This window comes from Eretmochelys imbricata, chromosome 7, assembly GCF_965152235.1.
Source record: "Eretmochelys imbricata isolate rEreImb1 chromosome 7, rEreImb1.hap1, whole genome shotgun sequence".
NCBI lineage: Eukaryota > Metazoa > Chordata > Testudines > Cheloniidae > Eretmochelys > Eretmochelys imbricata.
In genome coordinates, this window is record NC_135578.1 from 113831276 (window position 1) to 114119633 (window position 288358).

Here is a 288358-nt window from a genome sequence, read left to right on the forward strand (position 1 = left end):
GCCCGGTTTTCAGAAAGTGCTAAGCATTCACCCTCCCAAAATTAGGCCCCTTTAAAGTATCTGAAGTTGGGCACCCCCCCAAAAAAATAAATAAAAAATCAGTAGCCACTTTTAGAAGATCTCACCTTACAACTTGGTAAATCTATATCTTTCCCATGTTTTCCAATGGTGAGATACTTCGCGTGTAGGTAATCATCAGACTACCAGCTTCCTCTTTGATTTTTAATTCAATTATCAAATTTTAATTCCATTTACTTATTTTTTTTAAAATCACGTTTATTTCAGTATGTGCAACCTTACAGGCAAGTGTTCACACATATCAAAATTAAACAAAGGAGCAAGGGAGTACCAGAGATAAATCTGGGAGTCAGTGGTAGTGCTTTAGAGGAAAGATTATACAGAGAGGAAATGACTTGGAACAGGACAGAGAATCTTTATATGACAGCTCATAAAAACCTTGACAATAGATGCTAACCACAGCATTGAAAATGGCTGTTTTAAGAAGCTGTGTAAATAAACTTTAATATAGGTAACATTTGCATAACAAGGAGGTTTTATCAGCACTAAAGCTGGTGAGTTAAAATAACAGGAGACCAGAGGTGAGCCACAGAGGCCCTCCTTTGGAAGTTAGCCTCAAATTTGCCTGCCTTTTGAACACAGTATTTCCCCCCTACTCCTGCAAACCCATTTGCTCATTTTACCTTTTTATTTCTTTGTTTTTGCATTATGAATAAAGATCACCTGAATAGTAAATCCAAAGAATGTTCAAACTGCAGAAGGCTTTCATTAAAAACGAAAGAAAGTGCAATGCAGATTTTCAAATACCAGACAAGTAAAAAAAAAAACCACAAAAAAACCCCTCAATAAAAAGCTTTGTGTGACAGGGTTATTTAAATATAATCATATATCTGTCATCAAACATGCCGGTTTAGAAAGGTGTTGTCAATTCTCCAGGAGTGGGAGTGGTCTGCAGTCAAACCATTTTCTGCACAGAAAGCTTTTAAACAAGACTGTAGCATTTATTTTTAAATCCATCATGGGTATGCAAGTAGGAATCCACAATTATAATTTATTTCTATAAATGTAGCAGCTAAAGGCCTCAAGTTAGGACTTGGGCACCGTTATGCTAAGCATTGGACAAACCAAGAGGCTGATCCCGCAAATATTTACACAGCCAGTAATTTTACTCCTGTGAAGAGTCCCATTGAAGTCAATAGGATTACTCACCATAGTGTACTTCAGCACATGCATAAGAGCTTGCAGGACTGGGGTCACTGAATAGGATTTAGAATGAACATGGTTCCTAAAACCAGTTCTCTAACAGATCGTCATTATCTGTCTAGGATTATTCACTCACAAAGCATGGTTATAATGGCCAAACACTCCATTTTTGTGCAGTATCTGTAACAGCGGATGAAAAGATATGCTTTGGTTACACACATGTTGTGACTGCTGCTTATGACACTGCTGCCCCTCTCTTTTTGTTGTATCCACCTTTTGCCTCTTGGCTTATACTTAGGTTGTAAACTCTTTAGGTCCATCTCTTTGTTGTATCTTTGTGCAGTGCCTAGAACAGTTGGGTTGAGGTGTCTAGGCTTTAAAGCAGTATAAATAATATCCACCAGAGCTGTCTGGAAAATAGAATGTTTATCCCATGGAAACTGACGTTCTGACATTAGTTGGCTTTTCAAATTGGAAAAGCTAAAGAAATAAAAATAAAAAACCGCACCAAGATTTCCCAGAATTAAAAAATTCCAGAGGATTGGTATTGGAAACAATTTGACATTTGAAAACTAAAAATGTTGACATATTTGATCAAAATGAATTATGAAACACAAAATATCTCACTCTGAAATGTTTACTTGACACTTTAAAAAAAAATTCTCCCCACGGAGAAACTGAAAAAAAGCTATTGGAAAATTCCCATGGAGAATTTTCATTAAACTACATTTCCAATGGGAAGAGTTTTCATGATAAAAATGTCAACCAGATCTAACAACACTGAACTAAAGTCCATTGTATTGGGATGCTAACACAGAACCCCACTGTGCAAAGTACTGAGCGCCCTCAAATCCCATTTAAATTCCAGAGTCAAACCCAACTGGACACATGCCCACCATTTGACCAAGCTAATGAAAGAACTTTAACTACTGAATTTTTTGAGTTGGGGTGCTGACTTCCTCAATCTTAATATGACATTAAGATGTGCTTTTGTTTTTAAGTTGCCTCTATTTTAAGCAAAAAGAAAGAAAAGTGCAGATGTTACCTTAAAGGTGAAAAAATAAATAAATCAGAAAGTCTTGGAAGAGTAGAAGCAGATTTAATGAAACACTGCACTCTGGATCCCACCCATATTGGAATGAATCTTCATAAATTACATCCAGTAAAATGAGAGCAAATAAGGTTAGGACGTCATATGTTTAATCCCAAAGAATTTCTGTAAGAACAAAGCAGGCTAGGGGAGGATTTATATATGGCTGCAGAAGTCCCATTGAGAGCAAAGTTTATTTATGTTTCCAGGCATTTACACTGCACTTAAGAGTGCTCCTGGATTCCTTGCTGCGGCTAAGGTCTCACATAGCTCAATGGCCTGGAACCAATATATATAAAATGCCACCTAAAGTTCCAGGATCCAGAACACTGGATCCTCAGGCCCAATGGAACTTTCCTCTGTGCAGGAGACGGAGCTGACTGAGGGGCAGTTTGAGACTGTGAAAGAAATCTGCAAAAGAACTAAGAAGAAACGGTTACTCACCTCTCATAACTCTTGTTCTTTGCGATGCGCTGCTCATATTCATTCCAACTGGGGGTGTGCGCACTGCATGCACAGCTGTCGGAAAGTTTTTTCCCTAGCAGCACCTGTTGGATGGGCTGTGGAGCCCCCTCAAGTGGCGCCTTCATGGCACTCAATATATGACCCTGCCGACCTGGCGCCCCCTCTGTTCTGTCTTGCTGGCTCCGACGGAGGGGAAGGTAGGCGGGTTTGGAATGGATATGAGCAACACATCTCGAAGAACAACAGTTATGAGAGGCAAGTAACCATTTCTTCTTCTTCGAGTGATTGCTCATATCGATTCCAATTAGGTGACTCCCAAGCCTTACCTAGGCAGTGGGGTCAGAGTTAAGAAATGCTGAATGTAGCACTGCTCTACTGAAAGTCGCATCGTCTCTGGCATTCGCCGCATGATGGCGTAGTGCAAGGTGAAGTTATGTATAGAGGACCAAGTTGCTGCCCTGCAAAATTCCTGGATCGGTACCTGGGCCAGGAACGCAGCTAACGAGGTCTGGGCCCTAGTGGAGTGTGTGGTAAGAGCTGGGGTCGGCATCCCGGCCAGCTCATAGCAAGTAAGGATGTAGGACGTGATCCAGGAGCACATTCTTTGAGATGAGACCAGGAGGCCTTTCATCCGGTCCACCACCACTACGAATAGCTGGTTCGATTTTCTGAAGGGCTTAGTGCACTCGATGTAGAAAGCTAGGGCTCTCCGGACACAGAGGAAATGTAGCCGCTGCTCCCGGGAACTAGCATGAGGCTTTAGGTAAAAGACAGGTAGGAAAATGTCCTGGCTGGTGTGGAAGTTCGACACCACCTTGGGGAGGAAGGCTGCGTGCGGTCTGAGTTGCACCTTATTCTTGTGGAAAACCATGTAAGGCGGTTCCGAGGTGAAAGTTATGCTCCTTTGTGGTCCTAGGACAAAACCCCTTGCAAATCCTGCACCTATTGGCTTCGTGAGCCTTCCCCAGACACTTCAGACAAGAGTCATGGGGGTCGCCCGTTGGCGTGGGCTTGGAGCAGGACTTGCAGGGCTTGAATCCCTGGGACTTGGGCATGAAAGCCCTCCCAAGAAAAAGCGGTCGGGACAGAGGGTAAACCCCCCAGCCCCAACTGCTTACTAACTACAACAAAAATAAACTACAAGAATTAAAGAAAAGTTAGAATAACTACTATAACAACTACTATAAAACAAGTAAGGGAAATGTGGAGAACTTGCTAAGCAAGACACCACAGTTCCAACGACTGTCACGGGCAGTAAGAAGGAACTGAGGGGGCACCAGGTTGACAGGGTCATATATTGAGCACCATGAAGGCACCACTCCAGGGGGCTCAACAGCCGACCTGACGGGTGCTGCGAGGGGAAAAACTTTCCGACACCTGTGAACGCGGTGCGCACACACCTAATTGGAATCGATATGAGCAATCACTCGAAGAAGAACCAACACACAAGCCTCACCATCTTCTGCTCCAAGTGCCAGATGAGCGTCTTTGAGGTTGTCTTCTCTAATATATACCTACAGCTGCAGGTATGTGTATTAAAAATAGCCCCCAAACCTACAAAACACTTCACTGCACATGCAATTCTCCCCAGGAGGAGAGGATGAGAGAAAGAATAGACCATGCATGATACGTTAGTCATGTTGTTTAATGCACTACAGGAAGGTGCTCAGATACTACTGTGCCAAGGGCAGGATAAGAACTTAAGTAGAACAGAATCACCAGCACAGTGTTCGAGCACCTTATACAGTCTAACATGCATGTAATCCTTTTGTGTAACTCTCCCTGCGTGGGCCCAAAACGTTTCCATAAAAGGTCCTACAGACTGGCTCAGCCTTTTGGCCATAGCCAAGGATCACACAGCACAACTCACGAGGTGGGTGTGCAAAGCTTGCCTTTGTGCCCCCTTAAAATCCTTTGCTACCTGGGTGTGGGCTGGTCCCTGATGCAACAAAGAAACCTGATGCTGGTTCTGGGTTGTGCTGACTGACAATAGTCCCAATGGGCCTTTAAAAAAGCCAACTCTTGCATAGGGTCATCCTGGCCATACCACTTTCTCCCAGCCCATCCAAGCAGGTAGGGAGGTGGCATAGGAGCTTCTACGCTAGTGGTTCTCAAACTTTTGTACTGGTGACCCCTTTCACATAGCAAGCCTCTGAGTGCGACTCCCCTAATAAATATATAAAAAAGTGTTTTTAATTTAACATTATAAATCCTGGAGGCAAAGCGGGGTTCGGGGTGGAGGCTGACAGCTTACAACCCCCCAAATAATAACCTTGCAACCCCCTGAGGGGTCCCGACCCCCAGTTTGAGAACCCCTGTTCTATGCTGACCCTAGTATGTCACTAGCCTAGAGGATTCTGCTATGCTGTGGGGACTCTCCTCTGAGCAACTAACTTGGCCGTGTGCCCTGAATTGGCTGACAGTGTGAAACAAAGTGGCTGTACCCCAGAAGAGGATCAGACCCAGTGTGCATGCATGTGCTATGCTGTTTAAAAGTGGATTAATAGCAAAACTTCCTCCTTATCCCCAGGAACAAACTACACAAACCTAACACTGCCACCTTCCTGGATAATCACATTTTTTCCAGCATGTGATCAAACATCTGTATAAAGGGCAAGATGAAATATCTAGCTCCCCCTATGGGCTGAATCTGGAGGATGTTCATGCAACTGAACTCCCTAGATCCTTGCAGAATTACTGGACTAATGATTTACTCCGACCAGTTTGGGAGGCATCTTTCTGTTTATTGTGTGTGTCGCTGAAACTTCAGGTGGAAGAACAATGGGAGATTTGCACATGCACCATTGGGAGAGAGCGTACAGCTGGAGTGATGGAAGCAAGATTTCATAGAATTAGTAGATTATTCCCGCTTTTAAATCCCCCTCCCTTAAAAAAAAAAAAAAAAAAGATGTTTTGCTCAAGTTACAGACATCTATGGAAATACAATCTACATTAACAGGTACCAGCCAGTAAACATGCATAGCGAGAACATGTGCAAGTTAGTTCCCACTTTTCTAGAATATGGTAAAACCAGAACACCTGTGGCAAAGATTGGCTTTTGTTTGGAACAATATGCAGCAATGATTCTACAGAGACGATAAAACAATACTTCTAAGAGCCACATGCTCTCTGAGCCCACCCATCAAGGTAGCAGAAGGCCCCAAACTTAACAAAACTGCCCTGTTCTCTCCCTGTCCCACCTCATTCTCATGTGCTAAACCAGAAGAACCCTTCCCCCCACCATTCTTGCAGCCATGAACACATCTGCAGACACATGGGATCAGCTGCATTCAGATCAAGGTGGTATGATGAGGCCCTATAGTTGTTTTTTTGTACTTTTCCTTAAAAGGTAGATAAAGACAGTCTCAAAAAGTTTTCTTTCTGATTGACTTTTACATGAAAAAACCCAACACCGTCAGATCCTGAGTCCTCATTTTCCTGGACAATTCTTGAGGTTAAGTGCCAGTCTTCCAGCAAAATCAGGGAAGTCAGAACTTATTCTGAATGTATTTTTTAAAAATAACAAAGTTTGACACTCTCTTTGTATATCATAGAAGCACTGTAAAGGGACCCATACTTTTTAGCATCACACTTTGCCTTTTAACTGGAACACCTTTGCTTTTGTGGATATAAGGCAGATTATTGAGCTCATAGTAGCTGAATTTTGTTATTTAAAAATTAAAACAATTTTTAAAAGCATGTTCCAACAACTACTGTATGAGTGAATGGTTCTCAACTGTTAATTGTGGGCTAATTAGACACATCTGAATGCACGGACTAAGTAGAGCACTAAAGGCACCTAGATCTATAATTTAGCACCTAGAGTCAGTGCGTTGCTCCCACCCTCCACACCCACCTTGTGGCCCACTGTGGAAGCAACTTGTTTCCATTTCCTTCTTAGTCCTGCCAACAGTCCTACTTTCCTTCAGGGAGGATCTGTCAAGGAGCAGTCTCTAGTCTAAAGAAAACATAAAATGAGGGGTTCTTTCATCCCTTATGGGCAACCGTTCCACCCTGCTCTCTCATAAAGTGCTGACCCTCTGGATTGTCTCTTTAATGACCCAGATACTACCTGAGCTGCTGACCCATAGGTCTTCTTTGCTGAAGTCCTTCTCCCAGGTTCTCCCAGGTTGGTTCCTTTACTATCAATCTACCTTCATGCCACTGCTGGGGCTTTTTCCTGGGCCTGCCATGGGACCATCCTTCTCCTCAACTACCCTTTCCCTTCAAGGCCACTCACAATTCCTTCCTTCCTTCCTACACTTCTCCTCCCCAAATGAGAGCTCAGCCCTTCATAGAAATCACGCCTCTTCCCCAGCTGCTCTACCTGATCTGAATCAGTGGGGGCAGGAGGCAGTAGTTGATCCATCACAGGCAAGGCTAAGCCCAACTCCTCTAAAAGGGTCAGTCCACTGACTTTGGTGGGTGCTCAACATCTCTGAAAAATCAGTCCACTTTTATGTATACGTCTTACTTTAGTGAAAATGTCGGCCAGTGATGCCACTGAAGATTCTAGAGCACAAACAACTAAACCACACCAATTTCAACTTCATGTGAAACCAGGAACAAATACGGAATGGAAAAGACGAAGATTTGTATTTATTTTTAAACCCCTAAATGATCATTATAAATTATGGACTTTTTAAAATATAAAATTATCAAATTTACCCGAATGTCCTTTTAAGTATAGATTAAAGTATGTCAATTGCAACTAGATGAAAATGCCTCAATCTACTGTATTCTTTACTGAAAACATGAGAAATGTAGTCTTTTGGGCCAGACCCTTAGCTGGTAAAAATCAGCATTGCTCCATTGACTTGAATGGAACTGATTTAAAATACCTGACAATCTGGCCCCAAAATGTTTACTTTATATATCCCAACCTCCAGATGAATTTCCTTCTCTTTGGAGGAGATTGACTGAGACTTTAGTGCTGAGATGTAGCCTTTAAATATTCCACACCCACACACAAATTGAACCTTCACTGTGAATTTCCCCTCCAAAATTAGTTTTCTTTAGTTTACAGTGGAAAGGATTACAACTGAAAAAAGAGGAATTATTATTAGCTACTTCTCTTGCATATAACAGCATTGCAAATACATTGTCACGCTGCCAGGTCAGAATTGTATCTTAGTTCATTAAAAGCTTGCTTTAGTATAACTTTGCTTATTTTCTACATGTCTGAAGAATTTTCTACATTGGCTGAAGTTAAACACTTATTAGTTAAAAATAAGAAAAAAGTGAATTTTGCTAACATAATGTAAACTTGTATTCTTTTTATTAATGAGCTCATAGCTTTCATGGGATTGTTTCAGCCCTAAAATGAACTTTCTAGGTTCTGAGCAGCACCAATGTTCATTCAAGTCTAATGGAGTGCCCAGCACAGCAGCTTGCAAAATTGCACCTACTTATAACTTTTTCCACAGACAGCACCACTTTGCAAGTGAGAGCTAAACTGTTGCTTTTCAAAAAGAAATAATACTGGCTATTTTTTGCTTTCTTGCTGTAATTATCTATAAAGCTTTTTTTTCAAATCAGTAAATGCAGTAAGCCCGGAGCCAGCAAACTACTTACATACACCTGCAGGAAAGGGAGAAAATTGACTGTACTTTTGAAGTGCTCAGTGTTTACGTGAGATCTTGTATTTTGGGTTCAGATCTTCACAAAGGAAGTAATTTGCCCTGCCAAGCCCTGGGATATAAATAAGCTGTTAAACCTGACTTATTGCCCTTGCCTTGGCATGTGATACACAGACAACATTCAAAAATAATGACAAGTGGTACCTTAGTGCACGCTGGTTTTCAAAATTACTGTCATTGCAACAGAAGTTTAAAGTTTTGAAGACCAAAAATAACCTTGTAGTTCTAATGTAGGAGTTTACCTGGTGTGCGTATTTGAGGTGCAGTTAAAGATTGGCTAATCACTGATGATTTTACTATTGCAATCTTTACATCCTTATCTAATTGTTCCTTGATTTTATGTGGTTTGTTCTGCTCTAGTAAATTAGGTAGCCCTGATATATGCTCTCTTGTGTGGCTATTGGAGTGTGAATGATCCCATGTAGACTGGTAAATCCAACATTTGGAATTGCTTAGGATATTAAAAGTGTGGAGAGACTAAACTGAGGGCATGGTTATCATTTTCCAATACCTTTTGCATATAAGAGAAAAAGAAGATATTGCTATCGTGCTAAATACGTACAAGTGTTTCATGACTCACAACAGATGCGTTCCTCACCTTTGCTCTGGCCCCTGTCAATGGTCCTAAAAACCCAATTCCAACTGAGGGAGGAGTCCAGTGACTCAGGCACCAAGGAAGACAGACTTACACATAGCCCTGCTCAAGAAGCCCATTGCGTTTCTGATCACAGCTGTGACAATGTGATTTGAACCCCCAAAACTGGTTCTCCAAAATGATGAATGGAGGGTGAGGGGGTATGTTGCTATGTCTTGTCCAACGTGTGGCTTCACTCATCTAATTCCTCCTACCTCCTGCACTGAGGGAAGTGGGCTGCGACTTTGACTTCCAGCCAGGGTCCCTGGGCAGGCCTGAGGGCATAGAGGGGGCAACCCAGCTAAAATCCACACTGATTGATGCTTTTAATAAAGTTGCAGTTTCTGCATGTAACCATACTATGGCAAACAATATGTGTCTCATTATTTCCATGTCCACCTCCATGAGAAAAGTATCAAGCAAGCTGAGCTTTAGAAAGAAAATGTATACATTAATCTTTTGTTTTTCCATGAAAATGGTTTACAAAGCTTTAGAAGAGGCACCAGATCTTAATGAAAACAGCCAGAGAAAATTCATGCTTATCTATAATCATTGTTTGTCTATCCATTAGAGTTGATCTCTGAAGCCACCACATCTACTATAGCAATTTCTTTCCTTCCAGGATATTACAGTACATTTGCTTTGTATTTAAAAAAGATAGTGTTTTTTTTAAAAAAACGTAATCCTAAAAAGATGTTAAAAAATTCTAACACACAATGCTACATGTAAAGAGCTTACACATCTGGTTGCAGATGGAGATCCCTTAATTTAATTCTCTGGAGGTTCTGTACCAATTAATATATAACTATCTTGTAATATGTACATTTAAAAAGGGATGTGGCTGCATTATATGTGGAACAGCAGACGTGACAACAATAATACTCTATTCTAACATCAATGTCCCAAAAGGAATTCTGAACTTTTTATACTCAGGGAAGAACAAAACAAAAACTTAAGAGACATTTATCAAGGTGTTTAGGTGTGAAAACTTGATCTCCAACATTGCTAAAATATGACACACTTCTTAAAATTCTTAGGGCCATATCCTCAATGAAGTGCCACTAACTTCAAGAGAGCCAGGATTTAACCCACAGAGTTTTACAATCATCATGCATATTTCCATATTAAAAATACAGAGGGACAGATCTCAATCTGTTGGCTTCAACGGGCCTATGTTGATACAGAACAGCAGAGGATCAGGCCAAGGTTTTTATTTCGATAAATCCAGTTTAAAGTTGAAGCTACATCAACACAAGTAGCAATTTTGCTCCACCCACTTTGCTGTCATTACAAGATGATATTTTAATTTGTAAACCACAGCCCAACAGAGTAATCTTGATTGTGTGGTTTAAAACCACAGATGATCGTTTAAAGAAAAACAACTGAAAAAATGAGTTCTCCTATTCTTTAAATGTTAAATATCCCCAACTCAGTTTTAAATCATCTTGTTTTATTGGCCATTGTCAGGTTTCACAGAAATGTTGTAGCTTAAACAGGCTAAACAGAAAAGAGAAACATTTAGCATGGCTAGATGGGTGCATTCCTTTGCAAAATGTTAAGTGCAGAACATTTCAATGAAGCGAACTTAGGAGTGTATTTTACAAGTGTTTTTTTTTAACTCACCATTATAGATACAGTATGGGAACTAGAAAGGATTTGGAAATATTTGCAATTCTTTTGCTTAGTGCTAGGGCCTTCGGTAGGATAAAATGTTCTCTGGTATACTTGAGAAAAGCAGGCCAGCAAAGAAGAGGTACACCAAACAATGAATCGCAATGGCTGCGCAAACATTCCCCAACTCACAGCCAGGATTTTCAAACTTTCCAACTGTGACACAAGTGTCAACCTTTGGTAATAAAGACACCAAAATAGCAACAAGATAGAAAAAGAAAAAAGGTATATTTTCCAAACCAAGCAACTGAAGTGTTTATTTTATAAAATCAAGACTTTTTTAGCATAACCCTGTCTAGTGTGTTGGGATGCTATGCGGGAGGTTGAGGTTTTGAAGCAACTTTGGGGATTTTCCTTTATAGGTCAGAGGTAATAGAGCAGATTTTGATGGCAGTAACACTAGTAAAAATCCAGAGTAACTCCAGAGAAGAGAGGTAAAAAATGCATGTGAAATCTATAATTGCTCCACTGACTCTGAATTTACATGATTGTAATGAAGATCAGAATGAAGTCCATTGTCTTTGATCTGTGGGGTGAAATGGATGCCAGTTACATGATGGATGTCCCCTGTTCACTGATGGCTTAAAAAAAGAAGTCTGAGCCACAACATTGGCTTTGCCCTCTCCCTTTGCCCTTTACAAATGGGGAACTGAAGCACATGGTGGACCAAGTGACTTGCCCAAAGTCACATCGGAACTGAACCCAGGTCTCTCTAACCCAAGTCCCTAACTATTAGACCATCTGTCCTAGCCTTCTGCCTGCTCTAAGCAGAATTTCTAACTTCCTATGGATATCACAGACATACAAAAATTTGCATTACAGTAACTAAAGTGAGTGCAAGTTTCTAAGAGCTACAAATTGAACTGAAGCACGGACAAAGGGAATTGTGTGTCAGGGATCAGCATACACAATATGTAGCATTTCTGGGGGAAAAAAATGAAGTTTTTCCTTTAAAATAATAGGTGTGAAGTGCTTGCTTGAGACAAGATTGTATCTTTTCTATCTGGGCGATTATGTTTTCTATTTTTGGTATGAAACCATCTCAATGATGTAGTTAAGGACGATTTCCAGCTTTGTGGCAAGAGCAAAAAATGGAATGAGTACAATTTATTTGCACAGATAATTTGTGGAGTGCAATGAGGTGAGCAAATAGTCATAAATTTAATCAAAGACTCTTGGCTCTGGCCTGCCTTCTTATACTTACACTGCTTATAACTCCCTTCTTCTACAATTTGCATTGAGATTCCACCCACAATTGAAATCTGCACTCCTCTTCTCTACAGAAAAGAGTAAACTGCTCTGAATAAAAAAACAACTCTTAGCCTCCATTGCTAAAATGTAAGCTGATTCCCAAAACTAGGATAACTCAAAGTTGACCATGATGAAAGTGTTCAAAGGTCTGTTATGCCCTGATCCTAGACCTCAGATTTATGTGCCTGTGATGGTAATCCCAGTGTTTAGTAATATCTCTTCCCAATAAATTTATATATGAAAGAGAGAAGTTTTAAATTAGTAATAGCAGAAAAAGAAGTGGAAGCTTTAAAAATCATGGTATGGCCCTTTAATCAGTTTATACATGCACATTTAAGCAGAGAATAATACCTGTAATACTATATTTAAAGCTCTGATGCATTACATTTAAATAAAATAAGAGCTACACACGGATAATTTTTCTAAAGCAAGAAACTCAAAAAAGTGATACTTTAAGGTAACAGATTGGTTAACTCTGTACAAGCTTTTTTAATCTAGGAAATTGATTGACCCAAATTTTTATTATCCTGACGAACTCGAATGGACAAAAAGGAGTTAATTATCTTAACATTCAGCTGAATGATTTACTCAAGACAACAGAAATAGTCTGATGTGTCATTTCTAACTACTGAAGCTCATACTTGGTTTTATTGGTAGGTGAAAAAAAATATGAACTAGATGGAAGTAGAACTCAGGTTTCTTGGCTATTATCCAAGATTCTTATGTAAATTATATATAGAGAATATGTATTTTAAAAAGAGCACAGCTTTTGTTAAACTAACTATAAGGACTGGTAAATTCTCAATATCTTTTCCTTAACTCTGCAAATATCATTTGCAAACAGCAAGTAGATCCAGAAGCCAATTTTTCTGTCTATTTCAAACACTAAAATAAAACTTAGGATCATTGGCTTGTCCTAAAAAAGCTGAAAGCATAGGTGAAGAAGGCTGCTTAAAAGATTAATGTTCAAACAGTAGCACTGCTAAATAGAGAGCTTCCAGATCACAGATATGCTTGCATTTGATTTTAAGAGGGAAGGAAAAGCCACGCCACTGTGTATTGTTCCCTTAAAACAAAAGTCTCAGAGTTCACAAGCAACGTTTTCGTCAAGTTTCAGAGCAGGAAAGACCTTCAACAAATCATCTCAGCCATTTACTCACAGGTGTTAGGAACTATTCTGACTATTTTAGGAGAACGGGCTATTAAAAATATCATTCACTTACACATATTAAAATACACTTTATAACAGCTATTATTTTAAAACTACGTGCAAATTCATGTTGCACATTAGAAAGCTAAAGTCTATTTTGTTTGTTTTTTTCCCCCTCTTATCAGAATTAAACCTTGTGATTAGAGCATTGGGCCTGATGCAAATACCACTGAAGTCAACAGGAGTCCATCCAATCCATGTAAAGAAATCTACTTATGCCATTTACCATGATAATTGATAGTGATGAAATGAAGGATATTTACTAGTCTGAAAAAACTTGCTTGAAGCAAACAGAATTTTGTATTATAGTATCATTGTTGGAAGAGAAGACAAGCACTGATTGCTAATGAAGGCTGAGATCCTCCAAGCACACGCACGAGTTACTTACCATATAAGTTGCCCTACTGAACACAATGTTCTGATTCAAAGCCTACTGAAATCAATGGAAAGACTCCCATTGACTTCAAAGACCTTTGGATCAGGCCCTAAGTGTATAAAGTTACTCACAAGTATTTGCAGAATTAGGAATCTTATACTATTCACACGGGAGTTGTAAAAACATGAAAGGGAAACCATTCATTTGACAGAAATAGTTGACATTTAATTGCTGCAAGTTAGAGTCACAAATATTACTTACACTCAACTCTCTAAAATACAAATGGAAACACTAATCAGAAAAACTCCAGCATGCCAATTTTATATAGGCACATTCGTGGTTTGACATTGTTATGTAACATTTCTATATGACCTAAAAAAGTTCATTTCCCAAAAGCTTTTCCATACAATTGTGCTCTTCAAATAAGGCATAAATATCTAGTTTTAAGAAACAGACTTGATTTTCACAAAAATAAACAGCCCTGTGTTTTCAAAATACATTAAATGTGTTTTAAATGATTTCACTGTAAAATAAGAAAAATAATTCTTTTATGACCTGCAGAAACAAAAATCAAGTTTGTAACATTCTATTAAAAACAGAGGGCATAAAAAAAAAAGGAAAGTTGCAGTTCTTCCCCAAATGATTTTGATGTTGCTACCAACGTTGCTACAGTATGCAGTGCAAAAGAATATCAGTAATATCACAATGTAATACTGGTCCTTCAAAAATGGACTCTTAAAATTGTTGCTCACTGCTTAAAATTGCTGCTCACTGCTTAAAATTGCCTAGGCCCAATCTATTCACAATAGTCAACAGACAAAGTTTAAGGATGTTATTGCTCACACAACAACAAAAAGAAATGAAGGGACCAAGATTTCATTACAATTTTTCATGATTCAGCACAAGGCATCTCTGCTTCATCTTACAAAGCATATTATGCTTTAGAACTCTTCATATGCTATTGGAAGACCGGGGGAGGGTGTGAGGGGGAGGATCTACTAATATTTTTTCGCCTGTAAAAACGTTAGAAAGTAAAAACTAGTGTGAATCTGTTGGATTTTTGGTTTAGTTAAAATGCATATGTCAACTCTACTTGAGCTGTGTTACCTTGGTTTGTATTAGCTACCTGTAAAGGCTGACTGAATGAGATTCCTTTCATCGTACAGGCACTGCTGTCTTTGCTACAGTAATAAAGGCACGCTTTGATAGACAGTACAACTTCAGATGACAGGAAGCGACTGGGCAACTGCAAGGCGATGAGAGGTTGAAGGGAAATATCCTCAATTTCTCCAGATGGATTCTGTCCCTGAAGCAGCCACTCATTACCTGGAAAAGAAAAAGCATGATGTCACTGCCTTTTATTCACAAAGTTAAATCTCACAAGGTATCAATTTGTGCATGATTTTAGCTTTAGGACTACATATCATATTTTGTTACATGCAACAGTAGTGGAAACGTCCTTGGATTCTCCCATTCTGATTGAAAATTGAAAAATAATTCACAAATACTTCTTTAGAAGTAATTTTAGGTTACGAAGTTTTACTGTATAAAGCTTGGATTTAAACATATGGGTGCACCTTACGCTGACTGTCCTAGGCATAGGTAAAGCATCTCCAATATGCTTTGTTAGCTGATATTTCAATTTCCCCATTAACAGGAAGCTGTGCACATATATCAGAGACCTAATACTCAGGATAAGATGACTGAATGCTCCAAAAGTACATAAAATGTTAGATTCTTATGAAACATTTTCAAATAAAAATGTTGGCTTGATAATGGTTTACTGGAAGTTAATAATGTTTAGGCTGGCTGAGACCTGAAATTCCTGTGTGTTTAAATATTTAAGAATATATAACAATATAGACATGCAAAATGAGAATATGGCTAATTTACTGCTCCAACCTATGTCTTGCCATAAGTGAGACAGATGAAGTACTCTTTTGGCGTTTTTCATAAAATAACTACAACTTCAAAAAAAACCCTGTTGGATTTATGAGCTTAAAATGACTTGTGTGCTAAACTACTTACATTCTACATTTTTACTAACCCTTAAACTATATGGAATATAAATACAGCTCTGTAACATCTACTAAAAACATATCAATCCCCTTAGTTCAAAAGATTAAAACACTGTCTAATTCAGTGTTGCAGATGAGTAAAGACAATTTAAAGGGCCATAAACTGTCTTTAGATTTGTATCTGCAATCTACTGCAGGAACAAATGTAATCAGGACCTTTGAAAATCTGGCCTCAGAAGTGGAAAAATAAGATTAAAAAATTTAATTCTTAACTTTTTAAAAATTTCCCTTTAGGTGATGCTTAGGAAAAGCAGATTGGTACGCCTTTCAATATACTTTTCTGGCACAAAGGAGTTCACCTAATTATATGCAGACTACATCTTTTTCTGAAGGCATCACTTATTCTCTAGACATCTTGAGATTACCAGTGGGTAGTTATGCTATTCTTTAAAACATCTAGTAGAAAAAATGTTCCCGGTTAAGTGCACAAAGATCATGAACTCACTTTTTAAGAATGGCAGGCAATATGGCGTTCATTTTAGTACAGAGAAATGTTTTCTATATACAATATCCTATGGTGGCAGTTTAATTTAGGCCCATAGTACCATAACAGCCCTAGTTTGGGTATGGTAACAGTGGGTGATTTTTACTAAGGGGGATGGTAGAGGCTTAGGGCTTCTAGTAGAACTTTTTACACACCTTTTTTCTACCATTAAAGTACTTGTGTAATTTCTAAATTCAACACTCAAAAGAATCCTAGAGATGGGATATGTTAAGGGTGGGGAATGAAAAAAGAGCAAAGACGCAGCACTAAGAAGGCATAGGTACATTAGCTTCCAAAATTCTAGAAGATATAGGGAGAAGCACGTGTTAGTAAAGGAACGCAGAGAGAGAGAGAGAGAGAGAGACAGACAGACAGACAGACAGAAACACATATCTAGGCACAGACTTGGCACTCTCAATTAGGGGGTAATATGACAGTTCTTCCGATTGAAAATGCTGGCTGATATTCACCTGAAGGATGTAACATTAGATAAGGAAGAAGCAACTAGTAGTGTCTTAAGATGCTCACACACCAGTTTCCCAGTTGATTGTGGAGATTCTTTTGTTTCAACTGCTACTGCAAAATCAATCAACGGGGAGCATTTGTGCCATTCTTAGATTAGTCCAACATATGGCCTTTGTCTGAACAAAGGTCGGACTCACAATTGGCAAAGAGACAGAAATGTTATCAAGGGATACTTTACATATGTTTTGGAGGATATATTTTTTTAGTTTTCTTTGTAGTGTGCCTGTAATAAAAACATCCACCCATTTTCAGAAGTATATTTAAGTTAATTCCAGGTGAGATGAGCTTCCTAATTTTTCAAACTTTCAGGCTAATGCGTACATAAATTTTCCTTTGAATTTTAGCAATATTTTTCAGATATGTTAGAAATTACGGTGAGATGGAAAATGTACCGTATTCAGTAGAAAAAGGCATAAATGTAGGCAACTACTAGTATTTGAGCCAGGCCTTAGCATGAACAACATTATTGCACTACACATCATGAATGTACAGAAAACATTTTAATGCACTCTTCTATGGTGCTTATAAATATATATAATATATATAATATTATGTAATATAATATTATGTAATATGTAATATAAGTATAATAACTGAGCACCTAGGAGACAATGAGCTTACGTTCACAACACTCAGCAAGGAAGTATTATTATTCGTCCCATTTTACACACAGGCACAGAGAGATTACACAAGAAGTCAGCAGAAGAGTGAGGAAAAGAATCCAGTTCACCTTGTTTCCAGTGAACTAACAACAATACAATCCACCCTCTAGTGTAACTGTGTGCCTTGCTCTGTATGTGTGTGTATGTAGTATGGTGAATCAGGTTCAAATTTTGGTTTAACTTGAAAATAAGTTCTCACTCAGGATAAAAATGTGACTTCCATAAATGGTATACATCATCTTTCCTGCTAAAAATTCTTAGTAGATCTGTCACCATCCCAAAAGACAGATGATGAGGGTGGAGCAGCCCATCCCCAGAAGACAACGGGAGGGCAACCATCTAAAGAGCATAAAGGGGCTGGGCTCTGATTGTTGATAATGAACAAAACTTGATATTTTACTTGTCTGTCAAATACATTATTCACTCTGGATGAGTGAGCTAGTAGAACTTTCCAAGGCTGCAATATATGCGGTCTTTCTAAAAATGCAGGCACTTTACCTTCTGCTGTGAGAAACCAGGAACTGGGTGCTTCTTCAGTCAGCTTCATATTTGCAGGAAGGCTTAACCTTAATAAAAACTGAAGGGTCTGGCCGGGGGTTACAGTCAATGAAGGAAGCTGGATGTTTGGTGCAGATTTAGGCAGTTTGGGGATGTTTGCCGTCTTATTGTTTTGGACAAATGGATGATCTACAACATCAAACATTTCAGTGTTCAGGATAGGCAGCTGTCAAAGAAACCAAAAGAAATATGAACTAGTATTTCTATTTGAAAGCCTGCTTTATGGTATAAGACTGCAGAGCATCTTGCAATTATAAATTCATATCACCAAAATACACAGCTAGTGGGTGAACAAGGAATTTGTACTGAAATTAAGATTTATACATTTCAATATATTTACTGTATAGAACTGGAACCCTCTTAACCAGCATACAGAAATTCTGCACCGATGGGAGAGGGAAAGGGAAATGCCAGGAGAAATTTTATTTAAAAAAAAGAAAAGAAAATAATTTACCTTTAAGAAATATCAACACCCACATCTATTTTTTTGTGATTTTTTTTTTGTCTTTTCTCACTTAAAATTTGAATAATTTCGTTGCAGATACCAGTTTAATAATAACCCAAGAGTGCTTTCTGTTAGCTTGGAAATAAACTATTCTGAGTTAATAAAATTCTTGGTCTTCGACTGTGCAGATTATGCAGTCCAGGACATGATTATCTCATATAGCAGTGGTTCTCAATCCTTCCAGACTACTATACCCCTTTCAGGAGTCTGATTTGCCTTGCGTACCCCAAGTTTCAGCTAACTTAAAAACTACTTGCTTACAAAATGAGACACAAAAATACAGAAGTGTCACAGCACGCTATTACTGAAAAATTGCTTATTTTCTCATTTTTACCATATGATTATAAATCAATTGGAATATAAATATTGTACTTGCATTTCAGTGTGATGATTGAGCCTGTTTTTCACTTATAAGCCTTCTCTGAAGTCCAAGCCCCAGGCAATGGGGCTGAAGGAAGTAACTTGGCTTTGTGGAAACCCCTGTGGTGTGGGGTCTTTGGCAACTGCCCTGCTTGCCACTCCCTAATGCCAGCCCTGCACCTGCAATCCCCCTAAACCCATCCCATGACCCTGAAGGGGGCTGCAACCCCAGGTTGAGAAACACTGATCTAGATCAGCTGATGAATCCCCTGGTTGAGAACCACTGTCATACAGGAAGCACTGTACAGTTGGTATTTAAATATTAAACACATTAAAAATGTAGAAGTTACCAAATTTATTTAAATACACTACACAGTTCTGAGGAAGACAGTTTAGCCTTTGTGTCGGTGTACCTACATGGCAATAGCTACTCAGCTATATATCATGCCATCATCAGACAGAGAAATGATGTCATCATTCATTCACATCTGTTTTGCCTTATTTGTAATAAGCAAATAAGGTGGAATCCAGTTTTGAAAGGGCACTTAACTTGAACACTTATTTGTCAAGAAATCAGGAACACACAAAACTCTGTATTTGCTCATGCAAGATTAAGGGCCATTAAAAAAAATAGCTGTCAGTGCTAAACATTGTAGCTGTACTGGATGTGGAAAACATCCAATTTAATAAAACAAACACATATTTATGAGCAATACATGTGTTTATAAGAGAGTGATGGGGTATTTTGCTTCCCCACTGATGGACACATGAAATAAAAACAGCATGCTACCATTCTCAAGGTCTTTGTTGCAAGTGAACTTTGTTGTGCTGTGTTTTGCATTCCTACTCTTCCATATGCCTTTTGCCTTCATTAGAAATCAGAAAGATAGCTGGAGAACTACAGACACTGGCAACTGTACATGCAACAATATCAGCAAGAGGGTCTTACCAGCCCTTTCTTTTGGGACTTGATCTGGTGAGCTGCTCAGCAATCTGAACTCATATTAACTCCAATATGAGTTGTAGTTGTTCAGGGCCCTGATTAGGTGATCAACATCTTGCAGGACTGGGCCAACAGAGACTATTTCTGGAGGGATGAAGTTTCTGTATTCTAACTCTTTCATGCAAGTTTATCAATTTCTTTCTCTATGCATAAGTGTCTTTCCCAAACTCCGAGCAGAGATGGCATATTTATTTTAAGCCTAACAGGATATCCTTAAAGTAGACAGCTTTTCTGTTTGTCCAATTATCACAAAATATTACAGGTATACATTTACTGCACTGAATAAATTCACCAACTATGCTATTTTATTCCACCCCAAATCACTATGAGCCGATTATGTAGGCTCATATAGTAGGAAAAACCTATAGTAATAATTTACCCTAACAAAATCTTGTGTCAAAAACTTTCAATAAGTTTTACTTGCCATAGAAACAATTTTTGTTTCTAAGTCCAGCACTTTAATTTGATGATTATTTGTGTCAGCAATATAGAGCAGACGGCCATTCTCTTCAACACATAATCCTCCTGGTTCATTGAAAGTTGACTGCGTAAGGCTGGAACCAACAACATTACTTGCTTCTCCTGTACCTGCCAGTGTAGCACAATTCTTCATTTTGGGATCTACAAACTTAACCTAAGGAAAACAAAATGAAAACTCTGAAAAGTCATCAGAAATATAACAAAATCTTATGGCTAGTGTTTTCAAGAGTCACCAACAATTTTGGGTTCCCTGATTATTGAGTGCCCAACTTGACACACCACTTAGCACTTTGAAAATCGAGATACTTTTAGGTGTCTCAGGTTGGATACCTAAAAACTGAGGCACCCAAATTCACTAGTCAGTTTTGAAATTATTGGCCAATTTCCCATTTTTCCTGAAAATAAAGCTAGAAATATATATGCAGGACATATAAATAGTAAATAAGTTAATTACATTTTTTCTAGAACAGGCTACCTAACCAAAGACTAAAAGTAACCAAACTCATATCAAATTAGTCTTGAGTGAACTAAATGTATGTCCTAAATGTAGAAAACAACAGAACAGTTTTCTGTTAGCTATGAAGTAGAGTACAGGGCTATAGTTCTACTTCATGGGTCGGCAATGTAAACTATAAGAGAGATGTCTGAGTGGGTTATAAGAAAAGGAGTACTTGTGGCACCTTAGAGACTAACAAATTTATCAGAGCATAAGCTTTCATGAGCTACAGCTCACCTCATCGGATGTATGCAGTGGAAAATAAAGTGGGGAGATTTTATATACACAGACAACATGAAATAATGGGTGTTACCATACAGACTGTAACAAGAGTGACCAGGAAAGGAGAGCTATTACCAGCAGGAGAGCGTGCGCGGGGAGGACGGGGGGGAGACGGATGGACGGGACAACCTTTTGTAGTGATAATCAAGGTGGGCCATTTCCAGCAGTTGACAAGAACAGCAGAAGGGGAAATAAACAAGGGGAAGTAGTTTTATTTTGTGTAATGACCCATCCACTCCCAGTCTTTATTCAAGCCTAAGTTAATTGTATCCAGTTTGCAAATTAATTCCAATTCAGCAGTCTCTCGTTGGAGTCTGTTTTTGAAGTTTTTTTCTTGAAGAATTGCCACTTTTAGGTCTGTAATTGAGTGACCAAAGAGATTGTAGTGTTCTCCGACTGGTTTTTGAATGTTATTATTCTTGACGTCTGATTTGTGTCCATTTATTCTTTTACGTAGAGACTGTCCAGTTTTGGCCAATGTACATGGAAGAGGGGCATTGCTGGCACATGATGGCATACATCACATTGGTAAATGTGCAGGTGAACGAGCCTCTGATAGTGTGGCTGATGTGATTAGGCCCTAGGATGGTGTCCCCTGAATAGATATGTGGACACAGTTGGCAACGGGCTTTGTTGCAAGGATAGGTTCCTGGGTTAGTGTTTTTGTTGTGTGGTGTGTGGTTGCTGGTGAGTATTTGCTTCAGGTTGGGGGGCTGTCTGTAAGCAAGGACTGGCCTGTCTCCCAAGATCTGTGAGAGTGACGGGTCATCCTTCAGGATAGGTTGTAGATCCTTGATGATGCGTTGGAGAGGTTTAAGTTGGGGGCTGAAGGTGATGGCTAGTGGCGTTCTGTTATTTTCTTTGTTGGGCCTGTCCTGTAGTAGGTAACTTCTGGGTACTCTCTGGCTCTGTTAATCTGTTTCTTCACTTCAGCAGGTGGGTATTGTAGTTGTAAGAACGGTTGATAGATATCTTGTAGGTGTTTGTCTCTGTCTGAGAGGCTGGAGCAAATGCGGTTGTATCGTAAAGCTTGGCTGTAGACAATGGATCGTGTGGTGTGGTCTGGATGAAAGCTGGAGGCATGTAGGTAAGTATAGCGGTCAGTAGGTTTCCGGTATAGGGTGGTGTTTATGTGACCATCGCTTATTAGCACCGTAGTGTCCAGGAAGTGGATCTCTTGTGTGGTCTGGTCCAGGCTGAGGTTGATGGTGGGATGGAAATTGTTGAAATCATGGTGGAATTCCTTGGATGGAATTCCATCCCACCAGCATCTAACACGGCTGCTACTCTGAAACCTGAGTGGGTTATGTAATCACCACAATCCAAGGATGGAAGTACTGCCTCATAATTAAAAATCTGGTGGGTATTTATATTGTTTTCCATACATATCCCAACTGCTTCTTTCTTTTGTTAACTTCCCATGCTTCCCTGCTGGACAACTTTCCTTCTTTTGGTCTTTATTCAGTGCTCTCTCTCATCAGGTATTTCTAAGCCATCTATCAATGTGGTATCTACAGCTGTATGTTGCTGAATGGCATGTTTCCTGTAACATATAAAAAATGAAGCCTGCCAACTTGCTTTGCTCCTGGCTCTTGAACAGTTTTTAAAAGAATAAATAAAATTTTCTTTGAAAGTATTGCAGAAAAATATATACCAAATATTTACTTTTCTATTTGTTTAAGAAAAGAGTCTTTTATTTAAATATCTACCACTGCAAACTGGAGAATTATTGAGTAACATTAGATACTTAACTCTTCAGCTTAAGTGAAAAAACAAACAAAAAACCCATATAATTTCGGGAATAATTTATTACTATCCAGGTGATTATTTTATTATGAAATACTAAGAATAAATAATCTTAACATGCTTAAGCAAACTCAGGATTAAAGGCACATCAAGAAAATAATTTACAAGATTCAGCATTTTTTTGCTAACTTAAGTAACATTTTGCTATTCTTAAATTGTCATTTTTTAATTTAAGGGTACAGCTGTTCATGCTGAACAACTGTATGCGGTGTTATTGTAGCCATTTTGGTCCCTGTATATTAGAGAGACAAGGTGGGTGAGGCAACATCTTTCGTTGGACCAACTTCTGTTGGTGTGTAAGCTTGAAAGCTGCTCTCTCTCACCAACAGAGTTTGGTCCAATATTACCTCTCAACTGGTCTTTCATGCAAAGCAATGTAATTATTAAAAATTATAACCACAGACAAAGATTTTTTGATAAAAGTTTTCTGCTCTTGTATGTGAAGAAATAATTTTCTAATGTAATAAGAATTTTTAATGAGAATTGGATAATTTAATGAAAACTTTTTCCAAAATATAATCCGATGCAGCTGTTAAAAAAATCTAAGCCTTCTTCCAAAGACAATTCCTTTGTTTTATGTATCAAATGCTATAGCTTCAAAATTCTTCTAACAAGCATTCAATCACTTAAATCTAAACATGAAGGCATTTTATACACTAGATGAAATCCTTGCCCTAGTGAAGTCAATGGCAAAACATTCACTGACTTCACTAAGATCAGGATTTCACCCTCTATTCATAGAGTCTAACCCTTCTTGAAAGAGATTTAGGGTTAGCCTATAGTAGAAAAGGTTTGCTGGTATAGCTATGCTGGCAATCCATCGTGGTATAGACACAGTTTATAGCATAAAAAGGTGCTCTTGACAATACAGTTTATAATGATTCCCTGAGCAAAAAAAGCTATACAGACAAAAGCTCTTTTATGCCAGTAAAATTCTGCCCACACTAGGATTTTGCCCGTATAGAAAAGTCAGTGTGGGGGTGGGGGAAGAGGTGGAGAATCACATTGCTAACCAACACAAAGTTGTGTAGACCTGGCCAGGGTAAATAATTTGTTTTAGTTGAGTACATAAGCTAATCAATGAGGAATTACAACACTCACAAAAATAGGGATATAAAACATCTACACGTCACAATCTTTATCTCACCTCATGACTGGCCCATTGATGAGCCAATGAGCATAACCACCAACCCTTCTATCTCTCAGAGATATAGGAGGCTAAACGGATGAGGGGCATATCCTCTTTCCAAATTGCTCAAAGCTGAAAAGACCTCTGGTGGCTGTGACCAAGCATTCTGAATTACTCTGCTCTTGTTTTGCATCTTTTTGTGTTAATAAAACCAGACCTGAGGAAAGGGCCTTGGACTGAACTGTTGTTTGGAGCTTTATTTTAGCTTCCCCAGCAAGTGTATCTGCCCATCAGTACACAAATCTAGACACCCAGTAAACCAGGTGACAAGATAAAAGTCCGAGATCAAAAACAAGAAAAAAAAAAAAAGTATGTCATTTACTTCCTTATAATACAATTTTATGTTACTGAACCATAGAGACATGCTTTTCTGATGCTACCTGACTCTGATGCTGGTGGTGAAATGAGTTACATAAATACTGTTTTGCATAATATATTATACCGACTTACCTTATGATTATAGGAATCTGCTACATAAAGCAGTTTCCTTTTCTTGTCCCAAGTTACTCCAAGGGGGTGCTGCAGCTTTGCATTTATTCCTGCTTCATCTACATCACCAAAGGCAAACAAATTCTAAAGGAGTGAATTAATTAAATTTGTACAATTAGTTGGTTATGCAATGTTGACATAAGGCAGTAGACAGTGCAAATCACCGTAATTAAATGGAAATTAACTGGCTAATTTTTAAAAAATGCACTCATGGGAAATGAAGCACTCAGGGGACTGGATATGGGTGTGGAGCCTTTGCATTCTAGGCCACCAATCCAGCCCATTTCAATAGCAATCAAAAGTCACTGCCATACATGGTTATTCAGTGGATTTTGTGAATGAGTTGGTCAGTCCAGTTCTTGTTGACCAACAATCTGCATTACAAAACTTGTGCTGAGACACTAAACAGTGAAATTAAGAAATGAATGAGCCTGGAGACAGAACTACCCTCTTGCCCCTAAAAGTGGCTCCTCCAGATCAGGCTTGAGGAATATTGGTAGGGTGACGCTGGGAAGACCGAAGTTGTGTGTTAGTCTATTACCAATGGATCTCTCTCTCCTCCTACAAGATGTTTCACTGCTCCATCTTTCAGTGAGATTGTTCGCACAGTGCTGCTCTCACTGTCTGCTACAAAAATACAGTTCCAGGGTTCTTCAGAAGCCAGAGAAAGACCTGAAGGCTGGGCAAAGGCTGCCTTATGGGGGTATGCATTGTTTCGGTTCTCTTCATTCCCACTCCCAGCAAATCGAAGGCAGGTTCCTTTCTTTAAATCACTGAAGAAAAAACAAGTGCCCAGGTTCAAAGACAAGTCTGAAATAGTTCTTTCAGAATTCTTATATAGTTTCTGTTTGGTAAATATAAGTTACCAAAATAATGGTATTTGAACTGCTTTTATTTTAATTTGTATTTCACCTTGGTTTATAATTAATACTTAAATGATTTAGCATAATGCAAAGTAAAACAATATTTAATTATATGTATGTATAAGTGTTTTCCAAGAGGATAAGTCTCCTTGAAGTTTAAAGGCTCTTGCTCATCAAAAGCTAAATAGCTGTTTCTAATATCTATCATTATAGTGGCGTACCTTCCTTTTGGGAGTTTTCCGCATTCCAATATGAGAGCCCAGACTTGGTGAGTACCTGCCATGGCTATCCATAGAACATCATCTTCATGGGTCCCTGAAACTTTACCAAATATGAGTATAAATATCATAGAATGGACCTCGGGCAACATTTGCAAAAAGGAATTACCTCGGTCATGAAAAAAAAGTGAATTACTTTCAGTTACTTAGCCATTATTCTTCTGTAGCTTTACTAGGGGAGAAAAAGTTGTACCTTTTAATCTTTGTTGAAGATACCACCTCTACTAGGAAATGCAGTCAGCAGTCATTCTGACAGTGGATATACATTTTACTCAGTGTCCCAACAATAATATTGAATAACGATATCTACAGCACAGGCCCAACAAAGAAAACAACAGAACACCACTAGCTATCACCTTCAGCCCCTAACTAAAACCTCTCCAATGCATCATCAAGGATTTACAAGCTATCCTGAAGGATGACCCATCACTCTCACAAATCTTGGGAGACAGGCCAGTCCTTTCTTACAGACAGCCCCCCAACCTGAAGCAAATACTCACCAGCAACCACACTCAGATTACCATTGTACATGTCCTAAGTGAACTAAATATTTAAGTGAGCATCTGAACAACAACTGGGACAACACCATAAAGAATTATATGAACGAGAAAAAAAGCAAGGTTAAAAAAAATTAGTTGTTGAAGTCATGGATTTCAGATGTATTCTTGCAACAAGATAGAGAGTGGTGATTACAAGATTACAGGATGATGTTTGGGAATGATGAGTATGCAAAGATGCTCTACCAAAATCAGAATGTGGGGTAGGATTTTTAAAAGCACTCAGGATTTCAAAAGCTCCCATAGATTTCAGTGACAGCAGTTAGGCCAACACTGACAGCTTATGAAAATCCAATCTAGAAAGACTAATTCTAATATTGTTCAAATACAGGCATTTCTATTCAATGAAAATTAAACATTGAAAGATGGTGTAAAGATAATAAAATCTAAATATTCTTTTCAAATTACGTGCCTGTAGAACCCACTAAATGTGTTGCAGAGAAACCAAGTATCAGTATTTATTTTAAATTTTATTAAATATATGAAATATTGGTATAGAGAAATGTCCCTCTCTCCCCAAAGAATGGAGACAGAAGAACTATGAAAAATACTCAACAACTGTAAGTCATGCAAGTCAAGTAGTTCTTTCTAAGACAACTATTAGATCAACAACAACAAAAAAGAAACAGATATGGCAACAGACCAAATGTTTGGATTATGAGAAACAAGAAAAGATCTCTAATTTCAAAATTATCACAGAAAAGCAAAACTATTAACATCTGTCATAGCATATCCGTGGGTATTTTTAAAAGTAAGTCACTTAGTTTGTTATACAGTGCTCTGATGATAGACATATTACAAAAGTTTATTCTTCTTACATGAATGACAGAAAGTGCTCTACTTTGAAGCAGCAGCAATTTAGAAAAAAAACAGCAAAACCAGGAGAATACATAGAAAGAAGACACCGACAAAAGCAGGGAGGAAACCAAATGCTGAACTAGACTTTACTCTCACTGCAGTTAATGTGATAATACCAAGTACTCCTTATAATCCTTGTATGGTGAGGATTTATTTATTTTCAAAGGCTTTATTATAAAATAATTATCCAATAAAAAGAACAAAGTAATTCTTTTACGTTTACACAGTTAAATACTACATTCCAATCTATCTTGGAAGGTTTTTTTAAATCCAATGTAGTTTCTCCTTATTTGGGAATGCATAGTTTTATCTCTAGTGCTGCTTGCAGTATCAAAGCAGAAGTTTTTCTTGTTAATATGATATAGTTGTATTATAAAGATTCACTCACAAATTATAGCTTTTGATGCATTATTTCATGTGACAGCATTTGTTTTGCAAAATAAGAAAATTATACCGACATCGTTTCAAATTGCACTTTTCCCCAAGCAGATCTCCATTTTACTTCTGGAGTTTCTGGGATCCCCTATTTTCCTCTCTTCTATAGCCTTACTGTTAAGGGTCTATGGCCCTGATCTTGCAAACATTCATGAACATACTTAATAGTAGCACATGCTTAAGGTTGACTAAATCACAAAGTAAAGTTAAACACATGCATAAGTGATTGCTGGATTGGGGCCTGTGCCATAACCACAATTTTTTCAGCAAGGAGGACTGGAAAGGATTTACTTTATAACTAGTCAGTAACAATCTCTGTCAAAGGATCACATTCCCAGGATTACAGCAAATTTCCAGCCTCCACTGTCCTGGGACTGCATGCCTACTTCCAGTCTGGAGATAAAGAGGCTGGGAATCAAAGCCATGTCTCTTGGACGGCAGCACTAACATTTCCTAACTAGACTGAAGATTGCAAATATTTTTCCCATCTACTAATTTTATCTTTTTTTGAAAAAAATAGGGGAGAAATCTGTCAGTACACACATCCCTTGCCAACATATAAGAGGCAAGAAAGAATAACTTTCATGCAGCAGACCACACTCATGTTTAAGTATATGTAGATAGGCAAAATGGGTGAAATCAGGGCCCCACTGAAGTCACTGGGAGTTTGGCAGTTAACTTCAATAGGGCCAGGATTTCACCCAATACCTACAAATTAGTGGATTATCTCACTGAAGAAAAAAAAAAGTCCTTAGATCATTCCCTCAGCCTGATTCAAATCCAGAGAGAGCAAATCCAAGAAAGATGGCCATAGCTTGAGTCTGTACCATTACGAGTAGGTGGGGATTTTGTCCTTTTTGATTTTTTCTTCCCAGTATTTTAGGGAGTTAAAATTCCTGTGCTTTTTTTGCATTATAAAACAGCAAAATCACATACATACTGTTTTATCAGGCAAAAAACATGTGTGTGTGTGAAACAGCACAGTTCTTGGAGTTTTCTTTGTAAGTTAACTGCAGTTGCAGAAAGAGCACAAAGCCTTGCTGCATGTGCAAAATACAATTCCTTTTCTTAAATTTCATGGCAAAGTATGTTTACACATCTCCACAGGTGCACAGGGCCCGCTGGAGGAAAAAAATTAAGACAAATCCTTGACTTGATGAACTTTCAATCAAAGTTAGACATAAAACAGCAAGGAATGTCAAACAAAGGCTGCAGAAGAGACCAGAGAGGATGAAGATTACAACAGGAACAAATAATGCAATATTAATTTTCAACCAAATCTTTACCAGCATATCCCAAAGTGTATTAAAAAACAAAACAGAAACCTAACCCTGCTTCCTAAAATAGAAAGCTAACACTGCTTCCTAAAACGTGGAAAAGGTAAAGAGCAGAATCCTTGATAAAGCCCACTATGAACATCAATATGCAGATCTAGATTAACACTTCAGTGCTCTGATATTTACAGTGATGGGTACTATAGAAAAATCAAAGACAGCTAAGCATGCTTACATATCTTGTTTTGATAATATATTAAAATATATTAAAAGTATCGAGCAGCAATAATGGTAATTTTCCCCTTAAACTAGATAACATTCCAAAGAACTTTTAACATTGAATTAGAACAACAGAAGACAACTTAAAAATCTCTTTAGTAGTTGTCAAGCATGTTTATTTTTGGCAGCTATGCATCTGGCATTCACAGTACAGAAAAAAATTCAGAACTTCAAACAGTGCTTAGGAATCTAATTCACAATACATTTATTAATGCCCACTGTTTAGGTTTTTTAATCACAGTCTTAATATGATTAACAGAACAAAGTTACTGACTGTGGAAAACAGAACATGCAATCACCATTGCATGTAGAAATATCATAATATTTTACAAAGTACATTGTAAATTTGCAGATTGGGAAATACCAAATTTGCCTTCTGTTACGTTGACAACTTTGCTAGAACCAACGTTTCATTTTACTATCAGAAAGGATCATAATCATCTGCTTTCTCAAAATTCAGAGAAGTCTAAATTATTAGACATTACAGCTGTCAAATTAAGTTTTATAAGTTCACCTTTACAGTTCATTACACTCTATGGAATGAAGTGTTTCCTTGTTATTTCTGTTCAAAAGATCTTTTTCTAGTAAAAGGCAGTTTTTGTAACATTAAAAACACCCATTTTTTTCTTGTAACATATTTCTATTATGTACATTTAAATTATTAATGGAATATAAGGCATTTTAATAATCCCTTAAACACCAATCTTATCCCCTAAACACCACTCTTTTGGCTTGATAAAGGACAGTAAATAGAAGTCAATAGCTTAAATTGATTGCTGTGCAGTTGTTACGAAGTATGCCAGAGTAGCTGACTACTTGACCACACAAAACTATATCAACTCTGTGCCAAGTCTCTCCCCGATTAGTTTCCCTTCAGAAGCCTAAATGGAAGAACACTACCAATTTAGGAATTATTACATTTGCCGGATAGGGGTGGAGAACCCAGGATACAACTTGTTTAGGACATGTGAAAGTTCCCATTATATCTATTTATTCTTTCCTTCTGTGAGTTTTGTAAGCAAGGCTGAAGACAGCTGTTCCATACATTCAGATAATATGTACAAGGAAATCACACACTATGAAATCTTTCCAAAACAGTGAAAAATTTCCTGGCTACTCCACTTGTGCATGGCATGACGTTTTGCTGTGACTTTTTTATATCACATTTCTCAAAAGACCTTTTCTCTTTAAGTACTTTTGATATGGGAAATAAAATCTCAGTGTCACCTTCCACTCATTTGTCGAGCCCTATCCTCACTACTGAGCAATTTTTAATTTTGTTCTCCAAATATTTGAAAGAAAGACCCTTAAGTTTTCCTTTACAAATACGTATCTGGGTATTTTGGGATCTCATTCACAAATACATCTGTAGCCCCTACTGTTACATTCCAATTATATTTCTATTACAAGATCTTCTGTAAATTAAAATACACATTGTGTAATGAGGTCACGAGAAATGTGCGTTTAGAGAGCCTAAAATAGTCAAACTCTGTGATAACAAAGAGCCAAAGTTCAAAGCTTTTTCTGTGCCTTAATGGTCTGAGAAATCAAAGAGCACCTGTTAAATGGTATTCAGTTGTTATCAACTTGTGGAATTATGGGTGAATCATCAGGAATAATTCAGAAAAATTATAGTATGCAATTTTTGTAAATAAGCCGTTAACAGAAACATGGAAAAATCTTACATTCCTTTGCCTTTTAAAGGTTATAGAATTTGTACTTCTTTAATAAAATACTGCAGTTTCATTTAAATTTGATCCACATAAAACTTACAGCGGTTTGAAGAAAGTACAAACTTCCAGGTAGGTAGTTTACTGAAGTGTGGTCAATACTCGGCGTTTCTATAAATAGATGCAAATCATGTAGTTCAAGACTGGATTTTGGAATCTAAAACGCACAGCTATGTCACTAAGCATGGGTCACAGTTCTGTTCCTTCCAGTAAGAATGCAGCTATCAAGAACATTTCGCACTTAGATCAACTGTGCATTTAAGTATCACTTGCTTTCAACAGCCACTGAATAAAAATAGAAGAGAGCTTCAAAATTAATAATACATTTTTAAAGGCATACCCCTCCATATGAAAAAATGGGGTGAAATCCTATTCCATTTAAGTCAATGGGAGTTTTGTCATTGACTTCAATGGGGCCAGGATTTAATCCATGGGGTTCACTCAAGAATTATAAAGCAGACTAAGACAACATTTCAATGGGCACAGCAATGAAATCAGAGATAAAAAACAGGATTTTATCAACAGTTAATTTAATCATTTGCCTTGTCTTCATAAATTCCCTACCTTAAAAAGATATATTTGTTTCAGTTTTCTTATGGTGGCTCAGCAGTCACTTAAACTCTTTGCCTCAGTTTTTGCCAACTGTAAAATGGGTATACAAAAAGCTAACTAACCTCATAGGGATGTCGTGAGGCCTGATAAACAGGACACTGAGATCCTTGATGAAATGTGCTCCAAGTATTTTCCTTTTCCATGACCATTTTTGTACAATGCACCTTCCTCCCAGGCCCTGCATAAATCCATCAAGTACTGATCTTTACACACAGACCGTATCGATGATCCTAGAATAATACCCATTAGTGTATCCATTTCAATCCATTTTGATTATCTGATTGTTTGAATGGTTTGTCCCTCTAAATAAAAATTCTGCAGTGTTTTCTAGGATGACCAGACCATCTACTACACAGCTTTTCACACTAGGATTTAGAAGTCTGCTTCTTGATATATTGCAAAATAACAGCAAGCACATGGAATTTAAACAAATTTCAGAACAAATTTTGTGAAACGCTTTACTCAAAAACCTAAGGCAAAAATCTATGAGCCATATATTTGATATAAGACACCTTTCCTGAATTATCAAGCCACAATTCCACAGTAAGGGCCTGATCCAAAGCCCATCACCTGGAATTCAAACACTATGAAATGTTATAACTAACACAACCATATACTTCATACCTTTGAAGATGAACATTTTGAAATAGAACTGACCACTAATTGATCTAATGTTGTAAGAGCACCAGTGATATACCAATACAAACAATATGTTTTTTAAACCAATACAAAAGATTTGAAATTGTTTCTGTTCTCCAGTGAAACACACAGGCAATTAAAAAAAACTTAGTATAGAAGTCTTTTAAAATACTAATACGTGCTATAAATTACTTTATAGAGAAGGATTAATCTCTTAAAACAACAGACTGATATGGAAAAGGTGAGTCACTTTTAAGATGTAACCTTTTTCTTTGAGACTTTGAAAAAGGTCAGCACAAGTTGTTTTATATTGTAAGTGTCTAGTATAATATATACAGAGCTTAAGCATTTAAGACCCTTTTTGCCTGCCTTCCATACCCTGAATATCATGGCTTTTGGCATAGAAAAGGAGAATCACAACTGTCTCCTGTTTAAAACCCTATGAAATCTGTATACATATATGCTCTGAAAAAAAAATCTCCTGGTGCATCTGGGGCATAGTTAAGTTATGTACATCCTACTAAGAGAGGAGCGAGCATGCAGGAAAGTGAAAATGTGTGCTATAGGTATTCTCCATTCCATACACTATGCCAGTTAGTAACACAAGTCAAATGAAACAATTCGTGTATCATCAACCTTGATTTGCTCATGTGTAACCCCCAGCTTGCCCGGAGACACTTGCTGCATATGCAAATTAGAGACTGTAGAATCCTGTTGGCATTTGGACAAGCACAGAAGTGACTTTTGAAAATCCAGTCCTTTATTTCATCCATCCAAATCCACAACACAGACATTAAAACATCAATCCCCAATGCACTATGAATATCAGTTCTACTTATCTGAACACAGCACACTGAAAATCAACAGGACAGCTGAATCTCTGCCTGGAAATGGAACTTTTACTTTCTTGGGCCAGGATATTGAACACTTCCTACAAAATTGTATTTTATATAGCATTACTTTTTAATATTTTCTGAACACCATATAAGATAAATCTGAATGTCCTTTACATAGATACATTACTATAAGTGATAGGACTGTAATGCAACCTAGCATCTAAACATAAAAATATACTCTAAATCAGGGGTCAGCAACCTATGGCACACGTGCCAAAGGCGGCATGCAAGATGATTCTGAGTGGTACTCTCACTGCCTGGGTCCCGGACGCTGGCCTGCGGCTCTGCAGCCGCCCCCAGCTGTGGCTCACTGCCCCCAGTCTGGGGCAGTGAGGGGTGCAGACAGGGGAAGAGGGGGCACAGCTCAGCACCCCCATCTTAAAAATTATTTCAGCGCCACTCTACTGGGATATTTTAAAGTCCTGATTTGCTGCTTACATCACTATCACGTCATGTGGAACTGCACATTGCATTTGACGTCGTGCATGCTGTCTGTCGCAATTTTTCCCCCCACTATAAGTTGAGGGGTACATTTGACAAAATGTCAGCTCCTAAGAAAGCAAAGTTAGATGTCCATTAATTTCACTTCACAGCAACATTTGGTGGCTAAGTTGTGGCAAGGTTTTGGTGCACTTTGTAAACTGTTTTGATGCAATCAAGGCTTTTTTGTTGGAAAAAGGACAAAACACCCCGAACTGGATGATGACAAATGGCTGTGTAAGCTCATGTTTCTAACTGACATAATCGCTCACCTAAACGAACTCAACCTCAGTCTCCAGGGTGCAGGGAAAATGGTTCCGGATCTCTATGAAACCTGGAAGGCATTTGTTGTAAAACTCGCAGTTTTTTCTCGGGATATTCGAACTTCGACTTTCCAACACATAAAAGAGCTATCGACACATTGCACTGTCAGTGTTGATAAGATTGGAATCTACATGCAAGAACTGGAATCAGAATTTTCTGACAGATTTCAAGATTTCCAGCAATTTGGCCCAATGCTTTCTTTTCTAATTAAACCTGAAAAGTTCAATGAAAGCGACTTGGATTTGTCTGTATTTCAGTGAATGAGTGTTGAACACTTCAAAATGCAGCTCATTCAGTTAAAAAGCTCAGAATTGTGGGCAACGAAGTTTGGAGATCTGCAGAGTGCACTTAAAGCTACCGAGAGAGATCATGGGGCCTCTATTCTGACCTGCTGGACACCCCTGCCAGTGAAATTTAACTGTTTGAAGAAAACTGCATTTGCAATGCTTTCAGCATTTGGATTCACATACCTATGTGAACAGCTATTTTCACACATGAAATCTGTCCTCTGTCTCTCTCAGAACCTGTTAACAACTGTTCACTCAGAAGCCCGTGTGCAGCTTAAACTATCCAAATACGTGCCAGATATTGGAAAACTCAGCAAGGAAAAGCAAGGGCAAGGATCGCACTAAACCAGGGGTCGGCAACCTTTCAGAAGTGGTGTTCCAAGTCTTCATTTATTCACTCTAACTTAAGGTTTCACGTGCCAGTAATACATTTTAACATTTTTAGACGGTCTATCTCTATAATATATAACTAAACTATTGTTGTATGTAAAGTAAATAAGGTTTTTAAAAGGTTTAAGAAGCTTCATTTTTTCACTCTAATTTAAGGTTTCACGTGCAGGTAATACATTTTAATGTTTTTAGAAGGTCTCTTTCTATAAGTCTATAATATATAACTAAACTATTGTTACTGTATTACTGGCATGCAAAACCTTAAGTTAGAGTGAATAAATGAAGACTTGGCACACCTCTTCTGAAAGGTTACTGACCCCTGCTCTAAATTATCAAAATATCCTGCCAACTCTAAATTGTTGGGTATCAGTCAGTAAGAACTGAAGTCATACAAATGGCACTGATTAAGGGGGACTGGAAATGGAATACAAATCATAGTCTTTGGATCTTGGTACAAATCTGGCCCAGGCTGGTGATGGATAAAAATTATTAGGAGCTGAAAGGCTGTTCAATAGCCTCCATTAAGCACAATGAGAATACGTATCTAAAAACATCAGAATTGGTACTCAATGGCTTCAACAGAGACACCAAAAGACCAGATGGGCCTAAAAAGAACTACTCATTCACCAACAGAGATGGACCTTGAGGTCAGGGTTGAGGCAGAATGTCAGGGAAGCAGGCCCTACTGATGTCCCTGCTGTGTCTGTTCTGTAGCTAGCTAGAAGATTTCAGTCTCCAGGGCTGTCTAGTTGGCCCTAGAGAAGCACTAAACAAACAAATAAAAAAGAGAGTATTGATCTAAGTCTAGTAGACACGCACATAAATGGACAATTGATTGCTAGGACCCAATTCAGTATGAAAAATCCTCACAAGTTCTGAGGTAAGAGCATTTACAAAAACTGGCATATATAAAAATCTGGCAACTGTATCAAGAATCAATATGTCATGAAGCTAAATACCATTGTAGACTTGATTCTCTGCTGCCTTTCATTATGTGCAGTCATTTATATTTGTGAAATGTGAAAGTAAAACACTATCAAATCAGAAGGAGAAAGGCAGTGGAAAACCAGGCACTATATTTTTAATGTGTCAGATGCCTAGGCTGTTATCCACAATTTCTATTCTTGTCTCTCACAAAGAGCCCATCAGTTAATGCCTCATTTAACAATCAATGCTATCTTTAAAAAACAAACAGATTTTTTTGGCACCTGATAGAAATAGAGGCCAGCACCATGAAATAAATTATAAGCAAAATATACACTTGCCTATTGGATACTTCAGACTACTCCACTAAGCAGCTTAAGTTACACACTGCACAGTTCAAAGCTGTGCGTATCTGTTTATCCAGGGTGTCGCATGGTCCCAAGGGTCCCACAAAAGACCATATTCATATAACCAAGGCAATTGGCTACTCATTACATGAGGTTCCAGAAATAAAGCAGAATGGCATAACCAGTCAGGATAAAGTTCAGAAGGCTCAGCCTCTAGCTACACCACACTGCACAAGGCAAGGCATTCACTTCACATTCGTGACTGGGCCTTTTGTAGGCAGGTTATTGATGAACCCTAACCATATGGAGAAAACTCTTTGGACAGAAACCACACATATAAGAAAGATCATGTAGCACTAATACAGGACAAGCTAAAAATGCTAATAATACATATGGGTGCAGTTACCTGTCACACTTCCCAATAACCAAGGCCCCGGGTGGTACCACTCTCCATTACACAGATTTAAATTCTTTAAATTCACACTCAGACTGTTTTTCTCTGATATCTGACCCAAGATTAGTGCTTAGAAAACTTTACTGTCGTGGAAGTATTTGTACTGGGCTCACCAAAGTACTTCTAATTAGAGATATCAGACTCAACTCATACCATTCATATCACACTCTTTTTTGCCTACACTTTCAACTTCTGACATTATTTTAGAGGCTTATTTAGAAGAAACGCTGGAGTTCAAAGTCAACTTTTTATACCAACTGAATGCTGAGGTTTTAAACTTTAAGATGATATGAAATATTGGTTTCTAGTTGTTATGGATCTTGAAATAGCAGCTGCTAAATCATGTTGGAATAGACATTGAGTGAAAAAGTAAAATAATAAACCACAGTTATGTGATGTCAAGCTCAAATGTGTATCAACTGTACTGGGAAAGAAAGTTATATATCCGTGGGAAGCTGAGATATTTTTTCTTACCAGTTGTGTAGAGCTTTCATTTTTAGCCCAGATTGTAGTCAACAACGGTCCTTCCATCTAGCAATGCTTTTTGTCACGGATCCAGGAATGAACACAGCAAATCCCAAATTAGTGTCATTTCCATTTCCTAAATCCTAATGTTTACAAATGGTTAGAGATCTTTGATGGCCTATTGTAGGAAGGTGGTGCATTAGCTTTCTAATGTATACACACATTTTAAAAGAGCCTATTAAATTACAAAAAGAAAAGGAGTACTTGTGGCACCTTAGAGACTAACCAATTTATTTGAGCATGAGCTTTCGTGAGCTGAGCTGTAGCTCACGAAAGCTCATGCTCATATAAATTGGTTAGTCTCTAAGGTGCCACAAGTACTCCTTTTCTTTTTGCGAATACAGACTAACACGGCTGTTACTCTGAAACCTATTAAATTACAGTTGCTGTCTGAATGATTCTTGTGCAATACAATAGGCTAGTGCAGTAATACATTTTAACATTTTTAGAAGGTCTCTTTCTATAAGTCCATAATACATAACTAAACTATTGTTAAAAGAAAAGGAGTACTTGTGGCACCTTAGAGACTAACCAATTTATTTGAGCATGAGCTTTCGTGAGCTACAGCTCACTTCATCAGATGCATACCGTGGACTTTTCCACGGTATGCATCTGATGAAGTGAGCTGTAGCTCACGAAAGCTCATGCTCAAATAAATTGGTTAGTCTCTAAGGTGCCACAAGTACTCCTTTTCTTTTTGCGAATACAGACTAACACGGCTGTTACTCTGTAAACTATTGTTGTATGTAAAGTAAATAAGGTTTTTAAAATGTTTAAGAAGCTTCATTTAAAATTAAATTAAAATGCAGAGACCCCCGGTCCGGTGGTCCGGAGCCAGGCAGTGTGAGTGCCACTGAAAATCAGCTCGCGTGCCGCCTTTGGCAAGCGTGCCATAGGTTGCCTACCCCGGAGCTAGTGCAAGTGATCATGACTCCCTCTAGTGTCTGATCCCAGGGATTATTCAGCCTACTACAATTCACAAAATTCTCCTCAGGTAGCAGAGCCTTCATTTTTATGCTAACAATCCTGGATTTGATACCTGCGGAAAACTGTGGTATCTGTGTGCATGAAAGCCATAGCTCATTAGGCCAGATTATGAAAACAAACTGATTTTACATCTAAGAATTAGACAATTAGTAAAAATATATATATTTGGCAAGCCGATTTAAATATGCCAAAATGCTTATTTAAATGTGCAAAATTTCAAGCTCAATTGATACAGTACCTGAACTTCCAAAGATCACATCCCATGGTGAGCTGATGGGCTGCTCCTCTCCTTTTGCTCCACCCTCCTTGTCCGTGCCTTGTATTCCAATGCCTGCTACAGTGTTCACCATCTCTAATTCAAGATCAATCTATGAGGGAAAAAAGTAATACACACAATGATTTTATAGGCGGTGATATTGACTTTTTCCTTAGCTAACTGACCTAAATGTCTAAGGGTACATCTACACTGGAGCAGGAGATGTAATTTCCCAGTTGGGTAAACACACCCATGCTAGTTCTCATCCAGCGAGCACACTAAAAATAGAAGTATAGCTGTGGTTTTGTGAGCGATGGAACGGGCAAGCCACTCCAAGTATGTGCCTATGGTGTCAGACAGGACCATTCTCACGGGTGGTTAGCCCAATACACTGCTCATGCCATGGAAGCTTCACTTCTAGTTTTTAACAAGCTAGTTCGATCAGGGCTAGAGTGGATATGTCTACACAAGCTAGGAATTACAGCTCTAGCTCCTGTGTAGACTTACCCTAAAACAGAAAGTCTGCTATGTAACAAGTTGCCTACAGACAGAAACAGATTGCCAAATTTGAGTGTCACGTATTTTACAAGACAATTAACAACTTTGCTAAAATTAGTAGACTTATTGAAAAGCCTCATTTTATTTTCCATCTGCACCAAAATGGTAAATGACCTTTCTGTCATGATTAAGTCAAAGCAACTAAAGAAATATATCAGGTCTTCTCTAGAAAAGTGCACAGACAATGGACACCTATGTTAGAATTTTATTTTAAAATAAAACAATGTGTTTTAAAAAAATTATATACACACAAAAACATACCATGTATCATAATGTGCACACGGCAAATGATACTCTAGAATTTACTTAATTAGTAAGATGTGCAACTCAGGCTATGTCTACACTACAGATCTTACAGCAGCACAGCTGTACCACTCCAGCTGCACAGCTATAAGATCTCCTGTGTAGGAGCTCTCCACTCCTCCACAAATGCTAATGTAGACAAAGCTTAATTTATGCCTATTTCAGTGAAAAAGAATGTTCTGTTTCATTTCTGCCTTCCCAATCCCCCGCTCTCCTCCTGCATTCATTTTCAATTTTCACAAAGGATTTTCTGATTGAGTCTTCCTCCAATTTGTCATTAATTACTCCTGATGATTATGTAAAAAAGGAATAAAGAGGAGCCTGTTTATATGCAATATTACACCACATGTGTACCAATAATTCCACTTTTACATTTAAATTTGTCTTTTGCTAGCATCAAAAACAACTGAAAGCACACAAAAATAGCTTTTAGATTACCTCAGTTCTTTAAAGATTGTGCTATCGAAGTACCCCTTCAGAAAAAGGGCAATGGTTAATCATCTAGGAATAACTATGTGCTAAAGCAATAAGTTTCTATGATATGTAGAAAATGCTTTCATCAGTAAGATGTCATCTTTTTGCTCCCATGAACTGCAACTCCTTGGTATTCTGAATCAATCACAGGCTACATCCAAGATCCAAATCACAAATTTAAGGAGTACCACATTTACAACAGCATAGCCTTTCATTTAATAACCGGGAGGAACCGAGTCTATAAATTCACATAGTGAGAATTCTAAATTTATAAGAATATAAATGACTACTTGTGGCTTGTTATCTACTGCATAGCTCTACAAAAACTATGAGTCCTACTCTACCACAGCGCCACAATACTTGTACTGTACATAAAAGTATGATGTTAGGTTTGTAACTTGAAATGAAGGGAAAACAATTTCCATATTCATTACTAACAGTAGATATTTCTCATAGCAAAATAATAGGCAAATCAGGGGTTTGTCAGGACAATCAGGTATGCATCATTTTACTGGAAAAAATGTCATGGCACACAATATTTCAATTATTATTGAACATTTTCCATTAGGAAAGTATTAAATTGCTGTTATTAATAGTTTTCAAGTATTTAAATATAGCAAAAGTGGACATGATTCCTCTAAAAACAAATTGGGCAGAAAGTATTGGTTTAGTTATTGATAAATACTGGGCCAAATTCTACTCTCAGTTACACAGCATAATTTGTGAATAATTTCTTTGATGTCAATTTTCATCTGTGCAACTGGGAATAGAATTTGCACTGTTATCCTTTAACTTGCTTTTAAATGAAAATTTTACCTTTCTAATCAGATGGTTTTCTGTATCAGCTACAAAAATAATGTTATTCTTTATAGCCACCCCTTGCGGTGAATTGAATGCTGCCTCTGAAAATCTTCCATCTTTTCTCCCACTGTTTGGTCCTAAACATGAAACAACCCAATCAAGAGAATAAAATTTCACACTGCACAAAAAGGAAAACAGTAAGCAATCACATGTACAATTATTTTACAGATTTAAGCATTTTCCACAAGGTGCTTTTGCAGCTCTGCATACAGTTCAGTTATTTTTTAGATCTCTTCTGTATAGTTTCATTTTAGAATCACCTTGCTGTGCAACAGCAATGATACAATTCAATATTCTGACATTTTTCTCCTCAAGTTCTAGGCATACATGGGTTCTCCGCTCAAGCAACATTCACAATAAAAGTTTTTTATTGGGATTCTAAATTGCTTCTCTTTTCTTGGACTAAGACAGACACAATTTCAGAAAAGCCATCTCTCAGTATTTTAATCCTGGCTACATCAAAGCAAATTAGCTACAAACATTTTAACTTCATTACTTTTATTTACTTCAATTATTTAGTGTTCTGGATAAGCTGCAAATCAAGGTAATTTTCAGCTAGCAAAAATAGTTCTTGATCAGTAATTACTAGCAACAAAGAGGTATTGAACTGCATGTAAAGGGCAGCGTGAAGAATGCATCTAGTTAGCCTTCTAGACAGCACGATAAGGAGAGAGAAGAGCATCATGATCTACATAAAAAACTGTAAACGTAAGTATCATATCTTACAATGAGAGACAGAGTATACTGTAAAATGAATTAGCGGCAGCTGTCACAGGAAGACATTTAGACTTTATTAAGTTTGCATCACGATCTATGACGCAAATTCAGTTATTTTAACCTTAGTGGATACCAACACTTATTACTGAATTATAATCTTTGCTACATTGTTTTCTGCCCACAACTCTTTTACTGAGTCACTAAAATAAACAAATTACTATTAACTTTTACATATAAATTGTAAGATGACAGTTTAGGGTTTACAGATAGCAAATACAGGATGTGACAATGCCAAATTTAATTATTTATGCAGAATCAAGCTCAAAAAGTACTTGGATGCAAGACCTCTCAGAGACTGCACAGGATGGGATAAGTGGTCTTATTAATTAAAATAGATAGTACTTTGAATCACTATTGAATGGCTAACCCAACATCATATTAAGGAACACCTTGCTGTTAGAAACGCCATCTTACTGGTCATAAGAATTCACATAAAACCTCTGCTGTTGTGGAAGGTGCTAACGCTGGTGTCCTGATCAGATTTTTTACTTGGATAATTATGTTCTGCCTACTTAATCTGCTGTCATTCAACTAATAAGGTTCCTGTTTTAAAAACTGTAGTATTGCTGGCACTGTTTTAGTAACTGCAACATCCTACAACGAAGCAGGTGTTATTCAATGGCAGATGAATTGAAATAATCCATATATACACAGAGGGCCTGGTGCAAAACTCACTGATGTCAATGGGAAACTTTCCTTTGACTTTAATGGTTTTGCATCAGACCCACAGAAAAATTTGTCAATAGTGGTTGTCAGTAGGACGGCTTGTAATTGAGCTGTTATAACAGGTATACGTTTAATATAGATATGACCAAAAGAACCTATAAGATGCAATCACTGTTCACTTTTTTTATGTAAGATTATAACAAAAAATGCATATAAGAGGTGCAGAAGAATGATTAGGTCTGTGTGGTGAACAAAAGAGAAAGCTGAACACTTTTAAAGAGACATTAAAAATTACCTTTGCTACCCAGGCTATCTTAGTAACTAAATTTAAATATGTAGTTTACTTCTCACTATGCAGTATGTTACTTTTGCATTCTTGCTTTGTTAGGAAAAAAGGACTAGGCAGTTTGACAATTATTTCTAGTCAATTTCTAGACTTTTAGGTTTCTATACAACAGTTCAAGACTTCAATTAATTTGTTGCAGACACTACATGAGATTGTTAAAGAGCAATGCTCCTAGGGAATCCCGAGTTAGTAGCTGGCCTTAGGATTCCACTAATAAGAAAGGGTTCATCAGTATTGCATTTTCAGTGGACTGAGGGAGGTGTTTGTGTCTCGCCTCATCTCCCTGGCTCACCCACTCCCTTGCAGTGGATTCTGTCTTTGTGGTGTCAGGGAAGGAGCGACAGAGTACCTGCTATTTAGATGTACAGCACCATGTACACAAAGCGATCTATAACTAGTAATTGTCTGGGCAGATTCTATACTCTGCTATCTGTACTGCATGTTGAAATTAATATAAAAATGTCAAAATTACTCTAACAATTAGAAACATGAGGCACCTTAAACAAGTGTATTCATAGTCTCTCACACAGATTTGTTCTAAAAGTTATTTTACTATCCAAAAAAAATATTTAAAAGGGAGTTGTAAGCAAAATGCTTAAACAAAATAGTTGAAAAAAAATCAGTAATTATTTTCAAATGTCTACAATATGCTGAGCGCTGAACACAAAGAATGCAGAACTTCTCTGAAAAGCCTATGCTCTAAAATAACATGATTCTGAGAAATTAATGTAAATCTTACCTCCAATGGTGTGTAGGATTTGCCCATTTTTCCTGACAACCAAAATCCTGTTATGTCCGGTATCTGCTATCACGAGTCTATTTCCTGAATTGTCTACAGTCACTTTGCCAGGAAACAGCAAGGGAGAAGAAGGCAGAGAGTCTCTGTACAATTTTATTCCAATTTTGTTATCTGTGATTTGTCCTTTCTCTTTGTAGAACTTCAGAGCAATAGAAGTAAATAAAAATAATTTATCTTTGTGTCCCTCTCCAACAAGAGAAAACAGCATATTTCCACGAGGCCCAAGAATGACCAGAGTTGGCCAGCAAGACACTTCCAGCTCATGCCAAAGTGTTGCATCAGCATCATTTACCACAGGGTGGGTAATGTTATATCTAAGAACAGCACTTTTAATGTTATTGAGAACCTTTTCGTTTGGGAACTTCGCTGAATGGACACCAACAACAAGAAGACCATCTGAAAGCAAAAATAAAAGAGTCTTGCACTGAAACATGCCTGCATCTGAATAAGAGTTTGAATAAGAGATTAAAAACAAAGTACAGTCCTAAATCACAACTGACTTCATTACAAAGTGAAAGAGGTGTGATATAAGTTAAATAAAATAAAGATCGCAGCTCAATACAGTAATGGCTGCACAACCTATCCATTAATACTAAATACTATGGTTTACAAGTAAGATTTCAGTACAGTTTAGATGCTATTACTTCCCAAGCTGGTTAAGATTTAGTGCATCAAAATTTTTTTTTTTATTTGGTTGGTCCCCTTCACAAGTAATAACATGGAGATGCTAATGGTTCCACTGAAATTTAAAATTTTCTCAAGCGTTCATTTCATCAACATATTACTTTTAATTCTACTGTACAGCTTTTCTGCTTTAGAAAAATACAGTAATGGAAAACTACATTCGAAAACTGGTAATCAAACTTACCACAGAAATCTGGAACTAGTAAGTAGGATATAAATAATTCTTTCAAAGTTACCATGAAATAGTTGGAGATTGAGATACTGTAACATTCAATGTTTCAACAAACATTAGAAACACATCAGTATAATAAATAGTGCTTATGACAAGCCAGATATGAAACTTTTCATGTACTTCATTTTAGGGAGGACTAATACAGAGTCTTAGAAATCAGCTAAAGAACCCAAACTGCCTCTGATTTTCCCCATAAGAAACAGAGGGGATAACAGCCTTGATATCCTAAGAGAAAAGGTGCTATATAAGTGAAAAGTATTATTATAATTCAAGTAATGTACACCAGCAGCCACCCTAGGTCATCCATAAATAAGATGGAAACAATCAGCTAGTCACCTTCCTCAAGTTCCTTGACTACTTTTTCTCTGCTTTCATAAAATTCAAAGCAAGTTTTTCATTTCTAGTTAATTTTCTTCTCATGACAAAGGTTAAGTTTATTTAGTTCTATTACACTTGGCACTTATGGACGCTGCTGCTCTCCTGCCAGAAAGTAAGAGAAAGAAGCTTCACTTCACCTTTTAGTAATCTTCCAAGGAACAAAGCCGAGACTATTTAATTTTCTATTTACCATATTTCGGCAAGGAGAAACCAGAACTGTCTCAGAAGGATTAATCGATATTAGTGTCCAAGGTTCATTGTATACCTTTACCTATATCATTTCTGCATACTTTTAAATTTCAGGACACAACTATATATATTACATAAAAGGCACACACAGTCCCATGTTGTTTGTAGTTAGAACAGAGGTGAAAGCACAGTACTATTTGGAGTGGTACATCCTATTTAAGGTTTTATATTGTGTTTTGGTGAGAGATTATGCTGTTATATTAAAGGAATTTAACTGTGCATGTGACATAATGATATTTCCTAATCTTTCTTAGCAAAGTTCTAGAGTGCTATTAGCCATAACTATATTTTTATGTTATACATAATTAATTCATGAACTCTGTTCTTCCTAACCTTACAGATCTGAGTGGAACAGATCAGATAGTCTGGGATTGTGGTTCAGACAAGTTCTGGAATCTGTCTGTTTCCCAGATTGCGCTGCTCACAGCTATGATCCCATTTAGTCTCCCATTCCTTTTCTTGAATGGAGCAAAATTACATCAACTAGGCAGTTGTATAAAGCTACTACTTGATAAGAAATCAGAATTTTTAATACAATGGAAAACCCTGGCAAAGCATAATATAGCCAGTACTTTTCCAAGATCACTCATGCTTCTGAATAGTGTAAGTGTTCTGGAACCATAAATAACATCTGGAATCTCTCAACCTTGGTATCCAAGTACAGTAGACCCTTGTTTGCAGCAACACCTTGTAAGAGCAACTGCCGCTTATGAGCAATATTTCCGTTGAGAAGACTTTCCCTACTGTGAATTGTCCACTTGGTAACAGGAACATAGCTACCACATAAGAGCAATGTTTGTCATGTTGTGATGTCACATCCAGGGAGTGGAGACTGGGGGGGCATGTAGGGGCATTGTCCCTCCCAAACTGTATCTTTCCACTCCCTTCCCAACCCTGGCCCTTCAGCACAGCTCCAGGGCACACAACCCCATCCACTTGCCCTGCCTGATAGAGCCTGCATAGAGAGCATGTGTAGGGAGAGTTTGGAGTTAGGGTTTGGAAGAGAGATTTTTGGGGGGAGGGGGAAAAAGTTGGGGTTCAGAGAGCAGCAGAGGCTCAGCCAGAAGGTTTCCTCCTCCCTTTCTCATCGTCTGGCTTGCAGCCAGAGGGGTATGTGCATGCTATTTTGCACTGGGGAGTATTGGGAACCCCCCCCCGCCCCGCCAGCATGCATCGAACTATCCTCTCCAACTTGGTTGCCGGGGGAGGGCTTTGGGTGTGCTGTTTTGCAGTGGAGGATCGGGGAACCCCATGCCCCAGGGCACTGACCAGTCCCCACTGTCCGTTCTAGAGTCCACTCCCTGTTCCATTGCAGGCTGCGCATAGTACCCTCCCCATCCATCCATTCCTCGCCAGAGTGGAGCACGAAGGGCCAAATTCAAGATAATTGACCATTTTTTGTATTCTTTTCTTCATCTGATGTCAACTTTTCTTTTGATCATGCATACAGAAAAAGTTTATGACACCAGAGATTCCAAGCACCCCACTTCCAATTTGTATTATTCCTTTAGGAGAGAGTAGCACTCAGGATTGAGTGTCTCTGTGCTGAGCCTTCAATTTCAAGGCTCATCCATACTCCTAGCCATTATAAACAGGAGCAGGGAGAGGGGGAATGGCAAATGAAATTACTTCAAGAGCAGAGCTACCAACTTTGATTATGAAGCAGTTTGCTTCTCAGGTGAATTCTCTGTGGTTCACCAGACAGGACTTAATCTGAAGGACCTGAGTAAATTTGTCAAACTGGTACTATAGGTCAACAGTATGAAGACCTCCTGTAGGGCTTGGGTGGGAGCCAGGGGTGGGGTGGGGTCGGGTGAATAGAAGCGGATAGGCTATTGCCCCTCCCGCATCTCCTCTCTCTCTCCTTGTGAATATATTGTGTAACAATCAATCAAGCATGCTCGTGCATGCACAAAACACACAAACATGTTTTTAAACTCTTATACCATTGACAAATCACCAGTCCACCCAAAGGCACATCCTAGCGACCAAGACACCAACTCCCTGCCAAGATTTCAAGTTTCTAGCTTGCATGTTTTTTTTTTTTTAAATAATGGGAAAATATTTTTCATTCTGGAAAATGATTGAAACGTTTGACTCAGATTTTAAGAAGTTCTTGCACACTGAACACCTGCCAAAATTTCAGTCTAACAGGTAAAAGGGAAAGTGTTAAAGAAACAAAAACGATTCCTTTGAATAGAAATGTGTATACTACCTGAATATAGATGTCACTCTGCTTCTTAAACTATAACTGTATTATGCAGTGGTGGTAAATCAGGTGGAGTGATAGTAAATAACGAAAGAGTCGGCAGGGAGGAATATTTTGTAAAGTACATGTTTCTGGGTAGGTGGGAGGAAGGAATTTATTGGACTCCACTGAAACACATTTTTAAGTTTTTAGTCTGAGAATACTGAAGTCAGTAGGTATGTCAACGCTGCAGCTGGGAGCATCCCTCCCTGCCTGGGTAGACAAACTCTTGTGCTAGCTTTGCTCAACTACCATACTAAAAGTAAGCGTGGATGTGGTGGTGGGCAGTGGCTTGGGCTAGCAGCCTCAGTCCAAGCCCACCTGTCTGCCAGGGGTTGAACTAGGGTGGCTAACCCAAGCCACTGCCCTGCCACAACATCCACACAGTTATTTTTAGTGTGCTAGCTAGTGCAGAGCTAGCACGTGTCTGTCTACCTGAGTTGGGAGACGTGCTCCCAGCTGCAGCATTGATATAGACCCATGGGAAACCCCATTGGGTAAGTGTCTAACTGCACAGATCTGATTTCAGAATCAGAGCCCTACTCCTTCTACTTGCCATTGCAGGATAGTTTCCTTCAGCAGGGGATGGATGGATGGATCACTCGATAAGTGCCCTGTTCTGTTCATTCCCTCTGAAGCATCTGGCATTGGTCACTGTCAGAAGACACGATACTGGGCTGGACAGACCACTGGTCTGATCCAGTATGGCCATTCTTAATATGTTTTCTAGTACGTTGTCCAGTCTTACTTTAAATGTCTCATATAATAGGGTTTCCCACAGTCCTCACAGGTGACTAGTCTACAGTACAGCAGATCTTACCGTTAGGAGTTTTTTCAGCCTCGTTTTCCTTTTTGTGATTTCAACCACTTACTCCATTTTAACCCTTTTTGTACCACAATGAACTCTCTCTGACTACTGAACATAGTCTTCAAATATTCATAGATAACTGTGTGTCTGATCTATTCTTCCAGCCCATTTTTAATACAGTGTATGCTTAGGAAATCTTTACAATTAGCCTGTGTATAATTTGCACAGTATGTTATGTAATATGAAACAAATGAAACGAACAGGAAAATAATACAGATAAACTAGGCATTAAATCAAAGTACAGCTCTTTACTGTATTAAAGTAATTTATGCAAAGGTGAATGCTTGTTTCGTTGTCAGTCTTTTTAAAAGACTGTTTGAATAATCACAAATTAATATAATAATTTTAAGATGTGGAAAAACATGGAAGTGTTTAAAACCACTAAGCAACGAAACTTTCAGATAACATTTGAAAACTGACTTTCTGTATACAGCAGTGTAGGTCCAAGGCACTGAAATACATATGCCAAGGATTAAATCAATCTTTCTTTGTGAAAAAACAAGCTTAGTTTATACTTTATACTGACAGACTGATTTTTTAAAATCTTTACACAAGTTACGTCAACCTTTCAGCACCTCACATAGAACATCTCAGAAGAATGTTTCCTTTCTCTTCTGTTATACAGTGTTGACAGAATATCATCATAAATGAAACTGTAAATACACAACATGTCTTGTATTAATAAACTGAATCCTAAAAAACAAGTTTTTAAAGACAGTGGCAACTATCAGATTTTCCTTTCAATTTGATTTCTGCAACACACTTCAGAGTCCTCATGTAGTAGAATAAAAGAGCTTTGAATTGTTTTGTATTTTAGGTTGTGGTTAAAAAATAATGTTCAACAATAAATTCTCACTCAAACATTGTAATGTCTACAACAAATCTATAGAGTTTCCATTAATAATACTCTCAACAGAATAGCGCCTTCATTTCAACAGAAACCAAAATTAATTACAATTGAGTATCAGTAGTGAAAGAGTATTACTACCACGTGTCTTAGCTGGAATTCTACCTCGGCTTTGGAGCGGAGCCCAGAGCTGGAGTGCGGAGCAGCTCCAGACCTGTGGAGCTGCAGGTTTTTGCCTGGAGCTTGAGTGGAGCCAGAGCACAGCTCCAAAGCCCTGAATTCTACAGTATTCCATCCTAGGTCCTTGTCTTTTCTACCTCTACACTTATATCCTAAACTCATTTGATCAGCTCTTATTGATTCAGCTATCCACCTCTACAATAATTATTCTCAAATATTTATCCACCTGTGATCTCTGTCCAGTTCTACATCTCCATTTGCCCTCTCTGATCACTCTTCTTCGATGTCTTGCCACCACCTTCCATCCAATGAACAAATTCACTACAGGCATAAATGGGAGCAAGTTCAATTAAGTCAGTACAGTTATACCAACAGTGAATTTGGTCCAGTACATCTCAAACTGGGGTTCGGGACCTCTCATGGGGTCATGAGGTTATTACATGGGCGGTTGCGAGCTGTCAGCCTCCATCCCAAACCACGCTTTGCCTCCTGCATTTATAATGGTGTTAAATATATTAAATATAAAAATGTTTTTAATTTATAAGAGGGGGGAGGGTCTACACTCAGAGGCTTTCTGTGTGAAAGGGGTCACCAGTACAAAAGTTTGAGAACCACTGGTCTAAAGGAAGTTACTCTTTTCTCTCAAACTAATTCTCTTTCTCACTTTTCCTGCCAGCAATACCATTCTTCCTGTTACCTACACTCACAACCATGGTGCAATCTTTGATTGTTCTCCTTCCCGTTACCTCTTACATTCATGTCTTTGTCAAATCCTGACACTATTTCTTCTATAATATCTCAAATTCATCTGGTCTTCTTTAGTCTTACTGTCAAAATAGCAGTCAATGCCCTTATATTCTGGCTTGAAAACTGCAATATCTCCCCCCCTATGGGCTGCCCTGCTCTAATGCATCTAAAACAAAGCTGCCAAAATTATCATCTTTTCCTACTGCTCTGACCTGGTCTCCTACATTTCTTAAGTATTTTCATGTAGAGGAAAAGCGTAAGCCAATAAAGCTCAAGCTTCTCGTCCTCATGTTGAAAGTTTCCACAAAGTGCCTGCACCTCCCCTCCATCTTTGTATCCGCTCACTACCTCACCACTCACACTCCCACCTAAGCTGCCACCCTAACCATTCCCTTCGTCTCCTCCATCCAACACCTACCCCTGGGGGAATTCTGCAACAAAAAATTAAAAATTCGGCAATATTCTGCACATTTTGCCAAAATAACATTATCTAACCATGCTAGTTTCAACTATTTTGGTAATTTTTTTCGTAATACTTGTCAGCAGGTGTGTCTGCAACAATTGACACACAAAAACCCTCCCTAGGAGTAGAGAGTTAAAGAAACCCCTGTGACAACCCAGTTCCTGCTTCTTTGCCCCCTCCCCGCAGAGCCCAACTGGGAGGCCAGAGACACACACCCCCTGCAGAGCCCAACTGCAGGGCCCCTCCGGCCCAGACATTCTCCCTCCCTCCTTCTCCCCCTCCACAGAGCCCAGCTGCAGCCCCCCCCAACCCACACATTCTCCCCCCAGAAGTGAACTGCAGGGCCCCCCCCCAGCTCACACACACTCTCACCACCTACCCCTACCCACCAGAGGCCAGCTGCAGGGTCCCCCTCCCCAGCCCAGACACTCATATCCTCTATGCTTCAGAGCCCAGCTGTGGGCTGCCCCCAGCCAAGACACTCACAGATCCTATCTCCTAGAACCCAGGGATCCAGAGGAAGAAACAGCCTGATGCTGGGTCCTGGGCTTGCTTGGAGTTTCCTGCACGTCGCGGTTACCTTCCTTCAGGACATGCTGGAAACGGCAACTGCTGGAAAACCTCCCGTTCCCGCCCACTCCCCCCGGCCTTGTCTTTTATTTATGAGCTGGGGTTTGCCAGGTCCAGCATCCCCTAGTGGCAGCCAACATCTCTGCGGCCCATTTCTGTGGGGGAAAAAGGCAATTCTGTGTGCACAACACTAATTTCTGCAAAATTCTGTATTGCACAGTGGCACAGAATTCCCCCAAAAGTAAATACTAACCCCATGTTTTCTTCCCAGCATTTAAAACATCTGGAATTATGGTTAATGTACATCCAGTTCGCTCCAGTTCCTAATTCAAAGATTCTAAGGACCCATTTAGCATGCAAAGCATTAAAGCTCCACTCTTTGTTTAGTATGTTCTGTATTATTTTGTAGTGTCTCTATCTTTGAAGCATGATTCTGTTAACTATTGAGCACATTCCATCCACTCTACAGTGTCATGTACAATTATGGTGCCATATAAATAATGAGAGAAATTAACTGTTCCCCCTTTTTGATGTACTATTAGATAAAAAAGGCAATCCCTTCCCTTCTTGCTACAAAAAAGGAACTCAGCATACACAAATACAATATGGTTTTCTGTCTCCTGTTCCAGGAAAAGTAAGTTTCTGCTACAATGCATTTTTTACTGTTACTGCTCACTGGATTTGCTCTGTAAAAATGGCTGCCAAGCTAAAGTTGTTATTTTTGCTACACAGTTCCTGCCTTCATATAATTTTAAATAACATAAATGGTTTTGTGGTAGGAATCTAAGAAAGTTAGTTATTTCAATGATTTTTAATCTGCATTGGATTTAAATATATTCTACAATATGTGAGCCCATAGGAGATTTGGGTTTTTTCTTTTTAAAAGCCAATTTAATCTAAATTGTGCACACTATTGTGTGAACTGATGAATGTGTTGCCATACACCCCAGATTAAAACCTTAGTTTCAAGGATTATACAAAAGCACAAATTTGGGCCTCTGCCAAACTGTTTATGAATATTAAAAAGTATTTCTTATAGAAATCCAACAGGCAATTTCTGGTCTACTGATAACATGAACCGAATATGCCCCAGGGTTTAAAATAACGGACTGAATGACACTCTGAAAACAGAAATAGTGCTGCTACAGATACGAGCAAGAACCCATCCGATAAAGACCTCCAGTGGCATTTAGTCCAATGGAAAAAGTGAGCTTTATTTTGAGACAAACCCATTGAAGATCCATATAATAAAAGTGTGTATGTGCACGTAGATAGATTTGATGTTTCTGATCATCCTAAAACAACAGCTTCTTGTGTTCAGGCATCTCATGTCACAGCAGCATATTGCTAAAGTTCCATCATTCTGGCATCATACTGTTGTATGCTAAGATGGTACTTGCATCATGCGATCATAAAATAAATGTTAGAATGTCAAAAAATACTCTGAAGTTAGTGTACAGTACCATAAATTTGAAAAAAGATACTCCCATGCATGTTTTATGTGGCCATTAATGCATGTTTCCAGTAGTAGTAAAGCAGAAGGGAAAAGGCAGTGTGCCTTCAAATATCCAAATCATACATTAAGCCACAGAAACACCAAGTATTTTCACTCTTACAAAGTAAGGAATGGGAGACAAGTAAATTCAGCTCCTGTTTCTTCTCACTCTCACCACCAACCTGCACCAACCTGCCACCCTCACTGTTCTGTCACCTTTTCCATCCCTTCTCTGGAAACAGCTCTCCTTCCCCTAACCCATTATCCCTAGTCATCACTGCCCCCCTTCATAGAGCAAGTTTCTCACTTCTGGTCTGCCAATCTCAGGGGTGGGCAAACTTTATGGCCCGAGGGCCACATCTGGGAATAGAAATTGTATGGCGGGCCATGAATGCTCACAAATTTGGGGTTGGGATGCGGGAGGTGGTGGTAGTGAGGGCTCTGGTTGGGGGTGCGGGCTCTGGGGTGGGGCCAGAAATTAGGAGTTCAGGGTGCAGGAGGGGGTTCTGGGCTGGGGTGGAGCTGGGAACAAGGAGTTTGGGGTGTAAGAGGGTGCTCCAGGCTGGGATCGAGAGGTTTGGAGGGCAGGAGGGGGTCAGGGCTGGGGGAGGGAGTGGAGGTGTGGGGAGAGGCTCAGGGGTGCAGGCTCCCAGCGGCACTTACTTCAAGCAGCTCCCAGAAGCAGCGGCATGTCCCTTCTTCGGCTCCTATGCGGCAGCGTAACCAGAAAGCTCTGCGCGCCACTCCATTCACAGGCACTGCCCCTGCAGTTCCCACTGAAGCGATAGAGGGGGCCATTGGAGCAGGGCTATGCTGCGGCTTCCGGGAGCCGTGGTGCAGCCCCTGACCCTGCGCCCCGCTGGGAAAGCCCCAGACCCTGCTCCCCAGCAGGAGCTCGCAGGCATCTTAAAATGGCCCACAGTTTGAACCCTCCCCTCCCTGCCTGTCTCCTGCAAACCTCTTCAGCAGGGAAACTTCTAGGCATTAAGCCACCATCTCCCTGTGAGCTGCCTACCCGAAGCTATTTTTTGTCACAAGCAGTGGTGGAACCATATAGCAGGGCAAAGCACTCAGGCAAATCAAAATTGGAGGTTTTTAGCAGCAAACAAGTCTGACTCTGCTTAAGAGCTGGTGGCATAAGCGTCAACTCCGTGGGTGCTCCGGGAAAAAAATGGTGCATGCTGAGCAGCCACCGGCAGCCCCTGCAGTGCCTCCCACCCGCTGGCAGCCCCGCCGATCAGAGCCTCACCCTCCCTTCCAGTGCCTCCTGCCTGCCACGATTGGCTGTTTTGTGGCATGCAGGAGGTGCTGGAGGGGAGGGAGAGGAGCAAAGGCGGGTGCCTTGGGAGAGGAGATGGAACAGGGTGAGAAGAGGCAGGGTGGGGATGTGGCCTTGGGGAAAAGGGTGAAGTGGGTGCTGCACCTGGGGCACAGCAGGGGTCGAGCACCCCTCCCAGCCTCTGGCTGGTGGGAAGAAGTAGTACAGACCATTCCCATACCTATGCAGAGCAGAAATGCTGGGGTAGACATTAAAAGATCCCAAATCTCTTTTGGTCAGAACAGAAGTTTCCTGCGGTGTATGGCCAAAACTTCCCCTACCCCTTCCATTGTGAAACAAGTTGTCCACCAGGCTGACATCCTCCATCATTTCAGTGATGCTGTATGTGTATAGTATGCAAAGCGGTTTTGGACTCTTAGGCACATAGGGTATTATATCTACATTTCTAAGGTTTTTCTTATACACTGAACATCAGCCCATCGAGGCACTACATTAATAATCGTATCTTAACATTAATCAATCATATCTTAACATTCTTAAAATATTATCTCCATTTTACTGGACATATCTTTTCAGGGGGAATGTTTTAAAAAAGTTTAGGAGAGAAGAAGTAGAAACACACTGTACCATCTGCATCAAATCTTTTCATTGTTTTTAAAAATCATTTTGTGTCCAACTCTGACTTTTTGAAGCTGTCTAGAGCTCTTCCTGAACTCCTATTTCAGACTCATTCCCCAATTCCTTAATCCCCGAAGGCCCAATCATTGCATTCAACAATTTGTTTAGCCTGCAGTCAATCTTTAGATTATTTTAGGAAACACACTGAAACAGTTTAACTTAAAAAATATCCCAGGTTTCTGGTGAAAGGTTACTGAAAGGAGAACAGTATGGCCAAAGAAGGCCTTTTAAAACTTTTTCTTCTTCTTCTTCTTTTTGAAGCACACATCTGCTTTCTAAGTTCAACAGAGCTACAGTTGCAGGTGTGCATCGTTAAAGTTTTATTTACTAGAAGAGAAAGCTAAAACTGAGATCATATCCAACTCCTGACTCAGGTTTTCCACTAGAAGGTAAAGCATGAAAGGAGTTGTACCCACTTTAAGAGCTAAGAGGGCAGCAGCTGAGAGTGTGCGGGTGGCTGGCTGGCTGTAGGGACCCAAATGGAGTTTAAAACCTCCTGAACTTTAAGTTATATATGCTTTTAAAGCCTGAAGCATATAGATTTGAAAAACAAAATGTCTGTTAAAAAATTTCTATTTTAAAACCAAGCTTTCTTCACACTTTTTACTGCATTTTTTATGTTAGATGAATATTTTACATAAATTGGAATACTAACCTATTTTATTTTCCTTCTTTCTCCAGCCTTATTCTTCATCTCCCCAGGTTCACAAACTCTGATGTTTCTCTTGGTCCTTTTCTCCTTATTCAAATGATCACTAAGTCTTGAGTCAATTTCCTGTTTAATATCAACACACACACACACCTTCCTTCACTGTCACCACTACTAAAACCCTCCTTCTCTGACTTAAGAAATCTCTCACCTTGATTACTCTATTATTGTTTATATTGTAGTAGCACCTACATTCACCATAATAGGCACAGTGCTAGGAAAGTTAAATAAGTTATTATAATCAGAAAAAAACAGAACAGAAAAATTCCCCAACTTGGCATTCAGCCGAGTGCTAAGGACCCTAGTATGCTAATATAAAGCCATGAATTTCAAACATTTAATATAATAATAATTTTAATAAACAGAATCAATGGTGGAATCATATTGTAGGCAAAATTTAAGAACATGCAAAGAGCCTATTTGTGAAACAAAAGCAAAAGCCTTTTTCCCCCAGTGAGATCTGGTGGTGGAATGAGAAGTTCAAGAAGCTGTGAAAGAAAATAAAAAGTGTTTTAAACTTTGACAGGCTCCAACAGGAGGATTTTCAGCAGTGTAAAATACCCAAAAAGACAACAAAGAAAGAGGTGGTAGCCACTAAGCCTAAAGCCATGGAAGGCGTACATAGCCATCTTGAAATGAAGGAGGGTTTAGAAAAATACACAGAGTGGCAAAGACCTGTGATAAGAGAACTGAAGACATCAGTGAGATCAAAGTGACAATATGCTGATTAATGTGAAACAGACTAAGGAACAGTGGAGAACTAACTTTGAACCGATTATGAATGAAGAGAATCTAAGAGAAGCATGCCAAATGATAAAACCAAGACAGGATCTGGTGGCACCAGTCATTCGAGTTGCAGAGGCATTGAGCAATAAGGAACATGAGAGCTCTCAGCCCCAATAGCATACCACCAGAAGTACACAAGTGCTTGGGGCACGTAGATCTGAACATATTGACATAACTGTTTCATAGCCTCATGAGGACTGAGAAGATGCCTGGAAAAAAAAAAAATTACCACCAATATTTAAGAGAAAAGGCTACACACAAGAATGTGGTAACTACTGCGCATTAAATTCACGAGCCACATGATGAAGATCTGGGAGAAAGTTATTGATAATAGACTTCAAAGAGCAGTAGAGGTCAGGACAATCAGATTTGACTCATGTCAGGACAGTCAACACTAGATGCTATCTTTGCAATAAGACTGCTTGTGGAAAAATATGGAGAGAAGAGAAAACGCTGCACACGGCATTCACTGAACTTGATAAGGCTTAGGACCACGTTCTGAGAGAAGTCATCCCAGTGACGCATTAGAATGAAATAGATACATGAAGGATGCATCAGACTCTTCCAGAACATGTCTGGGGGTGCTGCTACCACAGTGAGAAGACAAAGTAAACAGTTTCTAATAAGAGTCAGAGAACATCAAGGCTCGGAACTTAAGCCCTCTTTTATTCACATTGATGCCTGATGCACTTACAGAAAACATTCAGAGAGCGGCACCTTGGTGCATGCTTTTTGCAGATGATGTAGTGTTCATGGAGAAGAGCAAAGAGGAAGTGGGAGACTGAAAGAAAACCAAGGGCACACATGGCACGAAAATCAGCATAAATAAAAGAGAATATATGGTCTGTAGATCCCATGATACCTTGCAAGAAGACAATGAGACTAAGTCTGGGGAGGTCAGGCTCTAACAAAGGTACAGCAGTACAAGCACCTAGCTTCAAGAGTACAGGATAATGGTGAACTCAACAACGAACTTATAATAATCAGAATAGGAAAGACGTGGACTAAATGGAGAGAAGTGATCTGCAATAAAGAATGCCTGTCAATTGAAAAGTCAGGTCTACAAGACGCTAATTCTTGTCAGCAAGTTAAAGAAGTATGGGCTGGATGAATGCACTATAAGGTGGGTAGAAAGTTGGCTAGATTGTCGGGCTCAACGGGTAGTGATCAATGGCTCCATGTCTAGTTGGCAGCTGGTGTCAAGTGGAGTGCCCCAGGGGTTGGTCCTGGGGCCGGTTTTGTTCAATATCTTCATAAATGATCTGGAGGATGGTGTGGATTGCACTCTCAGCAAATTTGCGGATGATACTAAACTAGGAGGAGTGGTAGATACGCTGGAGGGCAGGGATAGGATACAGAGGGACCTAGACAAATTGGAGGATTGGGCCAAAAGAAATCTGATGAGGTTCAATAAGGATAAGTGCAGGGTCCTGCACTTAGGACGGAAGAACCCAATGCATAGCTACAGACTAGGGACCGAATGGCTAGGCAGCAGTTCTGCGGAAAAGGACCTAGGGGTGACAGTGGACGAGAAGCTGGATATGAGTCAGCAGCGTGCCCTTGTTGCCAAGAAGGCCAATGGCATTTTGGGATGTATAAGTAGGGGCATAGCAAGCAGATCGAGGGACGTGATCATCCCCCTCTATTCGGCATTGGTGAGGCCTCATCTGGAGTACTGTGTCCAGTTATGGGCCCCACACTACAAGAAGGATGTGGATAAATTGGAGAGAGTCCAGCGAAGGGCAACAAAAATGATTAGGGGTCTGGAACACATGACTTATGAGGAGAGGCTGACGGAACTGGGATTGTTTAGTCTGCAGAAGAGAAGAATGAGGGGGGATTTGATAGCTGCTTTCAACTACCTGAGAGGTGGTTCCAAAGAGGATGGTTTTAGACTATTCTCAGTGGTAGAAGAGGACAGGACAAGGAGTAATGGTCTCAAGTTGCAGTGGGGGAGGTTTAGGTTGGATATTAGGAAAAACTTTTTCACTAGGAGGGTGGTGAAACACTGGAATGCGTTACCTAAGGAGGTGGTAGAATCTCCTTCCTTAGAAGTTTTTAAGGTCAGGCTTGACAATGATTTAATTGGGGATTGGACCTGCTTTGAGCAGGGGGTTGGACTAGGTGACCTCCTGAGGTCCCTTCCAACCCTGATATTCTATGATTCTAATTAAGCCTGCACTTTTGAATGGCTCTGAATGCACTGAGGAAGAGACAGGAGCAGAGCTTGAATACAGTGGAAATAAAGATGGATGCTTGGAGTTACAAGGATGGATCATATTCAGAATGATTGAATTAGGGCAAGTGTGAAGGTGGTATCAGTTATAGAAAAGCTTAGATGTTTTAGGCATGTGAAAAGAAGATCGGAAGAATACATAGGAAACAGGGTGTTCAACTTAGGAGTGGAGGGTAACAGAAGAGTTGAAGACAAAAACTAGATGGATGGATTTCATTCAAAATTATTTGATTAGCTTCAGAGTTTCCAAGGAACTGCTTCAAGACAGACTGGAATGGAGTGGAACTCGAAGAGTCAATGCCATATAGATAAGACTAAGGCTAGAAGCAGAAGAAGAAAAGATATACTATTCACAGAAATACCAGTGCCACCTTAAACAGCACTTTTTGCTTAAACCTTTCCTGCCACTCCAGAACAGCCCATTTTCTGCGTGTCAATCACTTCCCCGTCCCACCTAAAGTTAGCTTCTCTCACAAATTGCAGTTACAGTATTTCCTCACTGGCAACTTCTCCACAACTTCTTGCATCTCTACCATTGTACCAAGTATTGTATTTCTCTGAAATAAGCTATAAATTCTTCAGGGCAGGGAACTTCTCTTTTTAAGTCTTCTGAAAAGAGCTATGTGTATTTATTACAGCATATAAACAACAGTACTTTATGCAAGACTAGCTAAGTTTTAGTACTCTAACTGAAGTGAACAATGCAATAAAGTTAAGTATCAACAAGATAACTAATAAGAGAGGTGCATGGGAGGTAAATCATCATAGTTTGTAACAAAGAGTTGAAGAATGAAATTAGTTTCAATCCTCCTCATCTCATCAGAAGAAAATACCTTTCCAATATGTCATAAAAAGTGTCCATCACAGGTTAGAAGCATTTAGGAGTTTGCGTAAGAATGCAATTCTCCTCTTCTGACTCATCCTGATGTCAGGAGATCAGAATTTTGCTTAAAGATGGAGGGCAATTACTACCCATCTATGTAGCTCGAAAGCTTGACTCTCCCACCAAACAGAAGTTGGTCCTGTAAAAGATATTACCTGTCTACCCTAGTCAAGAAAGATAGTAGGCAGATTTTCTCTCCAACCAGAATTTAAGGAGGAAGAGATGAAATGCGTCTCTGGATCAAAGAAGAGTAGGAGTGGAGGAGAGGAGGTCCTACAGGAAAAACTGTAGGAACAGCCAAATTTGGGAAAAAGCTTTAGCTCAGGTTTCTGTTTTGTTGTTATTGCAGTCACTAATAAAACCAAACCCCAGGAATGGTGTAAGTATAGATCATCCACAAAGTACATATACTCTGATCAGAGCAGGTAGGGAACCTCACCTACTTAAAATCAGATTTTTTTTTTTAACCTATCAAGCCTTGAAAGCAAATTCAGCGGAACACATATGTCTAGAAATTCAGGGCCCGGTTCTTGCACCCTTACTCACATTGAGTAGTACCTTACTCTGCAAACAGCCCTATTTATGAGAGTAGCAGACCTGGACTTTTACGTATTAATATCGCTTTTCTAAATTCACAGGTGCAACAACTGCCAAATGTAACACCTTTCAGAAGTGCTGTGGGAGTACATACAGTCGTCCTTTTTTCAGGCTACCATAGATTAGAAGGTACTTTTAGACACCACTGAAGTCTTGCCAAGTGTTTAGTAACCAGCAACAAAGTGACTCAGCTACTCCACCTGTGACATTGCTAAGAAATTCTATTCCAAGCAAACTAAAGCACTGATACCTTTATCACAGTACTTGTGCTCTAAGGCATGGAGGTCAGGCAGCAGGTGTATGCAGTTGATGCAGCAGTAAGTGAAGAAATCCAAAACCACCACTTTTCCGCAAAGGTCTTTGTACAGAGAAATGGGACCGTCAGTGTTCACCCACTCTAAATCTGGAATTTAGAAAACAGAGGTACTCAGTTAATTAAAGAATGAAAGAACAGATGACAGCGTTCAACATTGTTGGTACACTTCAGTACAATATAAAACATAACTTTCTATGCAAACAGGAAGGCAAGCCAAAAATCTTACAGATGGTAAATGTGTTTTTATGATCTGTAATTCTTCATAATTAATTATTTTAAAGGAACATTAGTGTACAGTTAGAAATCTAACTTAGGCTAATGATAATTCACAGATAAACCTTAGAAACATTTGTTCTGTTCAGAAAATATGATCTCCAAAACGCAACCACATGAGAAAGATGCAATGAACAGATATTTAGAAATAACTGATGTTAGTAAATTAAATACCTGCTGAACTTTGTTGTTAATGACTTATAAAGATGTAAAATCTCCTACTGAAAGAATATTTCAATAACCTGTGCTATGTTTCTGTTTTTGTTCCCCTTAAATTTTACTGTAACAATATTAAACGACAGCTACAAATATCTGTTTACTTACTAATTTTCAATAACAAAAACTACTATTCCAATAAGAAGTGACTTCCCAAGGACAGATGGGAAGTCAGTAACAAAGCTAGGAATCAGAGTGGTAGCCACGTTAGTCTGTATCAGCAAAAACAACGAAGAGTACTTGTGGCACCTTAGAGACTAACCAATTTATTTGGGCACAAGCTTTCGTGTGCTAAAACGCATTTCATCAGATGCATGGAGTGGAAAATACAGTAGGCAGATATATATACACAGTACATGAAAAGGGAGTTGCCTTACCAAGTGGGGGATAGGATTTTTAATCGAATTATCTCGTTAGCACTATCTCACAATCATATGCTTTAAACAGTAGAAAACACTTCTTCTGAAAATACTAAAGATCAACATATGGGTGGGATTTTCAAAAGAGCTTAGGTGATTTAGGACAATAAATGTTATTATATTTTTGAATGAGACTTGTGCTCCCAAGCCACTTAGGCACTTCTGAAAATTCCATTTTATGACTATTTCAACAGACTAGACTCTCATCAGCCCATAGGCTCCGGGACAATCCTGCTATTGAAGTCAATAGGAGTTATGCCTTTTCCTTCACTAAGAGGACTGGGCCTTAGCTACATATTTACAGCACTGGTAACGTTAATGGCACTTATTCACATAAGCTAAGAAGAGTCTATTTACACTACCAGACCATCAATTATTAAAAACCACAACAGAATGAGATTTATACTTTATGGAGTTATGGATTTATACTTTATGGAGTACTTCTCTTACTGGAGTTAAAGTATCTTTCATGAGCTGGATACAAATATGCAGGGAATAGAAAACATTTGCTATTTATTTGTGCTGCTTTTCAGGCCCTGACAAAAAGCACAGGGGAGCAGGATTAACCTATCAGTGACCAGCCCAAGGTGAGCTTGCACATAAGTGGCAGAACTGAGAATGGAATCCAAGAATCCTAAATCTAGCTAGCAGCTCATATTGCCTCATTAGTCACAAATCAAATGCACTCCCATGATGGATACTTTCATTTTAACCTATCCAATGCTGCTTTTTGAATTTTATACATTTAGGCCTCAACCCGGCAAACTGCTCCATATGGTAAGGTTGCCAGGCATCCGGTTCCAGTCGAAAGGGGACCCTGATAGCTCAGGTCAGCACCGCTGACCAAGCCATTAAAAGTTCTGTCGATGGCGCAGCAGAGGCAAGACAGGCTCCCTGCCAGCTCCACACAGCTCCCCGGAAGCAGCTGGCATGTCCCTCCGGCGCCTAGGCGCAGGTGCGATCAGGGAAGTGTCGCGTGCTGACTCTGCCCCCAGCGCCAGCTCCCACTGGCCAGGAACCGCAGTCCATGGGAGCTGCGGGGGCGGCGCCTGCAGGGGCAGTGCCTGTGGGGGCAGGCAGCACGGCTCCACGAAGGGGCTGGAAATGCTAGCCGCTTCCTGGAGTGGCATGGAGCCAGGGCAGGCAGGGAGCCTGCCTTAGCCCCGCTCCATCGCCAACTGGAAGCCACCTAAGGTAAATGCCGCCTGGCCAGAGTCTGCACCCTGAACCTTCTCCTGCACCCCAACCCCAGATTGGAACCCCCTCCTTGAGCCTGCACCCCAAACACCCCCCCCCCGTACGCCAATCCCTAGCCCCAGCCCTGAGTCCCCTCCTGCACCCAAACTCCTTCCTAGACCCCACACGCACACCCCAACCCCCGGCCTGAGTCAGTATGGCTCTGTGTAGGTAAACCCTCTTGCAATATTTAAGACTCCAGCATGTGAGGCTGGTATCACTGACTTGGTATGTGGAGTGTAAAGAACATAAAAAAGATCAAAGAAGACAAGTAGGGAGAGGAAGAGTGGTGAACGGTCTTAAAATTGAGAACAAGAACTTGATGCAATGTAACAGGGGAAGCTCAGGAAAGATTCAATGAGGTGGTCACAGTGATCAACAAGGACAAAGTATGAGTACGGTATCAGATATACTGGAGACAAAAACAGACAGGTCTTTTCATAAATAATGAAACTGCTAATAAACGTCTTTATTCTTATTTTCTTTTAAAGTAGCTTAAGATCTAGGAAAGGCTGGGGATAATCTGTCAAACTGTCTCCACACATACAACAGGAGGAAAAATGTGGAAACTGGAGAGGAAAAAACAACCTACAATTGTAGTTTAAATTACACATGACAAAATTCTTCTCTCAAAACTGAACAAAAGATGGTTTGACCATTCGCTCTCACTACATGAGCGTTCCCATTGACAATAGTGGTATCTTGAACATCTGCCATGGAGATCAAAGTAAATAATTTTGCTTTATTTTAGTATTAGATGGATACGCATGAAGAGGTTTTCATTTAAATACTGTAAATAGCGTATCAGGGCAGAAATGGGACATCATCCTTTAGGGTTTGGGAAAAATCCTGAAGCAGTCCTTAAATCTATTATAGAAAAATTACAGTATTTATGTGGGAAAGAACAAGCCTGGAAGTCTGTATAATGCCAAGTAGTTGTGGTGAAGTTATTTGTTTAAGGTACCCTGTTAAATAATTAATAAATTCTAGCTTTGCATTTAAGAAGCAGTAGCATTTTTCAATTGCTTAGGAGCCCAAATACTCCTAGTGTAGATATGCAGAATAAAAGTCAAAGAAGCTCCAACAGTTTCCTGGCTTGAGGTAGCTCCATACTCCAATTTACAACAGCTCGGGATCTGGACCATATTCTTTTAGATACTTTTTGACATTAAAAGAATTTAACCTAATAAAGGAAGGTTGTCTGTCCATTATACTATTTCAAATATAATGTTTACTCATAGAACTTCCCTTGACTTTATCACTAGCAGTAAATCAAGTGAACAATATTAACATAAGAAACATAAATGGTCGGAATAAACTGTCAGGAATAAATGGTCAGTTTTCAGAATGAAGAGAGGTAAATGACAGGGTCCCCCAAGGATCTGTACTAGGACCCAGGCTGTTCAACATATTCTTAAATGATCTAGAAAAAGGGGAAAACAGTGAGGTGACAAAATTTGCAGATGGTACAAAATTACTCAAGATACTTAAGTCCAAACCAGACTGCGAGGAGTTACAAAGGGATCTCACAAAACTGGGTGATTGGGCAACAAAATGGCAGATAAAATTCAATGTTGATAAATGCAAAGTAATGCACACTGGAAAACATAATTCCAACTATACATACAAAATAAAATGATGGCATCTAAATTAGCTGTTACCACTCAAGAAAGAAATCTTGGAATCACTGTGGCTACTTCTCTGAAAACATTTGGTCAGTGTGCAGCAGCAGTCAAAAAAGCTAATGGAATGTTAGGAACCATTAGGAAAGGGATAGAAAAATAAAACAAATACCAATATAAATCCATGGTATGCCCACACCTTGAATACTGCATCCAATTCTGGTTGCTACATCTCAAAAAAATACATTAGAATTGGAAAAGGAACAGAGAAGGGTTTAAAAAAAAATTAGGGGCATGGAACAGCTTCCACGTGAAGAGAGATTAAAAAGACTAGGACTGTTCAGCCTGGAAAAGAGATTACTAAGGTGGGATAGGATAAAAGTCTATAAAATCATGAATGGTGTGGAGAAAGTGAATAAGGAAGTGTTATTTATCTCTTCATGTAGCACAAGAACAAGGGTTCAGCCAATGAAGTTAATAGGGAGCAGGTTTAAAATAAACAAACGGAAGTACTTCTTCATACAAATCCCAGTCAATCAGTGGAACTCGTTGCCAGATGTTGTGAATGCCAGAAGTAAAATGGGATTAAAAAAAAAATTGGGTAAATTCGTGGGGGTAGGTCCATTAATTGCAATTAGCCAAGATGGCTAAGCCTCTGACTGCCAGATGCTGGGACTGGACAGCAGGGGATCCATCACTCGATAATTGTCCTGTTCTGTTCATTCCCCCTGAAACATCTGGCATTGGCCACTGTCAGTAGACAGGATACTGGGCTATGTGGACCTTTGGTCTGACCCAGTAATGCCGTTCGTATGTTTTTTATGCAAAATAATAAAAGTCAAAGAAGCTCCAACAGTTTTCTGGTTAGCGAACAATACTATTATGTGGCTATTAATATTATCTTAAGTCAGCCAAAGGATATTTAGGGACGAGCATAGGCAGTTTTCCAAAAGGATTTGAAAAATTATTAGCCCACACGCAAGAGCTACTTGCTGATCCTTACCATAATGACGAAAATTCTACTGCAGTGTTTCAGGAGCCAAATTAGCAATCAACGTTACTCAAAAGAGCCACAGTAGTGTGAATTCATGGTTTCATTTACTATAGTACTATATAGTCATATTTAAATGGTATGACAGGGAAAATATTTAGTTTTCATATATTATTCTCACAGCAAAATGACTGGCCAACTATTATTATTTTATCAGCTAGAATTGGTTAATAAACATAGTAAAAACATCCTGCCCGTTAATAACTTAGATTGGTTAATAATTAAATAACACAGTGTTTTAATATTATGTGCTGCAATAAATAGGCATTTGTGGCTCGCAAGCCCCAGTCTGAGTATCACTGCTCTAATGATATTTTACCCAGCCATTAGTACTTGTTACAAGCAAATGGATAAGTAAAGATTTGAAGAGATGTTTCAAGATCTGCTGTCTTGCAAACAACCAAGGCTACAATTTTTAATTTGTTTCACCACAGTTTGAAAACTTGGAGCTGCTTTCTTTTTGGCCGGAATGGCAATAACACAAAGTGGGGCATTTAGAGAGAAGCTCAGTGGGGATCCTGGAAAGGGAGAAAAACAATTTAACAGATAAGTGTCTTTCTTGCTACAATATTTAACACTTACTATTTTACTGAAGTTTAAGTCTTCAGTATCAAAGACATGAATATCACTAAAAACATTTTAATTCCATCTTTTTTTACACTTTGTCTCTGAAGATATACAAGTGTCAAAAAAAAGGTAATAAACATTTATTTGAATTAATAAAAAAGTTACAACAAGTGATTAGAGCAATGGATTTTACACCCAGCCTGCTGGGTTGTATTCCCACATGAGGATAATTATACTACTTACCCTACTATTTCTTGACTGCTATTAAGTCAAGGACACTGTGTTTACACCTCCCCGTGTGTTTACTACAATGCACCAGATAACAGAACTGCTAACCAAACCCCAGCATGAAAAATAACGGGGCAGATCCCTCCCCTCCAAAACCATGAGATTGGCTAAAAATAATTTTTAACGGTGTTCTGTTTATTTACCTTTTGACTGGAGCCTTTGGTTCACATTTCTTGCAACCACGAGGGTGAATTTTTTTTTCATACTTTTTTAAAGAAAATCTAAGATTCCCAATTAATACCTGATTCCAGCAGCTAGGGCTTAAAGAAAAACACCAAACACTGAAATACTGACAATAAAATTGTGAGAGCTAGCAACACTGAAGTCTGGTGCATTTTTATCTCAAGGCAGTGCCATTGTGTTTGCTTAACTTTTTATTCTTGGAGACTTGTCTTTATTCTACAACTAGGAAAACAGAGGCCACAACGTTAACCTAACTGCTCATGATCAGGAAAAAAGGCAGATAACTAGATGGAGAGAAAAGAGTGATGACTACTCAGAGCTTCCTGTCATCCAGTCCTGTGCCTCTCATGCTCACAGACCACCCGCCTCCTGGAGCGTACAGAAAGGAGTGTTAGTAGCAGCCGTGTTAGTCTGTATCTGCAAAAAGAAGAGGAGGACTTGTGGCACCTTAGAGACTAACATATGTATTTGAGCATAAATCCGATGAAGTGAGCTGTAGCTCACGAAAGCTTATGCTCAAATACATTTGTTAGTCTCTAAGGTGCCACAAGTCCTCCTTTTCTTTTTACAGAAAGGAGTGGGATTAGAACTCAGGGCTTATCATCTCCCAGTCCTGTACACCCAGAAAATGAATCATGGCAATTGATTTTCTTACACCAGCCCAACTCTCTGGGTGCGATTCCTAGGGCCTTGGCGGCAAGTGCCAGAGGCCATCTGGGGGGACGCGGAGGGAGGTGACAACAACCCAGAGCGGCATGCCGGTGTCGCGCTATAGTAGGGCGCCACCTCACCGCCTCGCAGTCCGACGTCAGCGGCTTCACCGTGGCACCAGCCCCCAGCCCTCGCCTATCACCCACCTCCTCCAAAGTCGGGGACCCTGAGGTCCTGCTCCCAGCTGTCCACCTTCCTCAGGTACTGGTAGACCAGGTTGTCCTTCTCTTGAGGGGTCAGGGCGTCCAGCAAGGCATACTCCAGCTGGGTCTGGGCAGGCAGGAGCCCAGGGAGGCCGCCACCCGCCGCCATGTTGTCTCCCTGCCTGGCCGGTGTAACGACAGACACTGTTTACTGAACTGCCTTTTTCTCTCAGCGTATTCGACACCCACACCTTCCATTTCTTCGAACGATAGGAACAACAACAAACGGGAGATGTTTCTTTTTAAAAATCACTAATTTAAAATAATAAAAAGGTCCTATATTTTTAAAGCAAAACAAACGTTTAATTTTTGAAAAGATTAAAAACACCCTTCATATTCCCAGTAGCATATTCGTCAAACAAACACAAAAAAATCCCAGTGGTAGTTTCGGCTCAGCAGATTCGACGCAGCACATTTGGTCAGCCAGTTATTGAAAAAAAAAAAAAATGATGGGAGCGACCTGAAAAACTCAAAGGATTAAAACAACCTCGACTATTATTATTGAGTCCCTCTTCCCTTTGGGAGAGGCGGAAAGTGGAGCTACACAGTGGAATGGAATATGCGGCAGCGGATAGGGCGATGCTGCCGGGAGGGAGTGGAAGGTCTGTTGCGGCGGGTGTGGTAGAGGAGGGGGCTGGTCCGGGTGGGAGCGGGACGGGGATTGGTCCCTCCCGGGACAAGACCCCTGCTGCCCCGGCTCCGGCCCCTGTGGCAGTGGGGCGGCTGCTCCCGTAGAAGTGGGTTAAGCAGTGAGCGGAGGGGCTGTGCCCAGGGGCACTAGGTATCCCGCCATCAGGGGCGGAGGTGGATGAAGATTTATTGGGGCCCTTGGGCTCCAAGAACAGTTGGGTCCCGCACACCCTGGGGGGAGGCCCAAGGGGGCCCAGAGCTGGGGGGAGGCCCAAGGGGGCCGTGCCCGCCCATTCTTTAACATGGACGTAGTAGCCTCAGGCATGCACGGTGCCGTGGTGGCATGGGAATAGTGGGGGGGGGCAATTCCTCTTCCCCCCCCCCGTTGCAAGCCTCGGGCCAGAGGCGACAGGAGGAGCGGTGCCACACGTGGTTGCTGCCTCAGGTACAAAGCCCAGACGGCAGCTGGTGGGGGCAGCCTGCCAGCGGGAGTGGGCACAGGCACTGAGCAAGCTCAGGTGTGCAGAGGCCGCTGAGGCCAGGCCAGTAGTTGCAGAAGCTCTCCCTGCCTGTGACCTTCCTGGGGCTCCCCAGCTCCTCCTCCTAAACCAGGCAGGGCCTCCTTTCCCCACAGAGCATGTCTACAGGCTCTGGGGAGGGAGTAGGAGGCAGGACCAGAGCCCTTGCCCCTGGGTCCCATTGGCAATAGCATGCCCGGGGGGTGGGTACACAGGCCAGGGGCTGCTCTTGGGCACTCTGGCCCCTGCTCAGGACAGGTGGAGGGTCCAGGGCTCCCCACAGCAGGCCAGGCTCCCTGGGTGGCTCTTACCACTGCCTGGTTCCAGTTTCTGGCCTGGCCAGGGGGTGGGGTCTTGGAGGGAAGAAGGAGGAGCAGGGCCACAGTTCCAGTGTGATGGCCTCCCCTTTCTACCCAGGTTCTGATGCTCCTGTGCAGGCCCTCAAATTGACTGAGGCCCCTGGGCCCATGTCTCATGAGCCTGGGCGTTAATCCATCATTGATTAGGGGATTTACCTTATATATACAACGATACACCCCATCCCCCCTCAGGAAAAGTAGTGTCCTGATTTTTCACACTTGCTATCTGATCATCCTAGGTGTTCCAGATCAGGGGTCTCCTCCCACTGGGTCAGTTTTTAACCCCTCCACTGAGGTGCTGGCAGTCTGAGCCCGGGGGTGCCTTTGAGGCAGAAGACTGCAAGTGTGACGTGTGAGTGGACCAAAGGCGGGGCCTAATCCAAGTCCCCTTAAAGTCAATGGAAGATTTGCCACTGACTGCAGCAGGAGTTGCATCTGCTCGATAAAGCCGCTCAATCTGTCACCTCATGCTGCTTTTTGTTCTGTGAGCATCCGCATACATATTAAAATCTCATTTGTTTTCAGGCTCCCACCTTTCAGGCCCTCAAGGCCCTGGAAGGAGTCTCTGTCAGATTTGGATTTGCAATCTCTAACCTTGCTTTCCAGAGGCTGTGGTTATCTACAGTGCTCCAGTGGAAGAAGAGTAACTGCAGCAAATGGCTTCCTCCACAAATAAGTACACCTATGATCCACTTTGATTTCATTTAACAATAGCATTAAAATACACAACCCTCCCCTGAGTTCTTTTAAAACTAGAGCTCATGGCCTTTCAGACCCATCTGTGATGGCTATCCAGTTTGTGGTCCAATGTAACATTTCAAATGGAGTTCAAGTGCCTTTCAGCTTCAGGTCGAGGGAAATTAAAAAGGAAAAGCATTAAAAGAACAATCCCCAGACTTAGGAACATTGAAATACTATTGCTTAAAGCTGAGGAAAATATTTGATTTGTTGCTATTTTGCCATGTCTGAAAATGACGGGTTGGAAGAAGATATTTGGGAGTACAAATCCGTTCGGAAACCAAAGTCATTATATCAAAATAATAATTCAGTGAACATCTCTACATCTATGCAGAAAGCAAATGATGGGAAGTGCAAATCAAAAGGAAGTGGAGGTAGGAATAATAAAAAGGTATTTGAAAACAAGGACAAGTCTAAGAAAAGCGAACAGGGACCAAGACAGAAAAGTATTCAACCACTTATAAAACCTGACCAGAACTTAAATCTATCTAAAGATGACCATATTGTGCAGTCCCAGGAAAGTGTAACTACGCCAACAAAGCGAAGCAGGACTTGTAACAAAAAACAAACCACACCAAATGCAAGGCCAGTTTATGATGGATACTGCCCAAGCTGCCAGATGCCTTTCTCTTTACTGTTAGCCCAGACACCACGGTGGCATGTTACTGAATGTTTGGACACTCAAGGATCCACTGAAAAAGGTAAGGCTCTGGTGAGGAGAAATAGCCCATTCAAATAGATTTTAAAGGTTATTCAAAGAAAGTTGCTTGAAATTTAGGTCATATTTAGTAGTATAGAACCTCACATCAGTTTGAAATCTGAGAGAATTTATAGTATGGTTGGAATGACTATTACAATGTTATTGTTTATCAGCATTATTTTCATATCAGATCTGGGGCTGTCTGATTTCTTTTTCTGAAGCATTGATAAAGATTGAAGGTCCAATCTTTAAAGGTGCTGACTCCCTCTTAGAGGCGTTGCACTCAACTCTCATTGGGTTGAAATAGGAGTTGAAGGTCTTGAGGGTATTGCTTGTTCAGCATCTCACAGGTTTGAGATCTAAACCACTGACACTTAGGTCTGAATCCATAATGAATATTTTGCTTCCTTCTGCCACACAGCCCCTCTTCTTGGGGTGGGGAGGAACATTGGCCCACGCTGTTTTCAGATTTTCCACGATACTTAAAAAACTTGGAAGCTGAGATCAAGATTTGAATGCTCGGTCTACCAAAGTCTGGAGATGATATACTTCAGACCTCAGTCCCAGGGCCTGTGTACTTTAGCAACCCTATATTGACTGGGTATGCTGTAAGAACACAAGAGATCACAGACTTATTTTAGTCTGGGAGGGGTGGGACCCTCTAACATACAGTTTTATGTGATGATACCCATGGATCTGGGTCTGTGGAGACCTTGTAAATCTTCCAGGAGCCTAATCTGTGATTTTAATATATCTTTTTCTGTTTGAAAAACAGGAAGTACACAGCCAGGAAACTTTAAACTTAAAGTAAAGGCTGCCCCTTTTCTTATATCTTTGTCTTTTATTGAAGGGATGTTTGATGTCACTGTTGTATTATGAAAATGGAGCCCTTAGCCCTTAGTTTTTTTATAGTTTTAATTGTAGGCAAATATATCTCCCACCTTATTTCCAGCTTTAAAGTAACAGCTGTAGAATCTTGCTGTTTAGCACTGATTTATCCACTGATCCTAAAATTCTCAACGGCATTAGGTTAGTAAGACATAGACCTCAACATTTTGTGACAATGTTAAAAAAACAAAAAAAGAGAGACAACTACTGACTATTTCATAAGGTTGAACATAAAAACACTAATTCCTGTGAATAGTTCCAGTGGCATTTTTAAAAGTTCATTGTATCCCAGCTGACAACTGGGAGGTGGAATGTCAGGTTGATGTGATTCCGAATAGCTCAGGCCTGGCCCTGGCCTCAGACAACTCTATTTTTAAGGGAAAGCTCTTAACAGCTATGCCATAACATTAATATAAAATCACTGTTTGTGTGTTTGTGCTGAAAATGCCTTTTGACAAGATATTCTGTTTGTTTCTTTAGAGTGTCCTGATGGTCTAATGTGCACTTCCACTATTCCATCGCATTACAAGCGCTATACCCATTTCATACTTGCTACAAGCAGAGCAGGGGATTATCTTGTCAGCTCTTCAGCATATAGCCCAGAGAGAAAGTTCACGTGCTCTGATGCTGCTAACTCAAGCTGTTTCCCAGGCCTTGTGGATGGAACCTTGCAGTGTGAGAAATTGACCAGGAATGTAAGAAATGCCCCAAATGAGGATCATACATTGTTGATACAGAGTTCAACACAAGCAAAATCTCCAAATGTAACCAATGTAACTACTGTGTCTTCCACAAACATTCTAAAGCCCCAACAGACTCTTCCACTTACACAGTCTGCAGATGATAATGGTCAGCTTGAGTCTTTAGAGTTTCCATTTTCTCAAGGAAGCGAAGCTAGTGGAGATCTGGATAGTCAGAATGACTCAAACCAGTTAAAGCTGCTACTTCCAGAAGCTGACTTCAGTGACTGTGAAATTTCCTACTCCCCACTTAATACTGATGAGGAAAATGAAGAGGAAACAGAGGAGGAGGAGGAGGAGAAAGTAAAAAATTCACAAAAGAGATTATTTCACACCCAGAACTCTGAAGATGAGAGCACCAAAAAGGAGGAATCTAGCTGTATGTTGTGTACTAAACTGGATTGTTCTCCACTTCAGCAAGTACACAGGTATGGCTGCCTTAAAATAGGTGGTTTCATAATACAAAATGAACCTTGTGAAGTATTGAATGGACTGAGTAGTTCAGATGGTTTTGTTAAACCTGTTTCTCAGGAGCACATGAACAGCATGTTCTCTAATTCAGGAAGTGCTGCTAATCAGTTAAAACACCCACAAGGGGAACTACCTGCACAATCCTCTCTTTCCCTTAATTATGATATAACTGAGAAGGAATTTGATTGGCCAATATTCAGTGCCTCTGTTTCTAATACAGGTAATTTGGAGGTAAAAGATTTTAATGCTTGCCATTTGGATTATGCAAACTTGGCTGTGAGTGATCCATCATTGCCCTTGAAAGTCAAAGAAGAAGGTGGTAGATCTCTTCTGTCAAGGCAAAGTGAAGTTTCGAAGAAACCTAGTAACTTCCTAATCAATAGAAATAAAATGACTACTAACACAAGTGGAACTACATTATACCAGAAGAGTTCACAGCCAGTAATAGAGGAAGAAGGAAGGCTTCCTAATACAGCGGCTGTACCCCTTCCCAGTACGGTCTCTCAAATGCTGCCATCTGTTTCTGTTGCAAATATGAAAGCCAAATCTATTTCAGCCAAAGAACTGAAACAAATGGACATTGGTGTTTTCTTTGGGTTAAAACCCAAAGCAAAAGAAGAGAACAAAGGAAAGAAACATTTTGGTGAGGGAACACAGGCCTCAAGTCCTGTAACTCCCATTGGAAAGAGGCCCAGACAACAAAAGAGGAAAGCTGAAGGGTCTGTGGGGGACATAGATGCGGTCACAGAAAGTTCAAATAAAAATGGAGTCTGTGTAGATACAACATCTGGTGGGAAGCGAAGTTGGAGAAAAAAATTTAGAGAATCATCTTCTACAGAAGAAGGAACAAAAAACAGAAAGTGTCCCTTTTATAAGAAGATACCAGGTGAGATGTAATTGTGACTTTTAATTGTAATAGTTGATTTTAGAACTGTCTAGTGGATATAGCTCTTTCCCATTTTAATAGGAGGCTTTTTTATTCTGTTCCATTGCAAAAACCTTTTAGGCCTCAATCCTTTAATGATTTCCACTTGGGTGGACCCCCTTTGAAGTTAGCAGCGTTCAGGGCCATAGACATTTACAAGATTACAGCGGCTCATTCTATGACTGAGCAGCAATGAAAGAAGGAAATAATTTTGTAAAAATATAATCTTTTAAAGATAGTGCTAGAAGAATAAACGTTTTGACTTAAATTATGTTTTACAGGGCACGTAGCCTAAGGGGAAGATTTTTAAAAGCATCTAAGGGATTTAGGAGCACAGGTCCCATTGAAAGTGAGACATGCTCCTAAATCCTGTAGGTATCTTTTCAAATCTCTCAACTAATGTTTGCCTTGTCTAATTCATCACTTGTAACTTTTACATAACTTATTTTGAAGCCATAAGAAAGGTTGGCTAATAGCCATTTATAGAACAAAATGTTTGTCACTCTTGTAATTACTTTACCATAGACCACGTACACTAATTGAGCTTCATTTTGTGTTTAAGGTATAGTATTACATTAGAATGATATTCTCCAGTGTCAATTAGTAGCGTTATTAAAAAATACTTTCTAAAGCTAAAGGAACAGCTCAGAATTTACCAAAATCTTTTCAAATAATTATCCAAAGCATAAGGAAGACTGATCAATAGTTTGAAAAGGTTAAACTTCACAGATTTCAGATCACCAACAGAGGATCATCTTAGTTGTGCTTTTTGATTCTGGAATCCTGGATAAAGATACAAGGAAGATGGGAGTTGGGGTAGTAAATGTAATAAGCATGTAGCCTACTGTCCGTGACCTTGATCCAGCAACCTGATGCATGCAGGTAGACCCTTAAGCTGGATTGGAGCCCCATGATGTCAGTTTAGTCCTGAGGATCCTCTGCATGTATCAGTCTGGAGGATCAGGCCCCATATCTACAATATAATTGTCAGTTTCCTTGGCTGCCTATCTAGCTTTTGTTTTGAACCACATCCATTTTATTTGAAATATTTCTGAATTTATTTTCTATAATGTTTTCAAATAACTTGGAAATGTACTTTTCAAATGGTTACACCTTAATGGGTTGAATGGCGTGGGAGCAATTGTATGAAATGTTTGGCAATTTTTGGAATATATAACTAAATTTAAAGAAAATGTCTACCAATAAATTTGATAGTTTTTTTACATTATTGATTTCTCATTTGCAGAGAATAGAAAAGACTCCTTACATCTGTTTTTATCATGAGAAATAATAACTCATTTCAATATATAATACCAAATCTGTGATATATAACCATCAGCAGATAGAGATTTTTTAAGAACCCAGGTCAATTGCCTGCTAATTGTAGTAACATTTAGCAAGAGTGTTATATGTATGGAACTGGCATGGTGCAAAATGGAAGTGAAATACATAATCAGTGCTTTGGGCAGCTTGCACTGTGTAAGCATTTCAGAAATGCCATTTTGAATACAAATGTCTGTTTACTCAGTTTATCAGGTATAATTGAATAGGATGGCAGATGAACGACAGGTATTTATTTGGGAGGAATATGTCGATGTTTGTATTTGAAGATTGTTTAGTTTGCTTAGTTATGACTTTAATCAGTGAAGCTATCTCTCTCCTTGCTGTTTGGATAATGTCTGCAAGCTGCATTTGTTCTCACATTCAGCAAAGAATGAGTATACTATTTTAATGCATTTTCTGCTTAAAAGAAAAGAAAATCTAACCAGTAACTGGCTGTAGCTACTCCATTCATATTATTTGATTTGCTTCTGTTGTATTTATGTTGTAGGAACTGGTTTTACAGTTGATGCATTTCAGTATGGAGAAATCGAAGGCTGCGTAGCCTATTTCCTCACTCATTTCCATTCTGATCATTATACTGGCCTAACAAAAAAATTTACATTTCCAATCTATTGTAATAAGGTAAGATTTCCTAGGGTTACTTGATAATTACCAAATCAGTATGCAACTATGAATGAAAACCAAAAGAATACAGTGTTCAGATTCTATGGATATAGAACCAGAACCTCTGCTGTGGCTGAGGAGCATTTGGCATGGCGAATTTGGGTAAAGGAACCCTTCACTCCCTCATGAGGTGATTCTGTATCAGGCTAGTATCCCAGAGGCTGCTGTAACTAGTACCGGTTGCTAACAGCCCCAAAGAGCTGTTATAGTAGTGATGGATCAGACAGATGTAAGGAAGTCCTTATTAGATCCTCTTTCTTGAGCCAGCTGCAAGGAAGTACGTGAGGGGACTAGAGGCTCTCCTCCTACCCAGGAGTTTCTGTAACCCAGATATAGCAGATGTTCTAAGACGCTGGAGCACAGGCCAGTGTTGTAGCCATAATCTTTTATAATGCACATATTGTGCTCTGTGGCTTTGAGATTCTTCTAAATAGTTACAATATAATCTAATAAAATTAAATAATAATTAGAAATTCCACAATTCTTATATCTTTAAAGAATCTTACGCACCATCCCTGTGATATAAACAAGTATAGAGATTGGCATGTGGAGGCATAAAGATGACTTTTCCTGCAGGCACACAGAAAGTCTATTGTAGAGTCAGGAATAGAACTTAGAACTTTCTGGCTCCTAGTCTCAGGCTTTAAACACCAGAGATGCTACCTCTGTTTGTAATGGTCCTTGCCATAACTTTAGCCATACTGTGTGGTATTTATGCTTGGGTTTTTAAAAAAAAACCCTGAGCATTAAAATAGTGAACTTTGTTCCCATTAATTGTTTTTCTCTGAAATGTTTAGATGTTTTTCTTTGTCTTTCTACGTTAACTATCAGGTAAAGCACATGGGGTTGACGTGGTCTTTTTGTTTGTTGCCTCAGAGTATGTCTACGCTAGAATATGTCTATGTGTATAAGGTTGACTTACAGCCACCACAGTAATTACTGCTGTGGTGCATGTCCATACTACCCTCCTTGGGTTTATGGTGCGTGTCCTCACCAGGAGTTCTTCTACTGATCTAAGAAGTGCAGTGTGGGGAGCTGAGAGCCCGGTCTCTCACCTCTGTTGGCAGCTCCCTACAGGGAGCCCGGCTGCTCCACAGGCTCCTGGGCTCCCGGTGGACTGCCCCCCACTTCCATTTCCTGTTCCCCACTGGAAGTGGGGGAAGCCTCCTGGGGCTTCTCTCCTCCCTGCCAGGGGTCATGGGAAGCTGCCCGTGGCTTCTCGCCCCTGGAGAGCAGGATCCATTTGCCCCAGCTTTTCGGCCTGCTCCCCACTGGGAGCTGAGCAGCTTTGTCAATTTCACGTCTTGGCTCCCAGCTGGGAGGAGGGTTGGAAGCTGCCAGGGCTTCTTGCCCTGGCTCCTAGCTGGGAGCAGGGTCCATTCTCCTACCCTGAAATTGACAAGACACCAATGTAAGGGACGCAGTGTCTACCCAGATACTGTGTCGCCCTGACTACACCGACATAAGCCTTATGCCTCTTGTGGAGGTGGAGTTATGATGTCAATGTAATAGGGTACTTACATCGGCAGGAGGAAGGCTGTAGCGTAGACACTAACATAATTAGGTCAACATAAGCTGCCGTATGTCAACCTAACTATGTAGTGTAGACCAGCCCTTAGTACTAAACTCTTTCTCTTTTTCAGATAACTGGCAACTTGGTGAAGAGTAAACTTCGAGTGCAAGAACAGTATGTCCATACATTGCCAATGGAAACAGAGTGTATAGTGAATGGAATCAAAGTGATCTTGCTTGATGCCAATCAGTATGTATCTTTGCAGCTGAATTATATACATCATTTACAAATAGTGAATGTCAAAGATAAGTTATTGTTTAGAAGTGGTTTATACTGTCATGATTTTTTTGGCTTCAGTGGATCTGGAAGACTAAGGATACATTTTTTTAAAGCGCTTAAGTGATTTTAAAAGTGCTTAAGTGATTTAGGAGCATAAATGTTGTTTTCAGAAGTGAGTTAGGGACATAGGAGGGTAAATCTTATTGAATGCCAATAAGACTTAGTCTTCTAAGTGCCAAAGTTACTTTTAAGAATGGGAATTAGGCTCCTTTGAAAATTTTACCCTAAAAATATTTTGTGCATTTGTAATAAGCTCATCACCAAGATATCTAGATGCTAGTGTTAGTGTGCTTTAATTTTCACATTTCTTTACAGACATTAATCCTGACTGATACTTAGAACACCTCTCTGAAGTGGGTAAGAAAATAGAAGCACAGCAAGATTTAGGACTAGGGTTTCCAAAGTCGTCCAGATTCTGAGTGTTTCGGTTTTTAGTGCCCAATGTGAGGCGTGCTGAGCCTTATTCTCAGAGATGTTAAGAACTTTACAGTTTGCTGATGACAATGGGCGCTTCAGATAGTGAAAATCAGGCCCACGAGGTCTCAAGCTGGACACAGAAATCATTTGACAGTTTGAAAATTTGGCTCTAAAAAGACCTGATATTGCTCCCATTGAAATCTTTGGCAAAGCTTTTATTGAATTCAGTGGTGCAGGGCCAGACCTTAACTGCCCAAGGCCATGTAGACAGTCTATGGTAATGTCCGGATTAGAATTCAGTAGCTCCTGGCTTTCAGTCCTGAGTACTGATCATTTTGCCTTTTGGCACCTTATTTGTGTATTGCATAAAAGTCCTCTCTTTTTAGTATATAAATTTAAATGCAGAATTCTGTTGCAGCTGGTTTGAATAATACTTATCTTAGGAGTTGTTTATAGTTTGAGAGATAAGATTCCGAGAAAGTCCTTTGAAAATGCTTGCTGGGAATGAAAGAAGCCTTGTAGCTTATGTAATTTGGACATTTTTCAGTTTTTCCTTTCCCCTGCATTTTAAAAGGAATATAAACTATAGGTATAAAGTTCAAGTTTTTGGAGCACTTACCATCTCTGTCTTCTAAGCTACGATCTATGGCCAGTGCTTCCTTTTTTTTTTAAACTTTCTGTATATGACTCATATCCAAAGTACTCTTATTTTGGCTGCCCAGGCTGAGTGTCTGCCCGACAAAACAGACTAACTTTGGTGAGGAGCTGCACTAGTTGCAATGGACTCACTGCAATCATAGCAAACAGGAAATGGTACCTACCCAACAATAAATTCTGGATGCAGAATAATGTTTAAAATCTGCAAAGAGAACTTAAAAAGCAAATATTGCACCAACTCCCACAGCACTGAAGATGGCACCTACAATTATTCAGTTTCTGCTTTTCCTAAATCATAACAATGCCTCTTCTTTCCCCAGCCTGCCATTTCCCCTTTATTTAAAATTCATATTGGACCAGAGAGACTGATAAACGTAAAAAGATGAGCTTGGAGTATCTTTTGTGCCACATGTGCTGGAAGAATGATGAACACAAAAGGCAACCAATGCTTTATTAGTCGTTTAGGTGTAGTTGTTGTTCTCCCACAGTCCATCTAACCTAAAAATTGTAGTTATTAATAGGACTTAAACAGGAGTTTATTTTTTTAGCTTCACTGGAATTGGAAGATGAAAGAAACTTTGCACTTAAATAGCACTTCACAACTTCAAAATCCTGTGTAGATATTAATCTTCCAACAACACTGTGGGCAGTCATCATCCTCATTTTTCAGATGAGGAAACTGAGACACAGTTTGAGAGGTGGTTGCTTGTTTGTGGTCGCAAGACAAGTAGTTGGCATAGGTAGCATTAAAAAGCAGGAGTTTCTCCGTCTTGATCTGCCGATGCGTGGGGCTGAATATCTGTAATTTACCGTGCTTTATCCCCCCTGCTGCTTGAAAGCAGTATAGTTTGTGTGGTAATGGATGTCACTTTGGAAATAAGAATATGTTGTGGGTTGTTTTTTTTTTCTTTTCTTTTTTTTTTCCTTTTCCTAGTTGTCCAGGTGCCACAATGATCCTTTTTTGCCTTCCCAATGGAACTGTCATGCTACACACTGGGGACTTCAGGGCAGATCCTTCTATGGAGCGTTGTCCTCTTCTGATCAGTCGAAAGATTCACACCCTGTACTTGGATACTACGTAAGCTAGTATATCCTTCTTTCCTGTCCCAACAACAACTGTGTCCAATAATAGTACTTTATAGCTAAAAAAATTAATATGAGTGTTTTGATACCACTCATCAGAGCTAAGTGAGTATGTAAAGAAATAAGGTATTTGTTAAAAGGCCATTTGCATAATGTCTGTTGACTTTATACAAATAGGGATATAATAATTGTGTGTGGCATAAAGGTTTTTGCAGTATTCATTTGAGATGGCCAAATTAATCATAAGTGGTATTCAACTGTGAGTGCCATTTGTCCCTGTAAAAGTAGAGGTTTATGAAATTGAAACTGGCTTTCTATGGGTCAGGCCCTTAATGCAAGAAACAAACATTCAAACAGTGAAAGGCTGCTCAGTGTTGGGGTCAGTTGTCCAATTTTTCATTAGACCTTTTTTTGATTCATCCATGTGAAACTGTTTTTCAATACATGATGACTAATACCCAGTTGCAGTGCTTTTGTTTTCTGACCCATATTCTATTACTGTGAATGAATAATGCCTTGTATGACAATTATGTGCATGCCAAAAAATAATAGACCTATGGATGTAATTAGTATGTGACTATTTATAAAAATAGTACTCAAAAGAGGGAAAGATTTCACTAGTCATAGTATCAGATGAGTGAATATTGGCAGTGTTCTTAAATATGCATATAGACAAGAGTGTACATTGTATAACTTAAAATGTATTTATTGAAAAAGATTAAAGTTTAATCTTAAAAAAATTACCATATGCCACCATGATTTTTAATAAGTAAATAATAAGTTGAATTGATATTGACGAATAACTTGGCTTTCTCTTCCTTCTGTCATTGTTGTGTGCAGTTTCTGACAAAGCCTATTTATAAAGTAGGATGCCTCCTGTATTCTGTTCTGTTACATATTCATATCCAATTTCCATTTATTAGATACTGCAGTCCTGAATATAGTTTTCCTTCTCAACAAGAGGTTATCCAGTTTGCTATCAACACTGCCTTTGAGACAGTAACTCTAAACCCACGTACATTGGTCATTTGTGGAACCTATTCCATTGGAAAAGAAAAGGTCTTTCTAGGTGTGTAAATGGACATATCAAATCAAAATGAATATATGCATATCTGAATCAACGTAAAGTGAGCTTTTCCTTAAAGTATGTGTGAAGGTAGCTTAGGCTGAACAGTTAGATTTTGTGTATAGCAAAAGAAAGTATGGCTGTTAACTCACGCGATTAACTCAAAAAAATTAATCGCAATTAATTGCACTGTCAAACAATAGAATACCAACTGGAATTTTTTAACTATTTTTGAATGTTTTTCTACATTTTCAAATATATTGACTTAAATTACAACACAGAATTCAAAGTGTACAGAGCTCACGTTATATTATTTTTATTACAAATATTTGCACTGTAGAAAATGATAAACAAAAGAAATAGTATTTTTCAGTTCACCTCATATAAGTACCATAATGCAATCTCTTTATTGTGTAAGTGCAACTTAAAAAAAAAAATCTACATTTGTTTTACATAACTGCACTCAAAAACCAAACAATGTAAAATTTTAGAGCCTACAAGTCCACTCAGTCCTACTACTTGTCAGCCAGTTGCTAAGGCACACAAGTGTGTTTACATTTATGGGAGATAATGCTGCCAGCTTCTCATTTACAATATCATCAGAAAGTGAGAACAGGCGTTCGCATGGCACTTTTGTAGCTGGCATTGCAAGGTATTTACGTGCCAGATACGCTAAACATTCATATGTCCTTTCGTGCTTCGGCTACCATTCCAGAGGACGTGTTTCCATGCTGATTGCACTCGTTAAAAAGTAATGCGTTAATTAAATTTTGACTGAACTCCTTGCGGGGGTAATAGTATGTCTCCTGCTCTGTTTTACCTGCATTCTGCCATGTATTTCATATTATAGCAGTCTCAGATGATGACCCAGCACATGTTCATTTTAAGGACACTTACCTGCAGATCTGACAAAACAAAGGTACCAATGTGAGATTTCTAAAGATAGCTACAGCACTCGCCCCAATGTTTAAGAATCTGAAGTGCCTTCCAAAATCTGAGAGGGACAAGGTGTGGTGCATGCTTTCAGATGTCTTAAAAGTGCAACACTCGGATGCAGAAACTACAGAACCCAAACCATCAAAAAAGAAAATCAGCTTTCTGCTGGCATCTGACTCAGATGATGAAAGTGAACATGCGTCAGTCTGCACTGCTTTGGATAGTTATTGAGCAGAACCCATCATCAGCATGGACGCATATCCTCTGGAATGGCGGTTGAAGATGAAGGGACATATGAATCTTTATCGCATCTGGCACGTAAATATCTTGCAGTGCCAGCTACAACAGTGCCATGCAAACGCCTGTTGTCACTTTCAGGTGACACTGTAAACAAGAAACGGGCAGCATTATCTCCTGCAAATGTAAACTAACTTGTTTGTCTGAGTTACTGGCTGAACAAGAAGTAGGACTGAATAGACTTGTAGGCTGTAAAGTTTTACATTGTTTTATTTTTGAATGCAGTTATTTTTTTGTACATAATTCTACATTTGTAAGTTCAACTTTCATGATAAAGAGATTGCATTACAGTACTTGTATTAGGTGAATTGAAAAATCCTATTTCTTTTGTTATTTTACAGTGCAAATACTTGTAATCAAAAATGTAAAATTAGCACTGTACACTTTGTATTCTGTGATATAATTGAAATCAGTATATTTGAAAATGTAGAAAACATCCAAAAATATTTAAATAAATGGTATTCTATTATTGTTTAACAGTGCGATTAATCACGATTAATTTTTTTAATTGCTTGACAGCCCTAAGAGAAAGTAAATTTTAAAATCTAATATTAATTTTTTTAAATGTCAGGAAGTTTTAAAAATTCAATTAAAAACTAGTTTATGATTGCAACATTCACCTGCCGTGTTTGCAAAGTTAACCAAACCATATTGTGCCATTGCATAGAATGCACAAAGTGACTACACACAGAAAGTGAAATTAAGCAATCTAATTTAACCATAGCAAGTGAAGTGCCAATAGTTTACTTTAAAAAACAAAAACAAACCAGCATCACTGGTGAGATTATAAAATTTGTTTTCAATTTTAATAATTTCAAGTGCTATTAGTAACACAGTGAAAGAAATGTAATTATTTTTAAATTTCAATTCTATTAACACTTATTTCCAAGGGCGATATTATGTATTTCCCTGTAAAATGGAAGCAAGTCATACAAATGAACTATTTATTAAAAACATTCCCAGCAGCTCACTGCTTCTTCCTGCTGTTTTCTGTCTTTAATTCAGCCTGTTGTGCCCCAGGCTTAAATCAGCACAGTGATTACCAGACTGTACTTTCGAGAGCAGACAGCCATGCAACATTCATACTTTTTAAAAGATTTTCAAAGTCATTGGTACCAGAATTTCTCTCACTGAAATTCAGGCCATCATTAACATGGGTTGTTTGTCCCTTCTTCAGAACTGTACCAGGTTCTAGTGTCTTAGAAAGAAATGTCAGTTTGCTCCCTTGAACATCAATATATTATTGAGGAGGTATGATTTGTAACCTATTAATAGACTTTTACTACTCCTCTCTCTGCAAATAATTCTAAAGCTACAGCAATCAGTGTTTGCCAACAGTTATCACAGTTCTCCTCTATATATTTTAGAATATGAAATAGCTTTGTTGGCAAGCATGGATTTTTGTAATGATAACCAGTGAATCAGTGAGATGATCAGGAACATCTCGGAAACAACAATGGAAATCTTTATTATTTGCAAACTTTGTCTTCATTATGTCTGATCTTTTCCCTTTCACCCTACAGCAATTGCTCAAGTTCTGGGCTCTAAAGTGAGCATGTCCCAAGATAAATACAAAATGCTGCAGTGCTTGGAATCAGCAGCTGTTAATTCCCTCATCACCATGGACTGGAACAATACTTTGCTTCACCTTCTTCCCATGATGCAAATTAATTTTAGGGTAAGTGTAGAAAATATCATCTGCACCTGTTGGCTAACCTTAGCCTGGATGATATAACAGCAATAGGGTACCTTTGGTGCTTTTTGCCACCTGTCAGATCATATTTATTTAGCAATGTTTTGACATATAGCAACACATTGAAAATGAGATGCAATTAAACATTAATAACAGGCTCCAAACATAATGCACAGAAAGTGTAATTTCACTCTAATGTAGTGTTCATGGAACAAGATTAGATGAGACTTGTTCAAAGGCTTGCCATTTGTGTCCTTTTTTTGAAGTAGGTTTTATTTAATGATTGCAGGATCTCTCCTATTAACAATTAATATACTGGGACACTTAGTCCTGGCTTCTCTCTTTCCATTAATTTGTGTGTTGTAAAAAAGGACTGAAGGGGTTCTCTTCCTCAAACTTCCTCTCTTTTTAGGCAGTTAATAGAAGGGATATTGTCAACTTGACATCATCAAAAGTTTTAATCTTGTGTTTAAAAAAAAAAAAAAAGGTCATTTCAGCTATGACATATGCCCCTGAGTCCACTGCTAGTTTTTATGGCTTTACATTTACCTTTCCTCATTTTAGACAGTTTTTCTTTCCTCTGTTGCTGTGTGGAAGACCTGCACAAACTACAGAAGGAAATGGACTATATGAGAAACAGTGAAACTGACACAGAATGTAGTTAAATGAACATCATGATCAAACTGAAGAAGAAATAGATTCCCGTCTTTCAGTTATAAGAATATCAGGTGTTACTTGTAACAATAGTAAGTAAAAGGATTTTAGACAGAAGTGTGTTTTATTTTTTGTGAAGTTGACTTTTGTGTACAAGTTTTATACAAGGGAATCAAGTGCCATCTGTTTGTTCTGAAATGAAGCCTGAGATCATATCATAAGTATTCATAGATGATGGAAGGGATAAACATGTTTTTATTTTAGTTTTATTTTAGTTTTTAAAAGCTTCATTCCCCCTTCTTATTTAAAAGCTAGAATATTGACTCCCATAAAAAGCAGATTAAAGGTGAGTTTATAGGTCTGTGTTGATTTTACCAGAGTATGTAGATTGAGGGGGAATGGGAAAACAGTGCATTTTTTAAATAGATTAGAAAGTGCAGAGCAACAACAGGGAGGAGCTCTCTATTTGTTGTATGCTAATTGAGATACATTGCACCCTTTAATTGTATGAGAAGTTGGTAAATTCTACATTACACCTTAATGTTAGTGTACAGATACTAAGTTATGTTGACTGAATCTCAGGAAATTTCCATGTCATGAAAGATGCATAGTGTATAGGCAAATATGTCTAGCCTTTAAACAGGACAATACTAAAAAAGAAATAAAAACAGAACAATTGGACCATGTTTAAAGGTGACCTAAAACAAAGAGGAAGTGATGAGGATGCTAATCTGGGGTCCTGGGTTCGGTTCCTTGCTCTGCCACAGACTACCAGTGTGGGTGGGAGGGATAGCTTAGTGGTTTGAGCATTGGCCTGCTAAACCCAGGGTTGTGAGTTCAATCCTTGAGGGGGCCATTAGGGATCTGGGGCAAAAATTGGGGATTGGTCCTGCTTTGAGCAGGGGGTTGGACTAGATGACCTCCTGAGGTCCCTTCCAACCCTGATATTCTATGACTTAGTCTCTCTCTGCCTCATTCTCTATCTGTAAAATGATGATACTGTTGTCATACTTCAGAGGGGTGTTGTAAGAATAACTACGTTAAGACTGAGGTGTTCAAGCTCCAGGGATGGGGGCCATATAAGTTGACTTAGGTAGATAGATAGAAACACATGTAGTGCGATAAGTCAGAGGATCTCAACCGGGGGTCCGTGGTCCTTTGTGGGGATGTGAGCAGGTTGCTGGGGGTCCGCCAAAATAAACTAGAGAGCAGGGCCAGCATTGGGGTCGCTGGGGCCCATGCAGAAAGCCGAAGTCTGAGCCCCTCCACCCAGGGCTGAAGCTGAAGTCCGAGCAACTTAGCTTCATGGGGCCCCCTGTGGTGTGGGGTGCTGGGCAATTACCCTGTTTACTACCCCCCACTGGTGGCCCTGGAGCAGAAAAACAGTTGTTGTGGCACAGGTGGGTCATGAAGTTTTTATTGCCTTTTGGGGGTGCTTCAGAAAGCAAAAGATTGAGAACTCCTGCTGTAAATTACACTGTGGGGCGGAGGGGAAAGGCCCGGGCTGTACAGGAAAGACAACCAACCAGAAAGTGTAAGAAAAAATGTGTTGAGGGAGAATCTTTTTCACCATCCTTTCTAGATGCTCTTCCTGCTAAAATCACATCCTTCTGTCCCTTTAGTGTGTAAGTACAGACATGTAATTTTACCATTTCTGTCACCTCAGTGTGGCCTCCAGTTACCATTATGAGGATTACTTTGCCCCCCCCCCCCCAAAAAACCATCTAGATCTGCCAGTGTGATAAGTTTTCAGTGAAGCCAATAGCTGGAGTCTGTGTCCGGGTGCCAGTGATGTCATTAAGATGTATGGAGATCACAAACTCAGTTGAACAGGTGTTCAATGCTTATGGATGAGCCCATGCAGCATTAACCTGGTGTCTGTTTAGTAAATGTGTGAAAATCAAAAGAACAATACTGTAAACAATAAATCAGCTAGTATCTGGCAGTCTGTTGTTTGGATTAAGGAATAATAAATAATATGAGTCATTTTTATACAGTATACATTTCTTTACCCAGGTGGTTCTTCCCTCTTTTATTTTTTCATGCTCAGCTGAGCAACCTTTGTCATGAATTGCAGACTCGTTACCTGGGAAATCTGGCTACTTGTATGCCCTCATTACTGTCATTTTACAGTCATGTACAACAGATAGAAACACATGTAAACCATACTGTCATTTTAATCAATTTTATCTTTGAACCCATAATGTGAGTTATAGAAATATTATCCCAGTTTTACGTATGGGGAACTGAGAAACAGTTAATTTGCCTAAGATCACACAGGAATTCTCTGACTGAGATGTGAATTGAACACTGGTCTCTGGAGTCCCAATCCAGTCCAGTGCCCTATCCACTAGTCCATCCTATATCAAGATTTCTGGGTCTGCCCCATATCTTGTTTTGATATGCATTTTGTTCAATCCCTAGCCCTATTTAGGGACCAGTCCTGATATTGTTCCTCAGCCCCATTGGTTTCTGATAACTAAAGCTTTGTGCTAGCTCAGAAACCTGCAAAGTCTATGAAGTCACTAGGGAAATTTGTCTCAGTCAGGAGCTCAGGTTCAGCATTTAATTTATGTTTTGAATCCATCTGTGATCTCAAACATCAGGTGGCTTTTAAGAGATGCATAACATTATTATTATTTATTCTGTATTGCAGCAGTGCCTAGAAGCCCCAGTTATGTGCCAGGGCCCCATTGTGCTAGACACTGTACAGACACATAACAAAAAAACTGTTCTGGCTGCAAAGAGGTTAGTCTTGTCAATTTTAAGGATTGTGCTGCAGTTCTTCTCACTTAGACGGCTAATGCCTCCCCAATAACCTGCTTCCAGGTAAAGAACTGAAAAAGAAGCTCTAAAAATTAAACAGGCTTTTCATTATTGAAGGTTAGTTTAAGGTGATAGCTGATGGTAAAATTGTGCATTTCTGAAGAACACTTCTGAGGTTCCCTGGATCAAAGCTGGATGTCTTTGGCTTTTATTTCCACTCAGTCAAGTCAGATTTTGCCTTTTCTCAAACAGTGAATATTTTAAAACTTGCCTGGAACAAAGTTATCCATGAGATGGTACCTGGAGTGGGTTAACAAAAATGAGTTCAGTGTTATGAAAGAGTCTTGCATTCCGTGACTTCCTTCTTCACTCACAGGTCTTCTGAAGTGATCATAGGCACATTCACTTCCTTCCAGAATGCCAGCCTTCTAGTAGACTTCTACAGATATACTAGGAAACATACTTTCTTTTAAATATAATTGTAGGGATAACTGATTATTTCTTTTTGATAAATATTCTGATATTTTGTAGCTGCACTTTGCAAGTCATACAGACTCATGCTCTCTTCACTTCATTCCTCACAGCCCCTTTTTCTAACCTCAAATTGCTTCCTAGTGTTTTTGTTTTCTCTTGTATATCTTACCTTTTTATTCACTCTCCCTGATTCCAAAACTAAAGTAGCAGAAGCGTGTGTATGTTGTGATTTTTTTTTTTAACTTTTGTACATCTGCTTAATTCCAGATTTCAATTTATTTGGCCTCTGCGCCTTCATCCCATGTTGATTTCCAAGAGCAAAATCAAAACAGGTTCTTTTTTTTTCATTTTGGAAGAAGCTACTTAATTATTTGCCAATATGTAGTTTAGCTCTCCATGTATGGTTTATAGGTGCTACGTTGATTCAGCAGAGAACCTCACTCATCTAAAGACACTTGGCTAATTATAAAAACCAAAGAAATCGTTCTCCCTTTCTCCTAAATAGTGACCAGAGTTTAAAGATTTTTTTAATATCAGCATCTTCAGCCTAGACCTGAAGCAGACAAATATCACTACTCTAAGATTCTGTACTAGTTATGATTATGACCTAATAATAATAGGTCAAGTGGCAGGACTAAGGATCAAAGTAGACTTCTGTGGCTCCACTGCATCCCAAGCATATCCCTGCCATACTCCCTCCCTTGGGCTCCATGCTTGTTAGCTAAGTTCTGTGCTGTGCAGAGGGTGTGTATCCTTCTCCCCACTTGGGTCCATTCTTCTTTGTACAGTCAATCTGCACTAATGACTATTACAGCATTGAAGGTGGGGGCTGTAACTGCCCCAGTAGAGTGTATATAGAACTTTATGTCTACAAAAGCTTTACATACGTTGAATAACAGTTCTCACAAAAACCCCCAAGCTAGACCGGGAAGGGCAAGTCACATTGCATCAAAGACTGTACCAAAGAAACAAATCCAAACCTGGAAGCAAGCACACCCTTTTTGCCCTATAAATAGCATCCCTGCTTGTTATCCAAGTCAAAGAGTGGAATTCAAATCAATATTCTCTATCTGCAGTTGTTACAGTTACGACTGCTTTCAGCCTGGTACTGGATGAGTGTGGTCAATATTAACTAGTAATTTTGCAACATTTTCTTGAGACCAGTAAAGGAATCAAAGTAAGATATTAAAATACAACTATTTTACAGACATTCTATCAAGTGGAAGCAAGATGTAGGGCTACAGGTTCACATTACGGATGTCCTTTTTCCAAATCCTTTACTATGCAAAGCTTTGTTTTTGAAAGCATAGGAAGAATAAAATAGATTAATTGCTCCAGTAATGCAAATGGATTTGCTGTGTGAAAAGAAAGGGCAAACGGTAATTCAAAGAGACTGGTTACTTCAATGGAATGCTTAGTTTTACTACAAAAAAATGCTGGGGTCATTTAAATACTTATGAATATCTGCTCTTGAATAAGCAACCTCACGGAAGTGTTGTTGGGGCTGATTGTAAATTAACCATTTAATCATGTTTGAGCCTTCTCATACCATATGGGATCCATTTGCTCATGCTGCTGCTGACTTCAGCAAAATAGTAGATAACAGGCTGTCATGGTGATTGAAGGAGGTTGATTGAGTAATGAATTATATTTTCTATTTTAAAAGGATGAAGGTTTTGGAGCCGTATTGACTGAGGGTCTGAGGAATTTTAAAAAAGCAGTATGAATATGTTTCTTGTTTAACTCTTTATGAAGAAGCTCTGAAGTTCGCTATGTTCTTGTAGGAAGGAAGCCTTTTTCCCCCTAAAAATATTAACATTAAAAGAATTCCCCTTGAATCACACAAACATCTGTTTGTATCAGTGAAATCATGAGACTTTTTCCATTTAAATTCATAGTGGAAGAATTTCAAGGAGTACAAGCTTTCCAGGGCAAGGACTGTGTCTTTATATTCTATATATTTTATATGTTCTATTCATGACTTACCACAATGGGGTGCGACTATAATATACAAGCATTAGGGTGGGATTTTCAGAAGAGTCTAAGGATATGCCTACGCAGCAGTTAAAAACCCACAGCTGCCCTGTACCAGCTGATTTAGGCTCATGGACTTGGGCTAAGGGGCTGTTTAATTGCAGGGTAAACATTTGGGCTGGAGCCCAGGCTCTAGGACCCGGCGAGGTAGGAAGATCCCAGAGCTTGGGCTGCAGCCTGAGCTCAAACATCTACAACACCATTAAACAGCCCCTTTGTCTAAGCCCCATGAGCCCACGTCAGCTAGCACAGGCAAGCCGTGGGTATCTTATTGCAGTGTGGACATAACCTACGTGATTTAGAAGCACATTTGACTTTCAGTCAGACTGAAAATCCCACCCTTAAAAATTAACAGTATGTACCTGATTAATAAACTCATAACAAAATCTGAGAGCAGGCTAATCTCATAATTGTTCTACTGAATTTTAGTTCATCTCATAATTGTCCTACTAGAACGGCATGTACTGTCCTTGGTTTTTATTAAGACAGGAGGGGCAAGTATAATGCATGTGTCTTATCTTATGAAGAGTGCAGTACGAAATGTCAATCTCCTTAAAAACGAATCATGATGGGCAGATATAGTCCTTTTAGGCTTATGATTGCCATCTTAATGAAACCTAACCTTTTCCACTGTACTAGGTAAATGGAGTCTTTGAAGAATGGCCGTAGCTCCCATTACTGAATAAAGAATGTACTTATTTATTTATGGTCCTTTATTTTCAAATGTGCCTGTCTTGGTAGTTGTGAATATTGCTGTCGAGTGTATACTGGAACCCTGGCAGCATTTCACTTCCCTTTCCCCAGACTCTGCAGCGTCTGCTGGTTCAGTTGGTGCTAAATCACAGTTATTCTCTTTTCTTTCAAGCAGTCATTATTTATCTTGTGTTCTTCTTCCTGCTCCTGGCTTGTTGTTAACTGTTCTGAAATCGAAAATCTTGTAGGGCTTTCAGATGGACACGGTGGATATCTACAGTACACAAGTGAAACTGATTTCCTATTTCTGACTTCTCTTTATGCTAATGTAGGATTGAAGATTCCTTACACTTCTTCCTCTCCCTCTTTTACCCTTATTCCTTTGCTAACCCATAAACAAAATTGAAGGCTGCCTCAGGCAAATTATGCGAGTTTCAGGTCAGATCTTTGGAATCAATTGAGTTAAAAGAAGAGAAACTATTCCCTCAGGTCATGTTCAGTTTGGTTTTTGGAAGCATGGTCTAGTGGTCTGAGAAGGGAGGCTCTATACATATCACAGGAAGTGATTTGCTGTGTTGTTTTTTGTGGGTCACTTTCTCTCTCTGAGCATCAGCGTTCCCATCTGTAATACGGAGCTAATAATATTTGTTTGTATTTGTAGAGCATTTTGAGGTCCTTAGCTGAAAGGTGCTATATAAGTGTAAAGTATTGATCATAACTGTTTTCTAGCCAGCTGGCATTTAAAACAAAAAAAGGGAAAGTGCCTATTAAAGTGTTGTACAGAAATATAGTTTAATCTCCAATGTCTCCCTCTCCAAACCCCAAAACCTTTTAGACTATTGGATCATTGTGATTGTGGTGTTGTTTAACAGCCTTTATGAATGTGCTGTCTTTTATTAACAGGGCTTGCAAAACCACTTAAGCAAGTTCTCAGAGAAGTTTGACCAAGTTCTGGCTTTCAGGCCCACTGGATGGACATACTCCGATTCGTGTCACGCTCTGGCAGATATCAAACCTCAGACCAGGGGAAAGATCACCATATATGGTACAAGCATTATAAATGGCTCAGTACATTTAATTCTGTGTGGATTGTTTGTATACATTTTATTCTAGCACCTCTTACTGTTCATCATATTATCTACTTATTGGTATCACTTCTGTTAAGAAGCTGAGCAGATAAATGTCTCCAGGATAAGTCTAAGAATTGACCAGTCTGGAACACTGTAAATGCAGATTTTAAATACTGTTTCCTTTAGTGCCCCTCTTTCAAAAAACAGTTTGATCTGATGCTTTAAGACAAACACAGACTCCATGGGTAAAATGCTATTCCCATTGAACTCAATAGGAGTTTTGCCAGGGATTTCAACAGAGCCAGGATTTCCCTCCATATGTGATTTCATGTGAAAGACCCTGTGCCTGCTGCAGAGCTTCCATAGGTACCAGCCTGTTTCTTCTGTTCTTATTGGTGCAGTCTCTGGCAAACAATTTATGGATGGAGTTAAATCTCCTAGAAAATCTCTCCTCTTGTCACTCAACAAAGTAGCTGGGGTCACTGAATTTGCACTAATGATTGACACTGTAGATTGATCCTAGTTAATCCTTCCAATAATGAAGTCTGGATTTTTACTTGATCCTTGGAGTAAAGTTTAAATCTCCATTTAATTAAAATATTCTTTTTAAGTATTTCTTTGTTTCTTGCAAAAATATTTTTAGTAAGACATACAGCTAAGCAGACTGCCTGAGGTATCTTTGCATTGTTTTGCTACAGGGATTCCTTACAGTGAACACAGCAGTTACCTAGAAATGAAACGATTTGTCCAGTGGCTGAAGCCACAGAAAATCATTCCCACTGTAAATGTTGGTGACTGGAGAGCCAGAAACATGATGGAAAAGCATTTTAGAGACTGGAAGATGGAGCCTACTGAGCTGAGGGAAGAATGTACGTTCCAAAGCATGTGTGCCGGGGGAGGGATTGAACTACCCAGGAATTTTATCTAGCCTTCCTTTTTCTATGAAGCCTCGTTTGAGAAGAAACAAGCTGCCATTGTCCTGCAAGAGAGAGTACGGTCAGATTCTCCCACAAGTGGGCCTAACTTTCCTGTGTAACCATTAGCCTATTTTCTCCTAGCTTATACTTTCAAAAAAATGGCAAATGTGTCTTTCAGGTTCTTTTGGAAAATTATTCAGTGTATTTGCTTTCCACAAAACTATCCAGTAAAACACTTAAGCACTTTCATAAGTTTAAGCACCTGAATAGTCCCACTGACTGCACTGGGACTGCTCAGATGCTTAAAGTTAGGCACATGCTGAAGTGCTGGATACCAGCCTAAGTTTCACTCCTCTTTGCCATCTTTTGCTTGCATGATATGGCTTTAGGATGTTGCAGAGCTCAACGAAAGAAATGGAACCATGATTATTACCAGTGTGTCAGAATTATACATTCTTTCTGATATCAGTCTAATGTCCAGATGTATGACATTGGCCTTTAAAATGGGGAACAGACCATCCCATATTATTAAAGGTACGAGAGGACATTTGAATTAACATGGTATTAAATCATTTAAAAGGAGGTGGAGATTTCAGTCATTTCAGTACCAGATCAAGCATTTCTGAGAAATGACTGTAATGAATGAGGGGATGACATCCGTTTATGTGGCACAATGTAAATTCAGAGAGCAGGTTGTTGCATTGTGAGGCAGAGCTAAAGGTTATAACGCTAATGTTTTCACATATCTGCAAACTTTACACCATAACAGAGGACCAATTTGGGCTGCTAGCAATTAGGCACTTTGTAGAATAATGAATGTTTATAAGGATATTCCCACCCTTGTGTATTTTAACATTCAGTATATGAACATTTTTATAAATCTGTTTTAAATAAAGAATCTAAATTAAGCCTGTTGTTTTTTCTTCAGATAAAGACCTTCACAATTAAGAGGAAGTGAATGTGAGTACATGTTGCAAGGCCAGCCTAACAAGCCGCCTTAATTCAGAATGCCCATTAAAGACACTGTGTGTTACACATGTGCCCTGGGCATGCAAGATTTGTTCCGTACCCTGGGTCATGCAAACATTTATGTACATTTTTAAGCATGCATTTGGTCCCACTGAAGTCCATGAAACTTCTCAGGTGTTTAAAACGAAGCCATGTGCATATTTGCAAGATCAGGTCCTAAGTCTGCACATATAGGCAGGTCTGTCCTCTGCCCCACAGAACGAAGGGAAGCAAATACTAGGAGGTGGCAGTAGCAATATAGGTTTTGCCTGCTGTGCTGTTTTTCCTGAATCCTGCACCATGCTCACATAGTTTAAGAAAGTGACTGTGGGCTTCCACACCAGTATTTTAATTTAAACATCAGAATAAGATCTCATTTCAGGAAAATATATCTAGAAGAAACAACAACAAAAAGCATCATTTATGAAAAATAATCCAGAAAGGTGGCGGATTTTCTTGGGGAAAACATTTCTTTACTGATCTTTGTAAAGATAATCAGACACTTTCCTATAGTAGTGAGCTCTGTGATTTTGATGAGCAAATAGTCTCATAGTTCTCTTTCACAGGGAAATAATATTCCCGTATACGTCTTTTTGTTGAAAAAAGATCTTGGCTACATTACAAATTTTTCAACTAGAAGCAATTACATTTAGATGTACTGGAATGTAGCAGTCAGTTACGTAATTGTATCTACATTAAGCAACTCAAAAATCTGAGATTGTCAGGTTTTTACTTTAACCAGTGTTTAGCATTCAGGATTAACCTCAATTAATTGTGAGAATTTCTCTCATCACAAGAGCTACTTAATACCACTGATTAGTAAAGCTTTGTACAGGCATCAGTCCCTGGATTAGGCCAGGCTGCGTTCAGCACAGGAGTGGGAGTCATGAAAGGTGGTTTTCATGCTTCACCCTGATATTGGGGCTGATTTGGTCCCTGACATAACATAGAGCAGCCTCAGAACATCTCTAATTAGTGTTGGCTGCCAACAGCCCTTAAGCAGATGCTCCACCAACCCAGGAATGACCAGAGCACAGTTTCGCTCTGGCCAGGCTCCCTTCCTTCTGAACATACCCCCTACACCTGGGCTAGAAGCAATGCAAATCGGAGACTGAACTGACACACACAGTTTACTGGGACCTTGTTCGGGCGCGGGAGGGATGTGCTAGGGAGTGTGGCCATGGCTGCAGCACATGAGAGAGAGCTGCCCTAAGTTACACCAGGGCTTTTTGAGCCCTTGGAGCAGCCCCAAATTAGAATGACACAAAGATGGGTTAAAGCTGCTTTTGTCCTCTTCCTCTGGGCTGCACCTAATCTGCTCCCCATCCTGGAGGTGTGGAAGAGAATCTCACCCCCCGGCGTTGAGATGGTCAGCTATTTGGGGTAGGGATGGTCATCTTATGCTATGCGTTCCCAATTACTAGATGAGGTGGACTCTATTGTAGTACAAATAATGTGAAGCTATTTAAAATCCAAGCCGCATTTCTCATCAGATTTTTCAATTTGTATATTTTCCAGTGACACTGTGTAAGCAGATAAAAGTATGTTTTAAATTGTATGTTTTGAGTACAGGAAGGATACAAGAAGATATTGGCTGTGATCAGACAAGACTTTCTGTAGCAAACAATGAGAGAGAATTTTGTACCAAAGGGTAGGTGAACAAAATTAATTGTAAGCGAAAACTGCTCAAGCACACAGCATATGTACAGTGTGGTAATCACACTGAAAGCCAAAGCCTAATTCACAAGTGTACTTCCATAATTCTATCCTCATGGACAGATGTCCCAGGAGTGCACACTTGATGACATTATAGCCTTGTAATTTAGTTGCTTATAATTTACTGTGTTTAATAAGGAACCAAATGTTAGAACTAACTTTCATTATAAATAGCGTATTCACAACACCTTTTCACACTGGCTCTTCAGTGTACTGCATGCTATTAGAATTTACTCCCTCTGTGGGTATCGAATGGCTTCCGTTGCCCAGAATAAAGGATTTTAAAAGGCTCTTTGAAACTAACCACAAAAATTATATATCTTGGAAAACACTCGTTGACATAGGCATTAGCTGATGTGATCCACTTGTGGTTTTCAGCCAGTTAATTCTGTTCTGATTTGGAACAGATGCTGATATTTTCTTCAATCTATAAAGCATTTCTGTACTGGATTCCTCTCTTGTCAATATGTATCTGGGTCTGTTTTCACTTGCATGCTGTCCCGTAGGTGCCCTCTATCTGCACTCATTCCTCTATCTTTCTGGTTATATTTGCACTTCTGCCAACCCTTTTTCAAATGTGGCCCTCAACTTTTCAACATTTCATCCACCTTCGTATTTAACAGCATTCCATTTTCCCCTTTTACTTGGCCTTATTCTGGTGGAAAAAATGACTGTTGAGAGGCCAAGCTCAGGAAGAAATTAGTCTTTTTATTCACCTTATTGTAAAGAGAGAGACGATTAATAACAGGAAGTGGCTTCTTAGATTACCAGGCAGGACATATAAGCAGCTGTGGAAAGTCATTTAACTAAACAAGAATATTGTGGAAAGATTTGTAGTAAGACCCAACCTCTACCATTCTCTTTTCTAGATTGTTCCCATGGAAAGGTTGCTGATCACAATAGATCAAACCTGATGTGCCTAAATGTATGATGAAACTTATTTTTGTGCCGAATTCTTTATAGCTATCTTTGCAACCTCACATCAAGCTATGCTTGATTCCACAGGGCACCTCCTGAGGATCTTGTCCTTAATGGAACAAGTAGCAGGAATGTAGGTGCCAAGTTAGGTGTCTAAATACCCTTGAGGATCTGAAGACTTCTCATACAGAATGGGCCATAGAATGAGATGGCTGGAGAACCTGTGGATTGGAATAAAGTAACAGGAAGGATTTCACTCTGGTTAGTGGTTGGGAAGTTCTGCCAGCTAAGTACCAAACTTGCCTTCAAAGAGGTTGCACAGGCTTAACTAATTGGAACTTAAGGTATGTCTACACTGCAATTAAAATCCATGGCTAGCCCAGGTCAGCTGACTCAGGCTTGCAGGGATTGGGCTGCGGGGCTGTAATATTGCGGTGTAAACATTCACATCCTGAGAGCCCCAGAGCCTGGGCTCCAGCCTGAGCTCGACCATCCCGCAGCCCAAGCCCTGCAGTCCAGAGTCAACTGATACGGGCTAGCTGCGGATGTTTAATTGCAGTGTAGACATACTCTAGGGAACAACTCCATTGTTGCATATGAAGGAATAGAATTGCGTTCACTCCCTTAGCTGCCATCGTTTTACAGAAGTAACATTATGTAGTTCTGTTACTCAAGCCTGGAGCTCTGACTCTAAATACACAGAGACAACAGCCCTGTTGAATAAAGCTGGATGGGAAACAGTTTTTCCATTCTGTGAATATATTTGAAGATCCGAAAGTTTTTCCCCTTTTAAATTGGGATGAAAAGTAAAAATCTTGAAAATATTTACAAACCAAAAAACTGAATTTTTGTGCATTTCAGGCCAATTGAAACGTTTTGTATTGGTAATTATGAAACATTTGATTTCATCGTTGACCTTTCTTTAATCTTTTTACAATCTAGTTAGCTTAAATTTTGAAACAAAAAAGTTGTTTCAAACTGGAAAACTGACATTGTCAAAACAAAACATTTTGACAATTTGAAACTGTTGTCTTGACCTTTTTTCAAGTCAGGAAGTTGTTTCTCAAAGTTTTGGTTTGGAAAGACGAATCAGTATCTTTTGACAAAAACAATTTGTCAAAAAATTCCCAACCAACTCTATTGTTGAATAAGAAGGTGCCATTTTTATATTGCCGCTTTTCAAAGTAGAAATCAACTTTAAATACTAGGGGACAGATTTTGATTGTTGTTACATTACAGAAAGATCAAAGTAATTCCATTGATTTGACTGGAATTACTCCAGATTATACTGTACAGAGAAGAACCCCAAAAGTGATTTGAGGGCTGGAAAAAATGCCTTAACGAGAGAGACAAAGCTTCATCTTATCAAAGAGAAGCTGAAGAGGTGACTTCGTCTTGGTGTCTAAGTACCTTCACAAGGAGAAGATAGTGGGTACTAATGGAATCTTTAATCTAAGGAAGAAAGGCAGAACAAGAGCCAACAGCTGGAAGCTGGAGCCATACACACTCCAATGAGAAATAAGGCTCTAGTTTTTAACAGTGCAAGTGATGAACCATTGGAATAAACTGACAAGGGAAGTGGTGGACTCTCCATCTCTTTGTGTCTAAAAATCCGGACTGGATGCCTGTCTGGAAGATGCTTTAGTCCAATGGTCTCCATCCTTTTTATGCCCAAGATCACTTTTTGAATTTAAGTGCAACCCAGGATCTACCCTTCCCCGAGGCCCTGCCCTGCTCACTCCATCACCCCTTCTCTCTGTCGTTTGCTCTCCTCCACCCTCACTCACTTTCACCGGGCTGTGGCAGGGGGTTGGGGTTCAGGAGGGAGTGCAGCCTCTGGGCTGGGGCCGAGCTGTTTGGAGTGTGGGAGGGGGCCAGCTGGGCTGAGCCTGGGGCAGGGGGTTGAGGTGCAGGAGGGGATGAGGGATGCAAGCTCTGGGAGGGAGTTTGGGTGCAGGAGTGAGCTCTGGGCTGGGGCAGAATGTTTGGGTGCAGGAAGAGGTTCAGGGTGTGGGCTCTGCGAGGAAGTTTGGGTGAAGGAGGGGGCCCAGGGCAGGGGTTTGGGGTGCAGGAGGGGGTATGGGGTGCTGGCTGTGGTAGGGGGCTGGGGGTTGGGGTGCACTTACCTTGGGTGGCTCCTGGTCGGTGGTGCTGCAGGGCTAAGGCAGGCTTCTTGCATTCTCTGGCCCCACGCTGCTCCTGGAAGGGACCAGTGCGCCCCTGCAGCCCCTGGGGGGGGGGCAAGTGGCTCCGCATGCTGCCCCTCTCTGCAGACACTGTCCCCACAGCTCCCATTGGCCACAGTTCCCTGTTCCCAACCAATGGGAGCTGCGGGGGTGGTGCTTGCAGGCAGGAGCAGCGTATGGAGATCCTTGCTCCCCATTTCCTCTGGTGCCACAGGGGCGTGCTGGCTGCTTTCAGGAGCAGTACGGGGCTGGGACAGGCAGGAAGCAAACCTGCCTTAGCAGCAGCCCCGCTGCACCAGAGACTTTTGGCAGCCGGAGATCGCAATCAACTGGGAGAGTCTCCAGGATCAACCAGTCGATTGCGATTGATCGGTTGGTGACCACTGCTTTAGTCAAACCCAAGTGATTAGGTTTGATGCAGGGGTGGACTGGCTGAAATTCTATGGCCTGTGTTATACAGGAGGTCAGACTAGATGATCTATCAGTCCTTTTTGGCCTTAAACTCTATGTATCTATGAGTCACCGAATAGTTGTCGGATCTTGGAATAAAAAATTGCTGTAAAGCCCAATGGTCCTGTTATCAGATGCTTTTCCAGTTTGTCTGGTGGTGACAAGAGTCAGAGCAAAGAGACAGGGAACCTTAACACTGGATTGATCACTTGCCTAGACTGCTTTTCAAAGCCAACCACTCTAAAGAATCACTCTCTACCTCCCATCAGGACTCAGTGCTCTGTTTACATATCGCTCTCTGATAAGCAGATAAATGAACTAAAAGCAACATTGTTCGGAAAAGGAAAAGAGACAAGAATAATCTCATTCTGCTGAGTCAAACAAAGGCTTTCTGTTTGTTGCTGTAAGCTACGGAAGATGGGTTGTTCACATGGGCCTGTGCCCCAGCACCTTCCACAGTAGCCATTGCAAAGGATTCTGGGAAGGGATTACTTAAAGACAACTCTATATAAAAACAGTGGCATGAAACATGCTCAGAGGCAGATGAATGGGAACTGCTGGGTGCTGAGTACTTGTGAAAAATCTAGCCATAAAATAACAACAAGCAATAGTTTCATTTGTTTAGGAAAGTGCTCCGATATGAGCAGAAACTTCATTACAATGGGGCAAAGCATCCCATTTACATCTAGCCGTATCTGTCCTTTCCATCTATCACTGTGTTTTTAGTGAATCTCAGTAGGTTCTAGTAGTGGTTAGTGCTGTATATTTTCGAAAGATACTGTATACGCTAAAAAGAAAAGGAGTACTTGTGGCACCTTAGAGACTAACCAATTTATTTGAGCATAAGCTTTCGTGAGCTACAGCTCACTTCATGAAAGCTTATGCTCAAATAAATTGGTTAGTCTCTAAGGTGCCACAAGTACTCCTTTTCTTTTTGCGAATACAGACTATCACGGCTGTTACTCTGAAACTGTATACACTGACATTTTTTCAAACACTTCAACCATTCAAATTGTCTCTGCGGCTAATTGCCAAAAATCTCTTTTTGGAGCTGAAGTATATTTACTTGGGTTATGTAGGAGACTTGTTCCTATGCCAAACTAAGGTGCAATTGATGCACTGGCATATTAGTCTGTGTCTGTTGAATAATTTTAGCAGCCATATTCTGACAAAAAGCAGCTAAGTGATAAATGGGGAAGTGTAAAGCAGTGGTTCTCAACCAGGGGTCTAGGGCCCCACGAGCAGGTTTCAGGGGGTCTGCCAAGCATTAGGCTGGCTGGGGCCTAGGGCAGAAAGGCAAAGCCTCGCCGCATGGGGCTGAAGCCCGGGGCTCTCAGCCCCACCACTTGGGGCTGAAGCTGAAGTCTAAGAAATGTAGCTTCGCGGGGGGAGGGGGCTCTGTAGCATGGGGCCTCGGACAATTGCCCTGTTTGCTACCCCCTAATGGCAGCCCTGGCTTTTATATGCAGAAAGCAGTTGTTGTGACACAGGTGAAGTTTTTATAGCACGTTGGGAGAGGTGGGGGCTCAAAAAGAAAAAGGTTGCGAGCTGCTGGTATAAAGATTTCAGCACAAAACTTTCTCTACCTGTGCATTCCCAGCCAGGTGGAAACAGCTGGCTTTAATTTCAGAACCAAACAAATCATGCGGTACTATATTTTGGGGATTTGGTTTTACATTTCCAGGTTTTATGGGTGTTTGACATATATATGGAGTGATGCAATTTGGAACTGCCTGTATCTTATATTCGACACTCCAATTGGTCAGTTTTAAAAATGGACATGATTAGTGATTGGAGAGAAAAATGTGACGTGGTTGAATGAAACTCAGATAGAGAGAATTTAAAGCTGATCATGTCAAGAATTAGAAATTGCAGTTCTCATTCTTAAATTTCATCCACTGGTTCTGATTATGGGTTTTCAACTGCAATAGAGTTCAGTTCTGACCACCAGAAAGTTAAAAAAAGGAATATTTAGGTCAGCAGTTCTCAAACTTCATTGCACCGTGACCCCCCCCTTCTGACAACAAAAATTACTACATGACTCCAGGAGGGGAGACCAAAGCCCAGGCCCACCCCAGGTTGCGCGTGGGGGAGTGGGGGGAGTGCAAAGCTGAAGCCCAAGGGCTTCTGCCCTGGGCAGGAGGCATGTAACCTTAGCCCCCCTTTCCAGGGCTGACACTCTAGGGCTTTGGCCCTGGGTGTTGGGGCTCGTGCTTTGACTTTGGCCTTGGCCCCAGCAGTCTAACACCAGCCTTGGCGACCCCATTAAACTGGGGTCGAGACCCACTTTGAGGTCCCAACCCACAATCTGAGAACCCCTGATTTAGGTTGAATAATTAGTATGATGATAGTGCCGACAGGCCCAACGAAGGTCAGAGCCTCATTGACCTAAGTACTATAAGCACACAAAATAAGAGAGACTCCTGCCCTTAACATTCTAAATAAATAAAATAAATGAGGAGAAAGAAGTATCCTCATCCCCATTTTAAGGATAGGGTGCTGAGGCACAGAGAGATTTCTCATACAGGGAGTCTGACAGAATCAAGGACTGAACCCTCAGTCTCCGGCCAGTCGCCTTACCCACAACACCATCCGTCCTTTCAAGAGGATTAGCTGTAATTGCTGTTAGGGTGGAACCATTTTTCAATTACAAGGATTGACACCGTAATGCTTGAGAGGTTTATAAGTATTTCACCAAAGAAAGACTGGCGTTAGGAGCAGTCCTGCAATGGCAGAAGGATGGGCTAGGTCAGGAGTTCTTAACCTTTTTTCTTTCTGAGCCCCCCCCCAGCATGTTATAAAAGGCTCCATGGCCCACCTGTGCCACAAAAACTGTTTTTCTTTATATCCAGTAGATTAAAAGCCAGGGCTGGCATTAGAAGGTAGCAAGCAGGGCAACTGCCTGTGCTCCCACACCACAGGACGCCCTGGAAAGCTGAGTTGCCCAGGCTTGCCTTCAGCCCCACGTGGCTTGGGCTTCGGTTTTCTGTCCTGAGCTCCAGGGAGTCTAATGCTGGCCCTGCTCTCTGGTTTATTTTGGCGGACCCCATGAAACCTGCTCATGGCCTCCCGCAGGGGGCCCCGGGCCCCAAGTTGAGAACTGCTGGGCTAGGTGACCTAAAATTCCTTTTCTGTTTCTACCGCCTGTTATTCTCTGAACCTTTACCCAGTGTTACACAATGGCACCTTGTTATCGAGTCTCTGGTGAGTACTTTGGCAGCAAAGATGCTTTTCCACTCTGTCATATCTGTATATGCTGCAGTATCATGGAGCTGATAGAAGCTTGTTTGTGTCAGTTTCTAATAGGCACTTACATAAAACAAATAATTTTTTAAAAAAACCCTAAGGTCTTTGGCTTTTGGATTGAACTTGATTTTTCCCTATGTGCAGCATGGATGGTAAGGATGCAAAAAAGAAAATTTTCCAGTGCAGGGAATCCACAGGTTAGTACTTAGCTCTTTTAATGCATAGATGTCAAAGGGCTTTACAAAGGGAGGATTTGCATTATTAACTCATTGTATAGATGGGGAAATGCAGAGCCAGAGAGATGAAGGGAGTTATCCAGCGTCACAGCATGAATCAGTGGCAAAGCCCAGAATAAAAGCGAGCCCACGGCTACAGCTCTTATTCATACAGACCTAGGATCGGAGCCTTAGACTACTCTTAAAGAACCCGTCCTAGGTTGGGATGGTCCTTTAAGAGAATTGGGCTTAGTCACACTGGTGACTAATTAATTGCCTCCCAGGTGATGGGTTTGGTTTCTTTTGTTGGTGACAGTACCGGATTTACCATGGCGCCTGGCCCACAGTCCAAAGGGGCCCCGCCCGGCCCTCTCTTCTCCGCCCCCTGCTCTCTCCTGTGGGGGCAGAAGCTTGATGCTGCCGGCTCCTGGGGCTCCTGCTGCAGCAGGGCAGGCTCCGCCAGCAGCCAAGCTCCCCACTCCCCCGCCTCTTCCCGGAGCGTGCTGCATTCTGCCCCTCCCTGCCGCCAATCAGCTGTTTGCCGGCAGCGGAAGAGCGGAGCCTCAGCACACTCCCCGCTCAGGGGAGGGGGAGAAGAGGTGGGGGCGGGACCTTGGGGAAGGGGCTGGAATTGGGGCATACCCCCTCCACCCCTCTGCCGTGAGCACCCCCACTACACCAGCCCACACCCCACTAACTCTAAATCCACTCCTGGCTGTCACGTCACCTGGGCTGGGGATACTGTATCAGCTGATCCCCACAGCCTACCTGCGCAGTACTGCAGACATGGCCCTGCCCACTAGCTCCTCTCCACTCCCTAGCCCACCCACCACTTGCTTTCCCCCCCTCCCGCTTAAAAATGATTGCTCCCCCCCCCCACCGGCTTCTCTGGCAGCCCTGTTGCCAGGTATCCAGTTTTAGACTGGAAACTCCAGTATAAAATGGGACCTGGGTGTCCGGTTAGCAGTGCTGACTGGAAACTAAAAGTCTGGTTATAGGAGTAACCACATTAGCCTCTGCTCCTCCCGCTCCCAACACCCACCCAGGGCTGGAAGAGAACCTGTCCTCCTGCTGCGGGAGGAAGGGCGGCTCGCTGCAGAGAGAGCCGAAGAGAATGGGCTAGAACCAGGTAGGTACCCGCTCTCCGTGGGCGGGGCGGAGGGGGGGGGCCCACAAAAAGTTAATCCGGCTCTGCTTACATAACCATTACATCACAAAGGGAGGAGGAGGAGGAAATAGAAACATCAGATAGCAGAATCTGGGATTTTGGAAGACCTCTTGAGCTGAGCAAGTGGCTACAAAGACTGTAGAGGTGGAGAAATACTTGTTTTGATTTCTGTCAACGTTTGAACAGTGATGTTGTTTCAATAAACTAGGCCCCAAGAAGGGGCGTTATTTCTCTTGCAAGCGTCTGGATGCAGTTTTTAAGAACTCCATTTAGGGGAAACCGAGACTGGGGCATAGTCCAATGCTAAATTGGCTATTGCCCTGCCATGGAACCCCGTCCTCAAAGACACTAAATATCCTCTGCTGCTATTGATTTCAGCAGAATGCCCTGAGGGCAGATTTTTAAAGGTATTTAGGTAGTTAGGCATCCCAGGTGATTTTCAAAATCGCATAGGTGCCTAACTCCCATTGAAATCAGTGAGACAACTTGCCGAGTAAGGGTGTCACAACTGGTCCCTAAATCAGCTGATCTGACTCGTAAAAGCCTTCTAAAGTCAGAATCCAGTCGGTTACAGTATTTCCGTGGATCAGTTTGGACCACGTTTGATTTTCTGGACGGCTCTCCCTGGGATAGGCCATTTCCTAGTAATCTGGAGCGGGGGATAATTCAGGGCAGGTGTTCAGTGCTAGTGGGGTGCTTGAAGTGCGCATGAAATGCCTGCCTCATGGGCTGAGTGAGGCTTTAGCTGGCAATTAGGTTCAGCACACATGGACTCCTGCCGCCTCCCGTCCTTCCTCGCCGCCCACCTGCCTGTCTGCACGCAGCAGAAACAGTGATTTAGAGGAGCTGAGTTGTGGGAAGTACAATTTAATCGTTCTCATTTTTAAATCGCTCCCCTCCCTCGTCATCTCCTAGCAGGCGCTTTCCAAGGAGCAGCTCCCCCAGCAGCAGCGGAGACTCAATGCAGCGACCCTTCCCATGCAACGTCTCGCAGTAACATGAATTGGTCACATCTTGCTTTTGAGATGAGACTCGCTGATGGGACTTAGTGCACTGGGGCACGGTTCCCCAGGAAATAGCCTGCTGGGCTAGATCCTGATCTGGTATCAAAGCCTTGCTGATTTACACTGTCTAAGGGACAGCGTGCACCTGCCATGTTTCATCTGGGAGGCCATTCTTATGGCCAAAAGCAATAGTGGAAATTTATATGACTCTTTGTCTCTTGCAGTACATTCAGGCAATCCTTCAGAGCATTACCCTCCCTGAAAAAAATCCATACAGTCTGTCTGGAAATAAAGCCCTGTTTGCAAACACTCATCTGCTCCTCTAAGGTGTGCTAAGGTCAGGCCAGTCTCCAAGTCAATTCCCATCTGCTCTTCCTTCTTTACAATGAGTGCCTGGAGCACAACTAGAGAGAACGATGTTGCATGTAGGAAACCGAAAGCGCACTGCAATGTACTGAAAAAGATTGCTTTGTTAAACACAAAGAGGAAACTGCCTCAGCGGCAGGGTGAAAGAATATTCCACTGAGCTGGGCTGTCAAGCTCATGCACAGAACCCACCTTTCTCACCAAGGCATGGCAGTGGTTCTGGGGTGCTGAAGGCAGAAATCATGTATTTGGGTTGTTATTACTATGTCAAGCCAGGGGATGCAACTGCACCCCTAGTTCCAGCACCTATGAGGCCTGGACAGCCTTGGGCTTCTTCAAAGTCATAGGCAGGTTTTCTCCAAATGCTGTCACTGAAATAGTCCTGCAGTTTAGCTGAGGGAGAGCCAACAGAATCTAACTGAGAGTTACTACTGTATTTTGTAGTGCCTAGAGGCCCCCATCAGAGACAATGTCCCCTCTCATGCTGATTGTAATGAAAACACAATCCCTACCCCCACAGAGCTTTGTAACGGCATAAACTGTCACATGGCTGAAGGGGAAAAACAAACTCAATCAGCTATAGATGGTGGACTGCCCTGAAAACTAGAACTAGGATGTGCTCCAGCTGAGGCAGGGATAGCTCAGTGGTTTGAGCATTGGCCTGCTAAACCCAGGATTGTGAGTTCAATCCTTGAGGGGGCCATTTAGGGATCTGGGGCAAAAATTGGGGATTGGTCCTGCTTTGAGCAGGGGGTTGGACTAGATGACCTCCTGAGGTCCCTTCCAGCCCTATTCTATGATTCTATGACTCTAATCAACCACTGGTTCCGTCCAAGGTTTCTGGGAGTGGGGGGGTTTGGGACCTATATAAGTCAGACCCAGCTCATCCTAAATAAAAGAAGCAACACCAAAGAAGGGCAAGTTGCTGAAGGAAATAGCTCCAGAGATGGGAACTTTAAAGTGTCTGAGGAGATGCAACTGGAAAAGAAGGTATTGAATTTGGGAGCATCTGGAATATAGGCTGGGGCCTGCCTTTGTGTAAAGATTTTGGACTTTTTGGAGAGGAAAAAGGCTTTGATACCCACTGGGCTCACAGAGCATGGAGATTTGTGGGGAAATGAGACCACAAGTAAATGAGTGCAGATGGGGGTAAAATAGACATGGATAGGGGCTGCCCATAACAATGTAATGCATTAGGGGATGGGTCGGTCTTTAAGTTTGTGTGCTCGTTTCAATGTAACGGGGTGGGGGGGGTTGAGGCTTGAAAATCACCGGAAATATTTTGTATTTTATGGACATCCTCTCTTAAGAACTGCTAGGTTCTCTGGCTTCCTTCCCCTCCCCCATTTCTGTGGTGGTCATGTCATCCTGGCCCACCAAAGCATTTCCCTGGTGACAAGCTTATAATATAAATAAGTTGCTGATGAGATAAAATGTACTGTAGAAGATGGGGGCAGGGGAGCGCACAGGGTAACAATGAGATGATTATTGGTGGTCTAACTACAGGCATATCTGTGGCAGTTGGATAGCCTGGTGATGAGCACTAAGGAGTAGAGGAATGTTCTGGTCCACAGTAATTTTGCAAAGGAGCCCACAGATGTCTGCAGCTGTGTCTTGGCTAGTCTGAGTGCTTTCAGCAGTTCAGGCATGGATACAAATGAAGTTCCCACGCAGCCCCTATTCATGTCTATTTTACCCCCATCTGCACTCATTTTCTTGTGGTCTCATTTCCCCACAAATCTCCATGCTTTGTGAGCCCAGTTGGCATCAAAGCCTTTTTCCTCTCCAAAAAGTCCAAAATCTTTATACAAAGGCAGGCCCCAGGCTATATCCAGATGCTCCCAAATTCAATACCTTCTTTTCCAGTTGCACCTCCTCAGACACTGATCTGGTAGAGTCTTTAAAGCTGCCATCTCTGGAGCTATTTCCTTCAGCAACCTGCCCTTCTTTGGCGTTACTTCTTTTATTTAGGATGAGCTGGGTCTGACTCTCTGTGTATATAAATCTCCCCACTGTATTTTCCACTGAATGCATCGATGAAGTGAGCTGTAGCTCACGAAAGCTTATGCTCCAATAAATTTCTTAGTCTCTAAGGTGCCACAAGTACTCCTTTTTCTTTTTGCGGACACAGACTAACAGGGCTGCTACTCTGAAATCTGACACCTATGGGAGCTGTGAGTTCTCCGCACCTCAGGCCCTTAAACATGTAAAGCATATGGATGGGTCTACAGGTGATTGTCTGCTTTCTACCCGCCTTGCATTTATTTTCCATTAAGTATGTTGATTGTGTTTCTAAACCTATTGTCAATCACTATGAACTGAGAGTGCTCTGGGCAAAAGCAAGGTATCTGTAAAATATGCTATAACCTACCAGTAGAACCAAAGGGGAATCTGCAGTGAAACATCTGCTTTGGGAAGACTGACTGCCCAAGGCTTTTCAATGATGCTTACTATTATTAGCTTTGCGTGGGCACTGAATGTGGCAGGCTTGTGAAATACGGCTGAATATGTTAACAGTCCCTGATTTACACGCCAAACGCATTCAAAGCCAGCACACAGCCAAATAAATAGACAGCTGCTATCCGATCTATTTCCGCTCTAGCCATTCGCCGCTTGATTTATCTCACCTGTGTCATACATCAACCTGCAGCAGCGCTCTCCCTCATTCCTGAATGAAATCAAAAGGGCCCTGGAACAACTTGGGTGACTGCAGCAGGTATGCTGAGCTCTGAAATGAACGTAGCCAGCAAACCATCAAAACTAAGTTGCTTCTTTCTGTTGCTGGCTCATTTTTCTTAAATCTTCTGAGCAGTACTTACTGTACCAGTAGAGTGTTACATGCAAACCAGAGCCCAGTCCAAAGGCAGATGGTGTTTTAAGAAGCAGCTGAAGTGCACAGAAGAGAGTCCCGAAAAAGAAACCAAGTACTCTATTTGCATCTGTAATGAGTCTGACAGCAGCCCTTTCTAAAGAACATGAGGATTTGAAAGGGTTCAGCATTGCACTGAAATGTTGAAGCAATTAGTTAAATTTCAAGGTGTACAGAGCAACAGAACAGAATGCTCATTGACTTTTCAATCCAAGTTAGCAGATGTTTGGAGCATCTTGTTTTCTGGTATGGTGCCTTTCACTGTTGTCAGCCCAGTCTGTTCCCACCCTGTTCACCTTAAACAAGAAGTCTGATCCTAAGCCTGTTGCAGTCCATAGGAATCTTTCCATTGACTTCAGTGGTCACTGGATGAGGCTGTGAGTTGTTTATGAAGCACTGTAAGAGTATGAGGCTTAAAAACACTTGAAAGCCAATGGGAGCTGGCTCAGCACTTTGAAATTAGGCCCCTCTTAGGTGCAGGAATATGACACAGATTATGCCCCCAAGATATGTATGGAGAGGAAATCCATTTCAGTTTCCTCCCCCCACACTCAATTGGCTCAATTATGACCTTGACACAAGCCCTGTATAGGTGGCAGCCCATATTTATGCTGCCCCATGAGGAAACCTTAAGGGGATGTAGTCTACGGCCTCCTCCATACCAGGACAGCTGTGCTGACCAGGATGTTAATGGGGTGGAGCCAAAGCTCTGCCTGCTCCTGCCCACCTGTGTGGGGAGGGGTGCTAGCAGCCCTGTGACAATTGCTCTCCCTCCCTTGCACCCCATATACAGACCAACGATGCACTTACTCCCTTGTGTGGGTGTGTGAGGCACCTTGTGACGCAGCCCTGTGTTTGCTAGAGCTCTCAGCACAATAGACCTGGTCCTAGTAGCATGACTCAGGTAGCTATCAGGGGGTTCATGCCCAGAAATGGGGTACAGGCCAAGAAATGTTCTACTCCAGCACTCATGGGCTACATGGTGCCTAATAGCCCTTGTAGCGTGATTTTTTTTTAAACCCTCTGGCCTCCATAGGCACTTTCTGTTCCATTGTCCTTATATCTCAGTGATATGATTCCAAAACATTCCTGGGCTATTCCTAGCTTCTCCATAGCATCATAGATCTTCTTCAGCAACCAATTCTTTATTTTAACTTTTGGAAATGGACGTAAGACCCTTACTCAGGGAGCTGCTACCGGGGACTGTTGACGGCAGCATTTTAGTGCAAGAGCAGCTGGGCACATTTACGCTGAATTATGTTGATGCTTCAGATGGTCTCTGCGAGCAGGTGCTGCCATTTGCCCTGTTGCTAGGAACACTCAGCTCATTTTTCAAATATAGAGAAAATGAATTTACAACAAATTATTCCAGTTCCACAAGCTATGCCTTCATTTTTCCTCTTATTTAATGCAGCCCCTCAAATGTCAACTCAAATGTCTTTCCTTCCTGATTCCCACACCTTAGCAATGATTTGCTATTGTGGGAGGCTTGCACTCACTCTTCTTCTTTTTACAAAAGACCGCTTAGGAAGGTTTGCTCTGAAGCAAAGTGGCAGCTACAAAGAATGAGATGGCCTTTGTAGCTAAAAGAAAATAAAGGTGGGTCAAATGGTGGGGGCCCCATGATCCTTCATGGTGTCTCTTAGTAGCTTCAAGGGCCCGTTCAAAATCACAGGGTGATAAATATTTTGAGTAAACTCTGTGTAACAACCTCCCTCCCTGTGGGTGATCAATGGGGACAGAATCCAGGTGCGCCCGCACGACAAGCATGGGTCTCTGTCACTTAAGCTAAAAGACTTACACGATTAGCAGGGACTGCAGGAGGCTGCCCTATGAACCAGCCACTAGAGGGGGAACATACAACACACACTGAAACAATGAATCCCAGGTGCAAATAGGAAAAGGAAAACAGGTTATGTAAACTCACGTATGGAAAGAAAACAGATGTGTTGCTCTCGAAGACCATGGTAACAGGATGGCAGCAATCACTGATAATGCTTTTGGTTTTTTGACATCTGTGTTGCATTTCCAAAGTTGTGGTTCTTGTCTCACCTGCTGCTTTGGAAATGCATCCGGGTTCACCTCTTGAACTGCCGACACAATATGCTTTCGGTTCAGTCCGTGCTTGCTTCAGCCTGACTAACTGACACATGCTCGTTTCTGTCTCCAGTACTCCTGAATTACATGCATCTCCAAATGGCCATTGTCTCACTAGTCTCAACGGAGAAATCGCACTGCTGTGCATTGTGGATGTGTGAGCAGCTGGACTCACTTGCCTGACTGCATTATCTAGCTCCACTGGCCCTGTCAACCCCGTCTGTCCAAAATGCCACTCCATAGCCAGGTGATTCATAGTTTTTTGGTCAAGAACAGTCAGAAATGAATAGCTGCTACTTAGCTTGTAAGCTCCCTGGGGCAAGGGCCATGTTTCTGTTCTGTATTTGTACAGCACCTTGCATAGTAGGGTCCTGCTCGATAACAGAATTCTGGGCCCTACTGTAATACAAAAAATAGACTTTTCAAATCTGAGGTTCATGTCCATATTGACTCGGGTGTTTAAGCACTAAAACCAACTGCTTACCCGTCTTAGCTTCTACCAATATGACTTGAAAGAAAATAGAAGAGTGACTTTACCTGTACTTAACTCTAAGAATCATCCAGACACTTTAGAACTGAGAGAACACAGGCCAGATCTGCAGCTGGTATAAACTGGCATTGATCTACTGACTTCATGGGATCAGGTAGATTTACACCAGCTGAGGATGTGACCTTCATGTGATTTCTAACTGGAGGATCTGAGCCATAAAGTCATAAAGCATAATGAATAACCCTAGGCTGATAACTGTCTTTCTAACGGGAGAATGTGGAAATGGGCTTTCTCTCATTTTCTGTTAAACGAAAGTACATGTAGATTCTCATTAACCTCAGCCAACCTCTCCTTTTCTTGAAGTGTTGCAATAATTTAGACGGGAATTAAGGTCCAAAGGCAGCATTTGAAATTCCCGTGCCGTTTCTAGGAACTGCCTCACAAGTTACAAGTTCCTTGTAGCGATCCTCTAGCCAAAAGGGAGTGTGTGCAAAAGGGGGATTCAGGCAACTAGCGCTGCACATGTGGGGTGGTTGCTATTCCCTGGGAAAACTATTCAGCAGAAAGTAGAAGGACAATGGGTAGGGCTCCATGTCTGTCATGGAAGTCACGGATTCTGTGACTTTCTGTGGCTTCTGCAGGGACCAGTGTGGCTGACCCCAGGGCCTCCCAAGCAGCTGGCCCCAGGCACTGCCCCACCAATGTCCCCGCCCCCCGCCCCTCCCCCCAGCGTCAGCCCCCACAAACACTCACAGTGTCCCCCCCCTCAATCCTTCCCCCTCCCCCCAAGATTTAAACACAGGTATTTTTAGTAAAAGTCATGGACAGGTCACGGCCCATGAATTTTGGTTTATTGCCTGTGACCTGTCCATGACTTTTCCTCAAAATACCCGACTAAATCATAGCCTTAATAATGGGCTCATGGTGAAGGAGGACTCAGGAGACCGGGCTTCAGAGCCTGGCTCTGCATCCCCTGTGCTGAGCAGAGGCACATGCAGAGGCCTGGCTAAGTTTAACTGACCGTCCTTGGGTCAACAGTGGGTTTGAAGCAGTGGCAGGACCCACTGTGGTGAGATTAATTTCTTAGTCTTGTGGTAAACTGCCTATAAGTGGGATGAGTCACTTAACCAGGGTGATTCACTCCCATCCACAGGAGTGGATGCATCATCTAATTTGCAGCCATGAATACAATTTCCCCGGGGCATACTGGTAGGGTTAATAGGGAGAAGGGAGAGTAAAGTCACTTTCCTCTCAAGCATTTATCATCCATCAGAATCAGGTGTGTGTGTCCATTTTTTACCACTGCAGGAGAGAGCCACTGGTGAATCTCTCTCATTCCTGTCTTGTCTGGGCATGATAGACTGAAACTCAGGGAGAGACACCCCTTTTTGTTTCATACAGTGGGATATGATCGTAGAGAACTCAGTTGTACTGAGGTCACAGTCAGTGCAACTGAGATCAGGAGGCAAAGTAGCTTAATCAGCTGTTGAGGATCTAGCCTTAGTGTCTTGCCCAAGGGGACACAGGAAGTCTGTGGCAGAGCAGCAAATTGAACCCAAGTCTGAGGCTAGTGCACTAAGCACTCGACAATACTCTCTGGAGTGGTATGCTGCAGCCACCACTCTGTTCCATCCCTTCCTGTCCTGAAACTGAGGGAGCATGTAGTGTAAATCTGACTGTGGCAGCTTTACACAACCAGGGGAGTTCCTTAGGACACAGGAACCTCAAATCTTCCCATAGGGCAATTCTAAGTCCCCTTCCAGCAACTTGGGTGCAGAAATGGGATGAGGATCTGGCCCGATTGCTTGTCCAGCTTCCTTTGACTTTGGGATTTGACAATTGGGAAATGCAGTCTGTCCTTTAGTAAGGGACTGCTGGGGTTATGGAGCTGTAGGACAGGTGTCCATGGTGTGACAAAGTTGCTCTTCTACCTTGGTGGGGCCTGTGCTTATTGGCAGATTTGCTCGCCTCAGAGATTCATGGCAGCCCTCAGTTTGGCCACTTCTGTGGCTCAAATCCGCTCTTCACTCAGATAACCTCATCACTGGCCAGCATGGGGAAAAAGAAGGAGAACAATCCCCGCAGTCTCTGCTGATCCACCACATGGGTCAGAGAACAGCCCAGAGACCTTCCCCTCTGGTGGAACCCACAGTCCAGGTCAACTCCTCCTATTTCTGATCAGGAGTTGGAGGTTTGGGGGGAACCTGGGCCCGTCCGCCCTCTCCTCCGGGTTCCAGCCCAGGGCCCTGTGGTCTACAGCTGTCTAGAGTGCCTCCTGGAACAGCTGTGTGACAGCTCCAGCTCCCTGGGCTACTTCCCCATGGCCTCCTCCCAACCCCTTCTTTAGCCTCATCACAGGATCTTCCTCCTGGTGTCTGATAATGCTTGTACTCCTCAGTCCTCCAGCAGTACGCCTTCTCACTCTCAGCTCCTAGTGCCTCTTGTTCCCAGCTCCTCGCACGCACGCCACAAACTGAAGTGAGATCCTTTTTAAACTCAGGTGCCCGGATTAGCCGGCCTGTCTTAATTGATTCTAGCAGCGTCTTAATTGGCTCCAGGTGTCCTAATTAGCCTGCCTGCCTGAATTTGTTCCAGCAAGTTCCTTCTTGTTCTGGAACTGCCTGTTACCTTACCCAGGGAAAATGGACCTGCTTAATCTGGGACTAATATATCTGCCTGCCTTTCTCTTGGACTCCAGCGGGTGCACGTGCGGCCCTGCAAGTAATTTTTGTTTTTACCGCTGTCTTGTGCCAGGCCGCGTTACCATGAGCTTGCCCCTGAACCCCAAGCCCTTCCTGAACGGACTGACAGGGAAGCCGGTGATGGTGAAGCTGAAATGAGGGATGGAGTACAAGGGCTACCTGGTGTCTGTTGACCATTACATGAACATGCAGCTCACAAACACAGAAGAATACATAGATGGTGCATTGTCAGGACACCTTGGTGAAGTTTTGATAAGATGTAACAATGTCCTGTACATCAGAGAAGTAGAAGAAGAAGAAAAAGATGGAGAAATGAGAGAATAAGTTTGTATATTTCTGGAAAATAAAGATCAGTTTTTCACAAAAAAACCCCCCAAAAAACAAAAAAACCCACTCTCCTGTAGCCATCTGGCCTGACCCTGTCACAGTGGACATTCTGCTCAGAGGTGTGCTGGGGAAACACGCCCAGCGGCTGCCTTGGAAAGGTAGCGTGCTCTCCATCTGCATCTGCTGTCAGATACCATACCCTCACACTGACTAGCTACACCCTCCCTGCCTTGTGGCAGGACCCTTTGCAGATCTGCTCCAGGGCAGAAAAACCCCTTTGTCTTCTTCCCATCCCCAAATCCCCTGCACAGGACAAACCAGAATTTAGCCCATAGACGTTTAGTATGCACCGTACAGGACAGATTCTCTGCTGCCTCCAGTATTCCTGTCCTGACAAACCTCTTCTCCCTACCGCCAGCGCTGTCGGGAGAGAGGTTGTGGAGTCAGCACTATAGGGCCCTTCGGGGGGTTGAGCAACATAGAAAGAGCACCGTGTGCTGGAGAACAGGCCTCTCAATGTATGGGATAGTCACACAGGCCAAGATATGTCAAAAGTGACTAGTGGATTTTGTGTGCCCAGCTTGAAACACCTTCATAGGCCTCATTTTTCAGGAAGTGCTGAGCACCTGCCCTCTAAAAAACAGGCCCCTTTAAGGTAACAAGTTGGACACTAAAAATCACTAGTCACTTTACAAAATCTTGGCTATATACCGTACCTTGCATCTGTTAATCAGTAACTACATAGGGGAGTGGGCTTAGCTAGTTAGCAGAGACCGTGTCCAATAGCTGGACTCATGCTACTGTGTCTGGTGCACAGGCCCACATCTGGCCAACTAATCAAGACCTCTGTGTCCTCTGGGACAAGCCATTAGGAGGTGTTCCCAGCTGATGTGTCTCATGGCACGGGAAATGCCAAGGAAAATTATGAGCCACAGTCTGTTTTATACATGTTAGATTTTGTGCCTCCCTCCCCCACCTTTCACAATACAAGTTTGTCAATTTGGAGAAGTCCCTTCCCACAATCAACCTCTAATGAGCTCCTCTTCTCTCTGACTAATTGTGGATTCTCCCCTGCCCCCACCAGTGACTTTACCATAACAATCATGGAGAGATACAAAGGTCACAGTTAATATCTGAGATTTAAAAAAAAGAAAAGTGGCCAGTAATGAAAGTGTGTGCCATGGGAAAATGGAAATTAACTGTCAGTTATTCACCCTCTTACAGGCATCTATTGTATTAGATTACAGGAAATCACAGTACAATAAATGTGCAGCCTGTTAATGTTTTAACTGATCATGACAATTAACGCTCCAACCTCCCTTCCTCCTTGCTGCCCTAGCTGGTGAGCCCAGTTCTGCAGATGCTGACACACCTAGAGTGTTGCTAGATATTATGGCAGATACTGGCCCCAGGCACCGAGCCGGTTAGCTTAAGGTATCAGCAATGTGAGCAGGTTTTGACATTCCTGCAGGATTGCCATGGCTTTAGGCAGGCAGCCTTCTTTAACCAGCCGGCAGAGCATCTGCTGCTAACTACCTCAGTTTCTGGTGTCATGTGGCCTTAAGCACTGCATCAGAAGTTCGCTGCTTTATAAAAAACACCCAAGGTAGCACTAAACTTACACCAGGCTGGCTAGGATAACCACACAGTAGAACGTAATGGCTACAAAGGCACATACATCATTCATACAATATATTATATTTTATATAACACTTAGATACAAAGAGAAGGACTATGGTTCAGCTGTGCACAGCTCAGAGAACTTTAAAATTAAAGGTAAAACACCTAAAAGTGATCTAAAAATAACACCTCTCGACCTAAGAATAGCACAAGTCTAAAGTCATTGCCTTTGGGCCTTCCATTGCTAGAGGGGAGTGTTGGGTCATAATGGGAGTTGGGTATCTCCCATTCCCATTAGTATAAAGCTGCTGTTGCTACCCCAGAAGGGCCATGAGATGTTGACTATTTAAGCCATGATGCTTGTAGGTCTAGAAAAGTTGTTATTGGACGCGGGTTGTATATTGCCCATCCAGAGCTTTGGGCAGGTGTAATTGGGGGAAGAAAGCAATACTTCTGTGGCAAGTCCATTTTTTGTTTAAATGCAGGGGGTGTTTGAAGCCCCAGAAAGGTTTGGAATGTTAGAGCAAGTCCAGCTGGGATAATTTTGGGCAGGTGATGCAGTCATAGGAACGTGTTAAATTGCATCACATCCCTGTGGAACATAGCTCATGTCCCTCTAATTCATCACATGGCTCTCACCTCTGTGTTTTATAGATAGAATACAATCTGCATCAAAAATAAAATCACACCATGTAATATCTATACTGTACACAATCTGACATAATAGCAAGCAGCAGCTGACAATCACTTGGTAGCACCTTGGTTCTGACTCACAAAAGTAGGAAATGAATCCCAAATTTTCTGAAATTTTCTGAAAACAAATGAACATGCAGTGCTAGACAAATCTACCAAAACTTCATTTTGCCATAGGAACAACACTATTGCCATAATAGTGAGAGCCATAACAGAGAGATGCAGATTGCATGGTTCATTTTCTGCTTCAACGGATATATGCAAATTGCTCTGCAATAGTGTTTTTCCAAAGACAACTGCAGACAGATTTTATACCTATTAATGCCTCCCTTCATGAACATTTGCTCCAGGAAGTGGCAGGAAATTACTTCTAACGCCATTTCTACCTCCTTTGTTCCCCCCTAGTTAGGAGAAGGAAGTTAGTTGTTTGTACTGCAATTCAATGGCATGGTGGCCATTTTCAAGGCTGGAAGATTGTCCTGAAGGCTGATTTGTCTGCAAAACCAAAGAAGACTCCCAATTTGAATCACATCTTAGCCATGAGAAAAACAGTCCTCCGATCAAGTAATGGCGTTGTTGTGGCACCAGCGATGTTGCTCAAAAAAGACAATTTAAAGAGAAACAGCCCCACCACCACTTTGAATGAATGGAAGTTCTTCAGGCAGATGTTGTCCTTTTTCCTTCTGCCTTCAGTGTCACAGTTGATGCCTTCTAAATAGGACCCTATGTGTTTATACAGGGCACAACACAGTGAGGCATCTGAGTGCAACTGGAATAGAAATATTAAATAATGATCCTTCCATCTTCAGGAATATGCACATGGCAACCACTTATCTGCAAAACAGAAGAGACAGAGGCTTGAAAACCTTCAGAAATTGACCTTCTGAGCAGAAATGAAGTGAATTCATTGTATAAACATTATTAATCCTTATGATTGGCTTCACTGATACTGTTGCCATCTTGAGTGAGCAAAATCTTGGGTTTGGGGGAAGGTTCACATGGAATTTCAAAGTGTACATGCTACACTTGTGGGTAAACTCACTATTGGAGTAAACAGGGGGCAACCAGACCAACTTGGATATGAGTTATAGCTGCTTCTTACACCTGTGGTAAGTTTTGGCCCATCCTGTTCGGCTAGAATCCAGACATACTAGCTGAAGCTTAGACAAATCTACTGCTGCTGGTTGCACCTGCTAATACCAATGGTGAATATGTCCCTATACGATGATCTAGTTGGCATAATAAATTTGACCTACTCTCAAGGAGGCTATGGCAAGCAAGGTGTTCCGTGCTTTATTACAAGACTCTTTTGAATCTGTATATGTTACAGCAGAACATGATCACCCTTGTTTCAGTAGGCAGAAGTCCCTACAGCATGGGACAAGGTCAGCTTCTATTACGCATTAGAGGGCACTGAAACAGAGGTTTCCATAGCAAGAAGAGAGATACTTTTGTGTGGACAAAACATAACAGCGACAACTCTGAATGGGGACGACTGTTTGGAAGGATTGTGTGGTACTGAATATGAAAGCACTATTTCTTTATCACATGTTATATCCCTTTCCCCTACCCTTTGTCTGCACATCTATTTAAGCATTTTGGGGCAGGGACTATACAACTGTTTGTACAATCCCTGCACAATCGGGTCCCTATGCACTACTGCAATAAACGTGATCAATAAAAACATAGATTTTTTTTCTCCCTACATGAACTTAAGCCTCGCCTGGGGTAGAATAAACGTGCATTGCTTTGAGTACAGTGAATTACATTACTCCTAGGGTGGGAAGAAACAACCTCTTTTGCAGTAACAGGTGCCATTAAAATGGTGGCACTTACCTAGGAACATGAACATCCTTTAATATGGAAAATGTCTGAATCTGGGATCCGACGGATAGTAAGTTTCACCTTTAGAAAAACAAACCAAAACACACACACACGGTTCACCTTGTTATAGCTCAGTAAATCCACATCTGATAAAATATCACTGCTCCCCTAAGCCTCCCCGTAATCCCCCCATCTAAATACCCTCATCTATTAACAGTGTTATTTGGATTGTCTCTTGGTATTTGAGACAGGCTTTCTATTGCTCAGGCTACACTGGCATTGGGTGACCTCAGCAGATCCAAACATAAAGGTGCCCGTATGGGGAGGGTGGGGTGCGGAGATCATGCGTGCCAAGATTGCAGCTTAGCTGAGAGAAATACAGCTCTCCACATGGGACCCAACGTATATCGGTGCTATGTACTGTGAGGGCCTACTCAGACTTCCAGCCCTCTACCAGAAGGTGATGAGTGTTGAAAAAGGAGTTACGCCCAACGGTTAGGGAAGGGGAATCAGGACTCCTAGGTTCTGTTCCCAACATTCTGAGTGTGAGTAAAACATCCTATGGATTGAACACTTCAAGCAACCTCCTACATACACAATAAACAGGCATTTCCTTAATCCAAGAAGCTAACAGCCTAAAGGCTTGAAACCAAAAGATGCTGAGCACCCGTCACATCCACTGACGGACTGCATGAGATTTATAACTGCTCAGCATCTCAAGAATCACAATGTGGACACTCTGGCCCTTCCATTCCATGGGAGTCTGGGGTGTTATTGCAAATCGGTACAGAGTGGGATTTTGGTGTTGATGCTACTGGTGATTACCTCCTATGCCTGGAGCTAAGACAGCAGTCGTTGGGGTGGATTTTGTGTTCACAACCACCTTTTGTGCAAATGGTCTCAGCAGCAGCTTCTATCCCTGCTGAGACTCCTGACCAGAAATGATTTTTCTGTTGCTTATAACTTTATTAGCATCCAAACAATTAAAAAAAAAAACATTCAATAGACTTTTGGCACGTAAATAGCCCTCGGAATGCACGTTCCAAAGTTGAGTGATTTTGAGCTATCTGCTTGCCAGGCACTGGGGTAAAGGGCGGGTATAAACCCTTGCAGAGCTCAAAAATGGCAAAAAGGAGTTTGCGCTGATTTCCCGCCGCCACAAAGAATTTCCCCCTTTGGGACAGAACGTGCATGGAAAGCATCAGTCCCAAGTGTGACTTGTGGGCAGTTATAAGTGTGTGAAAACCCAAGGTTATAAGTTAAACTGTTCTGCAACCTTAACTATACAGACATGTACATTTATATGATGGAGTGGGTGCCATGAATAGACTGCTAAGAAAGGGTTAACTCTCAGTGGGTGTCTGCCTTTTATGAAAGGTGTAACGATTTCTTGCCAGCACTGCTGTGTCATGCATTTGGATCTCTTCCTGGCCCTAGTCACCACCTTTGGAACCCTGCCCCCAGGGCTAATCCCCCAGTCATATGATGATGATCAATATCCATTCAGATATTGCTAGGGACCAAGAGATGTGAGGGAACACAGCTAATCTCAGCTACTCTCCATAGTTCCTCAGGACAGGAGTGAGTCCTGAAACTCTGAGGCTTGGATTGGCAGAAGCCCTTGTGAGATCATAATCTGACCCCCAAAGCTATGTCTCTTTTCCCTGACCAATCACCATTAGGGTTTACCTTCTTTCTCATGGACCTGCTGATAAACAAGGAAACCTCATCCATGCTCTGTGTGCGCAGGTCATTCACAGCCACTATGTGATCCCCGTGGTGAAATATACAGCCTAAGTGGCTGGGACCCTTCCAGTGAGAGACACTAGGGAGGGGGAAGAAGAGACAAAGAGCATGAATGGGATTGTTTGGGCCCGCTGTCCAAACACAATTGACTGAACTGTTTCACTCCAACTGTGCTGCATGGCCCTGAACCAAAATGGGAAGTGGTAAACAGGTTAAAAGGGATCATTGCTTTTTGGTCTGATTCTTGGTTTTAACCAAACGGCTTCATCCATTCTAGCTGGTACTTCCAGCGGGGATCTGATTACAGGTCATGCAGCATTGTCCTCCCTTAATCTAAGAGGTCTGGCTTGGGTAGGGTCACCAGGCAGGGCAGGGACTTACCCTGTTTGGTTCTGAACAGTGCGGGGACAAACACTCTGCTGATGTAACTACACTGCCTCTGAGGGAGAGAAGTTAGCTCTTCATTTACCTGAGAGGCTCTTTCCAGGCCACCTTTGCAGCCCAGACGGAACTAAAACTCGGCATCTGAACAGCAGGATCAGAGCGTTGTGGCTGTCCCTGTAAAGGGATGCATCAAAACTCTGCCTCCAACTACCCTTGTGGCAATTTCAGTCAACTCCCTTAGAATCCTTCAGCTGGCCTCTCTTTGCTGCTGATCTCTCCTGGCTTCTCCCGGCGGATTAGCAGCCTGGAAGCCCGTTGACCCCTTGATCTGATGCTCTGTTCCAAAACCGTTGCCAGCTGAAAGCAGCCAAATCCTTTCAGTATGAATTCCCACTAGGGTTGCCCTGGGTATTTAGGTCCAGATCCAAGTTTTGCAGCTGGGCCCCATCTCTGATTCTTTTGTGGTGTTTCCTGTTCTCGCGGATAGGGGCTGAAAAAATTATTTCCTCCAGACGCACAGTCCAGCTGATAAGTGTGGTACATCAAAGCCGTGGCAAGAGCCACTCTTACTGCTGAGCAGCAGTGAAAGAGCAAGAGGCAGCACAGCAGGGGACAAGGATGAAACACTGAACTAATCTTCCACGCGGTCTGTCCTTTACCCTGCTCCTCTTTCCTCTCTGCTACTTTATTGATACTGAAGATCTAGGGAGAGGACTGAGTTCCACACTGCCTACTTACTCTGCAACGCTGCTGGGAGAACTGTGCACCCAACATCCAAGAGTGACCATGTCTGGACTATTCCCAGTGCTGAAAATGGTTAGAGAATACCTGGCTGCCATTATGCTGGGACTCCCACTCAGGTCAGCCTGTCTGAAACACTTTGCACTTACAGTCTGCATTGAACCCTAGGCTCTCTGCCAACACTCCTTATTTAAACCACACCACAGGCATGTGAGATAGCTTTGCTCATCTGTGCATAGTAATATTAACCTGCGGTGCAAAGAGCTGAAGTGATTTGTTTTAAGACACAAAGCAAACCAGCGATTCATCTGGGAGTAGAATCCAAGAGTCCTGCCTCCTAGGCCCTTGCTCCAAATACGAGCCCATAATCTTTCTGATGCTTTGAACCATCAAAACACACTCCCCCACCCCAAAGTATTATCACATTTTCCCACAAAACTGCCTCTTGATTAGTGGTAGACTGGGGTCAGAATCGGACACTTTCTGCATATCACTGAATTTTCCTGGGTTACAGCTTCCCCACCCATAATATGGGGCTAATAACTTGTCCAACCATACAAAATGCTGGGAGATTTTTGGTAGAAAAGCTTTTACTTATTGATATTTAACAAGACGTGTACCCCCTGGCCCTCATAGACTTTAAGGACAGACTGGACCATCTTGCACATCACAAGCTACAGAACCTCACCCACCCCCCTCCTGTAATAGACTGGCAACTCAGCCAGAGGTTACGGAAGTCCTCAAATCATGGTTTAAATACTTCAGGTTACAAAGAAGCTACCATTTACTCTAGTTCAAACCAGCAAGTGACCTACAGAGGAAGGTGAAACCCCCCTAGGTCTCTACCAATCTGACCAGGGGAAAATTCCTTCCTGGGCCCAAATATGGCAATTAGTTAGACCCTGATCACATGGGCAAGATCCACCAGCCAGATACCTGGGAAAAAATTCTCTGTAGTAAATCAGAGCCTGCCCCATCTTCAGACACTGGGGATTTTTGCTGCTAGCAGTTGCAGATGGGCCACATGCCGTTGTAGGCAATCTCATCACACCATCTCCTCCACAAACTTATCAAGTTCAGTCTTGAAACAAGTTAAGTTTTTTTTGCCCCCACCACTTCCCTTTGAAGGCTGTTCCAGAACTTCACTCCTCTGATGGTTAGAAACCTTCATCTAATTTCAAGCCTACACTTGTTGATGGCCAAGTTATATCCATTCGTTCTTGTGTTAGCTTTGGCACTTAAATAACTCCTCTCCCTCTCTGGTATTTATCCCTCTGATGTATTTATAGAGAATGATCATATCTCCCCTCAGCCTTCTTTTGGTTAGGCTAATCAAGCCAAGCTCCTCGAGTCTCCTCTTGTAAGGTAGGTTTTCCATTCCTCTGATCATCCTATTAGCCCTTCCCTGCCCCTGTTCCACTGAGGGTCACATAAACACAGGTGAGTTTACCATACGCATAATGGACAACTGACAAATTATGCCATTCATGCTGATATTAGAATAATAGCCTTTAGGCTAATGCTTTCCCAATGGTTACTACCCCCTGCCTGACACACAAGAAATACCTAGCTCTTATATAGTGCTTGACAGGCATTTACATCTGGACAAGTACCCACCACCATCAGACGTAAAGGCCCTACCATATTTGTCCTGCTGCTTCAATAAGCGTTAGATTACTGGTGACATCAGCATGAGGGATGCAAATATCCACCTCTTGTAGTTGGCTGTCCTCTGTGACTTTGCTGTAAGAGAGGATGTTGTAGACAAGTCAGACTCTACCAATCAGACAACTGAAGCACATACTCACTAATGATAGGAAGTAGAGATGGAAAACATCATTCAGGTCATCTAATCCGTGCCTTCCTTCCTCACCCTTGTGAAAGTTCATTATTGTTCCCTACAGTCTGTCCTTCAGGGCATTATCTAGCCCTACTGTTAAATATTGCAGATGCTGGATTTGTCAGCATTTCTCTTGGAGAATATTCTGCTCCATGAGATCTCACCATTAAGAAGCTTGCCCAAGGTCTAGTTCAGGGGCGCACAAATGTTTTGGCCTGAGGGCCATATCGGGTTTCCGAAATTGTATGGAGGGCCCGTTAGGGGAGGCTGTGCCTCCGCAAACAGCCAGGCGTGGCCCAGCCTCTGCCCCCTATCCGACCCCCCCCTGCTTCTCACGCCCTGCTTCTCGCCCCCTGATGGGCCCCCTGGACTCCTGCCCCATCCAACCCCTGCCGTTCCCTGTCCCCTGACCGCCCCAGGAACCCCTGCCCCTGACTGTCCCCCCACCACCCCATCCAACCCCCCTTCTCCTTCCTGACTGCCCCCCTGGGATCCCTGCCCCCATTCAGCCCCCCGTTCCCCGCCCTCTGACTGCTCCAACCCCTATCCACACCCCTGACCACCACCCCAAACTCCTCTGCCCTCTATCCAACCCCTCCTGCTCCCTGCCCCCTTACCGTGCTGCCTGGAGCACCAGTGGCTGGTGGCATTACAGCCACGCCACCCAGAGCACTAGGACAGGCAGCCATGCCGCCCAGCTGGAGCCAGCCACGCCACCACGCAGCACAGAGCACCAAGTTAGGCTGCGGCTCTGCAGCTGCGCTGCCTGGCAAAAGCTTACAGCCCCATTGCCCAGAGCATTGCTCCGGCTGCGCAGTGAGCTGAGGCTGCAGGGGAGGGGGAACAGCAGGAGAGGGGCCAGGAACTAGCCTCCCCAGCCAGGAGCTCAGGGGCTGGGCAGGAGGGTCCCGCAGGCCGTAGTTTGCCCACCTCTGGTCTAGATGATGGGGAAGGTGTGGCTGTTATCTATTACTAACACAGTACCTCCTTTCTCCTTGGATGAGATAGGTAAAATAGGGGGTTTAATAGGCAGACTCTTCTGGCTCTGATCTTGAAAGGCGTTTAGATGCGTAACTCCCATTGATTTCAATGCCTAAACACCTTCTAACGCTTTTACTGCTGTTTTGTGCTAGAAATCACACTCTTCACTATCTTGCAAGAGACAAGGAAGCAGAGAGAAAACTTCTAATTGTGCATATTAATAAATAAAAACACCACTAGTAAACTCTTTCCAAACACGATCAGGGCTTTCATCTCCTTCCTCAGCCCAAAACAGACCCTAAAGAGCAACAGCACCTACTCTTAAAAGTGTTATGCGGTGTATTTGGTTTTTAAGACCTGGCCATCGCAAAGTCAAAGCTCACAATTCTTACATTCATCCATTTCTGGCTTGTGTGATATTGACTAGAACAAGGAGCAATGCGGCTATTTAAGTCCATAATAGCTATCTCAAAGATCTGGGCCTAATGTGATTACTTTTAAAGAGCATTCTATTACATATTTCAGCCCAAAACATCCTTACTTGATTATTATAGATAACTGAACCACGGATAGTGACGATGCATTTGGCTTTCTCTCTTCAGTTAGCTGCTTATTGGTACTGCTTTGCATGAGCTGTTGTTGGTTTTCATCTGCCTCGCAGTTTCTTAAATCTATGCTATTTTCTTGGCTTCTGGGAAGGGTCAGGAATTCATCACTTCTGCATGTGGGCTGGAGTTTCTCTTCAGGCAACCTAATGAATAAGAACGCTAATAAAAAATGCACAGGGCTGGCATGTCAAGTCACGGTTACTCTTGTTGTGTTTGAAGTTGTGTCAAATAGATGTCAGTGAGGCAAAGAACAAGAAGTTCTTGTAGCAAATCCAATGGCCAAAATTACAGCTAAATGAACTAAACTAGCCTCCTAAAAATGGAGCATAAAAACCAAAACACTTGCAATATTGAAAGAATATTTATTAAAAATGAAAACTATTCCAAGCAACTTGGTTTAACAAGGAAAGGAAGTGGAGATTGTTGGCACTGCAATATACTGGCTTGTGGGAGCATGCATCATTAACCTCTACTGGATACAATGTGTCAGACCTGCTCAAATGCTTGTCAGATTATTTGTTGCACCTTCTAGTGGCTGGAGGCCTGAAAAGAGTACCAATTAGTACCAACAGTTAATGGAGAGATCCTTTAACTCAAATGGGACAGACTTGTGATCTGGAGTGCAAGGTCTTGAGTTCTATTCCCAGTTCCACATATAATATTAATATAAAATGTGCAATTAAATAATATAGTAATGAACTGGTGTATATGAGTGTGTACAGACTACTGTCTTCCATTGGAGAGAATCAGAATTGTTCATCTGTGTGTCACAAGTATTAATGACAACAGCCAATGGAAATTCTCCTATAACTCAAGAGTTAGGGGCCTAATATTTTGGAACTGGAGGATCTGACTTCTATGCTGTTGTCACTGAAATTCTTAGTGGCCACCCTCTGGTGCATAGTGAAAGCTGTGAAGTTTCTATGTGACCCTGGATTAATACTCTGCACTTCTGTACTGTCTTTCATGTGACAATACTGATGCATATTGCAAACATCAAGCAAACATCTATGAAGTAAGTAATATTAGACCTGTTTTATAGGTAGGAAAATTGAGGTACAGAGAGGTGACTTGTCCAAGATTACCCAGCGAGGCAGAGGCATACCAGGAAACAGTTCTTTTTTAACAACATTGCCTGCTCTAATGAGCGTCTGGCTTGGGTGTCTGTGAATGTACATGGCTGCAGATGTTACATTGTTTAGCCCAGAAAAAACATCAGTCAACTTCTTACAGTGCCACATTTTATTCTGTGTAAGCCTGTCAGGATGTCATAATATATAAATTTCTGAAGTGAATTTGATTTTCACTCTAGTAATCTCTCCCCCATAGCCAGGGGTGAAAGTAAGTTAAAGGATTTATGGGTACGCCGGAGTCCTGAGCAGGGGGCGTGGCTTAAACTGGAAGAGACATGGCCTCAACAGGAAGAGGCAGGGCCTTAAATCTTGATTTAAAGGGCCAGGGCTTCATCTGCAGTAGTGGAGACTGGAAGCCCAGGGCCCTTTAAATCACCCCTGAGCTACCAGCTGCAGAGGCAGCTGGGAGCCCCCAGAGCTCCTCAGTGATTTAAAGGGCCCAGGGCTCCAGCTGCTGCTACCGCAGCGGAGCCCCGGGCCCTTTAAATCACTGAGGAGCCCTGGGGGCTCCCGGCTGCCACCGCTACCTTGGGGCTTTGGGCTCTGGCAGAGCTTTAAAGGGCCTGGGGCTCCGCTGTGGTAGCAGCTGCTGGAGCCCTGGGCCCTTTAAATCGCTCCCGAGCCCCGGGGCTCCCAGCCACCTCTGCAGCTGGTAGCTCGGGGGTAGCAGCGGCCAGGCTCCATCAGGAATTTAAAGGGCCCTGGGGCTCCAGCCGCTGCTACCGCCCCGGCCCTTTAAATCCCTGCCGGACCCCCACTGCCACTACCCTAGGGCTCCAGCACCAGGGCTCCGGCAGGGATTTAAAGGGCTGGGGCAGTAGCAGTGGCTGGAGCTCCATGGCCCTTTAAATCCCTGCCGGAGCCCCGCCACCACTACCCCAGGGCTTTGGCAGCAGGGCTTAGGCGGAGATTTAAAGGGCTTGGGGCTCCGGCAGCCTCTACCGTTCCAGCCCTTTAAATCCCTGCCTGAGCCCCGCCGCCACTACTCCAGGGCTTTATATTGCCGTCGGGGAAAGCCGGTCCTGGTACAGTGCACCGGCTCTCGCCAGTATGCCATCCTGGGGCGTACCGGCTTACTTTCACCTCTGCCCATAGCCCCAAGAAAGCCTCTCCCAAACAGGGTGCGTTCTGTAGATTTCCTCCTGTAGACAGCAGGAATGCAGCTCTGATCATATTGTTACATTGTATTGATTTTTAAATACTAAAAGAAAGTGCTACCTACAGAGGTTTCATCAACACGTACAACTTCCTGCTGAGATGATCCTCCTTCTGCATTGGGTTGTGTGGTTGAACTGGGGGATCAGACTTCGATAGCTCACTTTCCAGCTGTTGACAATGAAAAACAACGTGGGAGGTAAACATTTTCTCTCTTCATCCACCAAGGAGTCCCCTCAGCTTCTTTATGTAGGGTCCATTTGTGCTGTATTGTGGCTAATGCAGCTCAGCCAAACCTCAGTTAACCAAAATACTCTGCTAATCCAAGCTCAGATGCATTCCTTCCCAAACCAGTGTGCACTACATTGTTCTTCTCTTCCATCTTAATTTAACTGGGGGGAGGGATAGCTCAGTGGTTTGAGCATTAGCCTGCTAATCCCAGGGTTGTGAGTTCAATCCTTGAGGGGGCCATTTTGGGATCTGGGGCAAAAATTGGGGATTGGTCCTGCTTTGAACAGGGGGTTGGACTAGATGACCTCCTGAGGTCCCTTCCAACCCTGATATTCTATGATTCCTGCTAGCCAATGATTTGTGAGTTAGGTTCTCAAGCAATCTTGCTACCATTGGGTTTGGACAACTGAATATTCTTTTGGAGCAGGATCAACAGAGAAACCTACCTGATGTGGCTTACCTGTGCTAGAACACTGCTTGGAGAAGCATAATATTCTTCCCCCTTCTCTCCGGTGTTCTCATCTGAATCCAGCAGCAGCTGACGTTGGCTGGTCTTTTCAGAATTGTTATTCTGTTTAAAAAAAATGCTTCCATGTTTAATAGGACATTACATTATCTACATCTGACATATTCTTTCCATTTCCTTGGGAAAAATCCATTGGGAAGGGTTGTGGGAAGACTTGCTCCTCAAAGGCAGAAATAATAACACCATACGTCTGACTTCTGAACAAGGCTTCTGTCTTTGCCCTCAGTTATACACTCAATCAGCTGCAGGTGCAAAGCTGTGAGTATTAATATCATTTACTGTAGATATCTAAATAGCTGATTTGTGGATGCAATGTTTGTACCCACCGTTGCCTGCCCTCGCAAATGACTGCATATGCAGAAATAGCTGCTGCGTTCAAACATCAGGTCTAATGGTCAAAAATTTACACAGGATCCCGTATGGATGTTGTGTCCCTTGTGCACACTGGGGCCCCAATCCTCAAAGTTATTCAGATGCTTAACCCCCTTGACAACAATGGGGGTTAGGGGCCTAAATATCTTTGAGAATTTGTACCTGGGTTCTTTGCTCCACACCCAGTCCTGATGTCCTCACTTAAACAAACACCCTCATTGAAATCTAGAACTGGTTGAAAAGTGTCAACTTTTTTCAATGAAAAGGAGACATTGTTCATCTTTGATCCCCTCTGTTAAAAGCAGTGGGCGTCTTGCCTGAATAAAGAGTGAATTATTGGCTAGACAGCAGTTTCAGCTATTGACTTGCAAAGCTCAGTGAGCTGGAAGCTATGCCTGGCTATCTGAGAGTAGAAATTGAGCCCAGTATATACTGGATGGTTTGCTTTGCCCTCAGTAGGAGCTAGCACAGAATGGTCCTTCATAAAGACCAGGAGTATTTAACAAGTCATGGAGGAACAAGTCACTTCTTCAAGCTAAATCCGCCATCTCTACATTCCCTCCCCCTCTTGATTTGATTGTCCTGCAGAGTATAATTAGTATTTAGCTTCTTATCAGAAAACCTCTCCATGCCATGTTTGATGCATTCCTTCTTTATCTCTCTATTACATCTTCCATGGCAATACATTTTAAAGCTACTAAATGTGCCACTGAATATATTACTGTTTTCAACATAAAGCAAACTAATTACACTCTTTCTTTCAGGGAAAAGGAGGAAACTGGCATTGAACAGAAATGAGGAATGACCAATCGATTTTTGTGCCTTGTTGGTATTCACTGATTACAACACAAAGGCTGGCACTTATTGGAGCCTAGAGTCAACACAGGTCCAAGAATGTTCCCATAGAAGCCAATGGGAGCAAAGATGGGACTCTACAGTCCTGATCTAAGGTCCACTGACGTCAGTGGAGACAGACCCTCCCTTGTCTTCAGTGGACTTTCAATCAGGCCCTAAGTGAACAAGGTGCCTAAAGGCTTGATCCTGTAGGGTGTTGAACATTCCAGTGAGAAGCTGAAGACTCTCAGCTCCTGCTGACTTCAGTGAGAGTTGAATGCTCATCACTAGTAAAGGGAAGAGTAACCACCTTTCTGTATTCAGTGCTATAAAATCCCTCCTGGCCAGAGGCAAAACCCTTTCTCCTGTAAAGGGTTAAGAAGCTAAGATAACATCGCTGGCACCTGACCAAAATGACCAATGAGGAAACAAGATACTTTCAAATCTGGAGCGGGAGGGGGACAAACGGTTCGTCTGTCTGTGTGATGCTTTTGCCAGGAACAGATCAGGAATGCAGTCTTACAACTGTTAGTTAGTAAGTAATCTAGCTAGAAATGCGTTAGATTTCCTTTGTTTAATGGCTGGTAAAATAAGCTGTGCTGGATGGAATGTATATTCCTGTTTCTGTTTCTTTTTGTAACTTAAGGCTTTTCCTAGAGGGATTCTCTGTGTTTTGAATCTGATTACCCTGTAAGGTATTTACCATCCTGATTTTACAGAGGTGATTCTTTTACCTTTTCTTTAACTAAAATTCTTCTTTTAAGAACCTGATTGATTTTTCATTGTTCTTAAGATCCAAGGGTTTGGGTCTGTGTTCACCTGTACAAATTGGTGAGGATTCTTATCAAGTCTTCCCCAGGAAAAGGGGTGTAGGGCTTGGGGGGATATTTTGGGGGAAGACGTCTCCAAGTAGGCTCTTTCCCTGGTCTTTGTGTAAGATGCTTGGTGGTAGCAGCATAGGGTTCAAGGACAAGGCAAAGTTTGTACCTTGGGGAAGTTTTTAACCTAAGCTGGTAAGAATAAGCTTAGGGGGGTCTTTCATGCAGGTCCCCACATCTGTACCCTAGAGTTTAGAGTGGGGAAGGAAGCTTGACACTAGAGCTGGCTGGAATTTTTCAAGTAACCATTTTTTTTGGTCAGACGCTAACTTGTCAAAACTGAAACAGTTCATGCAAGATGGGTCATTTCTGACCAATTTATCAGTTCAAAATATTTAAAAAACAAAACAAAACAGTTTTGAAACTGTCCGTTGTATTTTTGACATTTTTGAAGTGAAAAATTCCAGTTTTTTGGTTCAAAACAACGTTTTGTTTCAAATTTTAAGCTAATTATAGTTTAACTTTTTTTTTTTTAAATAAAAAACCATCACAAAATGGAACATTTAAAAAAAGTAAAAATGAAACATTTTGATTGAGCTAAACAGAATTTTCTGGGGATCGTTGAGTTGTGAACATTTGAGGTGGTTTTTTGTTCGTTTGTTTGTTTGGGGGGTTTATTTATTTATTTAATTTTGCCCTGATTTGGAATGGGAATCTCTTTTGAAATCTCAGATTTTTCTGGGATGGGAAAACTATTTCCTTCCTAGCTCTACTCCTTACCTTCCAGGATTGAGCCCTAAATTACACCAACACATGTGTATCTAAATTCTCTCTTGCCAAACAAATGGAATAATCTTATTAGCTATTATCACAGATTCAGGACAAAAATGTAATGCAGAGGATATACTGCAGCAGTGCTGGATTTCAAAAGGCATTTGATATAGGCCCTGATTCAGCCACGTGCTTAAGCATACACCTAACTTTAAGCACTTGAGTAGCGTCGTTAACTTCAGTGAGAGTATTTATATGCTTAAAGCTAGGCATGACTTGAGTACCTTGTTGAATCCAGATCATAGTGGCACATCATAAAACTAGGAAGAAATTGGATAAGTACCACGCAGATTAAAAATAGCACAAAGTGGGATGTGAAACTGGCTGAATAGCGATCAGTGGTGTTCCCTCACCTGGAGTGCCTATCAGGAGTTCTGCCAAGAATATAAGCCCTTTTGAGTCCTTTTCATTATGTGTGTTGGCAGTGCCTCGCACAGTAAGACCCCCATTCTGAGTGGGGCCTTTAGTTGCTACTGCAATACAAGTAATAAAATCATAATAAATAGCTTAATCCAAGGAGTTAGTAGCAGGGAGTGGGAGTCAGGACCTGGGTTCCTTTTAACATATTCATTATTTAGAGTATGTAAATTCAACTTGGAATTAGCTGTCATGGGAACCAGAGGGACAACAAAGAGATGGGTCCCTGGCCTCAAAGTGTGGAGTGACTTGGATAGATTAGGGACTGGATCCTGCAAACCCTTACTCAGATGAATGAGTCCTTACACAAGTAGACCCAGTCATGTCTATTTGTGAGAGTCAGAATTAATTACCTGAGGAAGAGTTTACAGATCAGGGCCTACAATAGTGAGTCACTAGTAATTCACTACAATCTAATACCAGTAAATGTAGAGTCATGCTTCTAGAAAAGGAAATAAACACAAAAGTACAAGCCAGGAGACAGCTTTCCAAGTAGCAATACGTGCAGGAATGATCTGGAGCTGATAATATTGTACTAAGAAATTTACTACCTCTTACTATCAAATAAACCATGATGAATGCTATTCCTTGTTAGCTGTTGGGCAAGGCTATTCATTGTACTTTTTGCATAGTCTCGAACAGAAAACAGAGCTCCCCCAATCCAAACTGAAGGTCGTGTGAAGTCCCTGTGTGCCCCACCTCTCCTGTCCACAGTCCTCCTAGTCCATCAGCCCAGAACTGGCACCCGCAGCAGAAAGGGACTTCTATGCTGCCTGTTACACAACAAGGGCCCAGCATTTTGCTCCAAGGCAATACAAACCTGAGAAGGATTAGCAGGTAAAAGAGAAGTGGGTGAGCCAGAGGTCTGGTCTGCACACAAAATAGCACCGGTTTAACGAGTGGTGTAATTTTCATCTGATTTAGTTAAACTGGTGCAGCTGTCTATGTGTAAACACTCCTATTTTAAGCCTGGCTGAAATCAGTTAAAGGTGTAAGCTAAACCAGCTAAACCAGGTTTATGCTGATTCAAGAGTATTCATGCAGGGCTGGGCACCCAGTTTAACTAAAGAGGTTTTTAATCAATTTGAATTAAACCAGTGCCAGTTTTGTGTGTAGGCAACCCCTGAGAGATGCTTGAAAGACAATTCAGGAAGAACATGGGCACAGTCTACAACTACGTTAGCAAGGGCAGAGCCTCGGCTTGCGTAAAGTTGTAACTCCATTAAAATCAATGGAGCTGTGACAACTTGCCCCCACTGTGAGGGAATTCTCAGTCATGCTCTCAGAAGGGGAAGGAGCAACTGTTAGAGCTACACAAGAAAGAATCACAGCCAGTTAGAAGAGGTTAACAGTCGGAGCCAGCTAGACTTGCTAGGGGGGTGTTGAGTCACCGTTCATACAGATATTCAGGGTAGATGAGGCATGACAATAAAGCTAGGTATATGCTGCAGCTTAAATCACCTCACTGAGCGATGTAAGAGACACTGACATAAACACCTGGGTGGACAGCATTATGTTGGTGAGAGAGCATCTCCCCGCAACAGAGCTTGTGGGGCTGGAGTAGTTAAGCCAGTGGGAGAGCTCTCTCCTGTTGGCTCAGAGCAGCGCATGAGAGACCTGACAGCACCGCAGCTGCATCGGTGCAGCTGCGCCACTGTCAACTCTCTAGTGCCCCAGGTTCACGAGCATCCCTGCAACCTTTCCATGTGTAAGAGGCGTTACAGGCCCTGCTAGCCATGCTCACCAGACTAGGACGAAGAGGCGCCGGTGAGCTCTGGCGAGGCTGCTGTTCAGGGAGACCGCGAGAGCCAGGATCTGAGTGGGGCCTTTTCTTGTCGTCTGCGGGATCTTCCACCTGCACACCAAAGGGAAAACACTGACACCCTGTGCAGAGAATTGCAGCTGTGTTATTGGTGGGGGGCGGTTGGTAACAGAGCACGGTCTTCGTTACGCTCCCTCTGGACCTTTGTTGCGCTGCCTGTTCGTGTGGTACTTTGCGACTCTACTAAGCACTGCTTTCCTGGCAGCTATTCATTTGCTTTCCCTAGACAAGTCTAGAGGCACACCTGGAACGCAGCAGTACTTTTTTCCTTTCTTTTTAAATATTGAGGGGGAAGCGGGATTGACAAAGGACAGTTTGGTGCCCCACTCCCATAGGAAGTCAATGGAAGTCGGACACCTACCTCCCATTTGTGCCTTTGATTCTCTCTTCAGACCTTAAATCCTAACCACCAATCAGGAACTTCACAGGTGGCAGCCGGGGAAGCATCCTGCACTTGGCTTTGGTAAGATGTGCCAACCCTGATGTGCTAAAGGGGACCTCCTTTAGGGATGGGAGGGTCGTTCAGTCTCCAGGCTCATCATCCTTGGCCCATTTGCTGAAATAGCCAGTGAGGTTTCCAGCTGAGGCCATCACCATCCTAAACCCCAAAATTTTCTTAAATGCCGATAGGCCAGACAGCAGGAGCCTTTTATCGGAATTCCCTCACATTCGAGCCTTAACTTCTACTTTCCAATCCCAAGAGAAAGCAAAATGTTCCTGTCAGGCCACTTGCCCGAGTGCAAGCTGCCCTGAGCTCAAGAGAACTTCCTTTTCACTGAGAGGTTCAATTATACACACCAAGGATCACATGTAGTACTAGCAGCAGACTCATTAGCAATAGCTCCTTACTTCAGTTTTGTTGCAGTCACTCGGAATCTCCTCGTGGGTGCTCACAACTGTTTCATGAAAGGCTGGTGGCGAAGACAGGGGCCGACCTTTGCTTCTCTGAGCTGCAGGATTCTGGTTCTAGGAGTTCAGTGACAGCAGTATGAGGACAGATGGGTCCATGGACAAAAATCTGCTCTTAGAAGCCCACGTGGTTCCCAGTGTTGCAGAGTTTTAGCTCCAAGGCTCAAGAAATGAGAATTAGGGATACACTGTCATTCTGAGAGATGAAGGGTGAAATTCACCCCTGCACAAGGCCCATGTACTCTTTAGGTCCTGTGCACTTTACTTCTACAAGTACATGTTTCCTAATGAACAAGAGATTCTTTAGCGTTTAAGTGGGTCTTAAGTGGTGAGCAGGCATTGTGCGGGGCCTCTGCACAGGGGTGGATTTCACCCTAAAGGAATCTCTTGTTCATTAGGAAACCGGTGTTATAGGGAAAGTGCACTTAATATACTTAGGGTCTAAACCAGTAAATTTCAATGTATAGATTCCCTCTCTTCACAAGTTACTAATGAAATTACAAACCGCTCTTTTTAAAGAGGCTGATTTGTGCATGTAACAGCTGACTCTTCTGGTACTATAACGTCACCTGAGCGGAGAAGCCATCTTCTTTTACCTTCATGCGGGCTGAAGACAGGGAAGTGAACCAGTCGTCAACTTGTTCCCTGTGGGTTGGAATGATGAAACGAAAAGTTCAGTATTATCATGCACAAGAGAAAATAAATGGTGCATCTCTGTCTTCCTAATAACCTAAACCTACATCCACTGATGTCAATGATGGTAGATTACTGCCTTAGGGGAGCTCACTCTGCTGTAGTGTGGTGGCCTTAGGGAATGGTAGGAGTGTGGCCAGCAGACCCAAAAACTATGCAGACCCATTGGCCAAAACGTCCCCAGAAAGATTGGTTCTGTGAGGAGGCTCCTGTTTCTGTAGGCAGCCCATTCAAAACCAAGTTTGGGCTGTGCATAGGAGCATATGACTACAGCCCATTACACAAAGCATTGGCTAATAAAGGCCAGTGAGATTACACAGTGGAAAGATGGTCTCTAAAAGCTCACTTCTGGCATGCGTGGAGAATTCCTGTGAGGTGCGTCTCAGGCTCCACACCATGGTCACATTGTAAGACAACTAGGAAGGAGACGCTGCATTTTGTTCACAAGTAGGACCAATTTGATGGGCTCTGGAACTTTTCCCACTAGATGACTTAAGGGAACAATGCACCGCGTGAATGCATGCTTGAATGATAACTAGGTATTTGGTGTTTTTTCTCTTTGGGCTTAGGCATGTTCTTCCTGCTTCGCTTATGAGTACAGGGTACCATCCTGCAGTACTTACTTTGATGAAAAACACTCTCATTGACACAGCAGCAGGAGGGGAAGAAAAGGGAGAAAATCTGGGGCAAAGCAGCTGGGAGCCCCTCTACAAAGCATGCTCCCTCCTGATCAAATTTCTATTGGCTGCTGAAGCAGCATTAATTCCTGTTCTTTAAGAACAACAGAACATAAGAACGGCCATACTGGGTCAGACCAAAGGTCCGTCTAGCCCAGTATCCTCTCTTCCAACAGTGGCCAATGCCAGGTGCCCCCAGAGGGAATGAACAGAACAGGTAATCATCAAGTGATCCATCCCCTGTTGCCTATTCCCAGCTTCTGGCAAACAGAGGCTAGGGACACTATCCCTGCCCATCCTGGCTAAAATAGCCATTGATGGACCTATCCTCCATGAACTTATCTAGTTCTTTTTTGAACCCTGTTACAGTCTTGGCCTTCATAACATCCTCTGGCAAAGAGTTCCACTGGTTCTTTCTCTGTTTTCCACCTGTGGAGTGGGAGTAGGTTCTAGGTACAGTGGGGACATGTGTGGGAACCAGGCAGCTAGGGTTCAACTCCTGAATCATTCCCCTACAGTCTATTCTCCCTCTGGACTCTAGAGAATGATCCTGCCCTATTTCCCCCAGGGCAGGCATGTCCCCTACAGTTGATTCTCTGTGAGCAGGGCTAAGAATTTCTTTCCCCATGGATCCCAAGAGACACTTGTTCTGGTGGCTATGCCCTCTGCCATCCCCCCACCCTCACCACAAGTACCTGTCCTTCCCAATGAGGTAGTAATCCCTGCTATTTGTGCTGATGGATATCACTTCCTCAGGGTGGCATTTGAACATCTTCCTTACTGCTGTCATCTTCTCATAATTACTTATGCCAATCTCTATATTTGAAATCCTGTTGGACATGCATATGAAACATTTACTTACATAAGGCTTATCCCATACATTGATGCACACTGTGAAATGATCATCCATAAAAGCCATGAGGATCAAAGCCTTCCTGATCATTTCTATGCTCTTGCTTCAATAACTCTTCCTCTGAGATTAATGAATCACGTTTACTATGGTGGTTCCTCAGGGCCAGCCAAGAACAGGCCCCCACTTTGCTAGGCACTGTTGTAATGATTACATGTTTTAAAACACAGCCAACGTTAACAATAGAGCTGGCTGAGAAATGTAAGGTCTTTCCACAGAAAGGGTTATGCAAAAGTCAATAAATACATAAAATAAAAATGTCCTGGGTTTTCAATGGAAATGCTCCCACAATGTTTGTTTTTCGAAAATGGGGGAAAATTCAGTTTTTGGAACCTGAAACTGCTATTTCTTCCTTCCTTCCTTCCTTCCTCTCCCTTTTTTTTTAAATCAGAAAATTTTAAAAGAAACAAAAAATATTCATCAACTAGAGGTGAAAAAAGCTACTTTTATATTCGTAAAAGAAAAAAAAAAACACCCCCCACAGCTTTCTGGGTAGAATTAGTCTGTTGTTACAGCATTCAAAATAACCCTTTTGATTCAGCTGGCTGGAAAGTTTTCAGACATAAAGAATTGCTTAAAGAGAACTGCACTGTTTGCTTTCTTATAACGAAGAAGCACAACAGAAATATGAGGCCTGTGGGGGTGGGGGAAGGGCCCATCCACAGGTCTTTGAAGCCAATGTAAAGACTCTTGTGCACTTCAGTGGGCTTTGGATCAGGCCCAAGGTGCAAAAACCATTGGAGAATCTTTATTGTTTCTGGGCCCGATCCTGCATTTCTTATATATCCCAAACACCCCGGGCTAGAGTGTGATTGGTTCATGTACACGCAGCCAAAGGCCGGAGAGAGTGCCCAACGAACCTCCTTTGCCGTAGCCTGCCCAAAGAAGTGTGCCTGGTGCTGTGCAGTGACTAATCCCTTTATGCACTGCCATGGTCGCGTGCTATCCCAGTGTGGGTGGGAAGAGGCAGGGCAGCCTGTGCTATCGCCCATATAATCCCTCCCTGAGCTCCCCACAAGGGGCCACTGCCTAATTGACAAAATTAGGTCCTGCTAGGACTATGTAGGTATCTGGAGTGCACAAGGAGTGTGGGATCAGGCCTAGAGTGTGTATCCAGCTGAAATGCACCAGCCTTGGACCAGTTTCTGAAAGCCCTCCCGAAGCTGAATAGATCCTTCCGTGTAAAGTCCCAGTGTGGAGAAAGGTGCTCTTCAGCATCAGTGTGGCAGAATCCCTTTGTATGTAGGAGTACTTGATGTTGTCCTTGGAGAAGATAAGAGACCTATGACTGTAGGTAATAGAAGCCTTTGTTTTAGCAGTGTGTGCAGCTGATATAATACCTGGATCCTTTACACAGTTGTAGCTTGGTTTTTGTATATATAAATCCCATTAAGTCTATCAAATAATACAACACTTTCAAGCTCATCCAAAGCCTACTGAAGTCAGTGGGAGTCTTTCCATTGACTTGCATGGGCTAAATCAGCAGCAAAAGGTTAAATCTGTGATCTCATTTCAGACTGCTGATGTGTGGTTTAAAAGAAAAAGTGATGAACTTCAGATACCTACTGGTCAATTGCAATGAAACCCTTTATCTGTTGGCCTTTAAGGTACTTCAGGGTGTAGCATCTCTTGCTAGACTTGCACAAGGTAAAACATCGCTTTTTCCAAGAACTCTGCAGAAAGGAAAGTCAGTTTGCCTCTCGATAAAACTCAGAACAGCAGAAATAACAGAGGCGTGTTAAGGGATTGCTGGAGGATGACTAATTTGGGTTTACTGTACCTGTGTAGTGAAAAGCTGAGGAGGTGGGGATTTGATAAAGTCACCGTGCTTGCAGACTTCATCATCCTGAAAAAAGTTGACTTGATTTCCTACCAAACAAATAGAAATGAATGGCACCGTCACTCCATTTGTTGTTAATTAATCTCCTACATGGGCCTGCTTCCAAAGTGCTCCTGAGCACTTGGCTTCTGTGCTTCAGAGGCCATGAAGCCTGTTCAGTGAGAAGACAAGCACAAATAACAGCTATAAAGTGCAAGGTCCAATCACATTCCCATTTATGTTGATTTTATTGCTGCCGACTGCCCCAAAATTGTAAACACAGGGTAGTGATAACTGACAATGTATTGCATTGAGGAGGTGCAAGGGTCTGTGTTAGGTCTGGTCTAATTTAACTTCTTCATCAGTGTTTTGCAAGAGGGAGTAAATAGCACACTAATGAAATTTGCAGATGGCATTCAATTTGGAAGAGTTACAAACACCAGAGAGGACAGAAAATACTTTGGTGCAAGGAAGGAACTAAAAAGAGGAGCGACATGGACAGAAAGTAAAATGGGGAAAATGCAAGCTAATGCCTCTGGGGAAAACAAATCCAAATGCATAGACTCATGATGCAGCACACCACGGCAAGCTAGCTCAGTTTGTGATCACTGGGTGGAATTGATTAATCAAAATCTAACTCCTTCCTATTTAATGTGCTTTGCAATTCCTCCAAATGGGCTGTAGATAAGCAAGTTCTAGTCTTAACTCTTTATAACCTGGAAGCCAGCCTTTAAGATGTAGATTTATTTTTAAGGTGCCCAAGGACTATGTGGAGGCAGCTGGAGAGCCTATAAAGGACATGCCTTCACCCACAGCAAACCCCATCTTGGACCTAGCTAAATAGATAGATAGATATACACACTGAAGTCAATGGGAGTTTTACCATGGCCTTTAGAAAAGACATGAATGTCTTGGAACTACCAAATGTGTCCCCTACTTGTTTGGTTTAGTTCCTTTACACCAGTGGTCCCCAAACTGGGGGGTCTGGAGGAACGTTCGGGGGGAGGGGGTCCAGGCCAGCTCCCAGGAGGGCGGGGAGGGAATGCCTGCCTCAGCTCTGCTCTGGCCCCACTCCCAGCCCCGGCCCCGGCTCCCAGCCCTGCTCCCACACACGGCTGCTGGCCCTGACCATGGCCCAGAAGTGGCTCCGTGGCCCGGCAGCAACTCCACTCCCACACTCGGTCCCAGCCCTATACCCGGCCCTGCCCCAACCTGGGGCCACAACTGCAGCCCCGGCTTCTGTCCCAGCCATGGCTTCATCCCCATTCTTGGTCCTTGGCTCCAACCACAGCTGCAGCTCTGGCCCCAGCCCTGACCATGGCCCCAGCTCCCGACTGCAGTTCTCGGAGGCAGGGAGGGAGTGAGGCGGGCGCAGACAGAGGTAAGGGGGTGCAACATAAAAAGTTTGGGGACCACTGCTTTACACTCTATCCATCTCAAACTCAGTTCAAACCAAGTCTGACAGGAAAAGATGCTGTTTTTTTAGGGGAGAAGGCTGCGTTGGAGCATGTGGTTACTGGAAGAAGCCACAGGGGGTAGAATTATGGCATTAACATATGGTATATGCCAATTTAACCTCTCACTTTTTTGTATGCTGCATTCCTTTCCCGTACGTTCTATGTTGTCCATTGAAATGTCTTTAGGAAAGAGACTTGCCTCATTCCTTCTCTGTGAGATGTCCAGCACCTCATTGGTGGGGATGTTACATAAGAACTGTAATAATTTGAAAGCTGGAACAACTTTTCATTTGACAAATCTCAGTAGATTCTAATTCTTACCTGTGGAGTTTTTTGTAGATTTGAAAGCCATTCCGATTGCTTTGACCTAGAAAATGAAAACAAGCAGAGATTTAGGGCTAGATTCTTTCACCCTGACGTGAGCTGAGCAGTGCCTTTGTTGGCAAGGAACTCCACTGGCAGAATCTAGCGCTTAGTAAAGAAAACACATCACAAACTTTCCCAAAAATGATCACAAATATCTTTTTATATAGGCCAAGTGGATTTGCTTGGCACCAAGGAAACCTACCCAAAGAATTTTACTTTCTGTCCCTTTCACAAATAAACAGCAACTGTAACCATGAAACAATGTTTATTATGATTATTTGTTTCTGGCAGTGCCCAGTGTGATTGGCACTGAAAAACAGAATGATTTTCAATGGAAGTTAGAAAGGTCTGGGCCCATGACACACAGCAAAGGGGGTAGATATGTATTTTATAGCCTGGGTATTTGAGGGAGAACATCTGTTCTCAGTTATCTCGGTATAGATTCAGATTCCTTTTCACTGGAATTACTCCACATTTTCATTGATGTAATTGAGATTGCACTGTGACCAAGAGAAGTTAAGTGATCTGCCCAATGTTATATAACCAGTGAGTAACAGAGAAGGAAAAAGAACCTGTCTAATAGTAGGGTAGAATTTTGCAGAGGTGCTTTGATGTGTATTTCTAACAACATTTAAAAAAATAAGTTTTTAGTAGGACCAGACCTACATCAGAATCCTAATGTGGAACTGAACCCATAAGGAGTTTGGTGGTAGGAAGTGATTTTAGATTAATACTCCATTTGCTGTATTTTTGTTGTTGCTTTAGGTATCGTGCCTTTCAACACTTTTACCCAACCAAGAACTCCATTTCTGCATCATCACAATCACAGCTTTGTCTTCTAGCTATACTTTGCCTTCCTATTTCTTTGCAGTTTGGGCTGACAGCAACAAACTTGTGCCAGCTGGTTACTTTATTGTGTGTATGTCACCACGCTCCATGTGCTGGATGCCTTTGCATTATGTTACAATTAATCATAGAATATCAGGGTTGGAAGGGACGTCAGGAGGTCATCTAGTCCAACCCCCTGCTCAAAGCCTGACCAATCCCCAACTACATCACCCCAGCCAGGGCTTTGTCAGGCCTGACCTTAAAAACCTCTAAGGAAGGAGATTCTATCACCTCCCTAGGTAACCCATTCCAATGCTTCACCACCCTCTTAGTGAAAAAGTTTTTCCTAATGTCCAACCTAAACCTCCCCCACTGCAACTTGAGACCATTATTCCTTGTTCTGTCATCTGCTACCACTGAGAACAGTCTTTAGATCCATCCTCTTTGGAACCCCCTTTCAGGTAGTTGAAAGCAGCTATCAAATCCCCCCTCATTCTTCTCTTCTTCAGACTAAATAATCCCAGTTCCCTCAGCCTCTCCTCATAAATCATGTGTTCCAGTCCCCTAATCATTTTTGTTGCCCTCCGCTGGACTCTTTCCAATTTTTCCACATCCTTCTTGTAGTGTACTCCAGATGAGGTCTCACCAATGCCGAATAGAGGGGAATGATCATGTCCCTTGATCTGTTGGCAATGTTCCTACTTATACAGCCCAAAATGCCCTTAGTCTTCTTGGCAAGCAGGGCACACTGTAGACTCATATCCAGCTTCTCGTCCACTGTAATCCCTAGGTCCTTTTCTGCAGAACTGCTGCCTAGCCACTGGGTCCCTAGTCTGTAGCAGTGCATGGGAGTGCAATTACTTCCACATTTATTGAAAAACAAATCTGGTTTCTTTCATTTGTTTGCTGTTTGTAGATGACACTCTCAGTTAGATACCATTCTGTTCTTTCACTTGGGAAGCAGTTCTCAATAGCTCTAAAAAATGCCACTGTTACTTGTAACAGGTCTGCTTCTTATAACAACTTTGATTTGACCTGGCTATCAGTTATAGCAGCAATAACTAACTAGTCCCACACAAATAGTTGCAATGCCTCCCGTTGCCAGGAAAATCTGAAAGTGTTGCAATTTCCTCCTCTAGTGCTTAGCCAGGTTCCCTTCCAGACTGAGAGATTTAGGTGGCTTCTTTTACTCCAATTTCATCAGACACTATGTGTGACAGTGAAGTGGGTGGTAAGAGATAGTTCTTTATTTTCTGGCCTCCGTCTCTTGACATTTAATTTTTTGGGTGACCCCAACCATATTCCAGGATAGAGATCGAAGCAGTTGACTCAGGTGGCTGCTGTTTCAGGTGGGAAGACAACCCACTGCAAACCTAGTGCCATTAGAGACCTCGAGAGAGAATTTGTACTTTTTTTTTCTTTTTGGAAACCCGTGTGTTTTTTCCCTTGTGAGAGGGGGTTTTGTAGTTAAATGCTATGGTGGAATATCTGTTATCTAATGTACTGAATACGATTTCATCCATTGCCCTTTAAAACTTCAAATAAAAATGTTGGAGCATTGAAAAAAAGAACGCGTAGCCACTTGCATTCTACATCTTAATTTTCATATTACTCTGACGCCCCTTTTGTTTCAATGGACGGCCCAGGAAAGCTCTTTAAAGCCTGATTAACAAAGTCTTCAGAAGGCTGTAACAGTCACAAAAGCAACGTTGCAGGAGTCTACAAAGGGAGCAGGAAAAAAGACTCATCTAAATTTGAGTAAAGGTTAGGCTATGTGGGTAGAAAGACAAAAGAAACTAAATTACAATTGGGCTCTTAGTCATCCACATTATCTCAACTGATATTTTGTAAACAGTTTAATCATTGAGATTAATCATTTTCTTTCATTGGGGTGGGGGCGGAACCTTTTTAAACAGAGAAGATCTCATTCAGGATAGACAATGGCAATTTTATGATTGTACTTCTTCAGGCTTTTGTATTAAGAGATTTGATTTCTTTCAGCCTTTAAAAATGCAAATTAAGTCCTGCAAATGAATTAACATGGAGGTTAATCTTAAACTTCAAACATAACACTGTGAACGACAAACAAGCTGTATTGGTACTTACAGGCAACAGGTGGCTACTGTGTAGATGATCTTAGAAACATGCACCTTTATATGGTCACAGATCCACTGTATCGGTCTCCCAACCTCACTATTCTGTGTTGCTGCCGTGCCCTGTTACTACCTACTTATACCAGTTGACGAAACACAAACAATGTGAAATATGACACACAAGGAAATTCCCAAGCTTCCACCATATGGCACATTTTACCAGAGCAGCTTAGTTGAATGACAAATTGTTCAAAAAGGGGAAATCCAGGAGATTAATATACACTGATTAATTTAAAAAAAATGCATGCTCGATTTAGCCATAAATGTCTCCTAGACAGAAGAAAAACAATGACAATCTTGTTTTCTTGTTTCAGTTTTGCCGTTGGTCTATATTTTTCCTCAGCACAAGCCTGACATTTTGCTTACTCTATCATTCTTTGTAGATAATGTTATTTTACAATCCAACAAACATTTAGGAGTCTGATATAAAAATTTAGAACTGAATGTACAGCCCTTGAAAGATGGTACAGCCTTCCCCACACTACCCTGTCAATGCACTTTCAGCCTGGCATGGAGACACCACCTCAGAGGTGTCTTATACCCATTCATTGGCTTCTCTGCTGAGATATCCCTGCTAGTTATAATGAGTTTTGTCACTCTGATACCTGCCCTCTTAGAACCATGTTGTTCAACAACCCATGTCATATAGGTCACCAAAAGGACCTGTTAAATGGAATATCTCTACCAAAATGCTCTCTGGCTCATTACGACTCAGCCATCCAGTCAAAGATACTGGGTCAGATTCTTTTCTCCTGACTGGCTACTTTTCACTGTTCAGACAGAGTGAAGGAGCTAGAATGTGAACACAGACGGTCAGCTGAGAATTCCCCTGGTGGGAGACTATTTGTGTTTGTAGAAATCACTCAAAAAAGAATATTTGCAGAAATAATTTCAAGTAATACTCCATCTAGACACAGAAATTGGTCCCTATACTTGGAACAGTGTTTTTCCTACAAGTCAAGAAGCCTCTCTCTTTCTTCAAATTCCTCCATAAAACCCTTTTCTTTTGGATAACTTTCCAAAGTTGACCTCCTCTCTGGCATTATCTGCACACACTGTAGGTTTGATCTTTGATCTGTATATTGTATTTGCTGGAATTGGAGTGAAAGATGATTGGGGCTGAGCTTTCTTTCTTTCTCTTTCTTAAGCAGCACATCCACTTGCTATGCTCTCTAATGCTATGGAGGTGGGAGACACATAAGTACCTGAACAGAGCAGAAAGGATAATAACCTCCCACACAGAGAAGCATACATGCAGCCCCTGAAATATCACAATAAATATACATGAAGGGATTTTCAGAGGAGTGTAACACAAAGATTTTAATTCAGGAAATTGTCCCATCTCCTGCCCAAATAACTTGTCTCTGGGTTTCCTCTCAAACCTGGATTTCCCCTAGAGGAAAATAGCAAGTTCTTACAGTCTTTCTTTAAAGGGGTTGGGGGAAATAAAGCAATTAATGTGTTTATATTATGGCTTGAAGCAAAGGCATTGACTTCAATGACCTTTGGATCAGGGCCTAAATGAGAAAGGAATTTGGTTGCATCATCCTTTTCCAGCTCACACTTGGTTTAGCCGCAAAGCAGTCTCACTACTGTTGAGAGTGCCAGGTTAACAGTTCTCCACAGAGAACAGAGGAGTGATTCAACCCCTCTCAGAACAGCACAGCTAGGTCGCTTTTCTCCTTAGCTGGACAGCTGCCATTTCCTCTACTCACCAGGACTTCCCAGACTGTCCTCACTGGTGTCTAATTTCAGATCACTTTGTTGGCAAAGTATGGCTAGCAGCTTTAGTTGTTCTCATATGGAACCAGCTGATGCAGAATCCTCACCCAACCTAACTCCAAACTGGCCTTCCTCACTAGCCCCACATGGGTTGACCTGGAGACCAACTCCACAGCATGTTGGGGATGCACAAAGGGTAGTAAAAAGGGTCTTGCACATCCCTCCTCATCACAAGTTAATTTTATCCCAGTAACTAATATTGCTTGAAATAAGTTTGCCACAGTTGTTCTCTCTTATTTAAATATAATTTTCTACCACTCTTAACCAAGAGCACAACTGGAGCAGGAGAGAGAAGAACTGGTGCTTAAAAGGATGTTAAGAACAATTACTACAATTCGCAGCATCATTTTAAAAGCTTTAAACCCTCAAAGCTAGGCCATGTCTCTTGGCGTCTTTTCGTAGTTCCCAAGGGCATATGCAGAAGAAATCCTTGTTCAGCAGAGGTTGCTTGTAGAGGTTTCACAGTATTCTGTGGCTCTGCCCCCACAGTTTTCCAATTCAGGAGCCTTTGAGACAGCAGAACATTCTATAGGGGAACTTTACTCTATAGGCAGGCGAAATCTCAGTAAACCAGCTACTAACAGGCCATGATGAGCGTGAAAAACTCTGGAAAAATAAATACTGAAAATGTTGAGAGGAGGACGTGTTTCTCTTGATCAAACAGAGGCAAGTCCCTAGTGTCAGGAAGCTAGGGAATGGGATTTAAAAAGAAATGCTTGCTAACTAGTTCCATAAAATGATTAATTCAACTTTTAGCTGGATTAATCACCAGGTCATGAAACTGGTTTGTCTGCTGAGTAAAGGACAGATCTTCAGTTGGTGTAAATTAGCATAACTCCATAAAAGTAACTTGACCTATGCTGTTTTATTCCAACTGAGGATCTGGCCCACCAAATCAAAACCATGGAGAACAGCCAACTCTTCCAAAATACTTCCATGGCATGGCTGGAAAGCTCATGTAGGCAAAGGCACAAAAGACCCATCATCTCTTCTGAAGAGAGGTTGCATTCTGCATTACCACCTGAAATGATGCTCAAGTAGACGTTTGCAGGAAATTTAAATTATTTATTGATCAAGTTTTCCATAAAATATTTATTTATGAAATTCACAGACATGTAGATTTAATTTAAGAAAAAGTGCCTCATTCTGTCACAGCAGTAAGAAAATATATTGAAACTTACAAATTTGGCACTAATATGCATATTTTTAGAAGTTTTCAAGGAACCCTACTGTATATTTTGATTAGGAAAAGAAAGAATACTTCACCCATTACCAGTTAAGTGAACAATTGGTTAGCCTCACATTTTTGGGATAGCTACTGAATATTCATGAGAGATCATATTAAAGAGGAACTCAAGCATTTGCTAGCTCAGATCCAAAGGAAAAAAAGAAAGACAACACAGCAGTTAAAGGCAGTTCTGCTACCTGATTAATGTTTACCTTGCTATGAAGTACTTTCAGTGTATGCATAATGGAACAAACAGACAAACTCAACTTAAATAATCACACTTATTACTGAAAAATGTCATTGTTTCTATTCAACAATAAAATTATGTGTTTTAAAATAAAACCTACTAATGGATTCTTTGTTGATTTTAAAACTATTTCTGAACAAGATACTTCCTAATCTGAATAACCTACATGCAAAAATCAGTAATTTCACTGTTTCAGGTTGCTTTTACATTTTATATGTAGTTTGCAAAAATCTACTTGTGTGATAAGAAAATTGGATGAAAATCTTTGCCACATTAACATTACATTTCTATTTACCTAACTCTCTAAAGATGTTCTCTTTATTTACCTGTCTTGTTTTTGACTTATAATTAAGTAAATTTTAGAGCACTGTAAACCAAGGATATCTGTCACTATTCTTTATTTTTCTTAGAGAAAGAGGTTTATGTCTGAGATCAGAAACCCCACCCCAACTATGGGTTAGATTTTTAAGGACACAAACTGTAATAAGAAGTGATGCATAAATGGTGCTGCTCTACGAAGATTTCAGGGAAGAGCTGTTGTTCCTGGGGAGAAGTAATTTAATGGAAGATTCCCAGAATTTATTTTGCTAGTATTTAATGTAAAAGTTAGACATACTGTTTTCCGGAATTGTTTAACTTCTCTGGATGGACAAAACATTTTTTTTGGTATAACTGTTGAGTTACAATGCACCTTCGCTATCCAGTTATTTAGCATTGAACAGAATGCAAGAAAGGTAACGCCAAGTCAAGAGAAATAACTATTACTCAGCAAGAATCTGAATGTCGATACACTGCAGTTTTTCCATCTTGGAAAAAGATATAGCTCAAGTAGTTCCTACGTTTTACAAGAACAGTTGTTTTTTTTTTTAAAAGGAGGTAGAATTGGAAGATTTGCAAAAAGACACTTGTATATACAATCACCAGATTTCTAATGAAAGCAAGCTAGAAGGGGACACTGCCAACTTATTTAGATCCAACTCAGACTAATTTTGAGCTGCTAGAGGGAACTGTTCTCTGGATTTTAAATATCAATGTTTGTAAATCCACTATTTAATCAATGAGAAATTAAGCAGCAAAAATAAATCATCATCCACAAAATTTGCATTAGTCACACCCCAATGCAATCTGTACTCTCCCTGTGCTGCCTTCTAACTGTTAACTAACATTGGTTCCTAGAACTACTGTATGTATAATTATACAGCTCTTCTTAAACATGAAGTAGTAAGTAGAAAGGCTTACACATTTTTAGTGATGCAGTACTAGAAACAATGTGAAGTCAAAAATATCAGCAATCAAATGGAAGGGACAAAATTAGACAGAAAAAAAAAGATTTGTTTTCCAAAACTTCTGAGATGGGGGGAGGGGGGAAATCAAACTATAGAAAATGAAACATAAAATTGAAAAAAGTTACTACAGAGAATTCAACAGCATCCAGTTGAGTGTACAGAGCAAGTAATATGGAGGACAGCTTCCAGTCTTTCTCTGCTGCTAAGTATGGAGGATGAGATCCTCAGCTAGTCTAAATCGGTATAGCTCTATATACGAAAATGGAGTTATGGACTTTACATCAGCTGAGGATCTGGTCCAGAGTTGCTTTTCCTCCTATAAAGCCTTGATTAGGGCTCAGCAATCGGATACATCACGTTTTCCAAATATAAGAAGCCAGTACAAATCATGAGATATGCACCGAGTATACAATAAAATCTCCTGGGGGGAGAGGGGGGAAGCGTGCCCTAACATCAACTCTTTGAATATGCTTTCAGAAGTAAAGTTCTTTAGTGAGCATGGAGACCACACAGGGTATCTGCTTCTTTTCGCTGAAGCGTGGGTCATCCGACTTTGATTCATAGTTTGTGGCCACCATGTAGTTGACCCTGGTGAGGATCTGCATTATCTCAAGTTGTTTCCCATGATCATTTAGCATGGAGCACAAAGACTGCACAAACCATGAGCCTCTCTCTGGGTTCCTCCAGGAAAAATAACCTACAAGGAGCGAGAGAGATAAGAAAGCACATGGATTATCTTTCCTCCCTTATTGGCACGTAGAGGGGAATGGGACTCTGTGTTCAGAAAAGAATTAGATAAGTTCATGGAGGATAGGTCCATCAATGGCTATTAGCCAAGAATATTAGGGATGCAACCTAATGATCTGGCTGTCCCTAAACCTCTGAATGCCAGAAGCTGTGACTGGACAGAGGATGGATTACTTGATAAACTGCCCTGTTCTGTTCATTTCCTCTGAAGCATCTGGCACCAGCCGCTGTTGGAAGACAGGATACTGGGCTAGATGAACCACTGATCTGACCCATTATGGCCATTTTTATGTTCTTATGTCATGACCCACTTTTGAAGCAATTTAGAAAAGAAGCTAATAATTCTTAGCCCTTATACAGCACATTCTACATCATCAAGATAGTATCTATAATTAATTAAGCCTCACAATACCCATATGAGGTATCACTATTACAATTTCACCAATGGGGAAACTGATTTAAGGGATGAAATTTTGTGCTGTGCATCTGAGGATATGCTGTGTTCTGCAGCCTTACCAGCACATGCCCACTATGCCAGGACTTGGAAAGGGTCCTCAGAACACAGCCTTTCAGCTGTCTTCCAGACTACCGGTGCCAGAGAATTTCCCCCTGACTGCCTCTGGAGCTTTCAGAGCCCCCTTTATGACACTCCAGCCCTTTGATGCAGGGTAAATGGGGCAGTTTATGACCTGAGGAGTTTATGATTTGCTCAATGTTGCACAGTGTGTCATCAACAAAGCTTGGTCTAGAATTCAGGAGTTATTGACTTTGATGCCCATGTTCAGTCCACTATACTTCAGCATGTATTTTAAGCAACTTATTTCTGTTCCTTTAAAGAAGTTTTCATGGCCAGAACTTCATTTTCAGCTTTGTAGTCTTTATTTTGTGTACTTTATATTTAACTCCTACCGCCACCAAACATCATAATTCCTATTCCCAGAGCACTACAGATATACAGAATATTTTTTCTTTAATAACACTTTTTATTAAAAAAGAAGAGTAGAACAACAGAGGTAAGTGAAGTACTGAAAGGCAAAGAAAGCTAGTCTGGCACTTCTATTTATTATCCTTTCCACAATAAAATGGATAAACTGTCACTCAGTAAAATTACAAGAAAATATACTTAACAGGCAAATGATTTTGTCCCAAAATATTCAATTTCTTTTACATTTACTTATCCATACTTAGGGGCTGAATTTCTAAAGTTCAGGTGCAAAAATGCATGCCTAATTGCCAATGCAGCCAATTGCATATGGATGTCAGCCTGTCTTTCCCATTACTTACCTGGCACTGTGGAATATGCAAGGAGAAAATCTGCTTCTACTGGAATCTTGTATCTTTGATTGGCATCTGTTACCCCCGTGTTGTTTGCAGGTCCAGAATCTGTCTGTATCCCATCATCAAATGCAGATCCTCTACATGCCTGAAAACATGGTAAAGACAAGAAGAGCGTGTCTAAAATGGGAAAATTGGTCATGTTTTAAAAACTGTTGGTTACTGTGATTTAACTGAAAATTTAAAACAGGACTTTGCACCGAGTATAGACAGGGAAAGTCTTGTTGGAAAGTGTGTTAGTTGATCATCCTGAACCGTAGGGGGAGTCTAGGGTTGACCACAACTAGTGATACATTTTTAAACATGATATATCCTTATCTACACAAAGTACAAAATCCTGTTTAGAACTGGGTTAGTTAAAATATGTTCGCTAACATTTTAAACCATAACCAATTTGGCTAGTCTACTAGTTTATTAGTTTGAGTGTTTGATCAATTATGTCCGTAAATTACTGTCAAGGCTGAATCCCCACTCTGGCACCTCAAGTGCAGGAAGTCGGGGCCCGCAAGGATTTTAAAAATGAATACTTGCCATTCCAGGCTTGTATTACACTCCCAAGGTTACAGCTTCTCTCATCTTGGCTTGGTAAATGCTGACACCACCCAAATGCAAAAAAACACATTTGAACCCAGGAAGGAGCACTTGGGAATTCCTCAAGCCCTTTCACCCCGCCCACCCCTGGGGAAGAGCTGAGAAAGAAAACAAAGGAAATTAGGTGTGGCTACTAGCTAATCAAACAACATACACAAACCTCTTAGGACACCAAAAATCCAATCCTGTTCTTAAAAAAGGTAAATTTTATTAAAAACAAAAACGAAAAAAATACATCTGGAACTTAGGCTTTTTGCTAGATTTTAAAAGAAAAAATTACAAAAATTAAGCTCCCAAAATAGCTTTCTTGGGGGTTCAGCTTAAAGGTTACAAGCAAACAAAAGCATCTGGGGTTACCACAGAGGAGATCCACAAGCCAAAATAAAGAATAAACCTGATCGCATCTAGCTTAGAGTGACCAGATGTCCCGATTTTATAGGGACAGTCATATTTTTTGGGTCTTTTTCTTATACAGGCTCCTATTACCCCCTACCCCCGTCCCGATTTTCCACACTTGCTGTCTGGTCACCCTAGTCTAGCTAAACATTCCTAATTTACTTACATATTTGCGGGGTTTCAAATAAGTAATTCTATGTATGATTTGATGAATTTTCATACCTGGTTCATGCCTTATGCAGCATTCCTGCTTATTGCATTGCTGCTCCGTCTCCTTCTCCGGAGAACAGCAGCAAAGGGAAAGTTTTTTTCCCAATTTTAAAAAGTTCTACCTTCCCAATGGCTCTTTTGGTCAGGTGCCCACTTCCTTTTACTTTACCTGTGGGCTTGTTAACCCTTTACAGGTAAAGCGAGTAGAGAACAGCTACTAAGAGGAATTTTATAGCTAACTTGCTGGCTGGGTGTCCATAAACGGGAGCTACCCGCCCTTTATTTATCACAGTTACAAGAAATGTAAATGTTACTGTGCAGTGTAACAATGAAGTACAGAATTATATGTTCTCCTTAGTACCAAAGTCATTCACTGTCATGCCACTGTAGTACTTTACATGTTTAACATTTATACAATTACAAAATACAAATCCCTTCTTTTTTTAATATTTATTTATTTATTATTTAGCTATGCTGTGTGGTGAGTTGACACGTTGGAATGAACTCCAGACAAGTATTTTTCACCTCTTGATGAAAGCTCATCTCTGATTGAAAGCTGTTACCATTTGATTGCTGTTTGGTAGGACTATGTGCAAGGAATTGGTTGTTTGTACTGGGAAACTGTACACACCACAAGTGTCACTCTCACACTCTTGCTGGCAATCTGCAGAGGGCCAAGAGTCTGAATGCTGTACTTCTTACCCTCCACAACAGGTGGAGTGGCATAGGGAAGATGGTGGAGTGGCATAAGGGAACTTTCACTCCTGCTGCCACCCCAAAATCTACATACTAAACAGATAAATAGGGGGCTTCAGTCCCCTAGGCTGTCAACTGGGCACCTTTCACCAGCACAGCAGGTCACTGACAAGTTTCAGTAAAACATTATTAATTGTATGTATAATGTAATAATACACTATAATAATTGCATGCACAGATTTCTCCTGACAGAATGCAATAGTCTATAGGGACAACCTGTGGTCACAAAAATTTGGACAGTAATGCTATCTGTATTTGGGTACCATCTACAATGTGCTCAGCTCTTCCTACACACCCAGGAAGACAATCCTTCCGCCTGAAGAGCTTGTATTACCATCTAGGAAGAGAAGCAACATACAAGAGCTGGGAGGAGAGACTTGCAATGAAAATATGTACATTTTTACACATTTGTATTATATACACATGTGATATATTGTCAAATGCACAACATCTATAGCCAGCTACCCTCCAATCTACGATTTGCTGGTCAAACATCTTTGTAAACTGGTAACTCTTTTCCTCCCAGAAGTATCTACTTTGTAAGGTTGTTACCTGGATGAAAAATAATTTGGGTTTGCCTATCAGAGTTTTACACTTGTCTCCTCTGAAGAATGTGGTCAGATCCTTGATTTCCAAAATTCCATCAGTGCCATAAATGAAGCCCTCTTCCCCATGGCTTAAAAAGATACAGGCAAAGCAAGCAGCATCACTGTGGTTCTCATCTGCAGCTGCAAATCAAATAACATTTTCTCAGCACAAAGGAAATCGCATTAAATTTAATATAAGTGAAAGAACTATAAACAGCATCTCTTTGCAGCACTAGATGTACAGTGGGACCTTCTATGCAACTCCAACCAGGGAAGTGATTTTTCAGTGCCACAGATTGCATGTGAGGGGAAACAAACCACTTGTGGATAATTGGGAGAGTATCCGGGGAGCAGGGACTGAGCTCTGTACCAGACCCAAGATCTGGGCAGGCAGAGCAACTGGCATAGGCCACTTTCTCAGTTGAGTAAAACCAGGGAATAAAATAGCTCTGAATTAAGGGGAAAAACATGAAAGCTTCAGTCTGTTCTGATACCATGTCTTTTATTATATGGAAAAGTACATCAACACGAGGAACTTGAACTGTTACCTTGCTTGAGTAATTTCTTCATATCATAACAGCATCGATCATTGTACGTAACAACGTCAAATCCTAACCTTCTAAAACATTTAGAAAGCTCTCCAGCATCTTTATCGGTGCCATTGCGTGTAAACATACCTGGCAGAAAATGAAGAACACCACAGCTGGCTACACACAAAGCAAAGCAAATAACTTGAATGGTCACAGGTGACTTTCTAGATTATAATTTACTGCCTAGCTTAGAAAAGAATATGGTGACGTGATTTTGAAACAAACATTCACAAATAACCCCATTATCTTCGGATCCACCTGCAAGATTTTTAGCTTTTATTTAAAATAATGCAAGGTTCAATGTTAAAATGGGCCTGGGCCTGCAAAGTGCTTCGTATCCTCAGCATCTTGCAGAGTAGGGCCTGTGGCCTTCTCTCTCTCTGGTGTGGTTAGGCAGTACAACTCATGTGTACAGCATTCAAAGATAAGAACAATGGGAGGGTGTGGAGAGTTTTTTTTAAAAAAACAAACAAACAAACTTGTTATATTTAAACACAAACAAAACCACAAACCACAAAATGCTTTGAAGTCAGAAAAACTATAGTTAAGGTTTCAACTTTAATTTAGTCCCATGTCCTCAACCTCCCTCCCTTGCAGACCAGAAATCCCCAACAACTCCCATACAAAGGAAATGGATATAAGCTCTTTGAGGCAAGCACTTCCACTTACTATGTTTATACAGTGCTTAGGAAAAAGGGGTTCTGATCTGGAGGAGGCTCCAAGGCACTACCACAATAGAAATGTTATATAATATCACCTTCCCTCTTGTGTGCATTAATAAGGTAATTTGGTTTTGTTCTGTGAAGATATGACACCCACTCTGCGGCATAAACCAGGTAAGGGGGAGGGGAAATCTCCAGATTGTATTGGGAAGACTTACATACTGCTCAATTTGGATTTTCGGCCTATGACAGCATTGGCCCATATGACCGCTTGGGACATTTATAATTCAGGATGGAGGTCATGGAAAAAGTTCAAATTTTACCAACATAGCATGGAAGCTGGGTGCACAGGATAACATGGTAAAGCAAGCTGGTAAGTTCTTTGAGACATGAACCACATGGTATAGCAAAAGGGGGCCTCTGGGCACTGCTGTAGTGGATAGATGTGAAGTAGGCAGAGAAATGGTTAAAGCAATTTCCCACGCAAGAAAAATATTTATCAAAGTTCCATGTCTTTAAAAAAATAAAAAGAAAGAAAAAAGAAAAAAGTGTGTGTGTCGGGGAAGAGGGCTTGTTCATCAACTGATGTTAAAGCCATTGTAAAGAATGTTAATGCAGAGGGTGGGAAACAAATTGAAGCATGAGACAAGCACAAGAAATACCTGTTTGGTCCTCAAAATTTTTGTTGTTTATAATAATACATTTGCCAACTTTCTTGTAGTCCATATTATACTTGAATGTTGGGTTAACAATTCGGCACTGGTTATCGACAGGGGCCTCTGGCTGCTGTTCCTGTCCATTCTTCTTTTTCCTGTGAGAACAAAACCAGAAGGGATGTTGAATGACAGAAATCACATGCTCTGTAGCCCCTTATTTTATTCCAGAATCGCTGCCACCCTACCTTTTTTCTTCTTCTTTTACCTACAGAGTCCTCTATATTCTAGATAGACCTGTAAAGATCATCCCATACAAAAACTCTGACCCTGCATGTCACAATCATCATCCTTTAGTTTGGGAGTCCAGTTGGAACTACAATCCTGCAGCCTATGGTCCCAGTCACAACCTACCAGCCTACTTCACTGCAAACAGTTCAAGGAAGAAATGATTGGGATTTCTTTGGAGCTATCCACTGCTGCTCCCCAAAATCAGCCAGAGGGTTCAAGGAACAGTTCAAGGAAGAAATGATTGGGATTTCTTTGGAGCTATCCACTGCTGCTCCCCAAAATCAGCCAGAAGGTTTTGAGCTGACCTTATGACCTGGCAGGAACCAGTGGACTGACCCAACAGGCCCCTTTGCTCTACAAGCCCTGGGAGTAACAACGCAGGATGAAAATGTTCCCACTCCTAAAAGTAACATACGACCTAGTGACATATGTAAACTTTGTCTGCCAATGAAGTATCAAATGCCTATTATAGAAAGTGAATGTGACTTCAATTTTTGGTTTAAACACCTGTATCTTTAACCTGAGCTAGTGCACTACACCTGGGAACAGCACTCTTCTTATGATTTTCTCATAATACAACAAAATTTTAGAAAGATAAAAATACACTTCTTTCATGTAATTACATACTGTACTTCCTCCTGAGTAATGAAAGACTTCAGTTGTATTAGAGTCAAGAGGACCTTTTCTATAGAGAGATGACAGGAAGATTACTCACAGTTTTTACTGTAAGTGAAGTTTTAAAACAAACAAAACCACGGCAATAAAGTTGTTCCTCTAGCTAATTTTAGGTGGGGGAAGTGTATCGGAAGTTAGCTGCTATTTCAGGCCCTGATTTTACTATAGGTAGAGCCAATGGGGCCTGATCAGTCTGTTGGCAGGGGTCTGGCAGTAGGCATCTGGTGCTGGCAAGGTCTCCTACACAGGGACTACAGCAATGCAAACTACCTGTAGCCTCTGCGCTGCTTATAAAACAAAAGTCAGATGATAACAGTCGACAAAGGGCCTGATTTAACCCCCCCCCGAGGCCAATGGGAGTCTTTCCAGTGACTTCAGTGAACTTTGGATCATATTCAACATCTGAAGTGATGGTCAGGGAGGGGGCAGAGGACCTGAATCAGCAGATCTCTTAGGTTTATCTAGTCCAGTATCCTGCCTCCAACAGTGTCTGTTGCTGGATGCCCCAGGGGAAGGCATATCTCCGGTCCTCAACACTATATTATAGGGGGAAATTTCTTTTTAATACAAAGAATTAAAGGTTCATCATACAAGGATGATGGGCCTATATCCTTGCAATTTTAGCCTAATTAACCTAATTACTACTGCTATTCTTATTCCTCTATCTAAGCCGTTGTAGAAAGTTACCAAGCTATTTGCCTCAACCATATCCTGCAGCAGTGAGAGCTCAAGTTGATTAATTGTTGTCTATAAAAATGCATTTTCTTTTTTCCCCCCCAATTTAAAAATGGTTGCCTTTTAGCTTTGAGTGCCCTCTTGCTCTAGTATTAGGGTCAGGGTAAGCAAGAAACCAGGCTGCTCTTCTTAATGCTATTTGTCATTTTTATATGCAATCTCTTTTCCATTTTTAAATGGTCGTCCTTTAACTTCAAGTGTCCTCTTGTTCTGCTGATAAGGGACAGCACCTAGGAGGCCTTCACTGCACCATTCATTATGGTACTGTACTTCCATCATATTTCCTCTCTCTCTTCTCCTTAGATTACTAAAGCTCCTGAATAGTCTCTAGTTATGCAAAAAGAAAAGGAGTACTTGTGGCACCTTAGAGACTAACCAATTTATTTGAGCATGAGCTTTCGTGAGCTACAGCTCACTTCATCGGAAAGCTCACGAAAGCTCATGCTCAAATAAATTGGTTAGTCTCTAAGGTGCCACAAGTACTCCTTTTCTTTTTGCGAATACAGACTAACACGGCTGTTACTCTGAAACCTGTCTCTAGTTATGGAGACTCTCAAAAGCATTTAATATTTCAAAGTTAAACTTTCTGGTAGTCAGCCATTTGCCTGCTTGATACTCTCATTCCTTCAGATTGTTTGTGGGCTTTGGAAGCAATCAGAACAGTCAAGGCAATTATTCAACTTTGCCCTAAGTGGAGGTACCAGAAAGAAAAGGAGTCCTTGTGGCACCTTAGAGACTAACCAATTTATTTGAGCATGAGCTTTTGTGAGCTACAGCTCACTTCATCAGATGCATACCGTGGAAACTGCAGCAGACTTTATATATACACAGAGAATACACGGCTGTTACTCTGGTACCAGAAAGAGTTATCCACATTTAGCTCCACAATATAGGACTATTAAATTTGACTTTCAAGGAGGGCTTCAATTTTTATTTTATTCTAAAATTATCTTTCCCGTCTGTAATCTGATCCTGTAGTAATACACAAGATCTGGCAAAGATGCTAGGAAAGGCAATTTCAAAATAAGAGCAGAGCATTAAAAATTTTATATCCAGGTAAATGCACAGTATACAGCGTCCTCAACCCATGATGGTTTCAGGCTTATGCAGCTTTTGGTTTTGACAGAAAAAATATTTTAACTGGTTTCCTAAATAAAGAAGCACTGTTGATACATGCAATATAACATCCTCAAGTGGCATCAGCACACAATTATTGTTAATTTACAGGATGCACCCATCCCATGAACATTCCTTGACACACTTTCCCATGGCATCCAGTAAACCCATTGTCTTCCCAACTGCATATAAAAACCTGGACTCTTCCCAAAACCCAGCTATATAGTCCCCATCAAATATTTTAACTGATCCCTATTACAGTGTGAGATCTTCTCCAGACACGCAAGAATGTATTCCATTTCTCTGTTGTTCCTGCGTGACATGTAAGGCACGGTTCTGAGAAGAGAGCAGGACCTGCAAGTTCTGTTGACTTCAATGGAAACCGAAGGGACAAGACAGTCACTCAGTACCTCTCAGGATCAGACCCACAGTGTACTTACTGGCAGTCAACAAAGCAATTCTAGCAAATTCCTCCTGGTCATAGTCCAAGCCAATGCCTGACAAATCACTAAGGAACAAACTTGTGGTGTATGTACATACTGGATCTTCAACCCAGATACCACGGAATCTGTTATTTGACTCCAACTTTTCGATCACCCTATGTCTCCACATACCCAAATGGCAAATACAAATTGCCATACTGGACTAGATCAATGGTCTTTCTAGCAGCAGAAGATAAAAATCTACTGTCTGAGAGAGCCCAATACAAGATATATAAGAAAAAGGTAGAAGAAATTGCATAATGGACAATTATGTAAGAATTTGCCCAGAGGGGAAGTTCCTACCTAAAACTAGTAAGTGAGAAATTGGTTTATGACTGGAAGCATGAACCTTTATAAATGTATAAACATTTTTATCCTTCAACTTGTTTAACTGAGGATGTTCTCATTAGCCATATAAATGTCTTTTTTGTTGTTTGCTTTTACTAACCTCCCTGGTCACAATAATTTATTGTTTCGGGAATTCGGCAGGTTAATTATCAGTTGTGTAAATATGTGTTTCCTTTTACTACTTTTATATTGTTTGCCTGTCAGTTTCAATGGATGTCCCCTCATTTTCCTATTACAAGAAAGATTGAATAGGAACACTCAGTGTCAGTTTCTATTTTTCATATTGCATCACTGAAATCCAAAATCTGCAATTTCCCCATTTTTTTAATTCAACTTTGTCTGGATTAAAAGATCAATGGTATGTTATGGTTGTGGTCTCTCAGCTTTTACATCTAAATTATGCCACAATTCTTCTGTATCACGCCACTATTGGTCAACCTCCATTGGTCAGTCAGCCCAGTCCCCCAGGCATTGCACTCCTCTTCCTCCTTTTGGTCAGATCAAGAGTCCAGCAAAACTGAATTCCCCTTTGGCAACATCAGTTTGTCCACAGGTAAAGACAGAATGAAAACCAGAATGTGCACACTAAGTCCTGGCTTAGGCTTGACAATGGTATTGTGTCTGAGAGTCTTACCTTACAAAGGCTGGACTTACTGTGTCTACCCTGGGATAATGATTACTATTTTTTAAATGAGCGTAATGTTGATAAAAAAGATTAGTATTTCTGCTTGCCCGTCTCATCCTGTTCATCACCCGGTTGCTGAACTTCGTGACGATAGAGATTCACAGGGAGGACATAAAGTAATTTCCATCTTGCTTCACTGTGGATCAAATTACTACTCCAGTGAGTAAAGACCTTGGTATTTGAGCCCATGGGTTTAAACTGCTAGAAAACATTTTTACCATTTAATAGTTAAACATGTCTAAAGACCACTTTTAAGGGGAAAAAGCTCTTTTGCTGAGAATGGAGTCTCTCAGTATTACTGTCTTCTTCTCTTCATGTTAGGCTTCTTTCCTTGGGATATCAATGCCCCCTTCCCCCATTTCCACTGCACTGTATTTAACATTCTCAGAATCCACAAGCTGTGCAATAAGCTCAGTGCATGGACTGTTATCCTTGTGTGCTCTAACGTTTCCTTTTGTAACCCTAGCTCATTTATTTACTCCAATCCATATTGTAGGCTTGATTCTACCAGCCGTGTGTGCATTGAACTCCAGTTGACTCTGTGGGAGCTCTATGCATATAAGACATTAGATCAGACCCTGTGATGGGAACACTGAGCCTTGGGATGGCTCTGGGGGATTAGATTGTTGCTTTGGTGGGTGTGCATGAAAACTCTGTAGGCATGGGGGAAGCAGTTACACCTTGTGTAAAATTAATAAAAAGAAAAGGAGTACTTGTGGCACCTTAGAGACTAACCAATTTATTTGAGCATGAGCTTTCGTGAGCTACAGAAAGCTCATGCTCAAATAAATTGGTTAGTCTCTAAGGTGCCACAAGTACTCCTTTTCTTTTTGCGAATACAGACTAACACGGCTGTTACTCTGAAACCTGTAAAATTAATATGGCTAATATAATGTATGGAGGTTAAACTATACGGAAGGAATGTGCATTTTCCCAGGACGTGTGCAGTGTATATTGGAGAAAGAGTAAAAGAAATGCAAATAAAACATGGTACTTAATTAAAATCCTATTAGGGCTCTAAAAGAGGCCACAGTAGGTTGTGCTTTCTTTTTCAGATCTCTGTGTGATTTGGAGCAGGAGATGAAAGTAATCAGAACTCTGGTGGAAGTAAAATGCTTCCCTTTTAAGACAGTGTCTCAGCTGCTAACAACTTTGGATCCAGAAGCAAGCTAGTAAGCCTCTGTGTAAATGCAAATTACCTAGCTGATGGACACAAAGGAGCTGCAAATAACCAATACATCTGGTCAGCAAACAAGCTACTAGAAGACTCAGTTTTCAGAGTAACAGCCGTGTTAGTCTGTATTCGCAAAAAGAAAAGGAGTACTTGTGGCACCTTAGAGACTAACCAATTTATTTGAGCATGAGCTTTCGTGAGCTACGGCCCTCCAGGAAAGGGAGGTGAAAAAAACAAGTCAAGCCTGAAAATAAGGGGGACAGGTTAACCTTAAGGGGTGTGTGTGTGTGTGTGTGTGTACAGTGCTAAAATCTGAAGCTGTCTCTCAGCTATTACCTAAGAATAAACTTAAAGCTTGGTACAGCAGAGAAACTATTGCAAACTTGGTCTGTTGTACAAGAGGGGAAACTGAGGTACACCATCTCATGAATTTCATAAATGACCAGTGAGTGAGGTAATTCACTAGCCTGACTATAGAACAAAATAAGGACAGCCTGGAGGTAATTCTTCTGTTTTTCCTGCAATTAGCAAGGAAATTTGTAAAAGAAAGTGGTATTATTATTAAGCAATAATCTGTCCCCACCAGGGGGGTGGAAATTGTTTCTTTTGTTTTTCAGACACTCTACAAGCAAGCTGGTGCCAGCGGAAGAATAACTCAGAATACCATGGATCTATGTTTTGTGTTGTTTGTCTGTGGTGTTTGTCTTGTTGCTAGCATTGTTGTGTTTTAATGAACAGAAAACCTCATGATGTGGGTGGGGGATGGCTTCAAAAGGCTGACCTTGGGGGGAAAGATATGTATGGGAATGCAAAATGCTCAACTAGGAGGCCAGCACCTGTGTAATAGCTACCGTGGTACCTGGAAATGGAATGGCAGCTAAGGTGGCCCCCACAAGCCCTATGGAAATAATGAAAAGGGGAGGAGCTCACTGGGAATTAATGGAGGGGTGTGTAAAATAGTGTAAATCAATAGAAGATGTTTGGATGTGCCCCTCTCCTATGACTATAGAGGAGCAGGATCAATGGCCTATGCAAGGGGTGGACAATTGGGTATACTGTGTATAAGGTGTTTTGCTGGGAATGTACATATTACTGGGGGCACAATTACACCAGCCCATAACCAAACTACACACATCTACATGCTGCTATATGGACTTTGGTGCACAAATGGATCTGTGAATCTTATTGCTGTGAATAAGCCAGGGCTTACTGCCTGATTCCATACCAAGTGGTCAAGCTGATTTGGACAATACCCCATTTCTCTGTGAACATTCAATGGACTTATGATATGGACAAAAGCAAGCAAAACCTCCAGGGGCAGCTTGTTGCAACTGCCAGCAACTGGACACAAGATCGTGACCCCACTGAAGGAGGAGAGGCAGTGTTTTGGGGGTGTCTCGGATGTTGGACCATACTGCAGTGGTCAGGACTCAGTGTTGCTGGGGATTTCGAATTGTTAACTGTACTTGTGTTACGTTGCATAGGGAGATAACCTATAAGTAATGTAATAAGCCCTCCAAACCCTGCAGTGTACTAGACAACCTGGACCTAACCTTCTCGGGCCCCCTATAATGGGACACTAATTGGAACACTAATTGGAATAGGAACACTAATTGGAATAGGTGTGGTATGCCCGTATGAGAGAAGGTGCAGGGCACTATACTACACAAGGGGCAGTGGGACAAATGGAATATCGACACCTTCCACCTTGATGCCTGGCCCTATCAGGAAATGTGTCGCCATATGTCCTATGCTTTTCCAGGGATACCTGGGCAGGAGGATCCCAAAAGAAAAAAAAGGGGTGGAGTGTTAGGATAAAGATATTCAGGCCTGTCTGCAAAGGCCTGTACTTTAAGAATTTAGGTGTATTCTTATCACTTGGCTAGTTCTAGAGGTATAAAAGAAAGAATCAAAATCACTGTCTGCTGGTGTAAGGGCCTTCTCTTACTGTGACAGTCTGAGGCCCTGTTCTTAGGCTAAGGCCTTTGGCTAAGCAGCAGAGGCAGCCATAAGCTGGGAAGCGACCAGTCACATCCTCACATTCCAAACTAGTCACACTGAAATAAGGTGCTATTGGGCTGTTAGGCACTATCAGGACAGGATTGTATTCCTATCACCTCCAGAGAAAGGGAAGTGCCTAGAAAATGTAAAAGGAAACTTAGTTTGATAGCATCCTGTCTGGCAAGAACTCACTTATCAATAGCTGGGATGTGAAATCCTCACTTCTGTATTGTCTTGTCATTATAGTTCCCACTTTGCTATTGTTTGTCTGTATAATCTCTGTCTGGTTCTGTGATTGTTCCTGTCTGCTGTATAATTAATTTTGCTGGGTGTAAACTAATTAAGGTGGTGGGATATAGTTGGTTACATAATCATGTTACAATATGTTAGGATTGGTTAGTTAAATTTCAGGAAAATGATTGGTTAAGGTATAGCTAAGCAGAACTCAAGTTTTACTGTATAATCTGTAGTCAATGAGGAAGTGGGTGGGTGGGTGGGGGAGATGGGAACAGGGAATGGGGGTAAGAAAATTGGAATCATGTTTTGCTAAAGGGGGAAATGGGAACAGGGAATGGGAGTAAGGAAGTTGGAATCATGTTTGGCTAAGGGTAGGAATGGGAACAGGGACACAGGTGTAAGGCTCTGTGGTGTCAGAGCTGGGAAGGAGGATACTAAGGAAGGAAACTGGAATCATGCTTGCTGGAAGTTCACCCCAATAAACATCGAATTGTTTTCACCTTTGGACTTCAGGTATTGTTGCTCTCTGTTCATGCGAGAAGGACCAGGGAAGTAAGTGGGTGAAGGAATAAGCCCCGTAACACTCTGTAACTGTAGCCATGTATATTTCCACATAAGATATTGCAGTCTCAACATGATAATCAAACTGGACCCAATGAGTGGTGGACCTTATTAATAAGGACAGATATCCAGCACATTGCAAAAGGGATTTAACTCTGCAGCTTCCAGCAATATTGAACATTGTGCCAGAGAGGCCAGAGTCTATAATAGCACTTTGTTCAGGTAAGCAAGGCCACTTCTTGGAAAAGCAACATAAACGGGGAAATTCTACAGCAAGAAGAGAAGATAAGTATTGGCAGGAAGAAAATGTGAGCTCACCCACACAAGCTGTCGCTAAACTAATCCCATTACTGCCGCTGAAAGTTAGCAGGGATTAAAAAAAAAAAAAGTCTGACAAGGATCCATTTCCATTTGTGAACTTTTGAAAACCATGAGTTTCTTTCCCTTGTGAGGAATAGGCTCAATGGTGATTTGTATATAAAGGAAACAATATCTCTGCCTGGAAGAGAATAGTCAGTCAATGAAGTGGCTATACAGAGGAGTAGGAGAATAAAGACAAAATTACAAATAGCAAGGGTCCACTCCTGTGTGAAAGGGAATTTTTTTTAAAGAGGAAATTGAATGCCCTTAATCAAAAATGAATTGTGAAGTGACATTCTGCAGTAAACTAGACTTTGGTTTTGAAAGCAGGGAGGAGGCTTAGAAAGTCCCTTCTCCCCCCAAGGTTAAGGGCTTTTGGGGATTTATTGATGGATGTGTATAGCTAAAGATACACTGTCAACTTGAAGCCTATTCGGATCAAAAGAGTTAGAAGTAGCTTGAGATACTGCAGAGAGGCTCCAGAGTCCTGCCAATCTGGATGGTTTTACAAGCACATTTTTCAAGTGTTCTGCCTCCACTATTCCTCTATGGAAGACCCACATAAACAACTGGGGAAAAACAGATTACCTGACTGACTATACAAAAGGGGGGAAGAATATGAAATTGACTGTGAACAATGTGCTGTCAAATGCTCAAACTAGAATTCTCTGATCTCTTCTAGTTGTCGTCATTTTGGGTATCTGTAAGAATACTGAAGAAATTTAAGATCAGTGTGCTTTTTTTAAGCTGACATGTCCCCTTAACGCAGTGGTTCCCAAATTGTGGCACGCACAGGAACATTCGGGGGGAGGAGGGAGAAGGGAGAGGCGGGGCTGCATGGTGCGGCCCAGGCCAGCCCCCATGGAGAGAGGGGAAGGAGTGCCACCCAGCCCTGCTCTGTCCCCAGCCCAGCTCCAGCCCTGCTCTCATTCCCTCTCTACCCCAGGCCAATTCCTCCTCTAGCCCAAGCTCCTCCCTCATCCCCAGTTCTGCGCCCAGTCCTGCTTTCAGCCCCCACTCCACTGCTGAGACAACTGTGCAGTAATGGAGGGGGGGTGGACAGATTCCATTACTGGTAAGGGGGCGGGGCACAACAGGAAAAGTTTGGGCACCGCTGCCTTAATGTGCTTTGCAAGGACAGTCATTCATTTGTATGACTGAACATAAAATTCTATTGAAAAGAGAATTTATTGCCTGTTCTAGAAACTGAAGCTTTCTGTTCACAGAGTATAAACTATCCCATACTTCTGATCATGATTATCTCATGATCCTAAGCTCATGCTCAAATAAATTGGTTAGTCTCTAAGGTGCCACAAGTACTCCTTTTCTTTTTGCGAATACAGACTAACACGGCTGTTACTCTGAAACCAGTCCTGCTATGGCCCATTCAGTCTTTGCCTTCTATTAGAGCCGGCAAGTGATGGATGAATAGTAGTGATGTGATACAGACATCTACCTACCAACTACTAATCTGTGTTTGAGAATATTTCCCATTATGTCACAATATTGTAAGTTGGATGGGTGAGCAGGAAACAGTATTAGTTTAAAATCTCAACAGAACCTTGTAAGGACTTTGGTGCTTTCCTCAGCATGGAAAATGTGTTGCTCTATGCCTCTCAAATGGTCTGGAGGAATTGTTGTTAGGACTTCATTACCAAAGTACTTCTAAAAATAGCTGTCTCTGGTTTCATATTTGTTTTTAAGTATCAGCTTAAGTGATACAATTTTGTGGTCAGTTTCTATCTGTGGCCTTCTTATGGCCATGCTTTGGTTTGTTATTATACGGTTTTCATAACATTCCTACATTCTACTCAAGATTCACTCCTAACCGCTCTCTTTTACTCCTTCCTCCTCTTCAGATTTCCTAATCTATCAAACACCCGCAGTTACCCTTCTCTCTCCTATCACATCACACCTTACAAGTACCTGTACTTGAAGCCTGTCTGCAATAACAGACACAAGCCACTCTTTGTTTGTACCTGACTGGTACTTTTTAGGTTATAAATTCTTTGAAGCAGAAATTTTGTTCTTTGATACATCTACTTGAGTAAAGTGGCACATACACTCAGAGCAGCCTACACATAATACATAATTATGCTGTCCCCTTTCCCCCTCAACTCTGTATTAGAGAAATACCATTTTGGGGGTGGAAGGAACATGCCAATGCTTGAATGTCCAAATGCCCCGTATTTTATTTGTGCAAAGAATCTTGTGTGTTACAAGCCTTTAGACAGAAAGGATATTAGGTGGGTTAAGGAGTAGGTATATTTGGTGAGTGCCTTCCCCAACTACACGGGTTGAACCAGACTTGAACACCAGGTTTTAAAATTGGCATTGGGATTGACAACGAAGTTTGTGCATAAAAGTATTCAGGGTCGGGCCCTTTATGTAAGAAGTCAAGACACTGAAATGTGGAACTGAAATCACTATAACTGAAATCACTGTAACTGGCAGGATGGTACTGTGGATAAGACATTGGACTGGGAAGTAGGAGCTTGGGGTTCTTTCCCATCTCTGCTATTGAGTCACTATGTTCTTGACAATTCACCTCATCTCTCTGTTTCTCAGGTTTCTCATCTGTAAAATGGGGATAAATCTTAACTTCCTCTCAAGTGCTTTGAAGAATGCGATGTAAGCCCTAAGTATTATTCAACTGTAAGCATTTTATAAAATCTAATAATTGTTCCATCTTGTTTAACAGAGGTCAATCTTCACTGTCATACCACTTTAGGAAATGGTTGTAAGAAAAACTGGCCAGTAGTTTAACAATTCAAGTAACCAGCCTCTGATGACAAAGAAACAATTAACCTTCAAAAACACAGGGAAGATAAATGGAATTCAAACAAATGATTTACACTACTAATTTGCCTAAGGAGACCAGCGTATTTGCCTGAATTAACTGAAATTACTACCAGCTTTGAAGGATTTTCACTAATAAAATAACCAACCTTGGAAGAATTCTAAATCATGCTTTAGAAAAATACTCCAATGAGAAAGTGAGGGGACTATCAAATATTACCATAAGAACCTTTTCACCAGAACAGGAAACCCTTCCTTCAGGAGAGAAAAGAAAAAGGGAATGTTGGTCCTGACAGGAGCTGAGTGAATATGTGCCTCAATTTTGAGCCTCAATTTTGGGAAGGAGAGAGAAGAGGGCAAGCGTACTTCAGGCTTAAGCTCCAATACTGCAAACCCTTATGTAAGTGCTTACTTTACTATTGTGGGGGGCCCACTGAAATCAATGGGGCTATTTGTGACTGTAAAGTTAGGCTTGTGCATAAAAGTCTGCAGGATTAGCCATAGTGACTATTCAGTTCTCAGCTTCTTTGCTAAGACTGACAATCAGTTCCAGGCCCAGTGGCATTTTTTAGGATAACTTTGGAACTATACTGTGACTGTAACTCACTGCACAAAGGCCACTTAAAAGTTTTCAAAGGAAGTAACTTTCTGTTATCCACCTAGACTGAATTCAAAGAGGGAGTTAAACAACAAAGGGCCTAGATTCTCTTAAGCCATCCAATGGCTTAGGCCCTCATCCTGCAAGCTGCTCCACAAAGGCTCCCCACACATGAAAAGCCACTGAAGTCGATGGCGCTCTGTGGAATGGCGGGGTCTGCCAAGTACAGCTGTTTACGGGATCAGAACCTTAGTGTGTAACTTCTGGCACGTTTTCCATCTTGTAGATGCACCTAGAGTTTGAGATGAGCAGTTTATAAAATCTAAACAAATACATTGTTCTTGTCCTTTTATAACTACATATTAACTTGAGTTACAGTCAATAGTATTCAAAATTAATTCTTTCTTTGCAGTTTTATTCACTATAGGAAGCAAAGTGGGGCTCATTCAGTTACATGTTAGTACAAATATTGGACATAGGCTGTATCTGACAAGTATTGTGTAAACATTTAGCAACAGTCAAAAAATTAAGAAGTCAGGCAGCAGTCTCCTGTTCTTTTGTACACAGCACGTTGTTTTCTGCAAATTTCTATTCACACTCTTACATGATAGCACTGCAGTGTAATATTCACAATTAAATGGAGCCAATAAAGTGCAAGCTCTGTTCTCTAACCCTAGGTTTACATTTCTGCTACTTTGCCTGACACTCTGTTGGGTGGTAACTCATGAATTTTGTGTGTGATACATGATATGATTAATATAGCACCTAAAAGTCACTAAGGGCTTTACAAACACAAAAGAGGACAGATAACTTTTCAGGAGACAGTTCTGTTCTGCAAGTCCTATATGTACGAACCTCCCATCGGAGTTGTGCAAATTGAGATCCCTCAGGATTGGATCTTAGGCTGTATAACATACACAGATAATTTCTAATTATGCTATATACCACCATCACCACAGGTATTAATAATAATATAATAATAATAATATTAATAAACCAAAGAGACATTTTTATATAAACATCATACTAATAAAAGCTAATAATAAAACTAAACAAAGCAAAGCAAAAAAATACACTTTTCCAGAATATCTTTGCATATGAAATAGCAAGAGCATTGTGCCATCAGAGTGACCTTTAGCTGGGGAGAACACGATGTCTGAATTATTTCAGGGAATTCATTTATGACACTCCCACAAAGGCAGCAACCGAGGAGGAAGGAGAGATATGACACTGTACAGTACCTTGGCTCATCATCAAATATCACTCCACTCTGCATCTGAAAATAGTTTCACCCTTGTGTCCAAGAGCAAGTTTAATCTTCTTTAGTAATGTTAAGAGCCCACCATGCTCAGGGCTATAATGGACAGTGAAACAGGATGCTCTGCGTTCAGGCCCAAAGGTTCGCCTATGTCAGCAGTGGGTTACGCTGGACTTTTCTGTGGGGCTATTCAAACCCCCATGGCTATGGCCTAGCAAGCTGCTGAGGTCATGCAGGCCTGATCCACCTTTGCTGACAGGCAGAAAACATCTCATCACTATGATTCTATCAGTGCTCCGGTGAGGGAGTTTAGGAAAGGAAAGTGAGGTGGAATAGCACAACTTTACCTTTTAACAAACTCTTACCCACCACAGCAGGATAACAAAGAGCATTTCTGAAAACTTTTAACCCAAGTGAACAGACAGTTAAAAAAGAACAACAAATCCTTAGTACTCTGTATCTTAGAAATAGTTCCCATATAATTTATTTTATGTATTCTAATGCCTATACATTTTGTTTGCATTTTTCCATTTCTTTGTTGTTGGTTGCTTATGTAAAAAATGGAAAAAATAATAAATGACGTGTGATTTGCTTTCCCCTAAACTTTGAATTATTTTTTATTATCTTGGCTTCCTTGCAAAGAGACAGGCAAATTACTATAATTAAAAGCAAACCTGATACTTGATCTGCTGCTAGGGTTGCCACCTATCCAGGTTTTGCTAGGATCACTTTTTGGAAGTAGCTGTCCTGTAAGATATCTGTGAGGGTGCTCGGTACACACTGCCAAGTGTTCGATTTTATGGATGTCCTTTTTTTTAATCCTGGATGTCTTGGTTTTTTGTACCTCAGAGGTGGGAACCCTACCTGCTGCTGTGATTGCTAAAATACAGTTCCAAGATAGCTGAGCATTTACACTATGTACCACATGCAAATGTCTCTAGGAGAAAAGAACAAGTACCGATTGGGTTTAATGAACTGTTATGCCAACACCCGCCTGGCTGCAGGTGTTCTCTAGTGACTGAGTTCTAGATTCTCACCAAAAAAAAAGGTAAAGAAAGACTAATTAGAAGTGAAAAATTCCTGGTGTATTATATGAGAAAAAAAATCTTCCAAAGTATACTTTTATTACTCACACAGGAATTGCCATAACCAGCAAAGACCACCTAGTTCAGTAATCCTCTCTCAAACTGATGAAATGCCAAATGCTTCAGACAGAAAACACATATGATTTTTATCATTGCTACTTACTGTTTAGATTATAATAGCACCTGCAAGCCCCAAACAAGACTGGCCCTCATTGTGCTTGGTACACTAGAAACACAAAGAAAGACAGCCCCTACCTGAGGGAGCTTACAATTGAACTAGACAAGACAGAGGAAGAATGGGTGAAAAGGAAGGATCATTATCTTTATTTGACAGCTAGGGTACTAAGACACAGGGATGGTAAGTGACTTGACAAAGGACAAAAAGGAAGCCTGAGGCAGAACTGGGAATTGAATACAGATCTCCCAAGTTCCCAATCCAATGCCATAATCACAAGACAATACAATGTGGATAAAATATCTTCCTGATACATCCATCCAGAAGCCCATTGTGTCCACATTGTGTCCATCACCATTGTATCTGGACACAATCAGTCTATGGTTACAGATAGCGAGAGATCAATCAGCTATTAACTGGAGCAGGAAGCCTGACAATTTTTATCCTGGCTGTTGTGAGGACACAGGAAATACTTGTCACATAAATGTTTAATTTTTTTAAAAAATCTGTAATATTTGGTGGCTTCAAAGCTCACTGTTTAACTGCACACTGCAGTAAAAAAAACATACAAAGGTGCTGCTGAAACCAATGAGGTGTCATTCAGCTCATCATTAGGATTTCAAACACTAGGACAAGGTAGGAGCACTTAGACTTAATGAAGTGACTAATTTTACAATTGCTTTGTAAGCAGATGCTGACAACCCTACCCTACTTGCTTTTCTGTAAATAAAGCAATGCTGTGCTGTACTGAAGGGGCTCTTTTCCCAAAGTTCAGTGTTTCAAGTGGCCTGCACAATACATTTTTATAAGTTGCCCACCCTGTATGGGGACGTGAGAGGAAACCAAACAAGAGCACATTCTGAGAAACAATTCCTCCTGAAATCCTTACATGTGATGTATCTTGTCAAACAAATAAAAGGAAACTGCTGGTAATCAAAGGTGGGTGGAAAATAACTCCCGGGAGGATGAAAGAGAACAACAACAGAGCATCTCGTCAGCCTTAAATTCCCCATCCCCCTAAATCTCCAAAGCTGTCATTGTAACTGGTTATTAATCCATGTACACGTATATTCTTCAAATGATTCAGGTCTCACTGAACAAATTGCTCTACCAACCTACCATTCTAGTTCCAGCATGAGAATCACGCAGCAGACTCTGGTTTTGTGCAAATGCATGAAGAAAAAAAAACCCACCACCACCGCCACAATTCCCATCCCCAACCCCCGCTTCCAAAAAGAAAAAGAAAAAAAAAGAAAGAAGGAATTTTTTATGACATTTTAATGTAGAACCTTAGCTGGTGTTTATTGGGGTACATTTATTTCAATAAAGCTATGCAGACTTTGCACTAGCTAAAGATTTGGCTCTTTGTTTTGAAAAATTTTGATACACAGAGACATGGATGGTGAAAGATTACCTGTCAGGGATGGTCTAGATAATACTTAGTCCTGCCATGAGTGCAGGGGACTGGACTAGATGACCTCTCGAGGTCCCTTCCAATCCTACAATTCTATGATTTCAGTCCATGGTTCTCATAACCTGATGCTCTATAGCCCTGGGAGATACAGGAAATATGAAAAAGTTCTCTATACTTGTAAGTCTTTTTTCATGTGAATTTCAGTTTGCAAAACAGAAAAAGCTCATGTAAAATTTGAGTGTATAGTCTTTGTAACTGAGGATGTCATAACTGCTGATGAGCTGAAGAGCAAAACACAGATTGATGATGTTTTTTCTCAATTTAATTAAAATGAGAGCTCTCGAATTGTTATAGGTTTTTGCTTTGATTCTTACTGAAGGCAAAATTAACTACTTTATAGAAATACTGTAGCAATATTACAGAGACCCAATCAGCTCAGCTAATTCCATCTCAAGAAAAACGTACGGTGTAAGTTAAGGGTCTTTTATTGTTTTTACCCTTTGCACCTTTGAGGAATGAATAAATAATGATTTGTTCCGAAGATGCTATTTATACAACAGAGCAAATGTATAGTGTCACAGGCTCCCAAAGGGAAAAGCTTACAGGTGCCAAAATTGAATTGTGTCTGTGTTGTTAACATGATTGAGAAACAGGAGGCTGCAGCCTGGAGATCCTGTCTAAGATGGTGGAAGCATATTAACTCCATATAGAGTTAATTGCATGAAGCCAGGCCTGTCACCTAAGGGGTGCACTTGAGGGGGTCTGAGCCTGCATGCTGTTACAGTAACTTAAGAGTTCTTAAATAGATACTTATTTATATACTAGAAAATTATTTCCAACTGAGGTCTGGTCAACACTGAAGTGTAAGATGCTTTATGTCGACCTAATTAGGTCAGCGTACATACTACAGCCTTGCTCCTGCAGATGTAAGTGCCCTGCTATACTGACCTAATAACTTTCACCACCCCTAGAGGCTTCCCCTGGAGCCATGAAATTGACAAAAAAATAGCTGGCCTGCTGCCCGGTCTCCACTCCAAGCCAGGCTGCCACTCAGGCTCCTAGCTCAGGCTGCCGCTTCGGCTCTCTGCTCGGCTGGCTCCCGGGATCCCGGCTTGTAGCCAGGCTGCCATCCAGGCTCCTGGCTCCAATTCGGGCTGCCACCCAGGCTTTCAGCTCCGCATTGGGAGCATGGCAGCTGACCAGACTCTGGGTGCGGATGTCCCCACCGGAAGCCTGGCTGACCCATAGCTCTCGGCTTCCCGCTCCCTGCCAGGAATGGGACAGCTGCACTGGGCTTCTCAGCTCCCTTCTGGGAACGTGGCAGCCAACCAGACACTGGGCACGGATCTCCCCACTGGGAACCCAGCTGACCCCCACCCCCCTCCAGGCTCTCCTCTCTCCACACAGTCAACTTAAGTTTATAGTGTAGACATGCCCTGAGAAGGGGAATACGAAATGTAAAAGAAATAGAGAAGAGCAGTGGGCAAAAGGTAAAGTAACCCAAGGACAAACAGTTCTATACAATTCAATAATAGTTGTACTGGTATCCAAATTCTTACAGCCACTGCCCATGGATGCTTCACTTTAGCCAAGTGCACTAAAAATACAACCATGGATGCTAACAAAGCAAGCTCTACTCTGCCATACTATAGAGGCATTCAGTTGGTTTTAAAAATACATTGTGGATGAAATCCTAGCCCCACTGAAGTTAATGGTTAAACTCTCGCTGACTTCAATGGGACCAGAATTTTACCCTTTGTGTTGAATTCTGGCCTCTGGATGCTTAAAAGAAATGATGGCTCCTGTGCTTCTCCAATGCCCACCACACACATATTTTCATATGACACACAATGGACAGAGCAATTATGTGGAGGGAGGCAGAACACAACATGAATTTTAAAATGCCTTGTTACTATTTGGGATGACATCTTTGAAATTCCAAGTGATGCTTAAGTGCATGAAAGGTAAGATATTAAAGCATCCTGTGAAGAAATGAGAATTTTTTACAAAGAGATAAAGGCACATAAAAGTATTACAGAATCACACAAAGGAGATGAGAAAAAAGCGTATTTTTGTTTCCAAAGATCACATGGAGAATGCACATATATTTTTCAAATCATCAGCCAAATTTTCTTTTAACTATTAACTTTTCACACTTTTATTGTCATCAAGCTTGCCATGCAGTACCTTGTGATTTCTGCTCAGCAAAATAAAAACCATATCAATTGCTCATACAACTGTGATTCTCTAAGTGATCACTCTCTGGTGATTTTTTTTTTAACAAACAAAAACGATATTAGCCTGCCATCTAGTGGTAATGAAACAAAACAAAAAAGCAGGTTTTGATGGTCACATAACCACCACCCTATACCGGAAAACTACTGACCGCTATTCCTACCTACATGCCTCCAGCTTTCACCCTGACCACACCACGCGATCCATTGTCTACAGCCAAGCTCTGCGATACAACCGCATTTGCTCCAACCCCTCAGACAGAGACAAACATCTACAAGATCTCTATCAAGCATTCTTACAACTACAATACCCACCTGCGGAAGCAAAGAAACAGATTGATAGAGCCAGAAGAGTTCCCAGAAGTCACCTACTACAGGACAGGCCTAACAAAGAAAATAACAGAACGCCACTAGCCGTCACCTTCAGCCCCCAACTAAAACCCCTCCAACGCATTATTAAGGATCTACAACCTATCCTGATGGATGACCCAACACTCTCACAAATCTTGGGAGAGAGGCCAGTCCTTGCCTACAGACAGCCCCCCAACCTGAAGTGAATACTCACCAGCAACCACATACCACACAACAGAACCACTAACCTATCCTTGCAACAAAGCCCGTTGCCAACTGTGCCCACATATCTATTCAGGGGACACCATCACAGGGCCTAATAACATCAGCCACACTATCAGAGGCTCGTTCACCTGCTCATCTACCAATGTGATATATGCCATCATGTGCCACCAATGCCCCTCTGCCATGTACATTGGTCAAACTAGACAGTCTCTACGTAAAAGAATAAATGGACACAAATCAGATGTCAAGAATTATAACATTCATAAACCAGTCAGAGAACACTTCAATCTCTCTGCTCATGTGATTACAGACATGAAAGTTGTGATATTACAACAGAAAATCTTCAAATCCAGACTCCAGCAAGAGACTGTTGAATTGGAATTCATTTGCAAATTGGATACAATTAACTTAGGCTTGAATAGAGACTGGGAGTGGCAAGGTAACCTATTTCCCCTTGTTTTTTCCTACACACCCCCCACCCCCATTCCTCAGACGTTCTTGTTAAACCCTGGATTTGTGCTGGAGAGTATTATCATTGTAAGGAGAGTGATCACTTTAGATAAGCTATTACCAGCAGGAGAGTGGGGTGGGGGGAGAGAAAACCTTTTGTGGTGGTAAACACCCATTTTTTCATGGTTTGTATGTATAAGAACATCTTCTGTATTTTCCACAGTATGCATCCGATGAAGTGAGCTGTAGCTCACGAAAGCTTATGCTCAGATAAATTGGTTAGTCTCTAAGGTGCCACAAGTACTCCTTTTCTTTTTGCAAAAAAGCAGGTGATTTTTAACAAATCAGCTTATTTCCTTGAACCACATTGTTTCCTAAAATGGTAATAAATCTAGAAAGCTTTTCAAAGAGATGAAACATACAGAATTAAATTCCCCCAACTGGAAGAAAAGAAGAGGAAAATTGCCATGTTGCAATTCGATAGCTGACACTGGGCCACTTAGCCATGTGCCTAAGGCAGAGGCCCGCGACTGGATTGATAGCATCACAGATTTGCTGTGGAAAAGCCACAGAATGGAAATGATTTCTGGTGAGACTGCAACAATTTATGCTGTGATCTGCGTTGTAAGTTTTACTGCACTGAGAGAAATACACCAGACTGGTGTAGATTTTCAAATACTTCCTTTCTCTGCTCTAGGGCTGCATGGAACCGAATCCCCAAGCTGCAGCCACAGAGGGGCTAACAGGAGCTGCAAAGTTTTCCCCTTCTGCATGGTTCACAATTCACTTTCTATAGTGTCACAATTCTGTTCCCTTCTACATTAGAACAAAGAGGTGCCTTGTTAACAGCACCAAGTTAACCGTTTCCTTTTGTGCCCACGTATGTACTTTAGCAATAATAAACTGAGTGCATAACACATATTTCCTTGAAAGTACTGACCACCTGGTAGGAAAAGTTGATGGCAAGAACAAAGCCAAGAACCATTAAATACAACCAAAATTAACCACCAGGAAATGTCTCAAACTGAGGTGTTACTGGGTTGTAATGTTAGCTTGTAGAGCATGGTCTTGGCAGACAAGACGCTTGGATTCTACGCCCTGCTCTGACTTACTGCATGTGGCCTTTAACTTTGAGACCCTGGCTTTAAGGTACAACAAACGTCCAGAAGTATTTTAAGAGTGATATAGCTTCAATTTGTAGATTCAAGGTATTCCCAAAGAATAGATGCCTGGTACAGTAGCCAGTCAGATTGCTCGAACACACAATGAATGGTCTTCATTAACAAGAGGTAAACTGTAAGCAATTTAGCATAAGGATAGAAATAGACTATTTCCCCTTAGAACAGACAAGCTAGTATACTGTTAAAACAAGTTTAATTCATTTTAAATGAATAAGCCTTTTAAAAAAAAAAGTTTTGTTGATTCTGGAAGTGAAATGTTACATCCTCCATTTTATATCTGCAGAAAATGTGAGGTTGTGGTTATAATAATAATAATGCTGTACTCAAAATATTTAGGAAATGGATTATAATACTTAGCCTATTGTGTCTTCCATCAGAGAACCTCAAAGTGCTTTATGCTGATTGAGCCTCACAAAATGCTCATTTTAGAAATAAGGAAATGGAGGCAGAGAAATTAAGGGACTTGCCTAAGCTCACACTGTGTCTGTGGCAAGAAGAAAACTCAGATCATCTGACTCATAGGCTTGTGCTTTAACCCTTTGATCAGACTCTCTGTTCAAGACAGAAAGACAGGCCACTTATTTAGATGACTAAATATGAATTTAAAAACAACACTAAGCAACCATGTTTGAAAAAGAACCATAAATAATTATTATTAATAAAATCTAAAATTAAGCCAACTAGGAATTTCCAAGATTTTCGTCTTTGAAATCATGGGAGTACAGTAAAAGTGAAGAATAAGCATCATGCATCATGGTCTGTTTCTCCTTCCCATACAATCATGCACTGTCTGGATAGAGAAATACTTTCAATGGACATGGGGTGTATAAATTCATAAGCAGCGCTGACGGAATGTAATTTTCTAAATCCTGATTTAAGATGGCATATTTAACATTTTTCTAGCAGTATCTGTTCACTTTTGGGGCATAGATGGTCTGCGATTCATTCCATTGCATATAGACTGAAATGTAAAAATATAATAAAACTAAACTTACTTTTCAAACAAGGAGAGTCTCAAACTTCTGTCTGGCCTTGCATCCGCCATATCACCTCGATCTCCATCCTTCTCTGCGGGCACAGGACTAGATTGATTTTCTTCCATCTATGCACACAGAATAAAACAGAGAACTTGAATATAAGTGTCCTTTGAGGAGTGCTATCATTTTTTTTAAACACTTCTGTAACTAAAAAGCCTAATAAATCCCCCAGTCATAACCCCAAATGTATTTGGGGTTAATCATCAATCTGCTATGTTGCGGGATGTTTCATAGGCTAGGAGTAACCATAGTTTTTGGATCCAGCATCAATCCAATACTACACATATTCAACCACCGCTGCTACATTTTTTATTGTAATTATTAAAAAGTGACTCTAAAAATCTGTCCATAAACTGCAGCTAAGATCAAAAATAAAAATACATTTTTAGTGAAAGGTCCTCATACCATGCTTTCAAGATGCTTTGTAATCCAGTCAAAGTGGACCAAAACCAGTATGTTGGAAAGGCAGCTCTAAAAATCTGATACCAAAATATTTAGGTTATTCCACAGTAGTTATAATCCAATTGGAAGATATCCTGAAAACTCAAAAAGAATGCTTTTGATTTTTCTAGAGACAAGTTGGGTGAGGTAATATCTTTTATTGGACCAGCTTCTGTTGGTGAGAGAAACAAGCTTTCAAACTTACACGGAGCTCTTCTTCAGACTTCAAACTAACTAGTTTCCCAGACCTGAAGAAGAGCTTTGTGCAAGTTCAAAAATTTCTCTCTCTCCCCAAAAGAAGTCAGTGCAATAAGACATATTACCTCCACTCACCTTGGCTCTCTAATATTCTGGAACCAGCATGACTACAACAACATACACTAAAGGAAGATTTCGATTTTTCTCACATACATATATCCAATTGTGTTTGGGGGGAAAGTACAGTGATGTGACTCATGGATGTAGATCAGTCTTAATTTTGAATTTCACTACTTCTGTCTACTTCACACATTAGTTGTTTTATATTTTCCTAAGATTCGTGTGTTTTTAAAAAAGTAAAGAAAGTTATGCTCAGAAATTAAAAAGCATATTACTCTTCTAAGATTTCATAGCAGCCCCCTAGGTAAATTATTTCACTTGGGACAAATTCTGCTTTCAATCACTCCAATATAAATTCAGAGCAACTTCACAAAGTCAGTGGAGTTGTTTCAGAATTACGCCAGTGTAACTGAAAGCAATCATTTCCCCTGTATAAGAAAAAACATACTATTTACCAGGTGAAAAGGTTTTTTTTAAAATCACAGTATTTAGTGGAGAGCAGAACAGTTGATGCTTGTCCCATTCCTGCAAACAATTATTCATTAAAGTAGCCCTTACTCATACATGTCCTATTGAACTCATCAAGTGACAGATTAGAAACGTGGACTGTCAGATTAGATACCAGTGGAACATAGGACTATGCAAACAGATATTAGATAGGTTGTGTGGACATTGATCTGAATACTGTGTACCAACCCCAGTGCAGGTTGAAAGTAAAAGGGAAAGTGGTTTTCAGCCCCCGCAGAATATGAATACTCACAGTTCATAAAGCACTAGGGCTAAGTCTGATGATGTTTAATATGTTTCTCGGTGATCTGGAAAAGGATATGAACTTTGAAGGTGGCGGAATTTGCAAATTATTGCAAAAGGGGAAAAGATTATTTAGGGAAGAGAAGGAATTTCAAAGGGACCTAATACAGATAGGTGAATGAATGCATGAAAGAAAATGAGCATTAATAAATGCAAAATAATGCACAAATGGATGAAATAATTTGTACTACCTATGGGAATTGCGGGATTCTAAATGAACTGTTAGCCTCTTGGGTGTGTTTTTTTTTTTTTAACAAAAATAGTTACATCAGTGTGGAGGCAGTTATATCAGTATAAAGTTATCTTATAGCAATATAGCTTATTCCCTTTCCTGTACAGGAATAGACAGGAATAAAGCACCTTTATACCAACAGAACTGCATCCATACGGGACGGAAATGGAGTGTTGTTTCACTTTAACTACACCAGTATAGTCCACCTTTCTGGTGTAGACAAGGCCTAAGGCTGGGGGGCAGAAAGGGAAGAACCTCTGGGGCTCAAGGAAGAGGAAAAGAAAGGGATAAAACATTGAAGATTGGAGGAAGACTCAGGCACTGGAAGCGGAGGGTCAGATGCTAGGGGGAAGCAGGGGGTTAGAAAGTGTGGCCAGAAAGGGGGGGGGGGGAGGAGGGTTAAGCTCTGGGGTGCGTAGGAAGAAGGACAGGATCAGGCTCTGGGGCCAGAAAGAAAAAGGAGCTTAGAGGGGATGAGTTGCTAGTGGTCAGTGGGGAAGGAGGAGGACGGGGTCAGATTCTTGGGGACAGGGAAAAAGGATAGACATTGGAAGGTGGGGTCCAGGAGCTGGGGTGGCGGAAGGAGGGTTAGAGGTAGCGTTGCCATCTCTGAAGTACAAAGTACAGGATGATTCTGAGCCCATAAGACAGGACATCCGGCAGTGTGTACTGAGAGCCCCCTTACAGATTTGCCAGGACAAAAGACGGGGCAACCATGGTTACAGGGTGGGGCGAAGATGATCAGGCATGGAGTGAGAGGTGGAATGAAGGGGTTAGGGTCCGGCACTGGGGGAGGGGGTGGAAGCACGGGGTGGAAAGAGCGGAGTTAGAGTGGAGGTCGGATATGGGAAGGGAGAGGAGAGAATTGGAGTGGGGGTTAGAGGGGTCTGACAGGAGGTAGAACATGGGCTTAAGTCAGTAGGGGCAGACACTGGAGAAGGAAGGGAAAGGATTGGGGAGGGGGGGAAGGACAGAGTTAGAGAGGATTAGGCACAGGGGGGGATAGAGGGGCTCCAAACCTACCCCCCATCACCCCTATGGGGAGCCCTGCGCCCCAGGGCCACTCCGGCCAGGGCGCTGGGTCGGGGCTGCACCACACGGCTTGGCCCCGCTCGGGCCGGTGAGGTGAGGAGTGGAAGGGGGGGTGTCAGGTACTGGGGGAGGGGGGAGTCAGGGCGGGAACAGGGGTGGGACGGGGTTTGAAAGGAAGGTGAGGTGAGGGGTGGAAGGGGGGGGGTCAGGTACTGGGGGGAGGGTCAGGGCTGGAAACAGGGGTGGGAGAGGGTGTGAAGGGCAGGTGAGGTGGGGGGTCAGATACTGGGGGGTCAGGGCTGGGAACAGGGATGGGAGAGGGTTTGAGAGGCGGGTGAGGTGGGGGGGTTCAGGTACTGGGAGAGGGTCAGAGCTGGGAACAGGGGTGGGAGGGGGTTTGAGGAGGGGTCAGGTACTGGGAGAGGGTCAGGGGTGGGAACACGGGTGGGACGAGGTTTGAGGGGGGGGTCAGGTACCGGGGGGAGGGTCAGGGCTGGGAACAGGAGTGGGAGGGGGTTTGAGGGGGGGGGTCAGGTACCGGGGGGAGGGTCAGGGCTGGGAACAGGAGTGGGAGGGGGTTTGAGGGGGGGGGTCAGGTACCGGGGGGAGGGTCAGGGCTGGGAACAGGAGTGGGAGGGGGTTTGAGGGGGGGGTCAGGTACTGGGGGAGGGTCAGGGGTGGGAACACGGGTGGGAGGAGGTTTGGGGGGGGGTCAGGTACCGGGGGGGGGTCAGGGCTGGGAACAGGAGTGGGTTTGAGGGGGGGGTCAGGTACCGGGGGGAGTGTCAGGGGTGGGAGAGGATTTGAGGAGGGGTCAGGTACTGGGGGAGGGTCGGGGTGGGAACACGGGTGGGAGGAGGTTTGAGGGGGGGGTCAGGTACCGGGGGGAGGGTCAGGGCTGGTAACAGAGGTGGGAGGGGGTTTGAGGGGGGGTTCAGGTACCGGGGGGAGGGTCAGGGCTGGGAACAGGAGTGGGAGGGGGTTTGAGGGGGGGGTCAGGTACCGGGGGGGGGGTCAGGGCTGGGAACAGGAGTGGGAGGGGGTTTGAGGGGGGGGTCAGGTACCGGGGGGAGGATCAGGGCTGGGAGGGCCGGGTCGGACCCGCCCCGGGGGAGGGGGGGGATCAGACGCGGACAGGTGGGGGCAGTCGCCTCGCCAGGGCCCACTGACCTTGCGCCGTCCCCCTCTCCGTCCGCAGCAGGGCCAGGGCCTGCTCCTGCTCCCGTCAGCGCCGCGGTCTCTGACCGCGCGGGCAAAGCGAAAGGGAAAGCGGCAGGACCCCCGGGCCGCGCCCAGCGTCCCCGCCCTGTGCCCGGGCGGGCAGCTGCGGCGGCTCTTCCGGCTCGGAGGGGGCAGATACGAGCCCCACCCTCCGCTGCCTCACAGGCGGCTGCCCCCTATCCCGCCCCTGAGGGGCACGGGGTGGGGACCGAGCTGCTGACGGCCCCCCTAGCGCAAGAGGGGGCGAGGCGAAGCTCCCCAAACCTGCCCCCCATCAGCCCTGTGGGGAGCCCTGCGCCCCACAGCCACTCCTCAGGGCCTGAATTCGGTGGGGAAATTTGCACCTTCTCGCTGTTTGGCAGCATAGGAGCCCTGAAAAGGGAATTTTCTCAAATCTCTTTGCCCTCCTGCCAACCCCCAGCCTTCAAAATCCTGTGTCCGGCGGCTGCCCAAAATCCTGAGCTTGGCTTAACAAGCAGGAGGGCTTAGGGGGAGGCGGGTTGAAAAAACCCTACCCCTAGTACTTTGGAGTTTCTTTTTCATTCCCTTCTGGTTTCTGAACAATTAGGGTGTGAACACAGTACTGCCAAGTCCAAACGCTCAGCGATCAGGAATCTGGCCCTAAAAGTCCTGAGATTGGTTTACAAATCATGAGGTGTCTTTAAAATAATAAATTGGCAGGGCGGGGCCGTTATTTCTCTTCTAGCTTTTGATCCTTCCAGCTGTGTTTGCTTCATATGTTCAGGTGTTTCTCTGCAACCCTGAGAGTTGGAAACCTATTTCTTTTTTAAATGAAGGCTGAGAGTCTCATGGTTTGGGTAGCTGGGCCTTTAACAAAAATTAAGCATTTTGTAACTGACTAAACTAACTCCCTATGACTGCTGAGATCTTAACAGGGCACTTCACATTAAATGGTCCCTTGATAGGTGTTTCAACTACTTATGCTAAACAATCTGTTCCACCTTGTGACAATGTTTCCCTGATTTGAAGAAGAGCTCTGTGTAAACTCAAAAGCTTATCTTTCTCACCAACAGAAGGTTAAATAAAAGAGACTACCTCACTGACCTTGTTTTTCTAAAATTTGTGAGACCCCCCCCCCCAATAAAATCAACACTGCATTTAGGTTACATTTTTAAGGTTTTCTCCACACCTCTAAGGGCTGGAATATATATTTTTTTAAAGCTGAGCTCATGTATTCATATGACTTCATGAGCTAGGGTTTTAGAAAGACCCCAAATACCACACGACTTGTGATAAAATCACAAAACTTGGTAACACCCTCTTCTAAAAGCAAGGCCATTGTTGCTAGGAAACAGGTTTGGTTTTACTTGGAACAGCTCAATTTTTGTTTCTAATAAGCATGTTTTTTGTTCAAAAACAAATCCTTTTTCACTTGATAAAATTCACATAGCTAAGGAATGGTTTTCTACACTAAAGGACCCACTTCCAGGTGATTACAAAGTTAAATGTGTACCGTGTAGAATAAATTACAGTAGTAAAATAATTTCAAACCCCTGTGACATGCATAGATCTGCAGGTGCACCTCACTTTGCAGGATCAAAGCCTTAAATGGTTAAAAATTGAATATCTAGGTCAAAAATCCTAGATGCGCAGCATAATCTGTAAGCCTGATTTTAACATGCAGGTGTGAAAACTTGGTGGCCTTGCACCAAAATGGAAGGACAATGAAATCAACAAATAGAGAGCAGTATCTCTCTAAGGAACTCCGACAAGAACTGGAAATACCAGACTGGACTCAGTCCTGTTTCATTCTTCCAGTTCTAGGCCACTGTTGAAAAGTTGTTAAAACATTTTATTTTTATTTATTCTTATTCTTATAATGTTTACTTCAACCCCATCCATGGCTTTGGCTTTGGTTTACTTCAAACCCATCCATGGCTTTCACAGTAATTAAAAATACAAAATATGAATATAATCAACACCATTGCTGCAATGGCCATTGTCATCTCCTCTCCTGGACGGAAGAACCTCAAGTGAGTTATTTAATAATATTATTAGATTAGATTTTCTAGCTGTGATGTAACTAGGGCCATTATCCTGGCTGTGGTTGACAGGCCAAGTGTCCCGTTTGTTACATAGCCTGTTAGGTTTGTTAATGCTTGGAATTCTTTGAAATAAAAGGCTTCCCCCAACCCCAGGTAGGGCCTCCCTGTATCTCAACGGCAGAAGCAATAGGAGGGGGAGAGGGGCAGAGAATGAGCTTGGTATTGGCTTTGCCTCCCCACAGCACACCAAGTGCAGGTGACTTGGGGCAAGGGTAGGGTGACCAGATGTCCCGTTTTTAAAGGGACAGTCCCATTTTTTGGGACTTTTCTTATATAGGTGGCTATTACCCCCCACACCCTGTCCCGTTTTTTCACAGTTGCTATCTGGTCACCGTAGGTAAGGGGAAGTAATTTGCTCTTGTCCGGGATGTAGCAGATTACACCCCCCAGAAGCAAATGGGGAGCATGGAGGAAATTGTGAATCTCTGAGTTAAATTTTCTTCCCTGAACTCCTTCTGGGGTGTGTGAAAGTAGAATGAATTATATTTAAATTATAATTCATTAAAGAAATGCTGCTTGAAAGGTTTGTTGAAATATAGTTGTCAGGAAGAGAAACATTAAGGAGTGTGAGACAATGGGTCCTCAAACTAATTAACTTAGAGCTCCTACTGAGCTAGGAGATTGGTAAACGTTAGTATGCAAATAAGATATGTATGTATATTTGTCAGTTTCTCTTCCTTTTGTCTGTTATGTTAAATTGGCTTTGGCTTATCTGTATAAATAAGTTAGCTTGAGCTTTTGTATGGGGCTCGCATATCTGGGTGCATTGGCAAAGCGCTTTGCTAATAAACAGAGTGGTCTGACAAATTCTGTGAGTCTTGAATCTGACTTTGACAATTTGGAGGTTCCACCGAGACGGCAACCGTCTTCACTGGGGCCATGTGACTCCTCACCGTTCTTAGGACGGCCATGGCAAGCCGGCACCTGGGCATTTGGGCCGAGTGGTCCTCTGCCAGAACGGAAGGGTGCATGACCACAGTGAAGTCTACACCATCGAACCTGTTGGCCCCCTGAGGGCCAATTCTACCTTTGTTTCCCTCAAACAGGGTTTGGCTTCTGCCCCTGCCTTAGGGCTGCCTGACTATTCTAAGCCTTTTACCCTTTTCTGCCACGAACAATCTGGGTGTGCACTTGGAGTTCTCACTCAGATGCACGGAGAAAAGAACTGCCCAGTGGCTTATTTCTCTGCCACTTTAGACCCTGTTGCCCAAGGCTTACCCCCCCGCCTGTGTGCTGTAGCTGCTGCAGCGCGCCTAGTCGAAATATCTGATTCCCTTGTTCTCCGCTCTCCTCTTACCCTCCTGGTCCCTCCCTCTGTAGAAACTCTCCTGCTACAACGTAACACAGGCCACCTCTCCTCTGCCCGCCTTACCAGGTATGAACTTTTACTACTATCAGCTTCATATATCACCATAAAGCGTTATTCTCAGTTAAACCCTGCCACCCTCCTTCCTTTGTCTAATGACGGTGATCCCCACGACTGCCTTGCAACTGTCTCTGCTGTCACCGTCCCGCGCTCTGACCTTTCTGATGTCCCTCTCCCTAACTCTGACCTTGTTTTATTTACTGATAGTTCCTGTTTTCGAGATGACCAAGGTCGTCTCCTTGCAGGATACGCTGTAGTTTCACTCTCTGAAACCCTGGAAGCTGCGCCTTTACCTTCTGTAACCTCAGCACAAGTCGCTGAATTAGTTGCCCTCACCCGTGCCTGCTTTTTGGCGGAGGGACGCTCTGCCACCATTTACACTGACTCCTGCTACGCTTTTGGGGTTGTACATGACTTTGGTACCCTCTGGCAAACTTGGGGTTTCCTTACCTCTGCTGGTACCTCTATTAAAAATGGGCCCTACATCGCTGCCCTCCTGTATGCAGTTTTACTTCCGTCTGACCTAGCTATTGTTAAGTGCCCTGGCCACTCAATGGCAGATACTGATGTTGCTAAGGGTAATGCATTTGCTGACGCCTCTGCTAAACATGCTGCTGCCATAGAACCTTCCCCAGATGCATTTCTAGGTTCCCTTTCTATTTCTATACCGCCGCCGTCCCTCACTGACCTCACCCTGCTCCAAGACTGCCCCAGAAACTGAGAAAAAATCCTGGATTGCCCAAGGTTGCTCTCTACATCCCGATTCTCTTTGGCACTCGCCGACTGGCGCCTTTGTAGCCCCCTTTTCACTCTGTCCGTCTCTGGCCGCCCTACTACACAGTGTTTCGCATGTCAGAAAGGAGGGGATGGTCTCTGCTGTAACTAAGACAGGATGGTGGGCCCCCCATTTTAGCTCTTTTGCAGCCCGCCACTGTGCAGCCTGTACCATTTGCCAAAGCCATAATATTGGTAAACCTGTAAAAGTGGCCCAGGGGTTCCGGGGTCTGCCTCAAGCACTGTTCTTGCACTGGCAACTTGATTTTGTACAAATGCCTAAATGTCAACAATATGAATTTATATTGGTTATGGTATGTTTATTCTCTGGTTGGATTGAAGCCTTTCCTTGTCGCAAGGCTGACTCACTGTCTGTTGCCAAATGTTTGTTAAATCATATTATGCCTGCCAAGGGAATTCCTGCTACTCTGTCCAGTGATCGGGGTACACATTTTAGTGGACAACTTGTTCAACACCTGGACCGTATACAGCATATCAAACACCTGTTGCACTGTCTCTACCACCCACAGAGTGCAGGTGCAGTTGAAAAACGAAATGGTGTACTTAAGAATAAGCTTGCTAAAATTTGTGACTCTACAGGATTAAGCTGGCTAGTAGCCTTACCATTAGCCCTTACGGACATGAGATCCACTCCATCCTAAAGGCATAAATTAAGTCCCTTTGAAATTGTTATGGGATGCCCTATGCAAGCTATGACTACCATTACTCCTGTTCCAGATTTGAACTTGACTCACAGTGCGCTCCTTCAGTATTGCAAGGGACTAATGCAAGCTGTAAGTCACTTCCATTCACAGGTTCGAGCCGCCTGGCCCACGGAACCCACCTCTGACGCTTGCCACAACCTCGAGTCAGGTGACTGGGTCTATGTATGGCGCCATCATCGAAAGCACGCCTTGGAGCCCCGGTGGAAGTGTCCTCATCAGGTACTGCTTACTACACAGACGGCTGTTAAACTATCTGGCATCGCAGCATGGATACAAGCTTCACAGTGTAAGAAGGCACCATCCCCAGAGAACCAATCATCACCTCAGGACAACGCAGAGTCAATTTTGACTCCAGAAGAAGACGTAGAGGAACAGTCTGCAATACCTTACAATCTACGCTCTTGTAAGGGTTGCCAGAAGCAGACGACGAACAACAACAACAAAAAAAAGCAGTAGCGAGCCTAGCGCCTACTGCTTGGTGTGCATAAAACCGTGACTGCGGTTCCCTCAGTTGAGGTTGTCAGAACCAGAAGAGCCTTGCCTCCAACATGCGCCTCTGCCTGTTCCTCGGCTGCTGGTATCTTACGGTCTGGGGAGACCACGATGACAATTCTTTTATCCAGCAGCAGGTGTGGATAGCTCAGACCCTTAATATTTCTAATTGCTGGGTCTGCAGCCACATCCCAGCCCACTCTCACACTGGTGTTCCTGTCCTGGCTATCCCACTCAAGTCCCCAGACCTCACTGGAGGGCCTCATCCATTTAACAAAATATGGAACAGCAATGACACTTGGGAAGCGGTGGGAATAAATGCATCTAAATGGATAAGTGTGGTGGAGGGAAAAGGTCATTGGTGTTGGGTGTGTAATGGGACAGGGCTGGATCTGGGGAAAAGCCATTGCCTTCAGCATATTGTGGCCAATGGTGTATGGGATTATTCAAACAAAACTAAAAAGTGGCGGGCCGGGTATGGAGATATGAATTTTTTCTCAACCTGGGATAAAACAGAGAAATCAATCTCATGTTCCCCCTACAGTAACCTTAGTGAAAACAATACAGTCTTTCAATGTCATGCAAATAACACCACTCCTGGTAAGGAGAATTACCCTGTACCCTTTGGGGGATACTACTCCTCCTTTGCAAACACCTATATGACAAATGGGTGCAACCAACCCTTCCCGGCCTTAATAGGCCATCACTGGGTGTGTGGGACCAGAGCTTATACCGCACTACCAGCTAATTGGTCAGGAATCTGTTATCCCGCCCGACTCTGCCCACAATTCCGAGTGCTAGGAACCTTCCCTCGAGAATGCCTCCGCAATTTCAGGCGAAAAAGAAGAGACTTAATGGATGCCCAATGGTATGTAAATAACATAAGCCCTTTAACCTGGGAAGAGACCATTGGCGGTTCCTTAATACCATTAGGGGGAGTAATACACCATGCAAAAGGGCTCCTAAGGTTACAAGCAGTAGTTGAAATAATGGCAAATGAAACCGGAGAAAGTTTAAGAGCCCTGGCCAAAGAAACAGGGGCAATCCAACAGATGGCCCTCCAAAATCGTCAGGCATTGGACATAGTGCTGGCGGCAAAAGGAGGGACTTGTGCTCTCATTGGAAAAGACTGCTGTGTGTATATACCAGTCAACACCAATGAGGTAATAGATCGTGCTAGCCACTTAGAGCAAATCACATATCTTCCCCACGAAGAGCCAAGTTCTTTATGGAAGTGGCTAAGTAACCTTTTCAATTTCTCTGGCATAGAAAACTGGTTGTTTCAGGTAGCCCTAACTCTCCTGTTTGGAATCCTAATAATTTTTGTATGTTTTCAGTTACTTTCCTGTTGTATCCAAAATTGTGTCAGGCATGCTACACAGATAACTTCCCCAAAACAGAGTGCTAATTTGATGATTTTAAATATCACTGATGAACAAAGAGTTAAAGAACGATTGATATGTGGAACCCAGTAATTGTTGGTCATTGCGTAGCTTGACCAAAAGGAGGGATTGTGAAAGTAGAATGAATTATATTTAAATTATAATCCATTAAAGAAATGCTGCTTGAAAGGTTTGTTGAAATATAGTTGTCAGGAAGAGAAACATTAAGGAGTGTGAGACAATGGGTCCTCAAACTAATTAACTTAGAGCTCCTACTGAGCTAGGAGTTTGGTAAACGTTAGTATGCAAATAAGATATGTATGTATATTTGTCAGTTTCTCTTCCTTTTGTCTGTTATGTTAAATTGGCTTTGGCTTATCTGTATAAATAAGTTAGCTTGAGCTTTTGTATGGGGCTCGCATATCTGGGTGCACTGGCAAAGCGCTTTGCTAATAAACAGAGTGGGCTGACAAATTCTGTGAGCCTTGAATCTGGCTTTGACAGGTGGCACAGCTACCTTATACAGAGCTGTTCCTAAAGGCACAGACCGTCGCTTAGCGAGCTCTAGGGTGACCAGATGTCCTGATTTTATAGGGACAGTCCTGATATTTGGGGCTTTTTCTTACATAGGGTCCTATTACCCCTCACCCCCGTCCCGATCTTTCACACTTGCTGTCTGGTCACTCTAGTGAGCTCATATACCCCACATGGAGGTGACCAGCTACCTACTAATTTGATAATGGTACTGTTGATACCATTAGCTCCATCCTGGGGTTATGACAACTCGTGTTAAACTGCAAAGCCTAGAAACTGAATGACCAGTTTCTATCATTCACATGAACATGATTCTTTTCTATGAGTTCACTCTTCTATTTAGAGAAATATGTCACTGAGAGCTCCCCTTCTGTACATACTTACCCAGTTGCCAAAATAACCCCTCTTAGTAACTGGCAGCTTTAAAAGCCAGCCAGCAGCTGACTTCGAAGCAGAAGGTCAGCAAAAGAGAGTGAGACACTTCGATTCAGAACTTTAATGTGATCCTTGACTGCAGAGCAAAAGGGCTTGATTGCGCTATCTGGAGTGTGTTACATACAGAGTGGAAAGTCATCTTCATAGTCTTTGAACCTTTTGTGTATATATAGATATATATATTCTTCACTCTGTTGATTTCAAGATGAATGTTCAGCCTTGTGCTAGATGCGGTTTTGGGGTTTACTCTGCTGAGAAGATAAACTGTATAGATCAGGTCAGTAGACATTCTCTATCTTGATCATTTTGGACATTAATAAACATATGCATTGGTACTTTACTTACTAATATTGGGCCTCATCCTGCTTCCATTGAAGACACTGCCAAAACTCCCCAAACTGTACATTTATTTATTCATACTGGATTTCAGAACTGAGATGAACTTAATGATAAAAGTTTGTTGGAACAAAATTAAAAACAACAAACAAATTCAAAATGACAATTGATCTATTTAGTGCATGTCCATTCACACATGGGAAATGGTTATTAATTATATAGATAGAAGGGATCAATATTGGTGTTTAAAAATCACTAGAATAATACAATATGAAATACAAGAAACTTTCACTATATTTTTATCTTTTGCAATTCTAGACATGGCACAAAGCCTGTTTTCACTGTGAAGTCTGCAAGATGATGCTGACTGTAAATAACTTTATCAGCTATCAGAAAAAGCCTTACTGTCAAGCGTAAGTATGCTTCCTTATAAAAAATAATCATGGTGTAAAATTTAAGTTACCATAATTCATTAGAAGAGTATGTTTGGGACAGATTCTGGTCTCACATATTGTGGTGTGAAACCAGAATAACTCTACTGATTTAGTTGGGGTTGGTCCTGCTTTGAGCCGGGGATTGGACTAGATCACCTCTTGAGGTCTCTTCCAACCCTAATATTCTATGATTCCATGATGCTTCAGCGGAATTACTCTGGATTAATATGGGCAGCACTGGCAGATGAGATCGGAATCTGACCTCATATGTAACATTTCCACATTTGTCATGTTGTCTTGTAGCTTAGAAGACACCAAAATAAGTGTCATTTGAAGTATTTAGAAAAGTAAACTATTGTGACTATACTATGATTTCTGTATTGGCAATTAAGAGTTAACAAGATGTGAATTCACTTAGTAGCCAGAAAAATATGTAAAATGCAGATTTTAGAGGGATGTTTTTTTCTGAAAGTTTTTTATTTCATAATGATCAATTCCTGTCAAATTTGTCATTTGAAAGGAAGAGATGACAGTTGTTTTTTATTCTATTATTCTCTTTTGTTATTAGAAACAAGCATTGATATGATATGATCATTAAAATTAATTTAGTTGTAGGCACCTACTCTATAAAACAATAACTTGTGTGTAACCCAATAGTCATGTTGGGGAGTGGGACGGGTTCGTTCAGTGTTTTTAAGAAATATAAGACTAAAAAGAAAACCTATCTTTCTGGTGGTCAATAACGTTTCTAATTTCCCATTACACTTTCTTTTATAGACATAACCCAAAAAACAACACATTCACAAGCGTATATGAGACACCTGTAAATATAAATGTGAAGAAACAATCAGAAGCAGTAAGTGAGGTAAGAAGCTTTAGGAACAAATGTGTTTTATATTCAGCTGTATTTTATGTTTCAAAAGACACCATTGTAGTCATGTGTTCTGTTCTAGAAATGTTCTAAAACACAAAGTCCAGGCAGAACCTCCTTCTTCTCTCCCATGGTTTCTTTGAGAGTATTAAAAGTTTGTACCCAGGTTTGGATCAGAATTTTGAAAATGGGCCACAACAATCAAATACTCCCATACTTAAGGGGTTTGAAATCCAGATCTTGATTCAAATTTCCCAGTTTGATCCCATCTCTCGCTTGCTTATGCTGATGTACAGATTTGTTACAATTTTTCCCTAGAAATATATCAGTTTTATGTAGAAGAAGACACAGTTTGTAACATTTGTTATAAATATTTCAGTGAATGCTGGAGCTGGCTGGAAACTTTTGAAATTTAGACGAAATGAGGGAAAATGTCTAAAATTTTATATGTAGTGTTGCTGTTGCTGTGTCGGTCCCAGGATATTAGAGAGACAAGATGGATGAGGTAATTTTGTGGAATATTTTTTCGTTTTTTCAACAAGAAATTTTTTTCTATCTCTGGTGAATTTGTATCCTACGTGTTCAGTATTCATTTTAAAAAGAGGAATAATATATTGTGCCTGTTCAGCTCTACATTGGAGAAACAAGGTGGGTGGGAGAGACAAGCTTCTGAGCTTACGCAGAGCTCTTCTTCATGTCTGGGAAATGTATTCAGGGTGTCACTACTAAATATAGGGTGGAACAGATTGTTTAGTGTAAGTAGTTAACACATATTACATGTATTCTAGACCTGAAGAAGAGTTCTGCATAAGCTCAAAAGCTTGTCTCTCTCACCAACAGAAATTCGTCCAACAAAAGATGTTACCTCAATTTGCCTTATCACTCTACATGGCTACAACACTGCTTACAACTCTACATTATAAAGCCGTTGAATTACATTGCAAAGAAAAAGAGCAAAAGAATAATTTTGTCAATATCACTAGGAACCCCCAAGGTAGAATTATAGCCTCACTTCTTGTACGTTTGGGGCCTCATAGTCCTTACTCGGGTAGCAAATCTATTAATATTATTGGGAATCTTCCTGACTGAGAAATGCAGGCTCAGTGTGTAAAGGGATACTTATCTAATATTGTAAGTGACAGTGCTCACAGAAAATTGGTGGAATGCTGAACAAAGCTGTGCAAACTTGATAGTTTCCATCATGTGGGTTCATGAAGGCATTTTTGTAAACTTTCTATCACTTGCTTTGAATTCTGAGTTCAAACACCAAGCAAAACTTGACTGAAATCCCCAAGTCTTTGATACCAAGCCACAAAGCAGCTTCAGTTTTATTATAATCTGTACCCAGAAGGTTTTTCAAGCATCTGATGAACTTGGCTGAGATTTATAAAAAATACAAAGTCAGGTTTTGCATGGTTTTGTTTTGAGAACATTTTTACTGAAATATTATGGGCGCATTGGATTTTCTTGTACCTGTATCTCTATCAAAGGCTGTTGTGCTCCTGAAAAACACTGGGGGAGCTCAAAGTCTTTTTGTTTTATGGCATTCTTTCCTGTCTTGTGGTGTTTTCCTCCAAAGACATTTGTTTCAATTTTGTATTTCTGGTAACTTTAACGTTAAAAAAGTACATAGTAAGATGGCAAATAACCACTGGTAACTGGCCCATTTCCATATGTAATGTAGCTTTATTGACTTTAGTCCCCTTTGATACTATAAAAACTATTGTGATTATTATATATAGTAAGCATAAACAGTGTGTTCATATATGATTTCACGTCCTACTAAAAATTCTCTGTAAAATAAGGGAAGGAAGTTGTCTTATTTAAATTATTGCACACACTGTTCATATTTTTTCTGCTTTCTGGACAATGCTGGCATCATCCATTTAGCAGCATTCATCATACGTTGCACTTTTTCTCCCATCTTTCTTGCACACCATTTTTATGCATCAGGTTTTTGCAATAACTCAGACAATCTTAAAACAACAACCAGTATACTTCCTTTAAATTTTGTGTGACAGAGCTGGTCTGGAATGAGTCTGGGATTATTGCAGGTTCTATTTCTGTTTGCAGACTGTGATATGAGACCCTGTTACTTCCAGTGTGTTGGTGTGTATATATACACGCAAGGCAAATTATAGTTCAGAGATCACTTTCCCTTCTTTTCTCACCTAAAGGAACTTCTGTCCCTTTCAATCACATAGGGAATTTTGAACTCCAAAGAGGGGGTAGCTAAGTGTACTTAAGGGCCTGATTCTGCAGTCCTTACTCACTGAAAGTCCCCATTCACTTATATGGCAGTTTTGGGTCTAGAACTATGTATGCTAAATGTATAAAAGAATTCTCACTTGAGAAAATGTTTGAGTTGAAATGTTAATGATCTCAAGTAAAAAGAAAAGGAGTACTTGTGGCACCTTAGAGACTAACCAATTTATTTGAGCATGAGCTTTCGTGAGCTACAGCTCACTTCATCGGATGCATACCGTGGAAACTGCAGAAGACATTATATACACACAGAGACCATGAAACAATACCTCCTCCCACCCCACTGTCCTGCTGGTAATAGCTTATCTAAAGTGATCATCAAGTTGGGCCATTTCCAGCACAAATCCAGGTTTTCTCACCCTCCGCCCCCCTCCACACAAACTCACTTTCCTGCTGGTAATAGCCCATCCAAAGTGACCACTCTCTTCACAATGTGTATGATAATCAACTTGATTTAATCAAATAAATTGGTTAGTCTCTAAGGTGCCACAAGTACTCCTTTTCTTTTTGCGAATACAGACTAGCACGGCTGTTACTCTGAATCAAGTAAAAAGCATATTCAACTGGTAAAACTGAATATGCTTTTACTTGAGAACATTACATTACATTAGAGAAGAAGGATGGTTTTGCTCTTAAGGCACTAAACTAGGACTCAAGAATTGAGTGCAATTCATTGCTATGCCACTGACTTCCTGTGAGACATCAGGCAAGTCACTTAATCTCTCTCTGCTACTTCTCTTCACCTGTAAAATGGAGATATTGATACACATTTTCAGCCTTCTTCTGTCTTGTCTATTTAGATTGTAAGCTCTTCAGAGCAGCAGCTGTTTCTAATGTGCAGGTACAATACCTAGCAGAGATAGCACCCTGATCTCAGTTGGGTCCTCTAGGTGCTATTGCAAAACAAATACTAAATTGTAATAAAGTGAAGACATGGAGCTCAATTTTGCCATTAATTTACATTTGTGCAACCTCACTGACTTCACTGAGACTGCACAGGGTAAAGGAGGTAGAATATTACCCACTGACTGATACACAGGACCAATGTTTCATACTAACACTTGAACTGTATGTTCTGTGCAGATTTCTCTCTTGATTTCAGTTGTTGTTATATTACTGGTGTCTAAGAACCAAATTCTCTTCTCAGATTTTCATGGTAGGTTTCAATTCCAGTGTGCTGCTCCTGTGGGAACAGAATATCTTAGTCAGAAGCCACTATGTGGATCAGAGAACAGATGTTTGTACTAAGGGATAAATCTAACCTCCTTCTCCACCGATACCTTAGGCAGTGGTAGGAGGCAGGTCTGTGTTCCTTGCATGGCACAGAATCTAGTGCTTGTGTGGCCTTCCTGTATGGCAGTTGGCAGAGGGAGGATGATGATAAACAAAAGGATTGAAGTAGAGTTGGCCAAGTAAAGGGGACTCTGGTGGGGTGGAAAGGAGTGAGTGAGCAATGTTTTCTCAAGGGCTGCAGAGTTTGGGTTGTCTAGGCCTGTGTTTGTTTTGCAGGGCCTAACATAAAATGGTGTCTCTCTGTATCTGTATATCTTTAAAAATATACGGCTATATCCTCAGTTGATGAAAACTGACATAGCTTTCAATGCCAGTCTACACCAGTTGAGGATCTGGTACATAGATATACACACAAAGTAGCAGAGGTGTGCATTTGGTCATAGCTTTGTTATGTTAGGAAGTAAACAAAGTCTTGCACTGGTTTAAAATTATTCTCGCTGCATTTTGCACTTACTGTATAGTACTATGTACCCAGGCGCGTTCAGCACTTTCCCACCTTAAAATGACAGCCTCATGCATCCATGATGTGAGAAAAACCTATACATAATGATGCCATTATTTTTTATAGATTAAATATCGAGAAGAGGGGGAACAATTCAAATCGTTTTTTCACTGGGATGTGACATCTACAGATATGGAAACTGCCCATAGAGTTCAACAGCTGGCCAGTCAGGTTAGAGACATTCTTCAAGTACACACGTTCATGTGAGCAGCTAGTATGCAACCTGCCAAACGTCGGCCTGGTGTGAGCTACTGCCCCATGCTAAATGGGATGATTATTGCTATGCTTTTATTCACCATATTTTAGTCATGAGAGTCCATTTATTATTATTTCCTTAATAGCCTGTTTAAATTGCACTTGCTTTTCTAGGTAGCCTATTTTAGTCATTAAAAAGAGGAGAGCAAGAGTCAGGAGATTTGGATTCTATTCCTGACTTGGCCATGGAGTCATGCGTGAGCTTGGTCAAGTCACTTACATTCTCTGTGCCTTTGTTTCCCCTTCCCTAAAATGAGTATAATCAGACTTGCCCATCTCTGTAAAACTTTCAGAGATCCTCAGATGAAAGTTGCTGTGTAAGTGCTAAGTATTATTATAATCCATCATTTGTCTTGCCACTTTTTCTATTTACTGCAAATATTGAATGAAATTCTGGCCCCATTAATGTCAATGGTAAAACTCCCATTGACTTCCCTGAGGCCAAGATTTCACCCATTGTGTTTTGCTAGTGTTTTTTTTCTGCCTACCCCAGTTTCTCCTCTGACTTGATCCTGAAGTAGAGCCATAATGCTGAATTTGTGGCAGTATTAATTTTCAAGGTGAGTGTTGCAAACACAGGATCAGGGACAGAAAGAAATTGGGCAGGGAGTTAGGAATCCCTGATTAAATTCATCTATGTGAGCTAGTAATAAAGGGAGAACAGAAAATGACTGCTCAAGATAACTATTTATTTAAAAATAAAAGGTTTTTGCTAGTGTTAAAAAATAAATCTCCCTTAACGCAGAGACTGGAACAGTAATAGAAAATGTAGAGGGCTAGCTCGATGATTTATTAGGCTATAGAACCATTCATCTTATTTTGGTGGATCAGACCCATCCCACGTCAGTAATAACTAGAATATGCTGCTTTTGAAATGGTCTAAACCCATTATCACTCTTCTTGGCAGTCTCAGCAGACAGCCCAAGTACTCATAAGTCTATAAATAACTGTCATCTCAAGAAGCTGTCCCTTTTGGCTGGGCAAAGTAGATGCTGCCTATACGGGTAAACAGAGGACTTCACTTTTCAGAGCTTTCAATCTGGCATTTTTCACACACTCTGAATTCTTATGAAATAGGTCTGACAAAAAAGAAAATGTATCTGTCTTCCATTTGCTGAATTTTCAGTTTTCAGATTTGCCTGCACAACATCTGGCACAGATTTAGCACTAATAGTAATGCTGGGCTAGCAAATTCATTGCTGTTTGCGTGATGTTCGGCGTCACTCAGCAAATGTTTTACTGGAGTTTCAGGACATGGGCCCTAATTTCGTATTGCTTAAGCAAATCTTATGGAATGTGCTCAGAAATATTCTTTGATGTGGAAAGGGTCAGCACAAAATTCATATCACTTAAGATCCATCTGTGTTCTCAAAATGAGACTGAAGAGGAGCATAGGCCTCATGCTTTCCCTCTGCATAGGAGTATGTGTCACCCATAATGAATGATGGTTTTCTTTTCCCTGCCTGGCAGATTAACTATTCAGGTTTAAAAATGAGTATACACATTTCTGCTGACTTAATCTTTCCTTTTTTTAGAAAGCCTACCAAGCTGCATATGAAGAAAACAAATCCTGGTATTCTGGAACCATCCCAGATCCTGAAACGGTCAGGATAGCTCAGGCACAGAAGACTCTCAATGATGTATGTGGGCTGATGTTTGCAATAACTTTATTTGTATGAGTTATAGTGTTCTGAGGACTTTCCAGTTTAGAATAGCCAAACTTTCAATAACAAATTACAAAAGGAGAAGGTGACATGCATTTACTGCTATGTTGAGACACAGTGTTGAGCCTTGTGAGCGCTATCTATATATACCGTCAAGGTCACCTAACAGTGTTACTGCCAAGCTTAGAAATTATATTCAAATGGAACTACCATGAACTTCTGCAATTAAGATACACTTCAGCTACAGGACAGTAACATCTTAAGTACCTTTGATTGTAGATGGAGTCTAATGTATTCTACATCTTCCAGTGGTGCTATCACCTATAGGCTGCACCAACAGTGGATTACACATCTTATTTTTTGTAGAGTAGATAAGAATCTATTGCCTTTCCATCAATCTGAAGTGAATGGAAATCAAACTTGGTATAAGAATTGAAGATCTGTGCCTATGCAAGGTGGTCTTTACTAAACTAGTAACTAATAGTAAATATTTTGTTCGTAAAAATATTAAAGGATTATAAACAGATTTTTTCCACTTTACATAGGAAATGTTCCTAAATTTTGAACTTAAGAAATACATTTTCTTTTATGTGTCAATTATTTTAAAACTCTTTAAACATGTGTAGCCAAACTGATGGGATTTCCACTTTGGTTAAGTCCATTATGGTTTTTAAAAGTCATCAGGATAATATAACCCATAACAATTAGAATGTGAACATTAAAAGAGGTGTCACATTAATGGACAGAGGATTTTTCTTTAAGAAAATAAAAATTGTATAATTTTCTAGTTGAAATACACTGAAGAATATGAACAACAGAAAGGCAAGGGCAGCTTTCCAGCCATGATGACTCCAGCTTACCAGATAGCTAAGAAAGCCACTCAGCTAAGCAGTGACGTAAGTCCCAATTTGTGTGTGTCAAACTTACTGAAGTTCAGCGAAACTTGGATTTAAAACAGTTCACGTTAAAAGGTGCATTCCATAACCAACACTAATTGTAAAATAATTCCTGTAAAAGTGAAAAAATCTTGAACATGATACATTAACACAGGAGTCTCTAGCAAACTAGATAGCTTTGGAAGAATGTCCCATGTAACAAGTGGAGCTTGAAACTTGTCTCTTTCACCAACATAAGTTGGTGCAATAAAAGATGTTGTCTCACCCACCTTGTCTTTCATGTATAACAAGTGACAGTATGGGCATTTTCTAAGATATATGGGACACTTATGACATAATGGCCATCTCAAATTTTAAAAAAATGAATTGCTGTACCATTCTACGCCATCTCAAATTTAAAAACAATTAATTGCTGTACCATTCTATACCCTGTGAATTATTTGCTCTTATTTTCCTTTTTTATTTTTATTCATTTACTTATCCACTTATTCCAACTTTTTCGTCTCTCATTCTTTCCCTTTTAGTATGTAACATTATATAACAATACACTAGTAAATTGATTTACCTAGAATTTACTTTAACTTATCTATGCACGTAATGTACCATGTTATAAAAATAACAATCCAAAGAAATCCAGTGAAAATAAGAACCATACAAAACATTTGAAAAATGCTGTTGTGGCTTCCATGTCAACCGTTGCAATAATATAGTTGTAAGCAAGAGGGGTTTGGGACATGACTGAAGAATCTTGGAGTGATTTTATTGAAGAATACTGTTCCCCCAAAACAAACACTTTGGACCATATCCAGCTGCTCCCACTGAGTTTGGAGTCTTTCCATTGACTTTTATGGGCATTGCATGGGGACCGTAATATGTAGACAGCTTACTATGTTGTAGATATCAGCATAACCAGTCTTTTTTTTTCTGTTTCCCTATATTAATAAAGAGAGAACGCTGTATGAAGTACCAGAAAAAATAGTTTTTTCCCCATAGTGCAGTTTTCTTTAACTGCCACAAAATGAACACCTTTGGCACTTGATAGATTAGGCTGAGTGAAATAATAGAACAATTAAGCTAATGCACATAGTTTGATGAGTAAAATTAGAACACACTGTAATGACAGTCACTTTTAGTCAGTAGTAGATACACCTGCCTTTGTATTTACAACTGAAGGACTTATATTAAGGACAGAAAACTGGGAATAATTCATTATCTGAAACAAAGGTCAGTTCTTCTGTTGCCTTTTCAAGCCTTATGGAAGGAAATACCCAGATATTTGCTAGTAAATAGTTTTAAAATGCACTTTATATCTTCTGCTTCCCAGGTGACATATAAGCGAGGACATGAAGACAGGGTTTCCAGCTATACCACTGTCCTAGACACTCCAGATCTACTGCACGCAAAGGCTGGAGGGAGGCTTATGAGTGATGTAAGTGTAACAGGAGAGAACAGGCAACCTGTTTCAATCCTGAATAATCCCCAGAACAGGCCTGTCCTGAGTACAGAATGAGGCAGGGGTCTTTTGGGAAAAATAGTATTTGATCATCTAATTAGTGACGATGCATACAAGGCTGTGCGGGGTGAGGGGTGATGGTGAATGAAGGTTGCACAGGCAACCTTAATTCTGATATTTCCTGACTTTTGAGTTGACTTTGCAACCTCAGTAGTGTTCTTTTAATGTAGCTTTTTTGTGTGTAGCATATATAAATGTGTGCAATATACTTGTTCCTACATTATCTTGCTTTTTTTACAGCTGAAATACACAGGAGAATATGAACAGCAGAGAGGGAAAGGCAGCTTTCCTGCTATGATCACTCCAGCTTATCAGATAGCCAAGAAAGCTAATGAACTAGCCAGTGACGTAAGTATCAAAAGCAATATCTCTTTGAGGAAAAAAATCCAACAGATTTAGGGCCAAATTTTTTTCTGGCAAAATCCTGTCAGTGCCAGTGGAGTTACATCAGCAGAGAATGTGGCCTGTAGGATTTCAGGTAATTATTTTTTGCACGGACAGGTCCTGTGTTATACACCAGGGAAAATAAGGCCATTATATTTTGAAAGCAATACTGTTAATCTCTGGGGGCAGAAGGCCCTCCCAAGCTGCACTTGGACACAGAGGAATGAGGGGAGTGGCCATAAGGAGCCACTTGTGGCTTTCTGACCCTGTTCTGCTAGGCCTTGGTATAAGTTAGAGAGGAGCTCTAATTTATACCACAGGCACAAGGTCCCTCTTACAGGAGGATTGGTTTTACCAGAGCTCTGTCCCTTCCCTAGTTCATCCCTGATTCCCTCTCCTTCCCTTTATGTTGGTGCAGGAGTGAGCTTTGACTGAGAGGCACATCCCTTTCTTGCCATTGTCTTGGGGTACTATCGTGCATGGTGCTCAGCACTCTTGTGAGGGGCTGAATGCCCTGCATTCCTACTGAAGTCATTTGGAGCTGAACTCACGTGGCAGCTTTCAGGAGTGCTAAGCATCTTTCAGGATTGACCCTTCAGGGAGCAGCGTGAGCCTGGGATCTTTAGTGAATATAATTTGTCTGCTTTTGCCTCAGTGCCACAATTGCAATATTTGTTAAATGGGTACCAACCCGACTGCCAGAAGTTGTGGTGATTTAACAAAGCAGTTTCAAGGGAAGATAACATTACCAGCCTCCTAGGAGGTTAAATTAAATCATGTGTGTTCAAACTGTCTCATTAGTATCAATTTTTACACAGGCAGGGAAAGGAAATACGTATAGCATATTATGCTAGCTGCATAGAAATTACTTTAAAACCAGGATGGAGAATTTTCTGGTTATTAACTCATCAGTGAAAGTCAAGAAGGACCCTTAGGGCATGTCTACACTTACCTCTGGAGCGATCGATCCAGCGGGTGTGTGTGTGTGTGTGTGTCAATTTATCGTGTATAGTGAAGACGCGATAAATCACCCGCCAAGCGCTCTCCCGTTGACTCCGGTACTCAACCAGGGCAAGAGGCACAGGTGGAGTTGACGGGAGAGCGTCAGCAGTCGACTCACCGCAGTGAAGACACCGAGGTGAGTAGATCTAAGTACATCGACTTCAACTACATTATTCAGGTAGCTGAAGTTGCGTAACTTAGTTTGATTCTCCTCCCCCCACCCAGCATAGACCAGGCCTTAGTCTTAAAGTCAAAGGCAGATGAGTGCTAAACATTGAAACTTTATACGCTGCCCTTGATCTGTGGAGGTACTCTTATTGGTGTAAAAAATCGCCTATGTAGGATAAAGGGCAAGCTTGCGTATAGCTTGTAGGCATTATTTTGGCTTCAATAGAGATACTGTAAATCTTGGGCCTAAACTTGAAAGCTGCTCACCTAAAGCTACCATTGGGCCTAGTGGACATGCTAGTGATCAGCACCTCTCAGAATCAAGCTTCTTACTATTAAAAATAATTATTGGTGGGCAAAAGATCCTGCTGTAGAGTGTGCAAAGCACGCTGAGATCAGGTAGGATGAAAGGCACTACATAGTGACTCTGCACTTAGGTGAATTATATGTTTATTTTTAACCTTCTGGCACATCAGATGTTAGCCACTGCCAGATGTAGAATGTTATACTTGGCAAACTAATGATCTGAACTGATATAGCAAGTCCTATGTTCTTAAAATATTATTAAATACAAGTAGAAAACTTGGCTTCTGAAGACTGGTTGAAGCAAAAATTTTTTGACAAACCTTTATTATTAACATGTGCATGCGATTTATGATGCAGCATATATGTAACAGGCCAAACTCATCCGGCTTGATCTTCTTTTCTTTCTGTTAGGTGAGGTATCATCAAAGATATGAGAAAGAGATGAAGGGAAAAGCCAGCCATGCAACTGGAATAGATGATGCTTTCACAAAAGAAAATCACTTTAGCCAGGTATGCAACAACTAAGAGATACCCATGTACCCATGCTACAGCTGATTGTTAATACTGCCGAATGCTTAGAGTTTAGTAATGGCAATGGGATTTGCTGTCTCCTGTTGTAAGCTTTGTTTTCCCATATGAGAAATCAAGACCTCAAGGAGAGAGTAGCACGATAATACTGTAGTCTGAGTATGTAAATGAGCGTGTACCATTGGCAGGGGAACAAACAGGTTTTCTTTCAACCCTGTTCTTTATGGATTCATCTTTGCTGTTTTCCATTTTTCAGGAAATATAATTATTTTGGGCAATGCTAAAAAATCCTAATATTGATTAGCATTTAATATCATAATATTAATATTAATTAACATTTCAGAAATTTGCTTGAGGAAGTTATGAAAAACAGAAGTTACAAGCAAGTTAGAATTCAGCTGGAAGAATAGTATTTTAAAAGAGTGACAGGTTATTCATGGTTATTTTGGATTCTCTGTACATACTTATAGTACATTTTGGGTATAGAATAGCTATAGATGCTGTTACCATGTTATTGATAGACTTCACTGTAGTGTGACTCAACTTATCATGTGAAATGTGATGTGACATAGCATGACCTACAATGAACCCCTTTGCTGTGAGAAGTCATAGGAGAAATACATGAATATTTGTAGCATTTACACAACTCCTGCTATAGCAGGCATCCTCATTTCACCTGATCTGGCACATTACTACAAAAGGTTTATACAAAGTTACATAATAAGCACATACATGATATGGTTTCTAATGAGGAAATTGTTTTTTCTTTTGCTAAGATTGTTTAAAATAAAATATTTAACAATTTCTTTTTCAAAAACCCTTAATATGTTTATGAAAAAGTTATAAATAATCCTTTGGCGAAATGATTTTAAAGTTCAGAACAACCTTTTTTCTGTAAACCTGGCATTAGTCCAGAAATGGTTCAATTCTGTCCTGACATAGGGATAACGTCCTGGATATTCTCATGCAATCTGAAAGCTAAAGAGATTTAACCATATGCTTTTGAGGGCAGAATCTTGTCTAAAGACACATTCCGCTTTATGGTACTAATTCTAGAATAATAATAAATAATAATAATAAAAAAAGAGTGGGCCCTTTTTTTGTTTTTTAAAGTATTTGCCATCATAATACCTGAGCACCTCTCATTCATTCATTAATTCATCCTCAAAATACCCCTGTGAAGTTGAGAAGTATTACTGTACCCATGAGGACTACAGTCACAGAGACGTTGAGACTTGCACAGCATCACAGAGGGCATGTGATGCAGAGCCTGACTTGAGCCAGATCTCCTGAGTGTCTTAACCATGAGACCCATTCTTCTTTTCTTTTAGTTTTTGGCCTGCAGGAGTTGGGGTGAGATTTGGAGGCTGTATTCATCTTCTCTGTACTGGAGGAATGCCTTTTTGAAAGTAGCTAAGTTACCCGTGCTTCCATTGCAACATAAATAAAGAGGCCATAGAGAAAGTTTACATTGTGGGTGATTAAATACATATATTCTAGTATGAAATGAACAAACTTTACAGACAAATAGAAGTAATGAACTATACAGGCACATTACAGAGACTGGGGAGCTTAGAAAAGTCATTAATCATCCACTTGCTCATATGTAATGAATAAACACCCTGAATTTTCTGCAGGATTATATGGATGAATATGAAGAGCACAGAGGCAAAGGAAGCTTTCCTGCTATGATCACTCCAGCTTATCAAAATGCCAAGAAAGCAAATGAACTGGCAAGTGATGTAAGTATAAAACATGAATAATCAATACAATACATAAACAATTAAAAGCAGCAGTTTGTCGAAGTAGTGCTTAGAAGCAGAATGCTAAAATTAAACTAGAAAAACAAACAATGACATTTCACTGCATTGCAGAGGACTAGATGGCTCGGGGGATTGATGATGTCCGTTATCACCAAAGCAAACTATGTTCTTAGTAGTTTTAGTTGTGAGATTTGCTACAGTAACTCCCATAGTGAGTAAATATAGCTTGAATGATCTAAACAGTTTCTAGTTTTTTGATTATGTTGTATTGTATCTTTAGTACAAAGCAATTGATACTGAGACAAGAGAACATAGGATGCGACATTGGCATATCATGAGGATTGAATTCCTTATCTGCAGTACACTGATTTTTTTTTTAAGTTGTAATCTATAGAAGAGGAACAGACTTAGATGTGGCAGCATAAGGTTTTTCCATACAACCACCAACCAGTGAACCTCAGCTCAGTTCTGAAGGGACCACCTCTAGTAGTCACAAAATGTGTCTAACTGCATTCCCATCCTTTCTTGTTTTGTCTAGCATGACAGCCCAAAAGGCTGCCTCTTGGTGAAAATTTTTGTGATGTGGACACCTGTCCACTGGGAGTAGACTGAGCCCATCAACTCATGCAGACCATTAAAAAGCTAACAGATGGCAAAATCTTTCTGTCAATACCAACCCAAGCCAGGCACAAGCAGCAACCTAGAGGTGAAAGGTTCCATAGTATCTTATTACTTGAACTAATGACTGGGAGAATATAAAAAAACTAACACCGCCTATGCAGTGTAGTTATAGCTGTGTTAGTCCCAGGATATTAGAGAGACAAAGTGGATGAGTTAATATCTTTTATTGGACCCACTTCTGTTGGTGAGAGAGACAAGCTTTCGAGCCACACAGAGTTCTTTCCTTTCCCACATCTGAAGAAGAGCTCTGTGTGGCTCGAAAGTTGTCTCTCTCACCAACAGAAGTGGGTCCAATAAAAGATATTCCCTCGCCCACCCTGTCTTTCTAAGACCTCCTATGACTGTGGCCTATTTCAATGACAAATCCAGTGATGCCCAATTTAAGAATGAATATTTAACCTTTCCTGATTAAAGATGCCATTGTAACAGGTCTCCAGAATGGTAAAAATCAAAATTATATTTCCTAATTGGCAAATTGTTATGGGGGTTGGTTTTATGGTTTTCTTTTTGCTGTACAAGGGGGATGAACATATCGTAGTATAAGGCAATTTAATTCTTCTTAAAGTCTGAGAAACAGAACACAGACTCCAAAATCAAATCTGAATAATCACAACATTTCAGCACACTCTAAAATATCTTTTGTTTCATAACATACGGGGTAGAATTTCAAAGTTAAGCATTTGCAATTGCATGAGGTGAGGAGCCTGTCTGTGTACATGTGAAAATTAATTGATTTGTGTGCAGAAGTTAGGCAAAACACAAATATAATCATCCAGACCCAGGGGTAGAATCTTGGCCTATTTAAGTCAATGGTAGAACTCCAAATCTAAATTGGCACCTCCTTCACCTCCCCCCTTTTTAAAATATCACTTAGCACTACCTTACAGGAGGGAATCGCCATCTTTAAAGAAAAAACAATACATAAGAGTGAAAAATAAAAAGTACTGTACACTCAATAAGCTGGTTTCTGCAGAAGGAAAATTCTAGTGGGTAACCATCTATAATTCTCTGACTGGCACCCTAACGTAGACTACTGAGAACTGAATTCTTTAATAGAATTGGGTATAAGCCTCAATCAGTTGCTAGCCAAGAATCTGCTAGTGATTATTAATATGAAGATGTCTGTTCAAGTAACTAAGAACAAGTGTGTCCAGCCAATGGGAAAACTTCTGTACAAAAATAGTAAATTGTGAAGTGGTTTCACATGAAACAGTCGGATTACGTGACTAGTGATTTTCTCTGGAGATGATTTTAAGAAGTAACAGGCTACAATTAATTTACCTTTCCAACTTATTTACCCTTTTGTTAAAGCATATTAAAACTAGTAGAAATTAAGGAAAAGTCTTACTCTGGCTCTTCAAGTGAATGGAAATGACAACGATAACAAAAAATATCTTTGTTTTGATGATTTTTCCCTTTTTTAGATAAAGTACAAAAAGGATCATTCAAAGATGAAAGGGGCAGCCCACTTCCATTCTCTTTCAGCCGAAGACAACTTAGTTCTTAAACAAGCCCAGAATGTGAACAAGCTTGTCAGTGAGGTAAGGCGTCAAATACAATTATGGACTGATAGGAGAGCAGCCCATATTAGATACAGCTATATCTATTTATCTCTGGCAGGTAAGTTCTGGTTTCTCAGGCTAGGGAAGTAAACAGTTGTTGTCCTTAATGACTAGCACACATGAAAACAATCAATGTGTAGTACAGTTATAAAATATGGCCATTCCTTGGGACAAACATTCAGGGACAGATCCTCAGCTGATGAAAATTGTTATAGCTTCATTGACTTCAGTAGAGCTTTGAGAAGTTACACAAGCTGAGGATCTTCCCCTCACCTTTCTGTGTTTTTTAAAATGAACCCATCTCCAGATGAACTAAAATAGCTTTTCTGTTTCTTGAACTACACTTTTAACTGCCGGTGTTTTTTCACATAATTACTTTCACCCTTGGAGAAAGGAACATTCAACACTTACTGGTATGGGGGCCGGTCTGGGGTGGAAGGGGCGGGCCTGGGCAGTCAGCGTCCCCCAGCCAGCCCATCCGAGCTGCCTGACCCGCACTGCCCAGGGCTCTAGCAGCGATTTAAAGGGCCCAAGGTTTCAGCCGCTGCCACGGTAGCAGCAGCCAGAGCCCCGGACCCTTTTAAATCGCCGGCCCCCGGCGCAGCTGCTCCTTTTGCCCCCACCCTGTCCGCGGCCCGGGGTGGGGGAGTTAAGCAGGGTCCTTTGTCGCTGCAGTGCTTTAAACAGGGTCCTTTGCTACCACAGTGCTTTAACGTCAGCTGCATATGGGCCGGTACCGGTGGCCACTTTTTGCCGGTATGCTGTACTGGCCCATACTGGCCCACTTGCACCCCTGCCCTTCTCCAAAATACATCTTCCCTTCCCTCCTTCTCCTCTTTTTTTTTTTTTTTTTTTTTTAAGGAAAAGAAACCAAGAATATACATATTATAGGCAGAGGAGATCAAGAAATGCAGAATTTTGTTTCAGATAAAGTTTTCCAAAGTGTTGTCAATGTGATTTAGTGAACAGATTGTTGGACTGGTAGTCAGGAGACCTGAGTTCTGTTTCTAGCTCTGCCACTGACATGCTGTGTCAACTTGGGAATCTGTTCACTTCAGTTCTCCCACCTATAAAATGGGGGTAATGGTACTTGCCTTCTATTGTAAAGTGCTTTGAGCTCTATACATGAAAAGTGCTACATAAATGCTGAGTATTATTATTTTATTTTTCTGAATTTCAAATGTATCTGAAATGTATGTATGTCTTTAGATGTGGCTTAAATACAAGTTCTATACTTCAGAACTTTCAGATTTTTTGGGAAAGATTTGCTTACCTATTTCAATATGAAATCCAAATCCAATATACAGCTGAGCTCTAATTCTGTACCCTTTTCTGCCTCCACATGTACATGTGACGTAATCAATGGGAAACTTGTATGTAAATTAAAGAGAAGAATTAGACCCTCAGTAACAGTACTGGATATACTAATTAACACTTTCATACAGGGAATCTCAATTTGACTTATAAAGTGACATCACTGTTACAGAGAGAGAGAAAGCAGCATATTTCTGATTCTGGCCAACCGAGTATACGAACCTAAGGAAGTTCTGTGCATGGCTTTTAGTGCTGTGTTTTCTCATTTTCTGGGGTTCTAAACAGAAGTAACTTAGGATAATTTAGAAGTGTATATTACGGTGTTTTAAAGGGTTTTCTGCAGATAATTGGAAAAATTAACCTTTGAAAAATATATGCAAAATGGGCCAAAATCCAATTTCCATTATAACCTGTGCATCTGTATTAATGTATAGAGAACAGAATCCAGCATCCTGTAAAAGACTGTCGCTTACAAATAATGCAAAAAAGACAAAGCTGCTTGTAAGAGAACAATGTAGAGGAATTCTCAAACTATTCTGAGTTGTTAAGGCATGTCCACTATTCTCTGATTAATGGATGCAGTGCGTCAGGAGTATTCTCCAATTGCCCAGAACAATTCAGTGTCAACTGAAGTGCCAGGACACAGCCTTCTACATTTGGGTACTCTTGTGATATCAAGTGTAAATCTATTTTGTAGCAGCATAACTGAAATAATGTGTACATCCTTTGGGATGCAACTACGTAGTCTATTTATCAAGAACATTAGCATGTATTAATTTGTTCATAGAATTGTGCTGTGAGAATAAGGATAACTTTTTCAAGATTGATACGTGATTCTAGATGCCTTTGTTTTGGGGGCCGCACTTGAGAGGTCTTTAAGGGTATGTCTACATTGCACCTGGGGGTGAGCCTCCCACCCTAGGTAGATGGACTCACATTAGTGGAGCTTGAGCTAGCATAGTAAAAATAGCAATAGGAATGTTGCAAGCCTAGGTGGGTTTGAGAATCCGAGCCTCAACATCCACGCTAGCTTGAGCTCTGCTAGTGCGAGTCTATCTGCCTGAGCTGGGAAACTCACTCCCAGATGCAAGGTAGGCATACTCCAGGGGGCCTCATATGTAGATGCTGAGTAATCAGCACTTTCTGAAAAACGTCTCATACTAACGACCCAAAGCTGAGACATCTAATATCACTAGTCGCTTTTTGAAAACGTAGGCCCCAAAATCATCATCAAGGCTATAGGGCTTACTATTGGAAAGGGTAGAATTAGAAGTGTGGAATCTACAGTTTACTGTATGCCATATAATAAAATCCTTATGTTTAACTTATCTGGATTTAAGGTATGACTTATGTGCATAGATATTTTATGCAGTGAATTCAGATTTTGCTGCATCTCACCCTTGAATTTTTTTTGGCTTCTAAGGTGAAGTACAAGAAGGATCTGGAAAACAGTAAAGGCCACAGTATTAACTACTGTGAGACTCCCCAGTTCAAGAATGTGAGCAAGATCTCAAAATACACCAGTGATGTAAGTCCTCAGTACCTTGTATGCAGTGCAGTGGAAGTTTAACTTAGCAGCTGCTGGACTCACAGTTCATCTGTGTGTATTCCATGTAAGCCCTGAGTAAAAGCTGCATTGGGAGTTTGAATAGAATAGTCATTTTTCTGTGTTTGTACAGCGCTTAGCATAATGGGGGCCTGGTCCATGACTACGGCTCCTAGCCACTACAGTAATACAAATAATAATAATTAATATAGGGAAAAGAGATTACTTACTATAATGCATTGCTAAGCTAATCAAAGATGACTATTAACATTATTTGTCACACTTTCATTTACTTCATCACTTATGTCCATTTGTTAATTGAAGTGACATATATGCAGATAATCTCAGGAGCCATTTTTTGAGAAATAAATTATTGAGCAGAACATATTTAAATATCTGTAAAACTAATGCTTACTATTATTGGTGTAGCAATAACTCATTTTAAAAACATATTTAACTAAAATACATTAGTAAGATGATCTCCATCAGCACAAAGGTAGGGCAAAATGGGTGACTATCCTGAATGAGGACACAAAAGAGTATTCATGCAGGAATCTTAAAATACCATGGGATTAATTCCTTTGTTATAAATAACTCTTTCTCAGTTTAATGATCCGTTATTTCTGAGGTAAATAATTTTCAGCAAGTGAGTGAAGTGAGAAGGCACCAAATTTGTGTGGCACGCAGGTAATTTCGGGAACACAGTTGACATCTGTTGAAATGAAGGTCTCTTGGGAGGTGTGCCAATAATCTTTTTTTTTTTTTTAGGTGTCCAAGTTGTTGTATAAACATGATGAGTTTTCACACTATAGCAACACTAGTAGATCATTTGAACTGGCTATATTTTCCTATGCTCAGTACCTGTCTCTCTGCTGTAACAGATAGTGAAATGAAATACATTTTCTGAGACAATGTTTGCTTTTGTGTATAGCTTAAATACAGAGAAAAATACCAGAATCAAATGAAAGGTCATTATGAAGGCATTGGCATGGACAGGCGCACTCTGCATGCTATGAAGGTTGGCAGCTTGGCAAGCAATGTAAGTCATTTGCACTCATATTATAATAGGTACTGCGGTAGTATTCAGTTATGTAGATGTCTTCTTCTTTTTTTTTTTTTTTTTGTCTTTAATATTGCCAGCCTTCAATTGATGAGAAATCTTAGATCGAATTATGTTGGAAGGTGCTGAGGATGGGTTTGCTGAGAAGACTATAAATCTTGGGAACCCTCCTGCACTAGTTTACACGTATTTTATTGTGCAGGAGAAGTTTAAATTATTCATTTAGGTATCCAATCCTGCAAAATTCTGAGCTCCCTCAATTCCCTTGGACATCAATAAGAGTTGAAGTTGGTCAACACCCTGTAGGGTCAAGTGAAAAAACAATCTTTAATGGAGGTTTCTGAACCCTGGTTAATTTACTGGATTAGTCAAGAAGCCATTTTGTTACATACCGTTCCTTCAAGTACATTATTTACAAATCTGTAAGAAACTCAAGAACTAAGCAGAAAGATAAAAGAGATGTGTCATAGGTGGAAGTTAAGTTAATGCTCTGACTGTTGGCATTGGATTAATTGTGTAGTTGAAAAAGAATCAATTAGTGGCTAAACTATGCAAATAATTTCATTTTCTTTGTCGTTGATGACATTGAACTTACTTTGTTTCTTGTGTTTAATATTAATATTATTGTTTCTCCTTTCCTCTTGATGGATAATTATTCAAACAAATGACAGCTTTAAAAAAAGACTGATTTTTTTTGTTCTGTTTCAGATAGCCTATAAATCTGATTACAAGCACAACGATGTTGACTACAATTACCCAGCTACACTCACTCCTTCATATCAAACAACAAGGAAGTTGGTTCCTTTGAAAGATGTAAATAATCGTATGGGTTTTCATCCTGTTTCTTGAATGGCTCATCATCTCCTTGGAGGAGAAAATCTGAAGCATAGTGTGTGATTTTATCCTGGTGGCAAACAGCTGGTAACACAAGGCTCAGTGTGGTCAGGAAGGCTGTGAGGATTGGGAATGGGAAACAGAGACTGCCAGCCCTAGTCACTAATTTCAGTTCAGACCAGATTATTGGTAACCTAAAGATGAATTGGTGTGGAGATGTTTACACTACTATTGCCCATGCTGTACCTCAATAAATTGAGGACTTCAGTCTAGAGTTTGTCATTCTGGCACCTTTCCAAACACTAACAACCCCCCCCCCCCGAAAATATTAGTGGAATAGGTATAGCTGATCTCTTTTGTGGGTTCTTCCATACCTAATATTCTAACTGCTAACGGGAATTGTATTGCTTCTTCTCCAGCAATAGTTCCATTTTGTCTGTGGAAAGGGCTAGGGAGTCAAGGAGGGGAGAAAGAGAATTTGAATTAACTATTCTCTACCTCTTGCCATGTGGAAGACGTACATCCCCCAAGAGGTGAAGCAAGAATGTCAAGGGCAGAGACTTTAGGCACCAACGTTTCACTTATCCAAGAGCAGACTGGGCTTGGAGCATTTTATCTAGTACATGTTTGCCATGACTCCAGACAGGACTTGTGCATGACTGGCATTGCGGCAAATTGATCTATATGCTCCAAAGAAAGAACCTGCAATCAAATACAGCATTGGGCCTAACCTGTCCAGAGGCTAAAGCTCACTTGAGCAATTTGGATGTGGGTTCTGTGGATTACCACACAGCCAACATTCCCAGTTCTAAGATCATCATCAGCAATAAGTACATGTGGTTAAGTTTAAAGAGAAAAAGAAGGAACTTAAAAAGAAGAAAAGAAACTCTCTGCTGAAGAGAGCCTTAGATACCTATATATAAAGAGTGAATGAACTCTTTTAAGTACACTGATCACTTTTGGCTTTTTGAGATAAATCATGCAGTTCTTGTAATGTGAGTTAACATGGTGGGTAGCAGAAGTGTGTATATGTGCAGGTGTCTTAGATAAAGAGGATCCTATTAAAATGGATTCATAGCTTTAACTGCCTTTAGAATTACACTCCACTTCATGGCAAAAAACATTCTTAAAGAACTAGCTTTAAGAAACATACAATTTGCAATGTTTGGTGATTAACTACAATTTATATTACGGCCTACAGAGGATAATAATTGTGTCCTGCAATGTAACCCTGAGGCCTTTGGCAGGAAGTGGTTTAAAAGAAAATTTCTCCATGACATTTTATCTTGCATAGTTTGGGGATTTAATATATTTATCTTTATAGATGTATTATTGCTGCAACTGTATTCATATACATGAGCAGGGGGTGGGACTAGACGACCTCCTGAGGTCCCTTCCAACCCTGATCTTCTGTGATTCTATGATACTAGGAATTTAGTGCACTCTAATCCTACTGATGGCTGACACTGAAATGTTTTTTTCCCTGCACCATATATATTTTCCCTTCCATAATAAACTCTTACCATATAAGAAACTTTTATGATCAGTTATTACATTTTAAAAACTAGTTGAAGACAAGTAGTAATAGAGCCCATTGGAATACAATTTGTTCTGTGTAGTTATATGGCAGGACAGACCACTACTGAAGTAAGTTCCTGATTACAAAATAAAAGGGATTCTAAGGCTATGTTTACACTATGCGGGATCGACGCTTTGGTGATCGATACACTGGGGGTCGATTTAGCTGGTCTAGTAAAGACCTGCTAGCTAAATCAATGGCAGAGTGTCTCCTGTTGACACAGCGTGATGTAGACACCTCAGTAAATTGACCTAAACTATGTCGACTCCAGTTACAGTGTTCACGTAGCTGGAGTTGCGTAATTTAGGTCAATTTACCGTGGTAGTGTAGACATAGCCTAAGAGATGATGCAGGATATTAATTGGATAGGAATGCTTTATAGGAACTGATTGAAACTGTGTCTCATTAATAAAATCCACATACTGTGTTTGAGGGAAGTTCGTTTTCAAGTAATATAGAAGAAATAATCTCAGCACAGGGAATTTTCTGGGGATTAAGTATCGGCTGTGCTTAATCTCATCCATAGCTCCCGGTTTTGGGAATTGTTCTACACCTCAGTTTTCATGACTTAAGTGGTGGGTTTACCCCCAAATTTCAGCTAAACGAAATTTCTCTACCATACCTTTCACATGCCAGTCTGAGCATTTCCTTTTTTGTTTCTCATTTTTAATTTAGGTAAACTATAGACAAAGCATAGACAAACTGAAATACAGCTCTGTTACCAGCACTCCACAAATTATTCAAGCCAAAATAAACTCACAACAGCTCAGTGATGTAAGTCCTTCTCCCACTGACCATCTCTGTTTATTAGTGATAAGAAAATATTTTATTTCCTAATATTCTCACTGCATATGTGTTTTCTTTCTTGTTGATCATAGTTGATAAGTAGGTTTAAAACTAAAACAAACCATAGAAAGTGAATGAAATTGCTTTCAAAGCCCAAGTGGCCACATCAGTAGATCAAGAAATATGAAATGCTTTCTTGAACTTTAAGAAGCTATATAACTTCAGTTTCTGGCTATTTGATTTGTTAACACTTGTTTTTATTGGACTTGTCCTACAGGCCTATTTATATACCATTTACTGGGAATTTTCTTTGAATAACTAGGGGAAAGTTATATTTGCCTTTTCTTATTATTCCCAATTTTATTTAGTTATTACAGACTTTTATTATGGCACTTAACACATTAAAACAAACAATAACCTCTTCAAGTTAAATGGAATTGCATTTGGTGTATTGAAGGTAATTTGTTTCAATGTCTGTGGCAGTTGACTTACCGAGCCCAGTATGAGAAAACCAAAATGAATTACACTCTACCACGGGATGTTCCTCAGTTAGTCAAGGCGAAAGCCAATGCTGAGCTATATAGTGAGGTAAGCAAAGTGACTTGCAAATGTAGATCTATGTATTGTCCTCAAATATGAGCAATAATGAACACACGGATGCTGAGACTGTTCAGGAAGAACTAGGCATCTTTGTTCTGCCTTTATTCAACAATCTGAGACAAAGTTATCCAAATTAGTAGGGATAAAATGTGAAGCACAGCCTTGGAATTTGTTCTGAGATCTCATGAAATGACTTGAATTTGTCTAGCAGATTAAATGTCCACACCACAAAACTGACCAACCAAATTGGTGCTCATTGGATGTATTACTCTTCTGGCAGGGCTAGTGCAAAGACCAAAGATTTAGGTCTTGATCCAAAGCCCACTGAAGTCAGGGGAAAGGCTCTCATTGACTGCAACGGGCTTTGGATCAAGTGCCACTATTGCCAACTCTCATGATTTATCGCAGGGGTAGGCAACCTATGGCACACGTGCCAAAGGCTGCATGCGAGCTGATTTTCAGTGGCACTCACACTGCCCGGGTCCTGGCCACCGGTCCGGGAGGTTCTGCATTTTAATTTAATTTTAAATGAAGCTTCTTAAACATTTTAAAAACCTTATTTACTTTACATACAACAATAGTTTAGTTATATATTATGGACTTATAGAAAGAGACCTTCTAAAAATGTTAAAATATATTACTGGCATGCAAAACCTTAAATTAGAGTGAATAAATGAAGACTCGGCACACCACTTCTGAAAGGTTGCCGACCCCTGATTTATCACAATATTTGGTGCTTTACTTAAAGCTGCAACTCTTGGAATCAGACAGAAGACAGTTACCCCCCATCCTGCACATTTATTATTTGCTACAAATCTCATTCCTTTTAAGCCAATCTCATGGTTTTTTCAGTGTTTGGGGCTGGCAATACTGCAAATCCTTAATGGAGATTTCACACTCCATTGTGCTTCCTCCAATTCAAGGTGGAGGTGTATTGGTGGAGAAATGTGGGAAGATGCACAGTGCCTGTGATGTACAGTTATTATCTCTATTGTTGTGATGGTCATGCCCAGAGGCCCCAATCAGAATTAGCCCCATTGTGGTAGGTGGTGTACAAACACAGAGGTAAAGATGGCCTCTGTTCCAAAGAATTTCGGGTGGGATTTTCGAAAGCAGCTGAGTGAATTGGGCACCTAATTTCCATTGGCTTTCAATCGAAGTTGAGCCCCTGGCTCTTTTAGGCACTTCAAAAATCCCACCCTTACAATCTAAGAATTCCTGCCACCTGCTCTGTGCATAATTGGAGACCACAAGCTCCAGGATGTTAAATCTGGCCTCTTCCAGAAGCAATTATTTAACATAAAATAATAATAAATGAATATATTATATTTCAAAGAGTGTATTATACTTTTGTTTTGTTCCTCATGATTTTCCATGGTTGCTTTAGCTGTTTAAGCAGGTATATTGATGTTAGTGACATGCTGTTGTATTTCCATTCTCAGATTAAGTACAAAGAAGGTTGGGAGAAGACCAAGGGTCAGGGCTTTGAAATGAATCTGGATTCCATGTCTTTACTTGCTGCCAAAGCCTCAAGGGATCTTGCCAGCGATGTAGGTTATATTTAATTAACTAGGAATTATTTCTAACTGAAGTCAGCTATAGCATAGGGAAATAAATATGTTGCTTCATCTGTTTTAAGCCCTGAATTTTACTGTTATGCATTCATCTTTCTCGACGGTTGATGAACTCTAGGAAAATTTGTTCAGAATAATTTCTATAGGCAACCAGCCCCACTCTCCGAAAAATGCTTATTTTTTTATGTATATAAAGAAATAAAATTAGAAAAAGAGCAGTAGCTCCATGTCCATGTTGTACAATTCAGCATTTGAATTAATTAGACCAACACAAACCTCACCACCTCCAATGCAAGTACAAGGCATTCTTCTTTGATTTACCTTCTTTAACATAAACACATAGCAGCATGTACATTTAAAAAGAATCCTAAAAACAAAACCCTACCAAAACAAACCACTACACTGCATGCATCATTCTTTCCCCTGTGGAGATGTTGAGGGAGAGAATGAATCACATATGACAGATGTTATTCAAGTTGCTTAATGAGTTACTGGAAGGCACTCAGATATTACACTGCTGAGGGCAATATAACAACCTGCAGAATAGAATAGAAGCTGTTTATGTTAAATCGAGTCAAACCCCGAAGACCTTGTTCAGTTTTTGCTTAGAACCCCATTACATATTTGCCTCAATAAGAACATCAGAGTTCAGTCCAACACATTTTTCTTAAAAACAAAAGAATGATTTAGCTGTTTCAAAGGTTTTATATCTAGAAAAATATCCATGCGAGGAAAGGTTGAGCTCTTCTAATAGGTTAAAGAAGACACAACTAAGGCTAACCTGATTGCCCTTCAGAATTCATAAGCATATCTGAGAGCTCTGAATTGGCAACCAGGCCCTGCACTCAAATGGCCAATCCCTAAACATACTGCATATCTTTGTGGCAATTGGAAAATGACCTGTTATTTACAGTAAATTGTTTTCCTCTTCAAAGATTAAATACAAAGAAGAATATGAAAAGACAAAAGGCAAAGCAATTGGAAACAAAGATTCAAGACTTCTGCACTCTCTGCAAGTGGCCAAGATGGGTAGTGAGGTAAATGATTGATTTCTCTTACTTAAAAGATGTTTTTCATCATTATACTATTTTGCTAGTTTAGGGTAGGAGATCTTGAACACTGCATTGTTGGTATTGATCTTATTTTCGGAAGAGGAAAGCACATTGAACCCTGTCTTAAAAAAACAAACTAAACAAAAACAAACAAACAAAACCCATAGACTTTGCAAAGAGATGCAAGATAAAAGAACAGAGTGAAGTGAGCTGGACTGTGTTATGGGTCCATAAGAGGAATTGCCAGTGGAACCTGCAAATCCATGATGCCATTTTGGGGCTACAATGTGGCCCCTTTTGAAACCTCAGTCCTATAATTCTTTGCCTAATATGCAGCAGGGTAGGCAAGTTTATTTCACTCTATTGCAAATGATGATGGAGACTAAGTATAGGTTTTGTGGACAAATAATGCCTGATTCTACAGTGATATCAAATAAAGTACTTATAAGCCATTGCTTTCTTTCTTGTATCTCTTAAAGTAATGGTGAATGCATTGTTCCTTTATATCCTAGATTGCTTATAAAAAAGGTTTTGAGGAGAGTAAAAGACATTTCCATTTGCCCATGGACATGGTAAACCTGAAGCATGCCAAGAAAGCCCAGGCTTTGGCTAGTGACCTTGAATATAGGAAGAAACTCCATGAGTACACAGTGGTTCCAGAAGACATGAAGACAAAGTGGGCCAAGAAGGCCTATGGACTTCAGAGTGAGGTAAGGCCAGACAAACCCATTTTAAATGTTACTGCAGGTTGAGGGTTGAAGAGTTATCGGGATATATTAGATGATCAAAATGACTTAATAATATTCCTTAGCACTTTTCTATCTGTTTTCATCTTTAAAATGTCTCTTCACGAATGCAGAACTGGAAAGTGTGCATACTTTAACTGTCAGACTTGTGTCTCAGTCTAAAACATTTTTTTTCCTCTGTAGTTGCAGTACAGGGCAGATCTGACATGGATGAAAGGAGTTGGATGGATGACAAAAGGGAGTGTTAATATAGAACAAGCCAAAAAAGCAGGAGATCTTGTTAGCGAGGTGAGCTGCACTTTCTGGATGTTTTTCTGACTGGAAGGTTGAAGCCTGGTTGACCAGGAGTATAGATGCTGTATGTGGAATGGATTGGGAGAATCAAGCATATTGGAAATTTGAGATATGTCTGAGCTGATGGGGATGGTGCATGTGTGTGGCAAGGCGGTTTGGGAAATATTTGCCCATCATGCAACTATACTCTTCTTCCCTGGAACTCAATATTTCCATTACAGGGCTCTCACACAGATCTCTGTGTAATCATAATTGTTCCCTCCTACCCTTCTCCATCTGCCTGCCCGTTTAGCACTGGGAAAGAATGGGATTTGCTGTTTTTTTTTGTTTAGGCCATTTTTCAAATCTTAGTAAAGCAAGGAGCTAAAACAGGGCACACAAACTTTTAAGTGATAAAAATAAAAAATTAGATGTTTCAGAGCCTTGCTCTATGGCCAGTCAGGGCTGAACTTGCTCTGAGTCTTTGGTGGCAGCACTAGCTCGCAGGGCTCTTCATTTCTTTTCCTTGGTTCATTCCTGGCCTACCACTGCCATTAACCTCATGGGAATACACTTTCTCAACCTTCTAGCTCCAGTCTAGTTGTAGCGTTGGTCACAGGAAAGCAGGAGGATAGAAAGAAGAAACAATTAGGAGAATTTTGACTTAAAGGCAAAGGAAGGGAAAAAAGCCTGTTAGAGTTACTGGAAATCACATACTCTGATACCTTGGGCCTTTGACATCCAACTCTTTACTCCCAAAAATGAAAAATACATGTCAGAAGCAAAAGAAGAAGCAACAGCGCTCAGATGCAATATCTTGCTAGAGATGGACTGACATCTACTGTTGCGGCTTGCAATAGTAATGATCACTGCCACAAATATTTAATTTGTGTTGATCTGCCTGATACTAACCTCCTAAGATGAAAAGTGTATATTATTTTAAATATTTCAATTTCCAGCCAGAAGCTGGCATTTTGTCATTTACTTGCAGAATGTCATTATGTCATGTTGCACACAATTGTGACAAAACACACTGTTCTTAATCTGCCTCCATCCCCTCTAAATTCTAAATACAAAGTAATGAGGACCTCTTTGAAGTGGAGTATGCTTTTTTAACTTCTGTTTTGCGTGCAGCTGGGAAAGTCCCAGTGTGAACTGATCTGTTCACCTATCAGTTCAAACAGTGGTTTTCACTGTCGAATTGTGATGTAATAGAAACACTGTCACATATACCCCTGCAACAAGGAATGGTTGGTTTGATTGCTGAATTGTTAGATTAATAAAGAGTCAATTAAAGTACATAAGAAGAGTTTGCCTGGTCTCCCCATCATACGCTATCTTGAAATAGTTATGATGTGTTTTCTTACACTGTCTCAAAAGCAGACAGAAATTTGTTGTTTGCTCTGAAAGGAACACCAGGCTCGATTGTTGAGATGAATTCAGAATAGGCCCACTGAGGTCAGTAGGACTCTTTCTTATGGCTTCAGTGGACCTTGGATCAGGCCATTAAGGAATATTATGGTGTATTGATTAGAAGGACAGTCTTATTCATGCAAGGTGAAACGCTGGTTCCTTGCACAAAGCCTCTGCAACAGGGCTAACTGTCGAATACTAATGCGCTGGGCGGAATGGAATGCTCCTTCTGACACCCAAACCTGGAGCCTGGGTGTGGGGCACCTACAGCTGCCACTAAAGACAAAACTCTGTAGTAGCATCCAGTTGATATTGGAGAAAAATGCCAGCATAATATTTTGAATTGTCACAATGATATATAGGGAAAAGTTTGTATCAAGAGGGCTAAAATATGTCCTTTGTGCTTTGAGGTCTTTGTCAAATAGTACAGCAGCATTAAACTCTTCCATAATCTAACAAACTACAAAAGGAACAACAGAAACTTGTGTTTGAAAAGGTTTATACGGTAAAATGTGGTTGTAACATGCATTGGGTGGCTCAGGAAATGGGTAATGGCATACAGAGCCTTTTAACTTCTCTGTTACTGATTCAAATCCAGGACAGGTAGGGAAGGTTGGTCATTGTCAATGTGAACCAAGAAAGGGATCTAGGTCATACAGTCAGAATATCTGGCATTAATTAGTATGCATGGTTTCAGTCTCAGCAGAGAGAACACTGATTGGCTGGGCATGCATACGGCACTGCTCTCAGCACTCGCACTGATCTCCCCAGCTCCGGTTCAGAGAGGATAGAATGTGGACGCTGACAGTACTGGTACCTGTGCTGTAAAAAGAAGATGTCAGTTTCCAGAGCTCGCAATCTTCCCCTTTTGAAAAGCACTGAATTCACTTGGGAAAATAAATGTGATAACAATTTCTGAATGCTTTTTTTTTTTTTTTTTTAAAATCAGAAAAAATACAGACAAAAAGCCGATGCTCTAAAGTTCACCAGTGTGGCCGACAGTTCCCAGATCAAACATGCGAAGAAAAGCCAAGAACTGCAGAGTGATGTGAGTCCTCATTGATGCTTTATCATTAACTTGGTAATTCTTGGGGACAGATGGGAACCACTGAAAAAGAAATTGGCTTCAGTTCTGAATCTTGCCATGGCTTTAAATAACTTTGAGCTTTACTTCTTAAACCTTTTATTTTTTTTTTAAACTTTCCCCTGCTTCACAGCTAGAAACCTTTAAACTTGATAGGGAACAGATATATGCAAAGTCTCAGACTTCAGATACTGTGGTGATAAGGGCCATATAGGCATCTGGATAGATGGATAGAGGCTAAACCGAATCCTTTACAACTTCTGCACTTGGCATGGACCTCTGCTGTTTTTCTTTCCTCAGTGAGACTATTCTGCCTGTCTCACTCAAATCCTTAACTATACCCTGTGCACTTAGGACTGCATCTTTTTGAGCACAGATGCTTATGCTATTTTTAGGGAAATAAAGCTTTTTCTCAAGGTGGCTATTTTTTTCTGCCACTCCCCTTTCCTTCCTTAGATGTGAGAAATAGAGCAATGACCTTGCCAGCTGGTATCTGTGAACTCCTGGCATGGTGAAGGCACAGCTGGACCACAACCAGTTTTTAATTTTTCAAATCAAGGGACACCTGTTGTTAAATGTACTGATCACCTAATTTAGTGAGAGTGGTAATCGCTGAGAATGAGATATGTTACATGTTGTGGCTTGAACTGAGGACACTGGCAGCTGTCCAAGTATTACGTGAGCAACACTTCATCCTGGGTTGGTTGGTCTTTCCTAGACAGTTGCCTGCTTTCCTTTTTTGTTCATCTGTGTTATTAATATGTAACCCTTCTGCCAGTGGAGCCAGCAACAACCAGGGGGTTCAATATCTAGGGGGTTCCTTTTCAACAATACAGAACTGGCTCGAGCCCCCACCCAGTAACCTGGGAAAATTACACACCACCCCTGGTATGTAAGCACAGAGTCTGAGTGTTGAAAAGAAACTTTTAACGAAAGGCAGGCAGTCTCCCAACATTAATTAGGGAAAATTGCCACAAGCAGGATTCATAAGCATAAAACTGTGAGCAGGACATCCGTCCCAGAGTGAGTGGGGCAGTGCCTTCCGCCTCATGTTCCTCAGTTCTACAACCAAAAGTTCCTTTTCTGTGCCCCTCTCTGCTCCCTCACCAAACCCCACTCACAGCGGTTGTCCTTGGTCAGTAAGGACCCAGGGTTGAGAGGTGCATCTGTGAGAGTTCACCTCCCACCCAGGAAAGAAGGCACCTTGCTTGCTCTGCCATCTGAGCACTTGCTTTGGCTGGCCACCCCACCAGCCACGGTTCCTCTCTGCTGGCTACCTTGCCATCCGGTCGTTCCACTCCCGCTTGCCGCTTCCACCGGCCGACTTTCAGTTACCTTCTGCTGGCATCTGCCTCTCTGCTGTGACCTCTGAAGGTCAGTCTCTTAGTGATTTTCAGCTTTTAGCAGGCTGGGCAGAAATGCTGTCCCACCACAAGTGATTTCAGCTCTCATTTAAGCACTTAAAATAACAAAGGCTCCTAATGGAGCCTATTTAGCTCTATCTTTGAACAGTGGGGAGGAACAGGTTAAACCAGACCGGGGGATTCTTAGGGAGAGTCCACACTTACTGGCTGGGACACCAAACCCCCTCCTCCGCCTTACTTTTCACCCCCCCTGCTCTCAATACTAAAGTGATTTACAAAAGAACATAAGAATGACCATACTGGGTCAGACCAAAGGTCCATCTAGCCCAGTATCCTGTCTTCCGACAGTGGCCAATGTCAAGTGCCCCAGAGGGAATGAACAGAACAGGTAATCATCAAGTGATCCATCCCCTGTCGCTTATTTTCAGCTTCTGGCAAACAGAAGTTAGGGACACCGTCCCAATACCAGCCAGAGTTGATCACTTTGAGCAACACAACTCTATCTGCTGGATATCTTGGCAGAGTAGGTGTGTTCATGTAAATACAGTTTGCTCCTGAAGTCTCTGCCCCTCCCAGTTAGCTGTCAGGGGAGAACTCATTCAGACCCTGCTTACAAATATTTGGCAGTTTCATTTTTTCATTATATAGCTCAAACCTCTTTAAAAAGTTGGTTTTCAAAGTGAATCAGAAAAGCACATAGCTCTCCTGACTCTCTTCTCTTTTGTCTTATCCACTAGATTATTCTGCCTTCCTGTAGCTATAAAGAATGTGTCTTGAGGCAAGTTTGGTAGCCCTGGGGTTAGGGTTCTGTGCCACTTTGTGGGAGACACAACTTCCCCCCCACCCCCAATCTCTGTGAGATGCAGAATGTTGAGCCTTTAAGCGAAATGTAGCTCTGAATGCAACAACCTTCTAGCCAATCTACAAGCAACTCAATGGACTCTGAAGCAGAGTGTCTCCTCCTGGAATGTACGTGCTGTTAGAAATGCACTGAGATGTAAAATGGAGGTGGTTGCTGCTTCAGACCATTAAAAATCCTTGGCACTTTCATTTAAAGCAGGGATGTTAGTCCTGGCCAGATTATAATGTGATTCTTTATATCCAGCTCACATAAATACTCCCTGCAGGTTTAGTTGCATTCTGTTTTCTTCTTCATTTCCTTCCCTAAAATGTAGCATTGCTGTGTGCTATTGAACAACTTAACTCATTCCATGGCAGAGGCAGCTTCATTTCCATGATAGATGAAGTAATTTCTTGTGTAAACTTTGTACAGAACATTAGTTTGTATCAGCTTTTATGTCTATTGAAATAAAGTACTTTGGGATGAATAGCATGTATAAATATATCATTATCCCTCCCTCTTTGGCTAAGGAAAACCAGTGAGGCCCGGGGAACTGAGGAAAGGTAGTGTAGATCAGGGTAAAACAGAGAATCCCAATAAAAGGATGTTTATTGTTTTATCAAATGTATGTGTTTTGTATCACATCACTGACAATTAATAATAAATGAATTGGCTAACCTGGAATTGATTCATGCTTTATGGGAGAGCATCTCCATTCAGGTTTTGGAAAAAGGACCCTGACTTTAAAGGCTAAATCATCAAGTAAATTTTCCTTTAAATATTTTTGCCTGTTTCTTTCCATAGACTCAATTGTCATTTGAAATTGAACATAACCTGATGCTACTGACATTGTTTGCTTTGTTTCCTATGGACAGGTTGCATACAAGTCGGGGAAAGAGCAGTTTCTTCATCATTACACCATCAGCAAAGACGAACCTCTCTTCATACAGGCCAGAGCAAATGCCGCAAATATTAGTGAGGTGCTGTATGGTTGGGGCTGGGCACCACCCCTTTAACTTATCAAATGGTATTTACTGCTGTTGAAGTAATTGCTCTATAGTTAATAGAAGGACATTTCCCATGAGCTGATCTGAATATTTAAATTGAAAAACTTCAGAACCAAATTATTTGCTTTTGCTTGAATACCTGGCCAATCCCAGTGCTGCTCTGAAGGCTCCGATCCTTCAAAGCCTTTAAAACATTCTCAACTAATTCATGTGAGTAGTCTCACTAGTTTTAGTGGCACATGAATAGTTCCTTTCAAATCAATGGGGCGATTTGTGGAGGAAGTATTCCTCAGTGTGAGTAAAGGTATCCGAATCAGGCCCCTTAAACTTTAAGTTCTATGGGACAGGGGCCATCTCTGACTATGTGCACCTACCGTAATGGAGCTCCAATCTTACATGGATCTCTGCGTGCTACTGTAATGCAAATTATTTGTGTTATTCATAATAAAGTAGTGTTGTTATTGATATCTCCTTAGAAATTGTACAAGAGTAGCTGGGAGAAGCAGAAGGAAAAAGGATTTGAACTTCATCTTGATGCACTGTCTTTCTTGACAGCTAAGGCAAAGAGGGATCTGGCAAGTGATGTGAGTACAGATTCTAATTAGATGATATTCCATAATTAACCTGATGGTTTGTTGTAGAAAAATATAAACCTTCTCCACAAACCTGACCATGCAACCTCTACCCCAGCCCCTTCTAGCCCTTAGGGTGAATGTTCAGAACCAGAAACTGAACAAAAATTTGCTAAGTGGCACTGCAGAATAATGCATCTAACTCACTGGTCTGGCCAATAAGCCAGAAAATTTCTGGAAGAGAGGCTGGTTTTCGAACAAATAAAGATTATTTTGGCTGAATTCTTTATCTTTTAGATTGTGACATGTAATATTAGAAAAAAGCTTCCTCTTTTAGATACGCCTATCGCCAATCTGATTCCCTTTTGGAAAGAAGACACGTTGATTACTTGTACTGAAAGCTCACAAGCCTTAGAGACTAGGTCTTGCTCCATTTTCTTTCCTGTGTTACTGTGAAATCATAGGCATCTCAAAATGTAATTGTCATTGGGAATCATCATTGAGCCAGTGTGTTTCTAGTGGGGTCCTGCAGGGATTGGTTCTTGGTCCTTTGCAATTTAATGTTTTTGTCAATGACGTAGAAGAAAATATATGGTCATCACTGATAAAGTTAGCATATGAAACAAAAATTGGGGCAGTGGTAAATAATGAAGGGGACAGTCACTCATACAGAGCGATCTAAATGGGTAAGTGAGACGCTCCAACAATATGTGTTTTAATACCACTAAATGTAAATGTATACAAATAGGAACAAAGAATGTAGGTCATATTTGCAGGATGGGCGACTCTACCCTGGGAAACTGGTAATTCCTAAGTCAAAACTGCATGCTTTTCTAAAAGATCTTCTGTAGGAATTATTTTGGGGAAGTTCTATGATCCTTTATGGCCTTGGAATCTATGAATCTTTGAGGGGAGTTCAGTTTCCAAATGTGGATCTCACTACTGTAGTGTTTCTACCAGAGACGGAAAGGCAAATGCGTTTTGAGAGAACCTGAATAATGGCAAAAATGGAATGCCGTCTTTACTTTAAGTGGCTAAGTTACCATTTGATAAGTGGCTAAGTTACCAGTTAATCAATGGCTACAGCTCAGCTGCATCTCTTTGTATCTATGATCCATTTTTTCTTCACAGATAAAGTATAAGGAAAGTTATGAGAAGACTAAGGGTAAATTGATTGGAGTGAAAGACGTGAAAGCAGACTCACAGATGGCGCATTCTCTCCACATGTCCAAGTTACAGAGTGATCTGGAGTATAAGAAGGCATCTGAGGACACAAAGTCTCAGTTTCATGTCTCCATGGATATGATAAACCTTGTCCATGCCAAAAGGGCCCAGAATTTGATCACAGACAGAGGATATAAGACAACCCTGCATTGTTTCACTGCTCTGCCTACTGACTTGAAAGTGGAATGGGCCAAGAAGGCCTATGGTTTGCAAAGTGATGTAAGTTCACCATCTCATACATTGCATAACTGTTTTATTCAGCTCTTTCAGACCATTAGGACTTAAATGAATTTCTATAGCTCATTAATTAAAATCTAGGTTTATACATTTAGGACCAGAAAAATATACCTTATATATTCACAAAATCCATTTAGCTCATAAGAACACTTGAATCAATGGAACTTTTTGTCATGGACAAATGTATTTTTGGATCTGAAAATGGAGTCCTTAGAATCAGCACTTATTTGCCCAGTTCGGTATGTCAAGTCTTTTGTATAGCATCTTTTAGACTTTAATGAACGCTCAGGACTCTCCCATGAGGTTTATTATTCACCATTTGCAAACAGGTAAATTGAGGTAGAAAGAGGCTAAGTAATTTGCCCAAGATGATGACAGAATCAATTACAGAACCCAAGAGTCCAGTCTCTTGCTTTAACCACTTGAGACACTGCCTCCTTTTATGGGAAGGTGATATGTGTTTGTTGTAAGATAGACTTGCCTCTTTAATGAGTGAGGCTGGGATTTTTCATAGGCACCTAAGGGAATTAGGTGTCCAAATCTCCTCAATTTGGTGTGAATTGTGTGCCTAACTCCCTTAGGCTCATAGAAAATTGCAGCACTGATGACTGGCTATTTTTTTGCCTGGGGGCGGGATGGTGAGGAGTGGGGGCTTGGTCTCTCCTTGTAATTGGTGAGTAGAAAAATGTCACCAGTGTTAGGGAAAAAGTGTTCATTTAAACACCCTTCACTGTTCAAGATCCTTGGACGATATCAGCTGAGACCATTTCCTGTCATTGTGACATTTTAAGTGTTACAAGAAATTCTCTGAAACAAATCTATACCCTCAGAATCCTCATTGTCTCTGCAGTGTCCTTTTAAACAAAGAATATCCAGGAAGATACTGCATATGATGAAACAAACCTACCTTTTGTATTCAGAGTAAGAATTGAAGACGACAGTGAGGGAACAGGCCAACCTTTTTAAAAGATTGCCTTGCAAAGCTTGCAGCAGAACTGATAATAGATGGTTATACTGCCGCCTCTCTCGGTAATTTTTTGTTTTACCTGCAATTATGCAGACGTGGATAAAACAAAAGCACGCACTAATTTGGCTCAGTTGGTGTTCCTGATATGTCTGAATCCTCTAATGGCACTTTAAATGTATGAACAACAATCGGGCATTTTTTTCCCTTTGTCAGAACCAATACAGAGCAGATTTGAACTGGATGAAAGGAGTTGGATGGATAGCTACTGGGTCATTAAATGTGGAGCAAGCTAAGAAGGCAGGAGAACTCATTAGCGAGGTGAGATTTCATGACAGCATGTAACAGAACTTGCTGCATAATGTGTGCAAAATGTCTGTATAAAATTAAAATAATTTCCACTCAAAGGGGAAAGAAAAAGGCATACCACATGAAAGCCCTCAAAACTGGGAATAGGACTGGTAATTAGAGGGAAACCAGATACCAAACACACACCAGTAGGAGTCCATCTAGCCTTTGCAAAAACAAAGCAGGTGACAAATGATATTATGAATAATAATGGCAGTCAAACAGTGCTCAATTGCTACCTACTAGCCTACCTTTTTAATGAAGCAAAACAGGAGAGATGATGAAAAGATGCACTTACTGCACCCAGAGCCTCCTTTTGAAGACGTTCTTTCTTGCTCTCTTTTTCATATATATTCACATTGGACATGGACATCTATGTGGATCTCTCTCGATCCAGCTGTCTGTCTCTGTGGATTCTGATCCTTATTATCCTCGTGACTTCCACATTACCCACTCAAAAAGAATGCTCTTTAGATGAGCTCGAGACTCCTTTGTGCCTGTTTTTGCGGTCCTTCAAAGGAGGCACTGGCAGAATCAATTCAGTAGTTTGCAGGTTTCTGAAGGAGGGCCTGTTGACCAAATCTTTGTCAGTAGAAAACGGAAAGACTTACAACATGTTAGATAGCCGTGGGTAAAACCAGTGGTGAGCTGGAGCCAGTTCGCACTGGTTCGCTGGAACCAGTTGTTAAATTTAGAAGCCCTTTTAGAACTGGTTGTCCGGACAACCAGTTCTGAAAGGGCTTCTAAATTTAACAACCGGCCAAAAGAGGCACCGTAGGCGCCGATTCCATGGATGATCCGGGGCTGGAGCACCAACGGGGAAAATTTGGGGGGGTGCAGAGCACCCACTAGCAGCTCCCCGCCCCACCCTGTGCCTGGCCCCAGCTCACTTCACCTCCGCTCCTCCTCTGCGTCCTCCCCTGAACGCATCGCCCCGCTCTGCTTCTCCCTCCCCCCAATTTCCCGCGAATCAGCTGTTCGTGCGGGAAGCCGGGGAGGGCTGAGAAGCAAGTGGCAGCTTCGCGCTCAGGCCCAGAGAGGCGGAGGCGGAGCGAAGGTAAGCTGGGGCGGGGGGCCATGAGGAGGGCCACCTGTGCCGCAGCAGGTAACCGGGGTGGGGGGCGCACGCAGGGGAACTGCTCCCCACCCCAGCTCGCCTCTGCCTCCCTGGGCCTGAGCGCGAAGCTGCCGCTTGCTTCTCAGCCCTCCCAGCTTCCTGTGCGAACAGCTGATTCGCGGGAAGCCGGGGCGGGGGGAGGGAGAGGGGAGAGAAGCAGAGCGGGGCGGTGCATTCAGGGGAGGAGGCAGAGGTGAGCAGGGGCCAGTTCCCAGGAAGCATCCGGCAGGCCCCTCTGGCTCCTGGGCGCGGGGCGGGGAGCTGCTGAGCACCCACCAAATTTTCCCTGTGGGTGCTCTAGCCCCGGAGCATCCACTGAGTTGGTCCCTAAGGCACCACTTTTGATGTGATCAGTGGGGGGAGCAGCCGCTCCCCCTGCTCCCCCCCAGCTATGCTACCCCGCCCCTAGGAGCCAGAGGGACCTGCCGGATGCTTCCTGGGAGCTGCCCCAGGTAAGCACCCCTGGGACTCCCCACCTTGCCCCCCGGCAGGTCTCTCTGGCTCTTAGGGGCGGGGCAGGCACCCACTTCGGTGGCCCACAAGACCCTCCTGCCTGGTTCTGGGGGCGTCAAGGAATGCAGGGGGTTGGATGGGGCAGGAGTCCCGGGGGGGCGGGGGCGGGCCACGAGGGAACCGGTTGTTAAGATTTTGGCAGCTCATCACTGGGTAAAACCTAGAGGGGTCACCTGTCCACACATTGAGAATAAAGATGCACCAAATAATTTAGCTTTGCAGTTATCCTTTAGCATGTGTTGTATCCTAAGTGCTGGCATTATTGATATATTTCCATGTAATCGTCTGCAGTAAGAGAAAACAGACTTTTAAAAGACAGCTGACCATGTATTCGGCCGGCTCCGCTAAAGCCAGTGGCACTCTGCCTGTTTATACAAGCTGGAAATCTGGCCCACAAACTTCTAAATGATGCAGATGTCACAAAAATCCGCATTTCGTTGTCACTAATTGGACACCACCGTCAGTTGGGAGGCTAGTGTTTCAGTAGGATATGCAAAAAGAAAAGGAGTACTTGTGGCACCTTAGAGACTAACCAATTTATTTTAGCATGAGCTTTCGTGAGCAGTAGGATATGAAGGCTGAACCCCTTGAAGTGGTCCCTGTAGGTGAGGTGTGGCCCACGCTGGCAGGAGACTATAGCAAAGTTGCGTTCCTACTTCCTATGTTGTGTCTGTCCGTTCTTCGAATACAGAACCTCAGACTCCAAGACTGTTAATCGGGCCCGTTTTACAAATGCTAAATAACATTGTTTGTTTATTTAAAAGTCTGGCTGCATCTGGCAAGATGGGATTAAAAAGCATCTCCAAGAGCAATATCTCTCAGCACTTAATTAAATGAATTTCTAGTCAATTATTCTGCAGATCTGTTTTCAGTTTTGGGACAAATTCTGAGACGTCCAAAACCACCTTCATCTCCATTTAAAGTCTGTACATCTTAGAGGTCGTTCATCACTTAAGGATTTGGCCCTGGAGCCTAAAAATTGTGTTACAGGATGTAGCAGGGATAGGGATTTAGACTCGGACATTGAAATCTGAGCAGTTTCTAAAAGAGCCACAAATGCCCCACTCACGCAGCCGGACTCTATGTGGCGTGGAGATAAGAATGAAGCTGGAAGTAGTACAGCCTAGTGCAGGAAGAGTGGCTGCTGATTTGACTGCTACACATGTGTGGCCTTTAAGGATTGGGCCATATGGACAAAGTGTAAGCTTGACAATATGCAGCCTTCATTTTAATTATTTATATTTTAAGACCTCTCAGAAGATACAATGGGCCCTTTCAAATAAGCGGAATTAATCTCAGCACCTGTAAAATATGCAGCAATAATTAAACCCAGTATTAGTGATTTTAGTTCAATTTGCCGTGCTTAGGTGTTAGCAGGAAATATAAAACTTCCAACAATAAGTGTAATCACTGCCATTTTTTAGCGCAGTTCGAGTGGGTACCATTTCTTGCTTAAAGGAACTATAAATAAAAAATGTAATCAACTGTACTGTGTTTGAAGCCATTTAAAAAATGCTTTCTTACGTGGGTCCCAGAGTATTCTAGTAGGCATAATCTGATTTTGAAATGTTTCCTTTATATTTAGGTAGAAATACTTTAATATTAATCGGCAAATGGCTATTGTTAAATTGAAACAAATATTAATCGGAAAGTACCTAGGACATAAAGATGAGGAAAGAGGAATAATAATTATGTTCACAAATTCACTCTAATCTCAAGCAACCTATGATTTTTCCCTTTCAAATAGCATGAAAGAGCAGCACAAAATTCACAGCTTTGATCTTTTTCTGCTCAACAGAAGAAGTACCGTCAGCATCCATGTGCTTTGAAGTTTACCAGTATTAAAGACACTCCTGAGATGATCCAGGCTAGAATTAGTTATAACCAGGCTGTGGATGTAAGTTATAATGTATATGCATTAAGATTATAAGAGTGGTATCCTCTTTGAACAACCTGACTGAAGAACTGGTTTTCTCTTTCTCTCTCTAAGATTATTCTTGGGAACCACGAAGCTTCTATGTTCTAGTGAGGTGCACCTTACAAAGGGCATGATTTTTACTTAGTATGGAAGTCTTCTACGCACAGAGCTCCCATTGAAGTCAATGGGACTTCCACACACAGAAGGCTTTCTATACAAAAATATTTTGCAGGAATATGATTTGGGAGTGGGACTGACCTGCCTTCCTTATTTAGAAATTTTTGACCTTTTGAGGTCTAGCAAAGAAAAAAAAACATTTCTGTGGTTACTATTTTCAAACCCAAATGTTTTAAATTTTAGTTTCTGTTGAGACTTTAGAAACGGAATGTGAAGTGACGTGACAAGACTGAAAAAATAAATTAATAATTTTAAGCTGTCATCCTGCTGAGAGAGAAATCCAGGAGGACGAACCTAAAAGGGAAGAATAGAAGCTGTTTTGCCTTTATTTTTAATAGCAGGACTATTTGAAACTGTTGTAGACTTAACTGAGATAATGTGGAAGTGAATGGTAAAGTCACCCAACAAAGACAAGTTTCAGCCAAGAGAGAATGTTTTATTGAGGAGAAAAAACACTTGTGAAAATAGGTATTTTTAAAATCAAGAAAAAGATGACAGAGCTTTGTGTAACGCAAATGCTAATGTGATATTCCAGTACCTTTGCCTTTGGTAGACTTAATAAAATTCAAAGTCCTTAATACTAAAGCAGAGTAAATATGAGTTAGCACTCAGCATCGGCGCAATGTTACAGTTACTCCATGTTTGGAGCTGTCACTGGCTTTCAACTCGGGAGCATCTACAGAACTGGGCCCCTCTACATCAATGAACAGCAGCAGAGTAGAGTATTTGAGAAGCATAGGGGTGCAGTCTAATGGGTCTCAAGCTGTGGACACCCTAAACACTAGAACAGACAGAACAGTCTATAGGGAAGGCAAGCAGATTGAAAGAGAAGATGGTCCATGAGAGGATCTTGCATTTACGAAATGGTCAAAAGCAGTCAAAATGTTGGACAACTGTACTAGTCCTCCCAGTAGCTACATTGTAAATCTAAATGCAAGGGGAAACTGAGAGGTAAAGTGAAAAAATCTTTCAGAAGATGTATCTGCACACAAAAGGTTTAGATATACTAAAACACGTATTGTATGCCAAGTATCAGTTAGTTATTTAGAATACGTGTATTGGTAGCAGATGTAGTAACAACTGCAGTGTTATCCTGAGGGATTGACTACCCAAACTTTCAGTAGTCCGTAATTGTCCCATTTTATTCTATAAAAGAGGGGATGGTAAGATGACTGTCTCCATATGCATTTACTCAGGGTTGACAGTCATTTTAAAAAGGCATGCCAATGGATCCACAGTGTTTTCAGTGGGAATTGTAGGTGGCTAAACCCCTCATAGTTGCAAGTCCCTTAATGAATAGCCTGTTAATAATTAGCTATCTCTTTAGTCACATATGAAATTGATAACAGTTTTTTTAATATTAAGAAATCTAGGGTCTTACACTGGTTTTATACCCATGTGACTTCAGTTGAGTTACTCCCAGTTTACCCTGCTTGAGAGAAGTATCAGGCCCCAACTCTTTTCAAGACCTCTCGATTAATACAATTGCCTGTATTTATTCGTACTGCTGTTGCTTTTCTGTATTCTTTGCTTTTCATAAATTCAGGCCTTATCATTTTTATCTGAACCTGTGATCAGATGTGTAGTGAGTGTTCTATTTGAAATTTTTCTGCATTTCAGAGGCTGTACAAGGAGCACGGAGAGAACGTAAAGCATCATTATACACAAACAGCAGATCTTCCTGAAATCCTTCAGGCTAAATTAAATGCTTTGAATATCAGTGAGGTGAGGATATCAGAATCTGGCCTTTAATGTTTCAGAAGAAAAGTGAAAAACACCCCTAGAGTATCTTGCCAATTTTACAGTACTCTGCTATGTACTTCCTGTCTCTCATATATGATCATTCTATGGCCCTATTATCCTCTTGGTAAAATAAGAAATCAAATGTGATTGGATATTTTTATAAAATACATGCTCTAGGAATTACTTTGGGGAAATTCTCTGGCCTGTGTTATACATGAGATCAGACTAAATGATCACAATAGTCTTTTCTGGCCTTGGAATCTATAAATCTATAAGTCAGACCACTAGACAGATTAGAAATGAACAACCGAGAAAGTGAATTACAGCCCCATTACTGAGATTTGTGTTCTGTTGTACATCTGTCTTGTATTGATAGCTTTATTTATACCAGCCCCATCTGTCTGAATAAAATGAAGCAAACACAATGATGCTTCTATTATAACAACAAAGGTGCAACGTCAACCTGCTGTGTAGTAAATGAATTTAAATGCTGTTCAATATTTCCAAACAGACTCACTACAAAGAATCCTGGAGCAAGATAAGAGATGGTGGATATAAACTGAAATTGGATGCCATTCCCTTCCAGGCAGCAAAGACTTCAAGTGAAATCATAAGTGATGTAAGTGAAATTACTGCTAATTTTGTCCAGTATAAAATACCAGCTACTCCAGACTGTTTCTGTAGTTGTGTGTCAGTGTTCATGGAAACAGTATTTCCATCCTACATGCTGAGAGGGATCTGCCCCATGCTCCATTCAACTCTTGGCCTCCCTTCTGAGACTAAGACCCAATGAGGTGTCATTGGTGACTGAGGGCTTTCAAATATGGAATTGTACTGAGATGACCAACTCATTTCAGATATACACTGAACAGCCATAAGGGTTGTTGACTGCTTTCAGTCATTACCAACCTAAACTACATCTGAAGCAGAAATCTATAGGTAAGAAAGAGATTTCAGAACCAAACTTTAATTTCTTAAAACACATAGTCCTCTGAAACGGATTTTTTACTGAAAAAATAGGTATAGCAGGCTTTATGTATATAAAAGACTATGCCAACATAGTCATATACAGAGAAATGCATTCGGAAAGAATGTCATATCCATCATATGATAGCATGTGGTGGGACCCATGTTGCTTTCTAAATATCTACATTTGTTTATGCTTCTAAATAAGTCAAGATACTGAAAGATGTGTACTGACGAGGCTCCCTCAGCATTCACTTCAGATTTATTCAGGATTCATATCTTAACACTTGGCAAAACATAACATGTCTTAGCAGGTGTAACTAGAATTTATAGTCCAAAGATTTACAACTGCTTCGTCAGAGAATTTTTTACATCGTCTATGACTTGTGTCGAAAAGAGGAATAGACTTCTTGACTGCTTCAGCAGTTCTTGTTCATTCAATTCATTTGTTCAATTACTGTTTAAAAAAAAAAAAGCAAGGCTCAATTTTGGTCAAAAACTCACCTCTTTTGTTACTGGGCCCTTATCAAACTTCTGTTATTTTTTCCGCTTCAGTACAAATATAAGGAGGCATTTGAGAAAATGAAAGGACAGATGGTTGGCTCACAGGGCTTGGAAGATGATCTTAACATTGCTCACTCAGTGTATGCAGCTTTGCTACAAAGTGATGTAAGTACAAGGATCTGGGAATGAACATGTAGAAACACTTTTCTAATGACCATGAAAAACAGACTTAGCTAGGCATAGGTTCTTTAGCATATTACTCAAGTCTTCCTTTACACTGGCTAAATACTTTATATTAATTGCATGATTATTCTTTTACATTAAACACATTATTATTAATCTGAGTGTAAAATAGCCCTACACTGCATTCTCTGTACAGGCCTCTTATGCCATGCAACTGTTTCCAGATATACAGTATGTTATTCTATGTATATATATCACCAAGGGACAATTAGAAATGGTTAAGAAGAATTACCAGCTTTCATGTAAGGATTTAAACTATATAATTTGGAGATCTAACTTTTACATTGAGTATTTTCTACTCACTGTACTCTATTGAGCCTATATGTTGAATGAACATATGGAATTTCAGGTTGCTTCTTTTGTCATACATTCAGTATATTGTCCTCGTCTTGAAAGGTGCTGAGCACCACAACTCTCATTGACTTCTTATGGGAATTGTGGCTACCCAGTGCCACTCAGGATCAGACTCTACGGCCCTGATCCAGCAAAGTGCTTAAGCACTTGTATGAGTTTAAGCACATGAGTAGTCTTATTGAAGTCAATACTGCTAGTCACATGCTTAATAGTTTTATTCATTGGGGGCACTCAAGGCAACTAGCACTTATTGAAGTAGATAGGAATGTTTCCATGAACTTCAACAACTGTTGGATTGGGTTTGTACTGGAATGCTTTGTTATATCAAGGTGAGAACATCATATTTTTTGTTGTAAGCCCAACAATGGATATTAGTTCTCATGATGTGAAAACCTAAAAAGGTCAGCTTGGAGCAGATTTTAATAAAATAATAATTATTGTATAAAGAACCATCTGCACCACCCATCAAGTTTATTAAATCATTTTGATTAGCACCAAAAACTCTGAATGTTTATCTGAACCTCCTGAGTCAGCATAAGTCATCTAGAAATTTCGTGAGAATAAGATTTCTCTGAATTTTTCTACTATTTCATCTTCTTTTTCTGGGCAGAACTAAGTTGTGCAAAGACTCCTGTGAAAATATTTTTAAAAATGTCTCAAAGGTTACACAAGTATGTTAGAACTTTAAAATTATTTTGCGTGAAGGTCTGGGCTGATTCTGGTTTTCTCTAAAAGGTTCAGATATTGCTCTATAGGTTTATTATCATGAAATATCTTGAAGGTTTTGTCAGTGCTTTGTAAAAATTAATTAGTTTTTAAAAATCAACTGCGAGATTTGCAATTTTACCAATAACTTATTTCTTTAGCTTTAATTATATTCAGCCTTAAAAGGACTCCAAATATAGATAACAGTGCAGTTATTTAAAACTAATGTGGATGACTACTCTTTTTTGGCCAAAAATTGACTGCCATATAATCTAATTTCATGTATACTTAAATTGGGCTGGGGAATTTATTAAAATAAGAGAATGATTTGTAAGGGAAATTGGAGGAATGTGGAGACTATCCCTTTAGGCAGAGCTGGAATTTTAAGCCATACCTCAGTCTATAAAGTGATCCATTTATTTTTGTAACAGGTAAAATACAAAAAAGGTTTTGAGCATATGAAGACCCAGTTCCATCTGCCACTGGATATGGTAAACTTAGTGCATGCCCGGAAAGCCCAGGCATTGGTCAGCGATCAGGAATATAGAAAACTATTTCACCAGTACACCTCTGTGACGGATGATGTGAGATTGCAGTGTGCTAAGAATGCTTATAAACTCCAGAGTGAGGTAAATGAAAGTCATCCCAGTGCCATTATCCTATTGGGTCTGACACATGATAGTTATATTCCAGACCATTACATCCACAGATATATATATTTGAGCAGCAATTGTGGAGTAAACAGTGACTGTTCTCCCTTGATTACATTGATGAATGAGGCATGTATCAGTCTGGTACTTGGGCAGTAACGGGTTACAGTAGAAGGAATTCTGCCATGAGTGAGATGGCATTTTAAAGGCCCTGTTGATTGTGTAAACTGTTGCCCTGTGGCCTTTGACCTGCTATGCATCTAAATGTAATTGGTGCCTATATTCAGAAGAAGGCTGCATGCAGTTTTAAAAAGTCTGTTTCATAAGAGACCTGTAAACTGTAGCCTCAGACTAAATCTACATGATCAGTGGAGTTCTAATAAGGACAAATTTGGCCCACTTTGTAATCTTGAGCTACACAATTCTTTACAAATCCAGGGCCTAAGCCGCCACAGGCAGTGTTGTGCCTCAGAAAGACACCTCTGTATGCCCCTATAGATCAGTTTTACACCTTTAAGATCATTTGAGCTGTCTTGTTATAACCTAGGCTTCTCACTCAGATAATCTGTAAAATGTTAGATTGTGTCTACCTGGGTGCCGAGGGGGCATCTTAAATACAAACTTGTAATTACTTTTCTTTGGTTTCCCATAGAATTTATACCGGTCTGACATGAACTTTATGAGAGGAGTTGGCTGTATTACTCCAGGGGCCCTAGAGATTGAAGGGAAGAAGAAAGCTTCTGAACTCATCAGTGAGGTAACAAAAGAGGGTTTTGATTTCTCCACTACAAACAAGAATTTGCCAGATGTGTGTCTATTAAACTGGGTTGGCAAAGTGACTCATTGGATTAATGGTAGGCTCCCTTCCCCCTTTATTTGATCACATCATTAATGTCCTGATTTCAGATGGGTGAACCTGATGGAGTTCAAGGTTTTGCAGACCTCATTAACTATTTTCACAATCTTTTCCTCCTGTGTTCTGAACGCATGTGGTTGGTATTTTTAAGATACATTATTTTATATAAAAAAAGTGTCTTTCCAGCTAAGAGGAAACCTGTGCCCTCTATTACACATAGTAACATTCCCCAAAAGCTAGGCTGGCACACTGGAGTGACCTGTACATTCAATTGTTCCCTGCCCCCACTCTGCTCCTTTTTCAGTTTCTCTGTGTTTTGCATTCTGCATACTCAGAATTCTGTTTTCCACCCTATTTTCCCATTTGATTTTTCCTTCTCCGCTCTTTCCTGGCTGTCCACATTGCTAGTTTCTCCAAAGCAAAAGATGAATCCAGTGACCATGTTCAAATACGTTTGGAACTAGGCAAAATGAGTCTGCACATCTCTAGCCCTACTCCGATGAATAGACCAGGTGCTTTGATCTTTGTGATGAGCTCTGGTGTTTGTTCATAATTCTCACTTACCTCCTCAAAGTATGTGAAACCTCAACTTTTCCAAGGGCTTGAAAGTGGAAAGTTCAACTGCAGCAACTAGGGATTGAGCCTTTGGCAAGGAAACTCTGATTTCAGTAGTCAGGAAGAGGTAAAATAATAAAATTTCTACATTAAGTTTGGCAGCACACTGATTTAAACCATACAATATTCCCTATCTGTTCTTCATTGTCACTAATGAGACATGAATGCACCAGATTAATGGGAGCAATTGATAAACTGGCCTAATGGTTAATAGATGAACATTCTTTACAAAGCACCATTTTAAGCACAAGAAGTAAAACCAAAGCACTAGTATTAGGGAGACAGGTCCCTTATCTGACAAGACAATTTAGTGCTTCTGTTCATTTTTCTTTGTGTGTGAACTCAGAGTAAATATCGTCAGCAGCCACATTCCTTCAAGTATACATCGGTGACAGACTCTCCTGGCCTCCTTCATGCAAAATTCAGCAACATGATTGCTAATGAGGTAGGCTCTAGTAACGTGGATCAGAAAATGCGCTTTTTAAAATGCAGTGAGCTGGGGAAGGAGGAGTGGGAGGGAGAGAACCTCATTCTGAGAAACATAATACATCAAAAGGAAAGAAGGCATCATTGATTTGTGCTTTGGCACAGTTAGATCATATTTTATTATTTCCGGACAAACATTTAGTATCATTTTGTCAATGAGATCTCTCCTTTAAAACTTCATAGGTAGCCTCCATTTGAGATGAAGTCCTGTAATCAGGTTTTTCTACTTGAAAGCAAGCAAAATGCAAAGAAGGTAGATTCTAGTACATTTTTGACGAGGTTCATTTGCATAGTACTGAATAAGCAACATTAGAGCCCATCTAATGCTATCTGAGAACAAGAACCTCTTTCTCATTTTTGAAAAATTCACCATGACCTGGCAAACATGCCAATTTCAGGAACAATCCAACCACCCCAAAGTTCACCCCTCATTGAGACCCTCTTACCTAATATCTGCTCATGGAATTTCTGATAGAACTAACAGTTCTGAAATATTTTCCTTGATATTTGGAACAATCTCTTCACTCAAAAAAACCAAAACCAAACCTAATTCTAAAACAACAAAATCCCCCAACACACCTATATAGTTGCAGTAAGCTTTGGTATATTTCTTTTATACTTTTATTCTAGCAAAATATGTAAGGCTGTGCACTGTTGTTATATTATTTAAACATTATAGAAAATTAATGGCAATTATATTCTCGAATCTCTTTCCTAGCGCCTGTATAAAGCAGCTGGAGAAGACATTCTGCATCACTGCACACTAACCCTAGGTCTGCCTGAGTTTTCACGGGCAAGAATAAATGCAGCTAATCTCAGTGATGTAAGTGTTTGTTTTTGCCCTTACATATATTTGGATTTACCTTGAGGAACAGTTCTGCACTGGCAGGGGTTTAGGACTAGATGAACTATTGGATATATTCTATTTCTGTTTTCTCTGATTTGATTGCATGTACACTTGTGGCCATTACATGTACACAGATGTGAGTAAAATAAATCTACATAAAGAATAAGCTGCATGTGTTTGTTTGAGATAATAAGATCTTCTATAGATAATAAAAAATCCTTTGGTAGTGAGAAATTGACTCACTAACTGTACAACAAACGTAAGAGGGTTTCTTTGTTCGTTCTTTCATGCATTTAAAAATGAAACAGAGAAATCTACATGTGCCTTTCCCACTGTAGGCAAAGTACAGAGAGTCTTGGCATAATCTGTGTGCTCAAGGCTACAAGCTGACAATGGAAGCAATCCCTTTCCGGACCGCCAAGGCCTCCAGAGAAATTGCCAGTGATGTGAGTTGAATGATTCAACCTTCCATCTTGCTTAATTTCTGTTAACTTCATGTTAAACAATGTCTAAGGCAGATTTTACTGAATTAAAGCAACCCCATAACCATGTGAGACGAGTGTGAGACAGAATATATTACATATGAATGTGATTCTTTGTGTGATTTTTTTTTTTTAAAGAAGAGTCACAGCTAATTAGAAACCAAACCCAGTCAAAGATTTGGGAAACATCCAGTGATTTTAAGTATGGTGCAAGGTAGGGAAATTCTTCCCCTCTCCAATCTATCTAGATCTTCAGCCCCAAACTTTCAAAGCATCCACTAATTATGGGTGTCTGCCTGCAAATATATGTCTCAGTAACTTCCCAGGCAAGGAATACATATGTCCCTCTTTAGAATTTTCTCTGGTTTGGATTATCATTTTCAGAATATATTAGGACATGGTGCTATTTTATCATTAGGCATTTTTAAGTCCTTTCATTTCCCACGAGGGATTTTGTAAACAAATTATAAGAATCACCTATAATTAAAATGAAATATAAATATTTGATATTGCATAGCATTGAGCTGCATATTTTGTTATGTCTAGGGGAATAAAATCTGAATGCTTTAAACACGTGTATACATTTCACGAAGTAGCTATACTTAGCGATGATATAGTGCTTCTGGCTGCAGTCTCAGATCTGCAATTCCATAATAAAATTACGTCCACTTACAGCAGGACTGAATTTGCCTCTTCATCTTCAAAGCACTTTATAAACATTAGCTACTGTAATTTAATCCCCTCAATTCCCCTGCATGGTAGATAAGTATTATTATTCCATTTAGACTACATTATAACCTTTTCAGGCCAGTCCTGGACCTTCTCTTTAAAAGTTCCCTGCACACTGTTGATGCTATATAAATAACTACAACAACAATAATCCTTGCCATTTCACAGAGAGGATAAATGCACAATCAAAGAGGGAATCATAGTCAGAGCTAGAATAAGAATTTACTCATTCCTGGTGCTTATTCCTATGCTCAGACCTGTACCCTACACTTCTCTCTCAAATCAGTTTATGGTCCAGCAACAGTTGGTTGCAAAAACTGGATGGAGGTTGTAAAGGTGAAGGATACAGTGTGTACAATGTTTCTCTTTTGGATAGATTTTGCATTCTCTTTTGGCCTCTTTTTGCATTCTCTTTTGGCCTCTTACAATTGATATCTAAAAAAAGGAAGTTCACAGGAGTTAAAATAACACACAATCTGAAGTTAAGCACCTTCTCCTTTTATTTTCAGTGTCAATACAAACACAACTTTGTGATGGAAAGAGGAAAGCACATCGGTGCCAGAAGCATTGTGGATGACACCAGGTTGCTACACTGCTTCCATGCTGGGAAGTTGCAAAGCGAACAGGAGTATAAGAAAGGGTCCCAGGAGATCTGGTCTCAGTACCATCTGCCCATGGACATGGTGAATCTAGTCCATGCTAGGAAGGCCCAGGCCTTAGTGAGCGAGCAAGATTATAGGAAAAGACTCCATGTGTATACAGCACTCCCTGAAGACTTGAAGATGCAGTGGGCAAAGAGAGCCCACATGCTACAGAGTGAGGTAAAGACAGAACCCTCTTGTTAATTGCAAACAGATTTAGAAACAGCAAAACTTACCACTGACACAAACCACAAGTTGATGCCAAACACTCTGAAAATGCACCTGCAAACTTCTGCACGTGCATTTACAGAATGTTTGATCACATGTACAACTAGATCCACATCTTCCCCAGGCATAAATGTACGCTGGGAAGGAGGTTGCGTATTCAGAGATTCATTTGCAAGTGTCAGTTGTGGAGGCTCTTTTGCAAATGGAGACCGTAATATCAATGGCCCAATTTTCAAACAGGAGTCAGCTCAGCTACTAATTGTGTAGGTACAAATTTACACATGCAAATGGCTTGTTTCATGCAGATTTTGCACACCATTATGTTATGTAAATGATAAACTCTACACAGGCAAAACCCATGCTCCATTTGCACTTGCACGTACTATTGTTCACATATGCCGCTGAAAGTACTCAAAAATTGTGTGCACAGGTGACTGCGTATATAAATTTGCCTGCATGCAAATAGCCACATTTGGCAGTTTGGCCACAAAGCTTTTCTGTAATTGATAACTGCACATCATAAAGCTCCTTTGGCTGCATTTTTGTTGCATGGGAAAAGAGAGGTTGAACGATACAGTGTAAAAATGTAGCTTGTGATGTTGATCTAATTCTTAATACATCTTCAGGGAACTGACTGTTGGCTGAACTCCAGATTTTATTGAGGTCAAATGATAGGATATTTGTTAGAGTCAATTGATCTGGATGAAGAAATATTAGTAAACAGTCCATTTATGAGAGTGTCTGAGCAGCAATCAAAGCTCTGAAGAGCTTGCATCTTGCTTTCTTACTTACTGTACCTACAATGTAACATCCAAATTGTACTCTTCTTCGCAACAAAAGGCACCTTGAAAGAGTCTTATGCACCTCATCTCTTCTGATGAAACCCACGATCCTACTGAAGGATCCCTCTTGGATTTGCCTCTCTATGTTATAAATGTATCCAATTGTCTTTGTTCTTTGTTAGAATGGAAAGAAAGCAAAAGATTTGCCAGTGGAAATGGAGGATCCCAATGTAAAAGAGAGCGATTAGCAGGGGGCTTAGTTTTGTGTTGAGGGGGGAACCGTAGATTTCTTTCCTCTCTGCTTTGACAGTAGCACAGAGTTTACACAGACATTAACCACTAGGGAATACATTGGGGAAAAAGCAGGCATTGCCAACTTCTTTTGGGTCAGGAGTGTATTGCTGAAAGTTTCATCAAGTCCCTCAAAATGTTCCCCTGCAATGAGCAACATATCATATTTCTTGCATAAAATACTCTTTGGTTTCTGTTCAACCTGTCCATCAATTCCATATGCCTCCTCCTTCTACCGCCCCAAAAACCTCACTCAGTTTCTTGTGCTCCCCTTCCCAAATCCATCAGTCCTTCCACCCCTACCTTCCAGTCCTGTCCTCCTGACTCACCATGCTTACCAACCCCCTCAGTGTATCATCAAGACTCCTGTTGTCGGCTCCTTCTGTCTGACAGCTGGTCCTCATATCTGCAGTTGTGATGGTGACTGGGTTGTTCTTCAGCCTCTTGCTGTGTTTGGTTAGGTGGGGAAAGGATCCTATCTGGTGAGGGGCTGGATGATCAGTGGGGAATAAGTCCCTTTCAGTTCTTGAGGTGTGTGGATCCTGTATAGAGGAGTTCTGTAGTGGTGCAGAGGTGTACAATGGTTTCAAGAGCCTGGCTGGAGTACCCTTGTGCTCTGATGCTTCCCTGCCATTGAAATGGCATTTGGCGGGCTGTTGCAGGCTGCCTGCCTTACACCGGTCCTTTGCTACCTTTTCATCCAATCCCCTCTTGTGCCCCGAAATCACATCAGGGACCAAATGGCACACAGAGCCTTGATACAGAGGAACTATGATAACCTGTGCATTACGTTACAGAAAAGTAACATTTCCATGGTCTAAACCCTTCAAACTTTACACGGTAAACTGCCACTGGAGTTCATCAGAGTTTCTCTGGTAGGGACTGAGTAAAGAATTGATAAGGACCTTGGGATTTGGCCCCATGTGATTAGAAACGTTATGAGTAAGCTAGAAAAATAATCAAGATGATTTGACGAGGGATGTCACCCAAATAGTCTAGGAGCTTATCAGACGAGACAACAGATTTTACCATCCCATCTACCACCCAGTAAGAATAAAAATTCTGCACTTATACAGCACCTGTCACCTGAGAAGCTAAGATAAGTTTGATTGCTTTGTAACCCTCCTTTGAAATAAGTAATTGCTGTTCTCTGCATTTTAAATATGGAGAGCTGGAGGCATGGCACTGTTCAATGATTTGGTCAAAGTCACACAATGGGTCACTTGCAGAGTCTGGAGGAGAACCTCAAGGTTTTTTGTTCGTCTTCCACTTGCTTTAACAATTGGCCCTATTCATTTTGTTAGCCCATTCTCTTTGCAGATGGGGCTCTAAAACATATAGAGCAGAGAACTGCTGTCCTCTTACAAAGTCAGGCTAATTACAAAACATGCACTGGATAAAATAATTAGTATTGCTGAGGTGAACTTACTTCAGAAAATTATTTTAAAAAGGGATCTTTTGCGTCCCATACAAACAGGTTATTTCTGCTTTGAATCATGCTAATTCACTTGTGAGGCCTCCTCTCATGAGTTGCATATGATTCATTATTTAATTCCTGGTGGAATGAACAAATGCAAACAGTTTGGTTTTATGATGTGATATATGCATGGAGAATGAAAAAGTCGAAACATTTAATATGAATCTGGGAGTCATAGCTGTGGATACAAAACTGAGAAAAGCTAACCATTTTCATTTTTAACAGTCTCGCTATAAATCAGACCTGAACTTCATGAAAGGGGTTGGTTGGTTGGCTCTAAGATCTCCACAGATAGAAAATGTAAAGAAGGCTGGAGAGCTCATCAGTGAGGTACTGATAAATTTTTCATGGGATTTGGAATTGTTTACCATCAAGGCTCCTCCTTACATGACACTTACGAATGTAGCTTATCATTTCCTTTTGATGTGGGAGCCTGTTTATACAAAGCGTAAGTTACCAAAGAGCAGTATGGGAGATGAGAGTCCACTTGTGACACTCGTGGCATATTTTCTGTTCCAACGGACATGCTTGTCTAAAAACAAAATATGCAAACAAATAAATGCAGTAAACACCAGTATGAAATGTTAAGTGGATGAGCTCCAGTTTTTAAAATTGCATGTTATTGTGCATAACATCATCAGGAGGTTGATTTAGCCTAACCAGCATCTTTTATTACTGCAGAAACTCTGTGTAGCATTCCTAACTAGAGTACATGAGATCTGTATATAAGAAGGGAGTTTGTTAGAGCAAACTCCTGTTTGCAAAAAGAAAAGAAACTTTTATTTGTGCACACTGCAGTGGCATCTTGGAACCACATTTGCCAGCATTCAAATAAGGGTTGGCACTAAAGCAAAAACACTTTTTTTTTTTAACACCATGGTTTCAGGATAGTGATTTTTTTTTTTTGGTCATTTTGTTCCTGTTGTCACATATGCAAAATTCTCATTGATCACTATTTAATAGAAGCCTCTTGTTTTTTTCACTTGCAGGCAAAGTATCGTCAGAAGCCAGAGAGTATGAAGTTCACCACAGTGGTTGACTCTCCAGACCTGATCCATGCTAAGCACAGCTACATCCAGTGCAGTGACGTATGTTTCCTTTTACTGTAATGGATCTTAACTTTTTGTTACATTGTAGTGCATCAATTGGTTTTTCTCAACAATGCTGCCAGCAACAGTCCTCACGCTGAATACTTTTTGATTTCACAGAGGCTGTACAGGTCTGGAGACTCTGATGCAATGCACAGATACACCCTACCTCCTGACCACCCAGATTTTATCAGAGCCCGCCTGAATGCACTTCATATCAGTGATGTAAGTGACAGATCATTTCATTTCAGGTGGTAGACTTTGTAATAAACTGGACTGCTTCATCAAGGAAAACAGGCTTTAGGAAGTTTTCCTATAGATGCAGAAGTTAAGGTGCCCTTTGGTGAGTCTGACTGAAAATGAAAAAGCCAGAGGACAACAGAGACATACCTGAGCCATTGATATTTTAAAGCTGTGGAGATAACTGCGAATCAAATGGATGTAATGTGTGAGGATGAGGACAAAACTCTGCACACTGTGATAAAGAAAAATGACTCCTGGGGTTCCAGATCAAAGGACCCATGTAATATTAAGACTCACAGTGGCAACGAAAAGCTTTGAGAGATTAAAAAAAAAATCAGACAGGAAATGACTGCGATGTTGCAAACAACCTGCACCCAGCAGTTACTAAACATAAAGGGGCATTGTGGGTACAAGTTCAGCATCGGGGCAGATGTCATTGTTGGGGAGAGAATAAGGATCATCGGATTCACATTGCAGCAGGTAGTCTTATAAAACCCACACTAATAATGACCTACTGAAGGCTACTGAGGGGACTCAGTCCAATTCTAGGTGAACAGGTGTCCACACGTGAAGAACAACCATCCCGGTTTCCTCATGTGAACTTCCTGGTTGGAATTCTCAGCAGAGAAGCAAGGGGCAGATGAGGTCTGGAGACTGAACCAGGACTAGGGCACATTAGTGGGCCTTACACTGCCACCTCCCTTCCTGTAACTGTTCAGAACCTTCCCTGGCTCAATCTGCTGTCTTGCTAAAACACCACCTTCACTTGCAAAACATGAGAAATGGGTTAATGTATTTTAGAACTTGAAATGTATATTGGTGATGTGCTCAGGTGTAAAACAGACACCAGAAAAACTAGACTAAGCCTCAGAGGGTGCAGGTGAATAAAATTAGAAAGGGAAAAAATAGAAGTGTCAGCTGAGACTTAAAAAAATCAGATACAGCAGTTTATGTAGCCAGCAAATAGGATTTGACACTACATCCTAGCCACTCTGAAAGCTATTGTATAAATTCCACTTGGGCAAGAACCAGAACTAGAGCACTTTCACTTTGAGAATGCATTTCACAGCCTCAAAGTCATATCCAATGTGTTACAGGCAGATGTTATTCCAGATGAGTTAATGAAACCACATGTAACATGGGACTGAAACAGAGGACATTAGAAAAGGTTGAAATGACTAGTTACTGAAACTCTGGTACGGAAATTCTGAAGACACAAAACCCCAGGCACTGCAAGTGGATGCATCAAAAGACAGAATAAGGGCAATATTGCTGCAGTACTGATGTGGCTGATGCATCAAAGTCGCTAATATAAACTAAATAAAATCAAAACCAATCCATGTGCAAATGCAAAAAGAAATCTTGATGGTTGTATTTAGACATGAGAGTTTTCATCATTGTGTTTAATAGGAAAGAAACTGAAGTGCCATAGAATCTGATCACAGATCTTTGGAGATTGGTATCCAGATTCATCATGACAATGAATTCTTTAGAATAAAACATGTATTACAGCAGCCACAAAATTAGATTTAATAAACTGACTGTTTTCTCCTCTTCTTTTTAACAAAGAAAATGTATAAAACAGCTTGGGAACAGACAAGGGCAGCTGGCTATGATTTTAGGTTGGATGCCATCCCATTCCAGACAGCTAAAGCTTCAAGAGAAATTGCGAGTGATGTAAGAAGTGTTTGGTTTACAAAATACAATCCTACAAAACCATTAAACCCTGACATAAAAAAGCGGGTCGTGGAGGCCAGTTTGGGTGAGGTGGTTATGTCGTCAAACCAGATGTTTGTGCAGAACTGAGTTCGAAGTTTTCCACTAGGAATGCCGTTTAATAATATACCGTCCTTGACGGGAGTATTTTTGAAGCACTCAGTCACGGGGGGTAGATTTCTGATGATATAGTACTGTGAATTGGGTACAAGATTTTGATTAGTCAAAATAGTGGTCTTACCTAGGCCACTTATTAGATTGAGTGTGAATGCACAAGACATTGGGTCACCCTTTCAACACATAGGCAAGGAAATTGAAGTGACCTTGCTTGAGTCATTTATAAACGGACTAGCCAGCTCAAGGAAAAAGGCATACAGCTCTCCAAGAAATGGTCCTGCATTGGCAGGGGTGGTGGCTTCATACATTTTGTCCTGTTTCTTTAACAATTACCAAAGAGTTTATTCTACTGTGGTTACACAGTTGTACTGTAAATAATGGCTTTGTTACAAAAAATATACGTGGGTCAGACTCCTCTTGGTTTAAGTGCACAGAGGGGGAGCCTGTGCCTGCTGAAGAGAGAGCTATTGATGGGGCGGGGGGCAATTCAATTAATAAGGCAGTTGTATCATAATGTGCATGTGCAAATGAGATTTTCCTTCTCCAATGATCTGTAGTTCAGGTACAAAGAGGCCTTCCTGAGGGATAAAGGCCAACAGATCGGATTCCGTAATATAAATGACGATCCCAAAATGAGGCATTTCGTCAGGGTGGGAAAACTCCAGAGCGACAACCAATACAAGAAGGAGTTTGCCCAAAACAGGACACAGTTCACGAGTCACATTAATCAACCCAGATTCATCCATGCTAAGAAGAGCCAACAGCTAGTCAGCAATGTAAACTACAAACAGCCCCTGCACCGGTACACTTGTGATCCCGAGCAGCTGAATCTGAAGCATGCTAAACAGGCCTACAGACTCCAGAGTGATGTAAGTATATTTGCTCTATAGGCTATCAGCTACTCGTGATCCTTGTAGACCCCTCCCTGCTTACTAGTCTTGATTAATACAAAAATCCTATTGTAATTAAAAAAGGAGCATCCGTTTTCTAAGAATAAATAGTTGTGTTTGATCCTCGATCCTGTAGCACCTGGCGTGTGTCCTGTCTAACCTTTAATGTGTGTGGTCTGACTAGAGTCACACCTGATAATACCCAATGGTGTCTATTGCATTTTTCCAGGTCAAATACAAGTCTGACTTGAACTGGATCAAAGGCATTGGCTGGACTCCCCCAGGCTCTTACAAAGTGGAAATGGCAAGAAGAGCTGCGGAGCTGGCATATACTCAGGGAATGGCAGCTCAGGGTACTTATGCCCAGTATGAACACAGAGCGGTAAGTGGAATAAACCGCATTTCTCACAAAACCTCGGACACAACCCAGCCCCCTAGACAGGATCTGAGCAGTCATCCCATTGAGCGCTTGTGAAAGCGACCAGATAGAGGCCCTGGAGGCTGAAGTCTCCCCGTTATTTAACCACAGAACAAGGGCAGTGTCCGTTCATGCTTTCCCCACACAACCCTATCACTGTCCTCAACCTTCATCTAGAGGCATCTCCTCTAGGGAGGAGAGCACAGGTCACTCTCCATGAAGTTCAGCGTCCAGGCTGGGGCTAGGAAACTCCATAGGGTGGACAGGATTTGGCTCCCCTGGGGAACGTGCAGAGGGTTTTGTCCTATGGGTGGCCTTCGGTCCACAGGGATCTTGGTATACTCATGAGAGCAGCAGGCTCAGAGTCCCTGCATGGCTCCCCTGGTCTTCCCTTTCCCTAATTTTGGCAAGATGCCTTTAGGAACTAGTCCGCCATTGACAGCTATGTTGAAAGCCTCTTGGGGTGGGCTTCTAGCAGCGTAATGGCAATAACTGCAGGATGATTTCTGTTTAGAGATCTACCTGGATGTGGGGGAGAACACGCAGCACTTTGCAGTTCTAGAGAGAGCAGGGGATTAAAGCCCTTAACGCATGGAGCGGGAGGGTGGAGATTCTCCTGTGTTTCCTCTCTCCCTTTTCTCAGATTTGGCCCCTAATTTGTTAAATTCCTCACACCGCTGCATGGCAGAGGAGCATGTGACCCTGGTAGTGGCTCTTCCCCACAACTTAGTTGGTTTGGTTTTGCAGGAGCGGGCAGAGGCAGAAGGATCCCAGCAGGTCAACGTCAACCCTGATGCTTCAGAAATTCTGCAAGTCAAGCGGAGGAAGATGCAGCTGCTCAAGAAATGAATAGAAAGATGAGGCAGCACTGCAGGGTACATGAAAACATTTAGCTTTTTCAGCTTGTCCTGTAGCTTTCCTGACTAAGGAGCACAGTAGATGGCATCTAAGAACAGTTTTGGTGTATTTCAGTTTCTTTTAAAAAATAACAACCACCCAGACCCTGCAATTTAATATTGATCTTTATATTTTTGTGTGGATACTTTAAGACAAGTGATTTATAATTTTATGTAATACAAAGTATGGTATTTATTTATGGCTGTCAATGAAATTAGTACTAGATGACTGGCAGGCTCAGCTTTGTACTAAAGATGAATAAGCCCTGATTTGTAGAATGTAAAATCATTTGTATTGAATAAATCAAATGCATTTGTTTCCATAAATGATGCTTGTAGATATTTTAGGGATTGGTTCCTGGTTTATTGGCACGTTGATGTTAAAGGACACAAGATAAGGCTTGGCAGCTGACTATGCACAAGGCAAGGGCTGATGGAACCTAAATTAGCATTGATTAATTGGGTCGTATTCTTTAAGGGACTTCAGAGGAGTTATCCCTGATTGACAGAGATCACAATTACTACCTAAGTCTTCTGTTGCAAACCGCTGAAGAAGGTGGTTAGAAGTTACGACAATAGGAATTGCTTCTGATGGCTTATGGGGCGGTGTTGTGGGGTGGCTGCCCCACTCACATGCCAGATTGGGTTACAGCAGGCCAGAGCGGCTGCGCAAGGCGGCAGCCAATCAGGGAGCGCCTGTTAGAGAGCCAATCAGGGCTGAGCAAGAGGCAGCCAATCAGGGCCAGGGTAGGCCCTATATAAAGGCTGCCCAGGCGAGAGACAGTCAGTCTCTCCCAGACCGTCAAAGGGGGAAGGTCTGTCTCCTGAATGAGGAGACCAGCACCTGGGACAGCGCAGCGCAGGCTTCGGAGAGCAGAAGGGAACTCAAGCCCAGTACCTGCCAGGCTGCAGGCCCTGATAGAAGGGCCCACAAGGTACAAAGGGGAAGCGGCTCAGGGAGGAGAGGTGGACAAGGGGAGCAAAGGAGGGCAGGGAGGCTGCTGCCAGAGGGTCCCTGGGCCGGGACCCAGAGTAGAGGGTGGGCCTGGATCTTCCCCCTTGTATTACACCCAGCCATTAGACGCAGCCATCATCATAGAATAGAATAGAATATCAGGGTTGGAAGGAACCTTAGGAGATTATCTAGTCCAACCCCCTGCTCAAAGCAGGACCAATCCCCAATTTTTGACCCAGATCCCTAAATAGCCCCCCTCAAGGATTGAACTCACAACCCTGGGTTTAGCAGGCCAATGCTCAAACCACTGAACTATCCCTCCCCCCCAGCGGACTGCACCTGACCCCTGACAGAAGGTGTTAGACTTTAGGGGTTTGGTTCGCCACTGTGGCTGGGGCGAAGCAGAAGGACTGCTGTTAACCCCTCCCCTCCCCCCCCCCCCCGAAGGGGGTGAGCGTGGACCAGGGGGTACTGCTGGATGGCAGTGTCCTGAAGAGAATGCTGCGAGAAGGAAGCAACGTGGGTCCAGATGCCAACAGAGGGCGAGAGACAACAGGACACAACCAGCAGAGGGTGCTCCACATGGACTGAGCTAATTCCTGGTGGTACCAACAGGAAGCGCTGTGGTGGTGAGTCCCAACCCCGTCACAGGCGGTTTATAGAACATCTCAATGGCATGAGGTTTAAAACCAACCATAAAGAGCCAAAAATACCCAAATGAGAGAGACATTGTTACACTTTGCAGACCGACTCTTCACATAAACCAGTGGGCACGCTTCCATCTCAGAATTAACGTCAATCCCATATTTTCCAAATTTTCCTTAAAGACTGTAGAATAACTGGACAAAAATACGCAATTCTATCTGTAAAATGGAATTCCAGTTTTATGTCTAACAATTCAGAGATTATAATCTAGGTTTAGTAAATAATCCAGCTATCATCGGATACAAAGAAGAAAAAAAACAGAAAAAATCATCAACATTTTCAAAATTTTGAAATAATTTAGATTTACACTATAGAAATATTTTATATATTTTTGCTGATAGCCTGAGATACACAAATTGGGCCCTGAGCCTGCAAACACATGTACATGAGTAACTTTATGCATATGCATAGTACCATTGACGTCAAGGGGAATACTTAGCGGTGTAAAGCTGCTCACATGCATAAGTGTTTTACAAGACAAAAATCTCAGAAGAAAATAAGAAAATGACTGTCCGATTGATTTTGGGCAAAGCAGAGCAGCTCTCATTCCTTCTATCTGATCCACCAAAAGACTTCAGCGGACTTTGGATCAGGCCCTGTAAGTCACTGAAAAGACCTTAAGAGAATCTACGAGAGTTTCAGTTTTCAGCTAAATATTACACACATACACACATTTTTTACTGTTCGCTGGGGATGGAAATTTGTGGTTGCTGCATGAGTTCTGAAGCAGCAGCTATTGCTATTTTCTCTGTAGCCACCACCATCTTGGATATATTGTCATAAGTTCCATCAATAAAGTTGGAGGAGGAGGGATAAAGAAAATTAAATTTCTCAGGTTTACCATTTGCCTTTCCAGAAAGTGTCACTTACTTGCGTGACCTGGACTCCTGCTGAATTTTTGATTTAATCCAATTAAGGAATCTTGTCACTTGGGTATAAACTCCTGGTTTATCTTTTATGCCACACTGTTTGCCCCAGCTCACAATTCCATAGACATAATAGGAACCATTTTGTACACAGGTTAGAGGACCTCCAGAATCTCCCTGAGGAGACAAAAAAATAAGAGCCATTCTTTGCATTCTAAAATAAAGCAAAATGTTGCCCAACAACAAAATTTCTCTCTCAAGCACAAGATTTTGAGGTTTTGAATGATTTTTTTTTTTTCTTAATACAGATGTTCCAAGGAGGTGGTGTTCAGATCCTGATTAGGTTTAGTACACCTCTCTGGATTCCGTTAAAATGACAGTGAAAACTCAAAGTGTTCTTGTGAAGTTTTGGCTCAAACTGGCAGAAATCTCACAAGTTCACATGACACTTCCAGAGTCATGAATGAAAGTCACTTGGCATTATGGTCATAACCTTGATTCATAACTATACAAGCAGAGTCAGATTGTGGATCAAAATATCTGTGAAACTGAGTTGGGCCCGTCTTTAGTTTTGTCATTTTCATTTAAAGGTTTATGGAAAAACTCCAGAGGCATACTGAGCCAGGTTTTGCTGTGTTACAATAGTTCAGCTCTGGAGTGGCTTCAGATTTACACCACAGTAACAGTAAAATCAATCCTGACTTCCCCCCATGAATATGAGATCTGATGGGGAAGATCAAGTTGGAGGTCTGGTGTTCATGACAAAGAAGAATCTGATAGATTTGAGGGGAGAGAGAGAGATTAGAAGGTATATGCATTAAGAAGAGTTCTGGGTAAGCATCTGAACTTTTCCAACGGAACCTCTAAACCTTCTCTGTCTTTGATCGTGATGACATTAATTCTAAGACTGTGTCTCTCAAATCACACTGAAGAAAGAAGAAGGCTGTTTTAATGCATTGATAGGAGAAACAGAAATATATATGTAGTATCCTGGCAGAGCCATTACTCTGCACAGCCTATTTATGTGATTTTTTTTTTTAAAGAGAGAAATACAGAAAAAGCAACCGACCTGACAAGTATCAACTCCTGGTGTCTGCAGATTTCCTGCACAAAGCATGCTTTCATCCAGTTTGTTATCATATGCACACCGTGCATTGCACCGCGTCTTGGAGATCAGCTTTACTCTGGCATCTAACAGCTGACGAGATCCTTCACCTACAAGATGTGTGCCAGGAAAATGCGGAAAGTCACCTTTCCCTTCCCCACTTCATGTTATGTTTTTAATCTGAGTTTGTTTGTAATTTGGATGAGGGGGAGGGAAGTCTGTCTGAAATTATACACATTTAGTTAGAGCTGTGCCTGGGAACTTCAATCAGAACACTGAAGTCATGGAGATTTGCCTGAGTAGAGGCAGGGGAAGGTCTACAGGATTTGGTCATTCCACCTACACATTTGTTAGTGGCATTAATGGCCTGATTTTTCAAAGATGCTGATCACTTGCAGCCTCCATTGACTTCAATGAGATTTGTAGGTGCTCAGCACTTCTGAAAATCAAGCCACTATATATTTTTAACACACAAAATAATGAAACAGATAAGCAAGGTAAAATCCTACAATATTTAAAGGAGATAACTAATGGGAATCTAAAGACACGACATATCTAAAGGTGAGAGCCACCGATTCAAAGCACTACATCTGCAGCTACTTAAGGCTGGTTTATAAGTTTGGTCTTACTCCAGAGTTACAGGAAACATTTTGCCATCTCAGTGATTTCCTGAAATGCTAATAATAGCTCTGTTCAGAGAAAGAGCCAGTTTGAACGCTTATAAAGTAATTGGTTTTCTAAATAAACAATTAAAAGAACTGTTCAATTTGTATTTTTTTAAAAAATATACATTCTATTGGCGCATTCTGAACAACTGGACATGCTTTGCTATTGTTGACTTCAATGGGAGTCACATCAACAGGTAGAATTTGGCCCTATGTGTCATATCAGACTATCAGTTGCAAAGTACTAAGCCACCTAACGCAGCCTGAGTGACACATGATCCTTCTGTTACTTTACAGCAACACATCAATCAGAACACGAGAAAATACACTTTTCAGAAAATTGCCATGATCTTTTTTAAAAAAAGCATAATTCCCACTCAGAGTTACTGGCTGTAATAAAGATTTGGGTAGAATTGCTCAAACTTGAAATGATTTGGATGTTTGACGTGTAGAAGCAGCAAACAAATTCAGATGCTGCTGATCAAAAGCTTAATGGGTGTGGAAAACTTGCAAGAGTTCCAGTATCTGATCCTGTCTGGAAATACTGTAAGCAAAGCATAGCCTCATTCACGGTACCTTATTGCTTCTGTTTTTGGTTCTGAATGAAGCCAAGAAGCACAGTGTCAGGTGGCAAAGAAAAAGGTTAATGGAATTTTTTCAGATTTTCCAGAAAGGTTTGGATACTGGATGAAGGTTCAAGTCAATACTTATTTTACCTAGACAGGTTAACACATGATTAGTATTTGGTTAAGTTTCTTTGCTTAATCTGAATATTAGATACTAGGGCCTAGATTCTGATCCAGGGAATTGCAGAGCAACTCTGCTGAGAGAGTTACTCTATTCTAACATGGGTATAGCTGAGATCAGCCAACCCTTAAATAGCTTACCCATTTCAGTATCTCCCCATCCTGAGATATAGCATTCAGTCCCATCAGGAAATGGAGCACTGGGCAAACACACTGTTTTCACGTACTTCGTTTCTAGAGCACAATGGCCATCAACTGGCTTCAGCTTAAGTAAAGCTATACACAGGGTAACAAAGAATATATCGATTGATAAAGATGAAAGGGGATTAAAATTAATCTACAATGTACACATGTGCACTGTGCAAATGCCTGAAATCTACTATTTGTACCTGTTGCTGGACCCTGCCCTCTTCTACTATGTACTTACTTGTTTATGTAACTATCCTGAAAATCCAGAATGCCTACACTGTACACAATCACACACTGGCTTCATCTTTTCTAGAACCTGTCCTCGGACAGATTGAAGTCAGCAGGAGTTCTGCCATTGATTTCAGTGAGAGCAGGATCAGCCCAATAGAGAGGTGCAGCCCATAGAAACCGCACCTCCATTTTCATCTGTGAAAAGGTCCAACCAACAATGCCTCATCAGAGAGTTCACCACGCATGTTGCAACACTGTGGGAGCTTACCGATATCATTGAATGGAATATCGTTCCTTTCTTTGTAATGTCCATGCCGAATGATCTTCTCCACATCAAATTTTTGTTCATGGTACTCTGTCTTCTCCAGGTCTTGCTTTCCAAGGGACACTTGCAGGTTGTTTGGGTGAAGGCTAAGAAGAAGGAAAAAAAAACCAAATCACCTGCTGAACTTTTTAGCTTTGGTGCTTAGAATCAGGCCCACTGACAGCAATTCCGGCCTGGCTAGGGCCGTCCCTAAAGGGGCCGGGGGCCCGGGGTGGAAGTGATGAATCTGTCACTTCTGAGCCAGACCGTGCTGGCCAATTGCGCCAGCAAATGGGGCCTGGAGCGGTTGTGTGTGCCTAGGAACCCTCTGGCCCGCCTGGGTGATTTAAAAGGGTCAGGGGCCTCCGGGTCCTTTTAAATTGACTGGGCTCCTGGGCAATTGCCCTCTTTGCCCCCCAGTGGCCGGCCTGCTTGGAATGCAGACAGTCAGAATGGTGACCAAGTCAGCAATGCTTGAATGAGCTCCTGCATTTTGTAATTTACCAGTCTCCAAACCTAGACATTTCCACACACCCCCGAGGCATACGCTCCTCTGAAAATGAAATATAGTATTCTAGGCAGAGGCTAATTGGGGTTTAGCAACAGGAGGCAAAAATCACAGAATCGCTGTTCTAGAGCTCTTGCTGCTTTCTTCCTTATGCCATGGTGTGTAGTGTCATATGTTGTGTGGTCAACCCCAACCCCAGGTCTTCAGAGGACTTTCCTTTCAACCACCAGAAAGCTTGCTACATTCCTCCTCTTTTCCTCCAGCAGACACTGAAAACCCTCAGAGAGGGGACCCCTTCAGATACTGACAACATTTCCCTAAGGAATTAATTGAAGGCTTGAATCAGTCCTACAGCAAGGTGTGATAAAAACACCAACACATCAGCCAACTGCCTTATCTACACTACACAGAAGTAAGAGGAGGGCGGAGAGAATTTCATAGGTAACACCTTTTGGGGGGGATGATCAGTACATGTTTTTATAATATCCTTTTAACTTCCTGTACATAGCTACTCACTAGCATGTGATCTTAATAAAAATACCAACCACAGCTAAATCAAGCAGAAACTGACTCCTCTGAACTTTAATCCAATTTGAGAAGAAGGTCAATTTACGTATTGGTTCTTGAAGTGGAGTTCCCTAATATTCCATGTAGAAATATCCGCTCTCTTCCCTTCTCTCTCACTTCACAGCCCCTTCCGTAGGGTACTGTACACACGGTATAACCTTGTTTCAACTTAACTAGCATTTGATTAAAAGCAGAAGTCAGATCCTCTTTGAGCAACTGCAGCAAAGGTGTGAAAGGGACAACATGTATTTTAATGAGCTTCTGGGACACTCATGCAGTGGGAGGGAAGTGGACTGGATGATTTAATAGGTGTTTTTAATCTAAATTTTCTGTGAGTTTATAACTATATGGTAACAACATTCCTTTACCGTCTAATTCTTCTTTCTCTGGCAACCCTCAATACGAGTCCTAAGTAATGTTTTAGGATTTTATTTTCAGCTGACAAAGTGGTGTAGCTCCATTGAAGTTAATGCTGATTTACATTAGTTGGGGATCTGACTCTATCTTTCAATGAGAGAGACAAGGTGGGGAGGTAATATCTTTTATGAGATCAACTTCTGCTGGTGAGAAAGACAAGCTTTTGAGTTTACGCACAGCTCTTTTTCAGGTCTGGGAAACATACTCAGCATTTCTAGCAGCAGTTATTACAACAATCTATAACCCATTAACAACCCCCTCTCCCTGCCCCCTGCAGCTGTCTTTCCCCTGCCCAATTCCTTTCCTCCCTATGGATGTAGGGGTGTTAACAGGCTACATTACCTTGAACGGTCCCTTGAAACATGTGTTAACTACTTAAACTGAACAATCTGTTTCATCTTGTATTTAATTGTGACACTCTGAGTATGTTTCCCAGACCTAAAGAAGAGCTCTGTGTAAGCCCAGAAGCATGTCTGTCTCACCAGCAGAAGTTGGTCCAATAAAAGATATTCCCTCACCCACCTAGTCTCTCTAATGACCTGGGACTCATATGGCTACAACACCACACATTTCTATAATGCTATTAAAGCTGTTCAGAACACAGAAATCCCATCCTGCAGGAAACTCTGCTATTTTGACTTTTTTTTTCCCTATCCTGGAACAGAATGGAAAAAAAAAATCAAACTATCAAACATTTTAATAGAATGGGAAACTCGGAAAAATGTCCACTCAAATGTCAAAATGAAAAATGCTAACACTTTCAATCTCAATGCTTTGTTTGAAATTTTCCCATTAAAAACACAAATCAGAAAGTGTTGCCAGCATTGACATTTTCCAGCAAAAAAATGCAACCTGGCATTTTGTTACCAACGGTTTCCAGTGGATAAATGTTTGTTAGCAACGGTTTCCAGTGGATAAATTTCAACCAAATAACTACTATGTGATTTTTTTCATGCTTAGCAGGACACCGGTAATGTACTTACTGAATGCAGTGTCCAGCAGTGAGAATCCAGCATGGTTCAATCAGAGCTCCTCCACAGAAGTGTCCCTTTGGCATGGGAGGCCTCCATGGCCACTTGCTCTGCAGAGATGCCATCCAGGGATGTTTGCCAGACATGGTCTTGGCCCCACCATAAATCCTTTTGAGTGTTCTTTGAGCCTCTGGCTGTCCACATGTATTGAATGTCTTACCCACTACAGGAAGAATGGCTGGGGCGACTGGAGTCGCTGGAGTCTTTTCTGCAGGGGAGACATACGACTGAACTTGCTACAGGCAGAGACTGAACTTGCTATAATGATTATAAATCTCAGGAATGGACATGGCAACGCATTTTGGGAATCTCTCGCACAGTTATAGGACTGGAAGTGTTATGACATACTACAGGGGAGACCTGGGTTTGGGGGCAACATTGGCAATCCTGCCAGATGTACTGTAGGAGCCACTTGGAGGATCATCTGCAGCACTGTTCAGCAGTGGTGATTGGCTGTCAGAGCTTCTTGGAAGCTTAGGAGCAAGTTTTGCCTGAGATAGAATTTGGGGTCTTGTTTGCTCATTTGACTTTTGATATTTTTATATTCTTGTGTGAACAAAGACACTGTGTGTTACATCTGGCCACAAGCAGATGGGGTAAAAAGAGATAAGAAATAAAATTAAAGTGTTGTTGGGTAGAGTGGGAGTTTAATATACAAGCGCACACTTGAAGGACAGTCCTGTCTCAACTGCTCTCCCGAGATAAGGTCAAGCAACCAGTTGGGAGAGGTGAGGGGAATGGGGGGAGAGGGGTTATAAGAAACACTAAAAGCCAAAGAAATGCCTGACCCTGACCGAAGCACAACCTCACTCTTTACTCCTCCCACGGGATACAAAAGAGGTGGTTCTGAAGCCCCCAGACCCTCCAAAACAGAACATGACATAAATTATAAGGGTTGGGATCAAGGGTGTGCACTACAGGTATAATTATGCCTGCTAAGAAACGGGAAGGGGACATGGGAAAGGCTCTGTGGTGTACAGAGCTATTTATATGCTTGCTTGATTTCTCCAATAAACATTGCATTGCCTACACTTTGGACTTCTGGTCTTCTGTTTTCTGTCTGTGGGACGAGAACCGGGGGAAGGGCAAAGAGAAAGCCCTTAACACCTCTGAGACTCATTGAGCAGGTTCAGTGTTATTCTCCACTCTACCTGTTACTGAGCAGGGCGAAACATCACAGGAGTCCCATTTCACCTTGTTATCTGTTTTGATGAAGCACCAGGGTTTTACATCACCATCTGGATTCCTGAAGGGAACAGATTCCAACATCCACCAATCAGAGTGAGGAAATCTCCAGGAGAACAGGTTAACCGTTGGACTGAAGGGTGCATAACAGAGCAGCTAAATGCTCCAAATAAAGATCCAAGCTTCCCTAGAAGCTATTTTCATTTTTAACAAGGGATACACCTGAGGAGATGGGTGGCATAGGTGACTCCCTTCCACTTTTCCACCCTCCTGATCCTGGGAGTAGCTAGGGGCCGGGTCAGTGCAAATTAGAGTGGTCTCTTCTAGGACAGGAGCATCAGAGCTCTTTAGAGGGGTGCCCCAGAATGTCCACTATTTCAGATGCTGAAGAAGAGTCTGTGTACGTTACCATCTGAAGTTGGTCCAATAAAAGATTTTACCTCACCCACCTTGTCACTCTCATTATGACAAAGGCAGGTTGCGTAGAGCAGGCGATGGCAGCTTTACATCCCCTGGAGATTTCCCTGTACTTCCCTATGGATCCATATGAGCTGCTCACACTGGAATTATTCTGCACATTTTTTGTGAGAGGAGACCTCTGCATATGTAGCTTCAGTAGATTACCTGCAGAAGTTATGGTCACCAATGCCATAATATTCGGCATCCTCCATAAATGCATTATAACTCTCGTCCAAGAGCAGGTTAGAATTCCAATGAAGGCATATCTCCCCAGACCTTGTTTGACTCACTTTCCCTCTGTATTCATGACCATCCTGTTCATAACAGTCCTCTGGTCCTACAAGAAGACAATGCTGGTATGAAAAGGTCCTGCCTGTCACTCATTTCCTACACAGCAGATGTGTCACCCACCAAGGATGACGTGGGTTAATGTCATGCCTGTTGCAAGATCCAGCGAGCAACTGGACCAAATGTAGTCTTGGATGAGGGAGGTGGGAATAACTGAACCTTAATCCATATTCTCAACCATATCTATACTGTGACACCAAGTTACAATGGAAAAAAGTTTCAGGACCCCCGACTCCAACCTAGCTATAAGGAAAAGGAAAATGCCTGCAAATCCCTGAAACCTATTTGCCACTCCCAGGTTGAGACCTCATGCTCTAAACAGCTCAGCAAAGTAGCGTTGGAGAGCTTCCATTATTAAAAAGTCAGCAATTGGTCAGAATCTGTTCCTGTAGCAACCTGCCACTTGAGCTGTGTATAGCAGAGGGTGCCGGTATGATGGATAGACCTGATCAGAGAGTTGGTATCATGCTAGAAGGATAGACACACCGGCAAGAGGAAAGAGCGGGTTAAAGGTTAATGAAGGAATTATGGCAATGAGGAGTGCTCATGACAAGGCTGTCTGTTGCGTGGAGCTGATCTGAAGCCTTTAATATACGCATATAGAGAATTTACGATTCCCACCCTCCTACCCTTACAAATGTGTGCCCCTGCACCCTCGTTCAGTCACACTCTTCTAGAAGTGGGTAATGGCTGGAGCACAGTTTTGGAAACATCAGAGCTGGGAACCCTTTTGTGATATTTGGGGTTCACCCAGGCCAATAAGGGGTTTGGTCACCATCTGCCTTGTAACCCTAAATGTCTTTTGGGGGGCTTTCTGGCTGTTGGGGTCAGAGTTCTGAACCAAAGCTTCACAGCCACAAAACACTCCAGGGTTACAAGGCAGACAGTGACCAAACACCTTTCTGGCCTGGGTGAACCCCAAAATGTGTGGGTACATCCTGAAGGGGGCCCCAAAGAGAGGAAATTGGGAAAGATTTTTTTTAAGAGGAAGGGAGATTGTACAGGAAAGCTCAGAGGGGGAACGATAAAAGCCCTGAGCAACCTTACAAACAACTGGTTGTGCCTGCCGAGCAATGTGGGGAGTTAATGTTGCTAACACTTGAGCGTCCTTTCACTAGTCACTTGGGGGGACAGAGAACCTACGATAGGTGAAAGAAGTCCTCTGAAACCTTCCTGAGCCCAGGATTACCCTGGATATTACCCTTGGGCTCCTGGTCTAGGAGCTGCGCTAGTGAATCTGATTGCAGGCTTGAACCTTGCTTTGGACAAATGCAGCCTAATAATGACCTTTTCCCCACCCTTGGTGGAAAAAAGGCAAATCCCAACATACCTATCCCGGCATACCTATTTCACAGAACCTCCCTCTGAAGGGTTCAGCACACTGGCAGGAGAATTTTGATCTGAGTCTCCGCTGTAGACAGACGCCTCCATTTTTACATGGGTTTGGTTTGCAAGCTGCAGATACTGTCAACATTTAAAACATAAAACAGCACTATTATTCTGCTAGAAGCTGGTCGGCGGTAACTGACTCCCCTAAGGGACTTACTCCCCTAGCTGGGAGATGCAGCAGACTCATCCTTGGTGGGTCTGGCAGAGAGCGGATGCGTAACACATACTATTCAATAGGAAACATAGGCTTTTTCATAGATTCATAGATATTTAGGTCAGAAGGGACCATTATGATCATCTAGTCTGACCTCCTGCACAACGCAGGCCACAGAATTTCACCCACCACTCTTACAAAAAAAACCTCACACCTATATCTGTGCTATTGAAGTCCTCAAATTGTAGTTTAAAGACCTCAAGGAGCAGAGAATCCTCCAGCAAGTGACCCGTGCCCCATGCTACAGAGGAAGGCGAAAAACCTCCAGGGCCTCTTCCAATCTGCCCTGGAGGAAAATTCCTTCCCGACCCCAAATATGGCGATCAGCTAAACCCTGAGCATATGGGCAAGATTCATCAGCCAGATACTACAGAAAATTCTTTCCCAGGTAACTTGGACCTTACCCCATCTAAAACCCATCACAGGCCATTGGGCCTATTTACCATGAATATTTAATTACCAAAACCATGTTATCCCATCATACCATCTCCTCCATAAACTTATCGAGTTTAATCTTAAAGCAAGATAGATCTTTTGCCCCCACTACTTCCCTCGGAAGGCTATTCCAAAACTTCACTCCTCTGATGGTTAGAAACCTTCGTCTAATTTCTAATCTAAATTTCCTAGTGGCCAGTTTATATCCATTTGTTCTTGTGTCCACATTGGTACTGAGTTTAAATAATTCCTCTCCCTCTCTGGTATTTATCCCTCTGATATATTTATAGAGAGCAATCATATCTCCCCTCAGCCTTCTTTTAGTTAGGCTAAACAAGCCAAGCTCCCTGAGTCTCCTTTCATAAGACAAGTTTTCCATTCCTCGGATCATCCTAGTAGCCCTTCTCTGTACCTGTTCCAGTTTGAATTCATCCTTCTTAAACATGGGAGACCAGAACTGCACACAGTACTCCAGGTGAGGTCTCACCAGTGCCTTATATAACGGTACTAAAACCTCCTTATCCCTACTGGAAATACCTCTCCTGATGCATCCCAAGACGACATTAGCTTTTTTCACAGCCATATCACATTGGCAGCTCATAGTCATCCTATGATCAACCAATACTCCAAGGTCCTTTTCCTCCTCCGTTACTTCTAGTTGATGCGTCCCTAGCTTATAACTAAAATTCTTGTTATTAATCCCTAAATGCATGACCTTACACTTCTCACTATTAAATTTCATCCTATTCCTATTACTCCAGTTTACAAGGTCATCCAGATCCTCCTGTAGGGTATCCCTGTCCTTCTCTAAATTAGCAATACCTCCCAGCTTTGTATCATCTGCAAACTTTATTAGCACACTCCCACTTTTTGTGCCCAGGTCAGTAATAAAAAGATTAAATAAGATTGGTCCCAAAACCGATCCCTGAGGAACTCCACTGGTAACCTCCCTCCAACTTGACAGTTCACCTTTCAGTAGGACCCGTTGTAGTCTCCCCTTTAACCAATTCCCTATCCACCTTTCAATATTCCTATTGATGCCCATCTTATCCAATTTAACTAATAATTCCCCATGTGGCACCGTATCAAACGCCTTACTAAAATCTAAGTAAATTAGATCCACTGCGTTTCCTTTATCTAAAAAATCTGTTACTTTCTCAAAGAAGGAGATCAGGTTGGTTTGGCACGATCTACCTTTTGTAAAACCATGTTGTATTTTGTCCCAATTACCATTGACTTCAATGTCCTTAACTACCTTCTCCTTCAAAATTTTTTCCAAGACCTTGCATACTACAGATGTCAAACTAACAGGCCTATAATTACTTGGATCACTTTTTTTCCCTTTCTTAAAAATAGGAACTATGTTAGCAATCCTCCAATCATACGGTACAACCCCTGAGTTTACAGATTCATTAAAAATTCTTGCTAATGGGCTTGCAATTTCTTGTGCCAATTCTTTTAATATTCTTGGATGAAGATTATCTGGGCCCCCCGATTTAGTCCCATTAAGCTGTTTGAGTTTCGCTTCTACCTCAGATATGGTGATGTCTACCTCCATATCCTCATTCCCATTTATCATGCTACCATTATCCCTAAGATCCTCTTTAGTCTTATTAAAGACTGAGGCAAAGTATTTGTTTAGATATTGGGCCATGCCTAGATTATCCTTGACCTCCACTCCATCCTCAGTTTTTAGCGGTCCCACTTCTTCTTTCTTTGTTTTCTTCCTATTTATATGACTATAGAACCTTTTACTATTGGTTTTAATTCCCTTTGCAAGGTCCAACTCTACTTGACTTTTAGCCTGTCTCACTTTATCCCTACATATTCTGACCTCAATAAGGTAGCTTGCCTTACTGATCCCTCCCTTCTTCCACTCCCTATATGCTTTCTGCTTTTTCTTAATTACCTCTCTAAGATGCTTGCTCATCCAGCTTGGTCTACAACTCCTGCCTATGAATTTTTTCCCCTTTCTTGGGATGCAGGCTTCCGATAGCTTCTGCAGCTTTAATTTAAAATAATCCCAGGCCTCCTCTACCTTTAAACCCATAAATTCTTCAGTCCAATCCACTTCCCTAACTAATTTCCTTAATTTTTGAAAGTCAGCCCTTTTGAAATCAAAAACCTTAGTTGCAGATTTATTTTTGTTAATCCTTCCATTCAGTTTGAACTGAATTAGCTCATGATCACTTGAGCCAAGATTATCCCCTACAACCATTTCCTCTATGAGGTCCTCATTACTCACCAAGACCAAATCTAAAATAGCATCCCCTCTAGTCGGTTCAGCAACTACTTGCTGAAGGAATCCATCAGCTATCGCATCTAGGAAAATCTGAGCCCTATTATTATTACTAGCACTCGTCCTCCAGTCTATATCTGGGAAGTTAAAGTCTCCCATGATCACACAGTTTCCATTAGTATTTACTTTATTAAAAACATTAAAAAGGGCTCTATCCATATCCAAATTAGATCCCGGCGGTCTATAGCACACCCCAAGCACTATCCCAGGGGAGGCTCTAATAGTTTTCTTCCCCAATTTAATTTTTGCCCAGACAGACTCAGTCATATCCATTTCATCGCTTCTTATTTCTTTACATTCTATCTCATCATTGATATACAGTGCTACTCCACCACCTTTACCTTTATTTCGGTCTTTCCTAAACAGCACATACCCTTCAATACCTGTAGCCCAGTCATGACTACTATTCCACCAGGTCTCTGTTATACCTATAATATCTGGTTTCACTTCCTGCACCAGTAACTCTAGTTCCTCCATTTTGTTACCTAGGCTCCTTGCATTAGTGTACAAACATCTTAATTTTTGCTGTTTAGCCTCACTCACATTCTGTACCCTATTAGGCACGGTTATTTTACTACCAGTATAACCTATTAGACTTGTATCTACACTGCCCTTCCTCCTACCTACAGCTGTATCCACTCTTACTTCATTTTCTTTCCACTCTATGCTTAATTCTGGCGTGGAGATTACCTGGACATCTCCCAACCATCTCCCCCAAATTCCTAGTTTAAAGCTCTCTTAATCAGTTGTGCCAGCCTCCATCCTAGAAGTCTATTTCCTTCCCTACTCAGATGAAGTCCATCCCGAGAGAACTGTCCCCTATCCATGAATGCCTCCCAATGGCCATACATCCCAAAGCCCTCCTTATAGCACCACTGCCTAAGCCATCTATTGATAGTCATAATCTTGTCACACCTTTGTTTCCCCAGCACTATCCTGCCAGATTGACTCTCCCTGAATAGACCACCTCTCTGGGGTGAGCAGATAGTGCAGGCTCCATGCCCACTTACTGAACATACAAACACGTAGGATTTTTTTCTGCTGTTATTCTCACCTTTGTTGCAGTATGGTGGCTTATAAGGATGTCTACAAGCGCACTGAGAATAAGGTGGAGTTAGCATTATAACGCAGTCTCCTTTACGACAGCTATTCCTTTCACACACGTTTTTCACTGTGGTGGAGCCAGATAAAACAGAAAAGCAAGATAAGATTAATTGCTTGCATTTTAGACATGCATTCACTGAACAGGTGCTGAGTCCCATAGATGCCAGGCTAGATGTACTTTCAATTGAATCTCTTGCACCATTTTTGGCTATAGCTTTGGGTGCTGCTGCCTGTTAAGCACCTAAAGTCAAAACTAGAGTTGTGCAGAAATGGAATTTTCCTTCCTGTGAAAAATGTCAAGACTATGGTTTCTTTTTCCATTCTGAATCGGAACAAGAACAAAAAATCTTGATATTTTTCATGGGAAGAAAAGGGTACCAAAAATCCATTTCAGGAGAACTGAAATGGAATTTTGTGGCTTACCAGCTGCCTGCCTGGGAGCCTGAGGAGCTGCCCAGCTACCTGGGCTCCCCAGCAACTTGCCAGGTGGGCAGCCAAGAAGCCCTGCCAAGAAGTCACGAGGGTGGGTGAGCTACCAAGAAGCCAGGCAGCCTGCCTACCTACCTGCCTGGTTTTCTCTGAAAGTTTTGATGGAATCGACACATTCCTTGAGAACATTTCAACAATGAATTGTCGACCAGGTCTAGTTAAAACCTGACACACATTTACCAGTTCCTTTGGATTATTTCACAACCTGATGCTTTTTGAGAAGTGAATCAAAGGCAATGTATTTTTCTAGAGCTTTTTGGCTAGAGGTTTTTCCTCCCTTTAATAATAATGAAATTATGAAAGCAGCACCTACCTTTCTCACACCTAGTTCCGGCATACGGCATAGGGCAGAGGCAGGTGTAGTGATTTCCATTTCTTTTGCATTCACCATTATTCTTGCAAGGCTTGGGGGAGCATGGATCTACCAGGAGAGCATGGAGACTTTTTATTTACACCCTCCAGTATCAACTTTTTGCCAGGCTCTTAGCTTGACGTTGCCATAAGAGTCTCAACAAATCTCATGTGTTTAGATAATAGACAGTTTCTGGATCATGTTCTTCTGATTTGGTTTCAGGTGGAACCCCAGGTCAGATCGCCCCCCAAAATGTGACCCTGCTCTAAAGTTGACAGGTTCCCCTTCCAGAGCAATCTGATGCTGTCTTCCTAAGCACAGAAGCACACCTAACAACAGTTAGCCAGTCAGCACTGAACCAGGTTCTGCACTGCTTACTCAGGCAAAACTTCCATTGTAATCAATGGGGGTTTCACCTGAATAAGGCCTGTGGGACCAGATGCATTAGGAACCAGAGATGACCCCAAGCTACTGAGTCTGGCTCCAGGTATAGAGGACTTCACTAAAGCGTGGAAGTGTTTGGGCCCATCTCTCCTCGGAGCAATGTAGTTGTTAGATTCCCCTGAAGATGTCATATATCATTATTAAGGCTCCATGTTTGTCACAGAGGTCACGGACTCTGTGACTTTCCGTGACCTCTGTGACTTCTGCAATGGCTGGCCTGGGGGCCACCTAAGCAGCTCAGGCAGCCCTGGGCCAGGTGCACTGGACGCTGCTGGGGCAGTCTCGGCCCCCCCCACACCCAGACGCAGGAGTTTGGGTGTGGGGGGGACTCACGGCTGGGGATTGGGATGCGGGGCGGTGCTTACCTGGGGTGGGGGTTCCCAGAAGGATGACAGGAACTCCCCTCCCTCAGCTCCTAGCTCTACATGCTGCCTCTGCCTGCAGGCACCGCCCCTGCAGCTCCCATTGGCCACGGTTCCTAGCCAATGGAAACTGCAGAACCGGGGCTTAGAGCAAAACGGAGGCAACATGTGGAGTGTGGAGCATGGAGCTAGTAGCTGGGGTTGCTGCTTCCAGGAGCCTTCCCCAGTCCCCCCCCCAGCACCCGTGACGCCCCCCCCCCCAGGCTGTGACGCCCACCCCCAGGCCGCACCTCCCCCGGCATCTGCAACTCCCTGGGCTGCAACCCTCCCCCCCAATACCTGCACCCCCCAGCCGCGACTTCCCCCCCCCGAGCACCCGCGGCGCCCCCCAGGCCACACCCCTCCAGCACCTGTGGCGCCCCCAGGGCTGCCCCCCCCCAAGTTTTAGTCAGGGGTATATAGTACAAGTCATGGACAGGTCACGGGCTGTGAATTTTTGTTTACTGCCCGCGATCTGTCCATGCCTTTTATTAAAAATACCTGTGACTAAAACGTAGCCGTAATCATTATTATTTACTGTTTACTCAGAGGGACCCCATTGAGCTAGGCCCTGCATAAACTTATTCTCACCAAAATTACTGTGCACCACAGAAAATAAAGGGTTAGATAGAAAGGAGTGCCAGACCTCTGTGCAGTGAATCTGGGGGTCGGGGGGTGAAGGAGGAGTTGCTATCTTTCTACCGTCTGACCCTGGGGATATCTGGGAGCTCTTTAGGTTTCTGGTGTAGGCCTCAGTTCTACTTTAAACTACACCTGGTTGGCTATAGGTCCCCAGGGGCTATCCACCAGTGGAAGTGGTGCCAAGCAGCTGGCTCAAGGTACTTTCTCGCTATACTGAAGTATAGAAAATAACGTGTGACTCAGAAAAAACATTTGCTCTACATTTGGTCACAGAACATACATTCCAGGAAAGCAGCAATTACATCTCACAGTGTCTGTAGACAAATAAGCCGGGGCTTTTTGTAGTAGCAATCAGAAATGTTCTGCATGATCAGAATCCGTTCTGCGAAAGCAGGAGATAAAACACGGGCCCCTTACAAGAGGAATACAAAGGAGAACATTGCAGGCAAACCCTCCTAACTAATTCCTTTGATTCAGACATTCTGAGAGGCCGCTGGCAGATAAGGTAAGATGGGGAGTGAGACAATGAGATTTGCCACACTTAGAACTGGAATGGTGGGTTTTCCACCCCTGACACCTCCCAACATACTTTAAAAATGTTGCATTGCTAACACCTATTTTAATACCATTGTAGCCAAAGTATTCGTAGAACCAGTCGGGATATGTGAGGTATTCTTTGTCTGTGGCGGCGGTGTTCTCTTCTGGTGCAACATACTCATCGCTGTAGTCATAGTAATCAGTCCTGTCTAAAGGAGCATGGAAGGAAAGAGGAGAAAATAATATTAAAGGAAAGATAGTGTTGTAAAATATCCCTTCTCCAGGGTTGCCACTCTGCTGCACACTGGGGCCATTTGGGATGTCATGACAGCAGTTGGCATCACATATAGATCTTCCTGATCCTGTAAAAGTACAAGTATTCTTTGTTAGCTTTGTAAGGCCCATAACACATAAATGAGCTGGTCTGAGGCTATCTAATAGACGGAAGTGGTGCTCCTGCGTGCACGAGCGAGCACACACACACAAACAGTAACATGCTCATCGCAACCTTCTGGCTACCTTTCCTTCACTGCTTCACTTGAGAGGGCTGGAGTGAATCAGAAATCTGGATCAGGCAACAGTGCTCAGTCTTGCAGCTCCCCTAAGCGGCTAGAATTGGAAGCAGCTTCATGCCATGGTGCCCTTGAGGGGACTTTGTCCAGGATATTGTGAATCCATCCATTCACAGCATTGAAAATTTCCAGTGCCCCAATATAATTTGGATGATCCCACTGTTCTGTGGTTGTTTCACATTTCATTGCACTATTTTATACCCTCAGGGTGGGATTCTTAGGTGCCCATCTCCCATTGAAGTCAATGGATTTAGATGTCTAAATATCTTTGGGAATCACACCCGCAGTGCCTGTAGACAGTCAGCATCTCAGGTCCTATTATTCATTTGCTTCCCCGCCCCCCCTTGTGACATATGACAATGTCCTGGACAAACCTCATTGAAATAAGTTTAATATCTTTGTGGCCCATTGTATTAAAAATGCAGTTATTTACGTGATATTATAAGATGGCTATGAGCTTATCAGAGCAGGGACTGTCTCTTACTATTTGTAGACAAAGCACCTATTACAATAGGGCCCTGATCCCAATTAGGGCTTTTAAACGCTACTGGAAGACAAATAATAATTGTTCCAATCTTAGAGGGCAGTAAGAAAGAAGAACAACGAGGAGTCCTTGTGGCACCTTAGAGACTAACAAATTTATTTGGGCATAAGTTTTCGTGGGCTAGAACCCACTTCATCGGATGCATGAAGTGAAAATACAGGAGCAGGTATAAATACATGAACGAATGGGGGTTGCTTTACCAAGTGTGAGGTCAGTCTAACAAGATAAATCAATTAACATTAGGATACCAAGGGAGGAAAAATAACTTTTGAAGCAATAAGAGAGTGGCCCATTACAGACAGTTGACAAGAAGGTGTGAGTAATAGTAGGGAGAAATTAGTATTGGGGAAGTTAAGTTTAGGTTTTGTAATGACCCAACCACTCCCAGTCTCTATTCAGGCCTAATCTGATGGTATCCAGTTTGCAAATTAATTCCAGTTCTGCAGCTTCACGTTGGAGTCTGTTTTTGAAGTTTTTTTGCTGAAGAATTGCCACTTTTAGGTCTGTTATTGAGTGACCAGAGAGACTGAAGTGTTCTCCCACTGGTTTTTGAATGTTATAATTCCTGATGTCAGATTTGTGTCCATTTATGCTTTTGCATAGAGACTGTCCGGTTTGGCCAATGTACATGGCAGAGGCGCATTGCTGGCACATGACGGCATATATCACATTGGTAGATGTGCAGGTGAACGAGCCCTTGATGTTGTGGCTGATGTGGTTAAGTCTTATGATGATGTCCCTTGAATAGATATGTGGACAGAGTTGGCCCTGGGGTTTGTAGCAGGGTTTGGTTCCTGGGTTGGTGTTTTTGTTGTGTGGTGTGTAGGTGCTGGTGAGTATTTGCTTCGGGTTGGGGGGCTGTCTATAAGCGAGGACTGGCCTGTCTCCTAAGGTCTGACACATTACGCAGGTAGCAGCCTGGAGTGCACCCAAACACCGCCGGAACCAGCAGTGCTTCCAGCTTATGTTTTGCAGATGGAGAACCGATCAGCTTGGGCCATCCCATCTCTCCAGCAGGTGTCACTGCAGCCAGTTGGAGCCACTCTGATGAGTTTCAAAGGCAAAGTATGCTAATGAGCAGACTAAAATGCATATAGGGAAACTTTAAAAAAGCTCTCCCCTAGGGCTGGGCCGATGACCCTGCAGATCATGCTGTACCTTGAACTGATTATCGACTGCATTATCTTAGTTTCTTCTCCTCATTCATTTGCTTGTAGCCTTTACCTTTACTCCTTCTTTGCTTCCGAAAAAATCCACTTTTGTACAATGGGTGTTTTATATTTCATATTAAAATAGAAACATCTTCCCCCCCCCCTTTCTTTTTCTATGCACCAATCTTGGTTTCTTGGGGGGTGTGAGTGGGGGTGGGGGGGAAGATTCACCTCATTTATCATTATGTCAAATCCAGACTCCTTTTTCCTGGCTCATTATTTCTCAGGAGCTGAGTCTCCATGTTATGAAAGTGCTGCAGGAGAGCACACCTGGTTGAGGAACATAAGGATCTGGCTGGAAGCTAAAGCCATTGCCTTCAGCAAGCAAATAAAGTTTAAAGTGATGAAGTTAAAAAAGGAAAACAAAAAGAACGTCTGCCCAGAGTTCAGCCTTCAAGCTGACATTGTGCAGGAGGGAAGATATTGCAGGAGTTAGATTCTTCCCTGCCCTTACCCCCAGCCTCTGTCCCCCTTTTATTATTAAATATCTTTTGGGAAAGGTGACTTTGCTTCAATAGGCATCTTTAAGTAATTACTGCAAAGGTCTGAGTAGCCAGATCCTAGCACATACTTTATATAAAAGAAATGTATAAAAGGTCTACGCAGGGTTAATAAATGCGTAATAGATGCAATATCCTTCTGTCATCTCTTGACTTATACATCTTGGACTGCAACAAAATGGGTCTGGGACCATCTTTTTGTTCTGTGTTTATACAGCACCAAGCACAATAGAGGCCTGTGACATACCCAGGGTATAATCCACACTGATGAGTAGCTGAGTCACCCCTGCCCGTAACCTTGAGCGCCTTACAATGCCTTGGCACAAGACGTTCCCACTTAGGCTGCTTACAAGTAGCCTTCCAGGATGCAAGCCACAGCCTGAGTGGCTGCGTGCAACTGTAGCCTGCCAGCCACACTTGAGTTACACTCTGGCTCTCACCAGCCTGGGCTATATTGCAGGGTGACCACAACACACTCCCAATCCTGTATTTCCCCCCACAAATATATGGCCTATACTGCCCTCTACTGGACAATAGAAACGTATATAAAATCTGTCATTTTATTAATAGAACTCCCACACGCGCATCCCAAACGGAGTTTCCCAAATCCTTCAATTCAAACACTGAATTAGACAAAACAATAAAAGACCTGTATTAACTACAAGGAGATGAATTTTAAGTGAATACACATAATGAGGCATAAAAGTCAGAAACGGTTACAAGAAAAATAAAGACAAAACAAAACTAGTGCCTAACTTAACAAACTATGTTAAATTCAAAGCAAAGTTTTTCTCACCACATGCTCTCAACAGTCTTGTTGGCCAAATTTGTTAGCTCAGGACCCCTTTGTTTGTTTAATGGCTGCTTCCTTTGTTCTTTCTCATGCAGTGAATCAATGGACAGAAAGAGAGGGAGGCAAAGGGGTGTCTGCCCCTTCTTTTGATAGTCCCCCTTTTGAGAAGCATTTCCAATGGGGAAACAAGGTGACAAGCACTCGGTGTGGAAGGGAACTCCATGCCATTTCTTTGCTAAAATTTCTTTTTGCCCCATCCCCTTTCCTGCCAAAGAATGGCCATTTAGCAAGTAATGGCCTGACAGCAGTGTTTACATCTGGGTCAGATGTCAGCTTGCCCTTTGTCTCCAAAGAACTGGACACCCTAGACTTCTCTGGAAAACATACTTTTAGTCGTGATCTTAGCTTATGTTTACCGTAGACAATAAAGGGGAAGGGATGCAGATCAGAATAAGTAAAGAACAAGTCAGATCTTCTGACCCAAGGGTTCTCAACTTTTTTTTTCTGAGGCCCTCCTAACATGTTATAAAAACTCCACGGCCCACCTGTGTCACAATTGTTTTTCTGCATACAAAAGCCAGGGTCAGCATTAGCACATAACAAGCAGGGCACTTGGCCAGGGCCCCCCACCACAGGGAGCCCCACAAAGCTAAATTACTCAGGCTTCGGCTTCAGTCCCAGGTGGCGGGGCTTTAGCTTTCTGCTCTGGCCCCCAGTGAGTCTAATATCAGCCTTGCTTGGTGGACCCAGGGGGCTTCAGACACCTAACTAAGAACTGTTGTTTGAATGAATTGAAATCAGCAGGGCCTGATGCTATTCACCCAAGATGCTGGAGGAATTAGCTGAAGAAATTGCAGAGCCACTGGCAATAATATTCGCAAACTCATGGATAACAGGAGAAGTCCCAGAAGACCGAAGAAAGTTTAACATAGTGCCCATCCTTAAAAAGGTCGGGGGGGGGGAGGAGGAGCCAGGGAACTATAGACCAGTCAGCCTTGTTATATTTATAAGAAGCACACAGGATCTTTATAGGGAAGAAGGCAGCACCCCGCATTTATTGAGAATACAACGGTTAGCATATGCTTTTCAATCTCTCTCGCTCTCTCAGACACACACACACACCACGCACACAGTCCTGCTAGTTGATGTTTATAGTTACCAGTCCAGAGTCTGGATCAATCTAGTGGCCAGCCAGATTGATCACAGAGGGGAGCAGGGCTTTGTCGGTTGCGATCCAGTGCTCCTGGAGTGTGGCAAGATGAACCCAAAGTCCCATGGCAAAGCACCCTGTTCTTATAGTCCTTTTTCTTTATTGAAGTCTATAGATTTTGCTGTGTCAGTTTCTGACTGGTTACTTCTTGATTGGTGTTAACATTCCAAAACACCTCTGAGAGGGTTATCCTATCCTGGTTTTGAGTTAATCAATTGTCTTTAGGGATGCCAGCCTTCACCTCAGGGTTGTCAATTTGCCCTTTCTCAATCATGGATACGCATTGATGGTTCTTTGGCATCAACAAATCCTGATAAGTGTCTTCGCTCCTCCTTTCTTGACCATCTGGTTAACAATAGACTTCACACCTTATTTTTTCCTGATGCATGCATTTCTCATTCACACAAGCAGTCTTTTACAGAGACCAAACAATCTTTTACAAGACTTTGAGAATACAAACAGTAGTATTTTATATCGAGGAAAAAGGCATTGCAAATTAAACCTTGCTAAGTTTTACAACCAATAACCAAGACAATTTACATTGAGACCCAGGCCTTCAATGTTCCTCTAATCTACTTAACATATACACAATACAGAATCCTGTCTCTTACTAACTAAAACTTAAAACAAAGAACTAAAGAGGTCCCAATTTGTAATGCATATGGGAAAACAGAATCTCATAGTCCCAGAGGGTCATTCCTTTCTGCTATTCAAATGGGGTGGCTAGCAGGATGAAATCAAATTATACATTAATTCTTCTAATGCAATTCTGAAATCCTGCCCCTACAGCCTGACTTCAATTATTACAGCTGGGAAGCTATTAGAGCAATGTATAAAACATTCAATCTGCGAATACATGGAGGATGAAGGGGTGATCACTAGCAGCCAGCATGGATTTCCCAAGAGCAAATCATGCCAAGCCAGCTTAATTTCCTTCTTTGACAGGGTAACTGGTTTGGTGGATAGGGGAAATGTGGTGGGCATAATATACCTTGATTTCAGCAAGGCTTTTCACACAGTCCCCCCTGACATTATGATAAGTAAACTGGAGAAATGCGGGTTTAGCGGAACTACCATTAGGTGGATACATAAGTGGTTAAACTACCACAAACAAAGAGTAACTATGTAAGGTGTTACACTTAGGGAAGAAAAACCAAATTCATAAATACAGAATGGGGGATAACTGGCTTGGCAGCAGCGTGCTGAGAAGGATCTGGGAGTTGTGGTGGATCACAGCCTCAACATGAGTCAGCAATGTGATACAGTTGCAAAAAAAGAAAATGCAATTTTAGGTTGCATTAACACAGGCATAGCATGCAAGTCACGGGAGGTGATAGTGCTGCTCTACTTGGCATTGGTTAGGCCTCAGCTGGAGTAATGTCTCCAATTTTGATCAACAATGTATAGAAAGGCGACTGACAAAGATGATCAAAAGGATGGAATGCAAGCCATATGAGCAAAGGCTGAAGGAACTGGGTATGTTTAGTTTGGAAAAGAGGAGATTAAGGGGGGACATGATAGCGGTCTTCAGATACTTGAAAGATTGTCACAAAAAGATGGAGAAAAGTTGTCTCTTGCCACAGAAGGCAGGACAAGAGGCAATGGGTTCAAAATACAGCATAGCAGATTTAGATTCAATCTCAGGAAAAACTTCCTAACTGTAAGAACAGTAGGACAATGGAACAGACTGCCTAGGAAGGTTGTGGAAGCTCCTTCACTGGACATTTTCAAAAGGAGGCTGGCGAGCCATCTGTCTTGGATGGTTTAGACACAACAAATCCTGAATCTTGGCAGAGGGGGGTAGACTAGATAACCCTTGCAGTCCCTTCTAACCCTACGATTCTACAGTTTCACATATAATGCTGCTACTTGCATTTTGCTGTGATATTACTGATCACCAAATCGTGAGTTTTTAAATGATATCTCACAAAACATACGCTATACAATGATTGTTACAATAGTGTGTAGGGTGTGGACACAGGGATACATTCTGTCACAGAGCCTGGTCCATGACAAGGGCTCCTAGGTACTATCATGATAAAAACAACATTACAAATAATAATGTATAACGTATAATGTATAATGTATAATGTGTAGGGTTAGAAGCACCTATTGACCTGTTCCACAGTACACATCAATAATCTGAATGCTGAATGTCATCTATTAAGCTTTTTAAAAGGACCTTAACAGGTGGCAATATCATCGTCTCCTACGTTATTTAACCCTTTATAAACATTATGGCCACTCATTAACAACTGACTAACCATTTACTAATCACGTATTGACCCTTTATAAACTATTTATAGATGTGCCCTGAATATAAAGCATGGTCCCTATATTCAGCCATGCCAGGGGACAGAGGGTTTAACAGGGGACCTTTGGTGTTGGCCAGTGCACAGGGTCTGGGCACCTCCCAGATGTTACAGAAGGAATCCTCCCAATACCCCTGTGAGATAGGGCAGTATCATTCCCATTCGACACATGAGGAGCAGTGACATTAAGGCCTCAATTTTCAGAAAGACTCAGCACCCGACAGCTATGTCCAGATTTTTAAAAGGGTGCTTCATGCCCCCATTGGGAACAACAGAGAATCCTCCCCACACTGAGAGCAACTGGAGCTGCTTGGCAAAATCTGACCCTGTCCATGAGTGCAGAGCACTTTGGAATACCTGGCCGGGCACTTGTGAAAACCTGCCCCTAAGCAACTTGCCCAACATCGCCAAAGAAGACTAGCAGAGCTGGGAGAACCCAGGTCACCTAGGTCCCACTCCAATGCCTTAACTACAAGTTCATTAAATTGAAGTAACTGCTACAGATTCCCTAGAGTGTCCATCTCATCTCTCATTTACCCAACACTCTCCCAGCTACATGTGACAATAACTCCCCCCCACACCCAGATACATGACATTCCTGCATCAAAATAACATTTGTTTTCCTCTTTATCATTGCCTCAGCATTAAATAACTATTTGGCTTCCACATCTCTGATTTAAGAAGTGTTCCCATTCCATTTTTTTAATTATTCATAACAAGCCATAGGTTTAGTAAAGCAAAAGCAACAATTTTTTTTTATCTGAGCACATAATTAACGCACAAAGTCTGATACACTGGCTGATTTAAACATATTATTGAATCAGAGGGCTCGTTCTTTGTAAGTGCCGGGAAACCTTAGCACGCTTAAAAAAGCAGTGATCTGACATTTGTCACTGAAATGTGATGATTACATGAAATTAAATTAGACATCCTGCATGCAAATTTTCAAAGAATAACTTTTCTCTGTGTAGTACAACCCTTTCCCTCCCCTCCCACACACACTATAATTGATAGGCAGAGATTAACTTTTAAAGCTTCAAATCATCTTTGAGGTTTGGATGATCTTTTTAAACTGTTCAGTTTTCATCTCCAGGTTTTTTCATTGCTGAGACCAGTCAATCAATTAGTGGATTTCTGATCAATATCCTCTTATTCATTAGCTTAATAGGCTCTGTTATTGAAAGAATAGCTGTCCCAACACTGGCAGTCATGCTGTTTTGATCAGTGGATCAAGCCGTGACTAATGTTCCAAGTGGAAATGGGATGTCACTTGAATGACATGGATTCCAGACGACAAACTTTCTCATAGATTTCCACCACAACTTCAGCAGCAACCACCACCCATCCGTTAAACTCTTTCTGGAATACTTCCTCACCAGCACCAACTTCCAAAATCAGCTTCTGACAACAATATACAAGAAACCCACAGATCACCACACCTACCTTCCTAGATCCAGTAACCACCCCAAAGGCACCAAGAAATCTGTAACCTACAGCCAAGCAATCAGATACCACAGAACAGGCTCCGAGGAGAAACTCCAGAATATACAACTTAACACAGTCAAAACTGCCTCCACCAAACAAGGACACTCCACCACAGAGAATTAGATCACATAATGGAACAGGCCACCCAAATACTGCAAGAGAACCTACTTCAATAGAGAAATAACACCCCTACTTTTCTCCTACCACCCCACACTGGAACCCATATGGGGTATCATCAAACAACTACAACCTCTACTCAATGGGGACTCCATCCTGAAGGAAATCTTTCCTGAACTCCCTCTTCCGGCCTTCAAACAACCCCCCAACCTTGCCAAGCTCATCATCGGAAGCAAGCTCCCCACAGACCAGGACCCACCAACTCAAAGTGGCACCAGACACTGCCAGAACAAAAGATGCACAAACTGCAGACATATCTCCACCCCCCACAACACATCTTTCAAGATCCATGGGTCCTACACAGGCCTATCATAACATGTGGTGTACCTCAACCAATGCACTAAATGCCCCAATAACAAGTAGGTGGGTGAAACCAGACAATCACTATTATCTCAAATGAACTCACACAGGAAAATGACAGAAGACAAAAAACCCCACATCACTTGTGGGTGAACACTTTTCACAAACTGATCACTCTATATCTGACCTATCAATCCTCATCCACAAAGGAAACCTGCTCAACAGTTTCAAAAGATGAACCTGGCATAGAATCATAGACTATCAGGGTTGGAAGGGAACTCAGGAGGTCACCTAGCCCAACCCCCTGCTCAAAGCGGGACCGATCCCCAACTAAATCATACCAGCCAAGGCTTTGCCAAGCCGGGCCTTAAAAACCTCTAAGGAAGGAGAATCCACCAGCCCCCTAGGTAACCCATTCCAGTGCTTCATCACCCTCCTGCTGAAAAAGATTTTCCTAATATCCAACCTAAACTTCCCCCACTGCAAATTGAGACCATTACTCCTTGTTCTGTCATCTGGTACCACTGAGAACAGTCTAGATCCATCCCCTTTAGAACCCCCTTTCAGGTGGTTGAAAGCAGCTATCAAATCCCCCCTCATTCTTCTCTTCTGCAGTCTAAATAATCCCAGTTCCCTCAGCCTCTCCTCATAAGTCATGTGTTCCACTCCCCTAATCATTTTTGTTGCTCTCTGCTGGACGTTTTCCAATTTTTTCACATCCTTCTTATAGTGTGGGGCCCAAAACTGGACAGAGTACTCCAGATGAGGCCTCACCAATGCTGAATAGAGGGGAATGATCACGTCCCCCGATCTGCCAGCAATGCTCCTACTTACACAGCCCAAATGTCATTAGCCTTCTTAGCAACCAGGGCACACTGTTGACTCATATCCAGCTTCTCATCCACTGTAACCACTAGGTCCTTTTCTGCAGAACTGCTGCGAAGCCGCTCTGTCCCTACTCTGTAGCAGTGCATGGGATTCTTCTGTCCTAAGTGTAGGACTCTGCACTTGTCCTTGTTTAGCCTCATCAGATTTCTTTTGGCCCAATCCTCTAATTTGTCTAGGTCCGTCTGTATCCTATCCCTACCCTCCAGCGTATCTACCACTCCTCCTAGTTTAGTGTCATGCTAAATTCATAACTTTTCTAGTCACTAAAAGTTATGGACTGAATTGAGACACTGGATTTATGGATTATTACAACAATCTATTACCCACTAAAACCCCCACAGCTGCCTTCCCCTCCACTTCTTTTCCTCCCTCTGACTAGAGGGGTGTTAGCAGGGCCACTTAATCTTGAATGGTCCCTTGAAACATGTGTTAACTGCTTAAGCTAAACAATCTGTTCCATCTTGTATTTAGCTGTGACACTCTGAGTACATTTCTCAGACCTGAAGAAGAGCCCTGTGTAAGCTCTAAAGCTTGTCTCTCTCACCAGCAGAAGTAGGTCCAGTAAAAGATATTACCTCATCCACCTTGTCTCTCCAATGAACTGCACGGTAACTTTGCTGGGATGTAGGTGTTGAGATGAGTGCCGGGCAAAGCCAAAGCTTATCGCAAATAAGAACCAAGGCAGCCACATGCTTATCCAAACTTTACTCAAGTTCTCAGAAACTCTTGGGACTGCTTAATTGAGCTATTGATCTACCTGGGATGGGCTTTCTTGCTAGGTTTCTGGCACTTTCTGTTTCCAGTTCAACTGAAAATAACATGGAAAAAGCTATTCTCCTGGGGTGAAATCCTGGCCCCATTTTAGTCAATGGCAAAATTCTAGATGCAGCCCAGACTTCACCCAGGATATTTTGGCCCTTACACATCTGATCTTGGCCGGAAGTAGCTGCAACCTTGAAAAGCAATTGCAAAAGAAATAAAAATAATTAAATTAACCACACTTTTAAATAATTCCAACATGGTGTCAATTGGGTCTGAATTTGAGTTTAATATAGAGGCTGAGGCGGGCAGGGGAGACGGGGAGGGAGGGGAAGTTCTGCTATTGAGGCCAATCCTAAAAACACTTATTGCACGGCCTAGTGTTTAATACAGTGACTAGCCCCATTGGAGTTAATGTTGATTCACTGTGGAAAGCCTTACACCCAGTATAGGATGCATGTTTGGACCCATAGGCTCTGCTTAGCACCATACAGCTAGATAGGTTTCATAGGGCCTAATCACATCAGCCACACTATCAGAGGCTCGTTCACCTGCACATCTACTAATGTGATGTATGCCATCATGTGCCAGCAATGCCCTCTGCCATGTACATTGGTCAAACTGGACAGTCTCTACGTAAAAGAGTAAATGGACACAAATCAGATGTCAAGAATTATAACATTCAAAAACCAGTCGGAGAACACTTCAATCTCTCTGGTCACTCGATTTCAGACCTAAAGGTCGCAATATTACAACAACAAAAATTCAAAAAGAGACTCCAACGAGAGACTGCTGAATTGCAATTAATTTGCAAACTGGACACCATTAAATTAGGCTTGAATAAAGACTGGGAGTGGATGTGTCATTACACAAAGTAAAGCTATTTTCTCATGTTTATTTCCCCCCCTCCTGTTCCTCAGACGTTCTTGTCAACGCTGGAAATGGCCCATCTTGATTATCACTACAAAAGGTTTTGTTTTTTTTTCCTCTCCTGCTGGTAATAGCTCACCTTAACTGATCACTCTCGTTAGAGTGTGCATGGTAACACCCATTGTTTCATGTTCTCTATGTATATAAAATCGTCCTACTGTATTTTCCACTGAATGCATCCGATGAAGTGAGCTGTAGCCCACAAAAGCTTATGGTCATATAAATTTGCTAGTCTCTAAGGTGCCACAAGTACTCCTGTTTTTTCTAGATAGGTTTGTTATTCCCTCAACTTCCAACCAACAACAAAGATCATGCTCCAAACAGAGGCACTGGTACAGGAAGACAGAAGTGGCTATAGCGCCATCTGGTTAGCTCCCAGTGTAATTCCCATCACTAAATGTCATTATTCTGCTCAGGCCAGTTCAACCACCAACACTAATTTCCACTTCTGCTCTGGGATGATATTAGAGTCATAGAGTTTAAGGGCAGAAGGAACCACTAGATCATCTAGTCTGACCTCCTGTATATTGCAGGCCACCAGCACCACCCAGCCCCAACACTCTAAATCCAACAACCAAAATGAGACCAAACTATTACAGCTCACAGGGGACTAGACTATTGTGTGTTGCAGGAAGAGCAGAGGAGGGACCGAGGTACACCAGTGTCTGAGGCCCCTGCAGTGGTTGAGAAATAATTAAGTGAGATATACCCAGGTAATCCTGGCAAGTGATCCGCATCTACATGCTGCAGAAGAAAGAAACCTACACCCCACCAGGCCACTGCCAATCTGCTTGAGGGAAAAACTCCTTCATGACCCCACACATGATGATCAGTTAGACCCTGAGAATGTGAGCAAGAACCAGCCAGTCAAGCACTGAAAGAGAGAATGCCGAGTGCCACCTCAGAGATCTGGCCCACCCTGCCTAGTGCCCCATCTTCAGCCATGGCTATTGCTGATGCTTCAGAGGGAAAACATAAAAAAACTCCTCCCAGAATACGATGATGGTGGTGGCGGGTGGGGGGGAATCCCTTCCTGATCCCTGCTCGTGGCCAGCTGAAACCCTGGAGCATGATCTGTAGGAACATAAGACTTAAACTGGAAATGAGCCCCAAGGCTGCTGAGCCTTGCCCTCCAGCATCACAAGTGACCCCCGTCATACAAATCACACTCATAAATTTGTCCAGCTCTCTTTTAAAACTAATTACCAGTATGTTGTTTGCCCCCCAATTTCCTATTGGGAGGCTGTTCCAGAACCTCACCCCTGTATGGTTAGAAACCTTCTTCTAATTTCCAGCCTGAATTTGTTCATGGCCAGATTATATCTGTTTGTTCTTGTGCCAACACTGCCCATTAGCTTAAATACCTCTTCACCCTCCCTGGTATTTACCTCCCTGATGTATTTATAAAGAGCAATCATATCCCTTCTCAGCTTTCTTTTTGCTAAACTAAACAAGACAAGCTCTTCCAGTCTCCTCTCATAAAATAGGCTCCCCATTCCCCTGATCATCATAATAGCTCTTCTCTGTACCTGTTCCAGTTTACATTTATGTTTCCTGAACATGGGTGACCAGAACTATGCACAGTATTCCAGATGAGGTCTTACCAGTGCCTTGTACAATGGCATTAATACTTCTGTAACTCTACTGGAAATGCCTTGCCTAATATTTCCAAGGATCACATTTGGCTTTTGCACAGGTGCATCACATTGATGGCTCATAGTCATGTCATGATCAACCCACACACCAAGGTCTCTCTCCTCCTCTGTCGCTTCCCACTGATGAGCCCCCAGCTTGTAGCAGAAATTCTTATTATTAGACTCTAAGAGCGTGACCTTGAACTTTGTACTATTGAATTTCATCCCATTTCTATCATTCCAGGCTTCAAGTTCATCCAGATATCCCTGTATAATATTCCGATCCTCCTCTGTATTGACCATGCCCCCAACTTGATATTACCAGCACATTTCATGAGCTTCTTTCTGTGCCAAAGACATTAACAGAAATATTGAATAAAATGGGTCCTAAGACCAATTCTTGAGCATGTTAAATTTTTTGCAATTAGTTTTAAAATATTTTGCTAACCCCTATGCAACTGAATGGTTTGGTAGTCCACATATTATTGCCATATAAGTAGCTCTCAGGCTGTATATCCTGATTTTCTCAAGCAGTGACGCCATTAAACTAAAGTGATGGCTATTTGTGGGATCTGAGGTGTATATCCAGAACATTATGACGAGTGACTTTTTCTTTTATAAATTAAAGTTTTAGGCTTGTACCAAACCTTTTAGGGCAGGACCCTGTTATCACGAATAGAACACAGATTCATGGAAGTTAGAGGTGGACAATATCAGTTTGATCATATAGGCTACAATCTGTTTTACATCTTATACAATCCCAGTGAATTGGATGGTACAGGATGTAAATCAGGGCAAGATTTGACCCCGAGACCTATGCAATTAGATGGCCAAATGGTCATAGAAGCCAAATTCTGACCTCAACTGCTCACAGAAAATGACAATTAAATTGGTGTTCTGACAGAAATCACACTTGCACTGTGTGCAGCTGAAATAATACAGACCCATATGAGTAGTCCCACTGAAGTAGGTAGGATCTGAATTCAGATATGTGCCAAGAACCTTGCTGAATCAGGTCCACAATCATAATATAATGTACGGAGACCATTTTATGCAAGAAATCAGAACCACTTACCAATCTGCAAGTCAACTAGTGAAGAGAAGAGGCTGGAAAGCTGCATAGAAGACAAAGGATGGTAAATTTTTGGACTGGTAAGTTTTTGAATCCAAAACACAATAGGAGCCCAGTTTGAATGTATTTGCAGTTTCAGTTTCCCAAGAATTCTAATGAATGAAGCTGGCGCATTTTCAAAAGCACTCAGGACCCATTAGCTCCTGTGTTCTCAAAAACACTTTTGAAAATTCACACACTTTATTGAAGTGCCTAAATAGGAATTGAGCTGTAAAAGTCCAGGTACTATTATGGATCTTGAGTAGAGCTTGGAGTGAATAAGAGATTTTTTGGTTTGCTGGTAATTCCTTAAAATAATTAAATGTACAAAAAATCAGTCTCTCTATATATATACTCACACATGGTTGTTTTGGCCAAACCAAAAATGAAATTTTTGAAATTTTCAGCTCATCCAAAAGTCAGGAAAAAAATTATGTGGGGTGAAATGAACCCTTTCATTTCTATATGGAGCATTTTTCACTTAATTTTTTTAAACAAATAATATCAAAGGGAAATTTCAAAACAAACTGTGCTGAATTTTTTGGTTTTGCTTTGTTTTCAACCAAAACAATTTGGCAAATTCAACACAAATTTGGGAAATGTTTCAGTCAACCCAATCTGCATTTTTCAGAGAAAAAAAGGCTTTTGGCCAAAAAGTTCCACCGGCTATTGTTCTGCGTACTTCAGAAAATCTTGTCTGAATTATTCAAACTGCCTGTTCCCCTACTAAGTGACTCTGCATTGTTTGTTTAACTAAACATTGCCTCTTAGAATTATAGCTGGTTCAGATGTTTGCCTGGGTCTCGATTCAGTAACCTCTGAAGTCAGTGCAAAGATCCTGTTGATCAATGGGTGAAGTTAAAGAAAACTGAATCAGCAGGACCTGAAAATCTAAGCTAGAAGGCTTAGAACAATGATAGGAGTTTGCATGGGCTTTCCAGAAATTCCCGTGTGGAAATTCCACACGTTCAACCTCTCCTGCAGAGCTCTGTCCCTTCCTCATTTGATCCCAGTCAGCATCTGAATGTGCAACAACAAATAATGGAGAAAGAAAGCTAAACAAACCTTTACCAGTTTTGGAAGTGTTTGAGTTTTAAGAGAAGGTGTGGCTGAAGAGTGTTTTATTGAATCCAAACTGGCACGAACATCCCTAGCAATGAGACACTAAATAGGCTTTAACCTGCCACCTCTTCTTGTGTTAAAACACATACAGTTCCATTATATACATGATTTTGTGGATGGGATGTGAGTATACAGAATACTTAATAGTATAGAGAAGGTAGATATCCCTATTTCACAGTACAGTAGGGGTACAAATACGCCCAAAGCAACCTCGTTTATGTATTCAAACTAGGATTCACTCTTCATTGGAGAGTTTCGATTTTGCTTTTTTGCATTATTTACTTGGTTCATTATCTATGCTTGAGAGACAATGAACTGGTTAAATAACGCAGAAAACAACATTCTGTGAATACAAACTTGAATACGTAAACTAGTTTGTTGTGGGTGTGTTTGTGTCCCTCCGGTGTTTGAAACAGGGAGAAAGATGCTCCAGATCCACCCACTCCATTGACTACAACAAGAACCTTAACAGAGCAAAAAGAAAAGGAGTACTTGTGGCACCTTAGAGACTAACAAAGTACTCCTTTTCTTTTTGCAAATACAGACTAACACGGCTGCTACTCTGAAACTTAACAGAGCAGCGTTCCCCAGACCTCTCAGCAGAGCCTCCATATAACTGCAATTAAATGAATCATCCAAGTATCTAACCAAATCATTTGCAACTAGGATGAAGCACACTCATGCAATTTTTTCAGGTCAATGACTGGGATGATGACAATTATAGGTCCATAAATGCAATACACTAGGTATATATGCATTAGGGCAGGTATAGGTTTCCCCAAGTCCCTTGCCAGAGCCCAGATACAGAGGCAATTGTACAAGCAAAATGCATCTGATCTCACCCTTTGCAAGGTAAGACAATGTAAAAATTGGGTATTGGGCTACATATTAGAGATGAGTCTAAATCAAAACCCTGAAATGGAACTTAATCCTGGTTGGCTAAATATACTAAACAAAAAGAAACAAGCAAGTAGCCAAGAATGGTACAAAGCAAAGCTACATTTACAATCCCCTTCCCTCAAAAGTAAGAATATTTCCCATTCGTTAGAGATGTCTCTCTGCACTTAACCCAAATTCCCCACCTTGTCGGATTCCATCATGCATGGCATTATCTGTCCAATTGGGACTGCAAATCACTGTTTGCGGGGCACCTCGTCTGAGACAGCAAAGACTTGAAGCAGATGCTTAACATTAAGCTCGATCCTGGACTAAGGCCTCTACGTGCTGCTGCAATACAGACATTACTCCTAGTACTAAGGAATTAATTTGTGGAGAGCCATATGGATTTCTAGAGGACTTTTCCATAAAGGGGGTATGTCTAAGGCTTTCTCTACACTAGAAAGGGGTTTGCCAGGAGAAATATACCAGTATAACGATTCTGGCAAACCCTCCTAGTGGGCATCTAGTTTATTCTGGCAATATAGCTTGTAGCAGTTCCGCCAGCTAAATAAACTGCATCTCTATATAACTCCATTTACGCTAGGGCTTTGCCACGAGGGCTATGTGGGTGAGGGCTTTGCTTTTCTCAGCAGAGGGAGGCAGGGAAAACGTTTAGGTGCCAGACCAGACCAGGGCGTTAACCATTACTCTTAACATCAGGATCTTGTGTTGTGTTTTCCCCTCCCGCAGCGCTACCTCTGATGACCCAGCCACCTTAGCACAATGAAGGAGAGAATTGGCCTCTCGCCTTTGAAGTGCTTCTCCAACCCAAACCTTCTGAGGTGCATTCATTACATTTGAGAACTCACCAAACCATACTGACAAAGGAATTTTCTCTTGCTTACTGGCAAAAAGCCACATTTTGCCTGTTTTGCTTTGTGTACAAAACTTTCTGTCAGGTTTCAGAGCAACAGCTGTGTTAGTCTGTATTCGCAAAAAGAAAAGGAGTACTTGTGGCACCTTAGAGACTAACCAATTTATTTGAGCATGAGCTTTCGTGAGCTACAGCTCACTTCATCGGATGAAGTGAGCTGTAGCTCACGAAAGCTCATGCTCAAATAAATTGGTTAGTCTCTAAGGTGCCACAAATACTCCTTTTCTTTTTGCAAAAACTTTCTGTAGCTCTCTTCTTTGGATAGCACAGAAGTGCAACCCTCCTCAGCTCCTAAGGTATAGCTCTTGCTCTTGCATTAGCACCTTGAGTTGCTGTGTGAAATCAGCAGGGTAGCCAAGTTTCCAAGATTCACAGCAATGCACAGTGAGTATCAAAGTCTAGGGCTGAGCCCTCCCTGTGTTTTTATATGCTTGCACCTGGCATGTTGCTATATTTCACAAGGCCACCAGAGGGGGCACTTGTTCTTCAGTGGAAGTATAAAACAAGTCATAAGCAGGATTCAAACAAAAGAAGTTGAAAAATAATAGATTCTGGGTTTTCTTTCACCAAACATGATCATTTCTGCAGCCTGCCATGGATACTTTGTGTTCTCAAGACAGAAAAAAAATTGCTGAATGTGTGAATCCTGTTTCCATCAGGTCATTAGAAAGACAAAAGATGAAGCTTGAAGTCAGAGGCACCTCGTTGTAAATTGTAATTCTTCAGTCTCATAACAAACAAAAGTCCTACAAAAATATTTAAGATAAAATGTATCTGGTTAATTTGCTAAGCCTGGAGTCACCTATATCTGGACCTGCTAGAAGTGCATTGGAAAAATGGCTGAAATGTAAAATGGCCAAACTTAGACAGGACTTTACAGCAATAAGAATAAACAATTCTCCAAGGCTTCATTTCTCCAAAGCACTGACAGACATTAGCTCATTAATGACTTAGAACACAAAAGGCAGACACTGCCAATGTTTGCTACTTTATATTTTTTCATTTTAGGTGTTTATCATCTATGTTCTAACTTCATGGACAGCAAAAGGATTCAGCTAGTTAAATGTAACAGATAGGACCTTGTAATACCAGAACTGTGTATTTTGTGCACTGAAACCCAAACCCTACAGCCCTTTTGCAGGCAAAACTCCTATGTAAGCCCATGGCAATTTTGTCCGAGAAAAGAATGCAGGATATGGCCCTAGTTGTAAGCAGGAATTGCCAATAAGCATCTGGCTGTTTGTTGCAAGTCCCTTTTCATAAAGCAAATTTACTCACTGATTTTCCAGTGTTCACTCTCAAGTGCTCAGAAAGGGGTGTCCTTCCTTTGGAGCATCCTGAGAACTGGGAAACCAGGCACTAGGACTGGTTGAAAGTGGCTATATCCTCAGGTGATGGCTGGAAAAGAGCCTTCAATCCTGATTCAGATGCAAGAAACACAATGGGACAAATAAAGAAGGAATTGTTTAAATCTATCAGGAACAATAAAATAAATCCTAGCAATCTTAAAGGTCTGATTTTTGTTCTGATTTACAGGCATGATAACGTTATGCAGAAAAGAGAGAAATATTCAACAAATATTTCTGTTCTGTGTTAGGAAAGAAGCAGAACAATGTAATATTTCACAGTGGTAATGAAATGCTTTGTATTCCATCAGCAACTAGGGATGATGTTAAACAGCAACTATTGAAGTAAAACATTTTTAAAGTTGTAGGATGAGAACTTGCACCCAAGAGTATTAATGGAACTGGCTAAGGCCCTCTCTGAAGCAATAATGTTGATTTTTAAGAAATCTTCAAACAATAGCAAAGGTTTAGAGGACTGGAAAATGCCAATGTTGTGCAAATATTTATAAAGAGTAAATAGGATGACCTGGGAAACAAGAGGCATCAATCTCAAGTAAAATCATGGAATGGCTGATATGGGATCCAATCAGTAAAGAATTAAAAATGGTAGTGGAATTAAAGCTAATCAACATGATTTTTTTGGAAAACAGATCTTATCAAAGAAGCTTGATGCCATTTTTTAATGATATCAAGTTGATAAAGGTAAGTGCATTGACGTAATATGCTTAGACTACTGTAAGGCATTTGATTTAGTTCTGCATGACATTATGATAAAAAATTAGATCTATATAAAATTAATGCAGTCCATATGAAGTGGATTAAAAACTAGATCAGTAATAGATCTCAAACAACCACTGTAAACAGAGAATTGTGATCCATTGGGAGAGTTTCTATAAGGGTCTCACAAGGGATCTGTTCTTGGACCAGTGCTGTTCATTATCTTAATTGATGTGGAAGAAAATATAAAATCATTGATAGTAAAATTTTCAGGTAAAATAAAAATGGGTGGAATGGTAAATAATGAAGGGGACAGGTCAGTTACACAGACCAACCCGGATTGTTTGGTAATACGTTGGGCTCGCTTGAACAACACACATTTTAACACAGCCAAATGCAAGGTCATATGTCTACAAATAAAAAAATGTAGGTCATACTCTGAAAAGGAGTTAGCAATCATGGTAGATAACCAGTTGAACATGAGCTTCCAGTGCAATACTGTAGCTAAGAAGGTGAATGTGATCCTTGAATGTATAACCAGGGGAATGTCTAGTAGTGTTAGGGAGGTATTATTACCTCTGTATACAGTATTAGTGAGACCATTACTGGAACATGGTGTCCAGTTTGGTGTCAACACTTCTGAAATGATGTTGACACGTTTGAAAGGGTTTAGAACAAAGCTACAAGAATGAGTCGAGATCTAGAAAAATAGCTTATACTGAGAGACTTAAGAAGCTCACTCTGTTTAGTTGATCTAAAAGAAGTTTAAGAAGTGAGTTGATCATGGTCTACAAGTGCCTACATTGGGAAGAGATTTATGATAGTAGACTACTCTTTTATTTAGCAGAAAAAGGCATAATAAGATCCAATGGTTGGATCTGAAACTAAACAAATTCGGACCAGAAATAAGGTGCAAATTTTGAAGACTGAGGGCAATTAATCATTAGAACACCTTACCTGGGGATGTGGTTGGATTACCAACACTTGCAGTCTTTAAATCAAAACTGGGTGTCTTAATAAAAGATAAGTTATAGCTCAAACAGACATTATGAGCTTGATGAAGACATTTCCGGGAGAGGTTCTATGGCCTATATTATGGAGGAGGTCAGCCTAGATCATCATAATGGCCTCCTCTGGCCTTAAAATATCTGAATATGTGAACAAAAACAAAACATGAATTGAGCTAGTTACCTCATTGGAGTAAGTTGTGACATGTTCCTATACCTTGCAGTGAACCAGTCTCAGCCACAGTAAGATAAATACTGACTTTTTAGTTTGTCTACCTGTATACAGTGTAACTCAGTGGTTCTCAAACTAGGGCCGCCGCCTGTTCAGGGAAAGCCCCTGGTGGGCCGGGCCAGTTTGTTTACCTGCCGTGTCCACAGGTTCAGCCAATCGCAGCTCCCAGTGGCTGAGGTTTGCCGCTCCAGGCCAATGGGGGCTGCGGGAAGGGCGGCCAGCACATCCCTTGGCCTGCGCCGCTTCCTGCAGCCCCTATTGGCCTGGAGCGACGAACCGCGGCCAGTAGGAGCTATGATCGGCCGAACCTGTGGACGCGGCAGGTAAACAAACCAGCCCGGCCCACCAGGGGCTTTTCCTGAACAAGCAGCAGCCCTAGTTTGAGAACCACTGGTATAACTGCAGAATACTTTTTAAAACTCTTATGGTTCTTGTTTTGAGAAAAATGTCTACCTGACCATGATAATAGGTAAAATTTACAAAAAGCATTTAGGAGCCTAAGTCTTGTGAATGGAAGTCAGGGGGTTTAGGCTCCTAAGTCTCTTTTGGACATAGGACTTATGAGCCTAAGTCACTTGGGTGCTTTTGAGACTATATTTCAGCCTCTCGTCTCTAAAACTCTCTATGAGAATTGTGCCTATTTCTGCATGGAGCCAGAATTTTCTGCTTGGACCCTTGCCATAAAAATTCAAATAAAAGTAAATAAATTAAATCCACAAAAATACCCTGGGTAACACTCATAAAGAGGCAGGTTGGGGAAAGAACGAAATGTAGAAGGGCAAGGAACTCTCAGATAGCTGCCCTTTGCTATGCAGAACATGACAAAAGATCTTTGAAAGAAAGAGGCAGAAGATGGGAAGGACCAGTGCAGTTGCTAGAAATGATCATGTGGGATATAGCCAGCTGGCTGCAATGCTTAATGCTTCAGAGAAAGCGGAATATTCCCTAAACTTCCCTGCCAAGGAAAATTCCTTCCTAACCTTAAACCTGGAGATTACACATTGCAGTTCCACATTACAATCAGATAGATACAGAATTGAGATTGGTTGTAAGACACGGAAGAGAGCTTGAGCAATTTCTGTCCATCACTGACAGTAAGTCTGAAAGAGCTATAACTATAGCTACACCTGCCTGTCCAGTGTGAATCTCTTGTCCACTCTGACAGCTTTCAAAGGGATCTTTTGTCTGGGCTTTTGACAGACCAGAAAGGAATCAGATGTTCTGACAGTCTAACAAGCATCCAAACTCTTGGGTACTAACATGTTGAATGGCAACATTCCAGGAACTTTGCTGGAAAAGCCCCAACGTCCCAATGGCATTGCATTACTCAGTCAATGTTATAACTGGATTATAATGGAAGCGGGGTGTGTTCTCGCATAGAGCATACCGGGAACATACACACATTATCCTTAGAGCGGGAAATGGTCTACTTTAAAGGACTACATCATGGTAGTGGGTTCTAGGTTTTTCTTTCCCAATACAGCAACCCCTGCTTTTCCAAGTTAGGAATATAGATGCTGTCTGCCTCTTGATTCCATTACAAGCCCCAGAGTCTTGAGGAGAAAAGACAACCAAATATATTCTAATAGGATATTTATGCTGAAATCTTTTTTGTTTGCTTTAGGAGATCAGATGACAAGCGCTGAATGTGCCCGGTTTCAGAATATCAGAAACTGAATTTATTTAATGTCTCTATTTTTGGCACTGTTAAGTTGAAACCCTTTCCTATTTTAGCATCTGATACAGGAACCTCTTGGGGCCCAGAAGGGAGCTGAAGGCATGGCTATTGGAGATGTTGTTGTAACCACCTCTGCTGCCTACCCAAGGGTTCCTGGCTACTGTATTTCAAAACAATGTTTGCACCATGAGTTAATCTTTGCACCACAAGAAGCTTCCTGGGAAAGTGTGGGTGTCTTCAAACTGGCTCAGTTGTTGAGCTTGTGCATTTGTGCTTACATGGAAAACAGGCTCAGTTTCAGGAAACCGGAGCAAAAAAGGGGGCTGCAAAATCAGTTTCAATGGGGCTGCAAAAGTAGATTCTATCTCCCTGACAGAAGTGCTGGGTATCAGACATTCTGCAATCTGTGCTGAGAATGCAGGTTATGCTGTTAGACTTAAAGCTTATGCAAAGCCATTAAGTCCCTTTAGTTACAAGGGATATCAACCCTCCTGCTTCAGGGCATAAGCTGATTGCCTTCGGGGGTCAGAAAGGAATATTTCCCTCTATGTTATAGCATTGCACAATTAGCTAGGGGCATTGTGAAGGCTTTTTGCTTTCCTGCAGCATCAGGCAAATTTAGGCCAGTGCTGCAGTGGCAAGATATTGGCCTTGATGGACCAATGATCAATGCTGCTTTGACTACTCATATTCCTCTTTATGGGGAATTGTTTTATGATGCGATAGCACATGCTGCCCATTTGTGCGTACCACAGAACTATGAGGAGAATATGCATAGACCAGAATCATTGATTTATTTCATCAATGCACTCTGTTGACAAGTGCGGAAGCCAGCATCACAAGCTGTCACCTGTCTACACTTCCGGGGGATCGACGCTGCGGTGATCGATGCACTGGGGGTTGATTTAGCGGGTCTAGTGAAGACCCGCTAAATCGACGGCAGAGTGCTCTCCGATCGACCCCGGTACTCCACTGGGAATGAGAGGAGTAAGGTAATTTGACGGGAGAGTGTCTCCCGTCGACCCAGCATGGTGTAGACACTGCAGTAAGTCGACCTAAGCTACGTCAACTTCAGCTACACTATTCACGTAGCTGTAGTGGCGTAACTTAGGTCGACTTACTGTGGTAGTGTAGACATAGCCTCACTCTGGGACCTCTAGCACCAGCATTTTAAAAATCTTAATAATCTCTTAATAATTCACGCTTCACGAGCAAATACACCATAGGTTAAGACAGTGGGCATGCTGGTGGGTTCAAAACATTCTCCATTATAACCCTGAATTTTTTAGTTTTCATACTTTCTGAAAGGTCTACTTAAATGGGCCGAGATAAGGGCTTGATTCTGCATCCATTACTCACCTGAATCAGCCTTACTCCTGTGAGTAGTGCTGTTGAAGTCAGTGGGACTATTCTTATGAGGAAAGGTTTGAACATTAAGGCATCAGTTCAGCAAAGCACTTAGGCGTATGCTTAACCTTAAGCACATACTTAAGTCCCATTAACACCTACCACGTGCATAAGTGCTTTGCTAAATCAGGGCCTTAATTTCCTATCTAAACTTTTCTAAATTCACCCATCATCATGGAATCGGGGCACAAACACAGCTCTCTTATTTACTGACTTCTGAAGCCCCGACACAGCAAAGTATTTAAACTAGGGTGACCAGATGTCCCGATTTTATAGGAATAGTCCCGATATTTGGGACTTTTTCTTATATAGGCACCTCTTACCCCCCACCCCCATCCCGATTTTTCACATTTGCTAACTGGTCACCCTAATTTAAACCCTTGATGAAATAGGCAAAGCACTTAAAACACAAGCTTCGGTACTTTGCTGAGAAAGGATACTTTGCTGAAGCAATGTCTTAACTCTTAATGTGCTGAACTCTGCCACTTCAGTGTTTCAATAACAGACTTTTGTTTTAATTTTGCAAAAGTAACAAATCTTTAACGATATCAGACCTCATTCTGAGAATTTCTCTGCTACTAGATATTTGGTATGAAGTTGAGTGAGACAGTCATTATTAAAAAAAAAAAAAAAAAAAAAAAGCAAAGCTCAGGTTCTCAGAATAGTGATGTGATAACCAGTGAATTCCTACTGAAATTCTAAGCAAAATAAATAAATAATGTCAAGGATCTCTCGTCACTGAAGCAAAACTTGCCTATAGTTCAATTATGTCAGGTTTAAATACGGCCAAATTCTGCTCTCAGTTTCACCAATGTTGTAATTCCACAGCCCTGGATGGATTTACTCCAGATTTACACATTTGTAACTGGTTTCTTTTCCGACCATATTGCATTGAAAGGACAGGAGAATTTTGCCTTAGACCCTGATCCTGAAATCCTGGTGCTTTTCCGTTCAGTTCTGACTGGCTACACCGAATTAATGCATGAAATGTCGTTTGGCTTCTGCAATATTATAACAATAACCCTTTAATAATTATACTGCTGAATTAAAAACTCCTAAAACCCAAGTATAATAAAAAATAAAATAAAGAGGATGATGATGGAAAGGAAGGAAACATTAATTTAATTTTTCCACTGAGTTTGGCAGAGTGTAAAGTCTATTTTTTCTTTTTTGACAGACTGCTTTCCGTGCAACTTCTTTGGAACAAATCATTAAGCCAAAAATGTCCTCTTGTAACATGTTTGTCATGTCATGGTCACATCACAGCAACCGGGCCTTTTTTTTTTCCCCACTGGGATTCATGCCAAGTGCTAAGCCAAAAAACCTTGTTCTATTAATTATGAATAAAAACATGTTTTATTAAAAACTAGCCTGCTGAATATTCTGCCGTGCTGCTTTTCGGTGACAGCAGAATTGCTTTTGCATTTGAGCAACGTTAATGAAATTTTGGAGGGCGGGGGGTAATATATATATATATATATATATATACTCCATTTTCCTCAGCGATATTTATAGGAAAGTCAGATTAAAACCATCAAAGCTAATTAATTGATCTAACATTTAGGACTCAATGGGAAAATCTGTACAAGATTTAGTACAGGATCCAACCTTCTGCAGTGGGTGTGAATTAAAGCAGCATAATCATTCTGGACTTGTTTAGATTTGATTGGGTTCTCATAAAATCTGTAAAACTGACACTGAAGTACCAGAGTATTGATGCCCCCAGAATGTCGCCAAATGCATCATTGGATCAAGTGTGTGGTATCCGTTGTTGTCTGTGGATAGACAGCCCTAACAATACACTATTTAAAGAAAACTCTGTTGTGTAGTGAAAATCACTGATCATGTATTCACCAGCCAGTTCAAAAAGATCCATAAGCCATTAAAAACCCTCTCTCTTTTTCTTCCAAAGGACTGAATTTAAGCACATCAACATCAAGAATTTCAGAATGAATTTCAGTCAAGATGAATTCTCATCAACTGGAATCTTCATTAAAGAATAAGTAAAAAAACCAAACCTCTTTTGTAAGAAAATCTGCGTGGCTGAAATATTTGGAGGAACAGAGGAATGTTTTTAAAAGTGATTTTTAACTTCTCTTGGGTTACAAGCCAATCTTTTATTCTTCTTTAGTGATGGGATTAACAGATCTGGAAAAGTCTCTCTCTAGCTCTGATAAGACTAGGGCAGGGGTAGGCAATCTACGGCACGCGTGCCAAAGGCGGCACGCCAGCTGATTTTCAGTGGCACTCACACTGCCTGGGTCCTGGCCACCAGTCTCGGGGGCTCTGCATTTTAATTTAATATGAAGCTTCTTAAACATTTTAAAAACCTTATTTACTTTACATACAACAATAGTTTAGTTATGTATTAAAGACTTATAGAAAGAGACCTTCTAAAAACGTTAAAATGTATTACTGGCACACGAAACCTTAAATTAGAGTGAATAAACGAAGACTCGGCACACCACTTCTGAAAGGTTGCCGACCCCTGGACTAGGGTTTGGAGTTCTCTAGCTGTGTTGAATGTTTTGCTGTTAACCTTTCCCCCCTATAGTCAGAGATGTGAATATTCTGGGGGTTCTGTTGATGTTGAGGAGCTACTGTTTGGCATCTCTTGTTATCTGGCAGACAGATCACCCGCTCAGCACCACTTTCTGATGCTCTTACTCATAGGGAATAGCACTTTATTCTGTGAGTAGCCCTACTAAATCAACCCAAGCACTTATGTGGCTAAGTGAATTTCATCCTCTTTGAATTAGTTTGCAAAATTAACAAACCAAAGCGAACGACTGACCCTTTTAGGTGAATATCTAATCCTTTCTGCAGCAATGGTCATTGCAAAAAACACATATGGACCTAACTGCAATACTGTACTACAGAGAGACAAATTCCTTCAGGAGCCCTATTTTACTCCATTAAACATGCAGACTGAAAGCCCTTATTTTTATCACAGCAACTGCAATTCTGGTTCAGATTCTGACTCATTAAGGGCCTAATACGCTCTCACTGTAGTTAGGAGGAATATTTCCATTGACTTTAATAGAAGCAAGCAAAAGCTCCAAGATCTTATATAGTTAAAAAAAACTTGTTAAAAATCTTTGCTTCAATAAATCCAGTGGCAGGTTGTTCCATAGGTTAACAAGAGGTAACATGTATTGCCTTTTATTGGCTATAAACATATTGTTTCCCTTTCTTGCATTGTGGGACTGTGGAAAAAGAAACATCCTACTGGCTTTGTTGGTACTTGTCTCCTCACACAAATTGGCCAAATAGTACCTTTTAATCTAGCCTCTTTTGGAAGCCATCTCCACCTAGCAAAGACTGGGATGTGTTAGTATTTGTATGGAAACATTAGCAGAGCTGTAAGCTTTACTCTGTCCAGAGCTACTGTACTAATGTCACACTTAATAACACTCAAACATTCACCAGAATTAGCCTAAACAAACTCCAACATTTTGTTTAACACACATGCACGCACAACTCCATCCAGGCAACCAGTCTCTTTAATGTTTAATGTC

At 41.4% G+C, this 288358-nt stretch overlaps 6 protein-coding genes and 1 pseudogene across 12 annotated transcripts; 3 read left to right on the forward strand and 4 right to left on the reverse strand.

Moving 5' to 3' along the window:
- Window positions 1-13756: 13756 nt before the first annotated feature.
- Window positions 13757-66015, reverse strand: NHLRC2 (NHL repeat containing 2). Its single transcript, XM_077823106.1, has 11 exons — window positions 65811-66015; window positions 59033-59185; window positions 42594-43049; window positions 40021-40142; window positions 37852-37981; window positions 25559-25658; window positions 25016-25247; window positions 24436-24558; window positions 20157-20366; window positions 17805-18030; window positions 13757-14883 (listed from the first exon to the last, which is right to left on the reverse strand). Exons 1-11 carry the CDS (start codon window positions 65974-65976, stop codon window positions 14627-14629), a joined length of 2175 nt encoding a protein of 724 aa, XP_077679232.1. The 5' UTR covers window positions 65977-66015; the 3' UTR covers window positions 13757-14626.
- A 434-nt stretch (window positions 66016-66449) lies between these two features.
- On the forward strand, window positions 66450-111052 carry DCLRE1A (DNA cross-link repair 1A). 3 transcript variants are annotated; one of them, XM_077823110.1, is made up of 12 exons: window positions 66877-66942; window positions 67614-68813; window positions 70181-71797; window positions 73668-73801; window positions 75487-75605; window positions 77704-77847; window positions 78776-78921; window positions 81675-81829; window positions 89369-89510; window positions 90234-90404; window positions 91381-91412; window positions 110940-111052. In XM_077823110.1, exons 2-11 carry the CDS (start codon window positions 68336-68338, stop codon window positions 91398-91400), a joined length of 3126 nt encoding a protein of 1041 aa, XP_077679236.1. In that variant the 5' UTR covers window positions 66877-66942; window positions 67614-68335; the 3' UTR covers window positions 91401-91412; window positions 110940-111052. The 3 variants fall into 3 exon arrangements, with proteins under 3 accessions (XP_077679235.1, XP_077679236.1, XP_077679233.1); XM_077823109.1 differs by lacking the exons at window positions 66877-66942; window positions 91381-91412; window positions 110940-111052 and adding an exon at window positions 66450-66469 and having other exon boundaries at window positions 90234-91360; XM_077823107.1 differs by lacking the exons at window positions 91381-91412; window positions 110940-111052 and having other exon boundaries at window positions 66878-66942; window positions 90234-91360.
- LOC144268351 (small nuclear ribonucleoprotein F pseudogene) lies at window positions 110888-111211 on the forward strand (annotated as a pseudogene).
- A 1738-nt stretch (window positions 111212-112949) lies between these two features.
- On the reverse strand, window positions 112950-136607 carry PLEKHS1 (pleckstrin homology domain containing S1). The gene is made up of 14 exons (XM_077822872.1): window positions 136577-136607; window positions 134760-134848; window positions 134546-134652; window positions 132765-132899; window positions 131269-131344; window positions 130640-130756; window positions 129713-129823; window positions 124631-124741; window positions 124007-124110; window positions 121585-121794; window positions 119864-119965; window positions 117041-117176; window positions 115364-115432; window positions 112950-114361 (listed from the first exon to the last, which is right to left on the reverse strand). Exons 1-13 carry the CDS (start codon window positions 136605-136607, stop codon window positions 115364-115366), a joined length of 1398 nt encoding a protein of 465 aa, XP_077678998.1. The 3' UTR covers window positions 112950-114361.
- A 5821-nt stretch (window positions 136608-142428) lies between these two features.
- On the reverse strand, window positions 142429-176300 carry CASP7 (caspase 7). 5 transcript variants are annotated; one of them, XM_077823117.1, is made up of 8 exons: window positions 176148-176295; window positions 172550-172623; window positions 172103-172209; window positions 150682-150830; window positions 149316-149444; window positions 148733-148908; window positions 146177-146315; window positions 142429-144842 (listed from the first exon to the last, which is right to left on the reverse strand). In XM_077823117.1, the coding sequence occupies exons 2-8, from the start codon at window positions 172550-172552 to the stop codon at window positions 144619-144621; spliced, it is 927 nt and encodes a 308-aa protein (XP_077679243.1). In that variant the 5' UTR covers window positions 172553-172623; window positions 176148-176295; the 3' UTR covers window positions 142429-144618. The 5 variants fall into 5 exon arrangements, with proteins under 5 accessions (XP_077679243.1, XP_077679244.1, XP_077679245.1 ...); XM_077823118.1 differs by lacking the exon at window positions 176148-176295 and adding an exon at window positions 173664-173682; XM_077823119.1 differs by lacking the exon at window positions 172550-172623 and having other exon boundaries at window positions 176148-176300.
- A 7877-nt stretch (window positions 176301-184177) lies between these two features.
- NRAP (nebulin related anchoring protein) lies at window positions 184178-242458 on the forward strand. Its single transcript, XM_077821701.1, has 42 exons — window positions 184178-184249; window positions 184627-184721; window positions 185520-185607; window positions 189740-189844; window positions 191464-191568; window positions 192381-192488; window positions 193813-193917; window positions 194242-194349; window positions 196273-196371; window positions 198027-198131; window positions 200258-200374; window positions 203133-203237; window positions 204187-204294; window positions 205024-205128; window positions 207404-207502; window positions 207998-208102; window positions 209557-209664; window positions 210624-210725; window positions 211253-211450; window positions 211670-211774; window positions 214122-214220; window positions 217337-217441; window positions 217945-218052; window positions 219172-219483; window positions 220682-220786; window positions 224242-224340; window positions 226159-226263; window positions 226793-226900; window positions 227803-227916; window positions 229485-229682; window positions 230356-230460; window positions 231521-231619; window positions 232379-232483; window positions 232846-232953; window positions 234228-234539; window positions 237363-237467; window positions 238127-238225; window positions 238346-238450; window positions 240038-240145; window positions 240859-241170; window positions 241421-241573; window positions 242357-242458. Exons 1-42 carry the CDS (start codon window positions 184178-184180, stop codon window positions 242456-242458), a joined length of 5208 nt encoding a protein of 1735 aa, XP_077677827.1.
- Window positions 242459-245031: 2573 nt separating this feature from the next.
- On the reverse strand, window positions 245032-274710 carry HABP2 (hyaluronan binding protein 2). Its single transcript, XM_077822873.1, has 12 exons — window positions 274620-274710; window positions 261182-261301; window positions 259030-259137; window positions 258178-258294; window positions 254131-254250; window positions 252604-252775; window positions 251946-252040; window positions 250747-251002; window positions 248236-248378; window positions 247689-247823; window positions 246101-246246; window positions 245032-245208 (listed from the first exon to the last, which is right to left on the reverse strand). The coding sequence occupies exons 1-12, from the start codon at window positions 274708-274710 to the stop codon at window positions 245032-245034; spliced, it is 1680 nt and encodes a 559-aa protein (XP_077678999.1).
- Between the last annotated feature and the right edge of the window lie 13648 nt (window positions 274711-288358).

Excerpts from the sequence above, each read along its gene's own strand:
- DCLRE1A (XM_077823109.1), top strand. The coding sequence starts at position 68,336 with ATGTCTGAAAATGACGGGTTGGAAGAAGATATTTGGGAGTACAAATCC. Across the intron at positions 68,814-70,180 it reads TCAAGGATCCACTGAAAAAG|AGTGTCCTGATGGTCTAATG; the intron begins GTAAGGCTCTGG and ends TTGTTTCTTTAG. Across the intron at positions 77,848-78,775 it reads ACCCTGTACTTGGATACTAC|ATACTGCAGTCCTGAATATA; the intron begins GTAAGCTAGTAT and ends TCCATTTATTAG.
- NRAP (XM_077821701.1), top strand. The coding sequence starts at position 184,178 with ATGAATGTTCAGCCTTGTGCTAGATGCGGTTTTGGGGTTTACTCTGCT. Across the intron at positions 204,295-205,023 it reads TTGGCAGCTTGGCAAGCAAT|ATAGCCTATAAATCTGATTA; the intron begins GTAAGTCATTTG and ends GTTCTGTTTCAG. Across the intron at positions 220,787-224,241 it reads CAGGAGAACTCATTAGCGAG|AAGAAGTACCGTCAGCATCC; the intron begins GTGAGATTTCAT and ends TCTGCTCAACAG.
- NHLRC2 (XM_077823106.1), bottom strand. The coding sequence starts at position 65,976 with ATGGCGGCGGGTGGCGGCCTCCCTGGGCTCCTGCCTGCCCAGACCCAG. Across the intron at positions 43,050-59,032 it reads GCACAAGTACTGTGATAAAG|ATGGTCTTCTTGTTGTTGGT; the intron begins GTATCAGTGCTT and ends TTTTGCTTTCAG. Across the intron at positions 25,659-37,851 it reads TGTGATCTTTGGAAGTTCAG|TTTCAGGGACCCATGAAGAT; the intron begins GTACTGTATCAA and ends TATTTGGTAAAG.
- HABP2 (XM_077822873.1), bottom strand. The coding sequence starts at position 274,710 with ATGGTCAATACAGAGGAGGATCGGAATATTATACAGGGATATCTGGAT. Across the intron at positions 261,302-274,619 it reads AAATGGGATGAAATTCAATA|ACAGGACTGATTACTATGAC; the intron begins GTACAAAGTTCA and ends ATGCTCCTTTAG. Across the intron at positions 259,138-261,181 it reads CGAATACTTTGGCTACAATG|ATCCATGCTCCCCCAAGCCT; the intron begins GTATTAAAATAG and ends CTCTCCTGGTAG.
- PLEKHS1 (XM_077822872.1), bottom strand. The coding sequence starts at position 136,607 with ATGGCTTTCAAATCTACAAAAAACTCCACAG. Across the intron at positions 119,966-121,584 it reads CAGTTATCTATAATAATCAA|CAAAGTCACAGAGGACAGCC; the intron begins GTAAGGATGTTT and ends CCTCTCTTACAG. Across the intron at positions 115,433-117,040 it reads GCAGGTCCATGAGAAAGAAG|GTGAAACTTACTATCCGTCG; the intron begins GTAAACCCTAAT and ends GTTTTTCTAAAG.
- CASP7 (XM_077823117.1), bottom strand. Across the intron at positions 150,831-172,102 it reads AGACTCTCCTTGTTTGAAAA|GAAAAAGAAGAATGGACAGG; the intron begins GTAAGTTTAGTT and ends TTGTTCTCACAG. Across the intron at positions 146,316-148,732 it reads CCAAATTATTTTTCATCCAG|GCATGTAGAGGATCTGCATT; the intron begins GTAACAACCTTA and ends CCATGTTTTCAG.